Raw genomic sequence first — 279,896 nt, forward strand, 5'->3', positions numbered from 1 at the left:
CTTACTTATTTGCTTCCTTATCTCTGTCTCCGCCACCGCCAACCGCACTCCACCCCCAATCCACACACACAGCAATAGAGCAGAAGCTCTGAGAGAGAAGGTTTGCCTTTGGGTAGCCTGTGGCCGAGCCCACAGGGACTTCTTCAAGGGTCGCGCCCATTGCAGGGTTTCACAGGGGAACTGAAGCTTAGGGGATCCCAACCCTCAAGGTTTCGGAGTGTCTCTGCCCTGGTGAACTTGTTTTCTTTTTCCCCATGGGAGATGGGGCCTCCCTCTGCCACCTGGTCCAGGTCCCCTCTCCCTTGAGTTTTGCAGACAGGGCAGACCAAGGTCAACTGTCGCCTAAGACCCAGCTCAGGCCTCCCAAAGTGGGGAGGAAATCATGGTGTGGAGGGGAGGCAGAGTCTCCCTTTGAGAAGCCGGCCTCCCAGACCGGACTCCAACCCCGGCTCCCAGAGCCCTCTGACCCCCGTGCCCAACCCCACCAGGACCCGGGAGCGGCTCACTCCCTCTCCTCCCCCAGTGGAGAGCTTCCCCTGGCTGGGTGGTCAGAGCAGGAAGGGGGAAGCGCCGTGCCCTCTCTTGGGCCCTGGTCACTGATTCCTTGGGTGAGCCTCCAGGCCAGGTAGCTGCACCTGGGAGTGAAGGGAGGAGGAGGGGAAGGAGGACTTCCACGCGTTCCTGACAAGGTCTATGCAGCTGGGCTCCCGGAAGCGTGCCTTCAGGTCGGCTTTGGGAGCCCAGCGCCTCCAGCCCTCCTCAGTTTCCCCCGTGCCAGGTTTGCCTCACTGAAGCGGAGCCCAGAATTCTACGGTCCCCGCTCTTCCGACCAGCCCCTCGCCCACCTCGGAGACACCAGGATTAGGATCGCCCTCCTCCCGCGATCCCGCGGTACCAGGAGTCGGGGGCGACCTGTGAGCGCCCTAAGGGAGGCGGGGCCGAGACGGCTGGTGGGCGGGGCCTGGCGGGGCGGAGCTGCTCCCGGCTCTTGTTCAGGTCGCCCGCCCTCCCGCCCTGACTCACCCAGCCTGTCCCGCGAACTCTGCGGGAGTCCCGGCCGCTCCGCTCCCAGAGACACAGGAGTTGGAACAAGCGTCCGGCCCGTGAGGTGAGTAGGTGGCTCTCCGCCCCTGGGGACCAGGTGGCGGGGTGAGGATCTGGCCCACGGGAGGACCGCCCCAGGTGCGGCTGGCCCTGTGACCTGAGCCCAACGCCGTCTGGGGCACAGAAGGAGCTAGGGGGTGGGCTGGGGGGGTGCAGAGAGAGGCCCCGCCGTGGCCAGCCCAAGGGCGCCCGTCAGGGAGCCCGGCAGGCCTGGCCAAGGACGGAGTGAAGATAAACAGGCTGGGGTCCACCCGAGGGTCTTGACCGTGCTCCCCTCTCCTCCGCTGCTGACGACTCAACCCTGTGAGCCCCTCAATTCCCAGAACCCTACCACTTGGGAGCCTCACCAGGCTGTCCCTTCTGGGACTCTTGAACCTCAAGACTCCCCAGACGCCCCTAGTCCTGGCAGGACAGCTTGGAAAAGTACTGGGTTGGGAGTCCCCAGGCCTGGGGCCCAGAGCAGGATCCGCCACTACGGGGCCACCCTCCCCCACCCAGGCCACGGTTTCTCACTTGTGTAAAAGTCCAGAGTTGGACCCTGTGTCCTCCAAGACCCATTTCAGGGCTGACAACAGTCACTGTTTCTTCTTTGCCCCTTAGCATGGGCTGTGGGTGGGGACGGTGTGGGATGGCGCGCTGGTCCAGGAGCACCCGCCACCGCCACGTGGTCAGAGGCAAGCTGGGGGCTTGGGGAAGGCCTGAGAGGGAAGCAGAAGCAGGGTGAGGCATGGGTGAGTGGAGCTAAGGCTGGGTAGGGGGCATGTTCCTGGCCCTAGGCTCAGCCTGCTGGGCAGAGCAGCCGTCCTCCCTCCATTTCTTCTGCCTGAAGGAACCCCTTCTGAGGTTCTTTTGGCAAAGATGCTTCAACTCAGCGAGACGTTCTCGCTCAACAACGTGATCAGACAGACGGGACTTGGGGGAGTCTCGCCTCGGATGCCACGTGTCACAAGCTGTGACACGTTGAGCAAGTTATTTCACTCTCCTGAGTCTGGAAAAGGAGGGTCCCAACATCCACACTCCCAGAGCTGGGATAAAACGAGACACTGAAGGCATCTGGTGGTCATAAGTTCTCTGCTCCCACACCCCCATGAAGCCTTCTCCCCAAGCCCTCCCACCAGCCCTGTTCAGACACAGGGGGGCCAGCCTCGTGTCTGGGGAAACTTAATGGCAGGTTCGGGACGATCAAGATTGAGTCGTGGAGGCAGATAATGATAACCCCATGTCTGCTTCTGAGGCTGTTGCGTATACACTTTGCTCTGTGGGTGCATCCCCTGGGCCATCTGCTGGGGACCCTGGGTGTGTCTCTGCCTTCTTGCCTTTGATTGTGGACCCGGGATGGCCAGTGGGGAGCTTCCACCATTATGAGATGGGTCCTGAAGGGTGGCAAGGACTCGGGGGCAGGCAGTTGGTCCCTGCCTGTCTGTGTGGCATTTTTGCTAACAGTTACCATTCTCAGGTGAAGCAGCTAAGCAGTGTCCCTCGCAGGGGTAGGTGGCCAGGGCAGGGAGAACAGTGGGTGGCCAGAACTGGAAGAGGGCATATGGCCGGCTCCCTGGTCCTGGGTCTCTCCTCAACTTAGTGTGTACTTGCCCTTTGTACACACATGCCCTGAGGTGCACGCTCCAGAATGCCCCCAGGGTGTCCCTTTCGGTGGCTGCAATTTGGCTCCTGGGGGCTGTTGAGCTGCCCTGAGTGTGTTTCTAGCAGATTCCCTGGTGTTTGAGCCTGTGACGCATGGGAGGCATCTTTACTCGGCTTATTGTTTAGGACAGGGTGTGAAACTGAGCACGAGGGATGAGCCATTGGGTGAGGGATCCTGTGCTCTGTCTGCACACCCCCTTGCATGTGCCGGCTCCTGGGTGAGTCAGGGCCTGAGTCAGGAGGCCCCGGAGCCTGGGTGTGGGCAGGCGTGTCCCTGTCCCTTACATATTATCCCGGGTACTGAGGTGGGAGCCTCTGATGGGATTAAGGGGATTAAGGACTGCCCCGACTTCAGCCTGGCGGGTGGGGCCTGCATCCCATATCCCCGCCCACTTCCACCTTGTCCTCACTCAGGAGTAACCCTAAGGCCTTCAAGGGTTGTGGAGACCAAAAAGGGAGGCAAGGGGGTGTCAGAGCGATTGACTGAGGTGTGGGACAGAGGCCAGTTTCCCTCCCACCCAGGAGACGGGTGGGAGGCTGGAGGACCAGCTGGTGGCCCAGATGCCTCCCTTCTTTGCCCAGCCTGTGCCCAGTGACAGGCTGTCAGGATGAGGACCGCAGGCCGCAGGAAACCTGCCTGATATAAAACAAGATCTTTATATTTGGGAGCATGGATACTGGGGAGGGGGGCAGACGCCTAGGAGCCCCCCCAGAGGCGGTGAGGGGCTTGCTGCCTCCCTTTCCTTCGCTCCTCCAGCCTCGGAGGTGGGGGAAAAGGCTCCCGACTGCCTGTCGGTGAGGGTGATGTCCCAGCCCGTGGCCCACGCCCCCGTGTTACTTGCGCCTAGTTGTCTGTATCTGGAATAATGATACCTTGGTCTAAAATGAAAGCCTGGGACAGACAGAGTGGGCTGGCCGCCCAGGAGCCTGGCAGCCCAGCCCTGTCCCAGTCGTAGGTGTCACCCTGGCTCTCTCCCTGTGAGTTTTCCATTTCCTGATCCTCTGCCCTGTCCTTGCGCCCCCCTGCCCCTGACTCTCAGAGGCCAGGTCTCTGTTTTCTGCCGCAGATCCTAGGCACTTGCCCCACTAGAAACCCAGGTGTCCTAGTCACTCCCACCCCCCAGGGCTGACCAGCCTTCAGCTTTGCCACTCCCTGCCCCTGGGGCCCGAAACCAGAGCCAGGCTCCAGCCAGGCTCCAGCCAGGCTCCAGCCGGCTTTTCCGGTTGGAGGTTGGAGGTGGTGCCCGGAGCGCCCCTGAAGGGAGTGCGGGGCCCATGCCCCGGAAGTCTCCGTGTCTCTGGGACTCTCTCCGGTCCAGTGGTGGAGGGAGCCGGGGCTGGCCGCCTGGATACCGGGTACCTGGGGTCAGAGAAGCAGAGCGAAGTGTTTCCAATTGGCGTCAAGGGTGGGAGGAGATGCCTGGGCCCCGGGAGAAGGCCACACGGGCAAGCTGTGGGGCAGCGGCCCCGTGGACTGCCCCTCCTGAGCTCTGAGGGCAAGCAGAGTCCGACCGAGGCAGGGGTCCCTGGGAGCAGAGGTGGTGAGGACAGTAGTTGCCCGGCTCCAGGAAGGAGGCGAGGTCTGTGGGGGGAGGGGAAGGAAGCGCACAGCTCGTGGGTTCTGCCAGAGTTTGGCAGGGCCGAGCGCGGAGTGGGAGCAGATGCGTGTGTCTGGCTCTTCTGGGGACCCGGCACCGGGCGCCCTTTCCTGAGGGTCTCTCTCTGCACCCTCCACTTCCCGCTCTCCCACAGGCGGGATGATTCCGGTGGCGGAGTTCAAGCAGTTCGCGGAGCACCAGCCCAACTTCAAGGTGCTCAAACCTTGGTGGGACGTGCTGGCCGAGTACCTCACCGTGGCTATGCTCATGATCGGGGTCTTCGGCTGCACCCTCCAGGTAAGGGGCGGGGCAGGGGCGGGGTCTCTAGGGGCGGGGTCTGGGAAGTTCCGGAAGTCTTCCGTTATCGTCTCTTAGTTCTGGAGACTGGAAGTCTGAAATCAAAGTGTTGACAGGGTTGGTTCCTTCCGAAAGCCGTGAGGGAGAATGTGTTCCACGGCTCCCTTCTAGACTCTGGTGGCCTCAGGCATTCCTTGGTTTACAGATAACGTTCTCCCTGTATCTTCAAAGCATCTTCCGTGTGTGTGTGTGTGTGTGTGTGTGTGTGTGTGTGTGTGTGTGTATGTCTGTGTGTCTGTGTGAGTCTGTGTCCAGATTTCTCCCTTTTATAAGGCCAGAGTCCTATTGGGTTAGGGCCCACCTCCAATGACCTCATCTTAACTTGATTACATCTGCTCTGCAAAGACTATTTCCAAACAAGGCAACATTCACAGGTATTTGGGGGTTAGGACTTCAACATCTTTTCGAAGGACACAAATCAACCCAGCCCTTTTTTTCAGACAAAGTCCGACGCTCAGAGGTTTACTGACTCTTCCAAAGCTGGGGAACAAACTGGGGACAGTTGGGGGTTGATGGAAACCCCTCTTGCCTTCAGCCTGCTTCCTCCCCCACCCCACAACTTCCCAGGCCGCCCCAGATCCTTCACCATCTTTCACCCTCTCTCCCATCCCCAGGTGACACAGGACAAGATCATCTGTCTGCCCAGTCACGGACCCCGGGAGAACTTATCAGAGGCCCCGTGCCGGCAACTGCTGCTGCGGGGGGTCTCCGAGCATGGGGGGGACCTCCAGGAGTTGAGCGGCCTCAGGAACAACCTGGACCTGCAGCAATACAGCTTCATTAACCAGCTCTGCTACGAGACGGCCCTCCACTGGTACGCCAAGTACTTCCCCTACCTGGTCGTCATCCACACGCTCAACTTCATGGTCTGCACCAGCTTCTGGTTCAAGTTCCCCGGCACCAGCTCCAAGATCGAGCACTTCATCTCTATCCTGGGCAAGTGTTTCGACTCTCCGTGGACCACGCGGGCCCTATCCGAGGTCTCCGGGGAGAACCACAAGGACCCTGCCGCCGCCGGGCGGGCAACGGTGACCATGGCAGCAGCGGCGGCAGGACCAGGGAAGGCAGGTGAGGGTGAGAAGGAGAAGATGCTGGCGGAGCCTGAGAAGGTGGTGACGGAGCCACCGGCTGTCACCCTGCTGGACAAAAAGGAGGGTGAGCAGGCCAAAGCCCTGTTTGAGAAGGTCAAGAAATTCCGTATGCACGTGGAAGAGGGGGACATCCTGTACACCATGTACATCCGGCAGACGGTGCTCAAGGTCTGCAAGTTCTTGGCCATCCTGGTCTACAACCTCGTCTACGTGGGGAAGATCAGCTTCCTGGTGGCCTGTACGGTGGATACCTCGGAGGTCACGGGCTATGCCAGCTTCTGCTGCAGCCACACCAAGGCCCACCTCTTCTCCAAGCTGGCTTTCTGCTACATCTGCTTCGTGTGTGTCTACGGGATCATCTGCTTCTACACACTCTTCTGGCTCTTCCACCGGCCCCTCAAGGAGTACTCCTTCCGGTCCGTGCGGGAGGAGACGGGCATGGGCGACATCCCCGACGTCAAGAACGACTTCGCCTTCATGCTGCACCTCATCGACCAGTACGACTCACTCTACTCCAAGCGCTTCGCTGTCTTCCTCTCCGAGGTCAGCGAGAGCCGCCTGAAGCAGCTCAACCTCAACCACGAGTGGACGACCGAGAAGCTGCGGCAGAAGCTGCAGCGCAACGCCTGCGGCCGGCTCGAGCTGGCCCTCTGCATGCTCCCGGGGCTGCCCGACACGGTCTTCGAGCTCAGCGAGGTGGAGGCCCTGCGGCTGGAGGCCATCTGTGACGTCACCTTCCCCCCAGGCCTCTCGCAGCTGGTGCACCTGCAGGAGATCAGCCTGCTCCACTCTCCGGCCAGGCTGCCCTTCTCCTCGCAGATCTTCCTGCGGGACCACCTGAAGGTCATCCGGGTCAAGTGCGAGGAGCTCCGAGAGGTGCCCCTCTGGGTGTTCGGGCTGCGCAGCCTGGAGGAGCTGCACCTGGAGGGGGTCTTCCCCCCGGAGCTGGCCCGGGCAGCGACCCTCGAGAGCCTCCGGGAGCTGAAGCAGCTGAAGGTGCTGTCTCTGCGGAGCAACGCCGGCAAAGTGCCCGCCAGCGTGACCGACGTGGCCGGTCACCTGCAGCGGCTCAGCCTGCACAACGACGGGGCCCGCCTGCTGGCACTGAACAGCCTCAAGAAGCTGGCGGTGCTTCGGGAGCTGGAGCTGGTGGCCTGCGGGCTGGAGCGCATCCCCCATGCCGTCTTCAGCCTGAGCGCACTACAGGAACTGGACCTCAAGGACAACCACCTGCGGTCCATCGAGGAGATCCTCAGCTTCCAGCACTGCCGCAAGCTGGTCACACTCCGGCTGTGGCACAACCAGATCGCCTATGTCCCCGAGCACGTACGGAAGCTCCGGGGCCTTGAGCAGCTCTATCTCAGCCACAACAAGCTGGAGACACTGCCCACCCAGCTCGGCATGTGCTCTGGCCTCCGCCTGCTGGACATCTCCCATAACGGGCTGCACTCCCTGCCGGCCGAGCTGGGCCTCCTCCAGAACCTGCAGCACCTGGCTGTCTCCTACAATGCCCTGGAGCTTCTGCCCGACGAGCTCTTCTTCTGCCGCAAGCTGCGGACGCTGCTCCTCGGCTACAACAACCTGAGCCAGCTCTCACCCCAGGTGGGGGCCCTCGGGGCCCTCAGCCGCCTGGAGCTCAAGGGCAACCGGCTGGAGGCGCTGCCGGAAGAACTCGGCAACTGTGGGGGACTGAAGAAGTCGGGGCTCCTGGTGGAGGACACCCTTTACGAAGGGCTGCCGGCAGAGGTGCGGGACAGAATGGAGGTGGAGTGAAGCCAGGGAGGGGCAGGTTGCGGTAGAGGCCTTCCAGATGCTATCACCCTGGAATCTCTACTGTTATCTTCAAGGGAGGGGGCCAAGTGAGCCCAGGCCGGGACAGGAGGAGCAGACGTGCCAGGCTGGTGGAGCCCAAGGCAAGATCCTAGGATTGGTTTGCCTGGGAGGCTGTGGATCTAGGGTGGAACATCCTGGAGGCATTAACTCAGTCATAAGACTCTCAGAGCAAAACCACACCTGTGTCTTTGGCTAGCTTGCCTGCCCCCAGCCCTGGGCCAGAGCTGCTGCTCCCCCAACCCACTCCGAACATTCGGGCTCAATCAATGCCACATATGGGGGTGGGGCTCATCCCAATGGGATTTCAACCCTCTCTTCCTGACCAAAACAGCTTACGTCTGGGGTTCTCTCCCAAGGAGGGGACACAGACGCAACGGACAAGCTCCCCCCTCCTCCACCTCCAACTTGGATGTTAATCCCCTATTTTTTTTTCATTTATTTATTTATTTTTTTGCGGTACGTGGGCCTCTCACTGTTGTGGCCTCTCCCGTTGCGGAGCACAGGCTCCGGACGCGCAGGCTCAGTGGCCATGGCTCACGGGCCCAGCCGCTCCGCGGCATGTGGGATCTTCCCGGACCGAGGCACGAACCCGTGTCCCCTGCATCGGCAGGCGGACTCCCAACCACTGCGCCACCAGGGAAGCCCAATCCCCTATTAATAAGTTGTTTGCTATGGACACCTGAACTCAGAAAAAATGGTTTTCACATTTGGCTAGGCATCAAAGTCAACATCAAAACAAAACATCCCAGGCCCCACCCCTGAAAGACTGACTCAGGAGCTTTGCCTGGAGGCCAGGAACTTGCCGGTAAATATAAGCATCCCAGGTAATTCTGACAAAGACAGTCCCAGGCCTGTGTGTTGGAAAATGCTGACCTACAGAGTCAGATATCTGGGTGTCTAGAGTAGGGATTCTGAACTTTTGTTTAGATCCCTAGATGCTTTGAGAAACCTGATGAAAGCTGGGCACCTCCTTCCTCAGGAAAATGCTCACGTACGTGAAAAGTTCTGCAAACAACTTGAGGCAATCAACAGATTCCCCCAGATCCCCTAGAGGGCTGTTTATGGACATCCTAAGGATCGGAGACCCCAGGTTAAGAACACCTGCTGTGGAGGGTACATTTTTCTGAAGACAGGCTGGGACTTAGTCTTTCACATGTTCCCTATGCGAGGGAATGTATATCAGTGGGTGCTTAATAAATGATACTAACTATGAGAACTAGAATCTTGATCCTTGTGTCCACTCCTGTGAGTCTAAGCCTTCGATTCCACCAGACCAAGTACAGGGAAGTGGCGACAGTCACATTCCAGAATCAAGGGTATCAGTGCATCCCGGAAGCAGAGGCAGAGAGAGACCTCAGCTAACCAGGAGAAATCAGGTGGCATCGTCTGCCTAGGTTTTTTCCTGGAGAACTGCTCTTCCTCTACCTTCCCTGTTAGTCTCCCGGCTCCACAGTTTTGGATCTGCTCCACCTGTAAGTTGTCACCAGAGGAGTCGCCACAAGCCTTCAACGCCCATCACAGTGTCCCTGTGCTGGAGCGGGCAGGGCACAGCCTGCCCAACCCTGACCTCCTGGGATCACCACCTCCATGGTGTCTGCAAAATGCGAGCCTCCTCCTGGCACCAGAGAGCAGAGGCAAGGTGCTCTCCAGGGGCCCCAGGGTTCCAGATGGGGACATTTTCCCAGCACTCTTCAGACCAGCTAAAGAAAATGTGTAGGCCGCGGAGGCGCCAGGTAGAGGCACCAAACCCCGGGGCCTATCTTCTGCGTTGTCCAGGAGCTGGGAGCAAATTCTGGGGGCAGGGCAGTTGAGGGAAGTCTTAAAATGTCCCACGCAAGTCTGATTTGGAACTCTCGGACCTTGACCTTGGCCCCCCTACCGGCCCCCCAGTCGCCGAGGGCAGGGGTCACGCCACTGGATTCCCAGGGTCCTGACAGTGGCCCGAGCCCTACACCGCCCATCCTACATGTCCTCGGCCAACCCTGAGCCTGCTGAAAGGGCTTGCCCCGGGTGCCTAATTATGGTGAGGAGGCAGCAATTAAGCATAACAGGGATCCTAAGGAAGCACTGAGATGAGAAAGGCAGTTCCGAGAGGGAGTAGGTGCCAGCGATGGCCGGGCCGAGAAGAGAAAGAACGAGGCTGAGGACACACAACCAGGGCGACCACCGGGGACAGCGACAGGGGGAAAAAAAAAAAACAAACTCACGAGTGCGCATGCGCAGCAGAGGCCACGGGCGTGACTTGTCTCCTCCTCTGTACGCTTGCGCGCTGCTTTCTCCGCCCACCGCTGTAAGCGGAACGGTGAGTGGGTTTCCAGACAGCGCCTCTTGCCGGAGCGCTCGGGAATTCACGCATGCGCCTCACACTGAGCGGATTCGCACGTTGCCAGCAGCGAGCTCTAGGCGGCGTCATCCCTCCGGTCGGGACGAAGCACGCACGCGCGGAAGTTCGCACGCGGGAAGGGCGGGTGTGCACCGCGAGCATGCGCCCTGCTGAGCGAGACGGCGGCTCGGCGGGGTCATCCGAGCGCAGGCGCAGTGCGGTGTTTGTCTGCGGGACTGACGGGCGGCCGGGCGGTGCGCGGCGGCGGCGGCGGCGGGGAAGATGGCGGCGTCCTCCCTGGAGCAGAAGCTGTCCCGCCTGGAAGCAAAGCTGAAGCAGGAGAACCGCGAGGCCCGGCGGAGGATCGACCTCAACCTGGATATCAGCCCCCAGCGGCCCAGGCCCAGTAAGCACGGCGGCGTGGGGGAGGGGGCGAGCGGGGCGGGGCGCGCGCCGCGGGAGGCCCCGCCCCCGCCTCCAGGCCCCGCCCCCGCTTCCGGGGCGCTCTAGCTCCTTCTCTCCGCCCCGCTCCTCGCTATCGGCCAGCGGTGAGAGGGTCACGGTGACCCGGGAGGCGTGGGGCCCGCGGGTTCCCGGGCAGCCCTTCCCCTGCCTGGGGGTTCCCCCTTAACGGGGCCTGGGAGCCCAGTTACCCGGCTCCAGGCGAGGCCCCCCACCTGATGACCCGCCCCCAATCACCGGGATCCTCGGAGCCTCTGTCACCTACCCTGAGCCTTGCTTCTCCTACTTCATGCGACCGTGACTACATCCAGGTCCTCCGCTAACATGTACACATCCCTTTTCACCAGCTGATTCTACTCCCGCCATCTCAGTGATTGTGTCAAGAGGTTCCCCCCTCCCCGTTCCGCACCTGGGTCCGTGTCTGGGATCTTGTCATTGGGCTCAGCGGACTCCCTCCCACATACAGTTTACCCATATACACCAGGCCCCCTCATACTCCTCTGACTCGTTTCACTGTTGCCATCTTTCTGGCTCCTCCAGAAATAAACACGCAACTCCCAAGCGCGGCGACTTTGTCATTTAGAATCAAGTGACTTCCCCATTCTTACACACCCACACCCATCCAGCCCGGGGATACCTGAGGCCAGTGCGACTTTATCTAGGCATCCCAGGGCACGTACACCTCCTTTCTGGTCCCACAGTCCCCGTGTCTCCCTGGCGTCTTGTCATCTGGAGTCAAGAGCTACCCCCCAGCACGCACACCTGGCTCGGAATCACCGTGACCACATCTAGTCTCCTTGTCATTTCCTGCATGATCCCCTCCCCATATCCTTGAAGCTCAGAGGGAGTCAGATTTTTCCCCTTCCTACAGACCTGATGAACAGCAGCCCACACACATGCTTTCTGTTTTTGTTTTTGGACGCACCACCCGGCATGTGGCATGTTAGTTCCCCCACCAAGGATCGAACCCGTGCCCCCTGCGTTGGAAGTGCAGTCTTAACCACTGGACCACCAGGGAATTCCTCTGCCCACACACCCATGCCTTCTCTGTCTCTCTTGATCCAGCAAATTGCTCTCCTTTTTATCCCCTCTGATATGACTCCTGTGGCTTATGTAGCTCTCTGTGGAGTCATCCTGACAGGACGGGGAAGACACTTCCTCATCTGGGTTCCCCCACCACTGCCTGCTCACCCAGCCTGGCGCCCCCATCCTTGTGTAGGGTCCACTCCCCATTCTCCCTTTCCTGACCTGGGCCCGTGTGGGTTTCTCACTGGATTGGGGGTGTGTGTGTGTGTCTCTCGGGGCCCAGAAAAAAACCCGAGGTGGCAGTGCTGGCACTGGACACTGCCTGGGGTAGGAAGCCCAGCCAGGACTGGAGGGTCCCCGCTGGTCTCTGCAGTGTTACTCCCCCTCCAACCCCAGTGTGGACAAGACAGGCCTAGGTACGGGGCCTGGGGTGCCTTGCAGGGTGGCTGTCCCAGATGGAGAGCGAGGCACGGTGAGACCCATGGCGAGCAGGCCGCGGGGAGCCCCCTCCAGGCGTCTGTGTCTGTGTCAGCTCCATCCCATCCTCCCAGTTCTCCCATCTCTGTCGGTTTCTACCCATCTCTGCAGTTTGGTACCGCGTGCCTCCCCCTCTTCTCCGTTATGATTTGATTTGATTTCTTTTCTTTTGGACAAATCGGTGGTTTCCGTTGTGATTTATCGTGGTGTTGTTTTTTTTTTTTTTTTCTTCCTTTTCCCCATCCAGTTATTGTGATCACTCTAAGCCCTGCTCCTGCCCCGTCCCAACGAGCAGGTACCAGCCTTTTTATCATCGCTGCTTGGACCTCTGCACCATTGACCTAACCGCTGCCCCGGCCGCAGAATGCCATCCCCCCCTTCCCCCTCCCACGTGCTCCGTGTGTGCGTGTGCGTGTGCGCATCCCCCCCTCTCACCCTCACTCTCTGTCCATCCACACCGTCCGCGTCCGGCCCACCCGGCCACTTCCTCTGTCTTCTCACCTCCCGCTCCTCCCTTCCTCTTGGGCTCAGGTTTGGACTCCCCGGAGGAGGAGACAGACTCCCTCACCGGCCGGGAGTCTGTCGCCTGCCAAGGGGGTCACGAGTGTCCGTGCGTGTGCCTGCAGGCGTGTGCATGAGCGGGGGGAGGGAGAGCTGCTCATCCGCCTCAGCAGCCCAGCGGACCCGTGTCACCCCCTGGGCTGAGCCATGCTAGGCTTGGACTGAGTCCCTGTCCTCTCAGGGCTGGCGCGCCCCAGGGGGTGGGGGACCCTGGGGGTTGGAGGGCAGTGAGCACTGAGGGCCTCCGGGCGGGAAGTGGAGGAGACCCCGGCGCCTTGGAGGGAAGGCCGGGTGGAGCAGGGAGCAGGGTTGCAGTCGGGAAACCTCTGGAGAAGGTGGAATTTGAGCAAAGTCTCCTGGGAGGTGGGGGCAGCGCAGGGATGGAAGTAGAGGAAGCAGCCCCCCTAGGGGCGGAGGGCAGGTGCCAGTGGGTCTGGGAGCAGACGGGTGTGGGACATGCCTGTGCGAAGGGCGGGGGTGCTGAGAGAGATGGGGTGGGGGTCTGGCCTCATTGGTCCTTGTGAGCAGGACTAGGTTGGGAAGTGTGTGTGTGTGTGCACGTGCGTGCGTGCGCGCGTGCGTGTGTTTCGGAAGGTGAGGGGCTCTGTGGCTCTGCTGGAGACCCTGTGGCATGTCGTCTGCCCATCTGCGTGGGTTTGTGCCATGCCCTGTGTGCGTGTGCCTACGTGTGTCGACTGACAGCCTGGTACGTGTGTGGCTCCTGATGGCCGCGTGCTCCCCACCCCCCACCCCTGCCCCGTGTCCTTTCTCGTTCTCTTTCATTCATTCTTCTCTCTCTCTCTTTCCCCTTCAGCCTCTCGCTCTCATTCTGCCCTCCTGACCTGCCGTGGGCCCGGTACCACCTCTGTGACTTCTGTTCTCAGGGTCTTTGTCTACCTTCCTCCACCCCACCTTAGCCACCCCGCACCGGCCCCGCTCACACGCCTACCGTGCGTCAGTTTGCGGGGCTGGCTGGAAGCCTCTGTCCCCCTACAGCCTTGGCCCCGGGTTCTGGGGCGGCCCTCAGAGGGCCCGGTGGACTGTGTAAGGGAGGGGACCGACAGGACACCACACCGAGAGGTGTGGGTAGGAGAGGGCTGTGGTCCTCACTCAGAAAGGGGGCCCTGGTGCCCCCAGGGAACCTGAACCTGACAGGGATCCAGGGTCCCGGTGCAGGGGGAGCTCGAGGGTCCTCGGGAGCCCCGGAGGTTGTCCAGCCAGAGAGGGAGGTATTACGACTGGGATTCTGGCCCCGGCAGAGCAGAGCAGCAGGGAGGGCACGGGAGGAGAGGCCTCCGGGCCAGTGGAGGGGACTGGGCCCGGCCACGTCCCCGGGGTCCCCAGAGCTCTTCCATCACTCCCGCCAGGCCCTCCTAGGACTGCAGGCCAGGCTCATAGACCTGCCCCTCGCTCTGGCTGCGGTCAGGGTTGCAGGCCAGCAAAGCGCCTGGGCACCAGGTGCTGAACATACCTGTCTCTACCCGTTGATCACTGGGCCCACGTCACCAGGTGCCTGGAGAACTGTGGGAGGATAAGGTGGGCCATGCGGGAAGTGTGGAGAGAGGAGGGGGCGTCAGCCAAGGGCTAAGGAGAATGGCAGGCCCCCAGCTCCTGGCCTGCTCTCCAGGGGAAGGTGAACCTGGGAGGTGCTTGTAGCCTGCAGCCTCCTCAGCCAGGGGCTCCCCTTCTGGAGGCCGAGTGCCAGGGTCTCCGGGGTTCAGGGGTTCACTGGAGGGTCATCACCCTGGCCCCCACTCCCCACCCTGGGGCCTGCCCAGCCCGGAGGCTCCTAGCCCCTCAGGGAATCCGCTCTCCTTTCCCAGGCCCCTCCCCGGCCTGTCTCTGCAGCGCGTCCTCTGGGCAGCTGGGCCCCGAGTCTCGGCTCCCGGCTGTCTGTCTCCCGCCCTCCCGTCCCCTAATGCCGCCTGCCCGTCCTGGGGTGCCCGCTGCCTGCACGCTGCCTGCCCGCTGCCTGCCTGTAGCATGCCCGAGCTGTCCGCATGCAGGCTTCTGGAAAGAACCAAACTCGCCGCCTGGCCTGGCCCCTGGAGGGGCTGTGCCACCTGGATCCCCTCACCCCAGCCTGGGGTCCTGCCCCTGCCTCGTCGGCCCTAGCTCCGCAGGCCAGGCCGGGAGGCTCACCGATGAGCCCGCAGGCCAGAGGGCGGCCCTCCCTGACCCTGAAACAGAGTGCTGGGCGAGGCAGCTGGAAGCCTAGGTCCCTTGCCCACTCTCTCCTCAGGGTGGTCCAGCCAAGGTCAGGCTGCCCACAGCGCCAGAGCTCGGGCTGATCCCAGCGGGCATTCCTGCCTTGTGTGGTCCAGAGTGTGGGTGTGGTGGCCCTGGGCCTGCTTCCCCGGCGGAGGTGGGGAGGAAAGGGACACAGCGGGGAGGCTGCCTGCCCGAGGGACGGCATCCGCCTCTGGGCCTCCGTTTTCTGTCAGGGGAGGCTTGGGGATGAACCCTCAGCCTCTGGGGACCAGCCCACCGCAAGCCCTTCCAGGTCAGAGGAGTGGGCGGGGTGCGGGGTGGGAAAAGGCACCCTAGGAGTGGTCTGGGAGCGGGGAGCTCCTCCAGCCCAGCGGGGCAGGGGGCTGTGCCGCCCTACCTGAGGGATGCCAAGGAGGGTAAGATGAGGGTTCCAGGCCCTTGAGTTGGGGCCAGCTGGGAGCTAACCCCCTCCCCGCCCCTGGTTCTCACCACCCCAGCCCTGCAGCTCCCACTGGCCAACGATGGGGGCAGCCGCTCACCGTCCTCCGAGAGCTCCCCGCAGCACCCCACGCCCCCCGCACGGCCCCGCCACATGCTGGGGCTCCCGTCAACCTTGTTCACACCGCGCAGCATGGAGAGGTGAGCGGCTAGGGTGGCCGGTGGGAGGGCCGGGAGGTTGGGGCCGGGGCAGGGCGGGGCGCAGGGCAAGCCTCAGGGAGGAGCTGGTGAGCTCTGTGGGACCCTGTGTGTTAGGGGCTGGGGTGGTTTCGGGTTGGTCAGGACCCGCTCTCTGTCCCCTCAGCATCGAGATTGACCAGAAGCTGCAGGAGATCATGAAGCAGACGGGCTACCTGACCATTGGGGGCCAGGTACCGCCCTTCCCTCGGCCCCCCCAGGGAGGGTGGGCAGGACGCTGCTGGTAGGTCTGGGCTGGGGGTGGAGGGCAGAGGCCCGGTGGACCCCCAGCCCTGGCTCTCCTCGCCAGCGCTACCAGGCGGAAATCAACGACCTGGAGAACCTGGGGGAGATGGGCAGCGGCACCTGTGGCCAGGTGTGGAAGATGCGTTTCCGGAAGACGGGGCACGTCATCGCTGTCAAGGTGAGCCCGCCCCCGCCCCGGGTGGGCCCCGCGCCCCAGGCTCGGCGCTAAGGCCCCTGCTGTCCCGTGCAGCAAATGCGGCGCTCGGGGAACAAGGAAGAGAACAAGCGGATCCTCATGGACCTGGACGTGGTCCTCAAGAGCCACGATTGCCCCTACATCGTGCAGTGCTTCGGGACCTTCATCACCAACGTGAGCCGGCCGCCCGCCCCCCAAGCCTCCCGCGCCCCCCGCCCCTCCCCCAGGACCCGAGCCTGTCTGGGGTGGGCAGGAGGGTACAGCCACCCCGCCAAGCCGCCACCTGCTGTCCCCGCAGACGGACGTCTTCATTGCCATGGAGCTCATGGGCACGTGCGCCGAGAAGCTCAAGAAGCGGATGCAGGGCCCTATCCCTGAACGGATCCTGGGCAAGATGACGGTGGCGGTGAGCAGCTGGGTGGGGCGCGGGCGGGCGGGTGGTCCCCAACCGCCCCCCCGCCCCACCAGGCCCCGTCCCTGCCATCACTGGTGCCCTCCTCTGCCCGCGCCGCAGATCGTGAAGGCACTCTACTACCTGAAGGAGAAGCACGGCGTGATCCACCGGGACGTCAAGCCCTCCAACATCCTGCTGGATGAGCGGGGCCAGATCAAGCTCTGCGACTTCGGCATCAGCGGCCGCCTCGTCGACTCCAAAGCCAAAACGCGGAGCGCGGGTTGCGCTGCCTACATGGCAGTAAGTGGGGCCCAGCAGCGCCCGGCGGGTGGGCGGGCATGAGGGGCGGTGCGCCCACCCCAGCCACAGGGGTACATCCACCCTCTCCTCCTTCCCGCCGGCAGCCTGAGCGCATCGACCCCCCGGACCCCACCAAGCCCGACTACGACATCCGGGCCGACGTGTGGAGCCTGGGCATCTCCTTGGTGAGTTGGGGTCCCTGCTCTCCGAGGCCAGGGGTGGGGTCTTCTCGGGGTACGGAGGCAGGTGGCGGGAAAGGGCAGGATCCTGTCCTTGGCCGGCCCAGCCCTGCCCGTCTCTCTCCCAGGTGGAGCTGGCGACGGGACAGTTTCCCTACAAGAACTGCAAGACGGACTTTGAGGTCCTCACCAAAGTCCTACAGGAAGAACCCCCGCTCCTGCCCGGTCACATGGGCTTCTCGGGGGACTTTCAGTCCTTCGTCAAAGACTGGTGAGGGGACTTGCCTGGTGGCACAGCGGTTAAGACTCCACGCTCCCGATGCAGGGGGCCCGGGCTCAATCCCTGGTCAGGGAACTAGATCCCACATGCATGCCGCAACTAAGAGTTAAAGACTGGTGAGGAGCCCCGCCCCCGCCCTCCACTCTGGAAGGCAGGGTGAGGTCAGATGTGGCCCTGCACCCAGGCCACTGGGGAGGGGAGAGGGGCCCCAGGATGGTGTGGGGGCTGGAGCCCGAGCCCCGGGAGCTAGGAGTTGGGTTTGGACTCAGCCTGAGGGGACACCTGGCCCCAGGGGTATTTGGCAGGGTGGCCCTCGGGCTTCACCTTGGGGGAGCTGTGAACGAGCAGAGGCGCCCCAGGGCTAAGGGCTCTGAGTGTCCTGCACCAACTGGCAAGAGTAGCGCACGCGGGACGTCCACATTGGAGCCTCCCGTGGGGGAGCCCACCCACCCCTCCCATGGGCGTCTCACGGCCCACATTGGGCTTCTGTCACGGTGGGGGGCCCAAGCGCAGGCCCGGGAGGGTGCGGGCTTCTGCCCACAGATCTTGCAGACCCGACAACTCAGCCACGAGGGCGGCCAGGCCTCTCCTACCTGCTCTCACTTCTCTTCCTTTCCTCTTCTCCTTCCAGCCTTACTAAAGATCACAGGAAGAGACCAAAGTATAATAAGCTACTTGTGAGTACCCGGGGCCCTCCCCAGCCCCCATCCTAAGCCCCCCGCCACACTGGGCGCCGGGCCTGAGCAAGGCCAGCAGGGAAGACGCCCTCGCCCTAAGTGCCCTGCCTTGGGCCCCACAGGAACACAGCTTCATCAAGCGCTACGAGACGCTGGAGGTGGACGTGGCGTCCTGGTTCAAGGATGTCATGGCGAAGACCGAGTCGCCGCGGGCGAGCGGGGTCCTGAGCCAGCATCACCTGCCCTTCTTCAGGTAGCCGCACAGCGGCGGCCAGCCTACTGGGGGCCGGGGGCGTGGCCACCGGCCTCCCCTTCCCCACCCGGCCACCCAGCTGCCCGCCAGGGGAGCCCTGGGACCTGGACGGCCGCCGAGGGCTGAGGACAGAAAGTAGGGGGCGCCAACCCACCCCTGACTCCCTGCCCACCAGCCATGGACAGATGGGCCCACCAGGCCCCAGCCCTTCCCGTCCTAGGATCAGCCGGCTGTGCGCATCCCCTCCGACAGACACTGTGAACGGAAGACAGCAGGCCGCGAGCAGACTCGCTATTTATTCAGTTGTAACCTCTGGGCTGGGGCGGCCCCCAGGGGCCGGGAGAGAGCCGCCCGTCCTGTCCCCTCCCCTCCACACCGCGCTGTCCCACCGCCGCCTCGCACGCACATGCACCCTGGCTCCATCTCCCTCTCTCTGTCCCCTCTCTCTCTACCTCTCTGGCTTTCCCTGTCTCCCTCCCTGCTTCTGCCTCTCTCCTGGCCCAGGCCCTGCCACCCCCGGCGGCACCCCTGGGTCCGTTTAGGTCTCCGGCAAGCCATGAGTCAGTTGGCTGGCGTCCTCGCCCTGGGCAGGCGGGCTGGATGTTGTGACTGCAGCCAGACCCGGGCTGGTCTCTCTCTTTCTCTTTTTGATCTCAGGGGGTCCTTTTTGGAGTTTATCGTATTTTATTGTACTTGGTGGGGTGTTTGGGGGGTGGGGGGAGGAGAAGAGCTTGTTCTCATGGGGTTTGTCGGTACCTTCAGAAACTTTTACCAAAGTCATGTTTAGCTGCTTGTGGTGGCAGCCCCCCCGACGGCCCACGGGCGCTGGGGGGCTGGGGGCCGAGCCTTGGGGGCCTGGGCCACCCCGCCGGGGAGAGACTAGTCCCAAAGGTGGGCTCTGGGTGGGGGGCGGGGTGCTCCTCCCTCGGGGCTGGAGACTGGCCACAGCTTGTAGGGGTGAGTTGAGGACCTCGGGGGGTGTGGAGGGAGCCCAAGGGGCCGTGGCCACACAGGGTGGCCTTCAGGGAAGGCAGGCGTGGGGCATGGTGGAGGGCAGCAGGTGCCGGTGAGGCAGAGGCGGAGGAGGGAATGGGTGACAGGAGCGGGGGCCATGGGGCCCGGGGAGACAGGGATTGAGGGCACGTGGAGTGGACGTGGGGGGTCTGAGGATGTGTGACAGGGACAGAGGTGGGGCAGGCCGAGGGCTGGGCGTGTGGAGGCAGTCACGCCCTCGTAGTGGCCCTGAGCGCCCCTCGACTCACCCAGAGCTGGCCAGTCCCCAGCCCACACCGAGGCCCGGGCCCTGGGGAGCAGCGAGAGCAGGAGGAGGGGGTGTGTTTCCTTTTTGTTGGTGATGCATGCAAATCAAGTGGACAACGAAATAACAACAAAAAACAAAAGAAAACTCCAGAAAAACCACAAAAAGCAACCAACACCAAAGGTGAGGAAGCTCGCTGGATGTAGCTGAAGCAATCTAGACTAGGCGTCACTGTACCCTCCATCTAGCTCACCGACTGTAGTTACTACTAGGATAGTCACAAAACGCCGCATGTTTTAAAAAGTACTCGAAGTCATCTTTTCTCTGCCCCCCACCCCGGGGGTGGCCACCTTCTTTCGCTCCAATCCCCTTTGTGAGGGGAGGGGGGCAGGGTGCGGGGCCAGTAGGCCTGGCTCCCGCCCTCCCTCATGGGCCCCAGCCACAGGGGCCTTTGTGGGTAGCCGGGAAGGTCGCGTGGCTGGCCCCAAGGGCCAGCTGCCTGAGTTTATTTTTATTTAACTTTATTTTCTGTTTTGTGAGTGTGTGTCGGCCCGTTTCCCCTCCCCGCCTTCAGTGTTAAATGGGAGCCTCTCCTTCCCCCCTACCTTTCCCATGTCTCCCCTCCTCCACCCAGTCACCAGTCACCAGCCATCCCTCTCCATCAGGCAGAGGGTGAAGTGGGCAGGTGGGGGCCTGGGGCGGCCTGGGCCCAGCCCATGGTCTACAACCCCTTCTCAGGCCGCCAGTACTGCCCTGTCCCTTTTTAAAACGAAACGCCCTCGTTTGTAAATCCTTAGACGCTTGAGAATAAAACCCCTCCCTTTTCTTCTGCGGTGTCTGTGGTGTGTGTTGTGAGCCTGGCAGGGCCTGGCAGTGAGGTGGGGAAAGGGGCCAGGGAAGGGGTCGTGAGCCCCGACCTTGGGGCTTGGGGGCTGGTGGATGGGGCCTCTGCAGCGAAGAGAGACAGGCAGGGCTGGGGCCTGGGGGGGAGGTGTTTGTAGTGACTAGCCCCATATCTAATGGCCATTGTGAGGGACCTCCCCCCAGCCTGATAGCTACGGGTCTGGCCAGAGAGCCCTTAATCCCCAGCAGGCCTTGGCCGTGGGCTCTGATGTCGGCCCATCAGTGCACCGCCCCCGCTCCTTGCCTCCCCAAATGGCCCCCCAGCCAAGGCCAGAGCCGCCTGCCCGGCCCAGTGCTGCCTCAGCCAGTCCAGCATGCTGGGCACCGCTATCCTGCTGCTGGCCCTGCTCCCAGGGATGACCACCTTGCCCAGCGAGTCAGCTGGTATGTACAGGCAAGGGGACGTGGCCCAGCACACCCCAACTCCCGTGTTACTCTTCCTCAGTGCACCCTCTCATCCACCCCGCCTGGGGGAACGGGGGTGGGTGGGAGGTGGGGTCTGCACCGTCCCCCGTTTTCCAGGTTCTCTGGGATCCCCAACTTCTTCGAAGTCCCAGCAGCCAGGTGAGACCAAGGGCTGTGGGAGGGGAGCAGTCTGCGCCAATGCTTTTAGGGAGTGTCTGTGCCGGTGATTCTGGACATTTGAGAACATCCTTTGATGAGGACCCCAGCTGAGCGCCTCCTTAAGACAGAGGTCTTTGTCAGTGTGGTGCATGTGTGTGTGATCACACACCCCAGTGGAGGCTCCCCTGTGCCTCTACCCTTTGCCGATGCTGCCCTCAGCCTGCGAGTGAGTGAGGAACACTGACAAAGGGAAAAGGCCCAGACCCGTGTGGCCGGGCTGGGCCTCCACGATGCCCAAAGGGCTTGGGGGAGAGCGCCTTGCTATTCTTCCCTCCCCTTAGAAAGGCAAGAATGGGGCCAGCACCCTCCCCCCAAACGGCCCTGCTGTGACCCCAGAGGAGCCCCTGGTCCTCGGTGGATGAGCGAGGGGTTCAGACTCCAGAAGGGGAGGGCCTTTGACCTCACCCAGGCTGACCCTCCACCATCAGGTGCCCCTCGACCCCTTCCGGGCCAGGGATTCCCTCGCTCACTGGGGATGGTGAAGTAGAGGTCTGGGAAGGGGGCTCCTCCCCAGGAAGGCGCAGCTTTGCGCCCAGGCTCAGGGGCTGGGCTGGGATGTCCCCCAGGTCTCCAGCGGGTACATCCCAGCTGCTTTACGGCTGGCGGTGGGAAGCGCGGAGCCGAGCGCGGGTGAATCCTCCACCGCAACTGCATCCATTTTCCAAAGTAGGCAGTGGAGGCGAGGTTGGCTCACTTGCCAAGGGGGCCTAAGGGACAGCGCATCCTCCTTCCCCTGTGCCACCCTTTCTCCCTGCCAGTGTCCCCGTTCCGCGCGGCGCCAGGGCCCAGGCTGCGCCGACCCCTTTTCAGTCTGGAGCTGTCGGACGCGGAGGACGCCTTCCCGCGCCGCGCGGGGCCGTTGGAGGTCCCGGCTGACAGCCGCGTGTTCGTGCAGGTACGGGCGCGGGGCTCACCGAGGCCGGGTGGCAGCCGGTGGGGGCAGCCAACCCTGACCGCGACCCCGCCCCCCAGGCGGCCCTGGCCCGTCCCTCCCCGCGCTGGGGCATGGCCCTGCACCGCTGCTGGGTGACACCATCCTCACGCCAGACCCCGGGCCCCGCCCTGGCGCTGCTGCGCGGGGGCTGTTCCGCTGACTCCTCGGTCACCTTCCCGCCACCGCAGCCGCTCCCAGGTGCCGCTCGCCCCGCGCGCTTCAGCTTCCGCCTGCGCCCGGTCTTCAACGCCTCTGTGCAGTTCCTGCACTGCCAGCTGAGCCGCTGCCGCCGCCTCCGGGGAGCCCGCCAGACGCCTGCGCCTCTGACGCTGTCTCCACCGTCGCCGGTGCTCGGGCACGGGGCGGGGAATCTGGGCGCCCGGGCCCGTCGGGGCTGGGCACAAGAGCCTCTGGCATCTGAGGGAGAAGCCTCTTAGGGTTTGGGGATCTGAGGGTCTGGGAGCTTTTGGACCTGGGGGCGGAGGTACCTCGAAACTGGGAGTAGGCACTGGGTCTCAGGCTGAGGTTGGGCGCAGGGGCGTCCGAAGGGGCCGAATTTCCAGGGGTCTAGTATTGCGACACCTGGTTGCAATATAGTGCTGGACGCTTAGATCTCTTGGGAGCCCTGGGGACCCGCCCCTGGAGCCGGGGCCCTGACGTCCCCGCCTCTTGCCTCCCCCTCCTCCCAGTGTCTGCCTCGGGATGAGGCGTGCGCGGGCGCCGGCAGTGGCCGCGATGAGAGTCTGGGTGCCGACAGCCCTCACCTGCACACGCTGACGCAGCCCATCGTGGTCACGGTGCCGCGGCTGCCCCCCAGTGAGCACGCAGTAGTCCTCAGCGGGGCTCTCTGGGGTCGGGAAGGGGGATGGGGAAGACATCTGAGGCATGAGCCCGGTCTCTGCGTTGTACTCCTCACAGGGCCACCCAAGGGCGTCCCCGGCAGAGCCGTGCGACCCGAGCCTCCCGCGCCGGCCCCGGGGGTCCTGGAGCCCGCGCCGGTGGTAGCACTTGTGTTGGCCGCCTTCGTGCTGGGCGCCGCTCTGGCCGCCGGGCTCGGCCTCGTCTGCGCTCACTCAGGTACCAACCTGCGTCCGCCGGGATCTCCGCCTGGCCCCCAGCCTATTCCCACGCGTCCGGACCCCTGGTCGCGGCGATCCCAGCCTGCTCGGGCCTGACCATCCCTAGACCTGCTTCCGCTACGCCTGCAGCAGCCCCCCAGGGGGCGCCCTTGCCCCGGCCCAGCGCGCAGCAACCCCTACTCCTCAGACTGCCTTTCCTCTCCAGCGCCCCTGCCCCCCGGCCCGCCCCCGACAGCCTCGCCCAGCGGCCCCCCGCCCAGCAGGCCCCAGTGAGGAAGGTAAGTGTTGGGGGGAGGGAAGAGGGGGAGTGTAACCTGGGGCCGGTAGGACGGATGGAGGAGGGAGGTGATAATGACTCTTCATAGCGCGTTCTCTCTGCCAGGCGGAGTACCAAATGTTTTACGCATATTAATCCTTGTAACAAGCTTCAGGTAGATACTCCTATAATCCCCATAATAGATATTTAAAAATGAGACACTCTCTGAAATTAACTTGCCAAAGATCACAAAATGTGGTGGAGCTGGGATTAGAAATCACGTAGTGGGTGACTCGCGGCCGACTGAGGGCTTAGTGTCGTAAGAAAGCACCTCAACACCTCAGACAGGCACACTAGGCAAGGAGAATTCGGGTTTCAGACCTAGCACCCACCCTCGCCCCGGCACACAGACTGATGGGGCGGCCAATGATCGGTTGGGAAGGGGGTGACCTGCCGTAGCGTCCTCTACCCTGCTCAGCCTGAGTCGCCCCTCTCCAGAGATAGCGCGCCCCCAACAGGGTCCAGAGACATACCAGCCACAGCCTTGGACCAGGCCCGCCAGGACCTGAGACTCGATGGGACTAAGATCCCTGCGCCCCGCGCCCCCTCTTGCTCCTCTTCCCACCCTCCCACCTGGGCTCAGAATAAACATCTGGCCTGAACTGCAGCATTCTGAAGTCTGCGTGCACGCGTGGCGCGGGGGTGGGGATTCCGGGGTGGAAAAGGTCCAGACTGGAGGGGTGGAGCTCTGGGGCGGGGCTCATACGCCCTTATATATACGTGTGCGGTTACCGCCCAGGGGAGCCCCAAGGGCATTTTGTCCCAGACAAAAAAGGGACACCCAACCCCACCAGCTTAAATTTAAAAATAAGCCTCGCCTCCTTCTCCACCCCTGCACCGCCCACCTGCCTTCTCAACCCCAGGATTTCTCCGCTCTCCACTCCCACCGCCCGGACCCTGCCCTCGCTAGGGCCTCGAGCTCAGGCCTCTGCTCCAGTCTCCTCTCCGTCTAGCCTAAAGGTCCTTAAATCCCTCCTGCCCGAGCTCCTCCCTCCCCAGAGCATAGACAAGGGGATGACTATTAGCTCCATTTTACGGTTGAGGAAACTGAGGTTCGGCAAGGCCAAATCACTTGCTCACCAGTCAGGGCTGGCCGACCCCACAGCCCAGGCTCTTGGCTACAAAGCACATAATAGGAGTTTCACAAGACGTAGTTCTGGAAGGGAGGGAGGGCACGAGATCTAAGAACTTGGCTCCAGTTCACGAATGAGATAGAATGCGGGCGGGGGGTCTCGTTCGCCCCCGCCTCAGTTAGACGCCAGTCTCCCCATTACTTCCCGGGGAAGCAGTTCCCTTCGGCCCGCAAACGCAGAGCCACGCCCCCATCTACTTCTGCCTCCGCGCGGGGTCTTTTGGCCCCAGCGGCCGCCGTAACCCCGCCCACTAGGGAAACGGCCCCGGAACGACGACACCGCCCTCACCCGGCTCACCGGCATGAAGCCCCCGCAGCGGCGGCGAGCGGCCCCGGCGCGCTATCTGGGTGAGGTGACCGGCCCCGCGGCCTGGAGCGCCCGCGAGAAGCGGCAGCTGTTACGACTACTGCAGGCGCGACGGGGCAAGCCGGAGCCGGACGCCGCCGAGCTGGCCCGGCAGCTGTCGGGCCGGAGCGAGGTCGAGGTGAGAGGGGTCTCGGGATGGGAGCGAGGCTGGAGGTGGGGCTAGGATGTGTTCGGGGCTGGCGGAGGGGCGGGCCCTGGGAGTTGGCGGGACGAGAGTGAGGCTGGGGGCGGGGCCTTGGAGTGGGCGGGTCGAGGGTGAGGCGGGGGCGAGGTTGAGGAACCGGAAGAACGCCGGAGGAGGCGGGATTAGTGCAAGGCTGGGCCTTGTGTGCCTGCGAGAAGCTGAGGGCGGGGCGAGGGCGGAACATAGCCGAGAGGCGGGGCGAGGAGGAGGCAGTGCTGCGGCAGGCTGAGGGGCGGGGCGAAGCCAAAATTTAGGAGCGGGGCGAACTCTGAGTTAGAGCGGAGGCCCCGGACTGGGTGGAAGGCGCAGAGGGACTGGGCGCGAATGAGGTTGAAGTGAGTCAGGAAATGGGGCGGAGTGGACGAAGCGGGCAGGTGACTAGGGTAGTACTTAGCAAAGGGTGGGCCCTGGCTGCGGGGAGGAGCCAGAACCAGCCAGGGCCTTACATCTTTGTCAGGTAGCTGGTCACACCTGGGGCCTTGGCCCAAGACCCCTGGGCAGAGTCCCTATGACCCTTAACTCCGGGCCAGCGGGAGGCTAGGGAGCAGTGGCCGGCCCTGGAGCAGGCAGTGGATTGCCTAGCCCTGGGCTTCTAGAAGGTCCATTTGGCCTCATCCTCTCACTTCCCCAGATCCAGGACTTTCTCCGGCAGCTCAAGGGCCGAGTGCTCCGAAAGGCCACTCGGAGGATGCATCCAGGTGGCCCACAGGGTCCCAGGCGCCGGGAAACACAGACCCCGGCCCCCATCGAGGTGAGGCGGGGCGAGGCTCCCCAAGGCCGGCCCCTGGAGGATGAGGTGGGAGTTGGGGGGATAACCTGGTCAGGGGAGCCGCAGGAGGGGTAGGGCTTGGGGGACTCCTGAAGGTTGATCCGTGAGCACCTTCTGGTTACTCCACCCAGGTGTGGATGGATCTGGCTGAGAAGATAACAGGCCCGCTGGAGGAGGCCCTGACCGTGGCTTTCTCACAGGTACAGCCATCTGCCAGGAAGGATGGGGGTATCCCGGGGACGGGGTCATATATGTGAGTCTCATTAAGCTGGACCTGGTTCCTGGGTCCCTTCCTCTTGCCAGCTCTGTGACTCTGGTCCGTCACCGGACACCCTAGCCTCAGTGTCCGCCCTTCTGAGGCCCTCTGCTGAATGTGACGCCTTCCTCAGGGTGGCAGGGAGGATTTGGAGGTGGAAGGCTGTCTCCTGCAGGGCAGGGGAGTAGCCCACGGGGACACTTCTGCCTTTCCTTGCCTGATCTCTCTGCCTGCCAGGTGCTCACCATCGCAGCCACGGAGCCCATCAGCCTCCTGTACTCCCAGCCCCCCAAGCCCACGCAGGCTCGTGGAAAGCTACTGCTCCTCAGCGCCCCTGGAAGGCAGGAGGACCTGGGCCCTGAGGCTCCTGGCCCCGCCCCCAAGACACAAGGCCCTGCCCCTGAGGCATCCTCTGAGTCCCTGGCTGGCCCGTCCGCTGAGGAAGACTTTTCTGTGGACTTCGAGAAGATCTACAAGTACCTGTCGTCCATCTCCCGCGGCGGCCAAGGCCCGGAGCTTTCCCCAGCTGGTGAGAAGGGAGGGGCTGACGATCTGGGGGTGGGAGTCTCCGGCGGCAAGCCCCGCCCTTCCCTCACCCGTCCCCTTTCCATCCATCACCAGAGTCAGCTGTGGTCCTTGACCTGCTCATGGCACTTCCTGAGGAGTTGTCCCGCCTGCCCTGCGCTGCCCTGGTTGAACATATGTCAGATACGTACCTACGCCTGATGGCCCCCCAGCCCGACCCTGCCAGTGGGGGCCTGGGGTCTGGGGCTGAGGATGACGGGACAGGTTCCAGGGGGCAAGAGGAGGCTGGCCAGGCCACTCCTCAGGCCCCCGAGAATGCTGGGCCCAGCGAACCGATATCCACTTGGCAAGCAGCTGGGATCTGCCCCCTGAACCCATTCCTGGTGCCCCTGGAGCTTCTGGGCCAGGTGGCCACCCCTGCAAGGTGAGGGGCCCGGCACCTCACCAGACACACCAGACATCGGTGAGCCCCCAGGCCCTCAGTCCTGCTTGGGCTGGCACTGGGTTGTCACTGAGGATCTTGGCACGGCGGAAGGTCCCTGATGCAGTGTGCAGTACAGGTCGCCTTTAAGGTGCTCGATACAGCGTGGGTCTCAGAAATGGAAGCACAGGGAATTCCCTGGTGATCCAGTGGTTGGACTACACGCTCTCCCTGCCGAGCGCTCGTGTTCAATCCCTGGTTGGGGAACTAAAAGCCCACAAGCTGTACAGCACAGCCAAAAAAACCCCAAAAACCGAAGCAAAGTTGTACAGGGTTTCAGCCATAGAACTGGGGTGGGGGGGTTCCAGCCAGATGGCTGGGCTAAAATCACCCTCAAATACTCCCCCCACTGGTTTCTCATCCCTTCTGAAGTCCTGTGTCTGGTGTCCTGTAACTGTGAATAAAGTTCTGGTCTATACCCCTGGCTGTCTTTCTCCTGTGAGTGAAAGGTGGGAGGGGGCCTAGAATCAGAGGTAGGGAGCCATAGCTTGGAGTCCTGGGGACGGAGCGGGGACATGCCAGGGAGGAGGGTGTGGTTTTCGGTAAAGGCCACTGCACCAAGTCCAGTCTGATGCCATCTGGAGCGACCTTGGCTTGGCTGTGAGGGGACCCTTGGTGATTGTTTGGAGGGTCTAGGCCTGAGCCTGACCCGTGTCGGGGAAAGGTTTTCAGAGCCCGATGACCCTCCATCATACAGACGGAGGGGAGAGGCTAGCAGAGTGAGGGTGGCCAGGTCGGGGGAGCTGGACTCCTGACCACCGGAGGGTTAAAGGTGGGCTGCCCATGTGGCAGGAAGTTGGAGGGAGGGGAGTGAGTCCCTGAGGTAGCCTTGGGGAAGCAAGTGGGGGAGGGAGGGAGAGCTGGAGGGGCCTTAGGAGCAGGAAAGGGGGGGCAGAGCTGGGTGGAGGAGGGGGCTGGGGTCCTGGCCGTGACCCAAGGTCTCCAAGTCCCAGAGGTGCTGCCAGGTCTCCCTGCGCGGGGCCCCCCTCCCTCAGCCTCGATGAGCGTGTGGATTCAGGGGCAGGTTGGTGAGGGCCGGGTGAGGGAACCGGGTGTCCTCCTACGGCACCACCTTCCCCCAAATCGAACCAGTCCTCTGAGAGCCAGTGAATTTTCTGTTCGCAGAGCCTGTGCATTCACACAGCCTTCCTTTTATAGCCACGCTCGTCTCTCCCCACACACACTGCACACGGCTCCCCCCGGGGGCGCACAACACATCTCGCAGGCGGGCCGTGGAGCGGAGCCAGCCCACTCCATGCCCAAGGACTCACAGCACCAGCCCCTTGGTGTCCAAAGTGCACATGCTGATGGTGGGACAGAGGGACCAGGCCAGAGAGGTTTGGGGCTGCGGGTGTGGTCACAGTACCAGAAGGCCGTGCCAGTTCTTGGAGACAACCTCCAGGGCTGGCTGAGGGCACCCCATCCAGGCTCCCTACTAGCCCAAGTCCATTCCACGGCCCCCAGAGTCTCCTCAAGTCAAGGGAAAGAAGGGTGGTCCTGGCTGTTCCTGGAGCGAGGGGGATGGATTATGCCTTGGTCCCCCAGAGTGTACATCTGGGTGTTTCGCAGCCCTGGGCAGCTGTTAAGAGTGTGCAGAAGTCAGCCCTGGGTTCAAATTCTAGCCTGGCTAGAAGCCAGCTATAGGCAGGTCACTCAACCTGCCTGGACCCGAGTCCCCCGGCCTTGTAGAATGAGGATGCTAACAGGGTCCTGAAAAGAGAACAGACCAAGTACAGGAGGAGCTACCTCAGCACGCTGCTTGGCATGCAGTAAGCGCTCAATAACAGCTTTTATTAATACCGTGGGCTCAGAGGCAGGGAGGAGTGAGAAAGCAAGGGGAGAGCCTGGGAGGGGGGGGTTGCAGGAGGAACCAGGGGGAGGTGGCAGGAGGGCCAGTGAGGGGTGGAGGTGGTGACAGAGGGAGGGGCGCGCTGACCTGAACTGGGGCCTGGGCTGGGGGCGGGAGGGAGCCTGTCTGCCCTCTCCCCCCCATGGAAGAAGCCTCGCATCCTGGACACAGCAGCCATTGTCGCTCTTCAGTCACTGTCTCCGGAGCAGGCCCCGCAGGTCATATTGGTATGCAGCGTCCACCTCATGGGCCCAGGAGAGCCCGCAGGCCCGGAGCCCGAGGAGGGGCTCAACACTTGGCGGGGGCGGGCGGCGGGGGAGTGAGGATGGCCAGAGGACAGGGGAGGGAGGGGAAGGGACACGGGGGTCCCCGAACCCGGGAGCGGACATGACACTCATGCTCGGCGGCAGGGCAGTAGCAGAGCCACCTACACGCTGGGGGCGGAGGGGCGGGCGTCCTCTTCCCACCCAGGCTTTAGAGTCGGGGGCCAGCAGGGCCGGTGAGTTACGGAGAGAGGACAGGGCGGGATAAAGGCACGAAGTGGGGCTCCGGCCTGGCCAGGAGGGAAGATGGGAGGGGTGTGAGGGGGGAGGGGTTGGACTTATCCTGACGCCCTCCCCCCTCGGGCTGCGGGCTCGGGGGCAGGATCCTGAGCGCGGTCCAGGCCCGGCGGCGCACCGTCGGATCGGCCCCGGGAGAGAGACCCCGCGGAGGGCCGGCCGAGGGCGCCGCACCGCTCAGACCAGCGCGTAGTCGAACTGCCCGCGCTCGAGCGCCTCCTTGTGGTCTGTCCAGGACGAGGCGGGCATGCGGCTGTAGGGGTCGAGCAGGATACGCACGCAGCGAACCATCAGCAGCACCAGCACCACGAGCAGGCACAGCACGAAGGCGAACACGGTGCGCTGCTCCGCGTCCAGGCCCGCGCCTACCGGGGGCCCCGTCGATGGCGGCAGCGGCTCGGGGGACAGCGTCCACGTCGCGCTCATGGCTCACATCGCCGCGCGCCCTGCGGAGGAGGGGGCCCGCCCGTGAGGCAGGGATGAAGCTGCGCCTTCCCGCGCCCCCGCGTCGTCCCCACCCGCCGCCCCCCCACACACCCTGCCGAGCCCCAGCCCCCGCCCGCGCCTTTGTCCCCTGGCTACGCCCATGCCTGGCCCGCGGGCACCCAACTCCGGGCGTGCGCGCAGGTGGGGACGCTAAGAGCAAGGAGAGGAAACCCCGACCCGGCCGGCCCGCGCACAACAGGTGCGAACGCGCGGCCCGGGCTGCGTGGTGGGGGGCGAGACCCGGTTCCCCCACCCCGCTCCCTTTGTTCTTGCGTCCTGGGGACCCCCCTCCCCCACCGCCCCCGCCCCCGCCCCGCCGCGCCCCTCACCCTGGCCTCGACCGGGACCGGGACCAAGCGGCCGGCAGCCGCGCTCTCTTCCGGGACCCGCACCCGCTCCTGGTCTCTCCCCGGTGGCCGCGGCGGCGGCCCGGACTCTGCCCACCCCACCCGCCCCTGGAGCGGCGGAGACCGAGGCAGGCGAGCTCCGCGCCAGCCGGGCCGCCGCGGCTGTTCCCATGGCGACGGGGGCGGGGCCGCCGCGGGGGGCGGAGGCTACGCAGGGAGCGGCGCTCGGGCCCGCGACCCCGCCCCGTCCTCCGGGAGAACCGGGCCCCGCCCAGAGGCGCCGGGGAGACCACCGGCCCCAAAGAACCATGAGCACCGAGGGCCTCGCCCTCCCACCCCCACAGGCACCCCCCACCCCCACAGGCACCCCCCCAAAACCACCCAGCCCGACTTAAGCTCCCACAGCCCCATTCTCCTCTGCAACCGACCCCTCAGACTCCCTGTTTGGGGGATCCCAGTGCCCCCAAAACTCATACAGGCGCTTAAGGTCCTCCAGCCTCGGGGACCCCAACCCTCAAACAACCCCAGCCAGGTCACTAAAAACCTCCGTAGCTTTTCCAGTCTCCTTCCTCCCCCCCCCTCCCCCCGCCCGACAACATACTCAGGGTGGGCAGGGTCCCGTCCAGGTGAGTCCTCCCCCTCTTCTGTTAGAGTTCCTTCAGTGACCACGACCGCCGCCCCATGACCACTGGGCTGCCCACTCCCAGTCCCAGCTCCCCCCACCCCAGTGACAGACACCTTGGACTACCCAGGTTGCTCTCCTGCACTTTGGTGTTTTATTATTTCCAAATCTCTGCATATGTATAGGATAATAATAAGGGCACTATTAAAAAAAAAAAAAAAAAAAAAAAAAAAGGCTGAAACGGCCTGGCTGATGTGGCCAGTGGGCCCAGGCCGCACCACTGGGTCCTGGGAGGGTACCCCTGGGCTGGGGGACCCTGGGCACTGCCCGTAGCCTGGGTGCCCACGGCCCAAGCAGCCCCCATGGGGCAGAGGGGCGGTGCTGGGGCTGGCATTGTGCACAGCAGCCCCTCCCTTCCCCGCCGCATCCCGCTAGCTCTGCAGCAGTCCTGGCACGGCGGGGGCACAGCTGACAGTCTTGTCCCCAGAGGTCTAGTTGCTGCAGGTGGACACCAGTCCCCCGTGTGTCTGCAGTGACGATCCAGCCCCGAGGCCCCACTCGTGGCTGCTGCGCTCAGAGGACCTGCTCTGTGCTGGAGGCGGAGATGTCCAAGAGCCGCCAGGCCGCATAGGGGTTGAGCTCGCCCTGGTCTCGGCAGAGAGCCCACACGCACAGCATTCGCAGTACCTTGTCCTGCAGAATCGGGGAAGGGTGAGGGCTAAAGGCAGGGTGCGAGCCCGGCACCCACTTCAGGACGAGCGCAGGGCACGGAGAGAGACACTGCCAGCTCAGGGCACTGGGAGGGACCAGGGAGTGGTGCTGCGGGGTCTGGGGTCCAGAGCAGAGGCAGGAACAGAGGCTGTAACTCAGGACTTGGTCAAACTGGAGAGATCAGCTACCCTCCACCAGGCCCAGCTCGAGGTGCTGCCCTGCCACGCCGCAACTCCTGACTCTCAACTGGCCTCACTGCGTGTTCCCGCCCCGTCCCCTCCCCCGCTCACTCACCGGGTCACCCTCGACCACCTCGCCTTTGGGATTCTTGATCACCATCACCAGCTGGGCCTGGAAGGTGATGATCAGCACAGGGCCCTGCTCCATCATCTTGCCCATGGCCAACTGCAGGGGCACGACAGGGCAGGCAGGCCTGAGAATGGTCCCCAGCCCCTTCGCTGCCGCTCCCCCCTCCAGGTGCAGACCCCTGCTTCAGCACTCCAGGGCTGCCACCTGCCACTGGCCCGTTTCCGGGCGGGCACTTCTCAATTGTGAGGAAGAACGTGAACCACTGAGGACCCACACAGGCTCCGCGGACTGAGGCTGTGCAGGCGTGTAATGGCCTCTCGGAGCCGGCTGTCTCGCGCACACGTGTGGTGGGTGTGCCTTCAGCTCCCCACGGGGAGGAAATCGAGGGGATCGTGGCAGAGCAGACCAGTGGGGGACCTGAGCGGTCCTGACAAAGCCTCCTCAGTGAAGGTGCAGGGATAGCCCTGGCTTCAGGGGCCTCAGGGGACCCTGGGTCTGGGCAACAGCACCCCCTGGGCCACCACTTGCCTGAGAATTCCCGACAGCAAGACTGTGGAAACCTTCCACTGAAAGGGACCCTGGAGGTCACTTAATCCAAGCACTGGAACTCCTCCAGGGAGGGGGAGCTCAACCCTCCCAGCTGAGCGCAATTCAGAGAAGCACCCCTGCCCACCCTGGGGTCCACCTGGGCCCCCGGAAGAGGCACTCACGTCGATGTTGTCGATGTCCAGGATGCGGGAGTGGAACTGGAGGCCCAGCGCCTTGGCCTGCTGGATCGGGTGGGCCAACTGGCTGTAGGTCTGCAACAAGAAGCCAGACACAACCGTATGGCCGCCCACCTGTGCGTGCGACCCAGGCCAAGGCACTGCACCGCAGGGGAGCCGGGGGCTGTTGCGGTGTCTCGGGAAGCTCCCTGTGGGCGAGCTCACCATGGGGTTTCAGGCTTTCAGCTCTTGTACCTTCCAGAAATGGCTCCCGGCTCCTGGGTGTGCGGCGCCAGGAGTGGCAGATGCCAGGAGCATGGGTCCAAGCAGGGAGGCCGGTGCCACCCGTTGGCTGGCTCGAATCACACACTGCCCTCTCATTATAAGGACAGCACCGTATCAACGTTATCGAAAGCGGTATTAATCAGTGAGTCTGGTTAGTTCTCCGGGAACGCGATCTGGAATACACTCCCAGAGGTAAGTCGAGGCCTCTCTGGCTGACCCTGAACATTCCCATGTTCACCTCACTGTGAATCTTGGCCTGGAACCAAACGCTTTTTCTAGGATTCATCCTACCCCGCGGCTGCTCTGGGGTGAACTGCCTGGGTCTACTGCCTTGTCACTGACCAGCCCCTGTGGGCGGGTCTCGGCCACTGGCAGCCTCTTCCTCTTACGGGGGCAGTGGTGCCCCAAATGACACCCTAACCCTCTTGTGCCTGCTCCCAAGCCCGGGACACAGCAGCCAGCAGCTTTATATCTCAACAAGCAACCATGACAGAAGACATTCCAACCGCATTCACTCTTTATGGAAGTAACTGATCCACCAAGTGAAAAAAAAGCGCCCATCTTGTGTGGTTTCTTAAAGATGACACTTTCAAAACACCCCTGTGTGAGCGGCTGCAACTTCAGCTGCGCTTCCAGGGGCACCAGCAGCACCTTGCTGGCAAAGATAACCAGCTACATCCTAATGGTCCCAAAGTAAAAAAAAACCCAAAACAACAACAACAAAAACCAAACCACTCATAAATGCCCGCTGGGTTAGTCACCGTGCAGGGGAGTATTTAACAAGGAAAGCTGACATCTTCTCCTCTGCTTTTTCAAGTTGTTTGTGAGCTGGGTACAGAATAAAATCAGCCAAGAGACTCTGGATTGCTCAGTAAGATGCTGGTGGGGGGGGGACGGGGGGAACAAATGCTGTGAAGACACAGGTCAGGGAGTGAGCAGGGTGGGGTGAGGTGGCCTGATGACGAGGACGGGGAGGCTGCCAGGAAGGGGCAGTGCAGACAGCATGCTCCCAAGGACGCCTGAGCTGCCGCCATGCAGCCCGGCAAGGCCTGTGGCCCGGGGCCCAGAGCCCGGACTCCAGGAAGCAGCCGGGCCTCGTCAGGACACGCGGCTCTTCCCGGGTGGGAATCTATCAATGTCTGTTTGGATGTGTTTGAGGATCTTGCAATGAGAACAGCTAATGAATACATCCAGCGCTGCATGTGCTGGAGCGCTGCCCTTGTGTCCCCAAAGCGTCCTCACGACCCCCATGAGATGAGCCCGATGATGTAACTCCGGCCCAGGGAAGGGAGGCTGTGGGGCCTCAAACCCCACTTGCCCGCCAGCACCCACCACCCCCGTGCACTGAGGGAACATCGAATGCACCCTCCGAGTTATCCGCTGTCCCTTTCTGCCCACCCCCTGACCCCTGGGCCCCCAGCCTGTAGCCACCCCCGCCCCTGACATCTCAGCCCTTCTCGGACTGAGCCACCCAAGCAGATCTCCTCTGAACTGTGATTTCTTCTGAGGCCTGAATGGGGGGGGAAGCAAGCAAGCACTTACAGCTTCATAGCACCAGTCTTTGAGAATGTCGAGCTCTCCAGAAATCATGGCCTAAAAAGGGAAAGACAAAAAAAAAAAAGTGTGAGAATGAGAGTGGGCTTTTGAGGCAGGTAAACTCTGGAGAATACTCTCCAGTTAGAACCTTTCCTCTGCAGACCCCCGGCCCCAGCCTCCGGGTCCTAGTCTGGGGAAGGGAGACTGGGCCAGGCTGCAGCAGTGGGAGCAGAGCCCCCGCAAGTGACAACGGGGAAGCCCAGGCTGGGTCCCAGCGGCCTGCTGGAAGGAAAAGGAAGGTGGCAGCGTTTCGGGCTCTCGCCCTGGCCGGGAAACCAACCCAAGGAGGCCAGGCAGGGCATTCTACCTCCCCTGGGGACGAAGAAGCCTTAGGCAGCCACGTCCACGCGGGACGGGGCAGAGGGGGAGTGCAGGGGAGGGTTCCCAGGGTGCAATGAGAGAAGCTTCCACAGGAACCCAGAGACAGGGCTGGATCTGGTGAGGGAGAGGGTGGGTTTTGGGGGGAGTGGGGTGGTGAGATGCTGGTGGGAAACCACAGGGAATCTGGGGGCTGAGATAATCTCAGCCCAGAAGATTCTGCCCGTGCTTGGGCTGCTGCTTTGGGGAAATGCTACAGTTTCACCTCCTCCCAACCCCGCCGAGTGTCGTGAGGGATCTGGGAACTCGGAGGCGGGAGAGGGGGCCAGGCAGACGCGGTGCGGGAGGAAGGGACGGACATCCTCACGGGGCTGGACTGGCTGCCTGCGGCCCCACTAAGGCCGCGCCAACAGCCCCTGGCTTGGCTGGGCTGCAGGATGCCGAGGCTCCAGCCCCAGCTTGGGGCGGGGGGGCCTCGAGGAGGGTGACCTTGAGCAGGTCGCCTCCTCCTTGTTTATGTGCCAAAAGGAGAGGCGAGAAGACCAGAAGATGAGCTTCAGGGCTCACAGAGAGGAAAGGCCCCTGGGCTGCTGTGCTGGTCCCGCCTCCCTGCCCTGAGTCATGCGCTGCCCCCGCACCCTTGAAGCAGCAGCCGGCTTCTCCCAACTCCTGAAAGGCCCCTGGCCTCTGGGAGACAAACACCTGGCCCCTGGCAGCTTCAAGGGAACAACTTCAGGAAGAGAGCTCGAGGGAAACAAGCCACGGGGCTCCAGGCTCCAGTGGGTGAGAAACTCAGTCCCTGGGGCAGACACACCCTGTGGGCGAGGCAAGAATGGTCAGGGCACCGGCCCAGGGACCAGCGGGGGCTGCAGGAGACCACAGCGGCCTGGCTTTCTCGAGCTGCTCGACTAACAAGGGCTGGGCGTGTGGGGTGCTCAGGCCTCTGTCAACACTGGAGCCACCTCTCCGCTCAGAAGCCCTGTCCACAGCCAAGCGGCCCTGCCAGAACTCTCCACAGGGCCGCGGCCCTGCCAGCCGCACACCCACCTCCAGGACGTTGGGGATGATGTCGTTCTCACACTGCTGCAGAAAGCGGTCCTTGTCGAAGGCGGGGTCCACCCGCAGGATCTCCGTGAGCACCTCCGACATCTCCGTCTTCGAGAACAGGCCCCCTGGGGCAGCCGAGCCAGGAGTGGGGTGAGGGCCCGGGACCCCCTCCCACCGCCGGCTCGGGCTGTGGGGGGACGGTCCCGGGGCAGCCCACTCACCCAGCAAGTCTGTGACCTTGTCTGTCAGCAGGCGAGACGCCCGGATGAAAGCGTTGTCGCTTTCGTCATACTTCATCTTCATCTCGAAGAACCCTGTCGGGGGTGGCGGATGGGGTCATGGGCCCCTTCCGGAGAGACACACCCACTCCATCGCAGTCCCCTCCGAGCCTGCTGGCCGACCCTGGGAGGCTGCAGAGACCCCTCCGCCAGGGGCTGAGGGGAGGCGAGTGAACGCCGGGCGCCACCCCTGCTGGCTGCGGCTTTCGCTACTGAGGGAACACAGGCCTCTGGACATCCTCATTTGAGGAGGGCCAGGGCTCCCTGTCAGCGCCTGGGAAGCCACGTGCCCCAGACTGAGCAGAGAGCTCTGGGCCTTGAGCTGGCTCCTGGCCCGTGAGGGGGTGTGTCGAGGCCAAGTTCACATGGGGGGTGGCTGGCGCGTGCACCTGGCTGCCTCACAACGACACTGGCTCCAGCCAAGGTGGTGGCTCAGCCCTGACGGCGGTAGCCCGCCGCCCGAGAGGTACTGGGTGCTCCCCCTCAGGCCGCCTGAGGCCTGCGCTCCGCTGCTCACTCGCTGGGCAACCCTGTGGGAGTGACTGGTCCTCTCTGACCCCGGCCTCCTCCTGTCTTGTGCCCGGCCCTCGGGGAGCACTTGGTAAGTGTCCGTCACCGGCCTGCTGTCAGGCAATTCTCTGAGATGGGAACACTCACGATTAAACACCACGTTGTTGTCCCTGAAGTCCTTCCACTGCTGATACCACTTGGAGTCCTTGTGCAGCACGACCCCCAGGGCCTCCCTGGGGAAGATCAGGGAAGCCAGTGAGCGCAGCCCGGGAGCCGCTCCGCTCATGGCAAGAGGGGGCAGCAGGACGGTGTGATGACCCCGGCCTCTTGCCTTCTCTTTCCCCCTTCCTGCCACCCTACCCTTCCCCTCCCGGTTCTCTCAGGGTGCCTGGGAACCTCGAGCAGAAAGAAACCCCACAAACTGACTTGGGTAGGAACCCTCTGTGGGTCCTGGGAAATGGACAGCAGTGCAGGTGCTGCAAAGGGAGGTGGTGAGAGGTGGGCCCCTTGGCAGGTCTGGTACCTACTCATTGGCCTCAAACACTTTCTCTTCCTTGAATTTCTCTCCCGAGAACTCTTTCCTTTTCCTGAGCCGCTCGGGCCGCCTGTAGGGCCCGGTCTGCCCCAGGACACTCTCGTCGATCTCCTTCTTGACGGACTCCACACCCTGCAGAGCACAGCCGGCCATGTGGGAGCTGGGGCTCCCCAACACCCCAGACCAGCAGCTGTGGACCCACCCCGGGGCCATGCCTCCCAGGTCTCAAGGTCACGTGACTCGCAGGTGCAGGGCAAGGACACGCCCAAGCCTCGGGGGGAGGCAGAGGGGAGACCCCAGCTCTGACTTCTGCCCCCACCTGCCCCCCGCCAAGAGCTGCCCCCAGATGACCCTCACATTCTGAGGCCGATTCCACACTCTCGCTGGAAACTTCCTTCACATGGACCAGAAACCGGACAGGCGTCCTGAGAGGCTGCCTCTGCCCCACCACCTCCATCCGAGCTGACCCAGCCTCTGGATCCCACCTCCGCAAACCTCTGGAGCCCATTTCCCTCCTGGCTCCATCACCCAAGACACTCTCCGGCCTCCTCTGAGCTGCTGCCGGAATCCTCACTGGGAGGCTGTGCTTTCAGGATGAACCTAAACTCCCCCGCACAGCCTCCAGGACCCTCTGATGTCCCTGCAGCCACTCTGGCCACACCTAGCTGCGTGGGGCGCCCCGAGCCGGTGATGCCCGCTCCCCTGGCCCGGCGCCTTCCCCGAGCGTTCCTGTCATGTGTTACTTGGAACTGCCTGCCCCTTCCCTGTCCCTATTCCTGTCCCAGGATCCTTTGAGAGCAAGAACTCGGACCTTCTCTCCTGAGGCCCCATGGCCAGTAGAGGGCCCAGCGTGTGGTAAGTGATATTTACGGAATGAATTCAGGACCTCAAGTGACCCAGAGCCCGACAGTCTCTGGATGTGAGCTAAGGGTGTCAGCAGCTGACATCGGGTTATGTGTAGCTCCCTAGGGGCTCTGACTTGCCCGAGGCTGCTCAGCCAGGAGGGGCTGAGGCCTGGTGTCCCTGCAGCCCTCGGTGAGGTCTCTCGGGGCTGAGCCCAGAGCGCCCGCGGGCACAAGCCCCAGCCCAGCTCACCTGGGAGAGGGCTTTGAAGGCGGCGGTCCTGCCAAGCTTCTCCCCACCTTTGGACACAGACTCAGCCGACTGCTTGGCGGTCTTGGCTGCTTCTTCCACACCCTCCTTGATTTTCCGGCCAAGGTCACTTTTACTGACTTCGTCAAGACTCTACTGAGACAGAGAAGAGGGAGGTGTTGGCGTGGCACCCGGTGGGGGCCTGCAGGAGCTCCCCCCGAGCTAACAGCAGACCCGGCCTCCAGAGGGCGGGAGCAGGTGTCCTGAGCCCATTCTGGCTCATGGAGCCGAGACTGGGGTGCACATGCCCCAGAAGGATGCCTACGATTTCTGGGGCGCTGGACCCTAGGGCTCCGGCCTGGAACACGCAGGAAGGACAGCACAGGAGCAGCAGCCCCGGGGTCAGGACACGAAGGGGAGGTAGGCGTGTCCAGCGCGCTGGGCTGGCCTCGAGGTAAAGCCCTGCCCCTCTCTCCAGCCCAGGAGAAGCAACAAAAAGAAAGTCTCCCAGGCCCTCTAGGAGTCTCACCCCCACCTCCACCCTCCCGGGGTGGGGGGCGGGGCGTGCAGGGTCCCAGCTTCCTTCTAGCCTAAGGCAGGGAGAAAAGCATCCTCCTTTCACCCTCCTGTTCTTGCTTGTAGTTCAGAGGCTTCTAACCTAAGTGGTGACTCGCAGGCCAGTGGGCTAGTCTGAGCTCTCCCTCCTTCCCAAAGGCATCCTGCACTTTGATTCCGGAAGCCTCCCGACCGGGCAGCCTCCCCCGCCTGCTCACCCCCGGCTGCCCCCAGCATTGCTCCCCGGCTCCTCCGCCAGAGGTGAGGAACAGATGGGCTCCGGGGGCCGTCAGGGGCCTTGGGGGTCCGGAGGCCATTACCTCCTTCACGGTGCCGGTGATCTCCCCCAGCTTCTTCCTGATCACCTCGCCCGTCCGCATGGTTTCTGATTCAATGGTTCTCTAGGGTAAAGGATGTTGGATCTTTGTGTTGCGACACACAGTCTAAAGAAGCGTTTTCTCAGAAGTCCCTTCCTTCCTCCCCAGACACACCCCGTTCTTCCACCCCCTCAGCCTGTCCACCCGGCCCCTCCCAGCCCCCCAGGGTCCCTGGCTGTAGGCTGGGACAGGGACCTCCTGAGCACAGGGCCCCAGGCCCCGCATCTGTCTCTGGGCGGCAGGGGGTGATCTTGCCCATATGCTCACCAGTGATATATTGGGGGCGGGGTGGGGCATTCTCAGCGTCATCCTGCCTGGCTCTGCCCCCTCCCCATCACCCGGCCCCAAGCTCGGCCTGCGCTGCCCCCAGACAGACACCTCGGCTCACTCCTCTTCCTTAATGAAAAGGAAGGGCGATCTCCCGCAGGGTCGGATCCCTCACAGGTAGTTACATACAAGTGAGTGACTTGGGGAGACTCAGGGGTACAGACGTCGCCCATGGCCTGGGAGGGGCGCCAACAGAACAAAACCCCCGAGGGGCCTGGGGCAAATGCCCACAACCCCAGGCTCAGCTGCCCACAGGTGAGATGGGGGTGCCGCCGGGCAGAGCCCTCAAGGGCAGACAAATAAAAGGAGCCAAGCCCATCCGCTGGCGGGCGCCTGGCAGCTGCTCCATGAATGATTACACCAGCCCCGCAACTCACTTTCTACCCATTTCAGTCAGAGGCCCTCAGGAGCAGCGTATCTCAAACCTAGTGCCCGAGGGACCCGTGGAGATGCAGATTCTGATGCAGCAGGTCGAGAGGGCTCTGAAACCCCGTCAGTGCTGCTGGGCCGTGTGTAGAGAAGGCTGCAGTCTCACGGCTGAACTGGAAGGCTGGGGGCCTGCTCCTGTCCCCTCACTCCCCGGCCGCCCCAGCACTGCACTGGGAGGGAACTCCTGGCTCTGAGAGCAGTGTGACTGCCCAGGGGGACTCAGAGCAAACGGGACTCACGTATTTCCTCCTGGCTTCCTGGAGCGCATCGGACTCTTCCAGCTTCCGGGCCTCGTCTCGGAACTTTTTTATACTTTCTTTCATTTCTTTGTTTTTGGCTAATTCTTGTTTGATATTATCTAGCAAGCCGGAGAGAAAGCCTTTCCTGTTTCCAGAAGAATAGGATCTGGACTAGAAAGAATGTAAAAGGAACGAAGAAGTTTTTCATTTTCTCCTTTCTGTTGATATAGGTTTAACAATGAATACAAGCCGCACGGCGTGGCCAAAAATACATAAATAAATAAAAAATTAAAAATAAATAAAAACAATATTTGGGAATTCCCTGGCAGTCCAGTGGTTAGGACTCTGCGCTTTCACTGCCGAGGGCCCGGGTTCAATCCCTGGTTGGGGCACTAGGATCCTGCAGGCTGCTGGTGTGGACAAAAACAACAACGAAAACGAAACAAAGCAAAACAAAAGGCAAAAAAACCCCACAATGAATAGTTATCTCTTTTAGAAGAGATAACAGACAAAGTAAAAAGCCACCAGGTGGTAAACCGTGGGACAAGATATTCAGCAAGAAAAAGAAATGAGTTGGGCTTCCTGGTGGTGCAGTGGTTGGGAGTCTGCCTGCCGATGCAGGGGACACGGGTTCGTGCCCCGGTCCGGGAAGATCCCACATGCCGCAGAGCGGCTGGGCCCGTGAGCCATGGCCGCTGAGCCTACGCGTCCGGAGCCTGTGCTCAGCAACGGGAGAGGCCACAGCAGTGAGAGGCCCACGTACCGCAAAAAAAAAAAAAAAAGAAAGAAAGAAAAAGAAATGAGTTATCAAGCCATGAAAAAAATACAGGAGTCACATGACATGTTATGTCAATTACATCGCAATAAAACAAGATGCGGAGGAACCTCAAGGGCATATCACTAAAGGAGAGAGGCCAATCTGCAAAGGCCACAGGCTGTAGGATTCCAACTCTAAGATCCTGGAAAAGGTGAAACTATGAAGACAAGGAAAAGGCCGGTGGTTGCCAGGGGCTGGAGGAGGGGAGGGAGGGTGGACAGACAGAGCACAGAGGATTTTCACCGCAATGAAACTACTCTGTAACCGTACTGTTAACGGTAGATACGTTATACATTTGTTCAAACCCATAAAATGTACAACACAGAGAGTGAACCCAATGTCAACCACAGACTAAAGTCAACAATAATGTGTCAATATTGGCTCATCAGTTTTAACAAATGTACCGCCCTAACTGCAAGATGTACAACCGGAGGAAAACTGCGTGCCGGGTGGGAGGAGAGGGGGACAGGAGGTTGATGGGCAGGCCCTGTACTTTCCACTCAATATCCCTGTAAAACTAAAACTGCTCAAAAAAATAAAGTCTATTAAAAAACAAAAGAAAATGCCAGGCCCTTCTCTCTCTGGGGTGAGAGACAGGCACAGCTTGGAATCCTCATGGGGCCTCACACACGCCCACCCAAGGAAAAGGCCAACACCCAAAGGGACCCTCGTCCCAGGACTTAGAGTTGAAAGGACTCTGTGGCCCCTTATCCCAAAAGAGCCGGCCCAGGCACTACTCCAGGGGCTTCTGGGCCCAGGGTAACTTCTTCCTTTGGGGCCACTCCCGAGTCCCCAGCCGGGCCTTACATGTCACCCAAAGGCCTGGGGACTGGCACAAACCTCCGTCTCTTGGCCCACAGGATCACAGTCTCTGAGAGCCCGAGCTCAGCGTCCCCCCTCCAATCCCCACAGGAAAACCCAACCGAACACACCCAGAGGCCAGAAGACAGCCTGAGGCCCTGCTCCAGGCACCGCCCTACCCGAGACGCAGGCTTCTGGGTCAGACACAGCTGGCTGTAGATGCCTGCTTCGCCCCCCGTGTAACTACGTGAAGGCTCGGGAAAGAGAAAGCTTAGAGACTGACTGTGAGCCAGTAAGTCACAGGGAAATAGCCGCACGTGCTCAGCTGCTCCCACCACTCCTGCCGGTGTGCGGGGTCCGCTGCAGCGGCTGGGGGTTCACCCTACCAGTTTCAGGGGCGACTGCTTACCCGGTCCCTGTCCAGCCCCAGGGAGAGCAGCAGCAAGTCTGGGTGCTGCCCCACAGGTGTGGTGGCCTGGCCTGGCAACAGCAGGCTGCTGTCTGGTCCAGATGTGCCCTGACGAGCCTTGCTCCAGGGGAAGTCCAAGTTCTAAGACTGTCAGGGACTGCACCAGCTCGCGGCAGCCCCACGGCTCACTCCAGGGCTGCAAACTGGGGGTGAGGGCGGGGCTGGACAACTAAGGGGAAGCGCCAAAGGGCATGTCCCAAGCCCACAACAGCCCCAGGACAGGATCTGGGAGATAAAGCATGCTGAGGGTAGAGGATGAGATGAGACTCAGAAGGGAAGGGAGGGTGTGGGCTGCCTGAGCATGCGGATTTGGAGACTGTGAGATTTCAGGCTTTCTTCCCCATGGTGGTAAGGAACCAACAGAAACGTGGTTGAAGAGACATGACAGGGAGGGCAGAAAAGCTCTAGAAAATGCTCTCTGTGACGAACAACATAAAGAGGAAGGGAGATATGGCCTGGGGAAACCCAGCTCCAGGAGATGGATGGGTGACTCTGCTCAAATGCCCAGAGGGCTGTCACCCAGCAGAGGGCACAGCCTTGCTTAGTGAAGGCCCCACACGTGGGAGCCGCCGGGAGGTGGGTTTCAGCTCAGTCAGAGGAATGCCCTTCTCGCCATCAGAACTGAGACACGCAACTTTGTGTGAGGCAGGAGCCCTACCCCTAACAGTGTCGAGCACTTCCCGGGATACCAAGAGGACCAGGCCCACTGGGCTCTGTAACTCCGGAAGACCTTGGATGTGGAATGCCTGCCAATCAGACACCCCCAGCAGTGTGGACAGCATCCTGCAGCCCTCTCTCCTGTCAACTAGGTCTGATTTTCACACCTTCCCCTCCTGCCGGCTTGCTTGTATCCTGAGTCACTCACCAGGGTCAGCTCTCCACTCGGCCGGGGCATCTGATAGGTACCATGGGGTAGTGGCACTAGGTTGTGGCTGGAGAGAAAACGGACTCCACCTCCAAGGCATCTCTAATTGAGGGAGAAAAGAGAAAGATGCATTTAGACTAGAGGGTGATGAGGAAGCAGGCCACGCTCAAAGAGCAGGGGTTGTCTGAGACTCATTTGACGATTTTTATCACATGTCTGCTCCATGCTAGATGCTTGACCATCTTCCCAAATTCTGAGAAGCCAGCGGAATCTGGTGGAAAGAGAAAACGCTCGATTTGCACCTCCGGGGCCCATATCTACCCTCCTGCCTCTGAACGTGGGGGAAACCGATGGGTCCTAGGAAATGCCAACCTATGGTGGAAGAAGGCTAAATATGCCAGTCTAGCTGAACACCTTAGTCTGAAAATGGGCAGGCTAAGACTCGATGCTGGTGGCAAGCAGTCTTCTCTCACCAGCCCACCCTACTTCTGCCAGCCTTGGAGGACCAGAGGCCCGGGCTTCAAGGGGTAAACACTGCTAACTTGTCCCAGGCACAACCCTGGAATAAAGCTACCATGTCCTGGTCCAGGGTTGAGATGTGAGCAGGGCAACTTAGGGGCGTCACCTGAGCAAAGATGCTGCCAACCTCACATGCAGCACCTCTTTGGTAAGCATTTCTTCTACCAAATGATGAACTTAAAGCTCCATGAGGGAAGCTCCGTGCAGGTACTGTTCAACGCTACACCCTAGCACCCAGCACGGAGCGAGGTACACTGATGTCAATGACCTGACAGAACCACTCTTCCATTTCCACATCCCCTGGGCCCTTCCTCTCCCCATTCCATGCTTCCTGTCTCCAGTCACTCTAAGCAACACCCCGAACTTACACAGATGCCACACTCTCCTACAGCTACTCAAGAGTAACTCTTGGGAGTTTAACTAACTTGTTTTACTCCTCTGAATGCCTACACCCATTGATCCTGGAGCCACTGACTTCAGCAACAGCCTGAAACAGAAGTGGATGGTTGTCTCACTGAGGAGAAAAATCCCCCAGCAGGACCAAACCTGAGGGTGGTTCTCCTTAGGACGTGCCCAAATCCAAACACGTGTACATTCAACCTTTAAAACCTGCCTCAAAAGACAAGCAAGCCCAGAAAAAAAAGCTCAGTCCTGAGTCAAAAACACCTTCTTTGTCCTGACACTCAGATTCCTGGGAGATCTTTTCTTTCCTCCAGAGTCTGGCTCTGGCGTCAGACTGACCTGAGCTTTGGACCAGGTCAGCCACCCCACTAAACTCTTGAGACCGTGCGCGGCTTGCTTAACAATTCTGAGTTCCCAGCTTCCTACCCTGTGAAACAGCGACAAACAGCTGCAACGTGAGTACTATTTTCTGAAGCCGATTTACACGCCTTGACCCCCAGGGCATCTATGAGCCCAGGCTCTTAGCCAGGGCGACAACTACCTCCCACACTTTCAGAGGATTAAGAGGGGCGACGCAGGAAATGCTCCTAGCAGGGGGACGTGGCATATAAAGGTGAGCTGTGACTGTCACGGTTTTTTGCCTTTTCCTCGCTACTTTTTCTCCACTGAGCACCACGGACACCATTCACTCCTCGGTACACATGGGGTCAGCCAGGAAGTGAGGGGCGATCCGCTCCCGGCCCGGCACGCCCGGCCCCCGCCCTCCGGCCTTGCTTCGGGACCCACGTTCCGAGGCCTCGCTCCGGGGCCCCCGCCCCGGCCTCGGCTGACCCAGCGACCAAACTCCTAGCCTCTCGCCAAGCTCAGGGAAGAGCCGAAGGGGTCAAAAGCCTGGGGAGAACGAGGCCCTGGAGGTCACGGGTCCGGAGCTCCCTAAGCCCGCCCCCACGGCCCCGCACTCTGCTCACCCGCGGGCAGCGGCACCAGCATCCCCGCAGCGCCGCCGCCGCCGCCATGCTGGAAGATCCCGTGTGACCTTCTCGCGGCGTCATCCGATGGCGTCATCCGCCGCGTCGGCCTAGTGCGGCCTGGGCCTGGGAAAAGCGAGACCTGTGGGTGGGGTTTGTGGGAGGGAAAGGCCTATCACTGGACAGGGCTCCCAAGGAGGGCGGCGCCGTGGAGGGAAATCCACTATGGGGGCGTGGCCTAATGGTGGGCGGGGATTCCTAGAGAGCTAGGCCTCTGATAGGGCAGAATTTCGGAAGAGCGGGGACTGTGACTGGATGTGACCTGGGGGGCGGGTACTCCTGTGAGGCAGAGACGTATGGTTGGATAAAACAGCGGGGGGGCGGAGCCTGAGGGTGTGGATTCTGTCGCGAGCTGTGATTCTCCGATTGGCAACTCGGGTTTCGCGTGGCCGGAAGAACGGGTAAACAGAACGACCCACACCGACGCACCAGCCCGAAAGCCACTGACTCTGGCTCTCACTGACAATGATGGACAGTGACCAACAGACGGGCAAGTGAGTTGCTTCACGAGCAAGGGCGAATGAGCCCACTTTTGTACAGCACTTTGGGAAGGCGCCTGTTGGTTTTGGTCCAGAAAAGGAACGGGAAGCTGAGACCTGGGTGGGGGTGGACTACTCCTCCCTCCATCGATTCATTGTGAATTGATACATCTGGCCCTGAAAAAGCTCAAGCCTCTGTCATGTCAGCACCCAGATACTATTTTCCATTTGGAGAATGCCGCCACCAAGTGACGGTACCTTGACACGGCCATGCAATCTGAGGCTGGGGAGGGGTGGTGGGCTGGTACCCCGGGGAGAGTTAATGTATGTTGCCTTTGCCCTATTGAAACCTTTTGCATTACTAAACTGCGATAAGGTCTATGGGACTTGAAAGGGAGGCAACATACATTCCCTGGCTTCAGGATTGGACAGATCTGCGTTTCCTGTAACTCAGGACCTCCACCTCGAGGTGACAGAAGGGATGAGGGCTTCCACTCGGCTTTGTTTGAAATGTCTTTACTGCAAGAGGAGCAAACTAGTTAAGAGGTTGGGATATACAGGTTTGTTGTTGAGAAAAAGGTCTGGGCTTCTTAGTTGTAGTTGAAACCGTGGAGTTGGACAAGGGCACCCAGGGGAAGTATGTCAGAGGGGCACATCAAAGCCCCATAGTCAAATGGAGGAAGAAGAGCCCTTAAAGGAGACTGGGAAGGACTGGTCAGCAGGTCAGAAGAGGACCTAGAGGGCCTTGGAAAAGGCAGGTAGAGTAAACAGTGGTAAGTGTTGCAGAGAACTCAAGCAAGGCAGACCAGGCCAGAGCTCTATCTATCGTTCTTTTCATTTTGTAATATGGAGGAGGTCCCTGGGGAGACAGGCTGGAGGGTTTTGGTTGAATGGTGGCTGTGGAAGCCAGGTTTCAGTGGGCTGAGATTTTTTCTTTTTTTTTTTACAGAGGTGTGCTGGAGCCAGCTTGTACTGCCTGGCAAGAGCCAACTATCAAATTTTCAGGAATTTTGGGGCCATTTGTTAAACACAGCCATTATTTAAAAATTGATTGTATAAACTTAGGATCAACTGGATTTTATTAAAACAAAGGTAATAACTACTCAAAACTCAGCACTTCTTAATTATGTTACTATCTATGCTACTGAGGTTATTTGCATATATCACATCTGTAGGCTGGAAATACCATACTATCTATATGCGGTGCATCTCTTATGCATTTTGTCTTTAATGACACCACATTAATAGCCTGAAATTGGCCGTGGTGGGAGTATTTACTCCCGTGGTGGGAGTATTTAGGAATTGACAAACACTACAGATCGGTCGCTTTCTGGTTTGTTTGGAGGGCCAGTTATTAAATGTTTAACCACCACATAGAGAGGGAGAACAGAGACGCCTCCAAGGAATCTTTGCCGTGCTTAGAAGGTGAAATGATGACAGCTGGAGGGACATATGGGGTAGAGTGAGGGTGGTTTGTGTTATTCCCACCTTTTTATTTTGAAAATTTTCAAAGCTACAAAAAAGTTGCGAGAATACTATAATGAACACTCACATACCCTTCACCTAGATTCATTTTGCTACACTTGCTTTAGCATTCTTTCTCTATGTATATGCAAACGAACATATGTATGCAAACAAATATATATGTGTTGTCAAACTCAAGGTTGTGTGCCCAAGGAACAGTGAGGCAAACAAACCGAAACACTGGACTTTGGAGCAGAGAAAGGTTAATTAGTTGAAGAGGCACCAACCTGGAAGATGGGAGACGTAGACTCATCTCAAATCCATCTTGCTGGCTGGCTGTGGGCACAAGGTTTTTGTTTTTACTGAAGTATAGTTAATTTACAGTATTGTGGTACTTTCAGGTGTACAGCTAAGTGATTCAGTTATATACATATATGTATATGTGTAATGATTTAAAAATTTTTTTTCCATTATAGTTTGTTACAAGACATTGGAAATAGTTCCCTGTGCTATACAGTAGGTCCTTGCTGTTTATCTATTTTATATATAGTGGTGTGTATCTGGTGTTAATCCCATACTCCCAATTTATCCCTCCCCCCCTTCCCCTTTGGTAAACATAAGTTTGTTTTCTATGTGTGTGAGTCTGTTTCTGTTTTGTAAATAAGTTCATTTGTACTATTTTTTAGATTCCACATATAAGTGACATCATATGGTATTTGCCTTTCTCTTTCTGACTTGCTTCACTTAGTAAACTTTTCTCTAGGCCCTTCCATGTTGCTGCAAATGGCATTATTTCATTCTTTTTTATGACTGAGTAATATTCCATTGCTTATTATATATACCATTACGTATACCACATCTTCTTTATCCATTCATCTGTTGATGGGCACTTAGGTTGCCTCCATGTCTTGGCTATTATAAATAGTACTGCTCTGAACATTGAGGTGCATGTATCTTTTCAAATTAGAGCTTTTGTCTTTTCTGGGTATATGCCCAGGAGTGGGATTGCTGGATCTATGGCAACTCTATTTTTAGTTTTTTAAGGAACCTCTATACTGTTCTCCATAGTGGCTGTACCAATTTACATTCCCACCAAAGTGTAGGAGGGTTCCCTTTTCTCCACACCCTCTCCAGCATTTGTTATTTGTAGACTTTCTAACGATGGTCATTCTGACCAGTGTGAGGTGGTACCTCATTGTAGTTTTGATTTCCACTTCTCTAATAATTAGCGATGTTGAGCATCTTTTCATGTGCCTGTTGGCCATCTGTTTGTCTTCTTTGGAGAAATGTCTGTTTAGGTCTTCTTAAAGGCAAAAAAAAGGTAAAAGGGAAGGGGTCTTTGTGATTTCAGCTCCTTGATAAGACCTCGGTTGCAGACATACCAGCTTCGTCTTGTGACTTGGTGTGTCATTGGTGATTGTGATCGATCTACATGTTCCTGCAAAGCATACTAGTAAATCATGGTCTGTTGTTGAAGCCACCAGTGGGTGTGGTGTTTTGTTATAGCCGCCCTAGCTGACTAAGACAAGTCTGTTCTCCCGGATCAGTAGACTAACCCCAGGCTGCCTGGAAACCTTCCCAATGCCGTCCAGTGAGTGTGTGTTACAGTGGGCTGGGCACAGTCAACAGCAAGGCCAGGAGTGGGACATGGACCAAGGCAATGGGGAGTGTGTGCATGGCAGTGTGTGCATGGTGTCCCCGGAAGGGCAAGATCTGGGGCTAAGATGATCACTGAAAGACTCTTTGTATTATTCATCTACTGCTCTGCAACAAATTACCCAAAATGTAACGGCTTAACAGAGAGTAGGATGGTGGTTGCCAGGGATCGGGGGTAGATACACAAGATGCGTGAATTCTAGAGCTCTCTCATACAGCCAGCTTGGTGCCTACAGTTAATAGTCTTGTACTGTGCACTTAAAACGTTTCTTAAGAGGGTAGATCTCAGTAAGACAGAGAAAGAGAGATATCATATGATATCACTTATATGCAGAATCTAAAAAAAAGTGATACAAATGAACTTATTTACAAAACAGAAACAGACTCACAGACTTAGAGAACGAACTTGTGGTTACTAGGGGGGAAGGGTGGGGGGCAGGGATAGATAGCGAGTTTGGGATGGACACACACAAAAATTGTAAATCACTATATTGTACACCTGTAACTTATATGATATTGTACATCAACTATACATCAATCAAAAAGAAAGTGAAAAAAAAGAGGGTAGATCTCATCCCCACACCCCTCAAAACAAACAAACAAACAAAAAGCCACACACAAATCACAAAACAAAGGGATACATAGAAAACTTTGGAAATGATGGACGTGCTCATCACCTCGATGGTGGCAACGGGGTCTGTGTGCAGATGCCCCAACTCATCAAATTGTATACACTGAATGTGTGCAGCTTGTGTATATCAATGGTACCTCAATAACGCTGTGTGTCCTCACATGGTGGAAGGGGCAAGGGATCTCTCTGGGGCCCCTTTTATAAAGGTACTGGGGCACTTTGATGAGAAGCATCCGGAAGTTTGCCCCCTAGGCCCAACTGGGGGAAGGTTCTGCTCCAAGGTCACTCACGTGGCTGTTGGCAGGATTCAGTCCCTTGCTGGCTGATGGATGAAGGGCCTCCGCTTCCCACTGACTGTTGCCTGGTGACCCTCTTCAGTTTCTGCTTCCATTATGGCGGTTGGCTCCCATCCGAGGGTGAAAGAGAGGGCCAGCAAGACAGTCTTTTGTAACCAAATCTTGGCTGTGACATCCCACCACATTTGTCATATTCTGTTAGTTAAAAGGGACTCACTAGGTCCTGCCCACCGTCAAGGGGACAGGATCAGACCAGAGCGTGAATATAGGAGGTAGGGGGTCCTGGAGGCTATGTTAGAGGCTGCCCCCCACCTACACTCTTTGTAAGTGTTAGAGCAATTTGATTCTATGGCCTGGGGAGGCCAAGATTGAGGGCTAACTCAAACGTTATTTGTTACAGTTGTACCAAACAGAACCTGGGCCAGAAAAAGGACATTAGGGGAAATCTGAGAAAATCTGAATAAAGTACGGACTTCAGTTCATTATAATGTATCGGTATCAGTTCCTTAATTGTAACAAATGTCTCCTACCAGTCTAAGATATTGCTAATAGGGGAAATGGTGTCTGTGTCATTATTTTTAATGAATAGATGCATAATTTTAATGTATTCGCCTTACTAGTCTCAATATAGGCATTAACGTAAAAAAAAATAATTAGGAACCATTCTTCGTTTTCTGTTGGGTTTTTTTTTTTGGAACATAAAACTTTGTTTTTCAGAGTTTTAGGCTCATAGCAAAATTGGGCGGAAAGTCCAGGGAGTTCCCATATAATCCCTGCCCCCCAGCCGCCCCACACAGCCTCCCCGCCACTGTCAACATTGGCACCAGAGTGGTGCCTTTGTAACAATCAATGAACCTGCACTGACATATCATCGCCACCCAGAGTCCATGGTTTACATTAGGGTTCACTCTTGGTGTTGAACATTCTATGGGTTTGGACAAATGAACAATGACCTGTATCCACCATCACGGTATCAGACAATAATTTCATTGTCCTAAAACTCCTCTGGGCTCTGCCTATTCATCCCTCCCTGCCCCATAACCCCTGGAAACCACTGATCTTTTTACTGTCTCCATAGGTTTGCCTCTTCCAGAATGTCATAGAGTTGGAATCATACATCATGTAGCCTTTCCTGATGGGCTTCTTTCACTTAGTCACGTGCATTTTAAGTTTCCTCCATGTTTTCATGGCTGGGTAGGTCATTTCTTTTGAGTGCTGTCCAGATATACCACAGTTTATTTAGCCACTCACCTGCTGAAGGACGTCTTGGTTGGTAATTTTGAATAAAGCTGCCGTAAACATCCACGTGCAGGTTTTTGCGCGCTGGTAAGTTTTAACCTCGTTTGGAAAAATCCCAACAGGGGCAACTGCTGGATCAATTACTTGTTTTTTATGCACTCAGTAGGATGATATTCAGTTCTCGCCGCAATGAACGCCTCTGTCAATGTCTTCTAGTCCTAACATTTTTTTTCCATTTTATTATTGTATGTTACGAAGGCTCTAGGTTTAATAATGCCACAGCTCCAATTTTACGGTAACGGTAATCATTATATAATCAGGTTCTTAATATTTTTGACCTCATTGATATTTTTTTCTGAAATTAATATCACTGATCAAATAACCCTTAGAACAATAATAGCTACGATTTGTAGAGCTCTTCCTGGGCTAGGCAGGGTGCCAAGTGCTTCACACATAGGGAGGCCCTCTGTGGCTGGAAGGAGCCTGAGTGTGTGGGGGGGACGGGCATCTAACCCTGCAGCTGGGCCTCATGGGCAGAACTGAACCGTCCCTCCAGCCTCAGACTGGGATGCAGACACTCCGTTATTAAGAGGAATCTGTTGTCTCCAACCTTCCTGCTCCCCTTCTCCCAACGACCCCCTCACCAGCTGTAATAGGCTGAGTGGTGTCCCTCCAAAGTCATGTATTGAAGTCCTAACCCCAGGACATCAGGATGTGTGTTTGGAGGGAGGGCCTTTGAGGTGGTAATTACGGTAAAATGAGGTCACTGGGGTGGGACCTAAGCCAGTATGACTGGTGTCCGTATAAGAAGAGGAGATTAGGACTCAGACACACACAGAGGGACGACCATGTAAAGACACAGGGAGAGGACAGCTGTCTGCAAGGCTAGCAGAGATGCCTCAGGAGAAACCAACCCTACAGACACCTTGACTTGGACTTGGACTTGGACTTGGACTTGCAGCTTCCAAAACGGCGAGAAGATTAATTTCTGTTGTGTAAGCTGCCCAGACTGCGGTCCTCTGTTAGGGCAGCCCATGCAAACTCAGACAACAGATCCTCTACCTCTCCCCTCAGGCTCAGAGCCCCTGCGCACATCCAGCTTCTGCTGCCCACGGGCCTCCGCCATCTGTCTCACTTCTGTCTGGCCTCCTTCCCACTTCTGCTGCCCCCTCTACCCAGCTGACTCTCTCCTCCTTCTCCTGTTCCCCTTCCTCAGGAATAATAATAGCTGCTGGCACTGGCTGTGTGCCTTCCCTGTTCCAGACGGCGCGCTAGGCCCCAGGAAGCGGTGTCTCATTTAGCACCAGCCCACCAGCCTTCAAGGCGGATGCTATCATTAGCGCTCTCGTACAGACCGGCACCCAAAGCTTGCAGAGGGAAAGGAAGCTGCCCGTACTGACCACGTCAACAAAGAGAATCTAGCTGGCCCGGTTAGGGCAGAGCCTCGGACCCAGGTCACAGCATAGACCCCTGGCCCCGTCGGCTGTGCCCAGACCAGGTGATGTGAAAGCAAGGGCCGTCTGTAAGACAGGCTTTGAATCCTCCTTCATATCTGTGAAGCTGGTGGCATCATTCCCTTTCCTGGCAAGGAAGCAAAGGCCTCCAGAAGTTAAGCCACTCAAGTGCTAGGATGGGGAAATCGAAGGCGTTTGAAAGAAGCCATAAAGGGCAGCTAGACTAGAAGGCTTGCTGTGGGGACGGCACCAGCAGGGGATGAGGACAGATTGGGGAAATATCAGGGGGAGCAAAAGAGCTTGGCCGGAGAGACTAGGCAGGTACAAGATCACGAGGGTCGCCTAAGCCAGGAGCTCCGGGGAGTTTTAAATGGGGCGTGGCGGGGTGTTGTGTGAGCCATACGGTCAGTTCTGTTTTGTGGAAAGATTCCCCCTCTGGCTCCAGTGAGGAGGCCACTGTGGTCGCTAGGAGATCACAGTGTCCCAAACGAAGGGGACGTGGCAGATGGGCCTGCTGAGCAGCCAGGAGTCAGGGCGCTCAGGACTCAGGGACAAGGAAACCTTTTATGGTGCAGGTCGGTGGCACACCTGGTTGTCAACCTCCAGGCGCGGCCGTGGTGCAGTGCCCTTGGCCATCGCAGGCGGGCGATCGGGAGGGGCTTCTAGCATCTCCAGTGGCCCTTGAGGACACTCTCTCTCTCTGGAACCTCATCTCTCTTCTCACAATTATTTGCGCTTATTAGAGTCTATGGAGGGTGTGGGTGGAACAGTCAGGCAGCAGATGCAGGGCTTCTAAGGCGATCAGGCCTTTCAAAGAACCAGGCCTGACCTCTTAGCAGGGCTGACCTACCTATTAGTTGCCTAGGGCCCACGACACTTTGGGGGCCCTTGCAAATGTTTCACTTTTTTTTTTTTTAATAAGAAGGGAAATATATATAATCTAGCTGGAATTATAGTCATCTTTATGCCAACTTAGTTGTAAAATATAATTTAAAATTTTTTTTCTTTTTTTCGTGAAGGATGGGACCCATGAAGGCAAAAGTGCCTGGGACCCATGAAAGTCACAGTGGGGTATGATTTTAGCTTACTTCTTTGGCCTTATCATGCTAAGGTCTGTCTCTTCAGTCTTGGGGGCCATTATCAACTCCTTTGTTACCATGACCCAGGAAGGGGAGGTGGGGAGGGAAGAGAGAAAAAAAATAAACAGTGGGACCAAAGGGGTATTGGCACACCCATGTTCATAGCAGCATTATTCATCGTAACCCAAAGGTGGAAGCAATGTAGGTGTCCACTGATGAATGAATGGAAAAACGAAATGTGGTCCATCCATACGATGGAATGTTATTCAGCCTTAAAAAGGAATGAAGTTCTTTTCTCTTTCCTTTTCTTTCTTTCTTTCTTTCTTTTTTTTTTTTTCTGGCCATGTGGATTGCAGGATCTTAGTTCCCTGACCAGGGATGAACCCGGGCCCTGGCAGTGAAAGCACTGAGCCCTAACCACTGGACCGCCAGGGAAGTCCCAGGAATGAAGTTCTGATACATGCTACAGCATGGATGAATCTGAAAACATTTGTTAAATAAGCCTACGGTTTCTGAAATGCACGAAACTCTACACGTAAAGAGCCATTCTCCTCTCAGCATTTGGGTGGGCTTAAAACACAGATCTGGTGGCCTCGCCTCCCCTTCCCCACTTAAAATACAGCATAGACCTACAGTTGGCTTGAATGTGCAGAGTTTTTCAGGAGGGAAACACACAGGCAGCTCGAGAGAGGAAAGCCAGGTGGCTGGGAAACCAGAGGGAGGGGGAGCTTTCCTTCACTCATCTTTGGACCTTGTATGCTTTGCACAGTGAACATTACTTATTAAGAATAAACACAGGGTTCCAAAGAAGACATACAGGTGACCAATAGGCACATGAAAAGCTGCTCATCATCATTAATTATTAGAGAAATGCAAATCAAAACTACAATGAGGTACCAGCTCACACCTGTCAGAATGGCCATCATTAAAAAGTCTACAAATAACAGATGCTGGAGAGGGTGTGGAGAAAAGGGAACCCTCCTTCCTATGCTGCGGGTGGGAATGTAGTAAACTGGTGCAGCCACTGTGGAAAACAGTGTGGAGGTTCCTCAAAAAACTAAAAATAGAGTTGCCATATGACCCAGCAATCCCACTCCTGGGCATATACCCAGACAAAACTATAATTTGAAAAGATACATGCACCCCAATGTTCCTGGCAGCACTATTTACAATAGCCAAGATATGGAAACAATCTAAATGTCCATCGACAGATGAATGGATAAAGAAGATGTGGTGCTTATACAATGGAATATTACTCAGCCAGTAAGAAGAATGAAATAATGCCATTTGCAGCAACATGGCTGGACCTAGAGATTATCATACTAAGCGAAGTAAGTCAGAAAGAGAAAGACAAATACCATATGATGTAATTTATATGTGGAATCAAAAATATGACACAAGTGAACATATTTACAAAACAGAAACAGACTCACAGATATAGAGAACAGACTTGTGGTTGCAAAGGGGGAGGGGGAGTGGGGGAGGGAAGTATTGGGAGTTTGGGATTAGCAGATACAAACTATTATGTGTAGGATACATAAACAACAAGGTCCTACTGTACAGCCTAGGAAACTATATTCAATATCCTGTGATAAACCATAATGGAAAAGAATATGAAACAGAATATATGTATGAATACCTGAATCTCTTTGCCGTACAGCAGATATTAACACAACGTTGTAAGTCAACTATACTTCAGTAAATTTAGAAAAAAAGAATATACACAGGAAATGGCGAGTTAGTGATTAATGGGGACAGAGTTTCAGTTTGGGGTGATGAGGAAATTCTGGAGATGGAGGGTGGAGATGGTTGCCCAATAAAGTGAATGTACTGAATGCCACTGAACTGGACACTTAAAAATAGTTTAAATGGAATCTAAAAAGTGACACATAGTTACAGAACAGAAATAGACTCACAGACATAGAAGACTTATGGTTACCAAAGGGTAAAGGGGGGGAGGGATAAATTAGGAGTTGGTGGCCAGGGTTGGTCAGGAGGTGGGGGGTGGAAGGTGGGGCTGGCGGGGAGCGTGTGCAGCAGCCTTTATTGTGGTTTCCATGGGGAGAAATGGGCAAGGAAGCGTAGGCAGGCTTACGCTTGGCTAATTTGAATAACTTCAGCAGGCTCTGGGTGTAGGGGCTGGCCCTAGTTGTCTGGCACCTGGTGCTGGGGTGATCAGGGCAGAGGAGTATTACCTCCTGGAGTGTGAAAGCCTGATAAAGGAGGTGGTTGCCGCTATCGTCTCTGGACTGGTGGATTTGTCCACCAACACAAAAGGTGCACTTGTTGGTAAGTTGCTTACTCTCTCTAGGAATTAGCTAGCCCTGGGAGTCTCTCCCAGATCACCAAGGCCCCAAGATGTCAAATCATCAGAATACAGAAAATAAAGGACACAGTTAATATGCAAGGAACAGGAGTAGCGTTGCCAAAGGACAAAGACAGGAAGGCTGGAGCAGGACTGAGGGCAGGTTCTATGACATGGGTGATGTGGGAGGCTGGGATCATCAAAGCTGAGACTTCCCCCATCCCTCCCAGGCCCTCTGCCTTTGAGCCTTCTGTGGAACAGAGGAGCTGAGGGGATTGCCGGGACCAAGCTTGGGGTCCAGGCTGACAATGCCGGCACCACCAGGGGTCTGTCTTCTTCTGGCTTTGCTTACGGCTTCTGGCAGGTGCAGCTGTGTCTATGGACGGAGTCGTCCCAGGAGCCCTGCCCCGCTGCCCTTGGATTCCTCCTGCCCAGCTCCGCCAATGGCTTCTCCGTCCTCCTCCCTACTCTGACCCCTCCTGATTGGATGAAATCCCCGCCAGTTGCTTGAGCCCCCTCTAGATTGGGCCCCTCTGAGGGTCCTTCTTGAGGCTCACTGTTCTTCTCTAACAATGTATAGTGAAGCATCAGGTTGTGGTTGTGCTTCTTTTTAAATTGCCAACCTCTTGTGAAGCAATGTGCGGTTCTGCTGTATGTGGCCAACACACAGCTGGGAAAGTGCCAAGCGACTTCTAAGATTGGCTTCGACCCTGGGCAAGGAGAAGGGTTAGCTGAGGATGCGCTTGGAGGTCGCAACAATATCAAACGGCTTCCCGCATTTCTAGACACCCCTGCTCCGGTCCTGTACTTGTTTGCTGTGCTCAGCCTTGACCAGCGTAGCACATGCTCAGTGCGGACAGGGACTGTCCTTTTGGGCTCATCTCTGTACTCTCAGAACCAGCGTGTTGTAGGTTGTTATGGGTTGGATTATGTCTCCCCAAATTCATGTGTTGGAGTCATAACCCCCAGGCTCTCAGAATGTGACCGTATTGGGAAATAGGTTCATTGCAGACGTAATTCATAAAGATGAGGTCATACTGGACCCCAAATCCGATAGGACTGGTGGCCTTATTTGGACACAGACGTGCACACAGGGAGAATTCCATGTGAAGGTGAAGGCATAAATTGGAGTCAGGCTACCAGAAGCCAAGGAATGCCAAAGATTGCCAGAAACCATGGAAGCTAGGAGAGAGAGATTCCCCCTCACAGCCCTCAGAAGGAGCCAACTCTGCTGACACCTTGATCTTGGACTTCTAGTTTCTAGGACTGTGAGAAGTTTTTCTGTTGTTTAAGCCACCCTAGCAAACTAAGACACGTCTTTAGTTAATGCCTGTTGCACGCTAATATCTGTGCATGAATAGACTTAATATTCCCTATGTGAGCTGACCGATTTGGAGTGCCAAATGGGGTCCCCACATGGGCTGAGCACGCATGATTGGGTCAGCTGATCCACCACGAATGTCAAACTCTTGGCAGTGGAAAGCCCTAAGGTGATTTTTGTTTTTTTAATTGAGATAAAATTCCGGTATCAGAAATTTCTATTTTATTCTATTTTGTCTTATTTTATTTGCTGTGCTGTGCGGCTTGCAGGATCTTAGTTCCCCGACTAGGGATTGAACCCATGCCCTCAGCAGTGAAAGCACAGAGTCCTAACCACTGGACTGCTAGGGAATTCCCAGAAAATTCACCATTTTAAACTGAACAGTTCAGTGGACTTCCCTACACTCACAAGGTTGTGCAACCACCACCTCCATCTTGTTCCAAAACATTTGCTTCACCCCAGAAGGAAACCCTGTGTCCATTAAGCAGCAGCTCTCGTTCCCTCCTCCCCCAGCCTCTGGAAATAACTGATCTACTTTCTGTAGATCTGCCTGTTCCGGACATTTCACATCAATAGAATCATATAATGTGTGGCCTTTTGTGTCTGGCTTCTTTCACTGAGCATCACGTTCTCTGACTTCATCCATGTTGTAGTGTGTCTGTCCGTGTTTCATTCCTTTTTACGGCTGAATGATACTCCACTGTATGGATGGACCACACTGTGTTTATGTTCGTGTGTTGATGGCCCACCTGCCTTAAAATGTTCTACCCAGTGAATATGTGAGGACTGAAAAAAAGAATGACTGGAAGGATAGAGGTTGAGGACAGGTGAGCTGTGGGGACAGAGGCACAGGTGGCCCAGGCCCTGCCGCCCTCCCTCAGGGCCAGGAGTCCAGCGGGGACTCCTAGGTCAGCCAGGGGAGCATGGGAGAGGGGGGATGTGGGGTAGGTGATGGGGGGAGGGGAGCAAACTTCGTCCTCGCTCAGAGCCGCGCCTGACCTGCTCCCCTCTCTAGGTGACTGTGGCCGAGGCCCCCCCTTGGGGTCCTTCGGTTGGGACCCCAGCAGGGGCAGTCCTCCACCTGCAACACCCAGACCTTGTCAGGAGGGAAGCCAAAATTCTGCCCCTGGGACCCGATCACCACCCAGCTTGCTTCTCTGCCAGCAAACGCACTGTGGATTTTCATACAGAGAGACCTGGGCTGCATCTGTCCAGGTGCTGAAAACACCAGCTGTGGGGAGCAGGTGTCTCCCCACCTGGGCACCGAGGGCGACATCGTCTTGGCAGCACTGAGAGGTCTGCTGGCTGCACCAGAGGGGGATGCAAGACGCAGCCAACTGGGGCAACGTCTGGTCCCCGGGCTGGTCCGTGCTCAGTTTCATGCTCTGCTGTTGCCACCCTGAAATTCTTAATACATCTTAAAAAACTTTATTTTAAAGTGTGGTAAAATACAAATAACATAAAATGCATCATTTGTAAAAGTGTTCAGCTCAGCAGCAGCGAGCACATTCACACTGTCGTGCAACCATCCCCACCATCCGTCTCCAGAACTTTCTCATCTTCCCAAACTGAAACTGTCCCCATCAAACACTGACTCCCCCTCCTCCTCCCCCAGCCCCTGGCTCCCACCATCTACTTCCTGTCTCTGTGGATCTGACTCCTCTGGGGACCTCGCATAAGTGGAATCAGACAGTATTTATCTTTCTGTGACTGGTTTATTTCACTTACCATCATGTCCTCATGGTTCAGCCGTGTTGTAACGTTTGTCAGAATATCCTTCCTTTTAAAAGATGAATAATAGTCCATTTTATGTATATACTAACATTTTGTTTATCTGAAATTCTGAATAATTTGTGAACAAGGGGCCCTGCATTTTCATGCTGCACTGGGCCCCCCAAATTACATAGCCTGTCCAGCTGGCCCCTGTCACACGAGATCCAGTAGGAGAAATCCTTCCAGGCCCAGCCGACAGCTTACTCAGTCCCCTCCTCCCTGAAACTCCCTGAAGGGAACCCAGAGGGGGTCAAATGACTAACTCCCCCCCATATGCTGCTTTGGGGAAGAACTCGGAGAAGACCCAGTGACAAATTTTGAAGGGCCTTTTATGGGTTGAATTGTGTCCCCCACAAAACGTATGTTGAAATCCTAACCTCCAGGACCCCAGAATGCGACCTTATTTGGAGATACAGTCTTTCGAGAAGTAATCAAGTTAAAATCATTGTGGGCCCTAATCCAATAGGACTGGTGTCCTTATAACAAGGGGAAATTTGGATACAGAGACAGACGTGCACAGAGGGAAGACGACGTGAGGACACAGGGAGGAGACAGACATCTACAAGCCAAGGAACGGCGCCACCCCTTCCGCTGAGGCTCGCACGGGGCAGGCACGGGGAGAACCCAGGCCTGTGTGAACCCACCTGCCTGTGGATGCCCAGGGGCGGCTGGGATGCTCTCAGCCTCTCCCTTCCCTCTGTCCCGACTCCCTGACACGGTGCCCACACCTTCCCGTCTGATGCAGGATCTAACCTGCACTGGGCAAGGGAGGATTCAAAGGGCCTGTAAAGGGGGAAGGTGAGGAAAGGGGTGCTATACACACATCGCGTCTTTAAATTGAAAATGTTTACAGGTTGCATCTTCGTGTGGCCAAAAGGGTTTAAAAAGAACTTGATATTTTTTTTAATTTATTTTTTTGGCTGCGTTGCCAGTCGTTGCTGTGCGCGGGCTTTCTCTAGTTGCGGCGAGCAGGGGCTACTCTTCGTTGCGGTGCGCGGGCTTCTCATTGCGGTGGCTTCTCTTGTTGTGGAGCACGGGCTCTAGGCGTGCGGACTTCAGTACCTGTGGCATGTGGGCTCAGTAGTTGCGGCACGTAGGCTCAGTAGTTGTGGCACATGGGCTTAGTTGCTCCGCGTCATGTGGGATCTTCCCGGACCAGGGATCGAACCCGTGTTCCCTGCATTGGCAGGCGGATTCTTAACCATTGCGCCACCAGGGAAGTCCCGAACTTGATACCTTTTAATGTTCTTCTTCAGTCACGAAAGCAAATGAGTGAAATGCTTTAAGATTTTTAAAAATTACCAAAAAACCCCACAAGAGACCAAGCCTTTTGAAAAAGCATATTTAAGGTTTATGCTTTTGGTTTTCTGTGGGTCCGGGGCCCCGATGCATCCACAATCAATGATCGTCCTCCTTCGCGCTCTAAGAAGCACGTTGATACCTCCATCTGGGTCACATCTCTTTGTAAGTTTCCCTTTATTCATTCACATTTTATTGTCACCTTGAAACGCTGCCCTGTGGTCCATTTGTTCCTTAGCCCCAGGCCTCCTCAGTCAGAGCACAGGCACCACCGCCAGATGCCCTGGGAAAACCCTTTAGTGGCGTTGCCCCCTCGCGCCCCGGCCCAGTCCACGCAGCCCGGGAGGTGGAGTTTATGCTGAAGAGCCGACATGAGAAGGGCAAGGCCACTCCCAGCAAGGGGAACAGCAAGGGCCAGGCCTGGCATCCGAGGAACACGGACCCCTTCACTGCGGGTGTGACCTCAGCATTCGAGGCCTCCACCGCCTTGACTTGTGAACCTTGAGATAGACACACCCAGTGCCCCGTCCCCGGGAAAGGCCTGCGTGCCCATCTATGCCGTCTTGCAGGGTCTGCCTTGAGATTTCTGTGCAAACACACATGCATGGCTCTCTGAGGGGCCCTGGGCTTTTGGTTGCCGTGCATGATGTATGTCAGGTGACACATCCCCATCAGGCCACTTCCCTGTTTTCCAGGCATGCGGCGATTTTATTGATGTGGATGTGCATTTGTCGGTCACAGCTGGCTTTAGTTTCAGAGCCTCTGGATCCCAGGGTCTCTCCCGCGGGGCCCCGGTGGTCCTGGAGCTCCAGCCCCTGCACAGATGATGTCTGAGGACTCGCTCTGCCCCGTTCCTCGGTGCTGCCCCGGGGGCTGGCTGCATGGCGTGGGGCGGGCAGGTGGGTGGTTTACACAGTTGACCCACCAAGCGTCTCCAGGAGGCTTCACTTGACAGAGAGAAGAGGGCATTCGTGCCTGTGCCTGCCCAGCCCCACCTCTTGTCCTGGGATCCCTCCAACCGGAAATGTCCCTTCAGCGGGGCCTGCCCCGAGCCCTGGTCCCTCTCCCCGACACCCACCCAGCGGCTCTCTGAGCTGCAGTTTCTTCTGGGACCCAGGCCCTCACACCGCAGGGCCCAGATGCCGCTGTGCTCTGACCCTTCAGGCCCTGCACCAAATCCTTCGACTCTGAGAAAACCAATCAGACGGAAGGCGGTCCTTGGAATGAAGAGGAAGGTGGAGTTTTTTTGTTTTTTTAAATTAATTTACTTATTTTGGCCGCTCCGGGTCTTAGTTGCGGCATACGGACTCTTTTGTTTAAAATTTATTTAATTAATTTATTTATCTTTGGCTGCGTTGGGTCTTTGTTGCTGCGCACGGGCTTGCTCTAGTTGCGGCGAGTGGGAACTACTCTTTGTTGCGGTGCACGGGCTTCTCATTGCGGTGTCTTCTCTTGTTGCAGAGTGCGGGCTCTAGGCGCGCGGGCTTCAGTAGTTGTGGCTCGTGGGCTCTAGAGCGCGGGCTCGGTAGTTGTGGCGCACGGGCTTAGTTGCTCCGTGGCATGAGGGATCTTCCCAGACCAGGGCTCAAACCCGGTCCCCTGCGTTGGCAGGCAGATTCTTAACCACTGAGCCACCAGGGAAGCCCGGCATGCGGACTCTTAGTTGCAGGCATGCATGCGGGATCTAGTTCTCCAACCAGGGATCAAACCCAGGCCCCCTGCACTGAGGGCACGGAGTCTTACCCACTGGACCACCAGGGAAGTCCCGGGAAGGTGGGTTTTGAGACTCCACAGTCTCCAGGAAGCCCAAAGAAAACCAGAAACCTCCTGAACAGAGAGGGTGGCAGGCCGTGGGAGTGGGACCCGTGCTTCCACAAGACCCCAAGCTCAGAGGGCCCCATGCCCCATGCTTGGTTTAACGCTCTGCGGTCACCGACTTGAAATTCTTGGTACTTTCTGAACCAGAGGTCCCTGCAAATTCTGTCCCGGTTTGGTGGAGTTTAGGAGAAGCCCTCAGGCTCTCAGAGGACACTGTCCCTGGAGGTCCAGGGTCGGGGGAGCTGGCTGTGCGCTCACAATGCAGGGGCTCAAGAGAAATTCTCTCCCTCGCTTGCTCTGGGGTGACTGAAAGACCCCCGGGAGAGCTGGGGGTTGGGTCCAGGCCCCTGGCACGTGCCCACGGGCACCTGAGCCTCTCCCCACCCCTGTGCAGTTACACAGGCATAATGTCTCACCTGTGGGAGGAGCCCTGCCCCGTCCAAACCCCCAACTTCCCATCCCTGACTGAACCCCAAAATGGACACATTCAGAGGCACAGAGCTAAGGGGCAGGTCCAAACCCAGGATGCTCTGTATCAAACCAGTGAAAAAGACAAAAATCACCAGCGCCAAACGGTGTCTGTTTTTCCAACTGGCTAAGCTTCAGGGCATCACCTTTAAATGAGTACGTGGGCAATACTAAGACCTTGCTCACAGTTCAGTGAAGTACTCTGTAAGGTGCACAGCACGCTAGTAGCTAATAGCGATCACCTCTCACCACCACCTCCTGGCTCCTCGGAACTTGCTCCCGCTCGGACGCCACGCCCCGGAGGGCCTCACACGCCCCGGCACTCGGCACACCCACACGTGGGATGGGGGTCTTCGGTCTGTTCTTTTGGACCCCTGGGTGGGCAAAGCAAGGCGTGAACTGGGGAGAAATGCTCCCTGGCCAGCTTGAAGTTTGCTGCGGGACTTCCGGGTGGCTTCCCAGAGCCCGGGGCTGCCACTTGTCCAGGCTTGCAGGCCCACGTCACCACCATCTGTCCTGCTCTGAGTGGGCTCCAGGCCAGGGGCAGAGGGTAAGGTCCACTGTGCTGTCCCTAGCGCCCCCGACTCCATGGTAAAAAACACTCTCACAGCAGAACGGTCCTTCCTGTCACTAAACAGAAACCATGGTTCTCAGGGACAACACCAGTGTCTATGATTTTCTCCCTTCTCTTTAGGAAATCCTTTGCAATTGTGCTAGGAAAGTACTGAGGTGAAACAAACAAAAAGACCCAAAAGACAGGGACTTCCCTGGTGGCGCAGTGGCTAAGACTCTGCGTTCCCAATGCAGGGGGCCCAGGTTTGATCCCTGGTCAGGGAACTAGATCCCACGTGAGTGCCGCAACTAAGACCCAACACAACCAAATAAATAAATAAATATTTTTAAAAAATATATCTTTAAAAAAAAAAAGACCCAAAGCAAAGGGATGCAGGCATTAAGCCCTCAGAGTCTTAACCTTGCACGGAACCATGAAGACGGCACCCCCCCACCCCGGGCAGGCTGGCGGCAAGAGCCCCCCACCTCGCACGTGGACTCAGCCTCTCAGCTCTGAATCCTGGGGTGGGGGGAGTCGGAAGCTGTCCTGCGCACCAGACGTGGAGCTGGGGGCGGCAAGGCTTTGTGACAGCACACCCCCACTTACACCACTGGCTTCTTAGAGGGGGTCCCTGGAGCACCGGCATCACTTGGGAGTTGGTTAGGTTAGCAGTGCAGAGTCTCGGGCTCAGCCCAGAACTGCTGAATCCGGATCTGCTTTTGAACAAGGCCCCTGGGGGAGGGGGACGCACACTGGTCTGTGATGCGCAGGCAAGGGCTGACGCCCAGACCCCTTCTCCTCAGTGCAGTAGGTGTAGACGGCGCCTGCGGAGCTGCCTGGAGGTCCCAGGACATCCCTGGAGCCACCTCCAGCTGGAGCCCAGCCGCCTTCCCCAGGTGGTGCCCGCCTGCCCCTCTGCCAGGGACTCGGGCTGGGTATTCTGAGGGACCTCAACGCAGAACCACAAGACACACACACAGAGGAGAAAGAAAATCCAGTGACTTCAGGAGAGGCCCTGCAGTGCCGCTGGGGAAGCACGTCCGCGGGTTTAGCTGAGCCCGCTGGGTGCGGGGGAGCCGGGGTGGGGGTTCCTGCTCTCTCTGCCAACCCTAGCCTCTCTCCTTGGATGCGTCTTGGCTTCAGAGTGGCTGTGGTGTGGTACCTACTTGATCTGCTTTCCTTTCCACAAGAAACCTATGGGCTGGGCGTTATGGACCCCATTTCACAGCCGGGGAGGCTGAGGCTCGGAGAGAGTCAGGGGCTTGCCTGCGGTGCACACTGGGGAGGCGGCAGAGTCAGGATTCGAACCTAAAACTCCGACCCTAAGACTCTTATGCTCCGTCCTGCCTCTTGGTGAGTTCGAACTTGCCTTCCGTCACCCGAGGAGATTAGTGTCAGAAGACATTTGGAATGGCCAGGGGCTCAGGTGTGGGGAGCAGACAGACAGGCAACACTCAGGGACAAGACAGGAGGCCCAGGAACCTTTGAGCCTGGAGAAGAGGGGTCCCTGGGTCTCCAGGGGGAGGGGGCTGATTTGTGAGGGCGTCCAGGCGGGGAGGCCAGCATCTGGGCAGGGGCAGAGGGAGGTGGGGGAGCCAGTCACAGGGCGTGTCCTGATGCCTTCCTCTCCGTCCTCCAGGCTGGGCTGTCTGAGGGCTCCCTCCTTCCCCACATGGGTCAAGGCCACGGCCTGGCACAGAGCCTGGCGAGGGGCAGCCCACGCTCACCTAGGGAGGAGCAAGTCACCTGTGGCCCTGGCTGGCGCGTCACTCGGCGATGGCTGCTTACGAGTCACACACCATCACCCCTACACCACCGTGTCTCAACGATCCCACTTCATTTATTACCAAAATATCACAGAGGTCCAGTCATAGTTAACATACAGCGTTTAACACAAACCTGATACCTGTGAAAAGAACTAAGTATTCGGACAATCGAGTCGTTTGGAACCGTAACGCCCCAAACCGTTATCACTCCGTACTCCAAAAATACACTTTTGAGAGCTTTGGAAACTGAATTAAAATGTCTACACAGCTATGAACAATTGTTTAATAAAACTTTTTCATGTTTCCATTACATGTAAATATATCAATTTGGCATCTCTATAAAAACTCTGAAAATGGTGCAAAAGTTTCATTCTCTTTGAGAAAGCCATTGACAAAAAATATTCACACTTCACTAAAATTTTGAAAAATGGTCTTCTTTCAAAGCTTCTTTATTAATCTGAAATCTTCTGGATTATCAAAATCTAGGTTTGCTTTTTCCTCCTAAAACACTAAAGAACATTTATTCACAAGGATAAAAAGGCAAACTCGGGGAGATGGAAAACTGAGAAGGACTTTTTTTTCTTCTGAAAAGCAAAAAAAAAAAAAAAGGCAGAAAAAAAAAGGCAAAAAAAAAAAAGAAAAAAGGCTAGTTACATAAGCATCCTCCAAAGAACACAATGGGATTCATTTTATTGTTGACTTTTGGACAGCAGTGTCATACTTTATTGAAAACAAACCCATGTAAAAACAAAGTTAAAATGAAAAATGGTACCTGAAAAATAAATTATTTTATATAAAACAAATCAATAACTTAAAACACACTAATATACAAAAGGTCTACCCATCTACTGTACAACATGGGAACCAGCTGGGAAAGTGCCCCCCAGAGCAAATCACTGTAAACGGAACGTTACATGGTAAAGAGGTGGCCCCAACCAACAGACAAGCCTTCTCTCCTGGTGGAAGTGAAACAGTCCTACCGAGTCGCAGCAAACCACCGGTCAGCCTATCTTCGGTCCTCACGGGGACTTACAAGGAGTCATTTATTTATTTATTTAAACTACCAAGCGGAAAACTGAACTCTGTCACCAAAAGGTTGTGGAAAAATACAATCATTAGAAGTCAGAGTCCAATCAAAAGGTGTGGAAATGTGAACCCTGCCGGGGGTCCTACCACTAGCTACCGTAGGACTGTCCATTCTCGATGCCGCTCCACGGAAAGCACGTGGGGCTTCGGGTGGGGGCCGGGCCTGGGAATCTGATGAGCAGCAGGTGTTTTCCTGAGGAGCTGCCTCAGGGCCCAGGAGGTACCACGGGTCCTGGGAAGATGGGAAGGATTTCAGATGGAGGGTTTGGGGGTTATGGGGAAGAGAGGCCCCCAGCAGCTTATTCTCATTCTCTGTGATCCAACCCAGGATGGGTGCGGAAAGCAAGAGAAGTCCGGTCAGGCTGAATCGGATGGGAAATGGGGCAGCTGGGAGACGTGAACTCTGATTTTCAAGGCCAACAGCGAATGGGGTCAGTCCATGGCCCTAGTCTGGAGGCAAACCAGCGATAAGTTATTGCCAGTGAGTGTCTTGGGATTCATCTGTCTGCCTGACCCGGCAGGGCTCCCCTCGAGCTACCGGCTCCCGAAGGGCCGACTCCCTAAGCAGCGCGGTTCAGACCCTGGGTTTCCAGCACTAACACCAAGTGCAGACTCTCGGAGGTTAAGGCAGCTGCCCTTGGCAAGGGAAAGACTCACTCTTCGGGGGACAAAGAAGGTGAAACCCACCCGGCGCCACCTGCCCGTGGGCTGAGCCCAGCTCCTCCGTTATTCTGGCAAGAGGGTGGTCGTGGTGGCCGGGGGATCACAGTCACAGGACGCGTGACCAGAGGCACAGCCAGTGCAGAAAATCACAGCTTGCCATATCACATCGAAAAGCTAAAAAGAAAGGCAGCGCCACGGGGTAATAAACAATGAATAACTCAACTGGAACCAGGTTCACAAATCTGGAGCTGCTTAGCGAACAACTCTGAGGGGAAGTTACATAGGCCAAAAGAGAATTCAATCGATTCAATCAAAAGAGAATTCTTTGGTATTTATGTACCAAACCAAAGTTTCAATAAATTAACATCATCTACTCTTAACTTTTTCATCAAAATTCCCAAATAAAAGGAGAGCACTCATTTTACGAAATACAAGTAAGATAGATCTATGTAAAAAAAAAAAAAAACACAACTTTTTTTTAAACACAGTTTCTTTTGGATTGTAACTTTAAAAAAAATGGCATCTTCCTTTTGCAAACAGGCCTAGAGAGAAGATGTAATGAACTTTTTGGACACAGGGCCAGCGTCTGGCACTTCCATGGGAGTGACAATTACTTTTCAGGAGTAAAACATGTCAAAGGCAAAATCCTCCCGCACGCTCACAGATTAAAACTCCCGAAGAAGCACATTGGGGTTTTCAGCCAGAAGGATGTTCAAAGAGTGGGGACCACGTAAAACGAGAATTTTACTGAGAAACTTCAGGCAACTCTCAAAGGTCCGTATGCGCTTCACGTTTCCTGTTCGTCTGTGCCAGCACCAGGATAATCAGTGTGGTTCCAATAAAATAGAGGGGAGGAAATCAGCTGCGGTGCTGGCTGTGAGCCCGTCACTTCGCAGTTTAGGCCTCTGACAGAATTCTCGTAGGAAATGGAACACTAGTGCAGGCTGGCAGGATGGTGTGTCAGCGAGGAGACTCAAGGGTCACTCTCAGGACTGGGAAGCTCATCTTCACTGAGATGTTGGCCCGAGGCTAGCACAACCTACACGGCATATTTTTCCAGGAAAACATCCCAGTCCCGGGGTGCAGAGCGCTCTGGGGCACACGCAGCAGGGACCCTCTTTGCATCAAATCTGGGCAAATGGGCCTTGGTTCCAGGAAGAGGCACACAAGCTAGCTTTGACTTAAAATCTGGAAAATTCTGCTGCAGAGAGGAGGCCCTCCATGGCACTCGGCCACTTTATAAGACAAGGCTTCAAGGTATGAACTTGGCCCTTTGTGGGAGAAGAAGAGGGCAACATGGGAAATTCAGGAGGATCACGCAAGCAGCTGGCAGCCCCTCAGTGAAGTATGAGGGAAGCAGTGGGGGCGGGGGGGGACGGGCAGCCTCAAACGGTCCAGGGGTTGCTCAGAACACAGACCCGCTCTGGAGAACGCTGTGCCTACTGCCCAATGTCTTCCACTTAAATAAATAGATAGATAGATAGATAAATAAATAATGTCGCAATTTCATGACATCAATAACTAAAAAGCAGCTTACTGTTACATGTTTTAGTCTCGTGTCAAGGTTAAAAACTGCTGGTACTAAGTTATTGTGTTTTTGATTCTCTTGCACACTGGTTATTTATAAAAATCAGATCACGCTCCTGAGGAGTTGCCCGGAGATCGGGCCCTGCCTATTTACTTCTCAGGCCCTCTCTTAGACTCTCCCTGCCGGCTCCCCATTTAAAAAAAACACCATCTGTGATGGCACAATCCTAACGTCACAGATTTGTAAATGCTTTGTCTTGAGGCAAGTATGTTTGTTTCTTAAGATCTTATAAATCCTCCCTGAATGCTGGGCTGTCTGTACCTTACCTAGCCAAAAAGAAAGAAAAGGTAAAATAAAAAACAAAACAAAATTCGAGCAAAACAAAATCAAATTTAATGGTCTTAAATGCAAAAGTAAAAACAAACGAAAAACACAAAAAAGCAAAAGAAAATTAACAGAACAGAACAACCCAAAATGTCAAGGCAGTTATGAAGAGAACTTTGAAGGTTAATCTTTAAAACTACAAATCAAAGGGTTTTTTTTCTTTTTTTTTCTTTTTTCTTTTTTTTTTTTGTTAATAGGTAACTGGCAGGAAGTAAGTACTTTTCTGCTGAGTGTTCATAGGAAAGCAAAGTTTCAAAACAAAATCCGACTAAAATAGAAAAAAGCCTAGCGCTCACGAGAAGGGATGCGAGAAATACAATGCTCAAATGTTTCTGTGTCATTAAAAAATAGAGCTATTTTACGCACTGGGGCCATGTTCAATGCTCTTGAAAACTGGAGAGATGATTGTGAACAACAGTATCTGATGTGTGGAGGCACCATGCATGCAATGTGTGGACAGGAATCGGGATGTCAGAGGAGCAACACGTCTTCAGGCGTGCCTGGAGCTGAGATCTGACTCTGGAATATACTGGAGTTTCCCTGAAACTCTTTGGTCCGTTCCCATTGGCGCCTGGGCTTAGGAAACCCACTCGTGTCCTCGGCAGAGCCTGGCCCGGCCTGGTGTGTGGCCCCCCTCCCCACTTGCGGCCCACGGCAGACGGGCCCGCTGCCACTGCCGGGGCCAATCGGCTGAGTGAGCAGGAGGTGGCAATGGGACCTGCTTGGGAAAGCAATTTCCTGTCAACCAAAGCAGAAATCGCTTAAAATGTTGAAGCGGTTGAGAAACGCACACAAGGCATCTGTCTAACATCTTTAGTTTAAAAACTAAAACTAAAAGGTCATTTCTTTTTGTTTGTTTGTTTCTATCCAGTTTGTGGAGACATCGAATGAAACGCGTGTTAGACAGTCTCAGAAGTTAAAGCATGCTTCAGTTTCACCACCATCCCGAAGGACTGGTTAGTCAATGCAGTCTACTTAGATTTCTGTTTAATATATATTTTAAAGGAAATAACTTAAGAAACTTAAAATTGGTCTAACATTGTGGGATTTCAAACATTTGAACATGTCGGTTGCATCCCAGAGTATAAAAACCTTTTCACTTCTCATTTAGACTAAGACAAACACTTGTGAAAATTGGCGCAAAATGAGTTGTACACTAACAAAAAAGTTTCAACTTCTTCACTCTTAATTATCTATTCCGTACAAAAAAAAAGCATGAGCGAGTTATTTGTGGGACTTGTTGGTTTTGAAGGAAACCTGTAAGATTTTGTCCCCCAGGCGGTAGCCGTTCAGACTTGCTATGGCCATCGCGGCTTCTTCATAGTTTGTCATGGTCACAAAACCAAAGCCTTTGCACTTGTTGGTGTTGAAGTCGCGAATCACTTTCACATTGGTAACTGCACCAAAGGGGCCAAACATCTGCCAGAGGATTCCCTCATCGGCATCTTGACCAAGGTTGTAGATGAAGATGCACCAGCCCGAAGAAGCGTTGCCTGGGACATTGACACCAGAAAGCCCACTCATGTGATCTACACCCATAGGGGAGAACCTAGCAAACAGAGAGCACAGCATTCAGGTCAAGGTCAGTGCGGGCCAGCGAGCTGCACGCAGCCCACGTGAGGCGCTCGGGCTGACACACCCCACTCAGTCAAAATCAGGACTTTTCAACTGAGAGGAACTCAATATGGGGGCAGAGGGAGGGCATGGGCTCCCTGCTCTGTAGGGAGTCGACTCTGAGGAGAGACGTTTGCTGCCTGCAGGGGGTCAGGCCTCAGAGCTACGGCCTCTAGTGGCCTCTGACCAGCCGCTCCCTCCACCCCTCCCACCTTGGTGGGGTGGTCCTGTTTAGTCACACCCGTACTTCCCACATTTTAAGTGATGGAAGCTTCTCCACATCCTCCGAGGTGCTGTTACACCCCCAGCTCTCCCTGGAGGAAACCGTTCCTCATCCTGTGTGTCTGTATGTGTGTTTGCGGGGGTATGGTGGGGGTGGGGGTGGGGAGAGGGCTGAATTTTTTTCTTTCTCTGAATTTCATACCCCATTCCCACCCACATCAGCACCCTCACTCTCCAAGGGTTCACATCCGAGCGGTGCCTACATATAGCACACTCCCTGAAGGGCCACTGCCGGCAGGGCACAGCTCCGGACACCCTTCTGCTGCTGGCTCTTAACAGCCCAGAAGGGCCAGGGCTATGAACTGTAAGTCCACCAAGCTTTACCAAAAATGTGGAGCTCCTTTCTAAAGCACCACTTTTAGTCACATCAGAAATAAGCCTTCTACAAGTCGTGGGCAATAAGGATTAAGGGAGATGACAAGATTGTTACTGAAGCCACGTGGCCCTTGAGATGTTTCACAAGCTCAAAAGTAACTGTTGGAGGATCAATTTAAGAATATTTGAGCACGATACAGCATCTCTGAAGCCACACAATGCAACTGGCGAAGTATTATCTGCTCCAAAATAAAATCAGGTTCGAGTTGTGGGTCTGATCCAGGGGTGAGTGGGGGTGCCTTCAAGTGTCACTAAACAGATTCACGCACTCAGCACACATGGGAGAAGAGTGGCCAGCCCTCGAGGTGCAGACCACTGACACAACGGTGATCGCTGATGCAGGTACAGAAGAATCAAGGCACACTGTGGGCCATGGTTTTGAATTTGCGAGAATAATTTTAAACAGCCCGTACCAAATGTCTGAATTGGTTAGATGACTCAGGAGGCTTGTTAGTGGTGAGACCACAGCATCACTGAAATGGGGGTGGGAAAAGGCACCCAAGTATCTGTATGAGCTGCTTCTCAGTGAGAAATGGAAAGACATTCTGACTTTTAGAAGGACCTCCTTTTCTCCAAGTTTTGTAGGACACGGCGGACCCGTTATCACAGTTAACTACATCTTGAGATAGATGTTATACTGAAAATAATCGGAGGTAATAGTTTACTGTCTTTTATTGACATGATTCTCATTCATTCTTGTGAGTTTTCTCCTGCTAGTTGGAGCTGATCTGTTTCATCTCAACTGTCATGAAACCCACCCCCATTCTTTCCTCTGATGGTACAAGAGGAGAACTGACTCTTCCTTGACTTGGGGACTTTTCCCAACGTGATAAGAACGGACTGCAAACCCTCTCCTCTTCTGGGTCTTCTTTCTTCTCCTTCTTATCTTAGTTGGCCTTCTGGTGGCGAACCTTCCCGCCCGCCCCTTCCTTCCGTCCATCTCTGGAGGTCACGGTCCCTCTCCTGCCTGGCCCCTTCTGCACCTCCCATTTCTCCTTTCTCTTCTCCTCCAAGCTTCCTGGTTTTCCAGAGTTTCTGGGTAACTCACTGAACTTGGCTATCTATACATCCCACCCGATCACCAGTGAGGCCGACCGTGCTGACGTTCAAAACTGGATTTAGCTCACTTCTGTCCAAAGACGCTTCCCCTGCTTTGCCTTTAAACCAGAAGAGCCAACGAAGGAAGGCCAGCTTTGGAACCTGAGCTGAGTTGAGAACACTGGATTACTGGACTGTGAAAATAAGACCTTGAAAAACAGCATCTGTGGAAATGAGCGGGGTGTTACCCAACCTCACTGCTTAAAACAAAGACGGGAACCCTGAAAAGTCGCAGAGAGAAATCCTTAACATACCTGAGATTAGCCCTCATGCCACTTCTCAAAACTGGGAGAAGTGGGATCTCAGCTGTTCGTGAGGCAGTAACACACCTGATTTCAGAGTCCAAGTTACTGACTCTGCTTGTCTCTGTTCTGCTAGATCCTGGCGACTAGAATCATTTTATATGGAAAGACTAAGGAAGGTGGGAAAACAGTTCACCTCTAGGATGCGGCTTTTAAACAGAAGGCATATAATAATATTTCGACACCAAATGACTCCACAAGGTAGATGTATGAGAAAGGTTTGCCTTAGGACTGCTGATCAAATGTCTAAAACCTGTTTAAAACTCTGGAAGAACGGCTCTTGCCTAAGCACCCCTAAAGCTGCATCTTTTCTCTCCCAAATACGGGATGATCTTTTAAACTCATAGGTCTACTCACATATCACTAGAAACTGTGGGCTGCAGCGCTATGCACTCACTCTCCTGGGAGCTGGTTGGAGCTGCACTACCCTTTTCATTCTAGTTAAAGACAACACTTGGATGGAAATAAACAGCTTCCATACAGATACCTTTCTGATGCAGGTGGGGGACATGGAGACATGAAATGGCCGTGAGCGCGACTTTCTGATGTGATCAGCCCAGAGGTTTCCACTGCACATAGTCACCCAACCAGCAGGGCTCCGCGCAGCCAGAAGGGGCCCGAGTGGCCGTGGTGGGAAGAGCGCGTCCTCCTGACCCACCTGAATCTCTGCGCCTGGTGATGAACGGGGCCTCCGAACCGCCTAGCTGGCGAGTGGTACAGCTGGGAGAGCAGCGCCACGTTTTTGTTCTGGTTGGGATTGGCTGCAAACTTCACTGTAATGGGCTCGGAGGAACCTGGGGGTTTATGACCATTGAAACTGGTAATTGCCTCTTCTGCTTCCGACCGTTTGTCAAACCGGATAAACGCAACCCCTCTGGACAAACCTTTTTAACAAACCAACAAAAATGGAGTTAGGGGAAAAACTGCAAGGATTTTTAAAACTGAAAAGCAAAAGTCAAGTCAGTCAGGCTACTGTGGTTCAAAACTGGATGCTTGGTTAATGAGATAAACAAAAATTAAACCTAAATATGGAAACATGAACAAATTAAAAAAAACAAACAATAACTAATAAAAGATTAAGGTTTCAGACTTTCTTCTGAGTTGAAGCAACGACTCCACAGCCTCAGTGCCAAAAGATACTTTGGTGAAAGGAGTCTCAAATAAGACACCCCAGACCTCTTTCTTAAAAGAAGCCACATTAGAAGAGATTATGTCCTCCATCACCATTGCGATGCCAGGTGCCCACCGCAGTGTGGGTGCACGGTGTGCTGAGGGGTAGGTGGGTGACAAGGAATTGTCCCTGGGCTCCGGGAGCTCCCTCCCATGGCCTTCCCGGCCATCTGGCCACATACCCCAGCTGGGCCTTTGCAGCATGTCGCCTCCTGGGCCGGCCTGACCGAATCCCTGTTTGCTCGGTGCCTGGCTCAGCCTCCTGCATCCCTCAAGGGCGTAGAATCCTAGTAACCAAGCTGAACCCTGATGACTCTTTCCTGCCACCAACACCTCACTCACCTCTTGGATACTCCACTGTAAGGTCCCTGGACCTCCTGTGGGCCGCAAATTGCCCTCAGAATCAAGTGAGGCCACGCATTCTTTTCCCAGAAAACTGCCGACAATGGTGCTGACTCACCCACCCACAGACTCCCCAGCAGCTGAAGAGTCCCCGTCTTGCGCCCGTTCACCGCCGCCTCAAGCTGCCTTGGGAGAACACCTTCTCTTGCCACGTGGACTGAGCCACCAAAGGCAAGTCCTGGGCCTGCTGTAACCCCACCCTCAACAGAGCAAGGACATGGCCCGGGGCCAGGCTACCCGAGTCCCAGGCCCAACTGCTGAAGGCAGGGTCAGCGTAGTCTGGCACAAGTGTGGGACCTGAACAAACCAGATGGGAGGGGCTCAGTCACCCTCTAGCCCCTTGAAGAACTCGAGGAATGGAGTGGGGCTGAGGTGAGGGAACGTGGAGCCGCGGAAGAGAACTGGCTCCTTCTCCTGGGGAGAAGAAACAGGGGTCAAGAGTGAAGGTCGAAGTGTACTGGTGACGGCCAGGGCCAGCCTGGGGGTGACGGGCCTGGGCTGGAGGCACCGTGTGCCCTGGTAGGGGAGGCTGAGGCAGACAGCCGTAAGACACAATTTCTCCTCTAGACAAAGGCCTTTAGCATGTGGTGAGTGACGACCATTAGAGCAGAAGAGCCCAGGGCCTCGGGCCACCGGCTAAGTGAGCGTGAGGAACGTCCCCCAGTCAGCTCCCACATCCCGGCACCTTTCCTCGCCATCTCCCGCAGGGTCCCACCCATCGTCCCCACGATGGGCAACAAGGTGTGGGTATCCCCAGCTGGCCCCAAGGCCGCGGAGGGGCCTGGGAGATTCGGGCACACCAGGCTGGTGCGGAGATGACAAGTGTCACTGCAAGGCGCGGTCGTCCCCTTGGGGCCTAGAATCCCAAGCTCTGTCCTGACTTGGATGCAACACCGTGGGCCCCCTGTGAACAAGCAGACAGTAGTCAGGGGCCCTCGGGCAGGGGCTCTTTCTTTACAACAGGAGCGTCCTGTGGATGCCCTCCGCCAAGTCCTAAAGCACACACCCCAACTCTCCAACTGGGAAACTCTCCCTTCTTGGGCGCCCCCAGCACAGCGGCTCCTCATGGCCTCAGGGCTGCCCCTGCATTGGTTCCATCACTATTTAAGTATAAATTTAAAACTGACACAGCCAGAGATGCTCACTGAATTAGTGAGATCAGACCCAGCAATTCACACGTGTGCCAGGAAAATTCTAGAGCCTGAGCCCACTTTAAAATTTCGGTTCAGAAGGAACACCTGAAAACATGTACTTGGCATACACTGTTTTTATTTACGCTTAAACGGCACGAACGACAGCTTAGACAGATGGGAACCCGAACGAAATCTAACTGCAGGCAAATCCCACTGGAAGCTGTGGTTGGCTGGCTGCTACAGAAAGCTGTCTGCAGGATACGGTTCCACTCTATTTATAAAGACCTTGCAATCAAGCAGACAGAGTGTGTACGCGCAAGTGTGGTTTCCCTGTTTGGTTTTGCAAAATGACTATCAAATGAAAACTGCCCGAGTAAAATGAAGAAAACCTGAGAAAGAGAGAGAATGTTACTTAAACTGAGGGAATATAAACTCACTCAATGATTGGATGAATGTACACTTTTTGAAGATGACTGGATTTTTTTTTCCTATAGCGTTTTTAGGATTAAGAGCAGAGACCAATAAATGGTACGATCTCCAGATGAGTCAACTATGAAGTTCACAATTAAAATGTATAAAGAAGCAAAGACATTCTCTGAAAAGTTCTGTCAGCTCAGGAGACTAAGGTTTTTTAAGAGAGCTTCTGTTTCTTTAAAAAGCACGTCATACGAAGGAGACTTGACACACAAACTTGCTTGCCCCGCTATTCTCTGCCCCAGCCGCCGGGGCTCCATGGGGTCCCAGCAGAGGAGCCCTGCATGGTGGCCTCCTCCGGAGCAGAGGGAAGGAAGGGGAGCCCACAGTCCCGGGGGCTCACCTTTCTACTCTCCAATTCGACACGCAGCCTAGGGGAGGGCTGTGGAGAGGGAGGAGCCCCGGGGGCTCCCTCGCGGCTTCCATCCCCCCGCCCTCTCGCAAAGCTCCTGAACACAGACAGAGGTGTGGGGTAGGGACCCTGTCCTCTCGCCTAAGTGGCAGAAGCTGGTGGGGAGGCCTGAGGGCACAACCCTGAGGTGCCCCCAAACTCTAGGAGACACCAGCTTTGCAGAGGGAAAGGAGGCAAAGTCCAAGCAAAGGGGTGAGGGAACTGTCTGCAGGAGAGACCTCCCTCAGGATGATGCAGACAAAAGCTACGTGGCAGGGGGTGCGTTCTCGAGGTGGGTGGACTCCAACTTGAGAGCTGGGCCCTGCTCAGCGGTGCTGGGCTGGACAGAGACGAGCAGAGGCACAGCAGTCCGTACAGGATCAGGAAAAGCAGGGCCACGGAGGCAGAATACGGGCCAGCACCGTCATCCCTGCCAGGTCTCCAGGTGGCCCACTCAGGCACTTCTGTGCAGGTGGGGCTGGGCATAAATACATGTGCTGACCAGCCGACGGGATCACTCTCTCAACTGGCATTTGAAGATAAGTAAGGGGAACTTTAGGGACCACGGGAAGCTCTTCTGGCACAGAACAGGGGTTTACACCAAGTACACGGCATCTTTACCTCATGCCCATCCCCCGGCCTAGAGCCGAGGGGCAGAAAGAAGGAGGCCGGGTGGGTGGAGTCTATGTCCCTCCAGCAGAGCCTGTGGTCCAGAAGCCCCTTCTCCTCCTCAGGCCCCTGGGAGACTCGAGCTGTCCACTCGTCTCCAGGCTGGGCCCCAGCCCAGGACTGCAGCCTGGGCAGCAGGTAGGGCCAGCCCATGCCAAAACGAGCTTCCACAGCTGGGACAGGACAAGGGAGTGCAGGTGACAAGACTGTGGGCCCCAGAGCACACAGCTTAGGGGGGATGTGGGAAAACACGCATGCACCTCCACCCCCATCTGTCATGGGCCAGGATACCCTGCCCACCTGCTCTCTGTGTGGCCCTGCAGCCTCCCGGGGGAGGTCACCTCAGAGCCACGACTGCTCTGGCCCGACCACCCAGTGTGTGTCTGACTACCTCAGCCAAGGGGGTGGTGAACATGCTCTGTGCTGGAAGAACATAAAAACCAACCGCAGACAATTCCACTGGCTTCGCTGAGCTCCCTGAGCAGTAAGCTTTTTTGCTAGTTGGTCAGTAAATTCCCACTCCTGCTGAGAACAGAGATGAAGGGACCTAAAGCAGGGCGGCCTGAGTTCGCTGCTCCCCAGACGGAGCCACACACAGGGCTGGGCGGGGCCGGCCCGACCCCAGTGGGGCAGGTGGCCGCAGTGAGAGGCTGCTTCCGGGGTACGCAGGGCTCAGCTTGGCGGTGCCTTACTGCTTTATGCAAAGCCCATCGCCCAAGCTGCTCGTGTCCTGAACTGAGACGACCCGAGAGTGGCTGGCAAAGTGGCCAGCACTGCCTGAGAGAGGAAGTCACTGCCTTTGAGCTCTGAGCTTTGAATGTGCTACCCAAGGTGGGAGCGGCATCCAAGTCATGAAGACTGAAGAAGAGCTCCTCAGAAACAGTCACCCTTGGAGCTCTGGGGTAATGAAAGGTGGGGACTCTGGACCTCAGCTAAAGACTGTCTCACGCAGCACACCACTGCCTGCAGGAAGAACGGCAATATTCGTAGTCCAGGCTAGGACGTGTGGGTGCCTGTAGAAAGTGCCAGAATCTCTTGGTGTTTTCACCATAACAGGCTTTTATGTCAGGGCTGCTTTTATGCCACTTAACCTCCCCAGCCTCATTAAACAAAAGCCAACGTCTTCTCATTTTGATTCTGTCCTCATTGGTGGAATAACTAATGACAGCGATCTGTCTTCCCTAGGAGACCCAGCCCCTGCCTGGAGGAAAACCTCGCCGTATCCTGGGCCACCCGCCGTACCTGTGGTCTGATCCACGAGGACCCGGGAGTTGATGATCCGCCCGAACCGAGAGAACATGTCCTCCACATCCTTCTGGGTCATGTTCCTCGGAAGTCCGCTGATGTACAAGTTGGCATCTTTGATGACCTCTGAGCTCGGGCGAGCGTACGACACCTTGAAAACAAAACCACTCACTGGCATTAGGGCAGATGTGTGGCCAAAGCATCGAGGGAGGGTGTTAAATTTTCAGGTGAGAAAAAGCCAACCCTATGGAAGGCGGTCACCTGCAGCAGCCCGTGCTGGCAGCTCCCCATGGGCCAGGCAAGGGCCCTCACACACCCTGATGACAAGACATTATCCTTGTTTCACAGTCGAGAGTCTGAGGGTCCATGGCTGTTCGGGGGCAGGGCAGGGAGCCAACCCCGGCTGCCTGTGCTCCTACCGTGGCCTCAGGCCTCTCTGGACAATGAGCAGGGCTGGAAAGGGGACCTGGTCCTGCCTGTGAGGAGCCCAGGGGACAGCGGGCTGGGTGCTCTGGGACTGTGACACCCACCTGACAACAGGCAAGCTCGCCATGGGAGCCCAGTGGGGCCCGAGTGCTGGGGGGTACACACATATTAAATGACCCCATGCTTTTTAGGCTTATGTTCTGCAAAGCTGAAGAAAGGCTAAAAGGAGCTTGTGCAGTGGTTTACATAAAAGGGTGCATGCGTGTGGGGCTGGTAGCAAGGAGAGGGTCTCTGGCGCTCTCCCAGGTTGGGGCAACAGCTGGGTGGACCCTGCCAGCCAAGGGGGCAGCACAAGGGCAAGACGACAGGTGTGTTCTCACCACAACACTCAGGCCTGCCAGGAAGGGCAAGGGTGTAACTCTACATGCTAAGACCACACACTCACATACACACACCCACCCCTTCATTCATGTGCTCGTTGACTCGCAAACATTTGAGGTGCACCTGGGACATTCCAGAAAAGGAGAAGACAGACGCCACCTTTGCCTGCAAAGCAGAATGCAGTCTAGCGGGAGAGACGGCAGATGGAAGGAGAAACAGCGTGGCGTGGTCAGAGCCCAGCTCCACCCGAAGAGGAGCTGGGCTCATGGAGGTGAGTGTCAGAGGAGAGCGGAATAGAAGTGATGCTGATCGGAAGGATGCCCCAGGGCACCGGGTCCCGTCAGGGGCTGGTGGCCTCCACAGAGCAGTACTGTACAAGCTGACATTCCCTGAAAGCTTCCCTGCACTGCAGCCAGGCCTAAGGCACTCTGGGGACACTTTGGGGCCACCCGATGGTTTGTTCACGACCTGGGGCAGAGGCAGCACTGTCCCCAAGAGGCCATCTTGGCCCCTGGGGCCTCCCCAGGGCCTCCCAGGTGGGCGTGGTCACGCTCCTTGACTACCAGGAAGGACGTTTGCCCCACTTCTGGGCCTCCACTTTCCGGATCTACGTCAACCAGCCCCACAGAACACCCCACTCAGACTCCTGCCAGAGGGGGTCACTCCAACCGTCTGCTGTCCAATTTTATCAAATGCCCCAACGAGGGGCGTCCGATTTCAGGCAGGACAGCTGAAGGAGGGAGGCAGGCCTGCCGGGACTCAGGCTAGTCTGTGCTTTCCCAGGATCAGGCTGGGCCAGTAGGGAGCTGCCTCCCACGACCATCCTGTCTCGTCCCTTGCAGATCTGTCCAGAACAGGTTGCATTTGGGGTCTGCCCTTGGCTTTTGGTGAAGGTCACCGTGGGAAAGAACATTCCCAGATTAGCACCGTGGGAGTGGTGTAGAGGCTGGCACTGACTGTAGTTACAACTGTCCCCTGATAAAGCCCCAGAGAGACAATACTTTCAAAGCCAACTGCGCTTCAATTCTTTTCAGCACAGGTGTCTCCAAGGACGTTGATGGCCACTGCAGCTTTCCTTTGCTCTTCAGCCACTGTCAAGCTCAGAGTCAAATCAGAATCCAAGAAGACTGCACTAGAGAACCCTCTCGTGGCAGGTGTGTGATGACGCAGCAGGTGTGCCTGGCCCTGCTCTGAGACACTAGGCCCAGAACCCTCTTTTCTAAGTTCCTGGCACCACCTGCTCCTCTGCCTCAATCTGGTCTACTGCCCTATTTTTTTTTTTTTTTCAGTATGTGGGCCTCTCACTGCTGTGGCCTCTCCCATTGCGGAGCACAGGCTCCGGACGCGCAGGCTCAGCCGCCATGGCCCATGGGCCTAGCCGCTCCGCGGGATGTGAGATCCTCCCGGACCGGGGCAAGAACTCGTGTCCCCTGCGTCGGCAGGCGGACTCTCAACCACTGCGCCACCAGGGAAGCCCTACTGTCCTATTCTTAGGAAACATTCCTGTGAGAGGTTTTTGAAGAACAAGGAATTTTTGAATTACGTTCCCCCACAAATTCACATGTTGGAGTCCTAACCCTCAGTACCTCAAAATGTGACCTCATTTGAAACAGGATCATTATAGATGCGATTAGTGAAGATGAGGCCAAAGCGGAATAAGATGGCCCCAAATCAATGACTGAGGTCCTTATAAAAAGGGGAAGTTTGGACACAGACATGCACTCAGGGAGAACCCCGTGTGAAGATGAAGGCAGAGACTGGGGTGATGCTTCTATAAGCCGAGGATTGCCGAAGATTCAGTGACCACCAGGTGCCAGAAGAGGGGCACGAAACAGATCCCCCTTCACAGCCCACAGCCCTCCGAAGGCACGCAACCTGCCAACACCTGGATCTTGGACTTCCAGCCCTCAGAACTCGGTGTGAGGAACTGGAAGATGCAAAGGCTCAACAGGATGATCTCATTCCAGTGGCTTCGGGTCGAGGGACACAACTCTGGTGACTCTGGCAGGCATGTGTCTCAGGAATGAGGGCTGACTCGCCAGTCTGCAGGTGAGGGGCAGTGGGCACAGTGCTGAGAGGCTGCTGCAGGAAGCCGGGTCAGGGTCCTGCGTGGGGCGGGGGTAGGAGGCATATTCTACAGGAGGGCTCGGCAGGGACCGATGGTCGGGAAAACCCAAGGTTGGTCCAGGGGTAGGCAGAGCCTGAAGACAGACACTTGGGGTGGGGAGGAGGTGGGGCTCTGGGCTGAGAGAAGGAGGGCGTGGTTAGCAGTGGCAGGTTGAGAGGAGCGTGAAGGTTGGAGAAGCCACCCTGAGGCCTGGAGGACTCGCTGACTTGTCCCAGGAAGCCGCCACACAGCCCTTGAACTGGGAATGACGCTGATGACGGTCTGCCCAAGGCCCTCCCAGCTGGTGCTGCATGGCTCCCTCACTCTCCTCAAGTCATCATGAACCACCCCCCCAGGACACGGCACCCCTGGGACGCCTACCTCTGCCACACCTGGCTTTCATTGTTTTGTTTATCGTTTGTGCGCATGCACGCGCGCACACACACACAGGCCCAGCCCCACAAGGGTATGGAATTTGTTTTGTTCACTGCGTGGCATATAGTAGGCACTCATAAACATTTGCCAAATGAATGCTGAATGACTGGTGGGAGAAGGATTACACCAGTGATGGAGCAGGAATGGAAGCCTGAGCAGGAGGCGGGAGGGACGATGCTGCTGCTGCCGCTGCCACCACCACAGCAACAACCGGGCGCGAGCAGGAGGGCAGGGCAGGCCCAACACCCGCTCAGCATGAGGTCGGGAGCTGCAAGAGGACGGGAGCACCTTGGCCAGTAGAAGAGACCGGTGGGGAGGCCTTCGGAGGAGGCTGCTGTGAGCCAACATACGAGGGACACCGGGGGCCAGGGAGAGGGATGTCCCAGCCTAAGTCCTTCATGGAGACCCTCCCGTTGCTGGTGGGGCTGAGGAGGACATGAGCCAGAGGCACAAGGCCTGGGATGGTCACCACCCGACACATCTGACACGCAACGCCTCTCTTCTGAGCAGACAGGAGGCCCCCCAGATGCCCTGGAAAAGCGGCAGGCCTCTAAGGCGCAACTGTGCTAATGGTGCGGTGACGGTGATGTGAAGTAAGGGTTGGGGGGGGTCTCTCACCCAGGCCAGGGCTCAGCACAGACCTCTGTGCAGCCAGGAATGAACGAGATGGTGATTGCAGCTCCTTACCTTAATGGTTTTTGACTGGAGCCGCAGGCCGTTCAGCGTGTTTATCGCTCTCTCTGCATCCTTTGCAGTCACGTAGTTCACAAAGCCGTAGCCCAAGCTGTGTCCTGTGTGGGAGAACACAGGGACATGGGTGAGCCACTGAGAGCCAGTGGGTGAGCAAGACAGAGAGATGGGGAGGATGAACAGGACTATGTCCGGCTGGGCTCAAAAGGACAAGAGCAGAGAGAAGACCGAGAGAGAACGCTAAGAGCCAAGGCCTCTGGGAAGGTGGGAGTTAGAGATCAATGGTTACAATCTATATTGATGGTTTATTTGTTACACTCCCTTGGCCAACCTGTACATTTTCTGCAAGGAACAAATTTACAAAATGTTACTTTTTAAAAAAAAGTTTATTTAAAGAGAAACACTGTGTTACTAAGAGCATCCTAGGGAACCCATCACCAAAGCAGTGATAAGGAGCCGTCCCACTGGTGCCGGCCGCTCTGTGTGGCTCCGCGGGGGACTGTATTGGGGGGGTGAGGAGGAGGACAGTCACAGCAGCACACAGGACAGGCTGGTGGGGAGAACCTGACTACGATCAGCTGTCAGTGTCCAGGCTGTTTTCCGCGACTTCCACGCCCAGGGTGGGAAGGCCTGCTGGGCTCTGGCGCCACCCAGTGTCGGTTGCCCTCACTTTCCCAAACCTGCCGCCCAGCTCGGGGAGGAGGAAGGAAGCACCGGGAGAAGCCGGGGGCCCCACCTCCACAGCCCTGGCCAGGTATCCAGAGCCCCCCTGGAAGCAGCTCCCTCGGCAACAGCCTCATTAGCCGAAGCCTGGGGGAGTTGTAAGGCAGGTGCAAACCTGAGTTCTTCCCAAAGAAGTCCAGGGTTACAAGCAGGGTGTCCCCACTCCCTCTTGGGGAACTGTTCAGAAGTGGCAGGAGTGACCACCAACTGGATACACAGGAGGGACACAGCACAGGAGAGGGGCTGTGGGTCCCCGGGAGGGTTGGAGTGTTCTACTCTCTGTGGTGGGCAGCTGTGTGCGCCAAGAGGGAAGGCGGGTGAGGAATGAAGGGGAGGCCCTGGTTTCGTCCACTGGATGAGGCCGGTGACTAAAGCGTTAACACACAGTGCTGAGTGCCCACCTCCCCCCTTTCCTTCCCTATAAACCAACTGCTCTCAATTCTAGCCGCTTGTTAGAATCACCAGGGTGGCTGCTAAAAACTATCACTGCCCAGGCCAAGTCCCGACCAATGACATCAGAATGGGGGTGAGCGAGGCAGGAGTGGGGACAGTTTCGGTTGTTTGTAAAGCTCCCCAATGATTCCAACTCAGAGCCCAGGTTGAGAACTGTCGTTGGAAGTGCACGACAGGAGCAGGGCTCCCCGTGGTTATGCAGAAGAGCCCCCACTTAACGGGCTGTGATCAGAGCAGGTGCCTGGGGGAAGGCCCTCACTTCCCAAGTTACTGTTTCTCTAATAGGGGCCACAAGCTACGCGGGGTAACGATGCAGCCCCCCCAGGGCCCTCCTCAGCCCAGGACCCAGGACGTCGGACAGGCGTCGGGATCCACACTTCCAAGCCCCTTATAGATGATCCTGCCCCGTAGAGGCAGCGGGCCTGCTGCAGTCAGTGCCTTGAAAGCAGGTCAGCTGCTGCCCTCTCCCACTTTAGGGGCGATGGAAGACCAGCCCTGAATGAGGGGGGTCTGAGGTCTGGTGGGGGAGCAGGGGGGTGGTGCTCAGGCACAAGCCCGGTCAGTGCGTGGATCCTGTACAGGCTGCTGGGGCTTGAGGAGGGCGAGGCCTGCCAGGGTCAGGAGTGGGGGCAACCAGAGCCCAGGATGGGAGATATGGTGGAGGGCGGAGGGGCGGGAGATGAGGGAAAGAAGGACGGGGACGGAGGATGAATAAACCCTGGGCCTGATCTAGAGATGTATGAGGCCAGCGCCCCCCAGCTCTCACTTCCCTGCACCGTAGGAAGGGCACTGCTTCTCAGCTCTGGTTCTGACTATGCCCGGCACCGGCATTGCCCTCCCTCCAGAAAGGTTCAAACACCCCAGACTGGCCGATTCAGTGGGTCTGACTGGAGCCTGAGAGGCATTTCTCCCAGTCCCCAGGTGCTGCGGCTGGTCAAGGGCTGGCACCCGGGAGCCGCTGCCCTGGAGAAAGCAAGGCTGTCTCCACGAGGGGCGCTCTGCTGGGTGACCCCTGGGCCAGTGCTCTTGCATTACCAAACATCTTTCTCTCTCTTTAGACAAGGGTTAAGACTAAGAGACGATTCCATGGCATTTCGCCTTGCTTTCGTGGACCAGAGCAGCCAGACGTAATGTTTTAATCCCTTAGTGTTCCTCACACTGACCTGGGGTGCACAGCTGAGGAAGGTGAGTGCCCCGTGGACGAGGCCCTCCTCTGCAACGTGAGTCCTTTCTCTAAAGGTCCACGGGGCTCAAGGGAAGACATCACTGATGGAGGGAGACTGGGTCTTGGGGGGGGATGAGTGAATTAATTAGGCAATAAATAAGAAGTAGCAAATGTCCCCAAAGGAAAGAAGATGGGCAAAGGACAAGAGTCCTTTTACAAAAGAGGAGTACAAACAGCCAGAAGAGATGAACTTTACTAGAAATGCAAACTGCCACCACGATCAGATGTCATTTTTCACTTAAGAGGTGAGAAACCCTGCCTGGCCTAGGGGATGGCAGGGCCGAGCAGAGGGTGAACCGCAGACCCCTGGAGGGCCAGCTGGCAATAAGGGTCAAGAGCTTTTAGAAACTACACTCTCTCCCCTCTGCGGTTCATTTCTAGGAAGACTTCCTACAGAAATAACCAGTCAGCAAAGATTTGTGCCAGGATATTTATCTCAGCCGGGCTTGTAACTATGGAAAAACAGTTACAACCTGTTGTGAACTCAGAACCTGCATGCAACAGAATACCACGCAACCCCTGTGACCATGAGACAGCTATGTTCAGTGACAGGGAAAAATGTTCACAGGTACAGGAAGAAAAGTTCCCCACACAGCTTGGGAGGTGCGAGCCCATTTTTCTAAAAGCACATGACTGCTCACAACCATAAATATGTAAAGAAAACAGTCTGGACGGACATGAACCAAAAAGCTAACAGTTGTGGGATTATAGGTAACTTAAACTTTTCTTCCTGTTTGTCTCATGTTAAATTTTTTTCTAAAAGGAACAGAGGTGATTTACATTAAGAAAAAAAGTGGTCAGCTGGGTAGGTGTGGAAGGGCATCCCTGCAGCGGGAAGAGTACTGGAGAAATCACAAGAGTGTGACAGCAGGGTGTGTCTGGGAAATGACAAGCAGCTCAGTCTAGCCCAACAGGAGGGTGAATGGGGGGGGTGCAGTGGCTGGGGAAGAGGGGGACAGGGTCTCAAGGAGACTTGGGAGTTGCAGGCCAGGGTATGGGCTTTATCCTGACCAGAGGTGCAAAGCAATGAGACAGAAGCTGAGCATGTAGGCTGGAGTCTGGGGACCAAGTGGCCAGCATGACGTAATGCAGCAAGGTAGAGCCTGGCTCATGGTCCCACGTGGGCCATATGTCATCTGAGGAGGGGCCAGACACCAGGACAGAGAGCAGGGCAGGGCTGCACAGTAAGGCCAGGTAGTGACTGTGGATGCAACAGGCATCAACAAATGCACGTCTCCCACAGGGGGGCCTGGCTGGCCAGAAACACTCTGAATCTCGAGGCCAGCACGTCAAACATTCTCAGCATCCCAGCCACCACCGTGTCCCTGCTTCCTCCTATCACTGGTGCTTGGCCCATGGTCGGCACTCAATAAATATTTGCTGAATGAATGAATGTCTATGTTGATCTGCATTCTCCCCCAATCCCTAGATCTACTCATTCATTCACTCAACAAACACTGACTCTGGCTACATCTGGGAATACAATAGGGTCCTTGCCTCCGAGAACCATAAGGACCTACTGGACCAGAAAGTTCCAACCCCAGTGCAGTGTGGAAACCCACGTTGCAGGTCTGCCTGATTGCTATGGGGACCCAAAGAGCATCTCACACCGAGTAGATCAGGCCAGGAAAGACATCCTAAAGCAAACGGGGCCCAGGAAGTGAAGGCTTTAAAAGCAGCTGAGTGACAGGGTACATCTGGTATGTTAAAGAGAGATTCCTTTGCCGCAGTTGGGAGAATGGGCTGGAGGGAGCATGGCTGGCCAGTTAAGAGCCTAAAGCAACAGGGCAGGCAGAAGACGACGTGGCCTGGTCTAAGATGGTGGCAGGGGTGATGGAGGAAAAAGGATGGAAGCATCCAGAAGGACCAGTGTCAGGGACACACGTCAAAGGTCATGCTTAGACTTCTGACTGGAGCCACTGAGTGGACGGTGGAGCCATCTGCTAAGATGGGGACCCTGGGAAATAAGCAGTCGGCTTGTGGGAGAGTCAAGGTCAGTTTGGGAAACACTGAGAGGCTGAAGGGCCTAGAAAGTTTTCTCAGGAGAACTTTCTGGTTGAAAGAGAGGTGGCCAAATTGAATGTCCAGCTAAGCTGTGGGTGTGCATCCGCTGACCCGAGGGTTGGCTTAGAAAGAAGAGGAGGCATGGGAATAAGCCGAGGACTGCCTAGGTCAGCGCCTGGGAAGGAGCCGCAAGAGAGACAGAGGGAGGGAGGCCTCAGAGGTAGGAGAAAGCCAGGTTCACGGACCCGAGGGAAGAGGAAGCTTCCAAAAGGAAGAGACAGAGGAGACGGCTCTCTGATTGGGAGGAGAGGGAGGACATCAGCTGGAGCAGCTCTTCAGTCGGGGGCGATTTGCTCCCCAGGGACATGGCAACATCTGGGAACATTTTTTGGTTTTCACAACTCAGAAGGTGCCCCTGGCATATCTACTGGGTGGAGGCCAGGGATGCCGCTGAACAGCCTGCAATGTACAGGACGGCCCTCCCACAAGAGTTATCTAGTTCCAAACGTCAACAGTGCTCAAGCGGAGAAACCGTGAGCTAGAGGGAGTCCAGGCATCTCTTAAACAGCGCAGAGGCTGGAGCGTGTTTGAATGCTGGCAGGTGATCCTGGAAAGACCCACCAGCAAAGTGGGTACTTGCATAACTTGAGGTTCCTGGGATGCCGAGAAGGGAAGGGATCTAGCGCAGAAGTGAGCCAGCTGTTATTTTCATCGTGAAGTAGGAAGCGGCCATCATGTGAGAGGAAAGGGGCCTCAGGGGAGAAAATGCGCTGAAGTGGCTGCTGTGGCACAGGGATGCCCATGTTGTGAACTCGGTTGGGGGTTTCATCAGACGGGGTGCCTGTCTGCTGGGGTGCGAGACTCTCTCTGGGGTGGGCACCTGAGACAGGCCAGGAGAAAGCAGTCAGACATAACCAAGTCCGGGGTTTCACCAGAGCGGTGTAATAAAGGACAAAAGGGAATGAGATGTGAGGCCACGGCCCCGGGAACAGCCTCTAATTAGTTTTCACACACCGGTGGCAGGAGGAGAAAAGTGAATGCAGTAAGTTTTCCATAAAGTCAAGTTCATTCAGTTTAAAGAACTGCTAGCAAGATGCAGAGCTGAAATGCCAACCCAGGCCCACCGACTCCACAACTCCCGGTGCATTACACTCAACTTTGCCCAGAGAGCAGAAAAGGACTATTTCTGTACTGAAATAATTTCCAAATTACGCTTTTGCTGCTTTCGCTGGTTCTCAAAACCAGTTCTCTCCGGACTGATCTTGCCAAATCTAGGTGTTCCTATTAACATAGCTCACATTCCTTTGAAAACCACAACAAGCCAAGAGACAAAGAAGTCAGGAATATCAACAGGACTGAAAATTCCCTTCCACCAGAACATAAAAGGAAAGACTCAGCAGCGCAGGAGAATTTCAAACCCCTCTGAACAAGGACTCTCTTATTCAGGATGGTCTCCTGGAACTGGAGAGAGAGTGTGGCTTCTAGAACATTCCAACACTTCAATTTTGTGTATTATCTAAAGATCCTATTTTGAAGACATTTATTACATTGCAGACTCTCAGAACTGGAAGGGTCCTTAAAGGACTTTTGCGTTCAAAGTCCCGTTCTGATGAACCAACTCCCTGTACAGTAGTCAGCCAGCCTCTACAGGAGTCATCTCGGGTACAGGCACCTTCACGTTACTGGCAAAGGCTGAAAGTCGATGAAGCAGGATGATGAGTACATGGGGTTCAATAATATTACTCTATTTTAATGTAAATTGAAATACAATAAAATATTAGGTTTCTATAATAAATACGGCTTTTGACTTTGAAATTATTTTTCAGTGTAGGGAATCCTGGTCCCACAAGCCAGAGTGGCAGCCAGAGCCCTCCTGAGAGGACCGGCCATTCCTCAGCCCAGTTATGCAGAGAGGAGGAAGAAGAGGAGGAGGGGGGAAGAGGGGAAGAGAGAGAGGAGGAGGCTCCCTAAAACGTTCCTCCCTGGGGAGGAAAGAAAGGAAGAAGTGCTTCGGAGCACCTGGTCTCCCCATGTTTTTCTCCAGAGCCCCTGAAACCACGCTCTCAGAACAGAGGCCTCTCTGTAGGGAGGGCCTTACCAGGCACCGGGCCTTGTGCAATCTCTTAGGCAGCTGGCAGCATCAGGATGTAGGCGCCACCATCCCCACTTCATGGATGGGGACACTGAGACAGGGTGGGAGGGTGGGGCTCTGAGCCAGCCTGCCAACCCCACAGCCTGCCCATGACCCGCTGCCCTGCTCCAGCCCCCCTGAGAGTGCAATCTCAGTTTCAGACGTTAAGTTGATAGCACAACAGCAGACAGTCAGGGTGGCCCAAACCTAACGAAGGACAGCCCACAGGGGACTCAGTGTTCTGCTGCGGGCCTGACCTTGTATGTGAGCCTGGGAAGAGAGGGTGGACCTGCCTGGGCCTGCCCCGAGCAGGGCGCTGGCCAGAGTCCCTTCCACACGTGGCACCATGCCCCTTCCAGCTCTCAGACTGTCCCTGTTCTCCTGTCTTCTCATTTTCCCTCCCCTCCCACCGTCGTGTTTTGTATATACTCTCCATCTTATGATGGATTTTTCTCTTTGGGGAACCTACGTCCAATCTTACACTTGGGTGGGGGCAAAACAGAGTTGAGATAAAAATGAAACTTCACAGCTATCATTTCAAGGCTATGGCTCTTCCTGGCTGAGGAGCACTGCAGGGCAAAGAAGACAGTGCTTAGCAGGACGGCCACACGTACCCCCTTTACAAAAACGGCTCTTGTTTCTTTACCTGCTACTTTATCCCGAATAAGTTTTGCAGATTCAACTTCACCAATACTGCTGAACAAACTTCGTAACTCATCCTGGGTCATGTTCTGAGGGAGGTAGTTGACAATCAAATTTGTTCTCCCAATATCATCCCTGCAGTCTTCAGCCATGTGGTCTTCATAACCATTAGACATTGTATTTTTTTTTTAAATCTGCAGGGGGCAAAAAAAAAGGGAAGTAAATTCCAAATGTTCATAATGCAGGATATTAAGGCAACGCTCGTGACTGTGTTGCATTTAGACATTTTTCTTTTCAACACTAGAAGTTCAACTTATGTCCACACAAAAACCTGCATGTGGATGTTTATAGCAGCTTTATTCATAACTGCCCCCAAACTGGAAGCAGCCAAGATGCCCTTCAGTAGGTGAATGGAGAAACACAGGCCAGTTGTCTGGTACATGCACACAATGGAGTGTTATTCAGTGCCAAAAAGAAAGGAGCTAGGAAGCCACAAAGGCATGGGGGAACCTTACATGCACACTGCTGAGTGAAAGAAGAGCTTGAAAGGCTACACACTAGAGGGTCTCAGTTATACGACATTGTGGAAAAGGCAAAACTAGAGAGACAGCAAAAAGATTAGTAGTTGCCAGGAGTTGCGGGGAGGGAGGGTGAATAGGCAGAGCACAGGGGGTTTTACAGGGCAGTGACACTATTCTGTATGAGGGTGTAATGGTGGATACACGTCATTATACATTTGTCCAACCCCACAGAACATAACATGAAGAGTAGACTCTAAGGCAAACCCTGGGCTTTAGCTAGCATGTAATAACAACGGCTCATCAATTACAACAAAATACCACACGAAGGCAAGATTTAATAATAGGGGAAACTTTGTGTTGGAGGAGGGGTTTATGGAAACTCACTCTGGACTTCCTTCGCAATCTTTCTGTAAACCTAAAACTGCTCTAAAAATAATGTCTACCGAAACAAAAACAAAACAAGCCCAAGTCCAACCATTTCCACTTACCAAGAGGGCTTTAAAGAAACAAACCGACAAACAATTCCAGCACCACAATTCAAGCCTCTGGGAAAAGTGGGTTGTCTTGAGAACGTTCCAAAGATCTCTGATTGCTTTCTCTCATCTCCACATGCACTACTGATGCAGCTGTACATGGAGGAGCCTGCGAGGTGCACCTGAGCACCCCACCCAGACATGCTGTCTGTACTCTAGCAGGCAGGCAATGGTCCTCTGTGCCCCTTTATTCCCAAGACAGAGCAACTGAGCCAAGAAAGAGGTTAAGATGTCTCTTCCTGTTATAGGAGCTTGGTCTCCAAAGCTGGCAGGCTCTGGAATACCTTTAGCCACCTGCACAAATCTTTACTTTCAGTGACAAATACCAGAGCACAGTGATGGCTTCGGACTAGAGTCAGCTCAAGACCACTCTTCTGGAAGCACCACTCACTCTAGATTTTGCTCACAGGCACTGCTTTGCGGCTGCCTCGTCCAAGATGTCCCGTGTCTCTGCCTCTAAAGAAATAGGCACCCCATGGGGCTGAAATGTCATCACTGAGAAAAAGGCCCTGCTGCCCATCAGTCGGGGTAGGTTACAGGGGAGCAGCCCACTCCTTTCTCCAGATTCCTACTGCCTAGTTCTGATTTTATGCTTCAAAACCCAGTGCCCAGGGCTTCCCGGGTGGCGCAGTGGTTGAGAATCCGCCTGTCAATGCAGGCGACACAGGTTCAAGCCCTGGTCCGGGAAGATTCCACATGCCGCAGAGCAATGAAGCCCAGTGCGCCACAACTACGGAGCCTGCGCTCTAGAGTCCGTGAGCCACAACTACTGAAGCCCGCAGGCCTAGAGCCCATGCTCCACAACAAGAGAAGCTACCGCAATGAGAAGCCTGCGCACTGCAACAGAGTAGCCCCCCGCTCGCCGCAACTAGAGAAAGCCCATGCACAGCGACGAAGACCTAGAACAGCCAAAAAAGCCCAAAAAACAACAACCCAGTGCCCAGTGTCAGGAGCATTTATCCTCCTCTAAAAATAGCCTTGCCAGTGGTTATATAGAAACCTGAACACATCTCCTGCACAGGATTTCCCATCTGCCCCGAATCAAGAAGCAGAGAGGAATCGGGTCTGGTTCCCTGTTTCCTGGTGGAGACATTCAGGTCTTCTCTACCTTCCCACCCTCTCACTTGCTTCAGACCATACACAACATGCAAAATTAGTCCAGTCTCCCAGAATTTCTTTTATTTATTTGAAAATGTTCTATGCTTCCTGCTCTTTATAAAATATTTCAGCATCAAGAGCCATAAAAGGAAAGATTGGAAACTTAGACTTCATAAGGTTAAAAACTTTTGGAGGGCAAACGCATCACACACAGACAAGCAGCAGACTGGGAGAAAATGCCTGCTGCCTATCATCTTATTCAGAGCTGCGGGTCTCACACTGGGTGATTCTGCCCGCCTCCCCACCCCCCAGCCCCTGGGACAGGGGGCAGTGTCTGGAGACACTGCTGGCTATCAGGACTGGGGGGTGGTGCTGGGCCACTAGCATCTAGTGGGTAGAGGCCAGAGATGCTGTTAAATACTCCATAAAGCACAGGACAGGACAGGACAGCCCCAACCAAGAATGATCTAATCCAAAGTGTCAGTACTGCTGAGGTTGAGAAAAGTTGATTTGGGGCATCTGCAAATTAAAAAGAAAAAACCCACATATCACTAGCAGAGAAGTGGACAAAATACATGAGCTGCAACTAATAGATGCTGGCAATTCATAGAGCTAATAAGCCATGAAAAGAAGCTCAAGTTCACAAACAATGAGGAAAATGCAAAATAAAAAGAGATGCTACTTTGTGTCAGTCAGATGGAATACAATCCAGGATGGATAAAACCCAGTGTAAGTAAGGATAAGGAGGAAAAAACACCCTTATACACCATCGATATGAGTGTGACATGGTACAACCTTTTGGAAGGATAACATGGCCGGTCCTATCAAAATGTTTAATGTGAATGCTACCCTCTGACTCAGGGCTGTAGGAAACTGCTCTACAGAAATAATCATACATATGCAGGAAAACATGTGCGAGGAACACACCGACCCCATGGCTGGTAAAGTGCTGGACACAATCTAAGTATGTTATTAGTGGGGGATAGTTCAATAAATAACAATTTTCAGTAGAAAGCATGGCATTAACGGGTTTAATAAGGAAAAACTCCACAAATCTATGAAACCTTCTGTGGCCATGAGACTAAGATAGATCATTAGCTCAAAAACAAACGAACAAACAAAAACATCTGTTGAAGCCTGAACCAAAGTACAAGGGTTAACTCTGAAGAATTCTAATGCACACTGAAGTTTGCTCAAAATGTGACTCAAATGGTTTTCTTCCTCCTTCCTCTTTTTTTCCTTTATCCCCCTCTCTCTTCACTCTTGTTCTGAGTTAGGCATCCACTCTTCTGCCTTCTCCCTCACCCTGCTTTCATGGAAGATAAACTGGGCAGTAATTACCCCATTCTCGTTATCCAGAGTGGGGTGTCCTCTATGCCTGGTAAAAAGTTAGCTTCCTAAAACAGTGGTTGGCAAACCATGGCCTGCAGGCCAAATTTGTTCAGTCCACCTCCTGTTTTCATAAATAAAGTTTTATTAGCACACAGCTACTCCCATTTGTTTATGAATTGTCTATGGCAGCTTTTGCACTCCAGTGACAGAGCTGAGTAGTTGTGACAGAGACCATATGGTTCACAAAGCTGAAAATATTTACCATCTGGCTCTTTACAGAAAAAGTGTGCCGACCTTTGTTCTAAAATGTAAACAACACAAAAATTTCTTGGAGAAAATCTTTGCGACACCAAGTGAGGCAAAGAGTTCTTAGATACCATGCCAGAAGCCAAATTCATTTAAAATAAATTGACAAACTGGATATCATCAAAATTTAAAACTTCTGCTCTTGCAAATGACACTGCTAGGAAAACTATAATCCACAGACTGGAAGAAAATATTCAAATCACATATCTGAAAAAGGACTTGTATCCGGAACATATTTTTTTAAAAAACCTTTGAAACTTAACAATAAGAAAAAAAAACCCGATTTTAAAATGGCAAAAGATGTAAACAGATACTGAGCCAAAGAAGATATACGGATGGCAAATAAACACATGAAAAGTTTCTCAACATTATCAGTTATTAGGAAAACGCAAAGTAAAACCACATCAAGGGAATTCCCTGGTGCTCTAGTGGTTAGGACTCCACACTTTCATTGCCGAGGGACGGGTTCAATCCCTGGTCAGCGAACTAAGATTCTGCAAGCCGTGTAGTGCTGCCAACAAACAAACAAACGAACCACACTGAAATACCACTACCCGTCTAGGAGGCCTAAAACCAAACAAAACAAGCAAGCAAGCAAACAATGACGACAAAACAGACAATATCAAGTTCTGGTGAGGATGTGGAGAAACTAGAACTTTCATGTACTGCTGGTGGGAATGTAAAAAACGTTATAGCAGGGCTTCCCTGGTGGCGCGGTGGTTGAGAGTCCGCCTGCCGATGCAGGGGACACCGGTTCGTGCCCCGGTCCGGGAGGATCCCACATGCCGCGGAGCGGCTGGGCCCGTGAGCCATGGCCGCTGAGCCTGCGCGTCCGGAGCCTGTGCTCCACAACGGGAGTGGCCACAACAGTGAGAGGCCCGCGTACCGCAAAAAAAAGAAAAAAAAAAAAGGAAAAAAAATGCATAAAGCTGCTATAAACGGTATCGCATAGGTTTTTATATGAACAAAACTATTTCTTGTACGTGAGGACTAGGCAAAGGTTGCTGGGTCATATGGTAAGAGTATGTTTAGGCATACTGTTTCCCACAGTGGCTGTAACGTTTCGTTTTTTGTTTTTTACGGTACGCCGGCCTCTCACTGTTGTGGCCTCTCCCGTTGCAGAGCACAGGTTCCGTACGCGCAGGCTCAGCGGCCATGGCTCACGGGCCCAGCCGCTCCGCGGCATGCGGGATCCTCCCAGACCGGGGCACGAACCGGTGTCCCCTGCATCGGCAGGCGGACTCTCAACCACTGCGCCACCAGGGAAGCACTATGCATTTTTTTAACACTCGGTTTTTATTATTTATTTATTCTTTTTCATAGTCTTTTCCATTATGGTTTATTACGGGATATTGAATATAGTTCCCTGTGCTATACAGTAGGACCTTGTTTATCCATTCTCTAATAATAGTTTGCATCTGCTAGTTCCAAACTCCCACTCCATCCCTCCCCTCCTGCTTGGCAACCACAGTCTGTTCTCTATGTCTGTACGTCTGTTTCTGTTTTGTAGATAGGTTCATTTGTGCCATATTTTATCATTTTAAAATTTTTATTTACTTATTTGTTTTTGGCTGCACTGGGTCTTCACTGCTGCGCACGGTCTTTCTCTAGTTGTGGCGAGCGGGGGCTACTCTTCATCGCAGCGCGCGGTCTTCTCATTGCGGTGGCTTCTCTTGTTGCGGAGCACGGGCTCTAGGTTTCAGTAGTTTGGCACGTGGGCGTCATAGTTGTGGCTCGAGGGCTCTACAGTGCAGGCTCAGTAGTTGTGGCGCACAGGCTTAGCCACATGTGGGATCTTCCCGTACCAGGGCTCGAACCCATGTCCTCTGCATTGGCAGGCTGATTCTTAATCACTGTGCCACCAGGGAAGTCCCCATGCCGTACTTTAGATTCCACATATAAGTGATATCATATGATATTTGTCTTGCTCTTTCTGACTTACTTCATTTAGTATGATAATCTCTAGGTCCATCCATGTAGCTGCAAAGACATTATTTCATTCTTTTTTATGGCTTAGTAGTATTCCATTGTATATATGTATCACATCTTCTTTATCCATTCATCTGTCAATGGACGTTTAGGTTGTTTCCATGTCTTGTAAATAGTGCTGCTATGAACATAGGGGTGCATGTCCCTTTTTGAATTAGAGTTTTGTCTGGATATATGCCCAAGAGTGGGATTGCTGGATCATATGGTAACTCTGTTTTTAGGTTTTCTGAGGAACCTCCATACTGTTCTCCAAAGTGGCTGTACCCATTTACATTCCCACCAATAGTGTAGGAGGGTTCCTTTTTTCACCACATCCTCTCCAGCATTTATTATGTGTAGAGTTTTTAAAATATATATATATATTTAAGTTAATTAATTAATTTATGGCTGCATTGGGTCTTTGTTGCTGCACGCAGGCTTTCTCTAGTTGCAGTGAGCAGAGGCTACTCTTCGCTGCGGTGCATGGGCTTCTCATTGCGGTGGCTTCTCTTGTTGTGGAGCACAGGCTCTAGGCACGTGGGTTTCAGTAGTTGTGGCTCACAGGCTCTAGCACGCAGGCTCAGTAGTTGTGGCGCACGGGCTTAGTTGCTCCGCGGCATGTGGGATCTTCCCGGACCAGGGCTCAAACCTGTGTCCCCAGCATTGGCAGGTGGATTCTTAACCACTGCACCACCAGGGAAGTCCTATGTGTAGAGTTTTTGATGATGGCCATTCTGAGTAGTGTGAGGTGGTACCTCATTGTAGTTTTGATTTGCATTTCTCTAATAATTAGTGATGTTGAGCACCTTTTCATATGCCTATTGCCCACCTGTATGTCTTCTTTGGAGAAATGTCTACTTAGGTCTTCTGCCCATGTTTCGATTGAGTTGTTTCTTTGTTATTGAGTTGTATGAGCTGTTTGTATATTTTGGAAAGTAAGCCCTTGTTGGTAGCATTGTTTGTAAACATCCTCTCCCAGTCTGTAGGTTGTCTTTTTCATTTTGTTTATGGTTTCCTTTGCCGTGCAAAAGCTTATAAGTTTGACTAGGTCCCACTTGTTTATTTTTGCTTTTATTTCTATTGCCTTGGGAGACTGACCTAAGAAAACATTGGTACAATTTATGTCAGAGAATGTTTTGCCTATGTTCTCTTCTAGGAGTTTTATGGTGCCATGTCTAATATTTAAGTCTTTATTTATTTTTGTGTATGGTGTGAGGTGGTGTCTTAACTTCTTTGATTTACACGCAGAGCAGCTTTCTTCATAATCACCAAAAACTGCAACAACCCAAATGTCCCTCAAACCTTCAGTGGATAAACTATAGTACACCATACAATGGAATACTACTCAGCAATACAAAGGTACTACTATTCACGCAATTTGTATGAACCTCAAATACATTTTGCTCAATGAAACAAACCAGACTCAAGGCTACTGCATGATTCCATTCTGGAAAAGGCAAAATCACAGGGATAGATCAGTGGTTGCTGGGCGCAGGGAGCAGGGGAAGGGTTGACACAGGGGGAGCATGAGGAAATAGTTTTGTTTCCCGGGCAATAAAATTTTCCAATATCACGATCATGGTGGTGGTCACTCATTTATCAAAACTCAACTCTACACCAAAAACTGGATTAAAAAATAAATTTTAAAAGATTTAAAAAGTGAAGCTTCTGCACGACCGCCCTGCTCCTCGGCATGCTGACTCCTCATGACTGACGGGCCCAGCCAAGGCTGAGCAGCCCCCTGAGGGCCCCATTCTTGGTCAACTGGCAACAATGAAGAACCCAAACACCAAGAGCACAGTTTCTCGGTGCTTCAGTGCCACCCTGCCATCCAGGCCCCTTCCCCTGACCTTTCCAAACCTGCATATCTGATACAGGGCCAAACCAGCTCTGTTCCCACAAGTACCAACTACAACCTGGCCTTGGCATCTGCCTGACAATCAATGACTCCCAGTCATGGCCACCTCTGGCCACCTCTCACTCAGCGTGTCTCTCTCCGCGTGGCTGTCCTGTGGACTCCTCCAGGTTGTCGCACTCAGCCCCATCAAGCTAGCCCCTCCCCCGGCTCTCCCTGTCAGTGGGGTCACCACCTGCTGAGGCTCAGAGGTTACATGACTTTGCTCAGGGGCAGTCATCACACTGTTAATCAGTGGCAGGGCCAGGCCTTGAGCTATGGCTACAGAGCAGTCTTTCAAGGATGAAACACCAGGCCCTTTGCGATGGCCCCTGCTTGTCCCCCTTCTCCCCTCACTTGAGCTCCCCCAGCACGCCACAGACCTTCATCTTCCTGTGCCTTTGTTACGGCTGCTCCCTTGGCAGGGACTGCCCGCCGTCTCCACCACCTCCTCACTTGTCTTTAAAGAGTCTCCCAGGACGCTTGGTTGCTCTAGTTCTCAGTGCTCGTATACCACTGGCGTGAACCTTTATTATTGCATGAATCACTCCAACTCGTAATTAGTTGCTTTTCACCCACAGCACTGGTGAAAGCCTTGAGGCCCAAGGCTTCAAGGCCAAGGGTCCCCAGGTAAACCCAAGGTACCTGGCAAAATGTAGGTGCATCATGCAGGCACACACAGGAGGGGGGAACAGACACAGGGTCTCAGACTCACCTGGGAATCATGTGTATTTGGTGCATTCTTTTACATTAAAGAAGGGTGGTTGGAAATTGTACTGACAGTCTATTAATACACTTAGTATCTTACTTTTTTAGAATCATCCCATCCCATCCCAACCCACAGAATCAAAGTCAATTGCAGGGAGCAAAAGGGAAACTTAGTTTAGCAAAGCAATTCCTGCTGATTCGGAAATGTTTCTGGTAACAGATATACCATGCAGAAGTCCTTTTAGGATGATCTCTGAGGGTTTTCAGCCCTACTGCACTATTTTAAGCGATCCTGGTTGTCTGTGTGACTTCAAAGATGTTGTTCACATCAGTAGTATACCTACTATGTATATAAGGAACAGATACAATATCTATGTACGTGTACATGTGTATGTATATATATAAATATAAACGACGTAAAAACATGCGTAGATGGTACCTATGTAAAGGAGCAAGACCGGATTCCATCAGGCACCCCTGAGAATCTGTCTCATTTTATAGTCACAGAGCAGGCTTTCTAAACTACTTGGGCCAGAACAAAACTAGAACAGTCAAATATAACCTCAGGCTCAACCCTGACACTTCACACATCCTACGACAGGGCTTGGACTCAATTGTTTCTGCAGTCCTTTCCAGATGTATAGTCCTGAGTTCTTCAAGGTAAAAGTCTTAGGAATGCAAGGTCACCCAAGAAACGCTGTGGTGCCAGAAAGAAACTGAAGGCACCACCTGACCCAATTATAAGTGCTACGCAAGGTGAGGGCTCTTTTAGGTCGACTTGATCCGCGTTTCCTTACTCGTCCCTTCCCACCGCCCACAGAGGGGAAAGATGCCCAGTGGGCAGCTCATCTAAGTCACAGCAACTCCACGCCTGCCAGCCTGAGAAGCCCAGGGGAGGGTCAGAGCAGGTGCCCATCGGTGCAGCCCAGTGTCTGGCCCAGTCAAAGTGCCCCATGGGTCCCAAGGGGACCTGATCAGACCCAGAGCGCTGCTAGGAGTCCTGGCTTCTTTCTGGCTGGTCAAGGGCCCTCCAGGGCTCTCACAGGGAACTGCAAAGCAACATGGCACAGCGGGAAAAACTCACGGGCTTTGACAGACCTGAGTTCCAACACTAACCCTACGGCTAATCATCCGAACCACTGTGGGGACGTCACTTCCTTTCCCTGAGCTTCCGTTTCCTTGCCTGCAAACTGGGGTGTTACCCACTGCTCTGCAGCTCTCAACACACTTCCCGACACTTGGTGAGCGCCCACTTCACCACTCACCTCAGGTTTACTAAGGAACACTTTGACCCTTTCCCCTTGGGACCCTGGAACCGATCCGCACCTTTGAGGCCATTTCTAATGGGCCTGGGTTCCACGGAAGCCACATGCGGTTCTACCAGCCTGGGCCCACGAGCGCAGCGCCCCATGGAACGTGTAAGATCTCGCGGGTAGTCCTGCTCAATCACTCACCAGTCGCACACGCAACCTTGGACGAATCAGCGGGCCTCCTTATCTGTTCACCAAAGATATGAACCTTATTCAAGTCTTGTCCCCCTACTCTTACTTTATCAACAAAATCAAGGTGAGCGCGTGTCTCCCTGCCCTCCCCACCTCCAGCTGCAAACACCTTCATCTCCTCTCCGCCTGTCCTCGCCCCCCTCTTCAAACCTCCTCCTCCCCCGAATTACTTCATTTGGTGGCACACGCACGCACTTGTCCCCCAGGCCACCTCTGTCCATCCCCCAAACCTAAGTAAGCACCAAGTTCTGCCAGTTTTACATCTGAGATGTCTCACTCTCCCTCCATCTCACTGCCATCATCCTTGTTCAGGTCACTGTCACCTCTTGCGTAGACTGACTCCTAACTGGTCTCCCCGGCACACGATTATTTCGAACCGAGAGTCATTTGGTCTTCTCCCTCCAGATCACTCCTGTTCCTTCTGTCTCCCCATTTCTGTTCGTGGTGACATCAGTCTTGCCACTGGGTTGCTCTGGACTGTTCCCTCTCCTGTAAATCTTTCCTCTGGCATGAATGCCTGTCTGATGGGTAGCTGGATCCAGTCACTTCTGAGCTCCTTTCTAACTCTTCCTTCGCCCAGCACACATGGAGTGCGACCACGTGCCAGCACGAGCAAGGCAGTGTGTGTATAAGATAAAGAAGCAATCCCAGTCCCAACCCTCAAACTCAGGCCAGTACCAGACCAGCTCAGTACCGCAAAAGCCTTTGACTGGTCTGTCCATCCTAACCTCTCACTCAGAAAAGCGATCTTCTGAGCTCACCTCTTGACTGTGCCCAGAAACCCTCTACCACCTGACCATGGCATACTTTTCTAGATTTATCTCCAAGTCCACCTTCTTGACCCTCTGCCTGCCCAAACTGGTCCCCTCAGGCTTCCGGACCTGTTTGCACTCGCCTCGTTTCTTACTCACTCGGGCTGCTGGCCGCACCTGGAAACTGTTGCCTACGCCTCTCTGGTCACAGCGACCAGTTTGGACACCGGCTCTTTCATCAAGAACAAAACCCAAGCAACGGACAATCATTTCTTTCAATAGTCTCGATGCTGTCACCACTCACGGCTTCCTCTTTTCATTACTTTAATCTCACACATCTATGTCTTTTCTCACCAATTCAGGGTGTAAATTCTTCAAGGAGGCAATTTCTTCCACTTCTCCCCGTTCCCCACAACAATGAGCAAGCGGTAAGGTTACGTGGGCTCAGTCTATAAAACTGTGCTCACTGACTTGGCCAGTACACGCGAGGCCCTGGGTCACGTGAGGATGGACAGTGATCATATGAGCGAGTCCCGTCAACACATATGGACACAGACAGTACCTTCTGCCACCTTCCCACTTCCTGTCTGTATATCCACGTACGCGCACCCTACTCGAGTGATGTGCTGTTTTGTCCACGTCTACATTCTAAACTGCTCCTTCTCCAGCCTTCTGTTTCTCTTAGTGACCGTATCCATCTGCCAGGCACTCAGGCAGGGACCCAGAATCATCCACCCATGTTTTCTCTAGCTCACGTCCCACAGCTAAACACCCACTGAGCCCTGTGTCCTTTACCCCCTAACCGTGTCTCAAACCCACCCCCTCTCTCTCCCGACTACAGCCCTGGGTCATATTAGCAACTTTTCTGCTTTATGGGAAAGTAATCACCTCCTCAATGGTTTGCCAGCCTTCAGCAATATCCCCCTCCAGCGTGCAGAACTGACCCCTTCACTGTGGACTGAAACTGCCCAACAGACACCCTTGGCCTGGCCTACAGGCCAACAGCCAAGTCCTCTGCACACCAGCTGTGCGAGTCCTCTTGCCGCCCCTCACTTCACCTTTCTTACCTCTGAGATACCAGACCCCATGTGGTTCCCTGAACAAACCTAGATGTTCCCACCTCCGTGCCTTTGCGGATGCTGTCCCGATCTCCTGCCAAGCCCTTCCCCCCCAGTCTTGGCCTGGCTAACCCCTCCCCTCACGCTTCACCTCCTCGGGAAGTATTCTGTGGTCTCCTTTGCCCACCAAGGCTAGGTTAACAGTTTTTGTGCTTCCATCAGCCAGCGCATAACAATCACCACACTCAACAGAGTGGGCTAAAACGATCTATGCACACATCGCAATCACCAGTGCCTCCCCAGAGCCTAGCACAGGACCTGGGACACAGTAGCGGAGCGGAGAGAGTTGGTTAAAGGCGGGAAGCAAGACTAACTTCCCTTCCCTAGGCTGGTTTCCTCTGGTCTTCCCCTGACCCAAAATCTCAGGTCGGCCTCGCTGCTTCACTACTGCCACCTAGGGGTGAAAGGAGGTAACTGCACCTCTTTCACCATTCAGCATTTAATTTGATTCCATTGAATGAGATGGGAACACAGGCGAGGTAACAGTTGACTCCAGCGTGGGTAGAGAAAGAGTGGCAGTCAGGGGAGGCTTCAAATGGTGAGTGAGTTCTGACCTGGGCCACACAGCATGAGAAAGAGATCTCTAGGTGGAGGAAAACGGCATTCCAGGCAATGGGGGCAACAGGCAGAGGGTGTCAGAGTTTAGGGCCTATGTGCAGGTGAACTCAGAAAGGAGGGGAGCGTTAGAAAGTGCAAGACCTGGGACCCCAAACTTTAGCTTTTAAGCCACCTAAAGAGGTTAAAAAATTAATTTTTTTTCCACCCAAAGACTCTTAATTGCGAGTAACATAACCAGATCTGCATTTAAAAGAGACAGCTCTTGCTGGAGTGTGGAAAGATTATAGAGATGGGAGGCGGGAGTGAGAGAGGCAAAAGCAAGGCATTAGGAAGATGGTATTTTCATAATTCTCCTCTCATTTTCCACTTGCTGCCCCATGACCTCAGATTGAACACATCCAACCTGAAACTCCGCCTCCTCAAAACCAAGTGCTTCAACATAAACGTGATTTATTTCCACATTTTGAGATGTTCTTATATATTGGCTTCTTCATAGGCCATGAAGTCGCAGAATTTTATAACAGATCCCACCACAGAGCTTTGCACACTGAAAATGCTCAATGACAATTGAATGGAATGTCTCTCGGGGTCCCCCAGACCCTGGGATTATAAGAACAGTAAACCCCAGTAGTTAAGAGTAAGGACTCTGAGTCAGAGGGCCTGAGTTCAAATCCTGCCATCAGCCACTTTCCTGTGTGAGACTGGTCTCATTAAGTGACCCATCGAAACCTCAGTTTCTTTGTTCCTAAAATGGAAATTACAACACACAGCACCTACCTCAAGGGCTGGAGATAAACATCTGTGAGTAGAAAGCACACAGTAAATCCCCACTAAATATTACTGTCAGCTACTTATAACATTATAAATTCAGTGTCTACCAGGCACAGGTCACGCACGATGCAAGGCGCTTCCCACACCCTTAAATCTGCAGGGCAATATTCTAATCCATCCCATTTTACAGATAAGAAAACTAAGGCTCCCACAGTTGAGTTTGTTCAACGTCTCGGGAGCACTGGATTCCAAGGCATCAGAGATGGGGCTAGGGGACCTGTTAGTGGAAGATCATTTAGTCCAGTGGTGGTTCTCACACGTGTGAGTGTGTATGTGTGTGATACTCTGGGCAATGTCTGCAGATATTTTTGATCTTCACAACTGGGGAATGAGGACACTGCTGGCGTCTAGTGAGTAGAGGCCAGGGATGATACCCAACATCCTACAACACACAGGACAGCTCCCCCCACCCCAAACCAAGAATGATCAGACCCAAAATGTCAGTAGTGCCAAGGCTGAGAAACCCTTCTCTAGTGAATCCTCCTCCCCATCGTCCCACTTCTGGAGCATTGGCTATCCGGATCCCCCATGAATACTTTCAGTAAGGGGGGGTGTGTGCTCTATTCCTCCAGGGGCAGCACCTGCAGAAGTCCTTACCCACCTGCCCTACACACGGCAGGTATTAGAACCCATTTTAATAAGCCTAGCAGCAAAGGACGCCGGAAAAGGAAGAGCATCCATACCCCATTGTTCAATTGCCTGCAGTTTGTGTTTTCAACACACACACACACACACTTTACAAACCCAAACGTCCCACGCCCCAAAAATTGTTTGTTAGAGATGGCGTTCAAAAAAAAATTTTTTTTTCTAGGACTCTCATACATACTGAAGGGTTTGCACACTTCTAGGAGGACCTCAGATCGGCCGCGGTCCTCTGACAACGACCACAAAAGAATGTGTAGGATTTCCCGGGGGAGCGAGCCCGTGGGCCGTGACCTCTGCGCGCGGAAGACGCCCACCCCACTCCCTCGCCTCTGGCTTCGCTCTCCCGCCCCCGGATACCCGGCCTGCAAGGCTACTCGGGCCCGGCCTCGGAACCCGGCCGCCAGGCGCGTGCCCACGCCGTGCCCCCCTATCCCGGCCCTCCCGGCGGCCGAGGAATCCGGCCTGGGGCCTGTCGCCGGCGCCCACACCGGCCGGCCCCAGCCCGCTCGCCGAGGCCCGCGCGCGTCCCCTCCTGGCCCGGCGCGGCCTGGGCCTCCACCGGTGCAGGCCCGCGAGCGCCCGCGGCCCGGCCAGGCGAGATCAGGCCTGCCGCGGCCTACCCCGTCGGGCACCGCCAAAGGCCCCCGCCTCACCTGGAAGTGGGCGGGCGGGCCCGGGTCTGCTCCGGGGCGGGCGGGCGGCGGCGACGCGGCGCTAACGGCTCCGCTCGGCCTCGGTAGCGGTGGCGGCGGCGGCGGCGACGGCGACGGCAGCGGCGGCTCCTCCTCAGCGCGCACGACCCGCTCCGGCCCACGGCCCGGACACGCCCCCCCGGCGCGCGCGCCCATTGGCCGGCGTCCGCCACGGCGCGCTCCTCATTGGTCCGCGTTGCTGTCGCGGCGAACCGGGGCGCACGGCGGGGGCGGGACTTCCGTCTGGCGCCGCCTGAGGAGGGATCGGCTGCAGGCAGAGACGCGGGTGGCCAGCGATGGCCGCGGAGGGGGCGGACTGGGGCCTGGCCCACGGAGGCCGATGGATGGCGGTGGCCGAAGGGCCATGCCACTTGTCGAGGGCATGCTGTGGGTCTCGCGCCTGTCTGTCCCGCCGCCGCCGCCGCCGCGGCCGCCGTCACCACCCTGCGAGGTAGGAACGGTAAGCACGCCAGGGCTCTCGGGACAGAACCCGGGTTCGAATCCCGGCCCCGACGTTTCAGCACTACGTGCCGTTGGGCATGGGCTTACGTCACGTCGCCGGGCCTCAGTTTCCTTATCAGGTGTAGTGAGGAAGTGGGGCCTGGGACGTGATCAGTGTACCATCAGTGTTGATTATTAGAACTAGCGGGTTTCCAGAGGCTCTGCCTAACATCCATTCATTAAAATTTAATTGAGCGCCTACTATGTGCCAGTCACTGTATGGACAGTGAACAGACAAAAATACCTGCCTCTATTTGGCTGACATTCTAGACTGGCGCTGTCCATGAGAAATGTAAGCGAACCACAAATGTTACCCACGCGCATAATTTAACATTTCTCGTAGCCATACTAAAGGATAAAAAAAAAAGAGAAAGAGAGAGAGAGAGAAACAAGTGATGTTAATTTTAATCATGTGTTTTATTTAATCCAATTTATGTCCAAAATGTTATTTCAGCGTGTAACCAATATAAAAAGGTATGAGATCTTTTTACATTCTCTTTTCTTTTCATGCCTTTGAAATCTGGTATGTCTTTTACACTCACAGCCCATCTGAAGTTAGACTGGCTACGTTTCAAGGGCTCAACAGCCACAACTGATAGCAGCTACCGCATCGGACCATGCAGAGCTAGATGGGGAGGCAGGAAAGAAATCAAGTGGATTCCACACCAAGTGGTGAAAAGTGGTAAGACTGAAAAGTAAATTGGACATAGGGCAAGGGTGGGGTGTGGAGGTTGCAGTTTGAAAGAGGGCTGTCAGGAAGGTTGAGAAGATAGGATTTGCAGAAGGACCCCAAGGAGTCAAGAACACTGAACCAATAATCATGCCATTTATGGTTTTGTGCAGTGTTCGTCCAATAGAACTTTCTGTAATGATGGGCATGTTGGTTTTTTTTTTATCAGCACTGCCTAATTTAATAGCCACTAGCTCCATGTGGCTTTTGGGCCCTTGACATGTGGCTGGTGGCACTGAAGAACTGAGTTTTTAATGTACTTAATTTTTATTTAATTTAAATTTGGTCACCTAGAGCTCGTGGCTCCCAGAGTGGATGGCATAGATTTAGTAGAATGTCGACAAGTCCAGTGCTCTGAGTTGAGCTTGTACTGTGTGCTGAATGCTTTATGTGGGTTCTATGGAGTCCTTACAATAGCTCTGTGAGAGGGGAGCTATAGTCACTGTCACCATGATGAATAATGTAGTCTTTCATTCATTCGTCTGTGCTTTATCCTTGCTATCATTAATAGACTTTGTTTCTTAGAAGAATTTCAGATTTGCAGAAATGTTGCATAGAAGATACAGGGTTGCCATTTTCCCCATACCATTTCCCTGTTTGTAACATCTTTCATTAGTATGATACATTTGTTACACTTAATGAACCAATATTGATACATTATTGTCAACCACAGTTCATGTTTGTTTAGATTTCCTTTGTTTTTACCTAATGTCCTTTTTCTCTTCCAGAATCTCATCTAGGATACCACATTACATTTAGTTGTCTTCTCTCTCTAAAAAGAGATATAATTGACATACAATATTGCATTCGTTTTATGTATACAACATAATGATTTGATACATGTATATATTGCAAAATGATCACAATAAGTTTGGTTAATGATTAACCTCCATCACCACACATAGTTACAATTTTTTTTTCCCTTGTGATGAGAACTTTTTAAGATCTATTCTTGGGACTTCCCTGGAGGTCCAGTGGTTAAGAATCCGGGCAGTGGGCATGGGTTCGATCCCTGGTCGGGGAACTAAAACCCCACATACCGCATGGTGCGGCCAAAAAACCAAAAAAATCCCCTTTAAAAAAAAAATTTATTTATCTGGCTGCACTGGGTCTGAGTTGCGGCACGCGGCATCTTCACTGCAGCTTGCAGCATGCAGGATCTAGCTCCCTGACCAGGGCTCGAACCCGGACCGCCTGCATTGGGAGTGCGGAGTCTTAACTGCTGGACCACCAGGGAAGTCCCAAAATCTATTCTCTTAGTTGTCCTGTCTCTTTAGGCTCCTCTTGGCTTTGTCAGGTTCTCCAACTTTCCTCGTTTTTGACGGTCTTGATGGTTCTGAGAAGGGCTGGTCAAATATTTGGTAGGGGGCTTCCCTGGTGGTGCAGTGGTTGAGAGTCCGCCTGCCGATGCAGGGGACACGGGTTCGTGCCCCAGTCCGGGAAGATCCCACATGCCGCAGAGCAGCTGGGCCTGTGAGCCATGGCTGCTGAGCCTGCGCATCTGGAGCCTGTGCTCCGCAATGGGAGAGGCCACAGCAGGGAGAGGCCCGCGTACCGCAAAAAAAAATATTTGGTAGGATGTCCCTCTATTGGCATTTGTCTGGTATTTTTCCGTGGTAATACTGGGATGATGGGTTTGAGGGAGGAAGACCAAAGAGGTAAAGTGCTATCCTTATTACATCATATCAAGGATACATACTATCAGCTTTATTTATGCATGTTGATATTGGCTTTCATCACCTGGCAGAGTTAGTATTTGTCAGGTTTCTCCACTATAAAGTCACTTTTCCCCCCTTTCCTTTGGAAGGTAGTCACTATGTGCAGCCCACACGGAGAGTGGAGATGTCTGTTCCCCTTCTCAAGGGTGGATATCTACTTAAGTTATATGGAATTCTTCTGCATGAAAGACTTACCTCTTCTTCCCCCCATTTATTAGTTTATCCAATCTTTTTTTTTTTTTTCTTTTGCCGCGCTGCACAGCTCTTGGGATCCTAGTTCCCCAACCAGGGAACGAATTCCAGCCCTTGGCAGTAAAAGCACTGAGTGCTGAGTCCTAACCACTGGACTTCCAAGGAAGTCCCCAGGTTATTCTTGTTATCTCTCTCAGCACATGCTCTGAGGGTCCGTGAGATCAGGAGACAGAAAGATGACTCAGCTTGGGTTCCTGCTCTCGAGGACATCACTGCTGCAAGGGAGAAGAGGACGTGTAGACACATAAACCCAGTTAGTGTGACGAGGGCCAGGCACAGAGCACCACCTCTCATGAGGGCAGCGTCTGGGCCAGAGGACAGCAGGAGCAAGGGTCTACCAGCCAGAGGATGTGGGAAGTGGGGCTTCCAGATAGAGGGACCAGCCAGAGCAAAGGCACAGCTTTTGTTCCCGAGCGTGGTTCAGGAGCAGGGAGCGGTGGGACACGCCAAATGCAGGTCATGAGGAAAGAGGATGGTGAGATGGGACTGGAGAAGTGTCTGTCTCCAGCTGCAAAGGGCCCTAGAGAGTCAGGCAGGGAAGGTGGGATTTTATCCATCAGACCAGGAGCCGGCAGACTACAGCCCGATTCCACCCATGGCTCTTCTTTTGTACCGCCTGTGAGCTACAAACGAGTTTTACACTTTTTTATTTTTTAATAAATTTGTTTATTTTATTTATTTATTTTTGGCTGTGTTGGGTCTTTGTTGCCGCACCCAGGCTTTCTCTAGATGCGCAGAGCGGGGGCTACTCTTTGTTGTGGTGGGCGTGTTTCTCATTGCGGTGGCTTTTCTTGTTGCAGAGCACGGGCTCTAGGCGTGCAGGCTTCAGTAGTTGTGGCATGAGGGCTGAGTAGTTGTGGCTCACGGGCTCTAGAGCGCAGGCTCAGTGGTTGTGGCGCATGGGCTTAGTTGCTCTGCGGCATGTGGGATCTTCCCTGACCAGGGATCAAACCCGTGTCCCCTGCATTGGCAGGCAGATTCTTAACCACTGTGCCACCCGGGAAGTCCCTACATTTTTAAATGGCTGGAAAAAAACAAAAGAAGAATAGCATTTTGTGACATGGGAAAATTACATGACGTGCAGTTTCAGCATCCATCAAGTTTGATGGTAACACAGCCGCACCTGTCGTCCACGTGTTGCTGGTGGCTGCTTTCAGGCCGCAGGAGCAGAGGTGGACTTGCTCAGGCAGGGCCCGCTTTCTGGCTACGTAAACGATGCAGTGACACAGGGTCTTGCACTTCTGCTGTCACTGTTCTGAAATTCTTAATCTATGAATGAGGAGCCCCATGTTTTTATCTTGCACCAGGCTCTATAAATTGTGTAGCCAATCTTGGCAACAGAGATCAGATGGCCCACAAAGCCTAAAATATTTACCCTGGGGCCCTTTTCAGAAAAAGTAGGTTGGTCTTGCTGTGGTGAGCAGAATAACTGCCCCACAAGCAGTCAAGGTCCTGGTCTCCTGGACCTGTGAAGGTGTTCCCTGACCTGGCAAGAGGGACTTTGCACATGGGATTAAGGATCTGGAGATGGGCAGGTGACCCTGGATTATCTGTATGAGACCAGTGTCATCACAAGTGTCCTTATCAGAGGGAGGCAGGAGGGGCAGAGAAGGAGATGCAGCAGTACTATAAGCAGTGATGCCATTGACATCTTTGAAGATGGAGGACGTGGCCATGAGCCAAAGAATGCGGGCGGCCTGTAGAAGCCAGAAAAGGCAGGGAAACAGATTCTCTCCTAGCACCTCCAGGAGGACCGCAGACCCACCGGCACCTTGATTTTAGCCCGGTAAGACTAACTTTGGACTTCTGACCTCCAGGACTGTAAGATAATAAATGTGTCTTGTTTTAAGCCACCAAGGTTGTGGTCATTTACTGTAGCAGCCACAGGACCCTGATATTCCTGCCATAGGCAGTGGGCACCTAAAAGAATTTGTCTTTCAGCCAAAGAGAATTTTAAATGAGACACTTAACATGATTCTTTGCTTATTTGTTAGAAGGAAGGGACCCAGAGGCAGGCGGGGTGTGCACTCTTCAAAAGAGGCAGGCTGTCAAGAAAACCCCTCGGGAGAGCTGTCAAAGCAGGCATGGGTGGGATGTGGAGAGGAGGAGGATTCCAGATGTCTTAGAGGTGGGATCTCTGGGACTTAGTGACAGTCACGCGTGGAGAAGGTGGTGGCCCGAGTCGTTAGGCACAGTGATGGGGAAGCCATGACATCTGGACCACTTACAGGGCTCCGAGTGTGTGTGTGTGGGTATCTTGGGGACATAAGAAATGGGTTTAGGGAACTCCCTGGCGGTCCAGTGGTTAGGACTCAGCACTTCCATTGCAGGGAGCACAGGTTCGATCCCTGGTCGGGGAGCTGAGATCCCGCAGGCTGCGCAGCACGACCAAAACAATAGGTTTAAATGTCAGGGGTGCCGTTCACTGGTCAGCCCCCAAACAGAGCCGAAGCATTGAAGCAGAGCACCCATCCTGCTCTGGACAGAAGCCGGGCAGCCTGGTCGAGCCCAAAGAACCTTCTGGCACTTGAGCTCTTCAGGGCCCGACTTCAACCTGATTCCATCGCAAGTGCTGAATAGGTGAGTTATTTAGAAAACCAGAAAGCTGTACTGACCTTTCCCTGGACGGTTGAGTTTAGTTTTGGGTGGGCAACCCTTTGGGGCTCATGGCCCTGATTACTTCAGTGTTGGAAGAGTGGGTGGCCACGGGCGCTGGCTCCTTCCGGGTGTGGGTCGCCCGTGCTTCCTACTTGTACACATTTCTCATCCGAAGAGCCTGGCCCTGGAGCGGGCACAGAAGCACAGGGCTTTCGTCCAGGAACTGCTGTGCTGATTACCTCCCCGAGCCTCCGTGTGCTTATTTGTAAAAAGCAGGGGGCACCAGGGACACATGTAGAGCAGGCCCCGAGCAGAGCAGATGATGCCTGGGACAACCATTGTGGTGCAGCCCCATAAAGGAAATTCTATGCTTAGTGCCCGGGAGAGCAGGAAGGGCTCCCCAACTCGTCTCCAAATGCCCCAGCATGAGATCACACGGGTCACTGACCTGAGTGAGCGTGGCGAGTGTTGGTTTCCAGAATTACCTTTCTGGATCTGACCCATGCCCCTTACACTTGGCTGACCTTCCGGCAAGAACAGCAGTGGCATTTTGCATTTTATCTCCTACTGGGTCAAAGGTTAGAACAGCTTTGATTCTGAGGGTCACCGTGTTATTGACGGTGATCACTTTCACTTCCACCATCATGTCACCCTCCTCATTTCTGCCAGTGACCAGGTAGTAACTGCTGTGTCACTTTTTTTTTTTTCCATTTTTAAGATTTCTGGTTTTTTTTAAAAAAACCCAACTGTTCTTTTTCATGCCATACAGGTTCTCCTTCTTGCTCTGTCTCTAAATGTTTTACATTTCTCTGCTGGGCTTTTTGCAGTGCTTCTTAAAAAAAAAAAAAAAATTAAGCAGAAATTCAGTGGTTTCTAGTATATTCACACTATCTCATTCCAGCACATTTTCTTCACTCCAAGAAGGAACCCCATGCCCATTAGCAGTCCCTCCCCTAGCCCCTGGCAACGATTAATCTACTTTCTGACTCCATGGATTTGCCTGTTCTGATCACTTCATATAAATGGAATCATACAATATGTGGCCTATTGTGCCTGGCTTCTTTCCCTGAGCATCATGTCTTCGAGGTTCATCTGTGCTGGAGTGTGATTTAGTACCTCCTTCATTTTTAGGACTGTGTAGTATTCCACTGTGTGGATGGACCACATTTTGTTGATCCATTCATCCATCAATGGACGTTTTCTGGGCTGTTTCCACCTTTTGGCTTTAGTGAATCATGCTGCTGTGAACGTTTATGGACAAGCGTTTGTATGAACATGTGTTTTCATTTCTCTTGGGTAGATACCTAGAAGTGGAGTGGCTGGATGACAAAATAACTTTAACTTTTTGAGGAACTGCCAGGCTGTTTTCCCAAATCTTTTCTTTATAAATGAGATGGAGGCTGCATGCCTATCAGTCGTTGGCTCACCTGGCTGTGACCGTTCTCCAGCCCTGTTCCTTGTCCAGCCTCCCATGGGAAGCAGGCCAGGGGCCCGTGGATTTGCCAGGGTGCCTCCCACCTGTCCCGATGTGCCGGGCAAGTGCAACCAAGGGTGGGTGTTCCCATTACGGGGCCTCTGCCCCACCCTGGCAACTCCCACATTCCATGTAGCAGGAAACCCTCAAACCACCCAGCTCCCCAGACGAAAGGTCCAAAAGCACAGCTGGTGGCATGTCTTGGAGTGCTCCACGAGTGCTAACCTCTGATCTCCCGTAGTTAAGAGCAAGTTGCGCCGGAGGAAAAGCCAGGTGTGTTATCAGCTGTTAAAAGCTCACGCAAATTGCTAAGAACCGAAGGAGCAAAGATCAGAAACAGACAGTTCACGGGGGTGGGGGTGGGGGAGTCAACAAACCTCAGAGTGGCCCTCGGGTGCAGGCTGGTTAAGAAGATCATTCCAGGGCTGCCGGGACCCGGACACTGGCTTTCCTCAGGGTGGTGGCCATGATAATCAGAAAATTCCAAAACCTTTGGAAGATACTTACCCAGCATCTTACAGGGGTCATAGTCTCACCCTTTGGTTAAACCACCGAAAAGTGTCCTGAGTCCCCAGTGGAGGGCTATTCTTACAGCCTTTAATGAGTAGGAGTTGAACCCAGGCCATGGCAGTGAAAGCCCAGAGTCCAAACCACTAGGCTACCGGGGAACTCCTTTCAATGAGTAAAAGGTTGGCAGTGATCTAGACGCACAGTGACGCAGCTGGCTTGGGGAATCGCGCGTCCTCTAGAAATGATGGGCAGGAGCCCCGCAACCATGTGGAGTAAGAGTGCCTCTCAGGCGTGGGCTGAGCACTATGGGGACGCAGTTTAATCCTCACCATAAACCTGTGAGTTGGGTACTGTTGGATGGGCAGGAGGAAGGACTGAGCAGGACGCAGATAACTCGGGGGTGGGCGTGGGAGCTGGGGAGAGGGGAGGGGCTGGGGGGATGGTTTTCATGGACCACTCTGGGGAAGGAGAACCCAGCTGGGGTGGAGGCTCGTGGTTTCGTGGTAGCATCTGTGGGGTGTTATTTCCACTCCTCCACCCAGCCAGGGCCCAGCGGCTTAAGATGCTCGAGGGTGAAGGGAAGCGGGCATCCTCAGTGGTGCAGTTAAAGTGATGGCTTCAGGTTCACACGGGAGGAGGAGGAAACCAAGGCCATGGAGAAAGGGTCCATCTTCATCTTTGTCCCCCCCCCCCCACATCCCTAGGCACCCAATGGGCTGCCACCTTGCTCAGGTGCATCCTGGGTGTGTGAGTTCACTAGGGCTGCCAAAAGAAAGCACAGGCTGGGGGCTTAAACAACAGAAACACATTTCCTCACAGTTCTGGAGGCGAGAAGTCCAGGGTCGAGGTTGGTTTCATTCGGAAGTATTTCTCCTTGGCTTGCAGACAGCCATCTTCTTCCTGTGTCCTCACGTGGTCTTCCCTCTGTGCATCTGTCTGTGTCCTAATTTCCCCATTTTATAAGGACACACATATGACTGCATATTGGATTAGGGTCCACCCTGTACTCATTTTTAACTCTAAGACCTCTTTAAAGACCCTAAATGCAGGGACTTCCCTGGTGGCACCGTGGTTAAGAATCTGCCTGCCAATGCAGGGGACACAGGTTCGAGCCCTGGTCCGGGAAGATCCCACATGCTGCGGAGCAACTAAGCCCATGAGCCACAACTACTGAGCCTGTGCTCTAGAGCCCACGAGCTACAACTGCTGAAGCCTGTGCGCCTAGAGCCTGTGCCAAGAGAAGCCACCGCAATGAGAAGCCCGTGCACAGCAACAAAGACCCAGCACAGCCAAAAATAATAAATAAATAAATACATTTATTTAAAAAAAAAAACCCTAAATGCAAAGACAGTCATATTCTGACGTCCTGGGGGCTAAGCCTTCAACATATGAATTTGGGGGAGGGGGACACAATCCAGCTCATAACACTGGGGGAGCATGTAATTCTGCCACAGCCCACTGGGTGTGGGCGGGGGAGCTCAGGTGGCCCTCATCACACACAGGCACTGCCCAGTCTTCCATAGGCCAAGGGGATTCTGGGGTTTGGGTACCGCATTCTCTGGCAGCCCTGGGGCTCCAGTGGGTGGACGGGGAGCCATACCTTAGGGGCTCTGACACAGCCAGGGGCCACGTGGAAATGCCCAGAGGCTGGCCACAGCAGGGGCAGGAGCCAGTGGTGGTGGGAGAGGTGGGCCGTCACCCCAGACCAGCCCTCCCCTCCAGGAGCAGCGGTTTTCCTGGGCTCACCCCAGGGAAGTCCCACTGAATACATGCTCGCCTACCCCTTTTCCCGGGGCCATTGCGCAGTTGCACCGGGGCTTCCTCTACCCAGATCACCGCAGCCCGCCTTCCTCCCACCCCGCCCCTTCCTCCCACCCCCTCGTCTCTCCCCCCAGAAATGCAGCCCCTCTGTTCCCACGCCATCTTGGGAGATGGGGCGCCGGCACAGGGTTTGGCTCTCGGTTAAGCGGTCAGCAGAGTGAGAGCCCTGCCCTCCCCAGCCTCTGCGGGCTCTTTGAGGGAACTGCTGGCCTTATCACCCCCAGCGGCCAGCACGGAGCCTGGCACCCAGTAGGTGTCAAAGGTCTGCTGACCTAATGAACCAGAAGCCAACTTGCTCTCAAGGGCCAACGGCAGTAAGGCACTAGCCCGGTTTCACCATGTCGCGGCAGAACCCACCCCGCTCCGTCCCCCCCACCCCAACAGGGGTCCCCTCCTCAGTGGGTGAGATGGACACCCACTCCTGCCCAGACCCCAGGAAGACCCGTCGGAACTCAAGGGGCCCGTATTTGAGGGACGTCACCGACCTGAGCCCTGCAGGGTGGCGGCAACAAGGAGCTGGAGGGGGGATCCCCCGCACCAACTCACCCCTCCTCCTGTCACGAGCCCTGTCACCTGCTGTCTAGTGTCCCGTGGGTGAACTAGATTGTTCCCCGTCCAATGACAGATGCATCGACCTTAGCACACCGTCTGACTCCCTTCCCTTCCCAGTGCTGCAGGGACCCAGAGGTCAGAGTGGGTCAGGCCTGGGGTGGGGCTGCGGAGCGGGGCGCAGGGAGAAAGCACTACTACTCAGCTCTGTCTCCCTCCCAGGGCCCCACATTCCAGAGGTAGGAGCCTTCAGCCCACACACAGGCTTCCGTTCTGGGGTGGGCCAAAGGTCAGGAGGAAGTAGAAACAGCTTTTCCCCAGAAAGGTGGGGTAGGGGTAGATGGGCCACAGGTTGCTGAGCAGAAACCCTCCATGCGGAGAGAAGGGGAGAAGCCCCTCCGGGTTTGGAGAGACAGGGCCAGAAAGTGGCCGCAGTAGGGCTTCCTGCTGTTAGGGCCAGAGGATTCTTCCTAGTGGAGACAGAACCCCGTGCATTGCAGGATGTGTAGCAGCATCTCTGGCCCCCCACCTCCCCACCCCAACTGTGACAGCCAAATATCTCTCCGGACTGGGCAGCTGTCCCCTCGACCAGGTTCCTGTGCTGATGTTAAGGGCCCTCAGGTCACAGCCAGGTCAGGTATTCAGGGAGCCTGCTGTTTTATGTGCCCTAGTCCCTCTACCTGGAACTCTCTGCCCCCCATCCCCCTCCCTACCTGCCATCTTCCAGAACTGAGTCTACATATCACTTGCCCCCAGGAGTGTTCCCCGTCCCCCTTAGGAGGTTGACCCCCATGGGTGCTGTGGTAGGCCAAATAATGCCCTTCCCGCAAGTTGTCTCTGTGTCCTGACCCCCAGAACCTGGGAATATGTGACCTTACACAGCAAAAGGGACTTTGCAGGTGTGATTAAGTTAATCACACCTGGAGATGGGAGATGATCCTGGATTATCCAGCGGCCCCAGCGTCAATCATGGTGGTCCTTATGACAGGGAGGCAGGAGGGTCTGGGTCTGAGAAGGAGATGTGATAACAGAAGCAGAGGTCAGAGAGAGATTTGAAGATGCTCTACTGCTGGCTTTCAAGATGGAGGAAGGGGCCAGGAGCCAGGGGATGCAGGCGGTTGCTGGAAACTGGAAAAGGCAAGGAAGCCCATTCTCCCCTAGAGCCTCCAGAAGGAACGGGCCCTGCCGACACCTTGATTTTAGGACTTCTGCCCTCCGTGACTGTAAGAGAATACCAGGAATCAGGGCTTGGGTGGACCAGACAGACCTTCTCAGGCTTAGAACACTGAGATGGAGAAACAGACAAAATGATCACTTTTTCTGCCCAAATTAAAAAAAAAAAAAGTTATGCACGTAAAGACCGAAAAGCCCTAATCCTTGCTTCACGTAGTTGACTTTGAAAGGCTTCCCACATTCTCCAACACGTCCTGGACCAATTGTTTTCCCCTCATCCCTAGGAGAAAACATCTCATTTTTATAGCCATACATCTTGAGTTGGCAGAAGTTCACAGCCAAACAGACATATAGTCTACGAGGCACCTCAAGCTCTTTCATCAACAGCTAAAATACCAAAGCAGGGTTTGTGCAGCCTCAGCCCTCCCAAAAAAGGACCAGGGACAGAACCTTGGGAAAATGCTCTTGTCACAGAGATGACGGACACAAAATGGGTTGTAGATAAAATTCATTGGTACAGGACCTGGCAGTGGATATAGAATTCATCAGCACAGGACTTGACATGCAGCAGGCAGATTTACAGTTGTGGTTGCAGTATTCACTATTAACAGCTGAGGGATCAGGGCCAAACAGCGTGGCATTTAACACACACATACACACTCAGCAACACGGCACGTGAGACAGAAGTGAAACTTGGGTCGCCCGATTTCTCACTAGAGCAGTTCTCAGCAGGGGGCAGGGGAGACAGGGACTTTTGTCTAGGGGCATTTTGGGTTGTCACAGCCAGGAAACAATGCTTAGCGGCATCTAGTGGGTGGTGGCCAGGGATGCTGTTCAATATCCTATAATGCACAGGACGGCCCTCGACAACACAACACAAAACAACACAAAAGTATCCAGACCCACAGGTCAGTAGCACTGGTGGCTCTAGGCTTCCATTTTCCTGGCTATTGAGGGTCCCCTGCAAGTCCATATGAATTTTAGGATCCGCTTTTCCATTCTTGTGAAAAACAAAAATGGTCATTGATATTCCATAGGGATTGCATTGAATCTCCTTCTATTCCTAGTTTGTTGAATTTTTTTTAACATAAAAGGGTGTTAGATTTTGTCAAATACTTTTTCTACAACAATTGAGGGGATCATTTTTCCTTCATCTTATTAATGTGGTGTATTAATTGATGGATTTTCATTTATTGAACCACCCTTGCATTCCTGTGATAAATCTACTTAGTCAAGTGTATAATCCTTTTAATATTCTCCTGAATTTGGTTTGCTAGTATTTTGTTGAGGATTTTTGCATCTATGTTCATTAGGATTATTGGTCTGTAGTTTTCTTGTGATGACTTTGTCTGGCTTTCGTATTAGGGTAATGCTGACCTCAGAGAATGAATGAGTTAGGAAATGTTCCCTCCTCTTTTTCCTGGGAAGAGTTTGAGAAGGATTGGTGTTAATTCTTCTTTAAATGTTTGGTAGAATGAACCAGTGAAGCCGTCTGGTCCTGGATTTTTCTTTGTTGGGAGGTTTTTGACTACTGACTCAATCTTCTTACTTGTTATAGGTCTTTTCAGATTTTCTATTTCTTCTTGAGTCAGTTTTGGTAGTTTGTTTTTAGCGGTTTGCCAGTTTCACTGAGGCTGTCTAATGTGTTGGTGTACCGTTGTTCATAGTATTCTCTTGTAATCCTTTTTTATTTCTAAAGCTCAGTAATGTCCCCACTTTTGTTTCTGACTTTGTTTTTTTTTTCTCTCTTCTGGGTCCCTGTTTTGCATCATGTTAGCATTCCTCACATGCTATGGCAACCCCTTTGTTAGAAAAACAAAAATGAAAAATCTCCACGACAGTAGGCACCAGTCTGTCTTGTCACCGCTCTAACTACCCAACCTGGCACATAGTAGACCTCGGTAAATATTTCCTGAGTTACTTCTTGCTAAGGTAGGGCATGAGAAGGATTGGGAAAGAGGCTTCCCCACAGCCCTCATGGGAGGACAGCCTGGTGACTGTTGAGTCTTCTTGTGCCTGAGCTGATGCCCCTCCAGTGCATCTTCCACGTGACCTTGGCAGAGCTGTGACACAGGCCTGACCACAACCCTCCCTCTGGCTAAATCCCTCAGCAGCTCCCCAGCGCCCTCTGGATGAAGATGGCCCTTCTTAGCTCAGCACGTGAGGCCCTGAATAGCCTATCGCCTCCCACCTCATCTTCCACTATCCTCCCCCCCACCCTCGCACCTCCAGTCCCCAGCCATCCTGAACGCGGTAGGTCTCTCTGGTGTCCTGCTCCATCTGGCCGCTAACACCTGCTTGTCTTTAGGTCTCCATTCAAGTTATTCCCCCTGGAGACCTGATAGGGTGCCCTCTGAACCCCTACAGCCTGCCTGTGAATGTTTTTCTAGAATGCTGACCATGTAGCCTTCCAGCATCCCACGAACATCTCCCCCACTAGCTGTGAGCCCCGTGTGGGGAGTGATGCATCTGTTACCTGCCCTCTGTCTCCAACTCTCTGCATATCACTTGACACCTGTTTTATTTATTTTTATTTTACTTATTTTAGTTTTTGGCTGTGCCGCACCGCATGTGGGATCTTAGTTCCCAATCAGGGATCGAACCCACGCCCCCTGCATTGGAAGCACAGAGTCTTAACCACTGGACCACCAGGGAAGTCCCCCTTGACACCTGTTTTAAACTGTAGCTTTTATAATTATTCAGGTATGGTGAGGCCAACAGATCAGGAGACGATTGCCACTAAAAAGGCACCTTGTTACTCACAGAGCCCAGAAGGAGGGGGCACACACTGTGCCATGCAGGGCCACATGGGGAGGCACCAGGGCCAGTCAGGAGGCAGAGGGAGCGAGGGGGAAATGTGGGCAAGAGGCTTTATTGTGATTTCTGTGGGAAGGATTGAGTGAGGCAGGGTAAGCAGGCTTAGGACTGGCTAGTTTGAATAATTCCAGCAGGCTCTGGGGTACAGAGACTGTCCCTAGTTGTCTGGCACCTGGCCCTGGGGTGATCGGGGCTGGAGGATAGACGCCTGATGGACGAGGGGGTTAGGGTATGGGCTCTGGATTGTCTGGTTTGCATATGAAAGGTGCCCTTATAAGGAAGTCATTTACTATCTTTGGGAACCTGCTAGCCCTGGGAGGGATAGTACTTCCACCATCAGTAAGGCCCTGGCTGTCAAATCATCAGAATAAAAAACACATGCTGGGAGCACAGAGGATTCTTAAAGCAGTGAAATACTCTATATGACACAATAATGGTGGGTCCATGTCATTATACATTTGTCCAAACCCGTAGAATATACAACAGCAGGAGTGAACCGGAATGCAAACTATGAGCTTTGGATGATAATGATGTGTCAGTTCATTAATAGTAACAAATATACCTCTGAGATGCGGCATGTCGATAATGGGGAAGGCAATGCATGTGTGGGAGCAGGGGGTATATGGTAAATCTCTGCACCTTCCCTTCAATTTTGCTGGGAAAATTAAACTGCTTTAAACAAAAATGTCTTAATAAAAAATAAAAGGAATTGAAGCTAGAGGTAGAACATATAGTAAGTTCAAGCACTGTAGTAACCACTCTACTCAATCCCAGCTCTACAACTTACTCGTTCTGTGCTGTTTCCTTATCTGTTAAGAGTGATAAGAGTACCTTGCTCATAAGAACGTTGAGGTTTAAATGAATTAATGTTTCATTTATAGTAGAATCCAACATATGCAAGCCTTACATGCACTGGCTATTTCTCCCAAAATATAACTGTTAGATGGTGTCTCACTTTGGTTACAGAAATAAATGTCTTGGGGGAGAAAGATGATACTTATAACGTAAACTCTAAGCACATCAACACAAAAATAGGTTACTTTTTCCTGTTACAGATCAATTTTTTGATCACTTTACATTATATTAAGTTCTAGTAACAAGTTTCCTGCCATCTTTTGTAAAGAGAGAAAGAGGAGACAAATTGTATGAGGGGAAGCTTACATTCTACACCACTCTGCTGGTAGAAGAGACAGGCTTAGGCTCTTATGGGAAGACCACAGAACCATTAGCAAAACATTCACGTGTTCACGTATCATAGACAGTGACTTAAGTTTGTATCAACTAGTGTTTTTCCTGAACCAAGGTAACTAAAATTTAAAATGTAGAACTTTAATGTACCCAACTGTACAAACTGCCAGAAACTATAAACTACTTTTCATTTTTAACATTTTGAAATCCTCATTCTCCTACAAACACAAAATGAAGCCAACAAGGAGAACCAATTCTTTTTTTTTTTTTTTTAAAGATTTAATTTTTTATTTATTTTTGGCTGCGTTGGGTCTTCGTTGCTGCACACAGGCTTTCTCTAGTCGTGGCGAGCAGGGGCTACTCTTCATTGCGGTGCGTGGGCTTCTCATTGCAGTGGCTTCTCTTGTTGCGGAGCACGGGCTCTAGGCACACAGCTTCAGTAGTTGTGGCTCACGGGCTTAGTTGCTCTGCGGCATGTGGGAACTTCCGGACCAGGGCTTGAACCTGTGTCCCCTGCCCTGGCAGGTGAATTCTTAACCACTGCGCCACCAGGGAAATCCCGGAGAACCAATTCTTCATCACTTAAGTTTGTGAAACAGATCAAATGCTTTGTGGGCATAACCAAAGGTAAAACCTTCAGTAGCTTACATTTTGTTCACGACGAGGCCGGTGTATAAACACTACCTAAAAACATAGTAAATTTTTCCAAGAGTAACAATAACTATTAAATGGTAACCACTCTGCATCAGGACCAGAGTGAAAGGCAGCTGGGTACGTCCAGGCCTGGCAGACAGGGCACCCAGGGTCTGATATGCTCCCCATAAGATGCACAACTATGTAGAGTTGTTAGGGGGTGGGTTTCCAGCTGCTTCTCTCAGAGGCCACCCGAGCTGGGCCCTGCAGGCACCATAGGTTCAGGAGGGTGGTAGGCAGCACTGGGGTGGGGGGTGGGGTTTGATGCAAAAGCAACTGCAGGAGGACCCCTACTTCAGATGGTGGTGCTTCCTCAGCATCCTTTCTGATGAGCTCTGCTCAATGGCCTTCCCCCATTAGGGGACTGTCCCCCTTTCCTTCACAATATTTAAGAAATAAAAGTCGGATTTTCCTGGCCAAGAATAAAAAGTTAGAAGGGGGAATGACTTGGCCTCTCTATTTTATTTCATTTTGGATGTGCCGCACGGCATGTGGGATCTTAGTTCCCTGACCAGGGATCGAACCCGCACCCCCTGAATTGGAAGTGTGGAGTCTTAACCACTGGACCGCCAGGGAAGTCCGACTTGGCCTCTCTGACCCTCAGTCTCCTTCTCTGTAAAAGTGGGTCAACCGTTGAGCACCTGGGAAGTTCCTCCAGCAGAGAAGTGAGAGGGAGCCGGTATTCAGTCCGCCCCAGAGGAGCTCACTCCAAAGGCAGTAGTTGGAATTTCCCCTCACCAAGCCCACTGGTTGCCCCAGTCTGCAGTACAGCCATCTGTGTGCACCCACTAGAGGCACCCTGAGCTGAGCTGTGCCCTTGCCCACCCCTCCCCCACCCCGGGGGCACTGCAGCCTGCCCTGCAGTCCTTAGGGTGTGGTCAGCCCCTGCGTCTGGCTCAGCTGCAGGCTGGAGGCCACGCACAACGGCCCCATTCTCTGAGCTGCTGACCGAGAGGAAGCTTCTGTCCTCTGTGCCCGGTTCACACGTGCGGAGAACAGAGTCCCCTTGCTGGAAGCAGTTTACCCTTAATGCCTCCAGCAGCTGTAGGAATGGAGGCTTCCCCTCTCGCAATTTAGCCCTGACCGTGGAGCAACTGCGGTCCTCCGAACTCTGGGTTTCAACCCAGAGCCTTTAGTCCCTAAGCATCCCGTCCACTGCCGGGACACCTGGGTTCTGAGCCGGGTCCAAGAGCGCACAATCCCTGTCTGCCCCGCGCGCGTGCTGGTTCCTCTCACCCCTTCCTCCCCGTTAAGGCTGCCGGTGGGACAAATTGTGAGGTGCAGGGAGGTGGGCTCGCTCACGGGGGACCTCAGCCAAGGTTTCGTAACGCCACGTCTTGGCCGCTGACCGCTGGCGGGGCAGGCAGGGGCAGTGGGCCGCAGCGGGGAGGCTGGCCCCAGCCCGCCACGCCGCGTCCCCACGCCCTCAGCCACGCGGAGCCGCGTCCTGGCCCAGCCTTACCCACCCCGGGAGCAGCCACTGCCACCGGCACAGGACGGCGAGCCGGGCCGCCGAGTCTGGGCGGCTGTGGAGGGGCGGGGCGGGGCCCGTAAGCCCTGCCCTGGCCTAAGCCCCACAGAGAAAGCCCCGCCCCGGCGCCCAGTGCCTTTCATCAGGCCCCGCCCCCTGTGCTAAGCCCCACCCATCCGGCCAGACCCAGGGAGTGGGTGGCGTGCCCCACCCCCTGCCAGGGCCTCCTGGTGGAGCGCGAGAGATGAGAAAGCGGTACAGAGTGTCATAAATACTCAGGGTGGTCCATAGCTAAGGATGCGGACAATAAAAAAGTTAAAAGCAATCAGCTGCGAGCTCTCTGCAGAACCCCCTTCCCCTTCCCCGACGCTCCCCACCCCACCACCCCGATCCCCACACCCCTGTTCCGGGTGGGCCGCGCTAACCCAGGAGAAAAAGAAACTACTTCTAGTTGGGTTTTGCTTTGCTTCCTGCCTGCGTGGTTACCTGGGGCTCCCTCTTTTCTTCCAAAACCAGAGCATTGCTTTATTGTGGTCGTTAATAACAGTTCTATTGAGATTATTCTCAATGTAATACTGGGGAAAATTCATGTTCCATACATTGCATGATAAAAGAAATTTTTACATATTGAGATATAGGGAAGCCATTCTGGCTTATACATGAGTTAACTTGAATTTGATGCTACCTAAAATAGCCTGTTTGTGGCCTATCAAACATGCACTGCCGTCTGCTTTAATTATTAAAGAAAAGGGCACATTGACCAGAAGTAAAGAATGTCCATGTTAAAAATAAAGATTAAAGCCCCTCTTCCTGGGATGCCAGGGCTGGTCCTCCTTCGATGTAAGACTCCCTTCCAGGTGCCAAGGTCATACTGACTTGTTGTGTACATGCTGGTCTGTTTTTCTGAAACCTTGAAGAAATGTCTCCCTGACTTGTTTCATATTCTTTCTTCTGACAAGATATAAAACTGCCCTGAAAACCCTGCTTCTCTGGAGCAGTTTCTCAGAGTAATCTGGGAAGCGGGCTTCTGGGCTAGTCCTCAGTTTGGCTCAAATAAAACTTTCTATTCTTTTCTTTTTTAAAAAATTAATTAATTAATTTGGGTTTTTTTGGCTGCATTGGGTCTTCGTTGCTGCGTGCGGGCTTTCTCTAGTTGTGGCGAGCGGGGGCTACTCTTCATTGTGGTGCACGGGCTTCTCATTGCGGTGGCTTCTCTTGTTGAGGAGCACGGGCTCTAGGGCGCGCGGGCCTCAGTAGTTGTGGCGCACGGGCTTAGTTGCTCCGTGGCATGTGGCATGTGGGATTGAACCCATGTCCCCTGCATTGGCAGGTGGACTCTTAACCACTGTGCCACCAGGGAAGTCCCCAAACTCCTTTCTAATCTTAATATTGATTATCTTCGCCAACATCACCCATTGAAAGTGTACAATTCTGTGGTGTTTACTATATTCACAGAGTCCCTTGACCATCACCACCATCTAATTTCAGAGCAAAAAGAAACCCATACCTTCCCTTTCGCCCTCACCGCCCCCCATTCTCCCCTCCTCCCAGCCCATGGCAATAACTGATTTTACTTTCTATTTCTATGGGTTTGCCTGTTCTCAAAAACAAGGCTTTTCTGTGACACGCTAAGTCATCCCATTGTGTGGAAGGAGAGAAAAATGCAGTGAAATCAGGGCCCCGTGGGAACAGGCGGCTTGGGAGTGGGGAGCAGAGGTGGAGGCTTGCCCCCTGCTCTAGGCTGCCTGGGTCCTGCCCCTGGGAAGCCAGTATCCACCTAGAGGTGCAGCAAGAGAGGGGCCAGGACAAGGAGGAGAAAGGACCCTCCAGGGAGAAAGCCGGGGTGCTGGCTGAGGGGCCTGGGATAGGGGGCACGTGAGCCTTCAAGGGGGCTCGTTGAGGTCAAGGCTGTGACTGTCCACCTGCATCCGTCCACCTCTCATCACTGAAGGAGCCAAATCCCTGTCCGTCCGTTCCCCCCCCCCCCCGCCCCGTCCGAGTACTTAGTTGAAGGTGTCATTTGTTTTCTGCCCAGCTCTTTGATTTGGGTCCTTTTGCCCCTCGCGCCCAACTTCCAACAGGTGCATCCTGACATTGGAGAGAGGAGCTAGAAAGACATGGGGAGAACAGAGGAGGGCAGGGCGGGAGGGAGAAGCTGGGAGGTGGAGTGGGAGAGGAGGTGGGGAGGGAGCGGCAGGGCGGGGCTCCATCTATAAAGGGTGAAGCCTGCTGGCGTGGCAGGCAGGTCCACTCCAGCAGATACCGGCTCCAGGGACCCCACTGGCTTTGGTGAGTCCTCCCCCCAAGACCAGCAGCAGGTCCCTCCAGCACACTTGTCCCCATCCTATGCCACCTGCCTCCCTTGCAGAGGGCCCTGGCTCGAGACGGGGGTGCTCCCAGTGCCTGCCACTGTCCATGTTGGGTCCTCATCAACCACCTACCCGCCCTTCCTAGTTAACCCTCAAGGCGCCGGAGAAGGAAGACCAGCCTGCACTATGAATCCATGGCTCCTGGTCTGCCTGGTGGCCTGCTTCGTGGGTGCCTGGGCTCCCACTGTCCACGCTCAAGGTACTATCTCAGACAATACCTACCCTCCCCCCTGGAGTCCCCCTCTCCCCATCCTTCTTGTGCCTCCCCTGCCATGTGCCTGTCTCCTCCCCCAGAAGCCTCCCCCATCCCTTCACCACTGAATTCACTCTCGGGTGGACAGCTCCCCCCAGCAGGCATGCACAAACTCCCAGCATTTGTGCAGCTCCTTGGGGGTGCATGGTCCTCAGCCCCTCCTTTCAGAGCCCCTGGGTGCCTCCTCCACAGTCCATGACCCAAGGCCTCCCTCTGGACTCCAGCCAGCCCAGGGACTGCGGGCAGCGGGGCCGCTTACCCCCAGGGACACACTGCAGTGACCTGAACCTGCAGAGCCAGGGGTAGGGGTTGAGATCAGAACCTGGGAGACCAACAACCATGTGTCCCCATCTCAGCTTCCCCTACTCCGGCTACCTGTGCGGTCCGGCTGAGAGTAGCTGCTCAGCGTTTATGAGCCCCAGTTTCCTCATCTGCAAAGTGGGGCTCCAAACTCCTGTTGCAGAGATGGGACGTGAGGATCCAATGGGCTGATTCCCGCAAAACTCTTGGCCCAGTGCCTGGCAGCAGCACTGATAACCATTACTGTTATCAATGGGGAATTCCTCTCCTCCTCTCCCTAGCTTAGGCATTTGGTGATATTAGTGACCAAAGGTTATTCTGACTGCCCCCAGTGTCCCCCAGCTCTGCCGCTGCGTTCTGCATCCCGCTGGGCCGGAGGAGGCAGCTGAGCCCCAGCAGCTGGCCAAGCAGGGCTCCTGCCCAGGTGGAAGCCCCATGGCCCCACCCACCTGCCCCTCATTAGCTCTGAGAGGCCCTAGCCCTGACCCCAGCAGACCTTACCCTTTGCCCAGGAGGTGACTGGGCTTCGTTCCTATTGTCCTGCTATTAAAAGTCCATTTCAGGCGCCAGCCCCAGCCTGGGCCCATTGATCCTGGGGCCAGCGGGGCCCTTAGTCCCGGGGAACTGCCTGCCTGGCACTGCAACACAGGGTCCATCTGACTCCACGGACCCTTGCTCTCAGGGTCAAGGTGGGGGATGGAGGGAGCCTCCAAGCCCTTCCCACGGCCCTCCCAGAACTGAGATGTGGCCCCTGGAGGCACGGGTGGGCAGAGGGACGGATCCCAGAGGACCCTGAAGGCCCAGCACCGTCTCCACATTAATTCATCCTCTGCTCATTCCACCTGCTCATTCTTCCAGAACCTTCTGGCACCACCACCTCCTCCTCGTCCAACCATGCCCCCCTCCCCTTCCCAGGGCGCTGCACCCCCTCCTTGCCCTCCGCCCCAGAGCAGGAATGGAAATGGCCTTGGTCCCCCATTTATTTCGTGGTCCTGGGCCCTACCCAGCAGGGGCCTGCGGGGCCCTCTCCAACTCCCGCTTCCTGTCCCCTTATCAAGGACCAAAGGTGAGCCGAACGGCCTCCTTACCGTCTGGGCTGCCCCCGGGCCTCCACAGGGCATGGGAGGGTTGTGGTGTGCGCGCGGGCTCGCGGGTGCCCAAGGCTGTGGGCGTTCCTGAAGAGCGCATGCGCAGCCGCACACGCACGTGTAGAGATGCGAGCCTCTGGGCGGCTGTGTGGTAGCAGGTGCTTTTGAGGACTGCTGCCTGGCTTACCACGGCCCTGCAAGACGGTCCATGCTCCGGTACGCCCAGAGTTACCATCGCCAGGACGTGAGCGGGAGCTGCAACCTGCCTGCGGTGATGTGAGTGGGACCATGGGGGAGGGGGTGGGGACTCTCACGCAACTTCGCTCCCCGCTTACACCCCCATCCCTGCAGATTCTTCTTCCCCCAGAAAAACAAGATGGTGTGTGGGAAGCCAAGGGCCAGGTGGGTGCAGATTGGGATGAAGATCCTGGATGCTCGGAAGAAGACCCATTTAAAGCCCCACCACGGCACCCGGAGAAACTTCCAGGGTGGGTGAGACCCCAGCCCAGCATCTAAGGGGCCGACCCTCCCTGCTGCGGGCCCCTGAGCTTCTCAACCCCCAAAGGAGGGGATGGCAGGCCAGCATCTGACAGCTGCCTGCACCCCAAGAAGAGTCAGTGGCTTGTGAGTGGGAGGCTTGAGTGAACATGCAGCTCTTTTAGTCAAGACACTTTCAATTGCTAGAGATGGAAAATTCAAGCAAATGGGAAACTCATTGGCTCAAATAACCACCCAGTGGGCGGCATCAGGCTGGGCTGGATCCACGTAATCCAAAGGTATTGGTGGAGCTCTTATCTATTTCTCTTGCCTTCTCTCTGACAGCCCCTCATTCTGGGGTGAGGAAGTTGAGCTCTGGAAACTCCACACTACCATTGTCGAAGTTTAGCGGTCCCACCAGAAGCAGCAACAGGAAAACCTCCCTCCTGAGAACAGCTAATCCAGGTCAGGACTCTTGAGCCTGTGACCATTCCTCCCCTCATCACTGCTGAGGAATGAGGGCTCCTGATCAGCCCGGACTGGGTCAGGGGACTCACCTCCAGGACCACGGAGGGCTGGCTCTGTGGTCAGCCCCACAGATTCGCATGGGGGGTCCTAGGGGGCTGTTCATTATTACCCTGCTCCGTCCGGCCCAGGGGGCTTCGGCAAGTGCTGAAATGAAACGCCAAGTGCGTGGACTGAAAACTTCAGGGCCCCTGACTCCACTCCAGCGCCCCCTCCCCTGCCGATCCGCCCCGTCCCTCCTGCTGGACCATGAGCCCGCACTTCTCTAGGATCAGCCAGCACGAGATGGGCTGGACCTCTGTCTGCCACAGTTATCACCCTGCAGCCTCAGCTGCCCCAGCCCCTCTGTGCTTCAGGGCAAATCTCAGTCCCCGCACCTGAGGCTGCATCAGTTCCCTCCCTGTCACCCCTGCTACCTCCTGCTCCTCAGATAGCTGGAACAAGGGAGCTCTGTTATTTCAAGCCCCGTGCCTACTCCAGGCACCAGAGTCACACCTGCCTGGGCAACGATTCTTGGAAAGAACCATCACTATAGTTGCCCACCTGTAGGGACACACCTGCCTGTGTCCCTCTGGGTCTTTGCAAAGCTTCAGTTCTCTCCCAGGATGTGCTTCTCTGTAACTTTTAAATAAACCATTGGTGGGATGTCATTCCTGTCTCTGTCACCTTTCATTGTGGGGTGCGAGTCCCCAGCCTGTGTTGAAACCCACGTGATCCCCTCCCACCCCAGGATCTGTGCTCTCAGCCTGGGGTGCTGAGCACTGGGGCCTGGGGCCAGGGTGCAGACTCAAAGGAACTTCCAGGCCCCACTACACTGTATGGGTACCCAGAGCAGATGCCATAAACTCTCTGAGCCTCGGTTTCCCCGCTGTGAAACAGAGGTGATAACACTGCCTGCCTCATACAAGTCTGTGGGGACTAAATACACTGCCGTTTGTGACATACAGCACACGCACAAGCTACATGTTAACACAGTGAGTATCCCATCCACTGAGCTCAGCCATCAAATTCAATAGATCCGGTCCAACCTGGAGCCAGGACACTGGCATGGCTGCCCAACTTTGAATCTGGATCTTCTACCTGTAATCTGGTGTCACCTCGGCCAAGTCATTTAACCTCTCTGAGCCTCGGTTTTCCTATCTGTAAAATGGGGATGAGAATAACAGTATCTATTCCATGGGGTCATAGTGATGATGTAATAAGGAAGAACTTTTTTTTTTTTTTTTTTTTTTTTTTGCGGTACGCGGGCCTCTCACTGTTGTGGCCTCTCCCGTTGCGGAGCACAGGCTCCGGACGCGCAGGCTCAGCGGCCATGGCTCACGGGCCCAGCCACTCCGCGGCATGTGGGATCCTCCCGGACCGCGGCACGAACCCGTGTCCCCTGCATCGGCAGGCGGACTCTCAACCACTGCGCCACCAGGGAAGCCCAGGAAGAACTTTTATATTCTATTATAAGTTAATCACTAAAGGGATGTTGCCTATAAGCTTAAATTATACATAATGGCCCATCTTGGGCCAGGAACCCTGCTTCCCAGGTAATGAGTGCTGAGCTAAAATACCTTTGTTTAGCTCACAGGAAACATCCAGGCCAGGCCCACCTGTGAATGTCTGCAGGAAGAAATGAACACATCCCCTCCAGAAGCTGACCAGAACAAGGAAATTGGTTTGACTTTACTCCCTCCCCTTTTAGTATAAAAGAAGCCTGAATTCTAACTCAGGCAAGATGGTTCTTTGGGGCACGAGTCCACCACCTTCTCGGTTTGCTGGCTTTCCGAATAAAGTCGCTATTCCTTGTCCCAACAACTCGTCTCTCGATTTACTGGCCTGTCGTGTGGCGAGTAGTATGAGCTTGGACTCAGTCACAAGGACTGAATGGGTCAGTAATTGTACAATGCTTAGAATGGTGCCTGGTACATAGTATGGGGTCAGGAATCATGAGCCATTATTATCAGTAACGGTGAACCCACAAGGGATCCAATGGTTGCCACTTGCAGCCTGGCTTTGTGCCAAACTCCCAGGTCTGAAGTTGGTAGAACCTACCTGCACCCTGGGATGGTGTCCCCCACCCCCAGGTGCAGGATGGTCTTCACCCACCTCTCCCGTACACACATCCTCTTCAGAACCCTAGGCAGAAGTGCATCCTTTCCAAAGCTGCTGCCCTCCTGGGGCCTCCTGCTACCCCGCCACGTGAGCCTTGCCCGGCCCTGCCAAGGGCAGCGTCTCCTTACTGCCAGAACCTGCCAAGGGACAGACTTAACCCAAAATAACTTTATTGTTGTCTCTGCTCCCGATAGAAAAGCACCCTCAGAACCCTAGCCCAGCTCCCCGTGGGAGTGAACATGGCTGCATGTCAGCAACACTGGCTGGGGCCCCGTGGGCCCTTCTGCTGGGAGGGACGAGCCCTAGGCCCACCCTAGCCACCCGTTCCCATGTCCCGCCAACCCCCAGGGCCGAGCCCCCGTGCAGTGCAGAAGTTTAAGCCTGAGACTGACCAGATACAGTGAAACCCAGGGCCCTCCTTGACCCTGGCTGTTGAAGTGGAGGGGGCACGCCACAGCAGCTGCCTGCTGTCTCCAGGAAACACCAAATGGTGGGGTCCCTCGGATAGAGGCTGGGCTCGCTTGAGGTCACAGGATAGCATTTCGCTCTTCCTGAGTTTTGGGGTTCCACCTGGTCGGCCACTGCCACCGGGGATTGATCCCTCCCAGCTCTAGTATTTCCCGCCTCTGGAGAGGAGGACCGCATAGGGACCCTGGGGCCCATCGACGCCAGGGCTTGTCAAGGGTCTCCCGGGGTGGGGCAGGGGTGTAGCAAACAGAGTGACATCCTGTGGAAGGAGGCGGGGGGGTGGGGGTGGTGTCCAGGTGGTGAGTCTGGGAAGCGGGCTGCAGGAGGGGCCTGGGGCCAGGTGTGAGGCGTGGGTGCCTCTGGACTACAGCAGCTGCAGCTGCACCTTTAGCCGCAAGGCCTGGCCTGCCGGCCACCCCTCAGGCTGGGTGCCCCAGGCCCCAGCCACGCTCACCACCTCCAGCTGGTAGGTTCCTGGCCCCGGCCTCCAACGCCCCAGCTGCAGGGAGCTAAGGCCGCGGAGGTGATGCATGCGGAAGAAACCTTGCTCGTTGCCACGGGCAATGATGTAGCGGACGCGGCCCCCCAGACCCTCCAGCGCCGGCCGCAGCTCTAGGATGTGCTCGGCCCGGCTCAGGCGGGAGAGGTTCAGGCCCAAGGTCAGCGGAGCCTCCGAATCAAGGCTGGCCAGGCTCGCCTGGGGAGAAAGACCAGGTGGATGATGGCAGGGGCTGGGAGAAATCAGAATGCGGTGGGTAGGGGGCCAAGAGGAGAATTTTAGGCAATCTCTAAAATGGAGGAAAACACAGACCACTCCCTGCCCTTGACTCCTGTCTAGCCCTCCCCACCCATAAGGCCAATGGTCAGCTTGGGCTATAGTAGAGGATAGAGGTGGAGGCTGGTTCCCAGGTGGAAAGGAAACTTTTTCACAGGTTGACTCCAGACCCCTTGTTTCAACTGAGGGGCCTTAGTTCAATCCCTGCCAGCCTGGTGGAGGAAATGGAGAATTTTCCCTCAGATACCCAGACTGGGAGGCAGTCAGATGGCATCTGGCCCCAAAGCACCCAAGGTCACTCAAAGGTGGTCTGGGGTGGCTGGAATCATGACCAAGGGCCTTGCAGCACGAGCCAGCCCCAGACACAGCGAGAGAAACACAAGACGCTGCTGGGCCATACAAAGGAGCTGCCCAGTAGCTATCCAGTTCCTGGAGGCTGGCTGCACTTCCTGCATCTGCGCCCTCTGAGACCCCCCCCTGTGTGCAGATGACAAACCCCTCTTTATCTGAGCTCCTCAGAATGCTTCCTGATCCTGGCAGCTGGACAGGGCCCTGAATAAGCCAGCAAACCTCAAAGGCAGGCTGATGGGGGCTGGGTGATGTATCCAATCCCACAGGAGATTATCTGTGCTTTCTTCTCCTTTGCTCTGGGCAGAGCTGTTTGTTCTGCCTAATTTACATGCTGATGGAGTGTTTTGCTGTTGCAGGAAAGTGAAAACTATTCGTTTCCCAGCCCTTCACCAGGACTGTTGCTCAGACATGTGCTCTTACTGACACCTGCTGGCAATCCGTGGGTATTGCAGGCAAAGCCACAGGACCCTGCCTGCCTTTGCCCAGATCTGCTTGTGTCCATGCCAGGAGCCCTGACAACCTCTCCACTCACTCTTACTGAGTAGCAAGGGCTGGTGACACAGTGGCAAACCTGACAGACACTGGGCCCTATACCTGTGATGCTTACAAAAATAACGGTAACAATGGGAATAATATGTACACACTCTTTTTCCCAGAAAGGGGAAACAACTAGAAGGAAAAGGAAAGCAAAGGAACATTCATATTTAGATAATCTAATATTGAGAGCCCCTCAGACCCAGCATTCCTTTCCCACTTCTGCCTTCATTTTTTCCCCATAGTATTTATCATGTATATTTATCATGTGTTACAAAATATGATGTGTTTTACATATTTCTTATCTGTCTCTCTATTAGAATATCAGTCCTATGGGGACAGGGACTTTTTTTTTATTGTGTGTTTTATGTGTTGTTCACTGTTGCTCCATTTTCTTGTTTGTTTGCTATGAATCCAGCACAGAGTAGGTGTTCAGTAAAATCTATGGAGTGAAGGAGTTTGGTTCCAGATGTGGGTAATGGCTTCTGTGCTCAGTGATTTTTTTTTTTTCTTGAAATAACAGAAAGTAATGACCTCAGAAGGTGGTGGCTGCAGAGGGGCCCGGGATGACTGCCATCCTGCTCTGCCAGGTTTTAGTTCTGTAACTTGGGCATGTGACCTAACCTCTCTGAGCGTCAGATTCCCCATCTGTAAAATGAGGATGATAGTGGTACCTACACCTCCCAGGGCTGTTGTAAACATTGAGAGGTTGTGAATGAATGCAGAATGCTTGGAGCAGCACGTGTACCCAGCAGGTGCTTAATAAGTGGTTAGCTTTCATATTCTTTGGGGCATAGTGGCAAGACCAGGCAGCAGTGGCCGCAAGGACTTTTCGGCTGTAGGACAAGCAAGCTGAATTTGTGACAAAACTGCCCTCCCTGCACAACCTGGTGGGGTCAGGGTCATAGCTGGAGTGGCCCCAGGGGACAGAGGGACTAAACCACAGGGCTGCTCTGCTGTTCTTGAGAGCATGGCGGGTGGGGTGGGGGAGAGACAAGGAGGGCTCAGGAGGCCTGAGCATAGCTCCAGGAGCATTGTGGGTGCAGGAAAGAGGTGCAGAGGGGCTGAAGAAAGGGGATGATGGAAGCGGTTAAGCTAGCTGCTCTGAGCGCTATTGGTGCTAAATCCAGGGGGCTCTGAGGGAGGGCTCTGCCAGCCAGGAGGTGACAGGCGACAAGTTCCAGGGTGCAGGCAGGGTTGGGGGGCCCAAGGCATTTTTCTTGCATTGAAGCTCCATGGAAGGGATCCACGGGAAGCATCACACCCAGGGCCTGTGTGGGAGATGCCTGACTTCTCATCTGGAGCAAGGTGGGGTGCTTGGGGGCCTGTGTCCCCCAGAGAGCCCCCAAGGGGAATCCTCAGGCTGAGGAACTACACGAAGACCCAGAAAGGCACCATGACTTAGGGGACAAGCTGTGACCTGGAGCCTGGTCCTCTTACCCATGGCCGGTTCCCTGGCTTTCCCTGCCACTCACTGTGCCCCATGCCCAGTGCATTCCCCATGGCACCTGATAGTCCCCACGGGGGCTGCGCCGTGGCCGGTCACGAGGGGGCTGGCTGTTGATCTTGCATTCATAGCAGGCTTCAGGTGAGAGCAGCTCCTCATCTGGGGCATCCTGAGGTCCAGGGCTGAAGCCCAGGCCAGAGACACAGTGCCTGAGCCAGGACAGGGGTGGGAAAGTGTTCAGGGCAGGCTGATGGGACCTCTCCTACCATCCTCCCACCCCCTACACTCCATTTGGAGCCACTCTGCCCGTGGGGGCAACTACGAGTGTACCAAGGTGCCAGTGCGGATTTGCACGTGCCTACACGTGTGTGTGTGCATCCCTTGGCTTTCCTGGGTGTAGGTGTGAACCTGCGTGCGTGCAGGGGTGTAGGATATACCTGAGTGTACCCAGGGGCGTATGCGTGTATGAGCCTGCGTGCACCCTGGATGCTGACGTGTGCTTGCACGCATGTGCACATTGGGATATATGAATGAGGGTGCCCGGGCATGTTGGCACAGGTGTGAGCCTCACACACACTCCCATGTATTACAGGGAGGCGTGCATCCTGCACTAAGCACATACAGGACAATTACTCCACGTGGGGTGTGAGCTTGTGTCTGCACAGGTACAGCTGCCACGGGGCCTCGGCACCCATTTCTCTTTTTTGTTTTGTTTTTGTTTTTGTTGGTTTCTGTTTTGGTCATGCAGTGTGTGTAGCATGTGGGATCTTAGTTCCCCAACCAGGATCAACCCCACGCCTCTTGCAGTGGGCGCGCAGAGTCTTAACCACTGGACCACCGGGGAAGTCCCCTGCATCCATTTCTCCATGCACACGTATGTACGTGAACGTGTGCACAGGCCCGTGTGTGTGTGTGTGTGTGTGTGTGCGTGCGTGCACTCCCAGGGTTTGGGTGTCTGTGTCCACCCCGCTCAAGCCCCTCACCCTTGCCCAGCCCGGAAGTAGCCTCGGGGGCAGCCGCACAGGAAGCCACCGGGGGTGTTGGCACAGCTGTAGCTACAGGGGCCGCCCCGCCCCGCACACTCATCCACGTCCTGGCAGCCCCCGAGGGCCTGGTTGAAGTCAAAGCCGGAGGGGCAGACGCAGCGGAAGCCGCCCAGCATGTTGCGGCAGGAGGCGCTGCCGCAGGCCGCGGGTGACAGGACACACTCGTTCTTGTCTGTAGAGGGGGAGGGGCAGGGGCCAGCCTTCGCATCTCCAGATCCCTCCACATGCATCCCTCCCGTGCCCACGTGGCAACTCTGGTTCCCCCTTCAGAGCCCAAGGCCAACGTCAAAACCTCCATCAAGCTCCCGGTGAGCCTCTGGACTAGGTCTGCTGTCCCCTACACTCCTTTATCCGCCCCCCAGCACCCCCCGCCATCCTGTAATTCTCCTTTAAAGCATTTCTCAAAACTTCCCAGGAATGTTAAACGGTGGGATGGTCTAGAACAAGGTTTCCCCACCTCGGCACTATTCTCGTTAGGGGCCGTTTCATTCTCTGTGATGGCGGCCGTTCTGCACACTGCAGGGTGTTGAGAAGCATCCCTGGTGTCCACCCACTAAATTCCAGGAGCACCCAGTGCCCAGTTGTGACCATCAAAAATATCTCCAAGAGGGCTTCCCTGGTGGCGCAGTGGTTGAGAGTCCGCCTGCCGATGCAGGGGACACGGGTTCGTGCCCCGGTCCGGGAAGATCCCACATGCCGCGGAGCGGCTGGGCCCGTGAGCCATGGCCGCTGAGCCTGCGCGTCCGGAGCCTGTGCTCCGCAACGGGAGAGGCCCGCGTACCACAAAAAAAAAAAAAAAAGAAAAAAAGAAAAAAAACTATCTCCAAGACACTTCAAAATGGTGCCCAGTTGAGAACCACTGGCCTAATTAACCCCTGTCTCCCCTGGAAGACTGGACAATGGGAGGGCAGGGATGGAGTCTGATCTCAGCTCACTTCCGTATCCATGGGTCCTGGGCAAACCGTCGCCGAAGGAATGAATGAGTAACTAATGTGGAGCAGGCTGAGAAAGAGGGCTTGGCAGCAGAGGCAATGGTCTGCAGGGTCCCCAGGGGACAAATACTGAGGGACAGAGGAAAAGACGGAGAACTTAGCTGAGGACCCACCAGGAGGGGCAGGAGGACGAGCTGGAGAGAAGGCAGTGCCGAGGCAGTGGGAGGGAGGGGAAAGCCGAGTCACAGAGGCTGTGGGTGGAGAGTCCAGGAGGGGCAGGCAGTGGTGCCCAGAGCAGAGAAGGTGGAAGGCGAAATCTGAGGAAAGGTGATGGAGAGGATGCAGGAGAGTGGTCCCTACATGGGTACAGAGTGAAAGCCCGACTGCAGAGGAGGAACAAAGAGAGGTGGTGAGGACGAGGCTGTCATTGGGAGGCCCCGGAGCAGCAAACAGAAGGGTGCAGTGGGCAAGGTCGGAGGGAAGGCAGAAGGCTAGTTCCCCAAACCAAGGGCGTCTGCAACAGCTATGACAAAAGATGCAGCATGCATGCACCCACTTCCGTTGCCACATCCATGGCAGACGTCACTAATCAATCCCAGTACTCCTTTCCCAGTGATCACAGATACTATCTCAGAATCTCCACTGAGCCCTCCAGACCATCACTCCCTAAGAAACGGCCACCACTTTGCCAGGCTGACTCTGCAGACCCTTAACTCCCCAGCCTGCCCAGCAGCAGGGAACTAACTACCTTCCAGACCAGGCCATCGGCCTTGAGGTACTTGTGCTTATCACAACATCCTGCCATGGGGGTGGTTCCCAGTTGCCCACTTTGGACAGATTCTGGTGGGGGGTCGGCTTCCTCCCAGCCCCCACTACTCACCCACACACTGGCCCCACTGGGAGTGTGGGGTGAAGCCCTGGGGGCAGCCACAGCGGTAACCCCCCAGCTCGTTCTGGCAGCCGTGCTGGCAGCGATGAGGCCCGTCACATTCATCCACATCTGTGAGATGTCGAGAGGAGAGAAGGCTTGCCAGGCAGCCCTCAGGACCACCCCCAAGGCCTAGACCCCACCCAAAGCCCGGTTCTACCTTTGCAGCCGTGGCCTGAGCTGTCCAGGGTGAAGCCTTGATAGCACTCACAGCTGAAGCTTCCTGGGGCATTGTGGCAGTGTCCACGGGTGCCACACGGGCCAGGCTGGGCCAAGCACTCGTCATTGTCTGCAGAGGACATAGAACGGGCAGGGCCACCTGCTGGTTAGGGGGTTCATGTCAGGCACCACGATACCAGGCCTACCACCTGATCAACTGTTCCAGGCAAATCTTTTACATACACGCACACACACACACACACACACACACACACACACACATTTTTTGGCTGCACCATGCAGCTTGTGGGATCTTAGTTCCCAGACCAGGGATCGAACACACAGCCCCGGCATTGGAAGTGCGGAGTCTCAACCACTGGACAGCCAGGGAAGTCCCCCAGGCAAATCTTAACCTCTCTGGGCCTCAGTCTCCCTCTCTGTGAAAGGAGATCCATAACGGTTCCCACTTCACAGAACTGTCACAAACACTTAAGAGCACGCACATATAGGACTTTGAATCTCATCTCTACCACCTCAGTGCTGTGTGACGTAGGGCAACCGACTTACCCTCTCTGTGCCTCAGTTTTGTCAGCTGTAGCATGGAGATGATAATATCTACCTCACTGTGTTTTGTGAGCATTAAATTAACCTAATCACATGAAGCACTGGGACAGTGCTCAACCTAAGAGTAAAAGATTAACAAAACCCCTTGTCCTTCTCTGTGGGAAAATGACCCGGGGTAACTGTTGCACTCTGTCCTCATGGAAACCTGACAATTGTGGGATGTCAGCCAGAGTTATGGATTGAATGTGTGTGTCCCCCCCCCCCGCCCCACCCCCAATGCCACCACTGCCAAATTCCCAAAACCCTAACCCCCAGAGTGATGGTATGAGGAGGCGAGACCTTTGGGAGGTGATTAGGGTTAGAAGAGGTCATGAGGGTGGGGCCCTCCTGATGGGATTGGTGCCCTTATAAGAAGAGACATCAAAGAGCTTTACTCTTGTTCTCTCCCTACCACATGAGGACACAGGAGGAAGGTGGCCGTATGCAAGCCAGGAAGAGGCCCTCATCAGAACCTGACCCTGTTAGCATGTTAATCTTGGACCTAGAGCCTCCAGACTGTGAGCAATGTCTGTTTTGTAAGCCACCCAGTCTATGATATTTTGTCATGGCAGCCTGAGCTAAGACAGGCCTGGTTATCAGGCAACATTGCTATGGTGGTCATGGTCCATGGTGGTAAATTGCATTGGGATTGGGGTCATGGAGAATGAACCCTACATTTCTAGGGGGAACCCTAATTTAGGCTTCCTTGACTATGGAGATTTTTTTTTAAGTTTTAAAATTTTATTTTATTGAAGTATAGTTGATTTACGATGTTGTGTTAGTTTCTGGTGTACAAAAGTGATTCAGTTATACATAAATATATTCTTTTCCATTATGGTTTATTGAGTGATATTGAATATATCAATACTTCACTACGCTATACAGTAGGACCTTGTTGTTTATCCATTCTACATACAATAGTTTGTATCTGCTAGTCCCAAACTCCCACTCCATCCCTCCCCTCCCCCTTGGCAACCACAGGTCTGTTCTCTATGTCTGTGAGTTCATTTCTGTTTTGTAAATAAGTTCATTTGTGTTCTATTTTAGAGTCCACATATAAGTGATATCATATGGTATTTGTCTTTGTCTGACTTACTTCACTTAGTATGGTAATCTCTTGGTCCATCCATGTTGCTGCAAATAGCATTATTTCATACTTTTTTATGACTGAGTAGTATTCCACTGTATATATACCACATCTTCTTCTTCTTTTTTTTTTTTTATGGTATGCGGGCCTCTCACCGTTGTGGCCTTTCCCGTTGTGGAGCACAGGCTCCGGACGCGCAGGCTCAGCGGCCATGGCTCACGGGCCCAGCCGCTCCGCGGCACGTGGGATCCTCCCGGACCGGGGCACGAACCCGTGTCCCCTGCATCGGCAGGCGGACTCTCAGCCACTGCGCCACCAGGGAAGCCCACATCTTCTTTATTGAGTATGGAGATTCTTGACACCAGGCACAGCCCTGTGGGAACCTGGAATCTCTCTTGGGTACAAGAGGCATTGGGACATGGGGCTTCTAAGCCCCTGTGTGCACACGCATACAGCCGCACACACACAAATGCCATAGTAAGTGTGCTCACCTTAAGAAGGAGGGAAAATAACTTGACTGTACAGAAAAAGGAGAAATGCCAGTCATTTCGTGGCTAGGAATGCTCACTCCTCCCACAGATATGCACACGGCTGACTCCTTCACCTCCTTCAAATCTTTCCCCTTTCAGTGAGGCTTGCCATTTTTCCTGCAGCCCACCTAGCAATTCCACTTCTGGGTGTATTTATCCAAAGAAAATGAAAACACTAACTTGAAAAGGTACCTGCACCCCTATGTTCACTGCAGCATTATTCAGAATAGCCAAGACCTGGGAACAATCTAAGTACCCAAACATGGATGAATAAAGAAAATGTGTTATATACGTACAATGGAATATTATTCAGCTATAAAAAAGAAGGCGATCCTGCCACTTGTGATAACATGGTTGGACCTTGTGGGTATTTTGCTAAGAGGAAATCAGTCAGACAGAGAAAGACAAATGCCGTGTGATCCCACTTATATGTGGAATCTAAAAACAAAACAAGAAAGCCAAGCTCACGGATACAGAGAACAGACTTGTGGTTGCCAGAGGAGGGTCTGGGAGGTGATTGCAAGGGAAGAAGGTGGTCAAAGGTACAAACTTCCAGTTATAAAATATATAAGTCATGGGATGTAATGTACAGCATGGTGACTTGAGGGCTGTATAATACTGCATTGAGGGCTTCCTGCATTGAGGGCTTCCCTGGTGGTGCAGTGGTTAAGAATCCGCCTGCCAATGCAGGGGACACTGGGTTCGAGCCCTGGTCTGGGAAGACCCCACATGCCACGGAGCAACTAAGCCCGTGCACCACGACTACTGAGCCTGAGCTCTAGAGCCCAGGAGCCACAACTACTGAGCCCGCATGCCACAACTACTGAAGCTGGCGCGCCTAGAGCCTGTGCTCCACAAAAGAGAAGCCACCACAGTGAGAAGCCCGTGCACCGCAACAACGAGTAGCCCCCGCTCGCTGCGACTAGAGAAAGCCTGTGCACAGCAATGAAGACCCAACACAGCCATAAATAAATAAATAAATAATACTGCATTGAATGAGATAATGCCATTTGCAGCAATATGGATGGACCTAGAGATTATCATACTAAGCAAAGTAAGTCAGAGCATGACAGATATTATATGATATCACTTATATGTGGAATCTAAAAAGATGATACAAATGAACTTATTTACAAAACAGAAACAGACTCACAGACTTAGAAAACTAATTTATGGTTACCAAAGGGGAAAGGTGAGGGGGAGGGATGAATTAGGAGTTTGGGATTAACATATACACACACGAAAATAGATAATCAACGAAGACCTACTGTATAGCACAGGGAACTCCACTCAATATTCTGTAATAACCCTATATGGGAAAAGAATCTGAAAAAGACTAAGTATGTGTCTATGTATTCCTGATTCACTTTGCTGTACACCTGAAACTAACACAACATTGTAAATCAACTATACCCCAATATAAAATAAAAATTAAATTAAAAAATCTGTTAAGGAAAAAAAAATAATACTGTGCTGTATGTTTCAAAGTTGCTAAGAGAGTATATATTAAGAGTTCTCATCACAAGAAAAAAATTTTGTAACTATGTGATGATGGATGTTAACTAGACTTACTGCGGTGATCACTTCGCAATATACATAAATATCGAGTCATTATGTTGTACACCTAAAACTAATATAATGTTACACGTCAATTATATCTCACTTAAAAAATAGAATTATATTGTAGCCCTCCTGATTGCCTTCCCCTGCTTTCTACTTTTTCTTTCTTTCATGTCCCACATCACCTTCTAACACGCTACAGTGGTAATCTGTTATGTTTGTTTCTAGTCATTCCCTGGCAGAAGGGATGGTTCATGAGGCAGCAAGCTTGACCCTTGTGTTCAATTGCTGTGCCCTCAGGGTCTAGAACAGGACGAGGCAAACTGCTTCCGTAAAGGGCCAGGTAGGAAATATTTTTTACTCTGTTGCAATTACTTGGCTCTGCTGTTGTAGCAAATGCAGCCACAGACAATACGTAAATGAATGGGCATGGCTGTGTGCCAATAAAACTTTATTGACAAAAGCAAGCAGGGGGCCGGGCTTGACCTGGGGGCTGGAGTCTGCTGAGCTCTGGTCTAGAGCACTGCCTGGTAGGTGTTGGCTGAGTGGATTCGTGGGAGCCTGAAAGAAGCCACCCGTGTCTAGGTTCAGCCCTTGGGGGAGGTCTGGTTCTCTCAGGTCACAAGACACTAAGAAGTGACAGTTGGATTGCGTGACCCCCTTGGCTTTTGGGGGCACCCTGGGGAGGCCCTCTGCAGAGAGACTCGGCAGGTCAAGGGTGAGGGTAGGTGTCCTGGGCCAAGGTCAGAGAGACTCCTGAGGGTGGTCTCCCAGGTCCCTAAGGCAAGGAAGGAGACTGACGTCCCAGTTGCCACCAGGACGTAAGCAGCGACAGAGCAAGGGCTTTGTTCTAATCACCCCTGTGTCCCTGATGTCTGGCACACACTGTGCATTTGCCACTTATTTGGTGAAGGCTGGGGCCAAGCACCAGCTGCGAGGGCCGAAGGGGACTCACCAAAGCAGGCCTGGTGGCGCTGGGTGAAGCCAGGGGGACAGCGGCAGGTGAAGGCACCGATGGTGTTGACGCAGAAGAACTGGCAGTTGTGCTGCCTGGAGGAGCACTCATCCACGTCTGCAGCACACAGGGTCCCAGCGGGCTCAGGGCAGGGCCCGCCGGGACTTGGGCCTTCCCAGGGGAGACACCCTGGAGACGGCACCCGACCCCATGCAGTGGGAGGGTGTGAGATGCCCCTGTGGGGGACAGGGACAGAGCCCCATGGTGCATAGGTGGGGAGAGAGGGACGTCACCTCTGCAGATCCTGCCATTCTCCTCCAGCAGGTAGCCTCGGGGGCAGGCGCACAGGAAGCTGCCCTTGGTGTTTTTGCAGAGGAAGGGACATGGCGTGGGGACCTGGCTGCACTCGTCCACATCTAGAGGGGACGCAGCACTCAGGAGGGTCAGTCAGACATTCCTGGGGGCTCAGGGGCTGGGGTCCCCACCCCCACCCTGCTGAGGCCTCCTTCCCGGACCCCAGCTATTCAGAATCTGTGGGCTTACACAAGGAACTGTTTTTTTGTTTGTTTGTCTGTTTTCTGTAAAAAGCCAGAGAGTAAATATATTTGGCTTGGCGGACCAGACAGTCTCAATCCCAGCCACTCAACCCTGCCTCTGTAGCAGGAAAACAGCCACAGAGGGTAAGGAAACAAATAGGCGTGGCCGTGTGCCAATAAAACTTTATTAACAAAAATAAGCGGAGGGCTGGACTCAGCCCTTGGGCAGGAATTTGCCGACCCTGACTTAGATGAACACCTGCTGCACAACGTGACTGAAAAACTTAGGATGCACCAGATAACAGGAGGAAAGTGGTCCACATGGGCTGGGGGTGGAGGGAAGAAACAAGGATGCTTTGCCTCTGGTCTCGGTTTTCTCATGGGGGTGTGTGCCAGGCGCTGCACGGAGAGGCTCACGGGGTGGGGCAGGGGGCTCACCCACGCAGGCTGTGGCAGTGGTGTCAGGCGCGTACCCAGACCGGCAGTGGCAGCGGAAGGAGCCAAGGTTATTGATGCACTCACCATGGGGGCACAGGTGAGCGAGCACGCGGCACTCATCCACGTCTGAGGACAAGCAGGGCTCGGCTGGGGCCGTCCCCCCTGGGTCACCAGGGCATGCCGCCTCCCCTGGGCCCACCAGCCTTCTCCCGGGAGGCAAGGCTAGCCTCTGCTTCCCCTCCCGGCACCCCAGAGCTGGCGGCCTGGCCCCTGTGGACCCCACCCTGAGGCGAATGAAACTCCTTCCGCTGGACGCTGAGAATCCCCGTGGTGGGGACACACCCACACCACAGCCTCATCAGCGACACCTTCTCAGGGCACCCCGTCCACATACATGGAAGCAGAGATGGACGCACAAGCATTGCACACCAGTCATGCGCTCACTAATGAGCCTGCACACACAGAACAAAGGACACACGCACACACGCTGGCTCACACACCTGCTCCCCTATCCCACCCAAGTTCACGCACACATGCAGAGCGACCAACAGGCTCTGGTTCACGCTGGTCCACACACCTGCCAGCACAGAGATGCACACACTGGCTCACGTACTCTAACACCGGCTGGAGCACAGACACACAACCATGAAAAGATCGCCACCCACCTCGGCCGTCGGCGGTGTAGCCCGAGCCGTGGGGGCACAGCTCCTTGTGGGCGGCAGTGCTGGGCAGGGGACAGAGCTCGCAGTGGGGGCCCCAGCCGCGGCCACCCCCGCAACAGCACTCGGCCCTGGTGACCGCCTCGCCGCCACTGGACTGAGCCTGGCACGTGGCCTGCAGCACCTCGGAGAAGCAGGGCCCTTGCCGGGTGTCTGGAAAGAACGGGTGGGGATGGTGGGTGGAAGGAACGAGCTGTCTGGGTGCCCCTTCCCTGTGGCGTCCAGCGGTGTTGAGAGTCTACACGTGGGCTCCCAGCATCTCCGGCGCATCTGTGCCCGTGCACGGGGTGGCATCTTGCAAGCTGTGACTGCTCAGTGCTGTTAAATGCCCTCTCGGGGCTGGGGCTGGGCTGTGGCGGAAGCTGCAGACCCCAAACCGGAGAGGTACCCCTGGGCTGCAGAGGATGGCTTCCTGAGGTCAGAGGGCAGCATCCCTCTGGCCGCAGAGAGAACAAGGGACAACGTGGAGGCAAAAGGTGGTGGCGTCCAGGAGAGACAGTAGGGACAGAGCGAGGGGTAACATCCAGGGAAGTGGAGAGGAGGACATTGGGTTACTCCAGGAGGCTGGCTTGGGGGTCTGGGTGGGAGGTAGGGCATCGCTGAGACGAGGCTTGGGGAGCAAAGATGCTGAGCTGAACCTGGGGTGCATGGGGGATGGGGGTGTCCAGGAGACAGCTGGATACACACGCTTGATCTGAAGCTGCGGGGTGGAGACTGTGCTCGGGGTCGGGGGAGAGCAAAAAGGGAGAAGAGCGGCAAGGACTGTGGGGACAGGGACAGACAAGTCTCCGGGACAGACGGTACCACTGGGTCGCCCTCCAGGTTTAGCTCTTAGGAAGTGGTGAACCTGGGGAGGGCCGGTTCCTGGGTGTGATGATGGACAGGGCAGGGGGGAGATGCTCTAATCTTCCAGGGGGTTTGACTGAGGGGACAAAGGGAAGCTGGGGGTGTGCGGTGGACACGTGTGTCCGGATTGGCTCAGTGACCCCCTCGGTGGCCCTGGCCCCGTCCCCGCCTTGGGGAGCTCCCGGGTGGCGGTGCCACATGCTGGGTGGCTATGTCCCCCGTACCTGGGTCTGGCCACACTCACCGTGGCACTCAGTGAAGTCAGGGCTGGGCTGGAAGCCCTCGTCACAATCACAGCGGAAGCTGCCTGCGGTGTTGACGCAGCGGCCATTGGCACAGAGGCTGGGCTGGGCATGGCATTCATCGTCATCTGAGGCGGGAGGGATGCGGCAGGCCGGGGGGGAGGCCAGAGTCCCTCGAGCTGGCCTCCACCTCCAGGGTCAAAGTCTGCCCCCCCACACCCTCTGGCTTTGAACTCTCCCATCCGTCGGCGGCAGGGAGACCCTGCATGCCTGAAGCCCTCCTGTACCTGTGCAGCCCTCCCCAGAGCCCAGCTGGGGCCGCATGCCCGGGGGGCAGATGCAGGTGAAGGTGCCGATGAGGTTCTTGCACATCATGCCCCGGGTGTGGCAGTCCTGCTTGCCGTCTGCACACTCGTCCACATCTGCGGGCAACCCCAGACCAATGGCGGTGAAAAACAGACACACCATGGACCAGCTCTGGGATGTGAGGACCTGGACCCCACCCCCCAGTGGCCTCGGTGGGCCAGAGTGAGGTCCTTGAAGCACTGCCAGGCGCCCGTTCCTCCCCCGACCGTCCCAGACCTCCTGGGAAGCCAAGGGGGGCGGTCACAACTGCCCCCAGCACCCCCATTCCTTGCTTACATCAGGGTCTGTGAATCTGTCTGGCCTGCACTGTGGTCCCTGGAACACTGACTCTGAAATAGCCCTTGAGGGACCAAGTCACAGGCCAGGGTTTCTACCCTCGACACTGGACATTTGGGACTAGAAAATTCTTTGTGGTGGGAGCCTCTTCTGCACACCGTAGGATATTGAATAGCACCCCTGGCCACTCGATGCCTGTAGCACCCACCCACCCACCCAACTGTGACAATAAAAAATGTCTCCAGACATTGCCACATGTCCCTGGGTCAGGGGCACAATTGCTGTCCCCACTGTGCTAGCCCACTCAGAGCATGTCCAGCCGCAACTGGAGACGCCTCGAAAGCCACACTCACTGTTCTGTTAGATTGGGGAGCCAAGGAGATGCGAGCACCCCCTTTCATAACTATAAAAGCAGAACCACTGCTCACAAAAGAGCACCCATTGCACCCTCACTCGCCTCAGCTCTCCCCTCACTTTATCACTTATCGCTCATTCCCACCCTTGGAGGCAGAGGTCTTATGTCTCCATTTTCTCTCGGGACCGAGGCACGGGGAGCCCCAGGGCCCTACCCATAGCCCGCCTGCCCATACGGGTCCTACCTCGGCACATGGCCCCATCCTCTCGCAGGGCATAGCCAGACGGGCAGGTACACACATAGGAACCCTCAGTGTTGTGGCAGCGGAAGGCGCAGAGCAGGGGATTCAGGGAGCACTCGTCAATGTCTGGGGAGGTCAGTGGAGGTGCCGGCTGGGTGGGGTCTGCCTGCAGGACCCCCTGTCCCTCTCTCAGGCCAGCCCCTCTCACCCCTATCACACAGCCCAGGTCTGGGCAGGCAGGGTCGTACCCTCACAGGTCATCATGGGACCAGGCTCAAAGCCATCAGCACAGGCACATTCGAAGCCTCCAATGATATTGGTGCAGGTGCCTTCCCCGCAGGGGTGTCCGACAGAGCACTCGTCTGTGTCTGGGGTGGGGGTAAGGGGGTGGTCAGAGCCTGCAGAGGGCTCCCACCCTTGACATGATCCTGTCTGCCTCCTGCTGACTTCCTACAGAGTGGATAGGGCCAGATCTGCTGCACCTTTAGGCTGGACGGGGGCTTCCCTGGTGGCGCAGTGGTTGAGAGTCTGCCTGCCGATGCAGGGGACGCGGGTTCGTGCCCCGGTCTGGGAGGATCCCACATGCCACGGAGCGGCTGGGCCTGTGAGCCATGGCTGCTGGGCCTGCGCGTCCGGAGCCTGTGCTCCGCAACGGGAGAGGCCACAACAGTGAGAGGCCCACGTACCGCAAAAAAAAAAAAAAAAAAATGCGTAATAGACTGGACGCAGGGCAGGCATGCAGTATGTGTTCAATGAATAAATGAATAAGTGGATGAGTAAATGAGTGAGTGAATGAATGAGTGAAGAGCAAGTAAATGAATGAAAAGTGTGCGAATGCGTGAATGAATAAGTAAATGAATAAATGAATGAGTGAATAAACAGCAAGCAGCACGAGTGGGTGGGGGAGAGTGACAGTGGCTGAGCAGCAGGGTGCTGCCTTGGGTGGTGTCTGCCCTCCCTGGCTCCTTCCTTCCCTGGGAAGCAGGCTGGGGCGTGCTGGTCACTCACCCACGCAGCTGACACCTGTGAAGTCCAGGCTGTAGCCAAAAGGACACTCGCAGCGGAAAGAGCCATCGGTGTTGACACAAAGGCCGTTAGCACAGACGCCAGGGTTCTCCGCACACTCGTTCACGTCTGCAGGTAGCGGAGGTTGCAGGCACGGCATCTTTCATGCCCTGGCCACACTCAGGGTCTCTTCCTTCCCTCCAGGGGGGTGGGGTCCAGGGCTACCCATGGGACGAGGAGGGAGCCTGAGACTTGGGAACCAGGGTAGAGCCCAGACAGGGCTGGGCGGGAAAAGAGGAGACTGCGGTGGCCCAGGGGGGCTCTTAGCACGTGGGCGAGGGGCTCACCTTCCCGAGAATCATCTGGGCCTGGGACTGCCCCGTGGCCAAAGGGGCACAGCTCCTGAAAGGCGGCTGGACACCGAGAGGGGAAGGGAGGTGAGGGCCTGGGGCCACGTGCAGCCCCCAGGATGCCCCTGTGTGTAGGGAAGGCTGAAGGAGAGCAGATGGGAGCAGGCAGGCAGGGTCAGGGGAGACTGGACGGGGGTGGGCGCTCACCACTGCCCTCCTGAGGACACAGCTCGCAGGGGTCATTCCAGCCCTCGCCGGGCCTCTGGCTGCAACAGCACCGGGTCTTGGTGGTGTTGAAAGCTTTGGGTACCGAGCACTTTCCAGCCTCGAAATGGGTGAAGCAGAAACTCTGCCGTGTGTCTGTGGGGTGATTCCCCAGAGAAAAGCTAGGAGGGCTAGCCACCCCAGTCCTCATGAATAGGGTGGTCCTGACCCTACCAGCGACCAATCAGAATGCTCCAGAATCACTCCATGGTGATTGGTTCAGGGACGGACATGTGACCCACACTGGGCCAATGAGGGTCAGTCCTGGGGTTTTTGCTGAAAATCTGAGAATCCCTTCCAGCAACACCCCACATTCACATCTGTGGGGGTCATCTCAGGCTGGGAGAATGGTCAAACCTAGCCATGTTATTCTTGGATCAGAACTCCTTTCCTGGAGAGGCAAAGTGACTCATTCCAGAAAGCCAGAGGACCCAGATTTCAGACTCCAAATCCTCATTACTGACTCCCAGTCCTTAGCCCTGGAACACTACCGGCCTGAGATGTCCTTACAGATAGGCTGGGGTTTGGTTCACCACTGGCCCCCATAACAACAAATACTTGTTGAGTTGCCCTGCCCTCTGCCTTGCTGCCCTAACCTGGGAGAGAAGAGGCCAGCTCAGCCTGGGTGAGGCTAGCCCACACTGGACCAGGCTCCTGGAGATACATACAAGAAACTGCAGCCCCCTTTCTGGGTGACCCAGCTCTTCCTCACCCCACCTCCCACCTCTTCCCTAACGCTGTGTGCTCCCTGGCCCCAGACTCACCAAAGCAACGGTGCCCGTTGTCAGACAGGACAAAGCCAGGCGAACAGAGGCACTGGAAGCTCCCGGGGCTGTTGGTACAGGTGCCAAAGAGGCAGAGGTTGGGCTCTTCCAAGCATTCGTTGATGTCTGGAGGGGCAGGGACATGAGGTGGGTGGGGTGCAGCAGGCCCTCCACTGGGGTGGGCGGCCTCGGCTGCTGGGAGGGGCAGATGGAGTGGGGGGCCCAGGCAGGGAGGGTCCAGGGACTGACGCAGGGTGGGGGTCCCCAGGGCTCAGGATTAGCGGAAGCACCAGGTGGGCAGTGTGTGTGTGGGGGGTCTTTCCTAGAAGGTGTCTCCAGGGTAGGGGTCATGGTCTGGAAAAGTTCATCTTTAGAGAGTAAATTTATACAGAGCTAACTAAGTAAGACTAGATAAAATTAGCCTACAGTGGAAGAAGTTAGCTTGCGTTGTACTAGGCTAGCCCATCTGCTAAGCCCAGGCTGGCCCACATTAGCCCAGACTGTACAAGCCTAGTCCAAGTGGATGAGTGGACCAGAGGTGTTCAGGCCAGACTGGTCCTTGACCACCACTCATCAAGCGAGAAGTTCCATGTTTGGTGCAGTGAGACCCACACCCATGCCCATTCTATAGGATTCACGAGGAAGCCTGGGGGCCCCAGAGAGAGAGCGCCCTGAGCCAAGAGAGCATCCTAACAACAATAACAGTATATGGAGCTGTATGGGGTGCTGTGCTAACTGCATCTCTTCACTCACCACCACCCCAGCTGGCATTCCCATTTTACAGATGGGGGAAGAACAGAGGCCCGGAAGTACCTCCCTGGCTCCAGAGCTGGGAGGTGAGGCCAGACACTCACCGACACAGTGGTCACTCTGAACCTGGAAGCCGGGGGGACAGATGCAGCGGAAGGAGCCCTCAAGGTTCTGGCAAGTACCTGGCAGGCAGGTTCCCGCGAGGCTGAGACACTCGTTGGCGTCTGGGGAGAGGAGGAGGAGGGGTCCCAGCAACAGCTGGTGGCAGGGGCTTGCCTGGGGCTAGGACCGGCACCTATGGTCACTGCATGATGGCCAAGGCCCCCAGACAAGCCTTTCTGGATCCAGAGGAAGGGCTGATACTCAGGAAAACAGGGACATCTGGAGAAGAATATTCTCGGTCTTGATGGGGGTTATAGGTGGAGCCAGGGGAAGGGGAAGCAAAGTTCCTAATCTCAAGCCACTCACACACCCCTTTCATGGTTTTCATGGCATCCATTCAACACCTCTATTATACCATACTTCATAAAACTTAGAGCTTCAAGACAGCCTCACCCTAAATCACAAACCCTGTGAAAACATGGGTGTGATGTGCTGGTTTTATACCTTAAAATCAATGCATGCTTACGAAATGGAACCATGTTCACTTGGAAGTACCAACTGAAGGTAAACTTAGAGTAGGGGCAGGCTGAGATGGCTTCCAGCACCATGGTGAGACTCACCTATGCAGTTCTTCCCATCACTTGTGAGCTCAAAGCCATCCTGGCAGAGGCAGTGGAAGGAGCCTGCTGTGTTGAGGCACTGGCCAAATCGGCACACCTGCCCCACGATGGTGGTGCATTCATCCATGTCTGCAGATGGAAGATGGGCCACTGGGGTCACCCACATAGCCTAGGGCTCTGAGCCTCCCTTGCTCTTCTGTTCACAGAGTTGATGGCAATGACTTCAATTTACTGAGCACTTATATACCAGCTGTATATTAACCCTCCAACTATCCTATAAAGCAGACACCAATATTCTCTAATATGAGCATCTTAAGGGTATGAATTTGCCTGTACATACTACCTTAGCTGCATCCCACCAATTTTGTTGTGTTTTCGTTTTCATTTAATTCAAAACGTTTTCTAATTTTCTTTATGATTTGTTCCTTTTTCTATGGATTCTTTGGGAGTGTATTATTTAACTTCCAAACATTTGGGGATTTTCTGGATATCTTTCTGTGCCTGATTTCTAGTTTAATTCACTTACATTCCAAGGACCTATCTTGTGTAACCTCAATTTTTAAAATTTTGTTGTTTACCTTATGGCCCAGAATATGGTCTTTCCTGGTGAACGTCCATGTGCACCTGAGAAGAATGTATGTTCTGGGATGTTCTATAAATATCACTCAGGTCTAGGTGGTTCACATGATTGTGCAGGTGTTCTATATTCTTACCGATCTTCTACTTGTTCCCTCTATTATTGAGGAAGGAATGTTAAAGCCTCTAACTGTAATTATGAATTTGTCTATTTCTTTTTCCGTTCTATCAATGTTTACTTCATGTGTTTTGAAGCTCTCTTGCTAGCTGCATATGCATTTATGATTGTTATGTCTTCTCAGAAAAACGACCCTTTAATCAATATATATTGACTCTCTTTATTTCTGGTAATATTCCTTGTTCAGAAGTCAATCTGGGGGCTTCCCTGGTGGTGCAGTGGTTGAGAATCCACCTGCCAATGCAGGGGACACAGGTTCGAGCCCTGGTCCGGGAAGATCCCACATGCCACGGAGCAACTAAGCCCGTAGGCCACAACTAATGAGCCTGCGCTTTAGAGCCCGCGAGCCACAACTGCTGACCCTGCATGCCACAACTACTGAAGCCCACGCGCCTAGAGCCCATGCTCCGCGACAAGAGAAGCCACCGCAATGAGAAGCCCACACACCGCAACGAAGAGTAGCCCCGGCTCGCTGCAACTAAAATAAAAGCCCACAAGCAGCAACGAAGACCCAACACAGCCATAAATAAATAAACAAAAAATTAAATAAATTTATAAAAAAAAAAGAAGTCAATTTGGCCTGATATTAAGATAGGTAGGTACTACTATTAATCTTCTTTTTACAGAGAAGGAAACGGAAGCACAGAAAGGTAAACGACTTGCCTAGGGTCACACAGCTGGCAGATGGCAAAGCTGGGATTTGAACTCACACCACCTGACCTTGGAATCCACTTTCAACCACTGCACTGAACTGCCAGCATCACACCACCCACGTCTTGTCTTCACTGTTCACTTTTCTCTCTGTACTGTCCATCTCCTTCTTATCGACCTGAGTGTAGGTTCTAGTGAGGGACCCTTGGTACTTGACAATCGAAGGGGTTTGGAGAACTTTACGGTTAACTAGTTTTCAATCCCCTGAGGTTGTTTTCCTGAAGGTATCCCTGGGGCGAGATCCTGTATTTCAGAGGGGTGTCCTCAAGCCAAGGACCCACTTTTCAGTGGGGGTGCACTGAGGCTTGCCCACCAGCCTGGGCAGCTCACCCACGCAATGTCCGTTGTGTGTCGCCACAAAGCCAGGGAAGCAGAGGCAGCTGTAGGAGCCGACGATATTCTTGCAGGTCCCATTTCCGCATGGCTGCTGGTCACACTCGTCGACGTCTGCCAGAGCAAAGCCCCTGATCCCCGCCCAGCTCACCCAGGGCATCGGGCAGCTTGGGCAGTGAGGGCCTGGCTGGACCCAGCCCCCCTCTCCTGAACTTCACCCTGCCCAGGTGGATGGGAAGTGATGGCTGGGAAATATCCCTGTTTATCACTTCCATTCTATAGATGGGAAAACTGAGGTGCAGGGAGGTGAATAAGTCATTTACCCAAGGTCTTAGGTGCCAGGGCTCACAGCTGTGAGTCTGTGAATCAGGATGGGCAGAAGCACCACCCCCACCCCAGGGGAGGTGTAGACCCATGGCCCCTCGCCCTTGGCAGCCTGGCCTAAGAGGAAGGAGCAGAGGGGGCTCTCACCCATGCACAGGGTCTGGTCTGCGGAAGCCCGGAAGCCACGGTGACACAGGCACATGTAGCTATCAGCTGTGTCCACACAGTCGCCATGGCTACAGACGTTTGGGATCTCCCGACACTCATTCCGTCCTGAGGGAGGGCAGGGAGTGTGGTGCCCCGCAGAGTCCCCACCCCACAGTGTGTTGCGAGCCATCACACGTGGCAGTGGGAGAGCCCGACCGCCTACCCATTTTAGCTGCTGTCCCAGGGGAAATGCTTCACCTCCCATTTCACCCTCACGACTCCCCTTAACAGATGCTCTCAGCACCCCCCACCCCAAAGTACAGCCAAGGAGGGAATTCCCGGGCAGCCCACAGCTTATAACTCCACGCTTCCACTGCAGTGGGGCATGGGTTCGATCCCTGGTCAGGGAACTAAGACCCTGCAAGCCGTGCGGCACAGCCACCCCGCCCACCCCCCAAAAAAAAAGTACAGCCAAGGAACAAAGCCCGGACAGAGCCGTGCCCTACCCAAGTCACAGCGGGAGGCAGAGTCTGGCTTTGTCCTACACCCCACTCCCTCACCTCCCTACTGGGGTCCCCACTTACCCACACAAGCACCCCCTGGCGACAGCTTGTAGCCTCGGGCGCACTTGCAGCGGTAGCTGCCGGGGATGTTGATGCAGTTGGCATTCTGCTGGCAGGGGCTCTCCCCGCTGGCACACTCGTCCACATCTGGGGAGTACAGCCAGCAGGGTGGGGTTGAAAGAGACGCTTCCCTGCAGAATCAAACCCTAAACCCAGCCCTCCCCCCCCCCCACTTCAGAGCAGGTGGTCCCTCCAGAACCACACTGAGCGGGGTGATGTGGGATGGAGCCCCTCGGAAAGGCGTTAGCCCCATACACAGAGGGGGAAACTGAGGCTCACGGGGTTTAAGAGACTTGCCCAGAGAGCACAGGCTGGGAGGGGGGACCAGCATCCCACCCGGGGCTGGGGAGGCAGGGGGGGCGGCACCTTCGCAGACCAGCAGCACCCTGTTGTAGCTGAAGCCCGTGGGGCACTCGCAGCGGAAGCTCCCAATCTGGTTGATGCAGACGCCACTGGCACAGATGGCAGGGATCTCCCCACACTCGTCGATGTCTGGGGAGGGCGCCAGCCGTCAGGAGCAGCTCAGCTCCCGGCAACGTCTGGGGACCCTGACCTAAGAGATCATGCGGTCTAGGAGAAGATGTGTCCCCCAACCAGCACACACTTGAAAAATCCTGCAGTGGCCAAACTATATCTGCTCGCACCGGAAAGAAATCAGGATGTGGGAGGGAAGGCAGGGGGAGAAAGCCTCTTTCTCAACAAAAATGCACATTTGCTGTGACCCAGCAAGCCTGCTTTGTGGGGTCTCCGGGAACGAGGCAGTCCCGTGTGTGAGCAGGAAGCTGCACGGGAGGACCTGTGGTGACGTTTAGCGAGAAACTGGAAACATCACCGGAGGAATGGATGACAAAATGTGGTCCCTCCCTACAAGGGAATACGATTCATCCTGAAAAAGGGGTGACACACTGACACTCACTACAACGTGGAAGAACCTTGAAAACATGATGCTCAGTGAGAGAAGCCAGTCCCCAAAGGACAAATACCGTACAATTCCATTTATATGAAACGTCCAGAACAGGCAAATCCAAAGAGATGGAAAGCGGAATAGTGGTTGCCAGGGGTTGGGGGAAGGCAGAACAGGGAATGGCTGCTCATGGGGACAGGGTTTCTCTTTGTGTGATGAAATGTTCAAACGTCAATTGAAGTGATGGGGCACAACTCTGTGAATATACGAAAACCCACTGAATTGTGCGCTTTTGATGGGTGAAGTGAATTATATCTCAATAAAGCTGTTGTTTATATAAAAGAACCTAGAATCTGCCTATGTGTCCATCCATGGGGGACTGACTTATGACCTGGGATGTGTCCATGTATGGAATACTACAAAGCAGGGCAAAGAGGGAGGCAGTGCTGCATGTAGTAACCTGGCTGGTTCTTCACGACTCTTTGCTGGGTGAGAAAAATAAGTTGCAGACAAGACATAAGAAAGCACAGAATTTATGTCCAACTCCCCAGAAAACAATGCCATACATTTTCAAGGGTGGATCTCTATGTGTGTTTAAATGCATGAAGAAAGAACTAGAAAGAGGGCTCCCCTGGTGGCGCAGTGGTTGAGAGTCCGCCTGCCGATGCAGGGGACGCGGGTTCGTGCCCCGGTCTGGGAGAATCCCGCGTGCCGCGGAGCGGCTGGGCCCGTGGGCCATGGCGGCTGGGCCTGCGCGTCCGGAGCCTGTGCTCCGCAACAGGAGAGGCCACAGCAGTGAGAGGCCCGCGTACCACAAAAAAAAAAAAAAAAAAAGAACTAGAAAGAAATACTCCAGGTGTAAAGCATGAATTATAAATCAATAAATCTATTGTTCATATAAAAGAACCTGGAATCAGCCTGTATCCATCCATGGGAGACTGAGTTATGACCTTGGGAGAGTATGAAGGAGACTTAGATTTGAGGGGGTGACTGGAGGGGGAGTTGCTCTTATCTGCTCTGTTCCAATTGTTGAAAATAAGGAGAATACAACGGTGGAATGAAAACAACTGAAAATAGGTTCATCAATGAAACACCGCACAGCTGAAATTTGGCATTCAGGTATTGAATTGCACAAAACCTCATTTAACTTAAAAAGGGAGCGTTCTGCTCCACTGCAACACGGATGAACCTTGGGGGCATTATGCCGAGTGAAATAAGACAGACACAAAAGGACAAATACTGTACGAATCTGTTTCTATGAGGTCAGATTTACATACAGAAAGTAGAATGGGGGTTCCCAGGAGCTGGGGGAGGGGGATGGGAGTTAGTGTTTCATGGGGACAGAGTTGCAGTTTGCGAAGATGGAAAGTTCTGGAGATGCATGGTGGGGATGGTTGCACAACAGTGTGAATGTAATCGATGCCATTGAACTGGACACATAAAAATGGTTAAAATGGTAAATGTTATGTGTATTTTTACAGAAGTTTAAAAAATGAATAACAATTTAATAAAAATACTCTCATTGCTTTTTTTAAAAAAGGGTCAGGATTCCTGGCCTGGGGAGTTGGAAGAATGAGGGTGTGGGGTAGGGGAGGGTGGAAGGGAAAGAGCTGTGGGGGGAGAGGAAGAGAGGGGGCAGGGCTCTGGGCACAGAGTGACCTGGGGCTACAGACAGGAGGGTGGTGGTCACTCACCGAGGGGCTTCCCTGTGTGGATGTCAATGACGAACCCGGGAACCTGGTTTCCACACAGGATCTGGTAATCCACTGGGCAAAGGAGAATGGGGAAGGCAGGGCGCTGGGGCTGCAGCCTCCCTGGGAGGACACCTCCTCCTCCTCTGATCAGCTTGTCCATCCCTGTAGCCCAGTGCTCACCTGGCCCCTGACAACTAGTCCCTCTCCCTCCCTCCACTCTGACCAGCGCTGGGAGGGTTACGGGTGCCATTCGCCTGTGCGGTGTGATCTTCTAACACATAGACATGACCTCCCTCATCTCTTCCCTGCGTGAGTGCCACCAGCTACACCCCACTGTCCTCACTATAAAATGCAGACTCTTCAGTCTGGACCTCAAGAACCTTCACCCTCAGTCCCACCTTTCCTCCAACAGCATCTCCTGCCCTCCTGTTATATGATTTCATTCCATGTCTGGATGTGTCCTGCTCTGTCATGCTACCGGAACTTTGCATATGCTGTTCCCTTTGCTGTTCCCTAGCATAGTCCACTTCAACCTTGAGGACTCTGGGCAGCCCACCACTCTGGCCCTGGACAGCTGATGACGCCATCCTTTGGCTCTTCCAGGGCAATTCACTCTCTGACTGTATCCCACTGCTGACACCAAGATGCTGCTTGCCCGACCTAGATTCCCAGGTGGGTGGGTGTCCCTGGACCCACCTGATAGACATGGGCAGGCATTTGGGCAGTGCCACCTTTCCCCAGGTCCCTGCCCTGCTCCTCACTCGCTCTTCTGCCTGTATCATGATGAGAACAGACCAATCTCAGTGGCCCCTATGCCTAGTGTGGACTTCTGTCTCATCATATTCAACCTGCACCTCAGATTCAGGTGCCTAAGATTCAGGTAGGTACCTAACTCCCAGCACATAATCTGTGAGTGACATTCGATCTGTCTTGACAATCTCATGACCAGACTTGGCTGTCTGCAGTTTCCTCCCAGACTGCACAGCTTGGGTCTACCTTATTCTTATTTCCTAGAACCCAGAACAGGGCCCGGCACTCAGAGACAGCCAGTAATGACCCCTTCTCATACCACTACACTGGGTTGAATAATGACCCTCCACCCCCAAAGTTCATGTCCACCCAGACCCTCTGAATGTGACCTTTTTGGGAAATAGGGTCTTTGCAGATACAGTCAAGTGAAAGTCATCCTGGATCAGAGGAGCCCTGATGCAATGATTGGTGTCCTTATAAGAAATGAAGAGACATGTGGAGACACAGGGAGAAGCCATATGAGTTGAAGGCAGAGATGGAGGAGATGCAGGTACAAGCCAAGCAATACCAAAGAATGCCTGGAACCACCAGAACCTGGACGAAGCAAGTAAGAATTCATCCCTAGATCCTCTGAAGGAAGCGTGACCCTGCCCACACCTTGATTTATGACGTCTAGCCTCCAAGACTGTGAGAAAATACGTTTCTGGTGTTCTTTTTTTTTCTTAAGCCACCAAGTTTGTGGTATTTGTTGCCACAACCCTAGGAAACTAATGGTCTTAGTTCAGGCTGCTATAAGGAAATACCATGAACTGGATGGCTTCAATAACCAACGTTTACTTCTCACAGCGCTGCAGGCTGGGAAGTCCCAGATCAAGGCACCAGCAGATGTGGTGTCTGCTGAGAACTCTTCCTGTCTGTCTTCTTGCTGTGTCTTCACGTGGCAAAGAGAGAACGTTTCTTGTGTCTCTTCTTGTAAGGGCACTAATCGCATTTAGGGGCTCCATCCACATGACCTAATTAACTCCCAAAGGCTCCACCTCCAAATGCCATCACACTGGGGGTTAGGGCCCCAACATATGAATTTGGGGGGAACTCAAACATTCAGTCCATAGCACTAATAAACTTGTAACCCCCTAGTTATCCCCTCTACTCACCGCTCCATTCCTGCAGCTTTTTCTGATGCCTGGACTGGTTGCTAGATCATCCTAATAGGTCTCATCCCAACTCCCAAAAAGTTCTTCTGCTCAGTCCTTCTTTCAGGACTTTGCTCCTGCTGTTCCTTGCCTGGAATACCCTTCCTCATCCTGACCGACATTTCTGTAATCCTCCTCAGAGCTTCTGCAAGCTTGCTCCGCCCGCAGCTCATGGGGCCCTGGTGCCTCCAACCAGCTGTGCTTTTCTCTCTGGCCCTAGGCACTCACTCACTGACCCCCCCACCCCACCAAATAATCTGTGAGTGTTCAAGGTTCTTTAGCACAAATGAAAGCCTCACTGATCCATCCTGAATTCCCCGAGTCTGTGAAATAGAAGGATGCCTTGCCCTCCTTAAAAGTATTGATTTTTCCATACGTTGACTGGGATGGAACTTCAACTCTTCAGCTCTCATCAAAACAACAGACTCATCTGGGAGTTCTAAGTGCGGTATGCCTCATTAAACACTGCATTAAAAAGGGCCAAGCTGGAATGAAGGCCAGGGAGGGGCACTTACGGCTGGCAGGAGTTGGGCAGGCCTCGCAGGGTCTATTCCAGGCCTGGCCAATGTTGTAAGAACAGCAGCACGTCTTCCGGGTCACGTTAAAGGTCAGCTCATTCCGACATGTACCGTTATAGTGCCGGAAGCAGACACTCTTCCTCATGTCTGCAGTTGGGTTGGGGTGAAGGATGCAGGCAAGAGACACCAGAGGAAGAGAGCCAGAGAGATAGGAACTCATTCATAAATCCATTTGGAGATTACTGGCTTGACTTCTTCCCAACACACATGAGGGTGCCCTTCACGTTTAGCCCTTCTCGGGCAGTGCACAACCTGGACAACCATACACGGCAGCCCTGGGTCCCTGAGCCCTGCAGCCTTGCTCACTGCTGCATACCAGCATCTCAAATACACTCACCCTCCCTCTCTCCTCCCACAAACATGCCTCTCCACACTCTTCCAAGGCTTGGAGACTCCCAGGAGCCCCTCCCACACCCGAGTGCTTTCCCCACAACGGCTGGGGTCCCCCATCATCACACTTCGTACCCATGCAGTTGTTGCCACCGTTGACTTGCAGGTATTCCGCTGGGCAGACACAAGTGTAGTTCCCCAGAGTGTTGTAGCAGGTACCAGGGCCACAGATGCCCGAGTGTGCAGAGCATTCATCGATGTCTGCAGGGGGAGGGAGGAATTGTCTGCATCCAGGAATTGTCTGGATAACTCCCCACCCCAGGTCTGCTAGAGCCACTTCACTATGCGGTTGAGTTGAGTTTCAAGATTAGGTTAAAATGCACGGACATCTTAGTGATGCGTAAAGACACGGCACAGTATTAGGTGGGGAAAAAAGTTTACTATGATCCCACTTCTAGTAAGAAAAAATATGATCTGAGCTCATTTAATGATATTATCACCAAGAGTGGGGCAATCATGTGCTTCCCGGTGTGATGCAATAGGAAGCAAGAACCCTATGAATAAAATATTCTTGAAAGAAAAAAGTTGATTCTCAATCTCATTGATCCCTTAGTCCAGAAGCAGCACACATTTTCTGTAAAGGGCTGGAAGTAAATATTTTTTTCAGTTTTGCGAGCCAAACAATGGTCTCTGATGAGCTATTCACTTTGCCGTGGTAGTGTGAAGGCAGCCAGCCATAGACAATGGGTAAACAAACTAGCATGCTGTGCGCCAGTAAAACTTGATCTATGGCCCCTGAAATGTGCATTTCATGTCATTTTCATGCGGCACAAAGTATTATTCTCCTTTTGATTTTTTCCAATAACCTAAAAATGTGAAAAGCATTCTTAGTGGGCTATACAAAAACAGGTGGTGGAGTATGAGCAAGCTAGGAGTGACATTTCCAAAAATGGCAGAATAGGGAATGTCAGAGCTTTATTCCTCCACAAAAACAGCTACTGAGCTGAGCAAAAACTGACAAAATGAACTTTTGAGGAACTCAGGAATCCCGTCAAAAACTTACAAAACCAGGGGATCTGATATATAAAATATCCTAGAGAACCCACAGAATGAAAACTATTAGCGCTAATAAATGAAGCGGGCACAACGCAGAATGCAAGATCAACACACTGACATAGAAATTTCAGTTGTATTTCTACAAACTACCAAAAAGCAACTGAAAAGGAAATTAAGAAAATAATTCCAATTATAATAGAATCCAAAAGATTAAATACTTAAGAATAAATTCAACCCAAGAGGTGAAAGACTGGTACACAGAAAACTATAAAACATTTCTGAAAAAAATTAGAGAAGACCTAAATAAATGGAAAGACATTCTGTGTACATGGATGAAAAGACTCATTATTGTTAAAATCGCAATACTCCCTAAAGTGATCTATAGATTCAATGTAATTCCCATCAAAATCCCAGTGACTTCTCTTCTTTTGGCAGAAATGGAAAAGCTGATCCTAACATTCATATGAAATTGTAAGGGACCCCAAACAGCCAAAACAATATTGAGAAAAGAAAATAAAGTTGGAGGAGTCACACTTTCCCATTTCAAAATCTACTTACAATGCTACAGTAATCAAAACAGAGTGGTACTGGCATGAGGATAGAACTATAAATCAGTGGAACAGAATTTAGAGACCAGAAACAAACCAAGACATCTACAGTCAATTGATTTTCACCAAAGTGCAGAAAGAAGTCTCTTCAGCCAATGGTGCTGGGACAGTTAGATACCAACAGGCAAAAGAATGAAGTTGGATCCCTACCTCACACCATATACAAAAATTAACTCAAAATAGAAGACCTAAACATGAGAGCTAAAACCATAAAACTCTTGGAAGAAAACATAGGGGTAAATCTTAATGACCTTGTGTTTAGCAAATGGATTCTTAGATATGACACCAAAAGCACAAACCACAAAAGGAAAAATGAAACAGATAAATTGGATTTCATCAGAATTTAAACCTGCTGTGCATCAGCAGACACTATCGAGAAAGTGAAAAGACAACTCACAGAACTGGAGAAACTCTTTGCAAATCACATATCTGATGGGAGTCTTATATCCAGTATATATAAAGAACTCCCACAACTCAACAACAGAAAGGGAAACAATCCAATTTTAAAATGGGCAAAAGACCTAAATAGACATTTCTCCAAAGGTACTCAACCTCATTAGTCATTAGGAAAATACAAATCAAAACCACAATGAGATACCATTTCACACCCACTAGGATAATATTTTACACAATGGAAAATAACAAGTGTTGATAATGATGTGGAGAAACTAGAACCCTCTTATGTTGCTGGTGAAAATGCAAAATGGTGCAGGTGCTGTGGAAAACAGTTTGGCAGTTCCTCAAAAAGTCAAACATAGAATTACCATATGACTTAGTGATTCTAGGAGTTAGACAAAATGTTTGACAAGGACTGGCTACAGAATTTGTCCAGGGCAAAGTATATGAAGAATTTCAAGATGGTGACGGCAGAGCATTAAACTAAGCGGGGGTGGGAGGGGTGGGGGAATGGCACTCTTTGGAGTACAGGGCCCTTGAGTCTGAAAGCTGGGAAATGCTGCAAGCCTGCAGCCCTCAAGGGCACAAACTGGCCCTGCGAGGCTCCACAGCCAAGGTTAACATTCAGGTTGAAGTCTCCCTGCCCTGTGACAGTCAAGAAATGCAACACAGGGCCATATCTGAGGACAGGACTTTTCCCTTTTTCCCTTGAGAGTCTACGGAATAGGGGAGGCAGGGAGGGATGAGATATTTTTCAAGCGTTTTGGGTTCTGACTCTGGTTTGACAGCTCCCACCTCCATGTAGAAAGGAAATTGGGCTTTCAATCTTAGATCTCTCCCTTCTTTCACCATTTCCTTGAGTTTCTAAAGAGTGCTGATCAGAGTGAAAGATCTACTGTCCTCGTGTGCTGATGTCAGTGTCTGGTTGCATGCAGGTGCTCAGTTAATATTGTTGAAAAGAAGAAAAAGAATGGATTGGTGGACAGATGGATGGATGGATGAAGGAAGGAAGGAATTTCATATATTGCATCAAAAGAGCTCAGACTCAAGGATAAGGATGGCTGGGCTCAAAGCCAGTTTCAATCACTTACTAGCTGGTACCTCTCAAGTGACTTAACCCCCTTGAGCCTTAGTTTCTGCATCTGAAAAATGGGGTCATAATAGGAACATCTTTCTCATGAGGCTGTTTTGGTGAATGAACGAATGGCAAATGCAGATGTCAGCACCGTGGTGACATGCAATCACAGACACCAGTTAACTGTTGATTGTTACGAAGACGCAGAAGAGGACAGTAAGGAGACAAGTGAAAAGGAAAGGTATGGCTGTTCCTTTGGTGTCTTTCCCTTCCCCCTCTTAGCTCTGGGCCTTGCTCAGCTTTTAATCAAAGGGAAGAAGGGCATGGTCACCGAGATAAAGCCAGGTCATTTCTGAGTGGGAAGGAGGCTGGAGGTCAGGCAATGGGGAGACGGGGAGGGGGCAGCGGAGCAGAGGGTAGATTGGGACATTCCGAGGAAACCTTCCCAACCCTTCTAATGGGCCCCAGGCAACAAAGCAGGTGAGAAGACTCCAAGGGGCATGTGAGGCCCCAGTACCTGAAAAGGAGGTGAGGCTGAGCAGGAAGGCAGGGAGGATGGGGTGGGTTCAAGCTCACCCTCACAGATGCGGGTGTCCTCATTGAGGTGGTAGCCAGGTGGACACTCGCACTGGAAGCTGCCGAAGGTGTTGACACAGTTGCCCCCCTGGCACAGCCCCGGCAGCTCCTGGCATTCGTCAATGTCTGTCAGGAAGTGAGGAAGCTGTGATTGGAAGGTAAATCCAAGCAGAGGACTTGGGGGACACCCATGCCTTGCCCTGGGCTCTCCAGGGTCCTGGAGAGTCAGTCCTGCTTCTTTAAGAATACTCAGGGACTTCCCTGGTGGTGCAGTGGTTAAGAATCCGCCTGCCAATGCAGGGGACATGGGTTCGATCCCCGGGCCGGGAAGATCTCACATGCCATGGAGCAACTAAGCCCTAGCACCACAACTACTGAGCCTGCGCTCTAGAGCACGCGAGCCACAACTACTGAAGCCCACGCGCTGCGAGCCCGTGCTCCACGAGAAGCCACCGCAATGAGAAGCAAGCACACTGCAGTGAAGAGTAGCCCCCGCTCGCTGCAACTAGAGAAAGCCCACGTGCAGCAATGAAGACCCAACGCAGCCAAAAATAGATTAATTAATTAAAAAAAAAAGAATACCCAAGAGCTGTTGGATATTTGGAGGCTGCACCCAGACTCTCCTGGGTCAATGTCACCCTGAATTCATCCTCTTTCCCTTCATTGGATAGAACATCCTTTCATCTATCCATCCATCACAAAGTTCCGTCTTGATGGAATTCTCCAATCTCATTACCCCCATGGATAGATGGATGGATGGATGGATGGACGGATGGATATGGGAGGATGGATGTGTGGATGGGTACATGGGTGGATATGAAAAGTGCTAGATGGGTGAATAAGCAAATGGGTCAATGGACGAAAAGATAAATGAGTGGATGGATGGGTGGGTGGGTGGGTGAGTAGATGTACGAACATACTTATATATATGGATGGATGGATGGATGAATGGATGGAAGGAAAGAAGGAAGGAAGAATGGATAAATAGGGTATGGATGTATGGGTGGGTTGAGGAGAGATGAATGGATCGATGGGTGGATGGGGGCTGGATAGAAGGATGAATCAATAAACCAACAGGTGGAAGAGGAGACGGCTGAGAGGATCTGCCCCCAACCCCAAAGCGGCCCAACTCTGTTCCTCGCTGAGGGGGGAATGAGAGGAAGGTCAATCAGTGGATGGTCTACCAGGAACTCACCTTCCAGAATGACGGTGATGGGATTGGGCCGGAAGCCCTCACCCCCCGGGCACAGGGTTCTGTACTCAGCTGCAAGGGAAAGAGGTGCTTGTGAGGGGCTGTGGGATGGGGCATTTGGGCAAAGCTCAGGGGAAGCAGGGGAGAGGAGGTCCCCTAGAAAGGGCTCAAGAGTGGGCCTTACATCCCTTTAGCACAGAAATTACATCCCTTACCTCCTCAGCCTCTTGGGACCAAGAGACATTGAGCCTCTTGGGGGATCAGCCTCTTGGGACCAAGAGACATTGAGCCAATCCTGGGGGATCCAGTGTGTGTGTGTGTGTGTGTGTGTGTGTAAACATGTGCTCACAAGTCAACATGTGAGCAGATGGATCTGTGGTAGTAGCTCAGGGTAGGTAGGGATCCTTTGTGATCCACAACCAGACCCTAGTGTGACCACAAGTTTTCCCCATGAAAGGAAGACCCTGGATATACACACACACACACCTGAATAGGTGGACAGCTGCCTCCTTACTTGACACCTGACGACTTTGCAAATGCTCTTCCCACTGCACCCCACACGCTTTCCCCTACTCTGCCTGGAAAACTCCTACTCACCCTTCAAAACCTCATTCAAGTCCCTATGTTGGGAAGGCTTCCCTTACCCCCTTCCTCTCCATGGCTTCCTCCTGACCCATCACTATGCCTCAAACAGACCCTTAGGATAGTTCTACTCTCAACAGTCCAGGGACTGTTGGTTTACGGGTAAGGGGCAGTGTACAGCAGTTGCAGTCCATCCTTCTCTAGGTCCCCACCCCTACAACAGGACACAGAGGAATGCTCAATGTTTGTTGATTGACTGAGTGAGCAAGCGAATATAAACACACAAAGAATTTGCAGGAAGAGATGGCAGAAGGAGACTTTGGGGAGAGACCTAGATGATGAACTGCTGAGAATATGCTGTGTGACCCAGGGCGAGCCCTTCTCCCTCTCTCATCCCCAGTGTCCCTCCCTTAGCAGAGATGACCCACTAAGCCCTGCGGGAGCCTGGACCAGGGCTAGGTCTCTGCCTTCCCCCGCCCCCACTCCCCCAGGGACTCACTGGTATTGGCCAGCGGGCACAGCTCACAGGGGTTGCCCCAGGCCCGTCCCAGGGAGCAACAGCAGGATGCTCGGGTGACGCCAACCCCGATCTCCACACTGCAGGAAATGCCACCGTCCCCTCGGTCCTGTGTGTCCAGGAAACAGTTCCCGACCCGGGTGTCTTAAGAGGCAGAAAGGGATGGTTAGCAAGTGGTGGGGGAGAAATGGTGTGTGTGTGTGTGTGTTTGCACTTCTGTGTACGTGTAACTGTGTGTTACTCTATGTGTGTCTGTGTGTGCATGGGTGCCTCTGTGTGTGACTGTGGAAGTGTGTGCATGCATATTTCTGTGTGCATGTGTGACTCTATGCAGGTGTCTGTCCGTCTGTCTAGAGCAGAAGGCTGTATCTCAACAGACGATCGGGATGATCACTCTGGCCAAGGGCCTGTGTGTCAGGAGCAGGTGGATCTGGGTGACCCAGGCTATGGCCCCATCCAGCCCACTGACCCCAAAGCCCCACCCGGAGTGGAGTGCGTGCTCACCCACGCAGCCCACCCCGCTGGGGTTCAGCTCAAAATCCTGGGGGCAGTTGCAGAGGTAGCTGCCGGGGGTGTTGACACACAGGCCGTTGATGCAGTTCACGGGGTCTGCACACTCATTCACATCTGTGGGGTGGGGGCACCGTCAGCAGGGAGCCCTCCCTTGACCCACTTCCCTCCTGCCTTCTTCCCAGGGAGTCGAGCCCTGGCTGTTGGGGGCCAGGCTTAGGGGCCAGGTCACATCCTCCCCCGGGAAGAAAGTCTGATGGGACAGCAGCCTCTGGGGTCTGCCTTGTCCCAGGCGACCCCACGCCCTCCCCTGCTCTGTTCTACTTGGCCTGGAGGTTTGCCCTTGACAGCTCTCCCTGCCCCAGATTCCACGAGCTAAGCTACAAAAAGCAACATTCAGGACATGTTTTGAGCCAGGGGCTGGCAGACTACAACCTGTGGGCCAAATCCGGCCCCCTATCTGTTTGTGTGAATAAAGTTTTATTGGCACACAGGCACGCTCATTCATTCACTTATCGCCTGTGTCTGTTTCCGAGCAACAGGGCAGAGACTGTATGGCCGAAACCTGAAAATATTTACTGCTGAACCCTGTTTGGGACACATGAGCTGCACGCCCCCTCCCCAGCCCCATGGACCCCACACCTGTGCAGTTGCCACCTCCGCGGTCCAGCTCGTAGCCCTCATCGCAGACGCAGCGGAACATGCCTGGCAGGTTCTCACAGCTCCCGAACACACACAGGTTCCCGAGAACACACTCGTCCACATCTGGGGGGGGACCCCAGCTCAGCGCAGCCCAGCCCACCTGGCATCCTGCTCCTGTCACCCCCAGTGCCAGCGGCTCCAGGGACCCGCCCACACCCCAGCAGCCCCAGACCTCACCCTGGCAGGCGTGCTGGTCCTCGGTGGGGTTGAAGCCCATCTCGCATTCACAGCGGTACCCCCCGGGGGCATTGAGACACTGCCCATTCTCGCAAAGGTCCACATTCTCCGCACACTCGTCCCTGTCTAAGGGGACCCAGAGACAGAGGGCTGGGGGTTAGCTGGCCAGAACCCACTCAGGGTGGGCAGGTGGCGCCTGTCATTCAAATCCTTCAGTCACCCAGGGTTCCAGGGAGCTGGCAAGTAGCCCGGGGAACTTGGAGGGCAGGTGACCAAGTCAGGGCCAGGGAGCAGATAGGGGACCTGGTCACTCAGGATCTGGGGTGGAGGGCCGCCAGGAAGTAAGCAAGTTCTCCTGTTCCCCACATCCATAAGGCTCCATGCATTCTGAGTCCAGGGGAGAAGACTGCCTCCAGGGACTCAGGCTCTGGCCTGTGGCCCCAAATGCTGAAGGCATGTCCTCTCCGGCACCCACGGGGTGGGTGGGTGGATCAGTGCAAGTCGGGAAGCCAACTGACCACTGTGGCCACCTTGGAATCCAGCCCCCATGGCTGTGCCTCTCGGGCCCCTCCAGCCCTCCCATCCTAACCCCTGACCTCACCTTCGCAGAAGTAGCCGTCCCCAGCAAAGCCCTGGGGGCAGGCACAGCGGTAGGAGCCGGGGGTGTTGAGGCAGTCAGCTCTCGGGCTGCACCCATGCTCCTGGAAGGCGCATTCATCCAGGTCTGCAGGAGATGGGACCCGGAGTCCCCTGGGTGTGTGCACTGAGGGGCTGCAGGGAGGCAGACCCTCCAACCCCAGCCCTGACCGGCCCCCCTGGACAGGCCTGAGCCCAGCCACCCCTCCCTGCCACCTGCCTCCCCCTGCACCGCCCCACCTACCTCTACAGCTCTTGCCCGGACCTCCGGCCCTCAGGCACTCACCGTGGCATTCGAAGCCATCCCCCACCCAGCCTGGCTGGCACCTGCAGCTGAAACTCCCAGGGACGTTGAGGCAGGAGGCGTGACCATCACAGCTGTGTCCCCCAAGCTCACATTCGTCCACATCTGAGAGGAGAGGGACCCAGGCATAGGAGGGGCAGGACCAGGAGAGGGGCTGGAGGATGCAACACCCCCGGGAAACCTGGGCCCAGTAGAAATAGGGCTTCAGGTACAGAGTGGCAAGACTCAGTGCAGGAGCAAGGGAGAGAGCAAGGATCTTCCCTAGGGCAGGGCTGGCCCAGACATGTCCCCACACCACTGCGGGAGCTTCCCCCTTCACCCAGAGCCCAAGAGGAAAACCCCCAAACCCAACAGGGCATGACTCCCAGAAGCGCCCAGAAATGGTCTGAAATGGCAGCATGAGAGACTTAGGGCAGACGCTAAGAGGAACTGTCCTAATGCACACGCTCCCTCTCTAAAGCAGGATTTCCTTCTAAAGCAGTGTGTCTAATCCTCAACCAATTTTGCATCACACTTATCTCGGCCATGTTCATACACCGCCTAAATGAACTGCTGTTCGCTGAAAGTTTCTTTACACTGTCTCCCATTTTTACTCACGTGAACATATTTTAAAAGAAGAATAACAACGATCTCTAAGAAATCACGGGTTTGATACTGTTTTCCAAGGTTTCTTTCCAGTATGCATTAAAATAACTATGTAATTATGGCAGGTAGAATTATGTTCTCCCAAAAAAATGTGTTCCAATCCTAACTCCCAGAACCTCTGAATGTGGCCTTTTTTGGAAATAGGGTCTTTGTAGGTGTAACCAAAATCAGATGAGCTCATCCTGGATTACAGTGGGTTCAAAACCAATGACTGGCATCCTCATAAGAAGAGGGAAATTTGGACACAGAGAGGAGAACACCCTGTGATGATGGACGTGGAGATTGGAATGGTGTGTTCAAGGACGCCAAGGACCAATGGCCACCACCAGAAGTGAGGAGAGAGGGATGGGAGAGATTCTCCATCTGGGGCCCCAAGAAGGAACCAACCCTGCCGACACTATGATTTCAGACTCTGGCCTCCAGAACTGTTAATTCTAGAGAGAGTAGATTTCTGTGGTTCTGAGGCACCAGGTTTGTGGTCAGGGGGTTCAGCAATCCTGGGAGGCTGAAACAAGAACTACGGAAGTGTTTAAATGTTCATCCCTGTACCACTTAAGAGCATCAGGCTAGCATGCTCTGGGAACTGGTGTGGATACAAAGGGACCCAGAGCTCCCCCCGGCAGAGCTGTTAAGGGAGCCCCAGGAGCACGTGATCGGATCCTAAGTTTTGCTTTAACGTGAGGCCCCACCAGTGGAAATGTGTAAGAATGAGGTCTGGCTGTAATCTGCTCCAAGGGATGGGGCAGACCCCACGAACCCTAAGTTGGCCCCTCGGGGGCCCCCTCGCCTGCTCCACTGACCACCAGCTCACCGGAGCAGCCCGTGGCCCCCTTCCTGACGACGTAACCCAGCTGGCAGTGGCAGACAAAGGAACCCCTTGTGTTCTCGCAGACCCCATGGAGGCAGATGTAGGGGTTCAGGTCACACTCGTCCACGTCTGTGGGATGACAAGAGAGGAAGCAGGTGAGGGTGGGGATGCAGCAGCATCGCTAAGTGCCCTGCCACATGGGTCCCCTGCATCGGGGTTCTCTTTGCCCATCTTCAGGAGTGGGGAACTCCCCCAATTCCACCGCTGGGCAGCCGCGAATGTTCAGTCAACAGTCTACAGCACATATTCCGTGGAACACACCAGACATGCATTCCCAAAAGGATTTTATACCAATACATTTAGACAACGCTGAGTTAAACAAAGCTAACTGGATATTTTTCTCCTGCAGGCCTTTTCAGAGCCTTTATGCCAACGTGGATCTGCAAGAAGGGATGGAGGAAGCAGCATTTCCTATTTAACTTGGTCCTAAGCCCCCTTTTCTTCAGTGTTTCCTAAGACACCTGTGATCGGGAATGCTTTAAGCTGCCCCGGGCTGGACACATCTCCCTGGGAGGGTTATGTTTTTTACTTCCTGGTACTTCCTCACACTGGCCCCAGCTCTGCCCTGATGGGGCACCCAGTAGACATCTGCTCCCTGGGCCCCGTGATGACCTGCAGCCAGGACAGGACGGTGATCACGGCCCAAACAGCTTGGATCCCCAAGCAGGGCTCAGAGAACACAGTGTCTTTCCATCTAGCTCACCTTCCTCTGCAGAAAACCCCTTGGTCTGCAGTGATCCTATACATTGCTTTCAGAACAGGGCACACGCCTCTGCGTGCACAGGGTACACGGTAAGTGTTCGATAACTGTTCATAAAATAACAAGGTTCAAGGGCCTCTGCTGCTGTGAATGAGATCCCACGGGTCTTGGTGCAGGGGCTCTAGGCACAGGTGGCCAGGAGCAGACTGCCAAGTGCAAAGCCTCATCTCCCCTGCCCGCGTGTGACGGGGATGGGACTGTCGTCTGTCTTGCCCACGTGGCCTCCTTGTGGAAGGCCTGGTGGGTGAATTGTGAAGCTGCCTCCTCCACCTGTATGTAGTCCCAGCTCCTCACCTACACACGTCCTCATGTCCAGTGTGGCCACAAAGCCGTCGTAGCAGAGGCAGCGGTGACCCCCCGGCACGTTGATGCACTGGCCCCCGTCACAGATGTCCGGGTTCTCCTCACACTCGTCCACGTCTGGGGGAGCAGGGTGGGGGGCTGGGCTGCAGGCAGGCAGGGATGGAGGGGGAGTCCCAGGGACCCTGCTGCAGGGTCAGCGGCCTGTCCCGGGTCTGGCCAGCTGCGTCTGGGTCAGGAAAGGCGTGTTCCCCATCCCACGCGGAGGGAGGGGGCCACGCCCACCCACCTGCACACGCCCTCCCATCAGGCATCAGCGAGTAGCCGTGTCCGCAGCCACACCGGTAGCTGCCCTCGGTGTTAATGCAGTGCACGTGGCACCCACCGTTCCCAGAGCGGCATTCGTCCACGTCTGCGGGAGGCAGGGCGAGGTAGAGGTCGTGGCGGGAGTGAGGTGGGGGTCGTGGCGGGGTGGGAGGCAGGGCGAGGTGGGGTGTGGTGGGAGCGAGGTGGGTTGGCGTGGCAGGGCGAGAGGCAGGGCGAGAGGCAGGACGAGGTAGGCGCATGGCGGGAGCGAGGTGGGTGGGCGTGGCGGGGCGGGAGGCAGGGCGAGGCGGGGCATGGCGGGAGCGAGGTAGGGGCGTGGTGGGATGGGAGGCAGGGGGAGGTGGGGGCGTGGCGGGGGCGGGTCAAGCAGGGGTCTGACTAGGGGGCGGGGCCAGCAGAGGCAGGGACTTGGAGAGACTGCTGTGGTAGTGGGGGCCTCGGCTGGGGCTGGGGGCGGGCGCGGTCTCACCCACGCAGCCTTGGCGGTCAGGTGCGCTCTGGAAGCCGGCGTGGCAGGAGCACTGGAAGGCACCGATGACGTTGACGCACTGGCCGTGGGGACACAGGCCGTCACTCAGGGAGCATTCATCAATGTCTGCAGGGGGAGCACATGGCTGGTGGGGACAGCAGGTAGGGGAGGGGCCCCAGGAAGGCCCGGCCTGTGTTCAGCCGCCATCTGCAGGACCCCGAGGCACTGGGACACGTGTGCACTCCGATACATTCATGCTCCTGGCATCCACACGCCACCATAGGTGTGAGTCCACACCTCACCCTTGTACAAACACGCACCCACACCCAGATCCACGTGCCCACACACGTGCACACCCACAAGACCACGTGCACACCCACAAGACTCACCCAAAACACACCCTCAGCAGATAACACCCACACCCTGATCCATGCACCTACGTGCACACAGCTCACACACAAACACACCCTCACACCCACTCACATGCAAACACAATCACCCTCAGTAGACACACCTTCACAGCCACATGCACACTCATAAGACTCAAATACACTTCATATCCACTCATATGCAAACACACTCACCCTCGACCCACACCCACATGCACACAGCCCCGTTCACAAACACACCCACCCGTGTGCAAACACACATCCACACCTAGACACACATTCTCTCACAAGCTCATGTAGATGCACAAACACCACATCCCCTCACATAAGAACACGCATCCTTGTGTAGACACACGCTCACAGACTCACATATAAACACCCATGCACACACTCACTCTTGTACACATTCCCAGATACACACCTGCATGCTCACACAGACACACAAATACACACTTCCTCCGCCTCACGTCATATCACACGGACACACAATGCCCTGCACCCATGCTACCTCATGCATGCAACCGCTCACATGCATAGAGACTGACACACGTGTGCACACATATACATAAGTATGTACTGAGGGAGATGCACAAACACACACTCCCATCATCTCCCTCATGCAGCCCACACTCACCCTCACAAGCAGTGCCCTTGGCCACCAGCACATGTCCAGCGGGGCACTGGCACTCATAACTCCCATCTGTGTTGGTACAGGTGCCTCCCCGGCACAGCAGTGGGTCCCGGGCACACTCATCCACGTCTGGGCGTGTGGAGAGAGAGAGAGGAGGTGTGAGGACGCTGACCTGGCAGGGTGTGATGTGGCTTGTGGAAGCTTCTCCCTGTGCCCCTCTCCCCCAACCCTGTCACCCTGGCTGAAGCCGAAAGGGCCTGGAGTTTGGGGACTTGGGTGACCCATGGGAGTCAGACTGGGAGGGAAGCTGGAATTCTCAGAATTATCAGGGACACAGGCTGACACTCCTGGAGCTGAAGGAGGCCCTGAGAAGCGCCCCCTGGAGGACACAGAGGGAAGGCAAGGCCCAGCTCCTCCAGGCATCAGCACAGGGAGTGGGGGACCTCAGCACCCACCCCCACTCTCCTCCCACTCCAGCCTCACGGGCCTCCTTCCACCCCTCAGGTGCTGTTCCCCCTCCCACCCGGCCCTCCACACAGCAGCTCCTTCTAACCTTCACGTCCACCCCAGGGCCTTTGCATGCACTGTTCTTTCTTCAAGCCGCTCTTCAGCCCCTCTTCACCTCTACTCCCACTCTCTCAGCCCCACAGAATGGGATACATCCTAGGGGTCTACGCTCCCACTGCACCATACGGCCCTTTCAAGTGCTTATGACAGTGGCTGTTTATTTTGCATTTGTCCAGAGATTTATTTTATTAAACATCTATCTCCCCATTAGGTCACGAGCTCAGAGAAAATGGCCCTCTGCTGCCGAGCTCTCTGTGGTTCCCCTGAGTAGATGCACATGAAATGTTCACTGAATGAAAAAGTGAATGAAAGGGGAAGAGGCTCCTCTGTCCCGGGCCCCCTCCTCTTCTCATGCTACGACCCCCCCGGGAGGCCTGCCCGAATCTTGGTTCCCAGGCTTCTCATCTGAATGCCACACCCAATGTCCAGCAGCCTACAGGGATGACGCCCACACTCGCTGTGTCCCAGCTGGATCATGGCTCCTCCCCACTCCGGCCCCCTCCACCTAAATCCATCACAGCAATGTCACCCCCATCCCTCGGCTCGGCCCCGAGACCCCCGAGCATCACCCTGCCCGGGGTGGCTGCCTACCCATGCAGTTCTTCATCATCATGAAGCCACTCTCGTAGCCATGGAAACACTCACACTCGAAGCTGCCCGGAGTGTTGACGCAGGTGCCCTGGCCGCAGAGGTCAGGGGAGATGCGGCACTCGTCAATGTCTGTGGAGAGAGTGGGCACGGGCCGGGCCTCCACATCTGCAAACACCCAGGGGTGCACAGGAGCCCCAAGCTGCTGAACCCAGGTTAACAGAGGTGCCGTGACTGCACCCCAGACGAGGGTAGGGAATTTCCTTCCAGCCTGGAGGCCCCTGGAGGCCACCTCTGCCAGCCCCTCCTTTTATAGCTGGAATCCTGAAGGCCCAGAGAGGGTGTTGAGCTGTCCTCGGTCACAGAGCAGGCAGGTAGACAGGCAGGAAAAGGCCAGTTCTTGTCTTTCAGGTGCCTCTAGTTCATGGCCCCCATCCCTGTAGGCGCCCCCCAACCGCCCAGGAGGCAGACGCGGGCACGTACCTGTGCAGTTCCTTTCCTGGGCGTCCAGGGCAAAGCCCCCAGCACAAGAGCAACGAAAGCTGCCCACGGTGTTGCGGCAGGTGCCGTGTGCACACAGCCCGGGGAAGGCTTTGCACTCGTTCACATCTGCAGCATGGGAGCACAAAATGTCACGCCGCCCCGATGTCTCTGGGTCCCCACCTCCTGAGCGTTCACCCCTCTGGCCACAGATGTTTGCTCTCTCCCAAACACACGTCCCATCTCCAGGCCTCTACCCACACTGTGCCCTCTCCCCATCCACCAGGTTCCCTAAGCCCAAACACACCTTTATAGAAGGGCTGGCCTGAGAGGAAGTCCCGGCTGGCAAAGCCCAGCCCCCGGGGACACAGGCTGGCAAACGCTGGGGACTCAGGCTCAGGGCACGCCTCGCACGCGGCCCCCCACGCGGCTCCCAAGGAGCAGCAGCAGACGTCCATCCGGTACTTGCCGGGCAGGGCGGCCCCACATTCATCCTCATCCCAATGCAAGAAGCAAAGCTCCAGGCGCACATCTGCAAGGAGGGGCAGTCACCAGTCCTGTCCCTGCTACACTGTGCCTGCCAGGACAGGCATTAGGGCCTCCTTCAGCAGCTTCTTCTGAAACTTCCTCCCCAACGGGAAGAGTGACTTCCTTATGCTGAGATTCGATATCATCCAATACTTCTTTTTTTTTTTTTGGCAGTGCTGCGTGGCTGACCAGGAATCGAACCTGGGGCCCCCAGCAGTGAGAGCACCGAGTCCTAACCACTGGACCACCAGGGAATTCCCAACAGTTACATTTTAAAAATGATATCATCCAACAGTTACATTTGAATAATGGTATCATCCAAAACTTACACGATAATAACTTGCACTGCTAGGTGCTTGTTATGTGATGGGCACTGTTCTAAGCTCATCAATCCATTGAATCCTCAAAATAACACCAAGAGGAAAATATTATCATCATGCCCATTTTACAGGCAAGAAAACTGAGGCAGAGAAGGGTTAGGTAGCTGACCTGAGGCCAGTTAGTAAGAGGTAGAGCGGGGTTCAAACCAGACCATCTGGCTCCAGAGTGTGTGTGTTTAACCTGTAAAACTCCCTTAGAATAATCTGGGAGTGGATAAGCCTTCCTCAGCACCAGACATGAGGGTCTAAGAATGGGGCTGGTTAACTACGGCCTGGGGTGCCAGCCTCCTGTTTTTGTAAATAAAGTTTTATTGACACACAGCCACATCCATTTGTTTCTGTACTGTCTGTGGGTGTTCTTACACTACACGGCAGAGCTGAGTAGCTGCAACAGACTGTGAGGCCCCAAAAGCTGAAAACATTTGCAGAAACAGCTGGCTGATCCCTGGTCTAAGACAACTTCTCACTCTTTACAAAAGGAACATACGTTTAAGGGGGTCCATTTGAGGATGAGACCCTGTTACAGAATCTTTAGGAAAAAATAAAGATAAGCAGAAGCGCCGTGACACACAGGGATCTGTCTTAAGTTCCCGTGTACCCGGTGGCTTGGTCCAGGGCTGACCAGACTGAGCCATTTCACCCGGCCGTGAATTCAGCAATGGCTTTTTTCTCTTTACTCAGTTACTTTCTTTCCTTGCTCACCTTTTGGAATCAGCAAGAAGACCCGCTGCACACCTGAAGCTCAGTTTAGAAGGAAATCGAAGTTGAGAAGGGTCATCAGGGCCCATCTGCCTGATGTTGGCCAGGCTCCAAGGTGACCCCGAGGAGGCTACCAATGGATTGATGGGACTACAGGAGGAAAAGCTGATAGAACTCGGAGCACTACCTGCTGGCCGGCACATGCTTTTGGCCAAGAAATGTCCTGTTCGAGATGTTGATAGGGACAAAGCAAGAGGCCCTCATCGAGGGGGAAAATATCTCAGAGCCTTTGAGACTGAGGGTAAGCCATTCAGGGTGAGGGTTTGAGCCCTGGGTGCTGAGGAAGGTTCACCAGCATCACTTAGCACTCATGCTAGGGGCACCTCCTGCTCAAATCCCCCCGTGTAAACCTTACTCGCTAACAAGAAAGAATAAACGAAGGTTGCAAGTATTATTCCACGAGACTTTGCCATCTGCAATGAGCTTCCTTAGAAGGGCAGTTGAGAAGATGCATCCCCCAAAACAAATGTCTTTGGAGACACGTGGGCAGGAGGTGGGCAGTGAGCAGAGGGTCCTGGAGGAACCCCGAGATCCCACTTGTTCCTAGGAGGGGTCTCCAGCCGCCGGGAGTGGAGGCAATGAAGGGCAGGGGGCCCTGCATGGGGACCCAGCCCGCACTCACCCACGCACAGCCGGCCCGTGGCATCCAGCGTCAGGCCCTCAAGACACTCGCAGTGGAAGGAGCCAGCGGTGTTGAGGCAGCGCCCATTGGGACAGACCCCCGGGAAGACCTCACACTCGTTCACATCTGGGCAGCAGCAGACAAGGAGGAGAGGCAAGGGCTGGAGGCTCCCAGAAGCTGTTCCCCTGGGGCCTCAGGACACCACGTGGTCCTTGGGGAGGGGGAAGGGGCAGTGCCAGCCTCGGGCTGGCAGATCGCGGGGAAGACCCAGGTACCAAGGAGGGAGAATGTCTCGATCTCAAATGACTTCAGGGAGGGGCCCCAGGCAGCCCCCATGACACTCGTCCACGCGTGGCTTGGAGGGCGAACCGAAGAGGGTGGGGATGGGGGTTACCTTCGCAGCTGAGCCCCTTCACGCGGGCGAAGCCACGGGCACAGGCGGGGTCTGTGGATGGGGAGAGGAGTCACTCTCTCCACCCAAACACAGGGGATCTGTCCCCCCCCAGTTGTCCCGATGGCGTGGGAGCCCCCGGAGCCCCCCCTCAGGGCATTACCCATGTCACAGCGTTCGCAGGGGCTCCCCCAGGCAGCCCCGAGCGTGGCGCAGCACTCGGACCGCAGGGTGGCTCCGTGCAGGTTCGCCTCGCAGCGGCCATCCTGGACCTTTAGCCAGCAGGTGCCCTTGGTGCTGTCTGCGGGGAGGGGCTTGCTGTCTCACCTGGCGGGCCCACACCTGCACGCCGACCCGCATAGACCCAGCCTACTCCGGGGCGTCGGGGTCCCCGCTGCTCCGTGGGGCCTCTCACCTAAGCACACGGTGCCGGAGGGTCCCAGGCGGCTGCCGGGAGCGCACTCGCAGGCGTAGGAGCCGGCCAGGTTGCGGCACACGCCGTTCACACACGGATTGGACAGGCACTCGTCGATGTCTGCAGGGACGGCCCCCCCCCCAGCCGCCCCACCCCACAGTGAGTACTGAGCTGCAGGAGGGGGAGCCCCACCTGACCAGGGGCCCCCTCCTCCCCACGGCTGCCAAAGTCCAGAGGCAGGAGGCGCAAGCGGTCAGAATACAAGGAACGGACTGCGCAGGCTCAGACGCACGTTGAGTTTGCACTGAATCGTCTTGTGCACCTGCACAAGCACGCTGACGTGCAGGGTCCTGGGAGCGCACACAGGTAAAAGTGCAGAGGGATAGGCACGGTGGGGAATTGTGGCCCTCAAAGGGTCGGTCAGGGCACAAGACAGGTGAGAGGCAGGAGGAAAACCCAGAGGGGATGGAGGCCTGGGTGTGGCCAGGGTGGGGGAGGGGTGTCAGCTGGAAAGAAGACAAAGGACCAGGGGAGGGCTGGGGCCAGACGAAAAGCTTGTGCGTGACTGTGTGCGTGTGCGCGCGTGCAGGCATCTGTGAGTGCCAAGGGATCTATGCGATGGGCAAGGTCATCACAACAACGTGTGTGTGGGCAATGGCGAGCATGCACACTTGAACATGTGTATGTGTCAGTGACTGCACGCGTGGGAGAGGGAGGATGGGCACGTATTCTTGTGTATAAGCGTGAGTGTGTATGAGCATGTGAGTGTACAACTGTGCAGGTATGCGAGGGTGTGTGTGACTGCACACGTAAGTGTGTGTGGCTGTGAGCCTAAGTGTGTGAAAGGGTGAAAGAACGTGGGCACACACAGATCTTTGAGAGTGTGCACGTGAGGGTGTGTGGCTGTGGGAATGTCTGTGAGTGTGAATATGGGTATGTGAGTGTGTTTTGTGTGAGTACCGGTGTGTGTGACTGAGTGATCATATGCACACATGTGTGAATGTCAGAGGGTCTGAGGGTCTGCATAAGGGTGTGCCTTTGAGGGTGTGACTGCAGCTGTGAGCATGCGTGTAAAGTGTGAGAATAAGTGTGTGAATGTGGGTATTGTGTGTGTACCTATGAGTGTGTGTAACCGTGAGACTGTGAATACATGTATGCCTTTGAGCGTGTCTGTGTGCGTGAATGCAGGTATACATGCGTCTTTGAGCATGTGTGTACCCAGAGCACGCAGCGTGCATAAGTATCTGCATGTACGTGTGCGTGGCTGTGTGCCCCGCGACCCTGTACCTTCGCAGGTCTCCGTGTCTTGCCAGAAGCTGAAGCCCTGGGGGCAGGAGCAGCTGTAGCTGCCAGGGCTGTTCCGGCACCGCCCGTTGTCACACAGGAGGCTGTTGAGTGCACACTCATCCACATCTGCAGGGTGAGGGGGGGAGAGCGGGGTGAGGGGTGTGCAGTGGGGGCGGCCCACCCACCTGCCCGTCCACTTGCCGGGCACGCTCACCCATGCACTCCTTGCCGGCTGCGGCTGCCTCGTAGCCCAGGTTGCAGATGCAACGGTAGCTGCCCCGCAGGTTCTCACACATACCGTTGGCACAGACATCAGGATCGAGGGCACACTCGTTGATGTCTGCACCAGGAGGAGGGCGTCAGCAGCTGCCCTGGCTCCCTGGAGGCTCCAGAAGCCATGCCCCCCGGGGCCAGAGCTCCAGCCTAGACCCTGCCTCCTTCCCCTTGAAACCAGGGTTTCTCAGCACTGTGGATATTTGGGGCCAGATCATCCTTTGCTGTGACGGGGGGCGTCCTGTGCATTGTAGGATGTTGAGCAGTATTCCCAGCCTTACCCAGGAGATGCCAGTAGCACCCTCCCCAATATCTGTCCAGACATTGCCAAATGGCCCCTCGGGAGGGGGGACAAAACTGTCCCCAGTTTGGAACTCACGGAACAGATGTTTATACGGCAGCGACATAATTTTGAAAAAAAAAGTGCAATCATAATCACTACCATTATAGGATGTTTACTATTTTGTGCCAAGCGTATTAGCTCATTTGATCCTCACAACATCCCTGAAATGGGTCTTACCGTTATCTCCACTGTACAGACAAGGAGGCACAGAGACGCTAGGTAACTTGCCTGAGGTTATTCAATCAATAAATAGTAGGGCCAGGATTCGAACCCACGCATCTGGCTCCAGAATCTGTCCCTTTAACTGACAGGGGGTGGGGGAGGGGTGGACATCTGTCCTGCCCTGATGGCCTAGCAGTGGATGGGAAATCTTTATTTCTTGCTCAGGCAGAAAGGCTGTTTCAGGAAGGGATGGTGTCACAGGTTGGAGTCCTAACCCCCAGGATCTCAGCATGTGACTTTATTTGGAGACAAGGACTTTACAGAGGTGATCCAGTTAAAACGAGTTCATTAGGGTGGACCCGCAATCCATTCCAATATGACTGTATCCTTATAAAAGGGGGAAATTTGGGCACAGACACACAAGGAGAACCCCATGTCAAGAGGAAGGCAGAGAAGTAATTCCCTGGTGGTCTAGTGGTTAGGACTCTGCATTTTCACTGCCGAGGGCACGGGTTCAATCCCTGCTCGGGGAACTAAGATCCCGCAAGCTGCACGGTGCGAAAAAAAAAAAGATGAAGACAGAGGGCGTAGGGATGAATTAGGAGTTTCGGAATAGCATACACAATACTATATATAAAACAGATAACCAACAAGGACTACGGTATAGCACAGGGAACTCAATATTTTTAATAACCTATAAGGGAAAAGAATCTGAAAAAGAATAGATATGTATGTATCTACGTATGTATCTACTAGATACGTATGTATCACTTTGCTGTACACCTGAAACTAACGCAACATTGTAAACTTAAAAAAAAAAAAAAAAGATGAACGCAGAGATCGGGGTGATGCTTCTGCCTGCTGAGGATTTAAGAGTGAAATGCTAGAAGCTGTGGAAGAGTCACGGGACAGACTCTCCCTCACAGCCCCGGAAAGAGCCATCCCTGCTCACACCTTGATCTCGGACTTTTAGCCTCTCCAGAGCCGTGGGAGAATAAACGTCTGTTGTTGAAGCCTCCCAGCCTGTGGTACTTTGTTACGGCAGCCCCAGCGACATGACAGTGCCCAACCACGACCCCACCCCTCTGTCCCAGCACTGCCCCGCTCACCTCTGCCATCCGTGGTGATGCCAAGACCGCTGCTGCACAGGGCCTGGAACTCGGCTGCAGTGGCGGAAGCAGAGCGAGAGGGGTCAGTGGCCATTGCCGAACCCAAACCACGCCCAAGACGTGGCCCCTTGGAGATGAGCGAGGGTCTGGGACTAAGATGCCCCCCCCAATGGGAAGAGCAACTTCCTTCCGTGTCTTCTTGGGGAGAGAAATCCCCACCCCCCCACCCCATAGGAGCCAAGCCGCCCCCCCACTGTCCCCTCCTGCCCCCTGGGTGATCAACTAGAAGCAAGAACTAAAGGAAAGCGGGTGGACGTGGGGCAGCCGACCCTCACCGGAGTTCTTGGCAGGACACAGCTGGCAGGGCTCCCCAAACCCGTGGTCGGGGCTCGCACAGCAGCACTCGGATTTGGTGACGGCACCGGGGAAGGGGCGGGCACAAGAGCCCTTGTTGAGGGTCCCGTAGCACGTGCTACGCACGTGGGTGTCCACGCACACGCGGCCATCAGCGCCCACCGCGAGCCCCCCCAGGCAGTGGCAGCGGAAGGAGCCCTCGGTGTTGGTACAGTGGCCGTTCATACAGATGCCCGGTGTCTGGCATTCGTCGATGTCTGCGGGGGGCCGTGGGCGACTGCGGCAGGTCCCAGTCCCCCGCCACCCGCCCTTGCCGCCTCCCCTCACCTCTTCCTCCCCAATCCCCATCACTCCCCTGTGGTCCAGCCTCCAGCCTCACCCACGCAGTGGCGGCCACCGGGCGCCAGCAGGAAGCCGGGTTTGCAGAGGCACGAGAAGCTGCCGTCCTCGTTCAGGCACACTCCGTTGGCACACATGGTGGTGGTGGCACACTCGTTGTGGTCTGGGGACACCGGGAGAGGCTGGTTCCCAGCAGGGTCCCAGCAGTCACCCCTCTTTGGGCCAGCCCTGCCTGGTAGACCAGCCCCGCCCCCTCACTTTTCCAGGGGCCCTTCCCAGGGCAGTTCGAGCCTGACAGGACGAAATGTGACTGTCGGGGACTATGACGGCTTGGATATAGTGAACTGCTGGAGTGTGAACTCCCCTGGGGCAAGACTGGGGCCACTAGCTCGAGTCTGCATCTTCCATCCTGGCACACCGTAGCTGCTCCACAAATAGTTGCTCAAAGTCCAATACGTGAGGTGTGGTGGTGACACAACATTGCACTAAATACCACCAACTGTTCCTTTAAAAATGGTTAAAATGGTAACTATGTTCTGTATATTTCACCACAATGAAAAACGCAAAAAAAATGGAAAAAATGAGGTACTGTTTGCACGACTTTATGAATGTTCCTTTAAAAAGGGTAGGGGGCTTCCCTGGTGGCGCAGTGGTTAAGAATCTGCCTGCCAATGCAGGGGACATGGGTTCAAGCCCTGGTCCGGGAAGATCCGACATTGGAGCAACTAAGCCCGTGCACCACAACTACGGAACCTGTGCTCTAAAGCTCGCGAGCCACAACTACTGAGCCCGCGTGCCACAACTACTGGAGCCTGCGCGCCTACAGCCCGTGCTCCGCAACAAGAGAAGCCACCGCAATGAGAAGCCTGCACACGGCAGCGAAGAGTAGCCCCTGCTCACCGCAAGTAGAGAAAGCCTGCTCACAGCAACGAAGACCCAACACAGCTAAAAATAAATAAAATTAAAAAAAAAAAGGGTAGGAATGGAGCTGATACACACTACTGTACATAAAATAAACAACGAGGTCCTACTGTATAGCCCAGGGAACTATATATTCAATATCTTGTAATAAACTATAATGGAAAAGAAAAAAAAGGGTTAAATGGTAAATTGTACACTATGTATATTGTGCCACGATTTTTAAAAATGCAAAAAAGAATTGCATACATGAGATGGTTGTTGCACGACCTTGGAAATATCCTAAGTGCCACCAAATTGTTCACTTAAAAATGCTACGTTCACTTTCCTGCAGAAAAAAATTGAATAAATGTGGGTGCACAACATTGGGGACTACTAAATAAACACCACTGAATTTTTCACTTTTAAATGAATAAATTTATCTTGCGTGAATCTCACTTGAATTTAAAAAGAAAAGGGCAAAAACCGTCAGCTGAGAAGAAAACAGTCTAATTTAAAGGAAGGCGGTGGGTGCAGAAATGATTTGTTTACCAAAGTATCAGTTTTTTTTGTTTGTTTGTTTGTTTGTTTTTTGCGGTATGCGGGCCTCTCACTGTTGTGGCCTTTCCCATTGCGGAGCACAGGCTCCGGACGCGCAGGCTCAGCGGCCATGGCTCACGGGCCCAGCCACTCCGCGGCATGTGGGATCTTCCCGGACCGGGGCACGAACCTGTGTCCCCTGCATCGGCAGGCAGACTCTCAACCACTGCGCCACCAGGGAAGCCCCCAAAGTATCAGTTTTGAACAATAAAGGACTGTACCAAAAGGAAGGAAGGAAAGAAGGGAGGGAGGGAGGGAAGGAAAGGAAAGAAGAAATGAAGAAAAGGTCCACACCAAAACTTGTACATTGTACATTCATAGCAGCTTTATCCACAACAGCAAAGAGTGGAAACAACCCAAATAGCCATTAACTGATGACGTATAAACAAAATGTGGTCCTACTCGTATAATGGAATGTCATCTGACAATAAGAAGGAATGACGTTCTGACAACTGCTACAACACGGGTGGACCTTGAAAACATGATGCTCGGTGAAAGAAGCCAGTCACAAAAGGCCACGGAGTACGTGATTCCATTTATACAAAATGCCCCGAACAGGCAAATCCATGGAGACGGAAAGTCGATTGGCCTAGTGCCGAGGGCTGGGGGGGAAGAGAGAGGATTCTGGAATGACGGCTAATGGAGAGGAGGTGATAAAGAGGTTCTAAACTTAGATTGTGGTGATGCTCGTATTAAAAGCCATTGAAGTGTACACTTTAAATGGCCACTCTTATGGTATGGAATGATATATCAATAAAGATGCTAAGAAGGTTTTTTAAAAAATGAGAGAGGGCTTCCCTGGTGGCGCAGTGGTTGAGAATCTGCCTGCTAATGCAGGGGACACGGGTGCGAACCCTGGTCTGGGAAGATCCCACATGCCGCGGAGCAACTACGCCCGTGAGCCACAACTACTGAGCCTGTGCGCCTGGAGCCTGTGCTCCGCAACAAGAGAGGCCGCGATAGTGAGAGGCCCGCGCACCGCGATGAAGAGTGGCCCCCCGCTTGCCACAACTAGAGAAAGCCCTCGCACAGAAACGAAGACCCAACACAGCCAAAAAGTTAATTAATTAATTAATTAATTTTTTTTAAAAAAAGAAAGAATGCACAGGGAACTATACCCAATACTTTACAATAACCCATAAAGGAAAAGAATCCGAAAACGAATAGATACATGTATAACTGAATCACTTTGCTGTACACCTGAAAGTAACACAACATTGTAAATCAACTATACTTCAACTACAAAAAATAAATTAAAAAAATAAAATTTATATGTACCAAGAAAAACACTGATTAAGGATTTCAACTCTTACTTGTTACAGACTATGCAGAGATCTGAAGGAAATATTAAAGACTTGATGGTAGGGCTTCCCTGGTGGCGCAGTGGTTAAGAATCCACCTACCAATGCAGGCGACATGGGTTCGAGCCCTGGTCCGGGAAGTTCCCACATGCCTCAGAGCAACTAAGCCCGTGCACCACAACTACTGAGCCTGGGCTCTAGAGCACACAAGCCACAACTACTGAGCCCACGCGCCACAGCTACTGAAGCCTGTGCACCTAGAGCCCATGCTCCGCAACAAGAGAAGCCACCACAATGAGAAGCCCGTGTACAGCAACGAAGACCCAAAACAGCCAAAAATTAAAAAAAAAAAAAAGAAAGACGATGGTAAAATTATAAAACAATGAATTAATCAAAATTACTTTCAGTAGGTGATATCTAACTAATAAAAAACAATGCAAATAAAAATTATAATGATTTATGCACAGACATAAATTACTATACCTAAAGTTAATGCTAAGAAAATAGCTAATTTAATAATCAACTTTCTAAATGTATCTAAAAATCAACAGAAAGTAAATGCTCTGCAAAAAAAAAAAAAGAATGAAAGGAAGAAAATCCTTCCTGATGAGGGAAGACTACAAGGCAGGTCCCCTCAGAGAGGGTGACAGAAAAGAATAAAGGGAGTCCCCGGTGGCCCCTACAAGCTGCGGGGAGCTTGGGTGGCACCCCCATACCCCACAGGGAGCCTGAGATCGGGGCGCTCTCCACGGTCCTGATCCACCTCTCTCGAAGGCCAGACTCTCTCGAGGACAGGTGAGGGGCCATGAGTCAGGGGCAGGGGCAGACGCAGACAGCTGATGGCATGGTCTTAACCCAAAGGCCCCTTCCTGGGATTCAGGGCATGAATTCAGGAAGGAGAGAATGAAGGAGTGAGTAGGGGCTGGATAGACCACAAGGAGGATCTCAGATGGGCTGGTTCGGCTCAGAAAGGGGAGCAGAGGACCCACCGTGAGGACGGAGGTGGGTGATGCAGCACGAGTGGCAAGACGCAGAAGACAGCTACTGGGGCCCAGAAGCCGCTTCCCCACCCGCTCACCCTCAACTCACCCACACAGTTCTTGCCATCGGGGCCGAGCTCGAAGCCTGCATTGCAGACACACTGGAAGCTGCCTGCTGTGTTGACGCAGCGGCCGTGGTGGCAGAGGCCACTGCTGGCGATGCACTCGTCCATGTCTGGTGGGGAGGCAGGCGGGCAGTCAGCAGGCGTCCTCCTGGCCCCCAGGCTCTAATTCAGATGCAGGTTCCATCAGTCAGGCTCCCGGTCACCCCCACTGTCCGATGGACGGCCATACCCACGCACTCCTGCTTGGTGAGCGTCGCCTGAAAGCCCTCCCAGCACCGGCAGTGGTAGGAGCCGGGGGTGTTGACGCAGTCTCCGTGGTGGCAGGGGCTGCTGGCACACTCATCCACGTCTGCAGGCAGAGGACCCTGAGCCCCAGCCCGCCAGGGCGCTCCCCCGCCCCCAGCCCACCCCTGCCCCAGCCGCTGCTCACCGATGCACTCGCCCCGAACGTCCTGGGTGTAGCCCACGTTACACTCGCAGCGGTAGCTGGAAGAGGTGGGCAGGCAGCGGCCATTGAGACACAGGTTGGTGAAGTGTCGGCAGATGTCAATGGTCTGGTTCAGCGTGGCTGTGCCTGTGAGTAGGGCCGACGTGGGGCACCCGAGCATGTGCTGGCCCCCTGGGTCTGGACCTCACCTCCGGGTTCAGACACCCACTCAAGAAGCTGGAACCCTACCCCTATGGCCAGGTTCTCCCACTTCAGCCGAGTCCTGCCCCACCTCCACCCTGGCTGAAACCCCCAGCCCCCCACGCCAGCCCTAGACCCTCACCCAAAACCCAAACCCTGACCTGGAGGCCTGGATCCCCAATCTACCCCCAGCCCCAGACCACTGTCAGTACTTTCATCCCTACTGCCCAGGCCAGGACCCACACTCCAAAGCCCTGACTCTCTGTCTCTGAGGCCTGGACCCCCTTCCCCCAAGGGAGGAGTCTTGGATCCCAAGTCCTCACCAATGTTGGTGTCACCAAGGCCCAGGCTGGGAACCCCACGCCCACTGGATCCGAAGCCAGGGAGGCCGGGGAAGGGGCCTGGGTAGGAGGGCAGCAGCGGGAGCCCCAGGGCACACAGTCGCTGGAACTCATCTGCAAGGAGGCGGGGTTGGAGGCCAAGCCTTCGGTTGTGACCCGGGATCCCAACCCGCAGGCCAAGCTCTGGGGGCAGAGGAAGGTGGGAGGTGGCCCCAGGCCACTCACCAGAGCCCCGCGGCGGACACAGCTCAGGGGCCGGGCCAACTGCCCAGCACCTGCCCGTATCACAGCAGCACTGCCTATGGGTATAGTGGCCCGCGAGGTCTCCGGCACAGCGGCCCACGATCAGCGCCGAGAAGCAGGTGCCGGCACGGTGGTCTGCAAGGGGGTGGGGGGTCGGGAGGATCCGTTACCAGACTTCAAACCGCAGCTCTACCAGCACCATCTGCAGGACAGACCTCCTTGCCTCTCTGTGCCTCAGTTTCTCCATCCATGGGTAGGAGATGGCTCAGAACACCCAGCTCACCTCGGTAGAGTGTTGCAGAGTGCACCGTATCCGGCACTCTGGCCAATCCTCACCGAGTGAGGATCTTATTACCAAGATTTCCAAATTACCCCAGGGAGGGAGACTTAGGCTCACGCTGAGCAAAAGTGTCCCAACATCTAAAGCTGGCATTGTTAGGAAGCTCCCTGTCACTGTGGGTATTCAACCACACTGAGTAAGACCCCTGGTTCAGGGGGTTGCCCCAGTGATAAGTCATGCTGGGCGCTCAAGCAGAGATGCTGGGATCTGTATCTGTGTGTCCCCCGCCTACCAGCCCTGGGCATTCTGGGGAAACCTAAGAGGCTGTGAATTTGAGGAGGGGCTGGGGAAGCAGACTGGTGGACTGATGGCTGCAACTCTTGGAGAGACTGAGGCAGAGACTCCCCAGGTATGAAAACCACAGACGCTTCCACTGTGCCCTCGAGCCTGATGGCGTTACATGGTGATCATATTTCTCAAGCTCTGACTCTAAAAGAGCATATTTTTAGGTTTGAAAACCCACAAATGTTGGCCAGTGGCCCACAGCGGAAAAACCCCTCCCACCAGCCGGGAGGGCCCTTGCAGCTGTCCCTGAGCTGCCCGAGGCGGAGAAAACAGCAAGCTTTTCCACCTCCCCAGCCATACCCCGTGCACCTGGCGGGAGGGTAGGGGGGTGGTCCCCAGGTGCATGTGTGGGAATCGAGGCTCTGCACTCAGCCCCATCCCTGGCCCACGAACAGGACTGGGCCTGCCCAGGCGAGGAGAGGTCAACAGACTTGTTCAAGGTCACACAGCTGCTGGAGAGCTAGGCGGGATGAAAACCCAAATCCCTGAACCCCAGGGGACCTGACCAAGCAGCTGCTTCCCAAGTAGGGAAGACAAGACAAAATGTAAGAATTTTGACAAAAATGATGCTGCCTTTGCTTATTAAGCACCTACTGTGATCAGGCCCTGCTAAGCAGTCACAGACCCAACTTCCCTGCTCCCCTGTCTTTGTGAATGTGTATTGAGTGCCCCCTACATCCAGCCCTGGGCAAATCTCTTCATAAATTGTTATTTAATCCTCCCCATGTGGTTTAGAACAGCCATTATCTCTGTTTCACAGATGAGGCAGCTGAGGCCCAGAGACGTTAAGTCACTCGCCCAAGGTCACGGAGTATGCAAGCAGCTTAAGTAGCAGTTGGAACTCAGGACTGAATTCCAAGCCCATGTTCAGAGGACACCTGACCTTGGTTCAAATCTAGGCTCTGCTCTTTAGTGGTTGGGAAATGCGCTACAGTCCAGGGGACGTGCCCAGAGGTAGCCTCCCTGCCAGCCAAGATAGCCCCCGGAGGCGGAGGAATAAATAGGTCTGGCGCTGGCCATGGTACACTGGCAGAACTCCAGACACAATATTCCCTGTCCTGGCTGGTAGAGACCCAGCCTGAGATGTCCGAGTGGTGCTGGAGACCTGCCAAGCCCACCCCACCTCCCCAAACCAAGACGCTATCCATGCCCCACCGCAAGTGTTCCTGGCCAGCCCTGTTGGCCACTGGCAACCTGTGAAGTCTAATGACCAGCTCATCAAGACAGCAGGACAGGGAGTGAGAGCCCAAGGATCCTCCCGCCCCAGCCAGGAGGGTGAGCCTCCAGGGGGAGGCACAGCCCTGACGACCCCACCCTGGCTGGGGGCAGGGAGCGGGGTGGTCTGGGGAGCTGGGGTGTGGGTAGCTCTCTCTTCTGGACTTGTGGATTTGGCTTAAGCAAATTTCCCCTCTCTGGGCCTCAGTTTATCTCAAACACAGTGTGGGGGAAGACGGGGTACTTTTAAAAAGTCTTTGGGAGCGTAAAGAGGGATACAGGGAGGGGGCCAGAGAGGCTAATGGGCAGAAGAGCATAGAGACGGAGGCCAGATAACCAGATGGGTGTCAAGATGGGGGCATAGAGGTGGGGGCTAGAGGGGCGTAAAGGTGGGGGCTAGAGGGACAGAGGGGCATAGAGGCGGGGGCTAGAGGGACACAGCGGCGGGAGCCAGAAAGGGAAGAAAGGCAACCAGTGAGCTAGAAGGGCATAGAGTCCGAGGGGCAGAGGGGCACAGCCAAGACACCGAGACAGGGGACCAGAGAGCTGAGGGCATAGAGATGGGGGCTAGAGGGCTTCTCAGACTGGGGTCCAGAGAGCACAAAGGCCAATGGGTAGGGAACCAGAATTAACGAGGGGATGGAAACTGGGGTCCGAAAAAGACAGAAGGGCATAGAAATAGAAGGACTAGAGGAGCCCGAGGGCCAGAGGGTTGCAGAGATAGATAAGCAGAGGGTCTGTCTCCTACCTGCCCTCTGCCCCTCCAGCCCCCCTGGGCCCTGGCTCACCCAGGCAACGGGTACCGTCCAGGCTGCTGGCATAACCACGGGGACAGGTGCACACGTAGCTCCCGACTGTGTTGGTGCAGTCGCCCCCGGAGCAGAGGCCTGGCACGCTGATACACTCATCCACATCTATGCAGATACATGTCCAGTTAAGAGTCCAGCCCCCCAGCAGCCTTACCCCACCTCCACCTCCTCCTCCTTGTAGGGAGCCTGAGCCGCCCAGAGCGGAGAGAAGGTCCCAGCTTGAACCTCTCCCCGTCGCCCACCTTCACACTTGGCGCTGTTCTCACTGAGCTGGTGTCCAGCTGGGCAGCGGCACTCAAAGGAACCCACAGAGTTAACACAGCTGCCCCCCTGGCACAGGCCTGGGATAGCCTGGCACTCATCCACGTCTGCAAGGGGATGAGAGGCACGTCAGAGGGAGAAACCAAGGCTGCTGAGGGCTCCCACTCAGCCCTGGCTCCCAGGACCGAGGTCCTCATGCACTGGGCCCCCCACTCACCTTGGCAGGCCCCCGTGTGTATATTGGGGATGAAGCCCCGGCGGCAGGGGTGTGGCTGAGCAGAGCAGAGCTCACATGGGAAGCCCCAGGCCCGGCCCACAGTGGCACAGCAGAGCGCCTTGGTGCAGACGAGGCCTGTCAGCTGGTGCTGGCACCCCTCCAGGCCCACTCGACCAAAGCAGGGCCCTGTCCGGTAGTCTGCAGGGCAGATGGATGTGGGCAGCTGGCCTCAGCCTGCCCCCACCCCATAGTCTTCTGCATTTCCATCCCAGCAAGCCCAACTCAGGCCTCTACCTCTCTCGCCTGGACCACGGCGGTAGCCACCTTCCCAGCCTCCCTATACCAACACACCAGGTTTTTTTCCTGACCACAAGCCTTTACTCATACTGTTCCCCTTCCTTACCTGATGAACTCCTATTCACCCTTCAAAACCCTTTCTCTCCAAAGCATTCTCCAACCAACCTCCAAGAGAGGCCAGGACCTCCAAGCTTACAAAACCCAGGGCATGTCTGGAGACCCCCACCACTCCCCCAGGCCCACCCTCCCTTCAAGCCCGGGCAGGGACCCATGGAGGCCCCGCTAGAGAGCCTCTCTCATCCTTGAGCACACATCTGGCTCTGCCAAATCTCCCAGACCCAGCATCCGCCCAAATGCTCTGAACCCACAACTCTGCATCCCTGACACCCCCTCCCCACCCAGCTGAAGGTGGTCTCATTGGCCCCCCCACCGCCATGCACGGGCCCAGATGTGACTTCCTGGCTCCATCCTCCAGATGGCTCCAATCAAGGGGCTGGCACTGGACCAAGGGAAGCCCCTTCCAGAAGGAGACGCCAAAGCCAGCCCCCAGGCCTGTATGAAGGAGGGGAGACCCGCGACAGTCCTGACTTCCTAAAGCAAAACACAGCCCCCAGAATCTCACCTCAGTCATCCAGGACCCTGGAACCCCACTCACTCCTGCCTAGGCATCCAACCCTGCCTCTCTCTGGGGCCCCCACCCCCGCTCCAGGCCTCTCCTCTCCCACCCTCTCCACTAACCTTCATTTTCCCTCAGCCATCCCGACTGCTCCCCAAGTCGGCCCGAATTCCAACTCTGTTTTCTCGCCAAATCCCGCTGCCAAACGCTCACTCTCAAACCCAGGTAACCCCCAGCCCCTCCAGCTTCTGATTCATGGCTATACTCTCTCCGACCCGGCTTCGGCCACAGACGGGCCTCCATCCCCAGCAGCACCCTTCACACTGGGGTGAGTCCCAGGGTCCTGCCCATTTTTGCCTTCCCGGGCTCCTTGGACACACAGGGCACTCTGATGGCTCCTACAGCTACAAAACTCGCCAGCCTGGGCATCCCCAACGCCACCTGCTTTTGTTCACTTTCTCATTCTCAGCTGCCCATGGTCTCCATTTCTCTGGTGGACCCTTAAATTGCCCTCCCTTTTCTTCCCCAAGAACCTCAACTATCCTCTGGGCTTCAGCCCCGTGGATGGGGCAGCCCCAGGCCTGGCTGTCCAGCTGCCTCCTGGGTGACCCACGGGCTCCTTGGCCAACACTGAGTCTCAGGGTCTTCCCCCTCCCTACCCCCGGCTGCACCATCTTCCCTCCCGTTTTTAGAGCAGACCTGGGATTTGTCCCTGCTTCCATCCCTCCCCTTGCCCACCCCACCCCCCAACATCCAACTTCTCACAAAACATTGTTCTTTCCACCGTGTTTGTCTTGGTTACAGCCTCCCAACAGGTGACCTCCACCCACCTCAGCCCGTGGGATCATTTCAACAGTGAGGATGAAACATGAGGGGGCGTGTCCATCTCATGAACTCCGACTTATCCCTTCTACAGGAAGCCCTCCGTGACTCCCTTCCCTGGAGCACAGTGTCTCTGCCCTTCACAGCAGCAGGGACAGCAGGAAGGAGGTCAGCTGGACCCTCCCAGGGCCTGGCCACGTCTCAGGGGCTGCCAGGAAGCCCTCCTCCCCCCAAACCCCTGCCCCGCGCTCAGCTTGGTACCTTTCTCACACTGAGGCCCCATGAAGCCGTACACACAGGCACAGCGGTTCGGCCCGATGCAGCGGCCCCCGTTGTGGCAGCCGTGGTCACAGACGGCTGTGGAGGAAGTGGCGGGGGTGTGGCCTGAGGTCCCCCAGCAGCAGAGGGAGCTGGGGCCCCGGGCGGGCCCTCCTTCACGCAGGAATCCCCATAATCCAGCCCAGACCAAGAGATAAGATTGTGACAATGAATGTGTCCCCTCCAATCCCGGTCCCAGAGGAGTGACCCGTGGGCGGTGGGCGGGTGGCAGCGGAGACCTGACCTCTGGGGTCCCAAGCCCAGGTGTGCGCGATGGGTACTCACGTTGCCCACACACGGTGCCCGTGTAGCCCCTCTGGCACAGGCAGGACTCCCCTCGGCAGCTGCCCCCATTCATGCAGCTCACACTGCACCCCGACCCTGCGGGCGGGGAAGAGGGACACACAGGAAGGCCCCGAGATGCATGCACAAGGCGCCGGGACCAGGTGCGCCCAGCCTGGCTCTGGTCCCTCAGCAAAACCCGCCTGGGCTCCCGGAAGCTTCGGGAAGCCTCTCACCTTCTCTTCCCACCCCTAGGGGGTCACTTGCTTTCTTTATTTTTTTTTAAGCTTATAATTTTTTTTTTTCATTTTTTACTTTTTTTTTTTTTGACCTCGCCACGCGGCATGCAGGATCTTCCCCGACCAGGGATCGAACCCAGGCTCCCTGCGTTGGGAGCGCAGAGTCTTACCCACTGGACCGCCAGGGAAGTCCTGGGGGGTCACTTCCTGCTCACCTCGGCTCATCCCGCAGCTGGGGGCCAGCTTCCCATCAGCACAGGCGCACAGGTTGGGTCGGGAGCAGAAGCCCTCGCCGCAGGCGTGCCTACAGACCGCTGGAGAGTAACAGGTGACGGTCAAGGCCAGGACCCGAATCCTCCGCCATCCCCACCCCATGGGTGCCCCGGGGGCCGAGGCTCTGCTGGAGCCATTGGGAGACAGAGGTGCTCTTTGGGCCAGAAACGCTGAGTAGTAAGGACAGAAGCTGGAGGTGCTGGGGCACTGGCTGTACTGTTGGGGAGGAGGCGAGGGGGCATCTCCTGGAAGCAGAGTCGGATTCTAGACACATTAGAATGGGGTGCGTGTGGGAGTGGGGAAACAGAGAGATTGAGAGACACACACACACACAGAGAAAAAGACAGACACAGAGAGACAGAGACTCAGAGAGAGACCAAGACAGAAGGAGACAGAGACTGAGACAGACGGACGGACCATCAAGCAGACAGACACAGGGAAGTTGTACGACAAAGAAACACGGGCGGGTGGCCTGGGAGCCTGCAGACAGAAGCAGGGGCCATTCCTGTGGCTTAGCCAGACGTCCCAGGCCAAGTCCACTTTTAAACAAGGCTGGACTTGCTGGCCGTAAGTAAGAGAACTGCCCCAGTGTCCCCTGCCTGCACCCCCCACCTCCAGAAGGGACCGACACTCACGCACAACACACTGGTTCCCACCAGGCAGCGTCCTCCAGCCGGGGCAGCAGTAGGCATGAAATCGGGAGCCACACACATTCGGCCTTCAGGAGAGCAGGCATGGCTGGTGAGCCCCTGCCCAGCTGGACATCCCCTGGGCCTCACCCCCCGCACCTAGCAGAACAGCCCAGCCCAGCCCACACCCCAGGGGCTTCTCGGCATCCCAGGTACCACACACCCCTGCAAGAAGCCTGGGCTGCCACGCCTGCGCACACGTCCGAGACCTGCAGGCTCCACAGCCCCATCCCAACGGCCTTGGACACCCGCCACGCACGACAGGGCTATCCAGGCCAGCAAGAGCCGAGCCAAGGGGTCCCGGGCCATGGTGTGGGTGCCGGCCCCTCTCCTTGTCAAGCACAGACCCTCCAGAACCATGACGTGTCCCTCGGAGGCTGCGGAGAGGAAGCAGAGTCAACCTCAGCAAGAAGCCCTTGGCCACGGGGCACCCACGAGAACCAGAAACAGTGGGACCGCTGCCGGGATGGAGAAACTGGGGGCTTGTGGGAACCCAGGGAGGCATCCAACCCCAACCCACAAGCAGGTGAACAGTCACGGGAGGCTTCTCGGAGGAGGTGTGATGTCTCAGCGACGGAGTCATCCAAGAGAAGGGTGTCGGGGCAGACACAGCACACTGAGAGCAGAGGCAAGAAGATCGTGGACCGCTGAGTGGAGGGGAGGGGGTGGCAGGCAGCCAGGGTGTTTCAGGAGTGCATACCTGTGTAATGCAGCTTCTACTTGTACGTCAAGGGCAATGGAGAGCCCTTGAAGGGCTCTAAGTGGGAGGAACAAGGGCAGAAATGGGTGTTTGATGGAGTGTGGAAGGACTTGCAGGGGCCCCAGAGGAAGTACGCAGTTGAAGAGGCTGGGGCAGGCATCCAGATGAGAGGAAAGGATTCCAGGAGCAGGGGGCACAGGCTGGAACTTCCCAAAGGACAGAACATCCCTCTGCCCAGCAGGGAAGGGACAGCTTTTGTGCCCACTTCACAGAGGAGCAAACAAAGGCCATCACACATTTAGCGAAGGGCTGAGTGGGAGCTGAAGCCCAGGCAGAGGTGAGGGAGGGGAAGAAGATCAAGGGTACCCTACCCTCCAGGAGGTGGCTGGCTCTCTCCAGGACCTGGAAGGATGGGAGGGAGGCGATGGGGACACGGCCACTCCTGGCAGAGGAGATGACCAGGCAAAGGTTAGGAGGATGGAAGCTGAACCCTCAGGGAACAAAAGGCAGACCAAGTGGCCTTCATGGGGGGCCCCTTTCAAGTCCCACTTTCCACACCAGGGAGAAGAATTGGGCCTGGGTGCAGAACAGACGGGGAGTCTGCTGTGTGCCCTTGGGTCAGTGGCTGCCCCTCTCTGGGCCTTGGGGTGACATGAGAGTCTGACCAGGTGGTCCCAAGGTCCTCGGAGAAGGAAAAGACCTTTGTCACCTTTGACGGGGAAGCGAGAAAGAATCGGCCCGGCTGGTGAGGGGCACCCCTTTCTTGCTCCCAGGCTGTCCCGGCTGGTCTGCACTCCGAGGACGCCTTCTCTAGGCAGAATTCAGGGCCCACGGGGCCTCCATCTCCGGCCTGGCTTGATCCAACTCCTCCCTCACCCCCTACTTTGCCTCTGAGAACCGCGCCCAGGAGTTTGTGGAATGAATGAGCGGGGGGACGGCGCGCACTGCACGGGGTAACTGGGGGAGGCGGCGGGCAGGGAGCGAGGAATCCCGGGCTCCGCCGACGAGGAGGGGGCACGCGTCCTCAGAGCCCGCCAGCCGCGTTCTCCACCGGGCTGAGCCGGGGACGCAGGCCCGGGAGCCGCGACCACGCTCGGCCCCGCCCTCACCTGCGGGTCAGAGCCCGGCTGTGTCCGCCGCCCGCGCCCGCACCCGCACCCGGGCCGAGCCCCTCCCGCCCGCGCCAGGTCCCCGCGCCCCACGCCGGCGCCGAGCGTAGCGCGGGGAGGGGAAGGGGCTGGGTCCGGGGCTGCCGGCTGCAAACAAAGGAATCCCCTCCCCCTCCGTCGCCCCGGCCCCCTCCTCCCGCCCTTGCCTCCCCCCGACCCGCTGCTCTCCGGTTTCTCCGCCCGCCGATGGTCCCGCGCTTCCCCTACCTGCCAGCCGGCGCGCGTGGAGGCAGGCGCGGCGAGCGGACGCGCGGGGCTCGGCGTTGGAGGGCCGGTTTGGCGCGGCGCCGGGGGCCCGGGGCGGGAACGCGAAACCGAGAGGCCGACCCCGCCGAGTTCCCAGCCCAGAGCTGCCACACGGGGGGAGTCGGGGGCGGGAGGAGTTGGGGGAGGGCGCGTTTGCACCTCTGAAGCTCCCGGGGCGGGGGCCGGGGGCTCCGATGCCGGGCGGAGGGAGGGGCTGGAGCTGGGGGATGGCCTGGGGCTACGGGAGAAACTCCGAGGGGCTGAAGAAATGGGATGGGGGGCACAGAGCCGTAGGCGTGGGCTGAGACGCGGCGTGGGGAGGCTGGGGGGACCACGTTTTCACATAGAAATTGAGTGGTGGTGCCCTGAGATGGGGCTGCGATTTCGGGTGGCCTGGAAGAGAACCAGGCTTGAAAGGTCCCGGGACTCACCTGGAGGCCCACTCCTACGTCCTCCCGAGCCGCCGCCTCCTCCCTCGGGCAAGGAGAATTCCAAGGGTGACTTGGGAAACTTACCTGGCGCCTGGGGCCTGAATTCTTAACTAGACTGACATCCGGAAGCCCCTAAAAATGTAGGCAAAACGATGGCCAAAGATGAGTTTTCTAGAGAGGAGGTCCACATTTTTCATGTGATTCTCAAAATGGAGAGTTTAAGAATCCCGAAGTTCTAGACTTTCTGAGCCTCAGTTTCTCCACCTGTCACAGGGGCTGAATTTCAGAATTTCTGCTCCCTAGCTGGAGCTTATATCCAAACAAAAATTTCTAGCTTTCCCCACTACTTTCCCACCTCTGAAAACAGACACCACCAGACCAGTGAGCCTGAATATGGGGATTAGTCAGAAGGTGTTTGTTGGACCTGAGGCTGTTATTCCACTCAGCAAACTCCTATGCATCTGGCAAAGCCCAGTTCAAAAATCCATTCCCCACACCGAAATTGTTAGTTTACCCTATTGAATTCCAAAGCTGATTGTGCTGATCATGCCTCCATCAAAGTACTTGTGGAATGAAATAAATAGCAAATAACAATTTGAGGTGATATTTAGCAGGTGCTTATGTTCCAGACTTGGTGTTAAGAGTTTCATACACATTATCTCATTTAATCACCAAAAAATCTCTACGAGAGCAATAACTTTTATAATCTCCCAATATGGGTCCCAAGAGACAGACCTGGACTCTATGACACTCCTGGGCCAGAGAGAAGGAGGGGGGAAAGAAAGGAGCATTCTTTTTTTTTTTTTTTTTTACTTATTTATTTTTGGCTGCGTTGGGTCTTCGTTGCTGCGCGTGGGCTTTCTCTAGCTGCGGCAAGCGGGGGCTTCTCAGGGGCTACTCTTTGTTACGGTGCGTGGGCTTCTCACTGTGGTGGCTCCTCTTGTTGTGGAGCACGGGCTCTAGGCACACGGGCTTCAGTAGCTGTGGCACGCGGGCTCAGTAGTTGTGGCTCTCAGGCTCTAGAGCGCAGGCTCAGTAGTTGTGGCGCACGGGCTTAGTTGATCCGCAGCATGTGGGATCTTCCCGGACCAGGGCTCAAACCCATTTCCCCTGCCTTGGCAGGCCGATTCTTAACCACTGCGCCACTAGGGAAGCCCAGAAAGGGGCATTCTGCCTGGGAATGGGAGCCTTGAAGGCTCAGTGGAAAAGAGCAAATATGAAAAGTTGGGAGAAAGATAGGCTAATGCCTAGAGACAGGAGAGTATGGAACATGCGCAAATTGAGCAAAACTGGAGCTTTTGGGGAGGGGAGAAAAGGGAAGGCGGGCAAGAGGGAAGCTGGAGGGGTAAGCAGAGGCCAGGAGCCCTCAGTGGCGTCCCCCCACCTCTGAGGGGAGCCATGGTGGGCTTCCAGGAAGAGGAGTCACTCTGAAGGCTGCTCTGTGGGGCCTAGAACTGGGTCTGGGGAGCAGTGAGGGCTCCAGGGCTGGGCTAGGGGGGGCATGAGGAAGAGCGAAACTTTGGAGACAAGATTCAGGGCATCCTGACTGAGGGAGAGGGGTTTCCGGGGCCAGTGAGGACGGTCAGGAGGGGTGGTGAGGTGTGGGGAGAGTGAGCTAGGAAAGGAACCCCAGGATCAAGTTGACAGAGGTGTGGAATTCCAGCGTGGGAAGGCCCGGGGGCTGTCGTGGGTGAACCAGCTCTCGGGGACACCTGTGTCACCGCTTCTTAGGCTCCTTTGCCAAGGTCCACCCTGGTCTGCTCTTCAGCCACCCAGTGTGCCTTACACGGGCACTGGGCTAGGTTCCGGCTGCCCTAGAAGCAGCCCAGCATATGTGTGGAATGTGGGGAGGTACAGTCCCACACCAGGGACACGGCATGACCAATACTTCGATGGCTAAACCCCGAGGTAGGCTGGTAGATCAGGCAGTGCTTCCTTCTAGAATTCTCCCTACCCGCTCTACGGAAGCCAGGGGAGAAGGAATCCATCAGGTGTGGCGAGACAGAGGCGGTGTGGAGCTGTTGGAAGTCTCAGTGACACGTGGAAGTTCTCAGTGACAGCGGGGAGTGAGTGTTTTTTGCCACTGTACCCTCCTCACTACCGTCACACCACCTTGCCTTCCACTGCCTGAGTCTGTTACACTGGTGTCCATTACCGATACGATGACTCTGTTACATCACACTGTCATGAAGAGACATTTAGGCTCTCACTCCCCCTCCGGCATCCTAGTGTACCCCAACACTGTCCTAAGGGTAGAGCATTCACACAGTCTCCCTGTCAATATTGCATGACCACCAAATTCTTATCACAGGGTCACCTGTCAGTGTCACCCACTGCTGTCGCCCTCTCACTGTCACCCATCCATGGGACACCTTGCCGTTTTCTGGTTTGCTCCACTGCCTGGGACATTCATGTTGTCTCCTGTCACCATTATACCTTTAACTTATTGCTGTGACATTGTCACCCATTAACAGTTGTACCGTCACCCAGAGTGTCAGGATTCTTAAACTGCAAGCAGCAGGAATCGGTCACGGCAGAAAGAGCCGTTGGTCAGGTGCAGAATCCCCGGGAGGCTGGAGACCCAAGCCTGGGGCTTCTGCAGCTAGCAGAGTCACCACCAAATCACCCGCAGATCACGTCCCACCAAGACACCATCCATCCCCTCTCTGCTCCCCGGGCTCAAATGGTGCTTAATGATCCTGGACACCGGAAACCAGCGCCAACCTCAGCAAAACGGAGTCCAGGGGGCCCCGCTTCTGACGCCAGCATCCATCAAAGTTTGGGGCAGAGTTACCTGGCTGGAGGACTGTGGGGGGGGGGCGTATGTCCCCACCTTGCTTCAAGGGGCCTGGGAGAATGGGGATCTGGTGTCTTGTTTTGTCATGGAATCCGCCTCGTGAAGGGAGCACTTCCCAGACCCGGGGAAGGATCATCTGAGTCACCTGATGGCCAAGGAGACGGCAAAGATCCTATATGTTGTGTTGTCCCCGTCTGGTCATCAGTCACTCTTCCTGCCCCACCATCTCCCTACTGTCACCCATTACCACGGCAGTGTCTTAATACTGTCATCTCTCACTGCAGCACTCTCCTTACCGTCCCTTGTCACCATCATATGGCTGCCCTACCAACATTACACCAATCCCTAGGGTATTTTCTTATTGCCATGTTACCTGTTGCTGTCATGCTTACCATGTCACCTGTTACTGTCCTACTGTCTCCATCACCCCCTGTTCTTGTTCATCGTCACCTGTCCCTGTCACATTGCCACACCATTCATGCTACACTGAGGACCTCCGTGCTGTTATCTGTAGGGTCAGTATGGAACGTCTAAGTCATCCCAGCTCTATTCTTTCTCCCCACATCCCCCTGCCCCAACTTTCTGTGCTGTCCTGGAGTCGCCTCTTGCAGACAGAACTCAACTGTGTGCGTCCAGGAGCAGAAGATTCCGAAATGCCCCATTAACGTGGGCCTGAGGGAAGGACAGCCAGGGCTGGCACAGCGTGTCCAGGAGCACAGGGCCAGGGCTGGGGACAGAGACACAGTGGGGGAGATGGGAGTGCAGTGTGTGCTGTGTGGGGTACACTGATCCTGCCCAGGCCTGGTGGTCTGGGGACAGAGTTCTCTTTGTCTGAGCACGGGAAGCAGCTGGGCTCAGGGAGGATGGAGCACATGGCTGGGGATTTTGGCCGGATGCCTGGGAATGAGGCTGGGGAGGTGGCCGGTCCTGGAGTTCCCGGGAAGGTCAGGGGCAGGCTGGGAGGGGCAGAGACAGCAGCTGAACCCCGAGGGCTTCCCCATCTGGTTCTCCAGGAATGACAGCTCCCCGCCCTCACAACCATTCTCACAATAGACCTCCGAGGCAGGCTCTGCTATCCCCATTACACGGATGGGAAAACGGAGGCACAGAGCCCCAAGTCACTCACCCTGTCCCCAGGGCCAGTAAAGATCACAGGCAGAACTGAATCCAGGTCACAAAGCCCCAAACCTCAGTCTCCTGGGCAGAGGGAGGCAGCAGAATCCTGTGTCTCTTTGATACACAAACATATATTTTCTCTTTAACAATGAACACAAATGTTAACCCCCATACGCATTGTTCCATCCTTCCTTTTTTTCTTTTTGTAAACATTTATTTTACTTGTCAACCAAATAAGTGCTTCTTAATGATTATCATTTTTATTGTATTTTAAATTATATATGTATGTATATATATTTTAATTTTTTTTAATTTTTTTTGATGTGGACCATTTTAAAAGTCTTTATTGAATTTGTTACAGTATTGCTTCTGTTTTATGTTTTTTGGTGTTTTGACCATGAGGCATGTGGGATCTTATCTCCCCGACCAGGGATCGAACCCACACCCCCTGCACTGGAAGGCAAAGTCTCAACCACTGGACCACCAGGGAAGTCCCTATCTATCTATTTATTTATTTATTTATTTTAGGGACCGGGATAAAATTTATTTTTTATTTTTTTAACTTACCTTGAATTTATTTTTTTAATTTAAGTATAGTTGATTTACATTGTAGTGTTAGTTTCAGGTGTATAGCACAGTGGTTCAGTTATACATATATATCCTTTTTAAAAAAAATTTTGCTGAGATATCATTGATTTACAATTTCAGGTGTACAGCAAAGTGATTCACATATGTATATATATACACATATACTTTTTTTTTTACATTCTATTCCATTATAGGTTATTACAAGATATTTAAGTGTAGTTCCCTGTGCTATACAGTAGGTCCTTGTTGGTTATCTATTTTATATATAGTAGTGTGTATATTTTAATCCCACATTCCTAATTTATCCCTCTCCCCCTTCCCTTTTGGTAACCATAAATCTGTGTTCTATGTCTGTGAGTCTATTTCTGTTTTATAAGTTCAATTGTATCATTTTTTAGATTCCACATATAAGCGATATGATATTTGTCTTTGGCTTACTTCACTTAGTATGATCATCTCTAGGTCCATCCATGTTGCTGCAAATGGCATTATTTCACTCTTTTTCATGGCTGAGTAGTATTCCATTATATATATGTACCACATCTTCTTTTTTTCTTTTTTTTTTTTTTTTGCGGTACGCGGGCCTCTCACTGTTGTGGCCTCTCCTGTTGCAGAGCACCGGCTCCGGACGCGCAGGCTCAGCGGCCTTGGCTCACGGGCCCAGCCGCTCCGCGGCATGTGGGATCCCCCCAGACCAGGGCACAAACCCATGTCCCCTGCATCGGCCGGCGGACTCTCAACCACTGCGCCACCTGGGAAGCCCTCGCATCTTTATCCATTCATCTGTTGATGGACATTTAGGTTGCTTCTATGTCTTGGCTATTTTAAATAGTGTTGCAATGAATATTGGGGTGCATGTATCTTTCCTACTGTTTTTTAAATTAAGGTAAAAATTTACATAACATCAAATTAACCAAAGTCCACAACTAGTGGTGTGCAACCATCACCTCTATCTAGTTCCAAGATATTTTCATCACCCCAAAGCGAAGTCAAGGACCCATTATCCCCTCCCCCCAGCCCCTGGCAACCAATAATCTACTTTCTGTCTCTATGGCTCTGCCTACTCTGGATTTTTCATATCAGTGGAATCACACAATATGTAACCTTTCAATCTAGCTTTTTTTACTATTAATAATGATTTCAAGGTTCATCCATGCTGTGGCATGTATAGGAATTTCCTTCCTTTTCATGGCTGAATAATATTCCACTGTATAGATGGACCATAGCTTGGGTATCCATTCACCAACTGACACACATTTGGGTTGTTTCCACCTTTTGGCTCTTGTGAATAATCTGCTATGAATGTACTTGCTCTTTTCACTTATTAAGACATCTCGGTACTGCTTCTGTGTCAGTTCTGAGATGACTTGCTCCTTCTTTTTTATGTCTACAGAGGACTCTTTGGTGGGCTGAACTACGATTTATTTACCTAGTCGCCTGCTGGTGGACTTACAGGTGCTAGACCTCTGGTCATTTCAGACAGTGCTTCAGGAAATAGCCTGGTACAGGGGTCATCCTACACTAGACATCATGCAGGGTTTCTAGAAATCTTTTTGTTATGGACAATGTCAAGCATATACAAAAGTAGAGTGAATATATAGACAGTGTGATGAGCTTCCATGGCACCATCATTCACTTTCAATACTTATCAATATATGGTCACCCTTGTCCCCTCCCACCCAGCCAGCCTGTCCAATGAAGGAACAAGGGACAGAGCGGAGAAGCATGGGTAATGACAACTCTCGGCAGGATCAGCTACTGGAGAGCAGGAGCCTGAGGTGCCCAGGGGACCACTTGTCCCCCGTGATCCCTCTGAAGCCAGAGTGATGGGGAGGATGGGAACAGCACATCCACAAGAGCATGCAGGGAGCTCTAGGGGAGCACTAAGAATCCTCTCGGTGTGGCAGATGTGACTTAGCCGTCATGTGGTCGAGTGGTTACTCAGCCCAGGGCAAGGAAGGATGGCCATTGCTGACAACAAAAGTGCTGGCCTGGAGGAGAGATGGAAGAAACGCTGGTCATAAAAAACACTTGGAGATGGCCAACAGGCACATGAAAAGATGTTCAACATCGCTAAATACTAGAAAAATGCAAATCAAAACTACAATGAGGTACCACCTCACACTGGTCAGAATGGCCATCATTAAAAAATCTACAGGGAATTCCCTGGCGGTCCAGTGGTTAGGACTCTGTGCTTCCACTGCAGGGGGCCCAAATTTGATCTCTGGTCGGGGAACGAAGAGCTAAGGACCTGCAAGCATGTTCACATGGCGCAGCCAAAAAAAAAAAAAAAGTCTACAAATAACAAACGCTAGAGAGGGTGTGGAGAAAAGGGAGCCCTCTTACACTGTCGGTGGAAATGTAAGTTGATGCAGCCACTATGGAAAACAGTATGGAGGTTCCTCGAAAAGCTAAAAATAGAGTTGCCATATGATGCAGCAATCCCACTCCTGGGTGTATGTCCAGACAAAACTCTAATTCAAAAAGATGCATGGGGCTTCCCTGGTGGCGCAGTGGTTGAAAGTCCACCTGCTGATGCAGGGGACACGGGTTCATGCCCCGGTCCGGGAGGATCCCACATGCTGTGGAGCGGCTGGGCCCGTGAGCCATGGCCGCTGAGCCTGCGCGTCCGGAGCCTGTGCTCCGCAATGGGAGAGGCCACAACAGTGAGAGGCCCGCATGCTGCAAAAAAAAAAAAAAAAAAGGATGCATGCACCCCTATGTTCATAGCAGCACTATTCACAATAGCCAAGACATGGAAGCAACCTAAATGTCCATCAACAGATGAATGGAAAAAGAAGATATGGTATGTATATGGAATACTACTCAGTCACAAAAAATAATGACATAATCCTATTTGCAGCAATGAAATAATCCCATTTGGATGAACCTAGAGATTATCATACTAAGCGAAGTAAGTCAGAAAGAGAAAGACAAATACCATATGATATCACTTACATGTGGAATCTAAAATATGACACAAATGAACTTATCCACAAAACAGAAAGAGACTCATAGACATAGAGAACAGACTTGTGGTTTCCAAGGTGGTGGGAGGAGGGATGGAGTGGGAACTTGGGATTTGCAGAAGCAAACTATTATATATAGAATGGATAAACAACAAGGTCCCACTTATAGCACAGGGAACTATATTCAATTTCCTGTGATAAACCATAATGGAAAAGAATATTTTTTAAAAAAGAATGTTTATATATGTATAACTGAATCACTTTGATATATTGCAGAAATTAACACAACATTTTAAATCAACTATACTTCAATTAAAAAATAAATTAAAAAAAAAGTCACTTGGATGTCCAAGGCAGGAGCTCCCAAATGGGAGGTCTTCCTGACACTGCAGAAAGAGAAATTGGAAGTGACAGAGGGGACAGAGCCACAGAACCACAATGGGCAAACATTTCCTGAGCTGAAGACAGGCTTGTGTCTCTGAAGGAAAGGGCTCCTGACTCTCAGGCTCCCCCCATTACGCACCCCCGAGAAGAGACACATGCCTACCACATCTGGAATGTCATGAATTGGAAAACCAAGAGGGAGCTTTCTCATCTAGAATCACCAGAAGACAGAAGACAACAGAAAACCATGCTGTACTTTTGAGAGTCTTTTTAACTGTGATGCCAGTGAGATGCTGCCTCGTATCTACCAGGATGACTATTATAAAAAATAAATTAAATTAAATTAAAAACAGACAATAATCAGTGTTGCTGAGGATGAGGAGAAATTGGAAGCCTTGTGCGTTGCTGGTGGGGATGCAAAGTGGTGCAACTGCTGTGGAAAGCAGCATGGTGTTTCCATGAAGAGTTAAACCAAGGACTACCCTATGATCCTGTAATTCCACTTCTGGGGACCTACCCAAAAGAAGTGAAATCGGGGTCTGGAAAAGATATTTGCACACTTATGTTCATAGCAGCATGATTCACGCTAGCCAAAAGGTGGAAACAACCCAAGCGTCTATCAAAGGATGAATAGATACACAAAATGTGGTCGATCCATGCAATGGAATAGTGTTCGGCCTTATTTTTATTCAAGAACAGAGAAATATTTATGTGATGATTACACAACTACCCTCTAGAAAGATTTTATGTCAGTTTCCTAGGACCGCCATAACCAAGTACCATAAACTGGGTGACTCAGAACAATGGAAATGTATTGTCTCCCAGTTCTGGAGGCCAGAAGTGTGAAATCAAGGTATCAATAGAGGTGGTTCCTTCTGAGGGATGAGAGAGAAGGATCTATTCCAGGTCTCTCTCTAGCTTTTGGTAGCCTCAGGCTTCCCTTGACTTGTAGATGGCTGTCTTCTTCCTGTGTCTCCATAATACCTTCCCTCTGTGTGTGTCTGTCTCCGTATTAAGCATGTCTCTTTGTTATCTGTAGTTTTCATGCTTTGATACCCGAGGCCTTGCTGACTCAGGGACTGCCCCTCCCAGGACTAATTCCTAGGCTCACCTGCCCGTGCGCCTTTCAAATGCAAACCAACCAATCCAGAGCCCACACCCTCAACCACCTCCTTTATCAAGTTCTCCCCCGCCATAATCACCCCAGGGCCGGGCGCCAGACAGCTAGAGCCAGTCCCTATGCCCAGAGCTTGCTGAAATTATTCAAATTGGCCAATCCCAAGTGTGGTTACCCTGCATTGCCTGGCCTTTCCCCGGGAAACCACAATGAAAGGCTTTTTCCCATCTTTCCCCCTTGCTCCATAGGCCTCCTGACCAACCCTGGTGCTTCTCTGTGTGACCCTGCATGGTGTGCTGTGCCCCCTCCTTTTAGGAGCTGTGAGTAACAATGTACCTTTTCACTGGCAGTTGTCTCCTGATCTCTTGGCTTTGTCATACCTGCAGATGAGGACCTGCACTTTAAAACAGTCTCTGCATCCTAATTTCTCTCTTATAAAGACACCAGTCATAGTGGTTTAAGACATACTCTAATGACCTCATTTTAACTTGATTGCCTCTGTAAAGACGCTATTTCCAAACAAAGTCACGTTCTTTGTTAGGGTTAGGACTTCCTTTGGGGGTTAGGACTTCAATATGTCTTTTTTGGAGGAAGGGGTGCAATTCTAACCAGAGTGGGTTCTATCAGTTAACATTCACCCGAGCCCCTGAGAGAACCTGTTTGCCTGTTGACTGACACCAAGTGTGACACAGGAGTGTTTCCGATCCCTCTGCATCCAGTGTGTCCTGAGCCCTCCAGATTCCAATCTGGGGCAGCACACCGGCAGAGCCCACGTGGGCTTGCAGAGTTGAGGTCCCCAAAGTGTATAAGCAGCTTGTGCCTGCTGAGGACCTGTTTCATTTCATCTGGAGGAGGCTGAGAAGGTGAGCCCCTTCTCAGGGGACCCTAGGACCACACTCTCAGGGACCTCGTCTGAGGACAGAGTCAGACACAAGGCATGGGCTCAGGGAAGTACAGTGGGGGAGGTGGGTCGACCACTCCAGGTCAAAGTGTGGAGGCCACATTGGAAGAGATATTTGCACACCCATGCTGAAAACAGGATGGTTCACAACAGCTAAGATGAAGAAGCAACCCCAGTGTCCATTGACAGATGAATGGATAAACTAAATGTGGTATCCATATGATGGAATATTTTTAAAATTTTTTAATTGAAGTATAGTTGATTTACAATGTTGTGTTAGTTTCAGGTGTACAGCAAAGTGATTCATATATATATCTATATATGTATGTATACACATATATAGATTTTTTTTCAGATTCTTTTCCCTTATAGGTTATTACAAAATATGGAGTATAGTTCTCTGTGCTATACAGTAGGTCCTCACATATAGTAGTGTGTATATGTTAATCCCAAACTCCTTCCCCCACTTTCCCCTTTGGTAACCATAAGTCTGTTTTCTAAGTCTGTGAGTCTATTTCTGGTTTGTAAATAAGTTCATCTGTGTCTTTTTTTTTTTTAGATTCTGCATATAAACGATATCATATGATATTTGTCCTTCTCTGTCTGACTTACTTCACTTAGTATGATCTCTAGGTCCATCCGTGTTGCTGCTGATGGCTTTATTTCATTCTTTTTGATGGCTGAGTAGTATTTCATTGTACGTACATATGTGCCACATCTTCTTTATCCAATCATCTGTCAATGGACATTTAGGTTGCTTCCATGTCTTGGCTATTGTGAATAGTGCTGCAATGAACATTGGGGTGCATGTATCTTTTTGAATTAGAGTTTTCCCCTGATATATGCCCAAGAATGGGATTGCTGGATCATATGGTAGCTCTACTTTTAGGTTTGTTTTGTTTTGTTTTCTTTTTTGGTAGCACCACGGGGCATGCAGGATCTTAGTTGCCCAACCATGGATGGAACCTGCTCCCCCTGCGGTGGAAGCATGGAGTCTTAACCACTGGACCACCAGGGAAGTCCCTATTTTTAGGTTTTAAGGAACCTCCACACTGTTCTCCATAGTGGCTGCACCAATTTATATTCCCACCCACAGTGTAGGAGGGTTCCTTTTTCTCCCACCTGCTCCAGCTCCATATGATGGAATATTATTCAGCCTTAAAAAGGAAGGGAGGGCTTCCCTGGTGGCACAGTGGTTAAAAATCCTCCTGCCAGTGCAGGGGACATAGGTTCAAGCCCTGCTCCGGGAAGATCCCACATGCCGCGGAGCAGCTAAGCCCGTGTGCCACAACTACTGAAGCCCACGTGCCTAGAGCCCCTGCTCCACAAGAGAAGCCACTGCAGTGAGAAGCCCGCACACCGCAACAAAGAGTAGCCCCCGCTCACCACAACTAGAGAAAGCCCGCGCGCAGCAACAAAGACTCAATGCAACGAAAAATAAATAAATAATTTTTTTAAAAAAAAGGAAGGGAATTCTGACACTTGCTGCAACATGATGAACCACGAGGACATGATGCTCAGTGAAATAAGCCAGACACAGAAGGACAAATACTGTATGGTCCCACTCACATGAGGTCCCTAGAGGAGTCAAATCCATAGAGACAGGAAGTAGAGGGTGGGGGCCAGGGGCTGGGGGAGGGGGTGGGGAGTCAGTGTTTCATGGGGACAGAGTTTCAGTTTGGGAAGATGAGAAAGTTCTGGAAATGGATGGTAGGGATGGTTGCCGAACAATGTGAATGTACTTAATAGCACTAAACTGCACACTTAAAAATGCTTAAGCAGGGCTTCCCTGGTGGCTCAGTGGTTGAGAGTCCGCCTGCCGATGCAGGGGACACGGGTTCGTGCCCCGGTCCGGGAAAACCCCACATGCCGCGGAGCGGCTGGGCCCGTGAGCCATGGCCGCCGGGCCTGCGCGTCCGGAGCCTGTGCTCCGCGACGGGAGAGACCACAACAGTGAGAGGCCCTCGTACTGCAAAATAAAATAAAAAATGCTTAAGCGATCATTCCACAATGTATATGTATATCAAAACATCACACAGTCCACTTATAATCAATACAATTATATTTGTCAATTATTCCTCAATAAAGTGGGAAAATTTTTAAAAATAATTTCAATAATGATTAGGATAGTAAAATATTTTAAATTTATTTTATTGAAGTATAGTTGATTTACAATGTTGTGTTAATTTATGCTGTACAACAAAGTGACCCAGTTATGCATGCAGCTCCAGAAACATGATATCATGTTAGTTTCATTGAGGGCTCAGAGTTTTTCTTGGTTTTTGTTTTCTCTCTTGATGGAGGGAAGGCTGGATGTTTAAGCAGCTGTAGGATGAATAATTGCTGGTGGCCATTTTATTTCACAAGTCATGCATTTCCTGTACCTCTGACGGTTCTGTCACATTTCTAAAGTCACAATCCTCTCTCTGTCACTAGAGAGGGCAGACCTGGCCACTGTTTTCTGGGAGACAATTAGGGCAGCAGCGCTGGTTGTGCCCGAAACACGGGGCTTTGAACTTGAGGCAATGGTCATGTGGCATCTGTCAGATGCCTTCTGCCCTCTGATTGGCTGGAAACTTCCTCCCAGGTTGGAGGGTGTATTCCCATGGCCGCTGTAACAAATTACCACAAACCCCAAAACGCCAATTTTCAGACTTCCTTGGTGGCACAGTGGTTAAGAATCTGCCTGCCAATGCAGAGGACTGGGGTTCGAGCCCTAGGCTGGGAGGATCCCACATGCCCCAGAGCAACTCAGCCCGTGTGCCACAACTACTGAGTCCGTGTGCCACAACTGCTGAAGCTCACACGCCTAGAGCCCGTGCTCTGCAAAAACAGAAGCCACAACAATGAGAAGCCTGTGCACTGCAACGAACAGTAGCCCCTGCTTGCTGCAACTAGAGAACGCCCGCTCAGCAACAAAGACCCAATGCAGCCAAAAATAAATTAATAAATTAATTTTTTTTTAAATGCCAATTTTCTATCTTACAGTTCTGGAGGTCAGAATCTGAAATGGCTTTCACTGGGCTAACATCAAGGCACCCTCAAGGCTGCAGTCCTTCCAGAGGCTCTGGGGAGAGTCTGTTTCCTGGCCTTTTCCAGCTCCTGGAAGCCACCTGCATTCCTTGGACCGTGGACCCTTCCTCCATCTTCAAAGGCAACAGTGTAGCATCCTCTTATCTCTCTCTGACCCTCCTGCCTCCCTCTTTTTTTTTTTTTTTTTCTTTTTTGTGGTACGCGGGCCTCTCACTGTTGTGGCCTCTCCCGTTGCAGAGCACAGGCTCCGGACGCGCAGGTTCAGCGGTCATGGCTCACGGGCCCAGCCACTCCGCGGCATGTGGGATCTTCCTGGACCGGGGCATGAACCCGTGTCCCCTGCATCGGCAGGCGGACTCTCAACCAATGCGCCACCAGGGAAGCCCCTGCCTCCCTCTTTTAAGGACCCTTGTGATTCCCCTGGGCACACCCATGTAACACAGGAGCATCTCCCCTTCTGCATATCCATAACTTAATCCCGTCTGCAAATATGTTTCCGTGTTGGGTACCGTCTTTCACAGGTCCTGGGGATTAGGGTGTGGACATCTTTGGGATGCTCTATGTAGCCTGCCACAAAGAGTTTTCCTGATGGAGAAGAAACCTCACCCGCTCCAGAGGCATAAATGAGATATGGAGTCTGAGCTCTCAACCTCCAGATCTTGTTTTCTTCATCTTCCAGATAGGAAAGAAAATCTCTCTTTTGGTGATCTTCTGGGGAAAATCAAGTGGAATCAAGTTGATAGAAATGTGCAGTGGCCACGTGGTGGCCCAAGACCCAGGCGCCCAGTGACCTAGGCCTGAGGGCATCCTCCATTTCTGTAACAACCATTTACTGATCACCTACTGCATACCAGGTACGGGGGGACAGGAAGGAAGCAGAAACAGCTTCAGGCCCTGCCGTCCTGCAGTTTATCAGAGTCTGAGGAATGTTCACACAACCATTTATTGAGTGCCTGCTGTATACCAGGCATTGTTCTAGGTGCTGGGGGGACACAGTCGCAAACAAAGCAAAGATCCCTGGAACTCACATTCTAGTGGTAGTAAGTGCCAGGGAAGGGAGGTACTGGTGCCCCAGGGCCTGACTTTGGCCAAGGATCAGGGCAGGCTTCTCCAAGGCGGTAACACTTGCTCTGAGATTGGCCAGATAAGGAGGAGTTAAAAGTGAGGGAGGGCTTCCCTGGTGGCGCAGTGGTTAAGAATCCGCCTGGCAATGCAGGGGACGTGGGTTCAAGCCCTGCTCCAGGAAGATCCCACATGCCACGGAGCAATTAAGCCAGTGCGCCACAGCTACTGAGCCTGTGCGCCACAGCTACTGAATCCCGTGTGCCCAGAGCCTGTGCTCTGCAACAAGAGAAGCCACTGCAGTGAGAAGCCCACGCACTGCAACGAAGAATAGCCCCCACTGGCCGCAACTAGAGAAAGCCCACGTGCGCAGCAACGAAGATCCAATGCAGCCAAAAATAAATAAAAATAAAATAAATTTTGAAAAAATACTGAGGGAAAGGAAGGGAAGAGCATCCCAAGGATAGGGAACGGCATGTGCAAAGACCCTGTGTGAATTGCGTGGCTGGAGCACCAGGAACTAAGGGAGAGGGGAATGAGAGGTGAGGCTGAGACAATCTATGGGGATTTTCTTGCTATTTTAAAATCAACAGGGAGCCATCGAAGGTTTTCATGCAGGGAGGTGGTTGCAAGTGGGTTCTACAAAGATTGGGGTCACTGGGCCAGGTGTGGATTAGTCCTGCTGGGAGAGGGAGGACCTGGGTACCCACCCCCAGCCCCACCGTCTGAACCCATCTCTCTGGGGCTCCGGCCTAGCCTGTCTCCCGATGAACCCATCCACCCCACAGCTGCTGTCAGAGTCTCTACTTGCAGCTTCCTGCCCTGACCCCAAGCCTCAAGGATACCACTGGTTCAGTCAACATCTATTAAACACCCACTGTGTGCCAGGAGCTTTACATGAGTTCCACCGATAATCCTACCAGGAAGGTGTGAAGTCCAAGATCAAACGTGAAGACCGAGGCCCAAGGAGGCAGTTGGTTAAGTGCAGACTGTTGATCCCAGAAGCTCAAGCACCACTGACTCTCGGAAGACACCCACGATCCAGGGTAGCCCCTAGGATCTCAGTGAACATTCACTGAATCAATCAATGGATGAGTGAATGAATGAATGGTGGGCAAGTCCACTGTGGCTGGGGGGAAGGAGTGGAAAACATCCTCTCCTTTGGAGAGAGGTGAGTTGGACTCAGATTGAGAGGGGCCTTGAAAGCTAAACCTGGGAGTGTGGACGTGACCTGGTGGCATCAGGGAGCCATAGAGGGTTCTAGGCAGGGAGCCACACAATCTGATTGATGTTGGAGTTGGACCAGATTGCCAAGAAGGGTGGAGTTAACGGAGCCTGCCACTAGGGGGCACTCAAGTCTTCCTATAGATTGTCTTCAGAGCTGTACTGTCCAGATGGTGGCCGCTGGCCACAGGGAGTGGTTGTGTACTTCAAACATGGCCAGTCCAAATGGAGATTTAAGTTTAAAATACACACAGGATTCTGAAGACTTCATAAGAGAAAAAGAATGTCACATGCCTCACTGATGCTTTTATAAATATCAATGATGTTGGTGATATTTGGGCCACACTGGGCTAAAAAATATATTAAATTTCATCTGTTTCTTTTTTACTTTTTTGTAATGTAGTTAAGATTGTGCAAATGGGTCGCATTTATATTTCTATTGAACGGAACTGGTTTAGAGAAAACAGTTACCGTTTTCAACAGTTGCCAGGGGGCAAACTACCCTCTTTTCCTCTTATTTTCTCTTATATTGGACATCCTTCAAGGTAAGCATCCTACAGTGTTTTCTACCAGGTTATTCTTCCTGCTCATTGACTAAAAGTACATAATACAGGGACTTCCCTGGAGGTCCAGTGGTTAAGACTCCGTGCTTCCACTGCAGGGGGCATGGGTTCCATCCCTGGCTGGGGAGCTAAGATCCCACATGCTGCACGGCATGACCACAAAATAACAATAATAATTATATAATAGTACATACTAAATAGACCAAAAATAGAGAGTGAGGGTTATTGCTTTATAAATTGGAATCCTATTGGATACACTATTTTTTACCCAGGGTATCTTATGGAAACTGCTCAGACCACCTGCTAAGGTCCTAATTCACTCTTTGTAATTGTTTGATAATCTCCCATGGTACGGATGAACCATAATTTGTTCAACCACATTCCCATTAACTGGTTTTCACTTGCTTTATAGGTTTTATTCCCTCTGCTACCTAAAAGAAAAAAAAAGCACTGCAATAAATATTTTTATACCTATGTCCATATGTGCTGATTATTTTATTTCTAAAGGACAGAGTTCTAGGAATGAGATTGCTGGGTGAAAGGCTTATGCTTTTTTTTTTTAGTAAATTTATTTATTTATTTTTGGCTGTGTTGTGTCTTTGTTGCTGTGCACGGGCTTTCACTAGTTGCGAGAGCAGGGGCTACTCTTCGTTGAGGTGCGCGGGCTTCTCATTGCAGTGGCTTCTCTTTGTGGTGGAGCACGGGCTCTAGATGTGCGGACTTCAGTAGTTGTGGCTCGTAGGCTCAGTAGTTGTGGCTTGCGGGCTCTAGAGCACAGGCTCAGTAGTTGTGGCGCATGGGCTTAGTTGCTCCGTGGAATGTGGGATCTTCCCAGACCAGGGCTCGAATCTGTGTCCCCTGCATTGGCAGGCGGATTCTCTTTTTTTAAAATAAATTTATTTATTTATTTTTGGCTGCGTTGGGTGTTCATTGCTGCACGCGGGCTTTCTCTAGTTGTGGCGAGAGTGGGCTACTCTTTGTTGTGGTGTGCGGGCTTCTCATTGCGGTGGCTTCTCTTGTTGAAGAGCACAGGCTCTAGAGTGCAGGCTCAGTTGTTGTGGCGCATGGGCTTAGTTACTCTGCGGCATGTGGGATCTTCCTGGATCAGGGCTCAAACCTGTGTCCCCTGCATTGGCAGGCGGATTCTTAACCACTGCGCCACCAGGGAAGTCCTAGGTTTATGTATTTTAAATTTTAATAGATTTTGTCAAGCTGTAGATATCAATGAACTGAATCTAAAATCTCTATGGAAAGGCAAAGACCTAGAAGAGCCAACACAATACTGAAGAACAAAGTTGGAGGACTGACGCTACCCAATGTCAGGACTTTCTATAAAGCTACAGTAATCAAGACAGCGTGGAATTGGCAAAAGAATAAACACACAGATCAATGAAACAGAATAGAGAGCCCAGAAATAGACCCGCACAAATATAGTCAATAGATCTTTGACAACGGAACACAGGCAATCTAACGGAGAAAGGACAGTCTTTTCAATAGATTGTGCTGGAATAATTGGATGTCCATATGCCAAAAAAAAAAAAAAGAGAGAGAGAGAGAATCTAGACACAGACCTTACACCTTTCACAAAAATGAACTCAAAATGCATCGTAATGAGTTACATTGAATACGCAAATTCACAGAGACAAAAAGTTGAATAGCAGTTACTAGAAGCTGCGGGAATGTGGTACAGGAAGTTATCATTTAATGGGTACCATTTCCGTTTGGGATGATGAAAAGTTCCAGAAATAGATAGTGGTATGACCGCACAACATGGTGACTGTAGTTAATGTCACCAAATCGTACACTTAAAACTGGTTAAAATGGTACACTGTGTATTATGTATATTTTAACCCTGGCCCACACACATAGAATCATAGACCTGGATGTAAAACACAAAACTATAAAACTGCTAGAAGGAAACATAGGAAAAAATCTAGGTGCTCTTGGGTTTGGCAATGGGTTTTTAGATACAACATCAAAAGCATAATCCATGGGGAAAAAAATGATGTTGAACTTTAGTAAAATTAAAAACTTTGGCTCTGCAAAAGATGCTATTAAGAGAATGAAAAGACAAGTCGTAGACTAGAAGAAAATACTACAAAACATTTCTGAAAAAGGAGTTGTATCCAAAATAGCTGTTGCCAGGGCAAAGTGTTTAAACCCTTTTGGAGAGAGCACATTCCTGCCAGCCATGCCCGAGAACACTTTTTGCCACAGTCTCACCAGAAATGAGTGTTATCACTTTTCAAAAATTTTGCCAGTTTGAGAAAGTGGCATCTCACCATTGTCTCAATTTGCGTGTCCTGACCCCCGGCCCATCTGAGCATCTTTTCATCTGATTTTGGTGACTTGGATTTGCTTTTTTTTTTTTTTTTTTTTTGCGGTACGCGGGCCTCTCACCATTGTGGTCTCTCCCGTTGCGGAGCACAGGCTCCGGACGCGCAGGCTCAGCGGCCATGGCTCACGGGCCCAGCCGCTCCGCGGCATGTGGAGTCTTCCTGGATCGGGGCACGAACCTGCGTCCCCTGCATCGGCAGGCGGACTCTCAACCACTGCGCCACCAGGGAAGCCCGGATTTGCTTTTTTGTGTACTGCTTATTCATTCTGTTTAACCTTTATTTCCTTTTGGATTGACTTCTTCTCAATTTGTACATGCTGTTTGTCAGCTGAATTATTGATTTCAAAATTTTGTGGTATCTTTTGTCATCCAGAGTTTCCAGTCCTGCCTAGGGAAGTCTCTTTTGTCCTCAGATCACATATATAGCTACTTAGATTTCCTAACCACGTTCTTATTTTTTGTATGTGAGTACTGAATCTATCTGGAACATATTTTTGTTTATTGTATCAGCTGAGGGTCTACCTGTTTTTTTTCAGACGGTTTGATAGCAGTGTACCAAAGTGTATTCAAGATCGGGTCAATACCATTTAAAAAATAAATCACGCTATTCCCTGGGAATTAAAATGCCACCTTTTTCATGTATGTTGCGACACCTTCCTGAATTTTCGTGATTTTTTTTCCTACTCATCTATTTAATTAGTTCCATTTTAACTATTTCAATTGAAGTATCCCCCTATTTTTTTTTACATTTGTGTTGGCTGGTCTTCCGTATAATTTTTATCCAATTCAGGAAAAATAATTATGTTTTCCACACTGGGATGCTGAATGTAATCGCATTAAGTTTATAATTTTTGGATAACGTATTTTATCGATATTGACCCATCAAAGAAATGCTATGTCTTTCCATTACTTCAGATCTTGCCTTATCTTCTTTAATGAGATTTTATGATTTTTTTATACAGTATCATATATACTAAATATAGTACAATATTTACTGTTGATTTTAGGGTAATTGCTTTTATTATATTTAAGCAATTTCTTTTTTTTTTTAACTGTTACTTCACTTTCACTAAAAAAGACTGCTGAATTTTATCAAATGTTTCTTAGTACATATTAATAGGATCTTGTGGGTTTTCTTGTTTAATTTGATAGAGTGCTTTTTATTGGAACTCTCTGGAATTCCGGAGATAAAGCTGACTATATCAGACTGTAGCTTCTCTTTTGGACAAATGACAATGTTTGATAACATTTAGAATTTTTCTGTGTTCTTAGGTGAGATTGATCTGTATTTTTCCATCCTGTCATTATGGTTTTGGAACTGAAGCTGTGAAATGCTTTCATAAAATGAGGTCATAGATTTACTGGGTGAGTTTTCTGTATTCTTCTATGGAATAGGTTGAATAATTTGGATTATGATTATGATTATTTAGAGAAACTTTCTTAATATAGTTCTTTAATCACCTTTCTAATATCTTTTATGTTCATTGACCTAATCAGATGTTCCACTTGGGCCAGTGAGCAGAATGTGCATTTTTCTCAGAAATCATTGATTTCCTCTAGGTTTTCCAGAAAGTTGCCTGAGCGGCATATAGAATCCTCTTATTTGACTGTTTGCATCTATGCTGACACCTTATCTCCTTAGAGGTCCCTAATCGTGTTTATTACCTCCCCCCACGCCACCCCACCCCACCCCCGCTCTGATTTTTACAAATTAATCAGGCTTGTGAGAGGTTGTCTATTTCATTGGTTTTTGTTTGTTTGTTTGTTTTTGCGGTACGCGGGCCTCTCACTGCTGTGGCCTCTCCCGTTGCAGTGCACAGGCTCCGGACGCGCAGGCTCAGCGGCCATGGCTCACGGGCCCAGCCGCTCCGCGGCATGTGGGATCCTCCCGGACCGGGGCACGAACCCGCGTCCCCTGCATCGGCAGGCGGACTCTCAACCACTGCGCCACCATGGAAGCCCTATTTCATTGGTTTTTAAAGAATCCACTTCCTTTCTCACCCTGTTTGACCTTCCTCCCCATTTGATTCATTTCCGTTTTTCCTCTCTATCTATTCCATCTTCCTAAGTTCTTTTTGTTCTTAGTCTAATTTGTTAAAACAGTTCCATCATTTTTGTTTTCTTTTCCTCTCTCTCTCTCTCTTTTTTTTTTTTTTTTCTTTTGCTGATCTTAGTTCCCGGACTGGGGATCAAGCCCGGGCCAAAGTAGTGAAAGCGCAGAGTCCTAACCACTGGACCGCCAGGGAATTCCCACATCTTTGATTTCTTTAACAATGGGATAATTAAGGCTCTGAGCATTTCTCCAAGATCAGTTTTATCTCTTTCAGGGATTTTGATATAAAATGTTACTTTCACTGTTTTCTGAATAGTTTACCAGTTCCCTTTTGGCTTCCTTTGTCATTCAAGGCATTGTCCTTTGTCACTGCTGATCTGTTTGGGGCAAGGAGGGTGACAGGAGGGTATGGGGTGGAAGGGTGGGCTTATGAGAGAGCTTATGGGGGATCTTTGCCCACTTCTTTCTTTTACTTCCATTCTAGAATGTTACCCATCCTAGAGAGTTTAGTGTGTGTCGTTTTCTTTGTTTCTGATTCTGCAAGATGTATATTGAGCTATGTGCCTGTGTTTTACATTTGATGTAAAATGATGCTGTGCTCTCTCACTCGCTCTCTCTCTTTCTCCCTCTCTTTCTCATATCTTCCCTTCTCTATTGGCATTTTATTTTCTGATTAAATCAGAATCTGCATTTTTTTTCCTTGAGATATCTTTCACATACTATAAAATTCACCCCTTTTAAAGTGTACAATTCCGTGGTTTTTTATTATATTTGCAAGGTTGTGCAACCATCACCACAATCTAATTCCAGAACGTTTTCATCACCCCAAAAAGAAACCTCATACCTCTTGGCAGTCACCCCTCATCCCCTCTTCCCATTGCCTCAGGCAACCATGAATCTACCTTCTGTCTCTGTGGATTTGCTTGTGTGGACATGTCGTATCAATGGAATCACAACATGTGAATTTCGTATCTGGCTTCTTTTACTCACCGTAATGTCCTGAGGTTCGTCCATGTTATACTGTGTATCAACACTTCATGGCTGGCTCATGTGCCATTGTATGGAAGGATGGATCACATTTTATTACCCTTTCATATTTGATAGACTTTTGGGTCGTTCCCACTTCCTGGCTATTAGGAGGCACTTTGTTAGGAAGGTTTATCCAGGTTGCTTCATGTGAGGCGTGTCTGTTAACTCCAGCTACATTCAGGACTTCTGGCTGTGCATCTCCCAGCTTCACCATCCATCTACTCCCCCAGCAATGGACCCCAGACCCCTTCAAATCTCTACCCAGCAAAACAAGTATGTGATGAACTTGATTATTCCTCTTTTTTATTTTTTAAAACAGCAATCTGCTGTGTTATTGGTCTACTCAGTATATCTTCTGCTATTTCTCTGAAGATAATAATTCAGTGGGGTTGTGTTGTGCTTTTTTTTCTCCTTCAATTGTTTTTATTTTCCTGAGTTTGTTTATTTTTCCTGTGTTTATTCTGGTCTCTACCTTTCATTTTGGAGGTTTCCTTAAATCTTATATTTGAATGTGAGGTCCAGCAGCTGAAATGGTAGGGGGTTTGTGTCAGTGGGGAGTTTCATTGAAGGCAAACTTTCCCAGAGGTCCCCCCACAAACGTCAGTCGCTATAGGTCTTTTCTCTGAAGCCATTTGGTTTCTCCAGAGAAGACTCACAGTCTCCTGTGTGTGTGGGTAGGAGGTGGGAGGGAGTACCCTTGGCTTTCTTGCGGCCCAGGAGGGAAGCGCTTGTGATCTTCTCCAGTATGGAAGCTGTTAACCTAAAACAATAAAACAGCCAGTTATTTTACAAGCAAAATGGGTTTATTCAAGAGCAGCAAAGAATTGCAATTCGGGACATGCAACTATGATGAACCACATGCAACTCCAGTAAAACAAAGGACACTCTTTTATAGAGGAGAAGGGGAAGTTGGGAGGGAATATTGTAAATAAAAAGGCCATTGGAGGAAACTGGGATTAGAAGTATAGTGGCTTTTCATTGGCTGAGCTGTTGCCAGGCAAGGAGAAATCTTTCTTCTCCCTGCTGGGTAGTAAAGTAGTGTCACTTCCTGCCAGAGATGCAAAGTATCTCTTCCTGCTGGAATTTGTATTGATACATGTGCACGGGAGCGCCCCCTTCTGGCCTCCCACTTCTATTTTAGTGAGGTTTCCCATTATTAATTTTCACAAAGTTTTCACCCCATCCCTTGCTTAAACATGGTTCCTTTTCTTCCCTCCTCACGCCTGGTACCTCCCATTTGGGAACTAATTTCACAAGAGAATCAATTTCCTACCCCTCAGGAAATTCCTACCATTATTTCTTCAAATATTGTTCTTATTGATAACAGCTATTTATTGCACACCATTCTAGGTCCTGGCAACATAACACTGAGCAAATCAGACGATTTATACCACTTGGAGCTTGCCCGTTCTAGTTCCTTGTGGAACCTTCTCTGTTGGAATACCTGGATTTATCCTCCATGCTCCTTAAAATTTTTCCTGTGGTTCCCATTTCTCATTAACTAGCCTTATCTATAATGGGTTATTTTTCTAACCATCTGTTTTGTTTCATAATTGACATTTTTCCATGTCCATAAATTTAGACCTCATTTTTAAATTTTTCTCATTTTTTTAAATGGACCGTATAGTATTCTATTATGTGGCCATAGCATTATATACTTAGCCAATATTCTATCGATATTATTGGACATTTAGGTTGCTTCTAATTACTTACTCTTATGATAACATATATACTTATATACATATAACTATATTGCATAAGTATACATTATATATAGATATATATTACATACATCTATATTATATAACTATATGTAATATATAATGTATAAATATAATTGTATATGTATATAATATATATTATATATAACTATATGTTTATGTAATATACATATATTATATATATATATAACTTTTATTAAGTCTTTAATAATTTTCTTAAGATTGAATCCTAAACGTTGAATTTCTGGGTCAAAGGCCATTTATTCAACTTTTGGATACGTGTGGTCACTCACCTTGCAGAAACGTCCGTCCACCAAATGGGCAAAGTGGGGGCTCCAGTGAATGACATCCCCCCCCCCCGCAGATTCCTGGAAAACAAGCACCATTCTGGGGAGATAAATTAATGGAAAAATTCATGTTCAGTGGCCAGAATGGCCATGAGAATAGCCCAGGCCCTGGAGACACTGTCCACAGCTCCAGACGGGAAGGATGGGGCTGGTGGGATTGGAAAATGGTTGTGCCTTGCTGGGTAAGGGACACAAGAAAGCATCTTCCTAGAACCCAGTCAAAGAGAAAAGAACTGTAGCTGGGATTAGGGGGCTTAGCCATGGCCGGAGAATCCGCTCTGGTGAACTCTGCCCTTCTTGTGCCATTCACAGACCGGATGCCTGGCTTCCCCTCCACGTCTGGGGCTTTGATCCAGGACAAGGAGAAGGCCTCTGAGTCTGGGGCAATGGGCAGGCTGGATGAAATCCCCACTCATTACTCTATAGCTCTAGGCTCTCAGGTTCAATCTTCATGACTCTTGATCTCCCATCTGGAAGATGCAAATAATAATAATCCCTGCCTTCTAGGGTCCCCATAGGGATTCGAGGTTACATTTGAGTGTCAAACATCATACATCAACAATAACAGTCATGAAGTAATACTTAAGAGTCAGAATGTACTTTTCCTGTGCCAGGCGCTGCCTTTCTTCTTTATGTATATTATCCAACTCACGGGACAGCCCCTCACAACTGGTGTTGCTGTCATGCCCATCTTGCACAAGAGTAAACTTTGCGTTTGAAAGAGGCTGAATAATTCACTGGCAGAGCTGGAATTTGAACTCTGTCCTGCAATTCCACAGCCCACACTCTGATTCCTGTGTGCTCTTGCCTCTTAGAGGGCACACTTTGTTTTTGCAATCTACACAAAGACAGCCTGTGCCCTGGCTAGGGCTTCCTGCCTCTTCCATGGGGAAGCTTAGACACATTGTAACTAATTATAATCATGATCATCAACCGCTACTATGTCTAAACTTCAGTGGGCCCTGAGAAGATCCAGCTTGTGGGCGTGCAAAGCTGATGCCTTTTCTGATCTCTAGGAACCTCTGGGAGGTTGGTCTTTCCACACTGCAGCCCCTGCCCTGCCCACCTGCTCCCTGTGCCTGCAGTTTGTGGTTCGGCATTGATTTCCCACTCAAAGTGCTCTTTAAAGATGTGGTACAGGGCTTCCCTGGTGGCGCAGTGGTTGAGAGTCCGCCTGCCGATGCAGGGGACACGGGTTCGTGCCCCGGTCCGGGAAGATCCCACATGCCGCAGAGCGGCTGGGCCCGTGAGCCATGGCCGCTGAGCCTGCGCGTCCGGAGCCTGTGCTCCGCAACGGGAGAGGCCGCAACAGTGAGAGGCCCGCGTACCGCAAAAAAAAAAAAAAAAAAAAAAAAAGATGTGGTACATATATACAATAGAATACTACTCAGCCATAAAAAAGAACGAAATAATGCCATTTGCAGCAACGTGGATGCAACTGGAGATTATCATACTAAGTGAAGTAAGTCAGAAAGAGAAAGACAAATACCATATGGTATCACTAATATGTGGACTCTAAAATATAACACAAATGACCCTATCTATGAAACAGAAACAGACCCACAGACATAGAGAACAGACTTGTGGTTGCCAAGGGGGAGGGGGGGGAGGGAGGGATGGAGTGGGAGGTTGGAGTTAGTAGATGTAAGCTTTCATATATAGAATGGATAAACAAGGTCCTACTGTATAGCACAGGGAACTATATTCAATATCCTATGATAAACCATAATGGAAAAGACTATGAAAAAGAATGTATACATATATGTGTAACTGAATCACTTTGCTGTACAGCAGAAATGAACACAATATTGTAAATCAACTGTACTTCAATTTAAAAAAATGTTTTTAAGTCTCTTTAATCTGCCTGGGAAAAGATGAGGGGAGGGCGAGGATGGGAGAGGGGCCCTTGCAGGCAAAACTCCTCCCTTCCCTCCCTTCCCAGGTCCCCTGCCCTGAATCTATTCTCTGACCAGGTAACCTTACACCCTCTTTTGGGAAAAACTATCTGCCTCCTCTTTACCCTGTTCCCAGCTAGCCGGATACTGAGGTTTCTCTGACGTGGAGAGCCTCTGTGATCTGGGTGCCAGCCGAGTTGCATAAACTCAGGTATCTTGGAAATCAGCCCCAGCCATGCCCAGCCCCCTGGGCAGATCCATTTATCTGCCGATGGACACTCGGGTTGCTTCCACCTTTTCGGCTACTGTGGATAATGCTGCTATCAACATGGTGTACAAATATCTCTCGGAGGCGTGTTTCCGTTTAATTCTTCTCCTACATACTAGCATTTTACAAAACCGTTCCGTGCTTTTGAAACGAACGGTGGAAGTTGGACACCTTTACAAATTCACCGAGGTGTGCTAACTCAGAGATTAGCATTGTGGACTGCCCAGATTCAGCTCCTGGTTCTGTCACTTCTTCTGTGACTCCAGGCAGATCATTTAACCCTTCAATGCCACCTCAGCTTCCCTCCTCATCCGTAAAATGGGGGAGAATTACAACAGCTGGTTTCCAGATCTAAACGTGGTGTTTCAGTACATGCCGAGAAAAAACACAAACACAGGTAAAGCACCCGTCATAGTGCCTGCATCCAAGACGCTCCTATTAGTGTGTCCCGACCTGCTTCCTCCCACGTGGCAGCTACACAGGGTCCCATATCGTGGAGGGGCCCTTGTTTTTATTTAACTGGACCACAGTGGGCAAACATTCATGTTTTCCTACCACAAATTACGTAGCAAGGAATCTCTTCTCGAATTTCCTTGCACATGCAAGTTTATTTGCAGGATGCATTCCCAGAAATGGGATGGCTGGGCTTCCCTGGTGGCGCAGTGGTTGAGAGTCCGCCTGCCGATGCAGGGGACACGGGTTCGTGCCCCGGTCCGGGAAGATCCCACATGCCGCGGAGCGGCTGGGCCCGTGAGCCATGGCCGCTGAGCCTGCGCGTCTGGAGCCTGTGCTCCGCAACGGGAGAGGCCAGAACAGTGAGAGGCCCGCGTACCGCACAAAAAAAAAAAAAAAAAAAAAAAAAAAGTGGGATGGCTGAGCCGAAGGGCATGTGCATTTAACAGTTTTATAGCTGGCCTCTGATTGCCCTCCTCCGAGGCTGTGCCCGGGGCTGGGTCACCCCTGCAATGACTGACGGGCTGGGTCCCCACAGTTCAGCCCACACCTTGTCTTCTCAAACTTTGCTCTTTGCCCATCTGATACCAGAGAGGCTTAAGAGGGCCTGTGAACGGGCCTGGGGACAAGTGAGGCTCTGATGTCCTGGGGGAGCAGGCGCATGCGCGCGCGCGTGCGTGCGTGCGTGCGTGCGTGTGTGTGTGTGTGTGGTGATCAGTGCCTAAGACCAAAAGGAAGGAATGAGTGAATCACCCCGAAGCCCAGCGAGTTCAGCTTGCAAAGTGCTCTACGTCCCCGGCTAAGAAGCGTGAGCTCTTTTCCGGGCTCTAGGACAGCTCTGGGGGATTCTAAGTGGGGATGAGGGATGCCATCCTGTGTCTCTCAAAGCCATCTCTCTAGCTGCTGGTGGCTGGTGGGCATGGGGCTGGGCTGAGTCAGGAGCACCAGGCAGGAAGCTGGTTGAAAAGCAGAAACAGGGGTCAAGTGTCTGGATCTCTGGGGCAGGGACCCTGTCTGTCCCGGCCATTGCAGTGGCTCCAGGAACCTAGGGCCCGTTGCACGAAGGGGCTGATACGCACTTGTTGATGGAATGAAGCCAAGCGTCGCTGGTGGAGTGAAGAGGGGACATCTCCATAGAGCTGGATGGTCAACCGGCGGCAGGGGATGAGGGAGAAGTTGCCATTTAGGAGGATGCTTGGGCCCTTACCTGGGTCGGTGGACAACGTTGAGATGGGTTCTGGGGACATATCTGGGAAGGCGAAGGACATGTGGGTCTCAGGCTCCCTGAGAGACCTGTGCTGCTATGGAGACAGGAGGGAAACAGAAGACACAGGACACACGTGCTAGCTCAGGACCAGGGAACAGGTGTAGCGATAAAGGGCTAAAGGTGAGTGGAGTCAAAATGTGAAAGAGTATATTCATCATGCGTTTGCACGTTCTGTATTTTTTGATGCTTTGACATCCGGGGGCCCTGCTGATCCTGGAGACAGGCTCCTCCCGAGATTAGCTAATTCCTAGAGATAGTGAACAGCTGCCTCGGAGAGCACACCTTTCTTTCCTTTGCAAACCAGCCAATGCAAAACTCATAAACACAACCACGTCCTTACTGGGCTCTCCACTCTGAGCCAACATTCCCCTGCTCCAGTCACCCTGAGGCTAAGTGCCAGGAGACTAGGGAGAGCCCCTACGCCACAGAGTTGGCTGAAATTATTCAAATAAGTCAATCCTGAATCTTACCCTGCTCCGCCTTGCCTTTCCCTTAGAAACCAAAATAAGGGGGGTGGGGAGGGGAATGGGAAGATGATGTTGGTCAAAGGGTACAAACATCTAGTTATAAGATTAAAAGGTTTGGGATCTAACGTCTGGCATGGTGATTATAGCTAATAATACTGTATCACATACTTGAAAGTTGCTAAGGGAGTAGATCTTAAATGTTCTCATCACGAAAAAGAAATGGTAACTATGTGACAGGATGGCTCTGGTGGTAATGGTTTTGCAATTTACAAGTGTATTGAATCAACATATCATATACCTTAAATGTACACAGTTACGTGCCAGTTGGATCTCAATAAAGCTGGGGAGGAAAAAAATTCCCTGAGGGCAGCTGCAGAGCCTAAAATGCAGTGCAAGTTTCTTCTGAGCCTGGGGCTCTGGGCAACTGCACAGACAGAGCTGGTCTTGGGGCTGCATTTCACACACGGCAAAGCAAGGAAGCAATTTGGCTTGAGTGTGCCCAGCTGGGCAGCAGCAGAATCACCAACACTTCCCTCTCGACACAGCATCGGGCTGCATCGTAGAGGCTTGAATGAGCTTCTGCAGTTCGGTCCTGGGCGTCCAGGTCTCCACTGGCAAATTTCATAATTACAACTTGCTGTGCTACAACTTGGACTTCCGTTTTGTAAGTCACCTGGTTGGAATTGATCAAGAGGCGCTGGAGGTTGGGGTAACCCAGAAGCGTTTGTTCACACGTGGTTTCTTTCCTAGCACTTTTTGTAAAGAGAAAGTCTTAACGACATAAATAAGAAAAATCTTATTTAAAAAGAAAAAACTGAAGAGCTACAAAAATGTCTCCCTTCAGGGTGAGTAGTTGCTGGGTTCCATGCCTGAGTTTTGTGGCTGGGTTTCATGTGGGGTTCTCTGGCTGGGTTCTGTGGCTGGGTCCTGTGGCTTCATTCTATAGTGGGGGTTTGTGATTGGGTTCTGTGGTTGAATTCTGTGACTGAGTTTTCTGTGGGATTCTGTGGCTGGGTTCCACTGTTGAGTTTGTGGCTGGGTTCTGTGGCTGGGTTTTATGTTGGGTTCTATAGCCAGGTTTTACGGCTGGCTTTTATGTTGAGTTCCACAACTGCATTTCATGGTTGTGGTGTGTGTGTGTGTTTAATCTTACATTTGTTTATTTCTTTTTTATTTTTATTCATGGTTGTGTTTTGTTGCTGGGCTCTGTGGCTGATTTAGGGCCTCAAGAACCTCTACAGCTTCGGCTCTCTTACCTGGGAATGCTTCAAGTTCAGGTGAAGACACTGAAAAGACATTTTCCCCCTAGTTTGAAGAAATAAATTAATGAAGACATCCACAGTCTGGATCAGATTTGAACTAGGTTAAAAGTGACCTCTCTTAGGAGCAAATGTTTTCATCTCAAAGGAAAAGGCAGGTACCCTGAGTTTGAGGCCAGAGACTGGGCACAGAAACCAGGAGAGGTTTACGTGGGGTAGGGATTGGACCAGGATGAGTACTGGCTTTTTTTTTAATTAATTAATCAATTTATTTGGCTTCATTGGGTCTTTGTTGCTGCGTGTGGGCTTTCTCTAGTTGCAGTGAGTGGGGGCTATTCTTCGTTGCGGTACATGGGCTTCTCATTGCAGTGGAGCACAGGCTCCAGGCGTGCGGGCTTCAGTAGTTCTGGCTCCCAGGCTCAGTAGTTGTGGCTCACAGCTCTAGAGCACAGGCTCTGTAGTTGTGGCACACAGGCTAAGTTGCTCCGTGGCATGTGGGATCTTCCCGGACCGGGGCTCGAACCCGTGTCCCCTGCTTTGGCAGGCGGACTCTCAACCACTGCGCCACCAGGGAAGTCCTGACTACTGGCTTTATTAGCACTCTGGGTACAAAGTGCTGTGGGTTTTGGTGTCCTGCCCTCCACCCTATTTTTGCCCAAATATTTTTATTATTAAATATAATATTTAACTTACATTTAATATATTATTATAATTAATATCCTAAGATAAACCATACATTATTTATATATTTTACTACATAAATATATAAATAATATCCTGTTATTTTGAAGGTGTGACTTTTCAGAACATGGGATTTTTCAGAAAAACATTCCTGATGTATGAGCACCTACTGTGTGCCAGGCACTTTCTAGGCACAAGGACCCTGCCCTCCTGGATGTGACTGACACTCCAGGGGGATGGGGCGGATTGCATCCTCCAAAAACAGGAGTAACAATCTCTCCCATGCCACTTGCTCTTCTTTAGTGTGAACTTGACACTCCTGGACAAGAAGTGGGGTCTAGGTCTCCTCTTGACCCCGGGCAGAACTCTGTGTCCATCTTAACCAATAGAGAATGGTGGAAGTGACACTACACCACAAGGCTAGGTCATACATGGCAATGCGGCTCTTTCCTGGGATGCTCCCTTTTGGAACCAGCCTCCATCATGTGAGGAAGCCCAAGCCACATGGAAAGGCCATGGGTACGTGTTGCAGTTGACAACCTCAGCTGAGCTCCCAGCCGGCAGCCAGCATCCATCACCAGACAGGAGAGCCAGGAACCTGGAAGTGACCCCAATCCCAGCCTGACTGTGACCCACTGAGAAACCTTGAGCAACAACCAGCCAGCTTGAACAATCATCTACAGGAAGACACTGGAACTCACCAAAAGAGATACCCCACATCCAAAGACAAAGGAGAAGCCACAATGAGATGGTAGGAGGGGTGCAATCACAATAAAATCAAATCCCATAATCGCTGGGTGGGTGACTCACAAACTGGAGAACACTTATACCACAGAAGTCCACCCACTGGAGTGAAGGTGCTGAGCCCCACGTCAGGCTTCCCAACCTGGGGGTCCAGCAATGGGAGGAGGAATTCCCAGAGAATCAGATTTTGAAGGCTAGCGGGATTTGACTGCAGGACTTCGACAGGACTGGGGGAAACAGAGACTCCACTCTTAGAGGGCACACACAAATTAGTGTGCGCATCTGGACCCAGGGGAAGGAGCAGTGACTCCATGGGAGACTGAGCCAGACCTACCTGCTATTCCTATACACTAATGATGAAAAATCTGAAAGAGAAATTAAGGAAACACTCCCATTTACCATTGCAACAAAAAGAATAAAATATCTAGGAAAAAACCTAACTAAGGAGACAAAAGACCTGTATGCAGAAAACTATAAGCCACTGATGAAAGAAATTAAAGATGATACAAACAGATGGAGAGATATACCATGTTCTTGGATTGGAAGAATCAACATTGTGGAAATGACTATACTACCCAAAGCAATCTACAAGTTCAATGCAATCTCTATCAAACTACCAATGGCATTTTTCACAGAACTAGAACAAAAAATCTCACAATTTGTATAGAAACACAAAAGACCCCAAATAGCCAAAGCAATCTTGAGAAAGAAAAACGGAGCTGGAGGAATCAGGCTCCCTGACTTCAGACTATACTACAAAGCTACAGTAATCAAGACAGTATGGTACTGGCACAAAAACAGAAATATAGATCAATGGAACAGGATAGAAAGCCCAGAGATAAACCCACGCACATATGGTCACCTTATTTTTGGTAAAGGAGGCAAGAATATACAATGGAGAAAAGACAGTCTCTTCAATAAGTGGTGTTGGGAAAACTGGACAGCTACATGTAAAAGAATGAAATTAGAACACTCCCTAACACCACACAAAGATAAACTCAAAATGGGTTAAAGACCTAAATGTAGGGCCAGACACTATAAAACTCTTAGACGAGGGCTTCCCTGGTGGCGCAGTGGTTAAGAACCCATCTGCCAATGGAGGGGACACGGGTTCAATCCCACGTCTGGGAAGATCCCACATGCCGCGGAGCAACTGAGCCCATGTGCCACAGCTACTGGGCCTGCACTCTGGAGCCCGCAAGCCACAACTGCTGAAGCCCACGTTCCTGGAGCCCGTGCTCCACAACAAGGGAAGCCACCACAATGAGAAGCCCGCGTACCACAACAAAGACCCAACACAGCCAATAAATAAATAAATTTAAAAAAAAAAGAAAGAGGAGCATTGTGTGCAAAAAATGTAGAAATGTCAGGGTTTTCCCTTCTAATAAGGAAAACGATAGCTTTTCAGAAGCTTACCATCAATGTCCACTTCCATCTCATTGGCCACACATGGGTCACATGACCACTTCAAGCTCCAAGGAAATCTAAGGACATTTGCATTTTAAACTGAGCATACTGTTGTCCCAGACAAAATCAATGTTCTTTAGGAGTTAAGAAGGAAAAATGAATTGCAGGCAGGCAGCCCAGCATCTTTGCAAAAATAACTGCAAACAAATTTCAGGGGTGTGGCAGTCAGCCTCTAAGATAGGCCCCCTGTGACCCTCACCTCCTGGTATTCAAGTCTCCCCCCCATATTAAAGCAGAGGTGGGATGATCTGTGTGACCAGTGGAATTCTGTAGGACAGTCATATATGGCTAGGTCATAAATGACATTGCAGCTTCCACCTTGGTCTTTTGTAGGGGTTGGCAGGGTTTCTTCTGTAAAGAGCTAGATAGTAAGTATTTTGTATAGCAAGGGCCATGCAATCTTTGTTGCAATGACTAGACTTGCTGTTGTAAAAGCAGCCATAGACAACATTTAAGCAAACGATCATTTGTGCCAATAATGGAAGTTTATGTATAAAAACAGGCAGTGGGCCAGATTTGACCTGCAGGCTGTCGTGTGACCACCCCTGGTCTTTTGGATTGCTTGATCTGGTGGAAGCCAGCTGCCATATTGTGAGGATGTTCAAGCAGTCTTGTGGAGAGGCCCAGGTGGTGAGGAGCTGAGGCCTCCCACCAACAGCCAGCACCAACTCTCCAGTCACATGAGTGAGCCACCTTCAAAGTGAATCCAGTCAAGCTTTTAGATGATGACATCTCTGATTACAACCTCCTGAGAACCGCCTCGCCGGACCCTCCAAGCCAAACTGGATCAGGAAACTCCCAGACTCCTGATCCACAGAAAATTGGAAAGATAAGAAATATTTATTGCTTCTTTCAGCCACTATGTTTTGGGATAATTTGTTACACAACAATTGCTAATGAATACAAAGTGATCTGAAGAGTTAAATATCTAAAAATCGAACTACATATTTTCATGGGACTAAAAAAAAATTAAGGAAATAAAAGTAAATGGATTTCAAATCTCTGAGGTTTCAAATCTCTTTCTAAGCTTAAGAGTAGTGGGAGAAATGGGAAAGGAATGTACTGGGTTATCTCTTTAAAATGTAAAGAGCTTGGGACTTCCCAGCTGGTCCAGTAGTTAAGAATTTGCCTTCCAGGGACTTCCCTGGTGGCACAGTGGTTAAGAATGTGCCTGCCAGTGCAGGGGACACGGGTTCGATCCCTGGTCTGGAAAGATCCCACACGCCTCAGAGCAACTAAGCCTGTGTGCCACAACTACTGAGTCCGCGTGCCACAGCTACTGAAGTGCACGTGCCTAGAGACTGTGCTCCGCAACAAGAGAAGCCACTGCAATGAGAAGCCCGTGCACCACAACAAAGAGTAGCCCCTGCTCACTGCAACTAGAGAAAGCCCGTGTGCAGCAACGAAGACCCAACACAGCCAAAATTAAATAAATAAATACATTTATAAAAAATGAAGAGAGGATTTGCCTTCCAGTGCAGGGGACACGGGTTTGATCCCTGGTCGGGGAACTAAGATCCCACATGCCACAGGGCAACTAAGCCCCCACGCTGCAACTACTGAGCCCGCGTGCTCTGGAGCCTGTGCGCCACAACTACTGAGCCTGCATGCCACAACTAGAGAGAAGCCCACACGCCACAAAGAAGAGACTGTGCCACAAAGAAAGATCCCGCATGCTGCAACGAAGATCCCGCATGCCGCAACTAAGACCCAACACAGCCAAATAAATAAATAAAAGAAAAAAATATCTAGTATATAACCAAACATATTTAAAAATAAAATAAAATAAAATGTAAATAGCTTATATGAATCGATTTTGATGAATCGTCCAACCAAGAGATGGAGAAGATGAACAGAGAAATCACAAGTATCCTGGTGAAACAAGCCAAACAGCAGTGCTGATACACCAGGGAAAAGACAGTCAACTTTGGGAATTCTCAAAGATACTCATTGCTGATTAAAAATGCAACATCTTTTTGTCTGTTTAAACTGTGGCTTTTTAAAAAAATTGCAGAATATTGCTTTGGCTTGCAGCTTTCAGTATAAATGACAGCCTTCTGGAGAGCATTTGGCAACATGAACCAAGAATCATAAAGTGTTTGTCTTTTTCAAGCCAGTATTTCCACTTCTGAGAATTCATCCTGAAGAAATACGAGAAGTAGGCAAGTATTTACACATAACCATACTCATGGTAGCGCTTTTCTTAAAATTTATTTTATTGAAGTACAGTTGACTTACAATGTTGTGTTAATTTGTGCTACACAGCAAAGTGATTCAGATATATATATAAATATATATTCTTTTTCATATTCTTTTCCATTACGGTTTATCACACGATATTGAATGTAGTTCCCTGTGCTATACAGTAGAATCTTGTTGTTTATCCATTCTGTATGTATTAGTTTGCATCTGCTAATCCCAAACTCCCAATCCACCCCTCCCTCACCCCCTGGTAGCATTATTTTAATATTCACTTAGCACAAAGCTTACAGTGCACAGTTAAGTAAACTGCAATATAATAACGTGATCAAATCGGCTAGGCAGTCATTAAAAATGTGTTTAATGCTTTTAAGTATATGGAAAGATTATTCTAATGACACAGATTTTTTTTAACAATATGGAAAGTGTTTTCAGACAGTATTCTAAGAAAAAACGATGCATGCAGGTGGAACCCAATATTTTTTTCTAGATTTTTCTGTGATTAAAAATCCCATTGCCAGGACTTTCCTGGTGGTCCAGTGGTTAAGACTCTGTGCTTCCACTGCAAGGCGGCACGGGTTGGATCCCTGGTCGGGGAACTAAGATCCCACGTGCCGAACAGCACGGCCAAAAAGAAAAAAAATGATCTCAATCCCTGGAAAGCAACAGGAATTCTCACTCAGTGCTGGTGGGAAGGCAAAATGATCCAGCCACTTTGGAAGATGGTTTGGCAGGTTTTTATAAAACTAAACATACCCTTATTATATGATCCAACAGTCACCATCCTTGATATTTACCCAAGTGAGTTGAAAGCTCTGTCCACACAAAACCTGCACACAGATGTTTGCAGGTTTATTCATAATTGTCAAAATGTAGAAGCAACAAAGATGTCCCTCAGTAGGTGAGTGGATAAATAAACTGTGATATATCCAGACAAGGAAATATTGTTCATCGTGAAAAAGAAATGAACTACCAAGCTATGACAAGACATGGAGGATTAATTATATTTATAGGAGAAAGAAATTTTTTAACTAATTCTATTTTCAATATAATGGAAAAAATAAAATATTCAGGAGTAAATTTAACAAAAGTGCAAAACTTACGTTCTGAAAACTGCAAAATATTGTTGAAAAAATTAAAGAAGAGACATACCATGGGTAAAAAAAGACAAGACATGGAGGAAACTTAAATGTAAAAGAAGACAATCTGAAAAGGCTACATTCTGCACGATTCTAACTCTATGACATGGAAAAGGCAAAACTATAGAAAGAGTGAAAAGATCAGTGGTTACCAGAGGTTGAGGGGTAAGGAGGGATGAATCAGTGGAGTGCAGGGGATTTTTAGGACAGTGGAACGACTCTGTATGATGCTATAATGGTGGGTGCGTGTCATTATACATTTGTACCCATAGAATGAACGATACCAAGAGTGAACCCTAAAGTCACCTAGGGACTTGGGATGGTTATGATGTGTCAATGTAGTTCATTGATTGTAACAAAGGCACTTCCTCAGTGCCATGTTGGTAGTGGAGGAGGCTGGTCGTGTGGGGCTGGGTACAGGGAGTATATGGGAACTACCTGTACTTCCTACTCAGTTTTGCTGTGAACCTACGATTGCCCTAATAAATAAAGTCTATTAAAAAAAATAAAATCCTACGGGGCTTCCCTGGTGGCGCAGTGGTTAAGAATCCACCTGCCAATGCAAGGGACACGGGTTTGAGCCCTGGTCCAGGAAGATCCCACATGCCTCGGAGCAACTAGGCCCACGCACCACAGCTACTGAGCCTGTGCTCTAGAGCCCTCGAGCCACAACTACTGAAGCCTGTGCGCCTAGAGCCCGTGCTCCGCAACAAGAGAAGCCACCACAGTGAGAAGCCTGCGCACCGCAACGAAGAGTAGCCCCTGCTCACCGCAACTAGAGAAAGCCCGGGCAGCAAGGAAGACCCAACGCAGCCAAAAATTAATTAATTAATTAATTAACTTTTTAAAAAAGGGAGCAGTGCAAGGGAATTTTGTCAAGTGATGGAACTGTTCTATATCCTGACTGTGATGATGGTTATACACATGTTAACATGCACAGAGCTACATAACAAAGGAAAAAGTCAATTCTGCTTTACAATAAGTTAAAAAATTTTAATGCAAATAAAGAAAATCCTGTTGCCAGATCCTCAGCTGTCCTCAGTTGGCCCATAAGACCCTGTTGTGTTTGGGGCTCTGAATCAACGTGTTATGTCTGGACCTGCTCCAAGCTAGAGATTCTCAGAAAAATGCAAAAGACTGAGTATCTTGCAAATGATTTCTGAGGTCTGAAGCCCACCCAGGGGCCCTTCCTTTTGGAGCTCCACTTTGTCCATGGGACCCCAGGTCAAAATCTAGTGACTTCAGATCCACCAGCACCTTATTCACCTGTGGCTCTTCCCATGATTCCACCTCAGCAATGACCCCCTCAGTCACCCTGACACTTAGCCAGAAATTGGTACATCTTTCTCTACTCCTTCCTCCAATCAGTCACCTAGATCTGTTGGCCTTACCTCCTGAATGCCTCCCAAAACTTCTTCCAAAATATCTGCCCCAGAAATATAGCTGACAAAGGACCCATGGTTCAGCATATATAAAGAGCTCCTACAAATCAACAAGAAAAAGGCAGAAACCCCAAGGGGGAAATGGGCTCCTCACAAAAGGTCATCTCCAAATGGCCAATCAATTGAACCATTTCTTGTGGAGGCAGCAGGAAAAGTGGAGAGTGGGTTTTAAAAGGAAATAACTTTCTGAGAAGTACCAAGGAACCAGCTATAAGGACTTTGTTGAAGTTCATAAGAGTGAAAACTTAGAAGCCACTAGACTGTCCATTTGTGGGGGAGTAGAGAAATGGAAAGAAAAATAGTCCTGTGATGGAATATTATGCACAAATGAAAAGGGGAAAATATCTCCTCTCATCTCTGTCGCTACATAAGTGGATCTCAGAAAGATACTGCTGAGAGACTTCCCTGGTGGCACAGTGGTTCAGAATCCACCTGCCAATGCAGGGGACATGGGTTCGAGCCCTGGTCCAGGAAGATCCCACATGCTGTGGAGCAACTAAGCCCATGCTCCATGACTACTGAGCCTGCGTGCTGCAACTGCTGAAGCCCACATGCCTAGAGCCCGTGCTCTGCAACAAGAGAAGCCACCGCAATGAGAAGCCCGCGCACTGCAACGAAGAGTAACCCCCGCTCGCCACAACTAGAGAAAGCCTGCGTGCAGCAACAAAGGCCCAACACAGCCTAATTAATTAATTAATTTTTTAAAAATGAAAAGAAAATACTCCTGAGTGAAAACAAAAAATAAGTCGTGTGATGATAGTACAGTGTGATACTATTTATATAAATTAAACACACACGTGTGTTGTTTCCAGATACATCTCTGTCTGTGGAAGTAAATACACATTATGGAAGTGGTTGTCCCTGCTGGGAGTGCAGTGATTTTATTCTAGGTACTTGTGTCTTTCAAGTGTGTCTCCCCCACAGTGGTCAGAGAGATCATGTCACTGTAGATCCAGAGTAGAATGTAACCTGATGATCAATGCAGCCAGGCACATCAGTGTGATGGAGGTGGCCAAAGGGACCAGAAGGACTAGAGTGAAGATGGCCCTGATGCCACTATATGTCCAGCATATATAAAGAGCTCTTACAAATCAACAAGAAAAAGGCAGAAATGTCATAGGAAAAATGGGCCTTTCACAAAAGGTAATCTCCAAATGGCCAATAAATAAAAAGATACTTGACATCATGAGTCATCAGGGAAACGCCAGTTAAAACCAAAATGTCATGACACCTACTAGAATGGCTAACGTGAGAAAGACCATACCAAGTGACGCTTCTGCACTGCTGGTAGGGGAGTAAAACGACACAACCACTTTGGAAAACTGTTTGGCAGGATCCACAAAGCTGAATCAACATCTACCCTATGGCTTCTAGGAATAAAGTCAAAGGAAATGTGGACTTACCTTCACTGAGAAACCTACGAGAATATTCCTAACACCTCTGCTTGTAATAACCCCAAACTGGAAACCATCTAAATGCTCAATAAAAGGATGTGTCAATAAATTGTGATGATTTCACAAAATGGAATACTATATCGCAGTGATTCTCAACCCGGAGTGATTTTTACCCCTAATGGGCCATTTGGCCACATCTAGAGACATTTTTGGTAGTCAGAACTTGGGGGGAGGGGCACGTGTTACAGTCATCCCGTGTGTAGAAGCCAGGGATACTGCACAACATCCTACAATGCATGGGACACACCAAGAAGCATTCAGACTCAAGTATTAGTAGTGGTTGAGAGACTCTACAACAATGAACAAGAATTATCACCCAGGGCTTCCCTGGTGGCGCAGTGGTTGAGAGTCCGCCTGCCGATGCAGGGGACACGGGTTTGTGCCCCGGTCCAGGAAGATCCCACATGCCGCGGAGCGGCTGGGCCCGTGAGCCACGGCCGCTGAGCCTGCACGTCCGGAGCCTGTGCTCCGCAACGGGAGAGACCACAACAGTGAGAGGCCCGCGTACCGCAAAAACAAAAAAAAAGAATTATCACCCTGCCTGAAAGAAGCCATAAAGTCCAGCCTCTATGGGAAAAGAATCTAAAAAAAGAGTGGATATATGTGTGTGTATAACGGATTCACTGTGCCGTACACCTGAAACTAACACAACATTGTAATTCAACTATACCCCAATAAAAAAAATTAAATAAATAAATAAAATAAAATCGGATACCCAACCTCAAAAAAAAAAAAAGTCCAAATGACAAGCAAAGTGATTCTATGCTATTCAAAGTTAAGTTAGGGGTTACCCTAGGGGTGGAGGGGCGCAGCGGGCAGAGGGAGTGACAGAAGAAGACACGGCAGAGGCTTCAGAGGGCCGGTGATGTTCTGTCCTCGATCGGGGTGCTATACAAACATGTTCATGTTGTGAAAACTTTGCAACGTACATTTGTGACCTGTGCATTTCTTTTTGGCATTTGTGCTATATTTGAATAAAAAGTTCTAATAGTTAAAAATCCCCTCCTTCCTTCCACCCCGCTGCCCTATTCAGGTCTTATCAACTTTGTACTAGGTGATTGCCCCTACCTCTCCCCTCTTCCCCAGCCCGTCCTCCAGACAGCAGCCAGGGGAGTTCCTGGGACACACTTATAAGACCATGTCCCTCCCTGCTTTAAACCCTTCCATGACTCCCTATTGCTCCCAAGACTAGATCCAAGCCTTTAAGGACTTTCTTGGCGCCAGCTCTGCTTCTTCTGCAGTCTCGTATCTACCTGTCCTCTCTGCTCCTTGCACCATTAACGAGCATCTCAGAACATACTGCTTCAAACCTCCAAGTCTTTGCACGCACTGCCCTCTGCCTGACAGCCTGACTGCCCCGACACACTCTTGCCCTCCAAGGTTCAGCTCTGATGGCCCTGCTCATACCTAGGGGTCACGAGGCTTTTAGATCAGAGATGATTTTCGGGGTTTTGGGGTTTTTTTTTTTCAGTTTTTCCTTTGTCTTTTTTTTTTTTAACATCTTTATTGGAGTATAATTGCTTTACAATGACGTGTTAGTTTCTGCTGTATAACAAAGTGTATCAGCTATACATATATCCCCATATCTCCTCCCTCTTGCGTCTCCCTCCCACGCTCCCTATTCCACCCCTCATTTTTTTTTTTTCAAAAAGAACCTTTATTCTGTTTATAACAGCCTCGTATGCTCTCATGCTTTCTTGCCAGATGCCTTTGGAGCAGTGCCTCCTTACCCGTAGCGGTCATCTTTTTTGCTGGAACCTTTGCAGCAGCTGCCGTAGCTGCCTCCTTAGCAACAAGTGCTTTCTTGGGAGAAGTCTTCAGGGGAGCTGCCCTTTGAAGTTTCTTAACTTCAAGCTTGATTAGTCTGTTCCTCATTTTCCTCGCCTTCGTGACTTTATAGCGATCAAAGTCTGTCATCCTGGCTTTCTTTTCTCTGGCTTCAATCTTCTTGGCCCACCTTGTGGCTGCCCACTTTGCCTTGATATCTGCCTTCTCCCAGGCTTCTCGACAGACTTCTGCCGGGCACTGTGTGGGAACTTGAGGGGAAAGTCAGTGAGCTGCAATGCATTTGAAAGGCATAGCCTGTCTCCTTACTTGAGTGCAAGGTCCATCCACCAAAGCCCTGTTCTGATCAATAATATCTACAATCGCGACCAGCCTCCCGGCATGAGACCCAAAGGAGACGTAGGCCACCCGGCCAACCTCCACGAAGCGCCTGAAACACCATATTGACAGCATTCGGCGAAAAGGAAAGACCACCCCATATTTTTGTTTTGTTTGTTTGTTTTGGGTTTTTTGCCAGACTTTCGGGATCCTACATCCCTGACCAGGGATCGCACCTGTGCCTCCTGAAGTGGAAGCACAGAATCCTAACCACTGGACCACCAGGGAAGTCCCCAGAGATGATTTTCTTCTAGTCAACACACACACACACACACACACACACACACACACACACACACACACGATTTGTAAAATACAAGAGAAGGCATTGAGTACTACACAAAAGCTTGACCGCTCACCTCAGGACCTGTTTCTCCCTCTGGGACACCCCAGGGCACTCCTAGACTGGGAAGAACTGAGAAATCCTGGGCTTTGAACAAAGACTGCCCCTCTCCCAGTGGGTAAGGGTGAGGTAGGGACCCCAAAGGTCCCGAGCTTGAGCCCTGCCCCTCTTCTTTACCTGCAGCCCCAGTCCCCACCCCTCCTCTGCCCAGCCAGCTCTCAGCTCCCTCCTCCCACCACCATTTCCGGAGGATTCCCCACCCCCACTCTGTAGCGTAGCAAAAGGGGAAGTGGGGTTGGATGGGGAACTTTCCAGGGAGGCGAATTTAGGTCAGTCCCACCAGCAGGTCACACCACCAGTGCTCCCACAGACCCCTGGGAGACTCAACCAAGCCTGTCTCCTGCTACCCCTGCCTCTCAGCCCATAGCCTCACCGGAACAGACACCAGACAGGCTCACTGCCAGCAGAGCACATCACCCAGGTTCCAGCCCCAGCTCAGCCATTCACAGGCTGTGTGACCTTGGGCAAGTGCCCTAACCTCTCTGTGCCTCAGGTTCCTCGCTTGCAAAAGCACAGGAGTACGCATCTCACGGGGCTGTTGAGGGGTCAGATGAGTTCATTTAAAATAATGACTGGGGCTTCCCTGGCGGCACAGTGGTTAAGAATCCACCTGCCAATGCAGGGGGCACAGGTTCGAACCCTGGTCTGGGAAGATCCCACATGCCGCGGAGCAGCTAAGCCTGTGCCGCAACTACTGAGCCTGCGCTCTAGAGCCGCCGAGCCACAACTACTGAGCCTGCGTGCCTAGAGCCCGTGCTCCGCAGCAAGAGAAGCCACTGTGATGAGAAGCCTGCGTGCAGCAACGCAGCCAAAAATAAATAAATAAATTTATTTTAAAAAATAAAATAAAATAATGTCTGCCATGTAAATTCCCCGTGATGGTTTCTGGCTAATGTTATTATTTTGAATAGGCGAGAAACGGAGGACAAGGCCTGCATTTGAGAAATAATCAGTAAATGCAATTTTCCCCTCCCAGTCCTCCTCTTTTTCCTCTCGCTGCTCCTGCCCCAGCAAGCTCTGGAGGCCAAGCTCAAGGTCTGAATTAATCCTTCACCTGCTGACCTTCAGCCCCATCTGTCCAGCAAAGTTGCACAGCGGCCTCCCTTGCCTGGGTGCTGAGGGCGGTCCCTGCCGTTTGGGGGCCCATCCCCCCTCCTCTTGCCCTCGTCCACAGAGGCGGGCAGCCACGGGGCCTCCTACCACCCCACAGCTCTACCCTGGGCTGACACTAGGGACACGCAGACAGACACAAGGAATCTCCAGTGCATGCCTCCCACGGACACCTGGACATCTCCTGTCCAATCCAGCCCCTTCCCTCCCAACCTGCTGGTGTCCTGCGCTCCCCACTCAGGGACACCCAGCTGGCTACCAGGCCACAGAGGGACATCGTGCTAGGTGCATAGTCAAAGCCTGTCCTGCAATCTCCCTCCCACCCCTCTCTTTCCTTTCCCCAGTCCCTCCAGTATCCAGACACCCTCCTCTCAGAAAACAGGCCCCTTTCACTCTGTTCTCTCCGTGCACTGCCCATGCTGAGCCCCGTGACCCTCCAGATTGCTAATCAGAGCATGATGCCCTCCTATGAAAACCGACTGTGGCTCCAGGAAGTCTGAGCCCCAGGGCCCCTAGGCCTGAGTGGACAGCCTCCCCCAGGCTGTCCCCTTGGGTCACACTGGGCTTTTGTTTTCAGTGCAACCCCCTCTTGCCCAGCCCTCTGCATCCCTGCCCACCTGTCCCTTCAGCTGAGGGACATTCAGTCCTTGGGAAGGTTATCTCGACCTCCTAGCCACATCCTGGACATCCTGTTCTCACCCCCGCCACACACACACACACACACCCCCACCACGTTGACCTGGAATCACCAAGGGGTCTCCTCATAAGCTTCAGCTCACAGGCCCCAGAGGAAAGACCCTGCAATAAACACTGGCATCAAAACCCCAGAGCGAGGAAATAAAAGGGTTGATTGGAACGAACCATAACTTTCAAAACAGAGTCCAAATTATGACAAGGAATTCATTCACTTTATAGTGAACAAGATGTGGGTTATAACTGAAACTACAGGTAACTCTTGAAACAAATTCATAGGGTGCTTTTTTATGGAGGGTGGGGCATTCCCCCCCATGAATTTGTATTTAATAATTCACATGTAATCTTCCAATAGCATTCTGGAAAGAGTCATTTTGGGGGACAGACAGACACACACACACACAAAGAAAACAAAACATAAAAAGTGGAGGGTATGGTGAGTTGAATTGTGTCCCCCCCTCAAAAGATAGGCTGAAATCTTAACCTCCAGTACCTGTGAATGTGACCTTATTTGGAAATAGGGTCTTTTAAAAAGATATTTATTTATTTCTTTGGTTGCGTTGGGTCTTAGTTGCGGCTCGTGGGCGCCTTAGTTGTGGTATGCAAACTCTTAGTTGCGGCATGCATGTGAGGTCTAGTTCCCTGATCAGGAATCAAACCTGGGCCCCCTGCATCAGGAGCTCAGAGTCCTAACTAATGCACCACCAGGGAAGTCCCTGGAAATAGAGTCTTTGCAGATGTAATCAAGGTACGATGAGGTCATCTTGGGGTAGAGTGGGCCCTAAAGCCAATGACTGGTGTACTTATAAGAGAAATTTGGAGAGAGCAAAACACACACACAGAGAAGTGAAGACAGGCAGAAACGAGCGATGCTGCTGCAAGCTGAGGAACGCCTAGGAGTGCCGGCAGCCACCAGAAACTAGGCAGAGGGAGGAAAGATTCTTCCCTAGAGCCTTTGGAGGAAGCGTGTCCCTGCCAACACCTTGATTTTGTCTGTTTGTTTGTTTGTTTTAGCCGCACTGTGAGGCTTGCAGGATCTTAGCTCCCTGACCGGGGATTGAACCCATGTCCCCTGCAGTGGAAGCACAGAGTCCTAACCACTGGACCCCCAGGGAAGTCCCTTGATTTTTGGATTTTGAACTTTCAGAACTATGAGAGAATATGTTTCTATCTTTAAGCCAACCAGTTCATGATAGTGTGTTACCACAGCCCCAGGCAAACCACACACAGGTCTCAGGGTCTGATTCATTTTGCATTTGAGTCACGCTCCCTGGAGCAACCAATCCTGCCTTTGCCAATGGCCCCCTTCTCCATGTTTAATTATGTCTTGGACTGACCACCAAGTCTTTCTTTGTCAATGACTTATCAGCGTTTTTGGTCCCTCCCTATAGCCTCTTCTGTCTACCGATTGGAATCTCACCAGGTTGCAAGATTTGTCATATCATTTTGCGATCGACTTGCAGTGTGTTAGCATTGTGTTTTTGTGGAATGTTTATAATATCCCACAAGCAGAGAATGACTGATTCCCACCCCATCCCCCCAAAAAGTCATGTCCCATGGGTGTGGCTCAGTTCTGGGAAAAAACTTGGAGGTTTGAGTGGGGACCAATTTCCTAAATTATCAATTTAGTAGGAAACAGTTTTCATATTGTGACAATTCTAATGTCTCCCCATATTTCAAAACTATCCTCCTTGAAGATGTGACAGCTCTAGGGATCTCCCCAAAACTGCATCTAAAAAGATGGATGGTGCAAGTGCTCTTGGGACAACCGGGAACACAAACCTGGATCCCTACTTCACACCACGCCTCAACATAAATTCCTGATGGATCAAAGTTTTACATGGGAAAAATCAGATCATAAAAGCACTATGAAGAAAACACATGGGGACTTTTTTAAAATAATAATTTGAGAGTAGGTAAGGCTTTTTTTTTTTTTTTTTTTGGCTGTGCTGCAAGGCACGTGGGATCTTAGTTCCCCGACCGGGGACTGAACCCAGGTCCTTGGCAGTGAAAGTGCTGAGTCCTAACCACTGGACTGCAGGGAATTCCCTGTAAGGCCTTTCTAAGAAAAATAAATTAAACATAAAAACCGCAAAAGAGGGTTTCCCTGGTGGCGCAGTGGCTGAGAGTCCGCCTGCCGATGCAGGGAACATGAGTTCGTGCCCCGGTCCGGGAAGATCCCACATGCCGCGGAGCGGCTGGGCCCATGAGCCATGGCCGCTGAGCCTGCGCGTCCGGAGCCTGTGCTCTGCAACGGGAGATGCCACGACAGTGAGAGGCCTGCGTACCGCAAAAAAAAAAAAAAAAAAAAAAAAAAAAAAACCGCAAAAGAAAAAGGTGGATAAGTCCAACTTCCTAAAATCCAAATAGACTTGTGGGGAGAAAACATTATAAACAAGGTAAAAATACAACTCGGGGGGTACAGAAATATTTATAATAGAATGCTACTCAGCCATAAAAGAGAATGAAATAATGCCATTTGCCACACATGGATGGACCTAGAGATTCTCATAGTAAGTGAAGTAAGTCAGACAGAGAAAGACAAATATTATATGATATCACTTATATGTGGAATCTAAAATATGACTCAAATGAACTTATCTATGGAACAGAAACAGACTCACAGACATAGAGAATAGACTTGTGGTTTCCAAGGCGGTGGGGAGGGATGGATTGGGAGTTTGGGATTAGCAGATGCAAACTAATACATAGAGAATGGATAAACAACAAGGTCCTACTGTATAGCACAGGGAACTACATTCAATATCCTGTGATAAACCGTAATGGAAAAGAATATGAAAAAGAATGTATATATACGTATAACTGAATCACTTTGCTGTAAAGCAGAAATTAATACAACATTGTAAATCAACGACATTTCAATAAAGTAAATTTTAAAAAATGCAACTGGGGTGAGTGTGGATATTACAGCTCATATCAGAGAATAAGTCATTTCCTTAATATTAAAAAGAGTTTCCAGATGTATTTTATCATAAGTTTTAAAGCCTCTCTAACTAAAACAAAACAAAACTAAAGAAAAAAATTTTTTCCAGGAAAAGAATCTAGAGATCCACCTTTTAAAGACCGAGAGGATGCGCAGCCTCACCCCAAATAATAAAAACGCAAATTAGAACTGCAAGATTTTTAACCTCTCAGATTAGCAAAGTCCGGTAGTTCTGCCACTGTGGAGGGTGGGAGCCTTGCTACAACAGCTGTCAAAATTCTACCCTCCCACACGCCCTGACTAGCAATTCTACTCCTAGGAACTTATGGTGATCTACTCACCCTGACTCAACATCACCTCTGCACCAGGTTACTCATTACACCGTTACCTAGATTAGAAGCAAACTTCTTGTCCGTGGATAGGGGACTTGTTCCCTTAAAAAAAAAAAACGTGGTGAGAGCTGCCCAGCTCTGTGGCTGCAGTAAAAACCCTTGACTTGAAGAGTGTAAATTGAGGAATTGGATAGCATGTGAATTATATCTCTAAGGCTGTTACGTAATAAGAATAAAACAAAACCCTCACTCCCCCTTTCCAAAAAACAAAAACAACAGCAACAAAAAAGAGACTTCTTTATGTATGGGTATCAAAGCACTCCTAAAAGTATTAAATTAAAAAACAAGATTCAGGTGCCTCAAAAAGTTCACATAGGGCTTCCCTGGTGGCGCAGTGGTTGAGAGTCCGCCTGCCGATGAAGGGGATACGGGTTCGAGCCCCGGTCCGGGAAGATCCCACATGCCGCGGAGCGGCTGGGCCCGTGAGCCATGGCCGCTGAGCCTGCGCGTCCGGAGCCTGTGCTCCGCAACGGGAGAGGCCACAACAGTGAGAGGCCCGCATAGTGCAAAAAAAAAAAAAAAAAAAAAGTTCACATAGAGTTACCATGTGACCCAGCAATTCCTCTTCTGGGTCTATACCCAAAGGAATTGAAAGCAGACACTCAATGAGATAGTTGTACACCCATGTTCATAGCAGCATACTTTACAACAGCCAAAAGGTGGAAGCAACCCCAGTGTCCATCAACAGATGAGTGGATAAACAAAATGTGGTCCATCCGTGCAATGGAACAGCCCGGATGAACCGTGAGAACATGATGCTCAGTGAAGTAAGCCAGACACCAAAGGACAAATACTGTCTGATTCCACTTCTAGGAGGTCCCTAGAGGAGTCAGATCCATGGAGACAGAAAGTAGATGGTGGGGGCCAGAGGCTGGGGGAGGGGGATGGGGAGAGTGTTTAATGGGGACAGAGTTTCAGTTTGGGAAGATGAAAAGTTCTGGAGACGGATGGTGGGGATGCTGTACAACAAAGTAAATGCGCTTAATGCCACTGAACTGGACACTCGACGTGGTTAAAATCGTACATTTTATGTTACGTCTATTTTAACATCCATTCGAAAATATCAAGATGCAAAAGAATGAATAAGGTGCAAGTTATTCTTTCAAAAGAAAGAAAGAAAAGAAAAGAAGATGTTCATTTCTACACAGAGACTCTTTCAGGAAGCTTGAACCCATGAATTGAGCTGCTGGGGGCCTGGGAGACAAACATGGGGGGAGAAATTTGACTGTTATAGGAAAGCCTTGGGCAGCTTTTTTTTTTTTTTTTTTTGCGGTACGCGGGCCTCTCACTGCTGCGGCCTCTTCCGTTGCGGAGCACAGGCTCCGGACGCGCAGGCTCAGCGGCCATGGCTCGCGGACTCAGCCGCTCCGCGGCATGTGGGATCTTCCCGGACCGGGTCACGAACCCGTGTCCCCTACATCGGCAGGCGGACTCTCAACCACTGCACCACCAGGGAAGCCCCTTGGGCAGCTTTTGAATGGTAGATATTTACTGTTCCAAAGCGGAAACGTTCTAATCAGAGATTGTCATCTCCTATTTGAAAAACGCTTTTAAAATAGTACTCCTGGGAATCCCCTGGAGGTCCAGTGGTTAGGGCTCCAGGCTGTCACTGCCCAGGGCCCGAGTTCGATCCCTGCTCGGGATCCCGCAAGCCGAGCGGCGCAGCCAAAAAATAAATGAAATGAAATAAAATAGGACCCCCAAGTTCCTCCTAATAAAATCTAAGAGAGGGGATGGTGTCTTCAATCGGTGGGTATCGGCATGAGGGCTCCCATCCTGGCTACGTCACCGCGGGCAAATCATCTCCCCTCCCAGAAGGATGATCAACCACCATGTTTTCCTCGGGGCCATCCTGGTTTGAGTCCAGGCACCAGGTGGTTGGTCCCAGTACCTCAGGGCTCAGAGGTTTTTATCTGCTGAATCGCACAGACCTTGCGGGCATGCAGGTGAGGATGAGGGGAAATGGCAGGCTTCTCAGATGCTCTCAGGGTGTCGGAGCACCGGGCAGGAGTCAGGAACCAGGGCTTCCTGTGAGCCGGAAGGTAAGGGTGAGTGGTGAGTGGTGCACACACAAGAGGTACAGGGGTCCTTTCCCTTGTCTCACCGACAGCGGGCCAGGCCAGCCCTGACCTCCCCAGGGACAGAGATGAAGGGGGAAGGAGAGAACCAGCCCTGGGGGAATGGGTGAGTGGAGAGTCTGAGTGAAGGAAGATGAGGGTCCCCTGTGCCCCCACCCACCCAGCAAAGGGAAAGAAAGCGGACAGAGAATAAGAGATCTGAAGGAGCTGGCTTCCAAGACAACTCCTCCCCGCGGCTGTGTGGCCTAGGGCAGCTTCCTGCACCCCTCTGGGCTTGAGTCCTCATCTGTGAAATGGGAATTTTCACTGCACTTGCTTCACGGACATGGCTGCATAGGTTCATTTCTGTAAACCTCTCAGCACAGCGCCTGGCATCAACCTGACCGTGGAACTCAAACCTGGTTATAGCCTCTGGGGCTCCGGGAGCTGAGAGAGGGCTAGACTGGTGGCAGAGGGAAGCTGGGTGCTCTGAGCACCTACTCTGGGCAGGTGAGGACACAGGCATGGAGCCAGGAGGGCACTGGGGTGGGGGTAGAGGGGAAGCAGTGGGATTAGAGAGGAGCTGGACGCTGTTCTGCGGGGGAAGAGGGTGAGACCCAGCACCTGCTGGGCAGGGGAAGCTAAGGCTGCGGTCTGTCCCTGCTCAGATGCATGTACACAGGCACCCACAGAAACCTAGACAGACAATGGACACACAGACACCCCCAAAGACGGACTGACACACAGATGGACACACACACACCTAGAGACACACCCAGACAAATACACAGAGACACACAGAGACAGACATACACATACACTCCCAGATACACAAGAAAACACAGAGAAACACACAGAGATTTAGATGGACATAGAGACACACAGACACATCCAGACAGGCACACCCAGCAAGCGCTCTTTCTAAGCCTTTTCTCAGGCAAACTCCACTTCTTGCCTTGCCTCCCTCCATCCTCTCTGCCTTTAATGAACATTTATGAAGCACCACTGTATGCCGGGCCGTGTTCTAGGTGGCACAGGGTGGGTTTGATTAAGAACCAAAAGGCCACATGGACACACAGGAAGAGTATTTCAGCAGAGGGAACAGCCAGTGCAAAGGCCTCTCCTGTCCCCCATCCTCCCCCATCCCATCCCGTCCCCCAGCCCTGACTCAAGCCATTTGGAATGGGAGGAAATACGGAGAGAGTGGTCCCCGTAGGATCCCCCTACCCCAGTTGGCCTGGTTATCTTCCATTCCATAGAAGAGGATGCCATGGGGTTCAGAGAGGCTGTGTCATATACCCGAGGTCACACAGCACAAATGTGGGCTCAGAGCTGCCTGAATTGAGGGCCTCTGTCCAGCCACGGGCCTGAGACAGCAGACACCTGCCCAGTGTGAGGGGCTGGAGTGAGAGTCACTAAAGGTGGACACTCCAGGGCACGGAGAGGCAGTGACAGACAGAGAGACATCTGGGACTTCAGTCCCTACCCCACCAGAACAGGGGAGCAGCGGCCCCTGAGACCACTAGAGGGGGCAAAGGGTCCCAAGGAGTGGGTGATGGGGACACATAGCAGGGGTTGTGGGTCTGACCTGGATGGGTCCTCAGGATGCTGATTTGGAAACTGCGTCAAGATAGGAGGGGGTCTGACAGTGCAAGCAGGTCTCTGGGTGGGAGGTTGGGGCTCTGTCTGAGTCTCCTATTGCTACAGTAACAAATCATCACAACATGGTGGCTTAAAACAGTACACATTTTACCTGATAGTTCTGGAGGTCAGAATAAAAATGGGTCTCACTGGGCTAAAATCAAGGTGTCAGCAGGACTGGATTCCTTCTGGAAGCTCTTGGTGAGAATCTGTTTCCTGGACTTTTCCGGTTTCTAGAGGCTGCCTGCATCCATTGGCTCGTGGTCCCATCAGCCATGTTCAAAATCAACAGTATAGCATCTTCCAATCTGTCTTTCTCTGACTCTCCTCCCTCTCTCTTATAAAGACCCTTGTGATGACATTGGATCATTCCCCCGCCCCCATCTCCAGATCCTTTAACTTAATCACGCATGCAAAGTGCCTTTTGCCTTGTAAGGTCACATATTCACAGGTTCCAGGGGTTAGGATGTGTGGGCATCATTATTCCACCTAGCACAGGGCCCATCGTCCAAGGTCCAGGGTCCAGCCTCCAGTCCTGACCATGATGGCCCCGGGGTCTGGAAAAGGCCAACGTGCTTGGGACCAGCCATCTGACTAGGGGGTGCAGAAGGGACAAAGAAGCCCTCAGCTTATTACCTGGATCAGGGCTTATCAGCCTCCCCAGTCCTACTTTCCTGTCCCACACTCAAGCACAGAGGGTATGAAGGTGTGGAGGGGAGGAGGACGCAAGGGGCTCCCCCTGCCTCCCTAGGGTCCCCCTTCCCACCACCCAGACACCCTACATTGGACTCACCAGCTTAGAAATGGCTCCATCTCCCCACTCCCCACAACCAGGCCCTGGCTCCTCTGATTCCCACAAACCCTGGCGATTTTACCACTTAATCCCTCCAGAGTTCCTCCCTTCACTCCTGTCTGCAACTCCCAGACCACAACCCAGCCACTCCTGCTGCCGTCTCATTTTAAATCTGATTGTGCCTCTCCCCAGAGAACCCTGGAGGGCCTTTAGTGACTGGTCCTGCCCTACTGTCCTCTCATGACTCACCGTTGGACCCTAACTCAGCTAAATCCCCCACCCACTCATCTCTCAGGTTACAGATGTCATCTCCTCCTGGAAGCCTGCCCTGAACACTCCATGCACACAGATGGAGTGGGCTGGGGGGTGGGGCCAGAAGGGCATGGAGTAGCCCAGAAGCAGCCCATCTGCAGAAGGTTCGGCCTGCATCTCTTCCTGCCAGGCTGAGCCCTTCCTCCAGCCTCCCCACCTTTGCCCATGCAGTACCTCCCACCTGAAATCTCTCCCTGACCCCGGCCCACCCAAATCCTCTATTGAGGGCCTCCCCTCCACATCTCCAGGAATCTCCTGCTTCTCCTCTGGGGTCTGGACCACCCCATTCCACCATGTCTCTGGTGTCACTATTAATCCAGATGGCTGCCACGTTCTGAGCACCCCCAGGTGCTCAGTATACGGCAAGGCGCCGTATACCACAGTCCTAGTCGCAACGCTGAGAAAAGAGGCTTTATCATCTGCCTTTTCCCTATGTGCAAAGGAGCTCTTGGAGGGCCGGGAAGAAAATAAAAGGGTGAATGTGGACAGAGGGGTTCTGAGGGCCAGGCTGACAGCTGAGCGAGAAGGACGCACACATTTGAAAAGAGAAGGAATAGCCCAGCAGAGGGAACAGCAAGTGCAAACACTGGGAAACTGGATCAAGACGGACAGCTTCATCCACACTTGCAGCAGAGGTCTCTGCTGCCCTCCCCCTTTCTATGTGTGGAAATCAAATCTCAAAGATGTGAAGCAACTTGCCTAGCCAAAAACAGCCCGGGCTTCCCCCACCTTGCCCTGGGTCTGCTTCAGGGAGAGACATTGTCCAAAGGTGAAGCCACGTGCCCAGACGACGTGGGGTTGGCCAGCGGCTCTGGAACCCCCTTCCCTTCAACTGGCGACAGCTGGACCACGAATCCCTTAGGTGCTGCTCAGATGCTCACAGACCACCTCTGCCTGATGCGGGATTGTCCTGCGTTCATGGCTCGCCCAGACTCCCCGCCCCTGTGCGCTGGAATCACCTTCTGTTTCCCCCGACCAGAGGGAGCCTGGGGCTTTGCCACCCCCCACTCCGGCCTATCTCCCAGCCTTATCGTCCCAGCTCTGCAGCCTGCCCCCTGCCCCCCCACCGAACCGCACCCTTTGCCCAGCTGCCCTCCACGCCTCCCAACTCCCAGGGTGGTTCCTTGGGTTCCCAACTCTGAGGTTGGACCCATGAACCACGAATTGGACCAGCTTGACCTGAAAGCTGGGACAGGTCCCCAGACTTGGGGCACCGGGGGTGGCCTCTGAGGCCTGGGGCGGAGTCCGGGCCTCCGCCACAACGACCAGCGGTGCGCTCGGGCGGATCAGGGCGTCCGTGGTGTGTTGGCAGATGCGCGGTTGGATCAGAGCCGCGCCAGAAGAGGGGACCCGGGAGGGGCCTGGGGAGGACCTGCAGCGAACGGAAGAGAAACCGGGGCTGACTGAGCGCTCAGCGGATGGTGGTAGGTTCAAAGGTAAGAGATAAAGCACAGGAAAGAAACCTGCGGCTGGATTCCTCCAGAGAGCTCAGCGGATGGTGCCAGGTCCAAAGGCAAGAGATAAAGCACAGGCAAGAAACCTGCGGCTGGATTCCCCCAAGGCGCGCCTCGGTTGCGGGGGTGGGGGCGGGCGGGGCTGGAGGCGGGGCCCTGTAGCGCAGGCAGGGGGTCCAGGAAGCGGCCTAGTCGCACGGAAGGGGCCGAGCTCCGTTAGGACCCCGCGCCCCGCTGGGCTCAACCGGTCCCCGCCCCGGCCCCGCCCTCCAGGCCCCGCCCCCGATCCCGCCCCGCGCTCCCCTAAAGCCTGCTTCCCCGCCCCCGGCCGAGGCGGTGCCCGGAGCAGAGTCCGGCTGCGTCGTGCGGGCTGTACGCGTCTCCTTCTCCTCTGCATCTGCGCCAGGCGCGCTCTCTCCCGCCCCGCCGCCGGCCCCTGGTGCTCCCGGCAGCCTGAGCCCCCAGGTAAGCGAACCCCCTGCGCCCCGAACGCGGACCGGAACGCCACTCTCGCGGAGAGCTCCGGCCCCGCCTCCAAGGCCATGGCGCCCGCGGCGGCCCCCAGACGCATGCAGTCCCCCATCAACTCGCCCGGGACGGCCTCTCGGGGCTTCCCATCTGGTCCCAGGCCCGGGCCGCCTCCCCGATAGAGCCCAGCTCCCCCGAGGGCCCGGGCGCCGCGAGCGCCCGAGGACGGGGCTGCGTAACGGGCGGGCCGGAGTGGGACGAGCCTAGCACGGTGACGCGGGGGAATCCGGATGTGTGAACGCGAGGACCGCGACGGGGGGTGTCGGTCCGTCACCAGAGAATCCATACCTAAGGGGTGCCACCGACGTGCCAGGTCTGGGGATGCAGCCGGGGCCGTGGCCTCGGAGCCCGCAGCGCGGCCGCGTAGACGGCTGGGACCCGCGGAAACAGACACAGATCATTCCAGCCATGCTAAGTGCGGGGAAGACAACACATCTGGGAGATGGGTTAGGATCAGGGAGGCATTCTCGGAGAAGGTGTCATCCGGGCCTGAGGGGACCAGCCAGCGAGGGGTTTTTAGGCCCAGAAAACAGCAAAAGATTCTGAGGCAGGGCCCAGACTGGTGTGCTTGCTGAGCGGAAAAGAGGCCAGCGTGGCTGAAGTGCAGTTTGCTGGGGATCCGAGGTGAGAGGAGGTTGGCCCCCGGGGCCACGAAGATAAGAGGCGGATGTGGATTCCGTTCTCAAGTCTGTGGTGACCACGTAGGCTTAGAACAAAGTGAGTGACCGGATCCACTTGTGTCTTAAGAAGACCCAGCAGCTGCTGTGGCCAAAAGAGACCGGAGGAAACCCTGGAGGAGGCTGCTGGTTTGGACCGGACAGGAAGGGGGGGATGGAAAGTGGGTGAATTTGGGTTCTTTTTGTCAGAAGAACACTGCCTGTATTCCCTGCCTGCTCAGAAGTGGGGCAGGAAGGAAAGTGCATGGAAGAGATTTCTGGCACCGGCAGCTGGGAGTGTGGAAGGATAGGAAAACTGAGGGAGAAACACATCTGAGGGTGTGAAGCTGTTGTGACTGAGTCCGATTTCCAAAACCTGTGAGATACCACCTGAGGGGGAAGGTGCCTGAGGACCTGACTCTGAACCCAGGCCACGTCCAACGTGACTGAGTGCAAGGGGGCAACCTGGATCTGTTGTATGGGGCCACCTGAAATAGAAATTCTGGAGGGTAGGGTTGTCTTTGAAGCCCCCCGACCCCACCCCAAGTCCCTAGCCTCAACTCAGCCCCCTTCCAGAAGGAGCTGCTGTGAATAAACTTGACAGTGGTGGGAGTGCCCAGAGCCTCACTCAGCGCAGCTGGGTCCCTGTAGGCCCAGCCAGGCTGCAGGGAGGAGGCAGTTGGGACCTTCCTTGCCTGCCCTCCCAGCTCACCTACTCCCAGCTGGGAGCCTTGGTCATTGAATTGGCCTTGGGGCCCCAGAGAAAGTTTTCTGGACTTCAGTTTTCCCATCTATAAAATGGGTCAATAGTACCTGTATCTGGGAGTGTTGTTCTGATCAATGGAAGTCTCGGCTATGAAATAGGAAAGGGCTTGGCCAATCCCAGGGCCAGCCTTATGCCTCGGGGGATGGAGGAGGGCTGCAGCACTGGTGGGAGTTCTGGGCCCGGTGAGCCTCCATTTCCTGCTCTGAGAAATGGGAGGAAGGCATAAGGGCGTCCACCTCCAGAACCCACAGTCTGCAGACTGAGTGAGTTAGGCGTGTAAAGTGTTCAGTTGGCCGAGCGCCTGGTGTGACGTGGTCACTGGGCACAGGAGCCGCTGGGATGAGTGTAGCTGGCCGTGGGGAGCTGGCTAGGGCTCACTCCTCCCACCACCCCTGGGATGCCCACAGCAAAGCAGGCACCAGGCGGCACGCTCCTCTCTTATCTGGGTACCACAGGGTTTCCCCTTTCCGGCTGTCTGGAAGCTGCCTCTGACCTTGTCCTGCCAGTTTGAATGTAGTGCTCTCAGGCTAGTGACTTCACCTCCTGGTTCAATTTCTTTACCTATAACATGGGAATAATAGCAGTCATCACCTGAGAGGTGTCCGGCTGGTAATAAGCACCTGTGAAAGCAGAGGGGATGCCCGGGTGGAAGCAAGGGGAGCCCCGAGAAGTGACCTGATTCAGCCTCTGGAAGGGTGGGGGAAGCCTTCTTGTAGGAGGTGACCATCTGCCAGGTTACTAAGGATTTTTAAGAGTTCATGGGCAGAGAGACCAGTGAACAAAGATGTGGAGGGGAAGCACCACAGCATGCATGGGAGGAGCTGCAGGCAGGAGCCAGGAACTCGGCATGGGAGTGACTGCACTGGTCCAGACCCTGACGAGGCTGGACCAGGTGGAGGTGTGGATGAGAGAAGTGGGTGCATCCTGGATAGACTTGAAGTTGAGGATGGGGTGGGGATGGAATAGCCACTGATGGCTAAGCAGGTTCAGGCGCAAGTCAGCAGTCTATTTCCCAGCATCTGGAAATTGTGATGCCGCTAGACACCCAGGTGGAGACCAGGTTGCGGGGGGCGGGGGGGCTAGAGCTTGGGAGACATCCCCGCCCTGGTGGGATGGATTGGAGAGAGGGTGGAAGGAAAGAAACCAGGAGTGGGTGGCAAACCAGAAGCCAAGGGAGCAAGGGCTTCAAAGTGGAAGATGAGATCAGTCTCTGAATCCCCTGCTTGAATAATTTCTCCCCATGGCAGGGGTCTTACTCCCTTATTTGGTTGCCGTTCCTTCCCCAATGCCCAAGCCATTCAGACTGGGCTTCTTTTTGCTATCCGTGAATCGGCCCCTCAGACCCAGCCTGGCTCTGACCAGATTGACACAGAGGAGGCCTTTCTCCTCCGTCAATCTGGCCTTTGTACCTTTGTTAATATGATCCTGTCGCACCAGTTCTCCACACTGAACCAGCAGGATCTCACCTCTCTCCCCGCTTCCTCCTAGGCTCCCCAAACCATATTTTGCTTCAGGGCCCCATGACTGTATCCAAGGAGGGGTCAGGCCCCTGCCAGCGACCCCCTGAGGATCCCCCCCACTACCCTGTGCTTGGCCCCAGCTCCCTCCCACCCTGTCATTGATTCATTCGGCACGTACTTCTGAAGCACCTGTGCTGGGAGGCACTGGGAACTAGCAGTGAACAAAATGAAGCTTCCCTGCCGCCCCCCCCACCCACACCTCATGGATGGAGCTGACGTTCTGGGAGGGGGGCAGCCGGGAGAGGGAAGAAACCTGAAGGATGAGAAGGAGCCAGCCAGGTGGACATCTGGAGGAAGAGCATTTCAGGCAGAGGGACTATCATGTGCAAAGGTCCTGAGGCACGACCTGGCCTGGTATGTTGGAGGTATAGCCGAGAGGCCACTGTGGCTGGAGCAGAGTGAGCCATGGGGAGAGTGAGGAGAGGGGCAGATGAAGAGACTGAGGGTCCTCAGGGCCCCTCAATCCAACAATTGCAGACCCTGGTTGGGCCCTTGCTTGAGGGGTGCAAGGTTGTTGGGCCCCACTGCTGTGCGGTTTGCAGGGGTGTTGCTTTGGTGTGTTGTCCCCTGTGTGGAGTGGTCAGTGCACCCTGAAGGCGGAGGAGGCTGGCAGGAGGAAGGAAGAGGAGGCCAGCCCTTTCCTGGTGGGCAAAGCTTCTCCCCTTCCTCCTGCACGTGGCAGGGGGCTCAGCTGACCTGGGAGAATCCCTGGAGGGGCTGGAGGGAATGGAAGGAAGTAGCCAGGGAGAGGGTGCTGATGGAGACAGAGAAGGGGGCCAGGGAGGCGGAGGAGGTGCAGAGCCCAGAGCTGGGTGTTGGGGCAGGATGTTCTCAGGGAGGTGACCGGAGATGGTAGGCAGGGGCCTGGCTGGGCCTTGAAGATGAGCAGCAGAAACCAGAGCAGGTGTGTTTTGAGGATGGCCCCCTCCACCAGCCTGCTGTCACTCCCCTTCCAGGTGTAGGAGAAAAGACTCAGCATCCCTCCTCATCCCACCCCCCACCCCCATGGACAAGGACCTGGTCACCTGGGCCTGCTCACCCTTCCCACCCACCCCCCCCTCATCCAGGTATGCACCAAACCCCTCCAGTTTCAAAGGCTTTACAGAGGGAATTCGGACACTTGGGTGCCGGCACATAGGTCAGTGGTTCTGTGGAGCCCAGACGCTGTGGCCTGGACCGTTCCCCGACCCCCTCCAAATTGGGGATGGGTGCACCTAAGGGCACCTCCCTTTGGCCCTGGCTCAGCATTTTTTTTTTTTTTAGGCTGCACTGCCCACGGCATGCGGGATCTTAGTTCCCCAACCAGGGATCGAACCCGTGCCCGCTGCTTTGGGAGCGCCGAGTCTTAACCACTGGACTTGCCAGGGAAGTCCTCTTGGCTCAGCTTTGACCGTGATCCTGGCAGGAGTGATGGGGCCACAGCTGGATCAAGGCTAACCTATCGGGAGATGGCAGGGGACAAGGGCAGTGACAGGAGGGGAGAGCAAGCAGGACGAGCTCTGGAAACGTCAGCCTCTGGGTGTCATTTCTCCATCTGAGCCGTTGGCTAGGGCAGGTCTAAATATAAGGTTGTCACCTCCCTGCCCTCACCTCTCTTCACTCCCCGCTCTGTTCCAGCCCCAGGGGCCTCGTCTTCTATGCCTTGAATCAACCAGGCTTGGTCCTGCCTCAGGGCCTTTGCACAGGCTGTTCCCGCTTCTTAGAATGCTCTGTCCCCACGGCCTCCTCCCTCATCTCTCTTTTTTTTTTTTAAATAAATAAATTTATTTATTTATTTTTGGTTGCTTGGGTCTTTGTTGCTGCGCGCAGGCTTTCTCTAGTTGCGGCGAGCGGGGGCTACTCTTTGTTGCCGTGCGTGGGCTTCTTCTTGCGGTGGCTTCTCTTGTTGTGGAGCACGGGCTGTAAGCGCACGGGCTTCAGTAGCTGTGGCACACGGGCTCAGTAGTTGTGGCTCGCGGGCTTAGTTGCTCCGTGGCATGTGGGATCTTCCCGGACCAGGGCTCGAACCCATGTCCACTGCATGGGCAGGCAGATTCTTAACCACTGCACCACCAGGCAAGTCCCTGGGCCACAGATTTTAAGGCAGTTCTTGGAGGAGGTATCAGGCTGTCCCTCAGGTGTCTGCTTCCTCTAACGTTGTTCTTCTCACTGGCAAAGTAGTGACTCTGAATTCTGAAATGGTCGCCTTTTTTATACAACCAAATTCACGTGACTCTATAGACATGTTGCAGTTTATGGAATAGGATGCATTTATTTGACCTCAGAGCCTGTAATGAAGAGCCCAGGGAGCAAACCTGAGTTGTGGGTCCTGGCTTCGGTGAAGTTGACTCTGAGGGTTAAGGATTTTCAGGATCTTTTCCAGGGGTACAGCATGAAAGTCCCGGTGCTTGAGTTGAAAGAATTAGGCAGATGCTTGCGGTGACTTCTGCTAGCCAAATAGGCTGCAGGTGCTTGCCTGTTTCAGCCTGTTTCAACCTATGACAGCATTCAGCCAGGACTCTGAGATGAACCAACTGAAATTTTGGAATTCGCTGAAAAGTCATGACTTCGGACCTTGGGAAGTCTAAAAAGGACACGAGACGGCTTCCTTGGTGGCACAGTGGTGGCCAGTGCAGGGGACATGGGTTCGAGCCCTGGTCCGGGAAGATCCCACATGCCGCGGAGCAACTAAGCCCGTGCGCCACAACTACTGAGCCTGCGCTCTAGAGCCCACGAGCCACAACTACTGAAGCCCACGTGCCTAGAGCCCGTGCTCCGCAACAAGAGAAGCCACCGCAATGAGAAGCCCGCACACCACAATGAAGAGTAGCCCCCACTCGCTGCAGCTAGAGAAAGCCCGCGAGCAGCAGCGAAGACCCAACTCAGCCAAAAGCAAATAAATAAAATAAATAAATGTATAAAAAAATAAAAAGGACATGAGGCATTTGCATACAAGGCTTGCTCATACATTACCTAGAGATTGGTCACAGAATATTTAGAAACCATCACTGCAGCCATGGCTTTCATTCAGAGTAGTTCTTTACAGAGAAACAGAGGCTAGCTGTCTCTCTCTGATTACTGAAATATTCTCTGATCACTCCCCTTTGTAAATGTTACCAGCATTTGTTTGTATTTTGCCTAGACATTCTCCACTGCCTTACCCATGCTGATTTAACTTGGCTGCCCTGAGGAGGTAATTTTTGAGCTCGAGGCCTGAGTTGGAGCTGGTGGTGGACACCCACAGGAAGTGGAATTTGTTGATTGCCTCCCCTCCAGATCCCTCTCTCCACTGGGGAGACAGACACATCCCTGGGCAGTTACAATGCAGAATAACCTGGGCCAAACAGAGGGACCACAGGCTCTCTGACCCAGCCTGGCAGTCCTGGAAGACTTCCTGGAAGCAGTGACAGGCAAGCTGCTTACTTGAAAGGTTAGGGGAAGGTGAATAGTGATCCAGGTGGAGGAAACAGCCTAGACAAAAGCTATTGCATTGGCAGTTCCCTGCCGGTCCGGTGGTTGGGACTCCACACTTTCACTCCCGAGGGCCTGGGTTCGATCCCTGGTCGGGGAACTTCGATCCTGCAAGCTGAGCAGCATGGCCAAAAAAAAAAGAAAGAAAAAATTAGGCATCTGGGTACTGCATTACAGCGATGTTTCTGAGATGTGAACAGACCCTGGGAATCAGGCCATGGACACTAGGCTGAGAACCAGGGAGTCTGGTAGCTGCAGGAGGTCAGCAGGGTAGAGGGGGCATGGGCAGGGCCAGATCACAAAGACCTTGGTGATGAGTGCCAGGCGCAGACGGAGGGGTGCCCCCCACGTGGGCCCCCTCTCCAGGGCTGGGGAGGGACAGGCCTGTAGAGTGAGCCTCTGTGGGGTTGCTGAGAGAGTGATGGATGGGAAAGAGGAAGTGCTTAGTCTCCAGTTACACAAACACCCCTGGTTCTTCTTTTTTTTTTTTTTTTAACACCCCTGGTTCTTAAAGGGCCACGGACAGACTCCCCCTGGGAACCTTTCCCTGCGCCACCCCTGATGAGCCATCTCACACGTGCCCTGCTTGGCTCCCCGCCATACCTAGGTGGGCAGGCAGGCACTGGGGTGATAACTCCTTCAGTGAAGGCGCTGCTAGCCTGAGGCCACCCGCCAGGAGCAGATCCTCCCAGGCTGGCTTACTCTGAAGTTCACGGTTAGCCTCTGTCCTCTGGGACCCTGACAGGTCTGCAGGCCCCTGTTCAGCTGTATGTCAAGTCAGGGGGTACTGGGGCTCCCAGCTCTTGAGGCCATGCCCTCTCCCCATCCATCCTCACCACTCTTCCTTCTAAAATGATGCCTTCTCCGAGTCCCCCATGCAGAATTTGCCCAAAAAGATCTTCTGGTCCTGTCCCACCCCTGGGCTGTGTGTCCCCAAATTCCTGCCCAAGCCAGTAGTTCCCAGATCAGGCTGCCCACCCCAACATGCTCTAGCCCCACCCCCTGAAGACACCCCTACCCAGCCGTGCTTCCCAGCCCCCATCACCTCTCAGACGCCAGCCACTGGTGACCTCTTGGGGCAGAACTTCGCTAATCTGAAATCCCAAGGACAGCCCACGTGCCGGGGTTGTTCACAGGAGAATCACCCCCTTCTGTGGACATCGAGGCCCAAGGCTCCCATTGCTGCCCCTGTGTCTTTAAGGCTCAGGTGACAGGCACTTGTCAACTTTCCCTTGAACAAGGAGGGCTCAGACCTGGGCTGGCAGGCTCACCAGAGTTCAGTACCAGCCAGGACCGAATGTCATCTTCTTTTCCTCGTGTTTGTTTTATGGCCACTGTCTGCACGTGATGCTGAGAAGCTGGCTTTCTCTTTCTCTTTTTTTTTTCCATTATAGTTTATTGCAAGATATTGAATATAGTTTCCTGTGCTATACAGTAGGTCTTTGTTGTTTATCTATATATAGTAGTTTGTATCTGCTAAGTTCAAACTCCTGATTTATACCCCGCCCCACCCCTTCCCCCTTTGGTAACTAAATTTGTTTTCTATGCGTGTGTCTGTTTCTGTTTTGTAAATAAGTTTCATCTGTATCATTTTTTTTAGATTCCACACATAAGTGATATCATAAAATATTTGTCTTTGTCTGACTTCACTTAGTGTGATAATCTAAGGGCCATCCACGTTGCTGCAAATGGCAGTGTTTCATTCTTTTTTATGGCTGAGTAATATTCCATTGTATATATGTACGGCATCTTCTTTATCCACTCATCTGTCGATGGACACTTAGGTTGCTTCCATGTCTTGGCTATTGTGAATAGTGCTGCTATGAACATAGGGGTGCATGTATCTTTTTGAATTAGAGTTTTGTCCAGATAAATGCCCAGGAGTGGGATTGCTGGGTCATATGGCAGCTCTATGTTTAGTTTTTTGAGGAACCTCCCTACCTGGTCTCCATAGTGGCTGCACCAATTCACATGCCCACCGACAGCGTAGGAGGGTTCCCTTTTCTCTGCGCCCTCTCCAACGCTGGCTTTCTCTTTCGGGGAAGGAGATGTGGATGGAGGGAGGCAGCCTGGGCAAAACCCGGAGGCAGAGAGACCAGGGCAGAGGTGGCCACAACGATTGAGATGAGAGACGGGGCCTCGTCGGCGGGAATCGAGCAGAGAAGGGGGGACTCGCTTGATTGTTATGGGGGAGATGGATGCAATTGTGGGACCTGGTGAGTAGCTGAGTGTCCAGGGTGATGGGGGGTGGTGAGGAGGGATTGGGATGACTCCCAGATTCCTGTCCCCGAAGACTGGGTGCATGGTGGGATCTTAGCCAAGAAGCGTGCTCAGGGTGGAGGATAACTTCAGTGTGATACATCTGGGCGAAGCGTAGCCAGGCGGTGTTGGGTTAGCCGGTTTGGCATCGGGGGAGAAACCTGGCAGCTGCAGGAATCTGGAAAACCAGAGCACAGGCACACCGATTGTGGCTTCCGGGTGGGTGAGATTTCCCAGGGAGAAAAGCTGGTATGAGAGGGTACAGGACTGGCATCATTTAGGGCCAAAGGAGAAGAAAAACATCTTGCATTAGGTTAGGCAGGCTGCCACGGTTGTTAGGAGAGCCAGACAGGGGGGCAGACATACTACTAGGAGGTCAGGAATCCACGGACAGAGAGTTGACCACTGGGATTGGCCTGGGCCAGGGGGCGGTCACCGGCGACCCAGGCAAAGTCCAAAGTAGCGAAGCAGAGATGGGGAGAATCACAGGCATAAAGGCAGCAGGTCCCGTTTTCCAAGAATGCGTAGGCTGCCGCTGCTGGGCTGAGGTTCCGTGAGCCCGTGTTCATCTAGAACGCTGGCTGGTATTGAGCTAAGTTCACGTGCAGCCTGGCCGTTTACCAACCGTGTGACCCTGGGATGATAAGTCAGTCCATCCGTGCCATGGGGACAGTAACCGCATCTCCCCTGGAGCGCAGGGAGGTGGGCGCTTGGGGCAGTTGGCGCGGGGCCTTCCTGGAGCTAGCGTCTTTGGCAACACCTGGGGTGGTACCAACACCGGTGTGTGGAGCAGTCGCTGCTATGGGTGTGAACAAGGCCTGCTGTCCCAGGAAGCAGTTTGGCTTTTGCTCCTACTTCATTCTACCTGAGACTGCCTCCATGAATGCTGTCATCTGGGGGCAGCAGAGGGGCCCAGCAGCCAGCTGGTGGGAGAAGTAGGGCAGGTGTTAGACCAGTTTGGGCAGAGGTGGGATGCCGTCAGAGTGCAACCTGGAGCCCACAGTTCCCTCCACCCTGGAAGGTGGGTAGCAGCAGCATCTTGGGGGCTGACCTTGACTGGGAATTAGTTTCATAAATGGTGAGCCGGGAATGGGGGGCTGCTTGCCAGCCGGAAGTGCCCCCTCTGAGCCCCTTTTTCTTCTCTCTTCTGTTTGGTATTTTCTTTTATCTCTCTCCAAACTAGTTAGCTCTGTCTTCTACAATCTCCAATCAACTATCAACCCCACAGTGGGAAACAATTTTTTTTCCTTTTTCTCTGGATAAATAATGCTTCCTTCTTTGTTTGCCCTTGCACCATGTATATTGCATTTTATTTATATAGTTCTTAAGGTATAGTTGATGTACAATATTGTATATTTAAGGTGTACAACATAGTGATTCACAACTTTTAAAGGTTATACTCCATTTATTCTTATTATAAAATACTGGCTATGTTCCCTGTGTTGTACAATATATCCTTGTAGCTTATTTATTTTATATATAGTCGTTTGTACCTATTAATCCCCTACCCCTGTCTTGCCCCTCCCCCCTTCCCTCTCCCCACTGGTAACCACTAGTTTGTTCTCTGTATCTGTGAGTCTGTTTCTTTTGTGTTATATTCACTAGCTTATTTTGTTTTTTAGGTTTTACATATAAGTGATATCATAGAGCATTTGTCTTTGTGTGACTTACTTCACTAAGCACAATACCCTCCAAGTCCATCCATGTTGTTACAAATGGCAAAATTTCATTCTTTTTCATGGCTGAGTCCACGGTGAATTTTTTACTTCAAATATTGTATTTTTCAGTTTTAGAATCCCCATTTGGTGCATTTTTATAATTTCTGCTTTTTTTTTTTTTTTTTTTTTTTTTTGCGGTACACGGGTCCCTCACTGTTGTGGCCTCTCCCGTTGCGGAGCACAGGCTCCGGACGCGCAGGCTCAGCGGCCATGGCTCACGGGCCCAGCCGCTCCGTGGCATGTGGGATCTTCCCGGACCGGGGCATGAACCCGTGTCCCCTGCATCGGCAGGCGGACTCTCAACCACTGCACCACCAGGGAAGCCCCCTTGAGTATATTTATAATAGCTGCTTCAAAGTCCTTATCTGCTCATTCCAACATCTGGGTCACCTCAAGGTCAGTCCCCATTAATCTCCTTCTTTCTTGAGTATGGGTCATGTGTTCCTGTTTCTTCACATGTCAAGTAATTTTGGATTGGATTGTATGCTGGACATTGTGAAAGATAAATTGTAGACACTCTGGATTCTGTTGTGCTCCTCTGAGGAACATTGATTCTTTTTTTTTCATAGGCAATTAAACTGTCTGGACTCAAGTTCCAAAGTCTGTTTTCCTGTAGTGAGAGGCAGGTGTTATCTTACTTTTAGCTTTAGCCGGGCTGGTGGGAGTCTGCCTTGCACATGGTTTAAGGGTTAGCAAGAGACTTGCACAGCATTTTTGGATAGAATTTGGACTCTTTTTTTTTTTTTCTTTTTTTGGCTTTTTCCTTTCCTGCATGTTCTACTCCATTGTTGAACTGTTGTGGTCTCTTTGGGCTCTGTCTTCTCATTTTTCAATCTAGTTTCTATTTCCGGTAAATAACAGTGAAAAATGGGAAACTCGTCCCGTGCTGTTCCCTTATGCCAGGTATAGACTCCCCTCCAACTTCTACCTATCTTTGGTCACTCTCTAGAGCAGTACTGCCCAGTAGAATTTTCTGCAATGATGGAAATGTTCCATATCGACACCAATAGCACCCAATATGGTAGCCACAAGCCACACGTGACTATTGAGTGTAGAAATGTTGCTGATACAACTGAAGAACAGAATTTTAAATCGTATTTAATTTTAATTAATTGAACTTTAAATGGCCACATGTGGCTAATGGATACCATATGACAGCACCAGAGCTTTCAGGTAGTTTTTTAGTATGTAGTCCGGAGTTTATCATTGTTATCTCTGAGAGGGCGGTTCTGATGCAGCTAACTCCGCTATTACCAAAGACAGAACTCTTTTGGTGGTTTTCCATTTACATGAGTTACATATGAGGCCATTAGTGTCTGTCTGCATTTTGCTTTCATTTTTTTCCACTCAGTGATCCTCCCAAGTCCGTGAACATAGAGCTTTTCCTCCTCCCCTCGTCCCAACGTGATATTTTCTTAATTGAAAAAAATTTTTAATTGTGGTAAAACACATATAACAAAAAGTTTATCATCTGGACCATTTTTAAGTGCACAGTTCAGTATTGTTAAGTATATTCACATTGTGGTGTAACCAATCTCCACGACTTTTTCATATTCCCCAAACAGAAACTCTCTCCCCATTAAACACTTAACTCCTCACCCCCTCCCCCAGCCTCTGGCACCCATCATTCTACTTCCTGTCTCTATAAATTTGACTCCTCTAGGGACCTCCTATAAGTGGAATCAGACAGTATCTTTTTGAGACTGGTTTATTTCACTGAGCATCATGTCCTCCAGATTTATCTGTATTGTATCTTCTCCTTTTTTTTTTTTTTTTGCGGTATGCGGGCCTCTCACTGTCGTGGCCTCTCCCGTTGCAGAGCACAGGCTCCGGAGGCGCAGGCTCAGCGGCCATGGCTCACGGGCCCAGCCGCTCCGCAGCATGTGGGATCTTCCCGGACCGGGGCACGAACCCGCGTCCCCTGCATCGACAGGTGGACTCTCAACCACTGCGCCACCAGGGAAGCCCTATCTTCTCCTTCTTTTAAACACTTATGTAATATTTCATAGTATGGAATCCTGAGGTTTCTGCTCCCCAGCATTGGACATCCAGGTTGCTTCCAGCTCTCACTGGAAGGGAGAGAGGGGGGAACTCCAAAGGGACATAAGGAAATAATGGGGGAGTGATGGATATATATGTTCATTATCTTGATTGAGGTGATGATTTCCACCAGTAGGTACATATGTCAAATGCATTGAATCACACACTTTAGACATGCATGGTTTCTGCATGTCGTTCAATAAAGTCGTGTTGGTTTTGTTTTTGTTCTTTTTTTTTTCAACTGTAATAGCCCAAGCTCCCCTTACACTCCCATCTGTACACTTTATCCCTCCCAGTCCTGTGCAGGTAACCTATCAGATCCTGCTGCCTCACCCCTGCTTGCCTCTGGGGCTGGGCCTGCTCATTTCCCTCCTCAAACTTCCAGAGACCTGCTCCCCTCTCCTCCCTCAGTCCTTCTTGAAACCTCCCTGACCGAACCCCCAACACACACGCACACTAGGTGATGCTGGGGACCCCAGAGATCTCTTCCTGGTCTGACCCTCCCTGTCTGGTAGTGGGAGAGACTCAGCTCTCTAAGCTCCCTGGGGCCAGCCAGGGCTGAACAGAAGCTTTGAAGAAAGACCTAGGGTGGGGTGGGGCAGGGCTAGGGAGGGAGCTCTGCTTCCTTAGGGTGGGAGGGGTAGAAAAGGCCTCTTAAGGAGCGAATTGAATCTGACCCAGGTCTTAACTGGCCCAGTGAAGGGGGTGTGGGCACTTCCGGAAAAAGGCACCACCTATGTAAAGGCCTGGACTGCTGGGAGATGCTCTTGGGAACCCTAGCACCTGGGTGTGGGGTAGTGCAGGAGTTATAGGAGGGAGGGAGCAGATTCCAGGAGGTCGGGGACCCCACTGTCAGCCCCCAGGCAGCTGCAAAGCAACCCTCGTGGCCCCACGGTTGGTTGCTTTACTGGGGGGCAGTAGGGGGCTGCATCACCAAGGGGTGGCGGTGTAGGCTGTGGTGAGGAGGGGTGGCCAGTGGGCTGCGGATTCTGGGGGACATGGCCTGGCTCACCCAGACCCCTTAGTCTGCCCGGGACAGGGTTGGGGGGTGGTATAGATGTTAAGAAAGCAAAGTTCAATCCTGTGTGAGCTTCTGGGGCCCTGAAAAGGCTCTGGGACAGCTTAGGGGTGGTGGTGGTGTAGGACCTTGTTCCCTGGGAAACCTTGATCTGCAGAGACAGGCCTGTGAGCCCTGAGCTCACTGATGGGCAGAGCAACTCCCTCCCCACCCTGGAGAGCTTCTAGCTCCGACTCACTCCCTTGTTGGCTGCGTGACCTGCGTCCAGCTGCTCCTTGCTTTGAGCCTCTGGCTTCCCAGTTCTGAAACAAGGAGGCAGTGGACCTACACCATGGGGATCAAGCTAACCTTGCCCAATAAAGCAGGTGGTTTCTTTTCCTAGAAAGTTTGACCACCTGAGCCAGAGTCCTCCCATCCACCCACCTGGCCATGTGTCTGTTCTACCTGCTTTTTCATCCACTTAGCAAACATTTAGTTGGTACTTACCATCGTCCTGGGCCCTGAGGATACAGCAGTGACTAAACAACATTCTTGCCTTCCTGAGGCTTATGTCTTGGGATGAGGCAGACAAACAAGTGAATAAGAAAACAGATCAAGTGGGGGGAGGGGGCTGAAGCAACAAAATAGGGTAAGAAGATGGTATAATATAGTGGCTTCTTTGGTAGTGATCTGAGAAGGCTTCCTGAGGAGGTAATTCTGAACTGAGATGTGAATGATGAGACAGAGGTTGTGTGGGAGGACAGCACATGCAAAGGCCCTGAAGCAGGAATGAGCTTGATGAATTGGAATCCCACCAAGCAGCCATTACAGTAAATTGAGCTAGTGTGGGGGAGGTGGGGGTGGGGTGGGGATACTAACAGGGCCAGAGTGTGGAGGGCAGGAGTGTGTCTAAATATGAGGGGCCGAGTTGAGGCAGAGCCCTGGACTTGGGGCCCTCCTTAGGGTCCTTGAAGGTGGTTTCTCCTGGACTGGCTGCATCTCTGGTCATTAGCACCCCGCAGGGACCCTGCTCAGAGAGGCCAGAGTGGAGGAGCCAGGGCCCAGTGCAGGGGCGGCTGTGGTTATCTACAAATAACCCCCACTTAGTCCATCATGTGTTCCCTGCCTGGGCCTCCAGCCGAAGGAGTCAGGTGACCCCGGGCAGCAGGCGAGGCTGCAGGGGCCGGGTGAGTGTGCATGTGTGTGTCTGTTCTTCCCTGGGCAACCCAGACATCTGGCGTATGAATTCATTTCCTTCTTTCACAACCCCGGGCAAGTCCTACACTTCCAGCTAGATTTAAAATAAAACCAACCTTTGTGCACAGCCCTGCTGTGCTGGGCAGTGCTGGGGCCTTTGGGGGTCCAGGGGAGCGACAGGGATCCTGTGCTCATTGCCCCCTCCACGTGTCAGCACAAAGCCCTGCTCTCTCGCGCTCTCTCTCTCTTCCCCAATCTGGGGATATTTTTAGCCACTAAGAAGGATTATCAGAGTCTGGCTCCCAGGTGGCAGGGGCAGGGCTGGGAGTGGGACCAAAGTGCCTTTAAGAAGCAGCGGGGCTGGGAGACCCGGCTGGGGAGAGGGGGCAGGGTGCGGTGAGGAGGACGAAGTCTCAGGCTGGTTAGGCTAGACCGGCCACCCATTTGGCGATTCTCCAAGTGACTCCTCAGCAGCCCTGGGTGAGCCAGCGCGGGCTCATTCATTCGCTACAGCTTTAAGGAAAGGCTGCAGAGGCCGGGGTGGGCGTTGGGGGAGGGGCGGTGGGGTGTGTGTCCGGGAAGAACCACTGGGAACCTGCGCAGACCAGCACCCTCCTTTCCAGACTGCTCCCCATGGCCCCCTCCTCTCTACTGCTCATAGTAACTGTGTTATACTTAGTGCTCGCTCCACCCCAGGCATTATTCCCAACCCCTTCCGTGTGGAGGCAGGGGGCATTGTTATTCCCATTTTACAGATGAGGGAACTGAAACACTGAGTGGCAAGGTCAATGACAAGGTCAATGATGGGTAAATTGCAGGAATCAAAGCCACTGCAACAGCAGCATGGAGCATTTACAAACTGCTTAGCTTCCTGAGCCCCCACGACGGTGCAGTAAAGCAGAAGATCTGGCTGTACCCATTTTTCAGATGGGGCAGCTGAGGCCCAAGGAGGCAGAGTGTCACAGGGAATGAGCAGAGGAGCCGGGGTCCAAAAGAGGAAAAACGAAAGTTGAGGAGGAGTGCCTCCCTGACCCTCGTTTCTGCCTGCCCGTCGGGAGGAGGGCATCTGTCAGGGGCAGGAGTGGAAGAGAAGTTTGAACCTTGCTGGTCATGGATGCCTGGTTACAGCCGTACCTGAGCCCCTTCTGTGTACCAGACACTGCCCATGTGTTCCACATGCAGGCTCACTGGCCTGCGCGACCACAATGCAAGGAAATGGGTGACTTCTCAAACCTCAGAGTCTCTTCTTTATCAAGAGGGTAAAGGGGGTGGGCAAACAGACAGACACAGGTTACAGAAAGGGTAGGAGGTCCAAGGCCAAGACCTCTGCAGTTAGGTTGTGTCAGTCTGAAGCCCCCTTGGAAGGCTCGCAGGTTTGGAAAGTGCATTTCTGTTTTGCCCTTCTGACTTGAGGATCAGAAAGGACGATGCCTGCTTCAGCTGAGGGGACTGGGGTTTGAGGATGGTCATGCTTCCTTCCTTTTCCACCCTCCCCCCCACCAAAAAGACTGCCTGGCCAGCTTCCAATGTCACAGTGAATGAGGCAGAGCTGGCAGAGAGTGCTTTAACTGGATCTGAAGTAGGGGCAATCGGGAGGTGCCTCCAGGAGGAAGTGGCAACTGAATTGGGTTTTGAAGGATGCATAGGAGTTTGCCAGACAGACATGAGGGCTGAGACCTTGCAAGCTTTCCCCACCATTTTATGTCCTCAGCACCCAGCATGGGACAATAAATATTAGATGGGCATTCTAGGCAGAGGACAGTATTTGTAAAGGCTGGGGTGTGTGAAATCATACAGTGTGTGTGATTGTATCAGTGTGTCAAACAGTGAATAGTGGGCTTTGAGGCTGGGGACATGGGCAGAGGCCTGGGATTACGAGATGCCATCGCTCTTGTGTGTTCTCACTTGTCCCCAAAGCTCATCATGACATGCTAGCACCATGGCTGTGGTGGACCCGATCTTGGGTGGGGGGAAGAACATGGGGCTGGGGGCTTGGACCCCTGGGTTCTGGCTCCAGCTCTAGCTGGCTGGGGGCCTTCCCAGGATGCCCAGCCCACTTATATCTGCACTGGGCATCTGCACTGCCCACTTATATCTCTAGCTGGCTGGGGGTCTTCAGATGGGTGGGAGGGCCCCTCAGGAGAAGGCTATAGATGCCCTGTGGTGGGTGTGGCTCCTGCTAGGAGGCTGTAGAGAGTGAGGCCAGGAATTACGGGCTGGGTGTGTGCAGTTATGCCCCAGTGGGTGCATGGGATCAAGCGAAATTTGCCTGTTAGTGAAGTTGGTTTCTTTTTTTTTTAAACCATTTTTAAAAAATTGAAATATAGTCAATTTACAATGTTGTGTCAGTTTCAGGTGTACAGCACAGTGATTCAGTTATGTGTGTGTTTGTGTGTGCGTGTGTGTGTGTGTATATATATATATTTTTTTTTTCAGATTCTTTTCCATTATAGGTTATTACAAGATACTGAGTATAGTTCCCTGTGCTATACAGTAGGTCCTTGTTGTTTATCATTTTATACATGGTAGTGTGTATATGTTAATCCCAAACTCCTAATTTATCTCTTTTTAGAGCGATCAACCACCTGGGCAGAAGTTCCCCCATCCACCTGTCCAACTGTCTATTCTGTCCGGGCCTCCTGAGCCTTGTGGGTCTAAACTAGCTACTGTCACACGCCTGTCTTTTTTTTTTTTTTTAACATTTTTTTAAACTATCTATTTGCAGATGATATAATCTTCTTTTTTTTTCTTTATTTTTTTTGGCTGTGTCAGGTCTTAGTTGCGACACACAGGATCTTCGTTGAGGCACACGGGATCTTTTCATTGCGGCCCAAGGGCTCTTGCGGCGTGCGCGCTTCTCTCTAGTTGTGGCGTGTGGGCTCCAGAGCGCGTGGGCTTTGTAGTTTGCGGCTCGTGGGCTCTCTCGTTGAGGCGCCCAAGCTCAGTAGTTGTGGCACACGGGCTTAGTTGCCCCGTGGCATGTGGGAATCTTAGTTCCCTGACCAGGGATCAAACCCGCATCCCCTGCATTGGAAGGCGGATTCTTTACCACTGGACCACCAGGGAAGTCCCCACACACCTGTCTTAAAGAAAAATGCACAACAGGAGCGCTGTGAGTTTACGTTTTGTTGGGTCTTTACTGGGGACTATAGCCCTGAAGAAGGCCACTCAGTAGCTCTAGGGAACTGCTCCAAAGAGGTAAGAGAGGAGCCCGGATATATACAGGGGTTTTTGCAACAAAGACCAGGTAGTCAGAACATCAGAAGATTACTGTTAATTAAAAGAAAACCAGATAGCTCAAGTTAAGGAATTCTGGGCTTTTCTCTGTATGGGAAGATGCAAGAATCTGGGCTTACTGAATTCATTTCCTTGATATGCACCTCAGCTGTCTGGGCCAGTAATCTGTGCTTTCTCATCCTGAGTCTCCTCGGGGTGCACTGTCGTGGGTGGGTGTAGCTAGATGGCAGGCATCCTGCTTCCATCCTGAGTTCCCTCAGGACTCACCGTGGGGGGAAGGGGGACAGCAGCTGTAATGTGGCTTGTTGGCTGCAACATCCTTTGCTTACTGATACAGCAGGCAATATTTTTTCATTGACACATCCCCCCCACTTGTCTTGTCCAACACCAAACCCACCTCCTGCCCCCAAATCCATTCACCATCCTGGTTCACCCAGTTCCTCAGACTCTTGAGAATGTTTCTTTTTCTGTATTTGACTGGTGATATTGTGATTTATAATGAGAAGTAGATATTTGGCCTTCCTCGGTTCCTGGCACAGAGCTTTTAAAACCCTGAGAATTTCCTAAGTGATAAGAGAAACAAAGGTGCCTTTTGTTATGTTAATGAGGCGACTATTGGAAAGCCCCCCACTCAGGTCACCTAAGGATGGGACTGGTTGCCAGGGGAACCAACCTCTTGATGAAGGGGTTGGAACTTTCATTCCCACCCCTGGACCTCCAGTGGCCAAGGATTTAATTACTGCGACTATGTAATGAAGCCACCATAAAAACCCTTAAGGATGGGAGTTCGGAAAGCTTCCAGGTTGATGAACGCGAGATTTGTGGAGACGTGCAGGGACTGGTGCATCTGGGGAGGGCGTGGGAGCTCCGCCCCCTTCCCCATACCTTGCCCTATGATTCTTTCCATCTGACTATTCCTGAGTTATATATCCTTATATAATAAATCGGTCATCTAGGAAGTAAACTGTTTGTGTCCTGTGAGCTGCTGTAGAAAATTAATCAAACCAAGGAGGGCTCGTGGGGACCTCCATCTATGGCCAGTTGGTCAGAAGCTTGGCGTCTGAAGTGGGATGGGTACAGCCTTGTGCGACTGAGCCCTCAACCGGTGTATCTCCAGGTAGATGGTGTCAGAGTTGAGTTGAATTATACGATACACAGCTGGTGTCAGAGGTGATGTGGGGAAAAAACCCACCTGTCGGAATTGAAATCAGAATCATCGACCTTTTTTTTTTTACGTATTTTATTGAAGTATAGTTGCTTTACAATGTTGTGTCAATTTCTGCTGTACAGCAAAGTGATCCAGTTATATATATATACACACACATTCTTTTTCATATTCTCTTCCATTATGGTTTATCACAGGACATTGAATATAGTTCCCTGTGCTATACAGTAGCACCTTGTTGTTTATCCATTCTATATGTAATAGTTTGTATCTGCTAACCCCAAACTCCCACTCCATCCCTTCCCCACCCCGCCTCCCCTTGGCAACCACAAGCCTGTTCTCAATGTCTGTGAGTCTGTTTCATAGATGAGTTCATTTGTGTCATATTTTAGCAGAATCATAGACTTTTTCAAGGCAAACATTTTTTTTTTTTGAGGGATAGGAGTTTATTAATTAATTAATTTATTTTTGCTGTGTTGGGTCTTCGTTTCTGTGCGAGGGCTTTCTCTAGTTGTGGCAAGCGGGGGCCACTCTTCATCGCCGTGCGCGGGCCCCTCACTGTCGCGGCCTCTCACGTTGCGGAGCACAAGCTCCAGACGCGCAGGCTCAGTAGTTGTGGCTCACGGGCCCAGTTGCTCCGCGGCATGTGGGATCCTCCCAGACCAGGGCTCGAACCCGTGTCCCCTGCATTAGCAGGCAGATTCTCAACCACTGCGCCACCAGGGAAGCCCCAAGGCAGACATTTTAATCTGCACAGAGAAAGGGCCCACAACATAGATGCACAACTCAGTGAATTTTCTCAATAATAATGCACCCTTAATGGTGTCCACATCCTAATCCTGGAACCTGGGGATACGCTACCTAACGTGGCAAAGGGAAAGTGAGGTTGCAGATGGAATTAAGGTTGCTAATCGGCTGACCTTGAGATGGGGAGAACGATCTTGGATTATCTCGGTGGGCCCCCATTCTGGCCTCCAAGGCCACTTCCTGTATGGCAACCAACCCACCCCCCACCCCCCGCCGCTTGCCATCTCACCTAAAATAAAAACACGGGCCATAGAACTCCCAGACTGCACGAAATGGAGTGTAAAATGGTACACCCGCCTCAGAGCACAGTTGCTTATGAAGGAAAACATGCAGAATGACCCAGCAATTCCACTCCTCCGGATGGACCCAGGAGACAGGAAAACTTCTGTTCACACAAGACTCGGATGTGAATGCTCTGAACAGCTTTGCTCGTAATTCCCCAACGCTGAATGCATCCCAAACACCCAGCAACAAGCAAGTGATAACCAATCGTGGTATATTCATTTGGTACCAAAGATCAGGGAATAAGAAAAAAAAGAAGCTCGGGACTTCCCTGGTGGTCCAGTGGTTAAGAATCCACCTTCCAATGCAGGGGTCACGAGTTCGATCCCTGGTCGGGGAACTAAGATCCCACATGCTGCAGGGCAACTAAACCCGCATGCCACAACTACTGAGCCCCAGCGTGTGCGCTCTAGAGCCCACACGCCACAACTAGAGAGAAGCCTGCACGCCGCAACTGAGACCCGGCGCAGCCAAATAAATACATTTTTTTTTTTTTAAAAAAAAGAAGGAAGCTACTGATCTTGGAACAATAGGGATGAATCTCGAAAATATTACACAAGTGAAAGAAGCTAGACACAAAGACGGGGTTTGTGATTCCATTTATATGAAGTTCTGGAACAGACAAAAGTAATCCCTGATGGAAAAAAAAACGGGAGCAGACGTTACCTTTGGACAGTAGAGATGGAGGCTGACTGGGAAGGGGCCCAAGAGAGAACCTTGTGGAGGCATGGGAGTGTTTGTGGCCGGAGGTTGGTTTACACAGGTGTGTGTATTTGTCAAAACTCAGCAACTGTACAGTTAACATGAATGCATTTTGCTCTAGTAAATTTTACCTTGAAAAAAAAAAAACACATTCGTCAATATCGAGCTCTCGTTAATGATCTGCCCGCTGAAAATATTTAGGGGTGATGTGACTTGATGTCTGCTGCTTTTAAAATTTTTTTTCTTGAAATATCGTTGATGTACAATGTTGTGTTAGTTTCAGGTGTACAGCAAAGTGATTCAGTTATATATATACACATATATATATTTAGTTTTTAGATTCTTTTCCATTATACGTTATTACAAGATATTGAGTGTAGTTCCCTGTGCTATACAGTAGGTCCTTGTTGATTATCTATTTTGTATATAATAGTGTGTATATTTTAATCCTAAACTCCTTATTTATCCCTCCCCCCACCCCAGCTGCTTATTTTGAAATGCACCGAGAAATGCACTGGTGGGTGGATAGAGGGATGGATGGATACGTGGGCAGATGTGTGATGAAGCAATAGACCAAAACGTGAATGGGAGAGTCTGGTGGTGGGTATATAGATGTTCACTGTAAATTCACCTTTTCTGTGGGTTTGAAATTTTTCATCATAAAATGTTGGAGGAGATCATCCAAATTCCACAGGTGCTGCATGACCTGCCCCGTCCCCTCCCCCCGCTCTCCCCTTGCTCACTCTACTCCAGACACACAGGAATCCTCACTGGTCCTCCAACACTCAGTTTTACTCAGTCCTGCCTCAGGGCCTTTGTACCTGCTGCTCATTTCTCTGCAAAGCCCCTCCCAGCCCCCTTTGCAGCACCACTACCTTCTTCTGCACAAACCCAGGCCCTCCTCACCTCTAGGTCTCAGCTCAGAGGGTGTATGAGCTGAGACCTAGCTCAGACCTTCCTTGGTAAATCGCACCACCCTGTTTCTTTTCTACCAGGCCCATCGCACTGTGTTATTTATTTAGGAGTCTGTTTACTTGTGTATTGGTTGCCTCCCCCTGCTGGGCTGTGAGCTTCATGGTGACAGGAATGTGTCTGCTCTGTTCCCTGCTTGTGTCCCCAACATCCAGCCCCAGGCTGGCATGGACAAGCCACTCAGAGGGTATCTCGTGGATGGATGGATGGATGAGTGGATGGGTGGGTGGATGAACAGGTGGATGGACAGATGGCTGTACGCATAGAGGTACAGGTGGGCAGGCAGATGGCTGGCTGGATGAGCGGATTACAGGTGGATGGATGGACGGATGGGTGGATGAGTAGATGGACAGTGGGTGGGTGGATGGATGGATGGACAGACAGGTAGATGGATGGATGGATAGGCGGATGGATGGATGGGAAGATGGACAGGTAGGTGGGTGGGTGGATAGATGGCAGCCTGGCTGGCTGGCTGGCTGGGTAGGTGTACAGGTGGGCAAGCAGACGGTATGGCTGAATGGATGAACAGATGAATAGGTGGACTGATGAACAGATGAGTAGATGGACAATGGGTGGGTGGGTGGATGGATGGACAAACAAATGAATGAACAAACTTTGCAAGTGGGCACCAGTGTGGGGTTGGGGCACTTAGTCTTAAATCTTGGGAACAGGAGAAGCTATGCGGGCTCCTCAGGACAGCTGGGCCCCACTGCAGCTCCCCAGCAGCCCTTGGTGGAAAGTTGGCCCACCTCGGCCACTGCTTCAGTATCTGGCGGCAAGCTCGATCACGCAGTAGGCTGTCTCGCCCAGCTGCAGCCGGGCTCGTGGGATAGCGAGCGAGAGAGCCGACATTCACACCTCAAGGGGAGTCCGTGTGCGGACGGTCGGCCGGGGAGAGAATTGTGGATTTCCTTAAATCCTTCATCTTTGGGGTGTATCAGAGGCACCTTCCCACAGTGGCAGAAAACCTTCCCGGACATTTTGAGAACTCCAGTTCGTGACCCCGATCGGCCACTCCCTTGATTCTGGCCAACGTTCTCTTGTCTGTAGAGTACAGAATAATAACTCCTGTCATGAGCTATATTTAAGGGTCAGTAAGCACTGGGCTAAGCACTTCGTGTGCCGTGTCAGGCTGGGCTGAGAGGTGGGTATTACTGTCCCTATTTTACAGATGAACGTGAGATTCAGAGAGGTCAGGTCATTTGCCTGAGGACACCCAGCCCAAGTCTGTCCTTAACACTGGCTCTAATAAACTTCAGGTTGCTAGGCGCTGGGGGGTGTGAGGGCGAGGTGCTGGGCCCTCCCACTCTACCTGTCCTGTGTGCAGAGTTCTCCATTAACTGGACCCCTGTGTCCACAGTATGTGGTCCAGCCTGAATGAGTGGCTATGGCAGGAGAGGTTCTGGCTACCACCCAACAACTCATGGGCTGTACTGGAGGACCGCGATGGCCTGGTCTACGCCCACCCCCGGGACATGCTGATGGCCCTGCCCCTGGCTCTGGCCCTGGTGGCCGTGCGCTTCACCTTCGAGAGGTGAGTGTCCGCTGTGCCCTGGCAGGTTGACCCCGTCATCGCTCGTGTGTGCGCAGCACCCGCCCTGTGCTCTCCCATCTGTGTGATTTCATCCTCATGTGTCCCTGGACGGAGCCTGGCTTTGAGTCAGAGTGCTTTTCTGGGCTTCATCCTGCCCCCAGCTGCCGCCACCCCCACTCCGATGGTCTCTGATGCCTGGAATGCTGGCGGCAGCTCAGGTCTGGGTGTGCTAGCATCTTCAGAAAACAAGTGGGGGCCCTGGAGGGGACGTGCCTGCTTGGCTGACCTAGGATGGGTCTGCAGAGGCCAGTGAGTCAGCGAAGGAACTCCTGCCCACTCCCTCCTCCCTCTGCCCTGTATGGGCACCTCTCCCCCATCCCCACCTCCTGTCCTCTCCCTTACCACCTTTTTCTCCCGCTCCCCTTTCTAGCCAAAGGAAGGGGCATAGGCACTCCAGCCCCCCCCCCGCTTTGGGGCCCTCCCTCCACTCACCCCCAGCCTCCTGCAGCCTGGCCCCCGGCCCCCGAGTGTATGCCGCCTGCCCAGGTTCCCAGCGCCCTCCTGGCTGCCAGACCCCGTGGATTTTTAGTCATTTCTCATGTGACCCAAACGCTGCCCCGAACTGGAGTTCCTCCTCCTTCTCTGGCTGTCCAGCTCTTGGGTCCCTTCCCTCTGACCTAGGTGGTCCCACCCTTTTCTACCTGACTAATGCTGCGGCCACAGCTCCCAGACCTGCCTTGCCCCCATGGCCAACCCCCACCGGGCCTGCCCCCGCTTCCCCCGGCTTCCCCCTCCATGCCTGAGGGCCCCTCCCCCTCCCCTCCCTCCAGGTCCCCCACCTTCTTTGCAACCCTCTGGCCTTTGCACTCACTCCCCGGCAGCTCCTTCAAGGCTGGGTTCCAGGGAAGCCTGCCCTGACCCTCTCCCCACAAAGCCCTTAACCCCCTCTGGCCCTCACTTCGGGTCCTTCCCTCTGTCCCACTCTTTGACCACAGGGACGTGCGAGCGTTCTACACTTCGCTTTGACTCTCCCACTCACGAGGAGCTTCCTAGGGTCTGGGCTCCCAGGACACAGGCTGGACATGGGGAACCCAGGGCATGTCCACTGACACTGCATTTACCAGACACACTTTGGGTTCTTCCTCTGTGCCACCCATTGCTCTAAGCAGTTTGTTTGTCTTAACTCAGCCCTCACCCAGTGAGGTGGTACTGTTATTATCCCCATTTTACAGAAGAGGAAATGGAGGCACAGAGAGGTCAAATGACCTGCCTGAGGTCACACAGCAGGTAGTTCAGCGAGGATCGAGGCTTTGCCTGAGGGATTCTGGGAGGCCCAATTCAGCCAGGCCTTGAAGGCTGGGTCTATTTTCCCACCTATTTAGCCAGTGGCTCCAGCTGAGGTGGCAGTGTTAACTCCTCCCAAAGGCATCCCTTGCCTTTCTAAAGGGCAGTGGGGTTGGAAGTAGCTTTTCTGGGGTCAAACAAAGGCAGAGGTTTTCCCTGTTAAGGGAAAATGAATCCTGGGTTTGCCATTCACTTGCTGTGTCACCTTGAGCGTGTTTCTGGCCTCTCTGAGCCTCAGTTTGCCCATCAGGACAATGGGAACAATAATAGTGTTAAGTGAGCCAGCACACGAGGTGGACTTGGACGCATGCTTGGCAGATCCTAAGTGTTCAGTAAATGGCAGGCATATCCCAACCCCACCCCCGCCTGCCCCCCACCACAATTGAGTCTGGAATAACTTCCTTGCTGGGCTGCTCTGAGCCTCAGTTTCCCCCAATGAAAGGTGATATTAGGATGGTGGACATGCAGTTTGGTCCCGACCCCTGGTCTTGAGGGCCCCTCTGTGGGCAATGTGGTAACTGACTCACCAGGGTCCCGGCTCCTCCAAGTGTGCACAAGGGGTGGGGGGGATGCTGGGTGGAGGGAGGCCTGAGAAGAAGCAGACCTGCTTCTGCCCATGCAGGGGGCCCCCAGCCTGGTAGAGGGGCGGATCAGGACCCAGGCCATCATGAGACAGGCATCGAGGGGACTCTCATCCCTGGTTTGGGATGGAGTGAAGGTGCCTGGGTACCACCAAAGTTGTTCATGCCCCACCTTGAAGACCAATCCAGCTTCCTCTCTGGGCGCAGTGCAACAGCCAGGCTATCACCTCTAGGGTCCTAAAATGCGGCCCAGTGAGCCCCCGTTTCCCCACCTGGACTGACAAGCTGTGTCTCCCCTACACCCAGATTCATAGGCCTGCCCCTGAGCCGGTGGCTGGGTGTGCGGAACCAGAACAGGAGGCCGGTGAAGCCCAATGCCACGCTGGAGAAACACTTCCTTATGGAAGGGCAGAGACCCACAGAGGTGAGATCCCCGACCCCCTCCTCCCTCCCCATTGGCCTGCTTGGGTCCCCTGGGGGAGGTTCTAGAGGGGGTGTTTGTGAGCAGAGCTGGGTTTTTATAAGGCCTCTTTTTGGGGAGACCCCCACCCTGTGAAACCCCCTACTCCCCCATCTCCAAAGGTAGAGCACCCCACAGGCGAGGTCTGGGGCTATAGGGGAGGGGGGGAGCAGAGCTGGGTCCTGCCTGTCCTGGGACAGGGGCAGGAGGCCACCTCTGTGACCCTGGCCCCCATCACTCCCTCCCCAGCCCCAGATGAGCCTCCTGGCGACCCAGTGTGGGCTCACCCTGCGACAGACCCAACACTGGTTCCGGAGACGCCGGAACCAGGACCGGCCCTGCCTGACCAAGAAGTTCTGTGAGGCCAGGTAAGCCCAGGGTGGGGCCGGGAAGGGGGAGTCTGGGGGTGCGGCGGGGGGTCTGGTCCTTTGGCAGCTGCCTCAGGGGCTCCCTCCCCGCCTGCAGCTGGAGGTTCGCATTCTATCTGTGCTCCTTCATCGGTGGAATCTCGGTTCTTTACCACGTGAGTGTACCTGACAGCTCACCTGCCCTATCCCTCGAGCACCTCGTATGCGCTGGGCCTGGATTGGACTGGGAAGGGGTGTGTGGGGTTCGGGCAGAGGGGGAAGCATGTGCCAAGGCACAGAGAGGGAGGGTGGAGGGAATGAGGCCAGGTCGTGGTGAATGTTCACTCCATGGGTGCCTGTTGAGAGGACCTACTGTGTGTCGGGGCTGGGGATTCTGAATCAGCCCCTGGTCTACAGTGAGAGCGGAGTTGCAACCAGGCAGGAAACAGCCGGCTTGAGTGACAGCAGCATGTCAAGGGCCAGGGAGGCCTGAGGAGGCCCCAGGCCTGGGGTTGGGGGGTTGGGGGGGCTGGGTTCTAACCTCTGGACAACTTCAGACTCCCGTGTCCCCGCAGGAATCGTGGCTGTGGACGCCGGTAATGTGCTGGGACAGTTACCCACAGCAGGTGAGTGGGAGGGGTGGTGTTTGGAGGCTAGTGGGAGGATCAGGGCAGAGTTCCTGTGGCCACAGGCAAGAGCGCCAAAGCTGGAGATCACAACATCATTCCCCCCCCCCGAATCCCACTCTATTCTTTGGCTCCCGTGTGGAATGGAGAGGGGCCAGGAGTCAGGACACCCTGGAAGCAGGAGCTGCCACAAAACCACTGCCCTTGATTACCTCTAAGGATGGGGAGCTCATGCCTTCCTCACTCATTGGGATTCATGTGTCATGGGTTTGAGCAAATAGGGAGGGCCCTACCCCATGCCCCATGTCCCGTGGGAACCTCCACTCCCCACAGCTAACCCTGCACTCCCTGCCACAGCCCCTGAAGCCGGCCCTGTACCACTGGTATCTCCTGGAGCTGAGTTTCTACGTCTCTCTGCTGATCACGCTGCCCTTCGACACCAAGCGCAAGGTGAGGCCAGGCCAAGAGTCTGGCCTGGGGCGGTCGTGACCCAGTTCCAGGAGGAGAGGGGTGGCCTCACCCCACTCCCGGAGACCCTTGGTGTCTCAGGCAGGAGGCGTAGGGTCCACATGCCAAGCAACCCCCTGGGAGGGCCTGCTCCCAGCCCTGCGGGGTGGGGCCGCTCCGGCCCCCCAGCCTCATCCCGTCTATGACCCTCCGTCTCCCGCAGGATTTCAAGGAGCAGGTGGCACATCACTTTGTGACCATCACCCTGATCGTCTTCTCCTACAGCACGAATCTGCTGCGCATCGGCTCTCTGGTGCTGCTATTGCACGACTCCTCCGACTACCTGCTGGAGGTGCGCCTGGCGCAGCACGACCCCTCCCAGCCCCCCGCCCTCCCAGGTGCCCCTGGTGTTGAGGCCCACCCCCTGTCAGTCTTCCTGGGAGGTGAGGCCCAAGCCCCATCATCCGCAGACCACGCACCCCAACTCACTTGGCCCAGGCAGAGGCACCTTTTCCCTGGGAAGAGGCCCCGCCCTTTCTCGGCCCCGCCCCGCCCTTCCCGCGTGCTTCCGCCGCAGCCCCACCCCCAGGTCTATTTCTCTCTGCTGTCCCCTCCAGGCCTGTAAGTTGTTCAACTACACGCACTGGCGGCGCGTGTGCGACGCTCTCTTCATCATCTTCTCGTTGGTCTTCTTCTACACTCGCCTCGTGCTCTTCCCCACCCAGTGAGTCAGCCCTCCCGCCGGGGGTTGGGGAGGTGGGGGCCGGCGGTAAGGCGGAGATCCAAGCCCGCCTCACCCTCCGTTCCTCGGTTCCCGGGTTCCCCGATCCAGATAGCTGGGGTGTGGGCTGGGAGGTTTCCAGGAGGAGGCAAGGAAGGGTGTCCCCGGCACAGGGCGCAGCATATACAAAGGCCCAGAGGTAGGAGAAACAGAAAACTGGGCTTAGTCATCATGCCCTGCCGCGTGCCTGGAACATGGGTTGGGAGACAGCGTCGGGCCCCACGCGCTAAAGTCTTTGCCCGGCAATTTGATGAGCCTGTTGCAACAAGCAGAGGGAACAACGTGAAGGTCCCTGCTCACCTGGAGCTGACACTGGCAGGTGGGGAAATATAATAAGGCAAACAAGTAGACTGCAGAATATGTGAGGCAGTGATCGTGCTAAAGGGAAAAAAAGTTGGGAAGGTCACAGGAACTGTGTGGATAGCTGGAAATAGGGTGGTCGGAGAAGGCCTCACTGACAGCGTTCATATAGAGACCGCAGGGAGGTGAGGGAGAAAACTACTGATCACAGTGGGAAGAGCACCTGCAAAGGCCCTGAGGCAGGACCGTGCCCAGCATGTCGGAGGAACAAAGAGGAGGCCCGTGTGGCAGGACCAGAGTGAGCAAGAGGGAGAGAGCGAGGGGAGAGCACAGAGCTGACGGGAGAGAGTATGCAAGGTCTTATAGGCCTTGGGGAGAAGTTGGCCTTTTATCCCAAGCCAGGTGGGAGCCCTGGAGGGTTCTGAGCAGAGGATGGGGGGAACCTGACTCGAGTACTCACAGGCTCCCTCTGGTGGCTCCGGGGGGAATAGCCGGTAAGAGGTTGGAGCAGGAGCTGGGGGACCAGGGAGGAGGCGACAGCACTGGTCCAGGTGGGCAATGTTGGGGCTCGACCAATGCAGTCGAGAGAAGTGGGTGGACTCGGGGATGACTCAAGGGTCATGAGATGGGAACGGGCTCAGAGTTACTGCTTGAGGATCAGGAGCTTAGCTCTGGCTGCGCCGGGTTTGAGGGGTCTGCAACATGCCCCTCAGGCACCACCACCGAAAAGTGGAGGAAGCAGTCGACACCAGCCTGGGGTTCTGGGAGAGACGTTCATGTCCAGTGTTTGCAGTCGCGAGACTGGACAGGGTCACCGAAGACCAGGTGTGGATAGAGAGGCCCAGTCCTGGGGCCCCCTGATGTTTGCAGGTCGGGGGAGCCTGCAGAGGAGATGGAGAGGGAGAAGCCATGAAGTGGTCTCATGGGAGTGTGGGTCCCTGCAGGCACGTGAGGAAAGAACATGAGGAGGAGGGAGGCCAGCCGGGTGCCTGCTGTCTGATCAAGGCGGGTCACTGATGACCCTACAGCTGATCTGGGTGAAGGTGGTAGTGGGAGGGAAGGGGGAGGGATCTGAGAAGGTGTGAAAGGACCACCCAGGAGAGCTGCTGGGACACTAAGCACCCCCTTGGGGTTTACAGTCACGACCGGCCAGTTGTCCAGCTTGTTCATTCTTTGAATTTAACATAACCAGGTGGGGGGGGGTACTTAAATGCCCAGCTGAAGGGCACAGGTATCATTCTTTGGGGGTGGGTAATGGGGAGCTATAGAAGGTTCTGGAGCAGGGAAGGTCACGCAAGTTAGAGATTCCTAGGACTGGGGGCAACAGCAGCCAGTGAACCCCTGCCTCTCTCCCTCCTGCCCACCCACCGTAGGATCCTCTACACCACATACTACGAGTCCATTGCCAACTCGGGCCCCTTCTTCGGCTACTACTTTTTCAACGTGCTTCTGATGACGCTACAGCTGCTGCACGTGTTCTGGTCTTGCCTTATCCTTCGCATGATCTACAGCTTCATAAAGAAAGGCCAGGTAGGCGGTCCAATGGTTAAGGCTCCCCACCTTGTCAATGGAGGGGGTGTGGGTTCGATCCCTGGTCGGGGAACTAAGATCCCACATGCCGTGCACGTAGCCCAAAACTTTTTATAAATAAAATAAATATTAAATAAGTAAATACATATAAAATAATTTTTAAAAAAGAAAGAAAAAGAAAGACCAGGTAGGGCCGGGCAAGGGTTGGCTAGCTTGTGCCTCCCTGGAGCCCCCAGCCCAGCCCAGCCCCGCCCCGAGCCTCTTCCCTTCTCCCTGTTCCCCAGATGGAGAAGGATGTTCGCAGCGACGTGGAAGAGTCAGACTCCAGCGATGGGGAGGCAGCCCAGGAGTACCCGCAGCTGAAGAACAGGGCGGCTCACCGGCCCGGAGCAGCCCCCACCGATGGCCCTCGGAGCCGGGCAGCCAGGCGGATGGCCAACGGGCACACGCCAGCCACGTAGCCGGCCGAGGACTGACCACAAGGGGCTGCCCCAGCACCCGGCAGCTCGGATTCGTGGGGCGGCTGGACTGGGGACCCTTGGGCCGATTCTGTGGAGACAGGGAGGGCCCCACCCCAGGGACTGATGACCTGTCTCCAGCCCCTTCCTTCTGCCCACCCTCTCTCCTTCCCTCAGGCAAATGGACAGAGCTGCAGCCGGGGGAGAGGGGGGTACAGGCAGCCCGGCAACTGTGAAGAGCCCCAGGCTGAAAGGGGGTCCAATAAAACTTGACCGGAGCCAACTTCTCTGCCTGAGAGCTTGTGTCCCTGTCACAGCTCCTCATCCATCCCCAGAGGCCCCAAGGCAGCCAGGACTTACATACCTCACCAATGGGTCACTCACTGCCACCCCAAGACACAGGCCCACCCCCAGGGGACCCAGACAGTGCGCAGCGCGTGGGGACCCCCTGGGGTGAGTCCCCACCTCCCAGCAGAGCCTCAGCCAAGCTACCTCCTTCCACCCCAGGGCAGCCCTTGGTCAGCTACTCACAGACCTTGCGTACAGATGAGCAGGTGCTGGGCTCAGACAGGTGGAGTCCTTTGCCCAAAGTCACACAGGTCCAAACAGAAGGGCGAAGGGGAGACTCACACCTGTTCCTGCAGCCCCTGCTCAAGCCTGGCAGATCCCCGTCCTCAGGGTCCCCAGGACCTCCCTGGAGACAGTGAAATAGGACTTCGTGGGAGGGCAACTTCCTGCAGGCTTCCCAAGGGTTCAGCCGGCTGATTTCACTGTCTCCTCAGGAGCTCTGCAGGAGGGTGCCCCCCACACACACCCCAGAAATCACTGCCACAAGGTCCCACGCAGGGCCAGAATGTGCTGCCTTCAGGGGAACACCAGAGACAGGAGTCGGAGAAGAGAGAGAAAGGGTGGGGGGACGGGTCTCACCTTCTGTGCTTCTCAACAGAGGAGAGGATGGGAGCGGGGAGAGATGGCAGAGAGGAGAAAGGTCCCTGCTGTGTCTCCACTGAGAAACAAGGATGGAGGGAGAGGAAGGTGTTGCATGTGATCCAGCAATCCCACTCCTGGGCATATATCTGGACAAAACTATAACTCAAAAAGATACATGCACCCCCCCCCCCCATGTTCATAGCAGCACTATTCACAATACCAAGACGTGGAAACAACCTAAATGTCCATCAACAGATGAATGGATAAAGATGCGGCACATATATACAATGGAATGTTACTCAGTCATAAAAAAGAAGGAATAATGCCATTTGCAGCCACGTGGATGGACCTAGAGGTCATCATACGAAGTGAAGTCACTAAGAAAAAGACAAATATCATACGATATCACTTACATGTAGAATCTAAAAACAAGGATAGACATGAACTTATCTACAAAACAGTAAGAGACCACAGACATAGAAAAACAAGCCTGTCGTTACCAAAGGTGGGGGGAGGGATAAATTAGGAGTTTGAGATTGGCAGATGCAAGCTGTTATATATAGAATGGGTAAACAACAAGGTCCTACTGTATAGCACAGGGAACTGTATTCAATATCCTGTGATAAACCATAATGGAAAAGAATATGAAAAAGAATGTATGTGTATGTATAACTGAATCACTTTGCTGTACAACAGAAATTAACACGACATTGTAAATCAACCATACTTCAATAAAATAAAAATGTTTTAAAAAGAGGCAGGTGTTAGAATCACTGGAAAGAGGGACTGGAAAGATGAGAGAGGAGGGAACAATTAGAAGAGCTGAGATGTCATGGGAAGTAGGAAACAAACAGGAAAAGAGAAGGGACAGTGGGGGAGGTGGAAGAAAAGGCGGCATTGGAGAGACACCAGAGATGAGAGGGGAGAGAGCAGACTAGGAGCTTGGAGGATGTGATGTCAGAAGATGGTGAGACCTGGAGGGAAGAAAGGGAGAGGAAAGAAGAGAGAGAAACGGGAAAAGAGGAGAATACCGAGGTGTGAAGGGGTTCTCAGACAGAAATGTGAAAGAAGAAATGTGAAGAGAGGGAGAAGTAGATCCTCGGAGGAGGAGCGAGGGATGAAAAGATGAGCAGGTGGTCCACGGGAGGGAGATGCGAATGGCTTGGAAGCAGATAAAAAGATGCTCAGTCTCACTCCATCTGAGCGAAGCGCAAATTAAACCTACAATGAAATGCCAATTCTCCCTGGCTATCCCCGGCAAAAATACAGAGTGACAGCATCCTCTGTCGGTGAGATTTGCAGGGAAAACGCCTCTGTCCTGGAACACGCCCCTCCCACCACCACCACCCTATCCTCTTTATCCCTAAAAATACGTCTAGATCTTCCTAGTACACCTACAACTCAGTAGAAGGACAACCGACCTAAAAATAGGAGCAAAACCCACCATGGACACTTACAGAAGAGAAGATACTTATGGCCAATAAACGTATGAAGACATACTCAAATCTCAGTGATAATCAGGAAAATGCAAAGCAAGGTGGTGAGGTACCATTTTAAGCCCATTCAACTGGCAAAAATAAACTGGCCAGGGAATTCCCTGGAGGTCCACTGGTTAGGACTCCACGCTTCCACTGCAAGGGGCACGGGTTTGATCGCTGGTCGAGGAACCCCGTATGCCACATGGGGTGGCCAAAAAATAATAATAATAATTTTTTAAAAATAATAAATTGGCCAAAGCAAGTATTGGAGAAGATGGGAATCAATAACCTCACATATATTACTGGGGAGGGGGGAGTGTAAATTGCTACAATCGTTTTGGAAAACCACTCACCATCATGTCAAATTGTTGACCGTTCTATGAAGTTCAAAAGCAACTCAAACAAGATGATGTATTGTTTAGGCATACACATCTATCTAGAAGAATTATTTCTTTAATAAACAGAAAACATAAACACAAAATTCAGAACTTATCAAAGTTACCTTTGATTTGGGGAGGGGGATGGCACTCAGGTAGATATAAATTACTGTCACTGTTCTAACTTTTGAGGTTGTGAGGTATAGTGACAGATACTCATTTTATTGTTAATAAATACAACTTAAGGGACTTCCCTGGTGGCGCAGTGGTTGGGAATCCACCTGCCAATGCAGGGGACACGGGTTCAATCCCTGGTCTGGGAAGATCCCACATGCCGCAGAGCAACTAAGCCCGTGCACCACAACTACTGAGCCTGCACTCTAGAGCCTGTGAGCCACAACTACCGAGCCCACGTGCCACAACTACTGAAGCCCACCCGCCTAGAGCCCGTGCTCTGCAACAAGAGAAGCCACCACAATGAGAAGCCCACACACCACAATGAAGAGCAGCCCCCACTCGCCGCAAGTAGAGAAAGCCGGCGCGGCAACGAAGACCCAACACAGCCAAAAATAAATAAATGAAATAAATTTAAAATAAATAAATAAATACAACTTAAAAGGGATATGCAAAAATACATGCAGCAGAATGGGAGACACTATTTGCAAACCATATATCTGAAAAGGGTCTAGTACTTAGAATATATAAACACTTAAAAACAAAAAAAAAAATTTTAAAGTGGGCGAAGGACTTCAATTGACATTCCTCCAAAGAAGATATACAGCCGATAAGCACATGAAAAGGTGTCTTAAGGAAATCTAAATCAAAACCACAAGATACCACTTCACACCCATAACCATAAATATAGCAAAAAATAAAATAATCACTGTTGGTGAGGTTGTGGAAAAATTAGAACAATTCTTGTATGTTGTTGGTTGGAATGTAAAATGGTTAATTACTGTGGAACAGCGTTTGGTAGTTCGTTGGAAAGTTAAACAGATTTATCATCTGACCTAGCAATTCTACTCCTAGGTATATACCCAAAGGCTTGAAAACAGGGACCCAAACAAATACTTGTATATGAATGTTCATAGCAGCACTGTTCACAGTAGCCAAAAGATCAAAACAGCACAAATGTCCATCGGTAGGTGAATGGATAAACAAGATGGGATATATCCCAAAATGGAATATTATTCAACCATAAAAGGAAATACTGATACATGCTACAACGTGGATGAACTTCAGGAACTTTATGTTAAGTGAAAGCAGACAGACAAAAGGTCACACATTTTATGACTGCTTTTATACGTAATGTCCAGAATACCTAAACCTATAAAATAGTACAAAAAGAATTTGAAAAGGAATAGACATATGTATTGAATATATGTATAACTGAATCACTTGGTTGTACCCCTGAAACTAACACAACACTGTAAATCAAAAGTAGAGGAAAGGGCTTCCCTGGTGGCGCAGTGGTTGAGAGTCCGCCTGCCGATGCAGGGGACACGGGTTCGTGCCCCAGTCCGGGAAGATCCCACATGCCGTGGAGCGGCTGGGCCCATGAGCCATGGCCACTGAACCTGCGTGTACGGAGCCTGTGCTCCGCAACGGAAGAAGCCACAACAGTGAGAGGCCCGCATACCGCAAAAAAAAAAAAAAAAAAAAGTAGAGGAAAAATAAGAATTTTATCTTCCAGGATGGAAGATAGCTAAGGAGTATCTCTCTCAAAGCAGAGTAAAGAGAGAACTTCTCTCTCAAAGCAGCATAAAGAAGAAATTCTCTTCTTCTTCTTTAAACCACATGGAATATAGATCCCTACAGACCAACATCTGTCTAAAAGTAGTAAAAAGAATTAAGAAACTGAAATAGAAAGGATTATTTGAAAGAAAGGAAGGAAGGAAGGCTGGAACATTTCCAAAACTGAAGAAATTCATGAGCCCCCAGATTGAAAGAGCCCACTGTGAGCCAAACGAAGTGAATTCCTTAAAAATTCCACACTGAAACTTACTGAGAGGAAGTTCCAAGCCATTAAGGATAAAGAACAAAACCCCAAATCTACCAGAGGAAAAAGACAGCTTTTCTACAGGAGATGAGCAGTTGGAGAGCACAATTTTTAATCTGTACAACAGATGCCTGACAATAGAAGCGAATCCTCAGAGCCCACAGTATAAATATCTCAGAACTGAAAATTCCATACCCAGCTAAACTACCACGTTAGGATAAGGGTGCAATAATGACATTTTCAGACAAACAAGATCTCTCATGTTCTCCCCTTAAAGAGTCTTCATATTCCTTAAGCCCTCTCCACTGTCCAGTACCCAGGCATCAGCTCCCAGAGCTCTGGGTTGGACATATAGGCTCTGTGCAACTTTACCTGTTTTTGTTTAATTGTTTTTACTTTTTATTTTGAAATAATTTCAGACACAGAAAAGTTGTGATGATAATATAAAAAAAGTCCCGGCGGGGAGGGGTGGGTGGGATGAACTGGGAGATTGGGATTGACATATATACACTAATATGTATAAAATAGATAACTAATGAGAACCTGCTGTATAGCACAGGGAACTCTACTTCACTTCGCTGTACAGTAGAAACTAACACAACATTGTAAAACAACTATACCCCAATTAAAAAAAGAAAAAGTCCCACATACTCTTCATTCAAATTTCTCTAAGGTTAACATCTCACCACATCTCCATTATCCCCATCATCTCTATTATCTCCAACTCCATCATCTCTATCTCTATCATCTCCATCTCCATCATCATCATCTCCATCTCCTCCATCATCTCCTCCTCTTCCTGCACCTCCTGCTCTCCTGCTCCTCCCGTCCCATTCATATATATATATATACACACATACACACATACTTTTTTCTGAGAGAGTAACTTACAGACATGATGCTCCTTTGCCCCTAAACAGTCAGTGTGTGTTTCCTGAAAAAAAGGACATTTCCTTACATAACTACAGTAGAGTTACCAAAGAAGGAAAGTAGCGCTGTTACAGTACTATTATCCAATATGCAGACCATCAGATTTTTCCATTGTCCCACTCATATGCTGTATAGGATGCAACCCAGGGTCACATGGTGCACTTAGTTATAATTTGTCTCATCAACTCTCTCTTCAGTTTCATTTAATCTGGAACAATTCCTCAGGCTCTACGTCTTGTGTGACTTTGCATCCTGATCAACAGAAGTCAACCCTCTTCGGACACACACTCTTTGTCACATCCTAGGTGAATATGCAGTGTCCCACCAGGGTACTCGATCTGGCCACCTGTGTCCCAGGAGAGGTTTTGGCTCATGCGTGGAGGCCAGGGCTGTGTGGAGCCTGCTGGGTGGAGCTGAGGTCTCTGAGAGCCTCCAGTGGAAGCTCAAAGCCCTCAGACCACTAAGAGGAACCCAGGTACATCCAAGGGGAAACTGAAGCATGGAAGTAGTGTTGCAGCTACAGGAGCAGAGGGGAAGGACCAGCCTGGACTCCCCTAGGACAAGCTGGTGAACAGGGATCCAGGGCTTCTCACAGATCCAGACAGTCCTGTGTCCCCTCACAAGGAATATTCCCTCTAGTGCTGCCCCCTGCCTCCAGCCAGTTCTCCTTCCTGTGCCAGTGGGCTCCCCCTTTCTCTAAGACATGCAGACACCCTCAGCACCTTCAGCCTCGCCCACCTCGCCCAAGGCGGTGAGCACCTCTGCTTCCTGAAACATGACGGTGAAATTCCAGCCACCCTCCCAGAGAGAAACAAGGTTA

At 53.1% G+C, this 279,896-nt stretch overlaps 10 protein-coding genes and 1 pseudogene across 15 annotated transcripts; 6 read left to right on the plus strand and 5 right to left on the minus strand.

Moving 5' to 3' along the window:
- Positions 1-979: 979 nt before the first annotated feature.
- LRRC8E (leucine rich repeat containing 8 VRAC subunit E) lies at positions 980-8,840 on the plus strand. 3 transcript variants are annotated; one of them, XM_060006582.1, is made up of 3 exons: positions 980-1,108; positions 4,498-4,640; positions 5,315-8,840. In XM_060006582.1, the coding sequence occupies exons 2-3, from the start codon at positions 4,503-4,505 to the stop codon at positions 7,562-7,564; spliced, it is 2,388 nt and encodes a 795-aa protein (XP_059862565.1). In that variant the 5' UTR covers positions 980-1,108; positions 4,498-4,502; the 3' UTR covers positions 7,565-8,840. The 3 variants fall into 3 exon arrangements, with proteins under 3 accessions (XP_059862565.1, XP_059862567.1, XP_059862566.1); XM_060006584.1 differs by lacking the exon at positions 4,498-4,640 and having other exon boundaries at positions 1,041-1,108; XM_060006583.1 differs by lacking the exon at positions 980-1,108 and having other exon boundaries at positions 4,443-4,640.
- Positions 8,841-10,162: 1,322 nt separating this feature from the next.
- Positions 10,163-19,968, plus strand: MAP2K7 (mitogen-activated protein kinase kinase 7). 2 transcript variants are annotated; one of them, XM_060007619.1, is made up of 12 exons: positions 10,163-10,353; positions 12,160-12,207; positions 15,182-15,323; positions 15,487-15,553; positions 15,670-15,783; positions 15,856-15,975; positions 16,100-16,207; positions 16,316-16,495; positions 16,600-16,680; positions 16,803-16,945; positions 17,586-17,631; positions 17,754-19,968. In XM_060007619.1, the coding sequence occupies exons 1-12, from the start codon at positions 10,230-10,232 to the stop codon at positions 17,886-17,888; spliced, it is 1,308 nt and encodes a 435-aa protein (XP_059863602.1). In that variant the 5' UTR covers positions 10,163-10,229; the 3' UTR covers positions 17,889-19,968. The 2 variants fall into 2 exon arrangements, with proteins under 2 accessions (XP_059863602.1, XP_059863603.1); XM_060007620.1 differs by lacking the exon at positions 12,160-12,207 and having other exon boundaries at positions 10,164-10,353.
- A 391-nt stretch (positions 19,969-20,359) lies between these two features.
- On the plus strand, positions 20,360-23,515 carry TGFBR3L (transforming growth factor beta receptor 3 like). Its single transcript, XM_060007622.1, has 8 exons — positions 20,360-20,429; positions 21,428-21,564; positions 21,642-21,950; positions 22,033-22,041; positions 22,293-22,419; positions 22,522-22,680; positions 22,888-22,960; positions 23,437-23,515. The coding sequence occupies exons 1-7, from the start codon at positions 20,360-20,362 to the stop codon at positions 22,953-22,955; spliced, it is 879 nt and encodes a 292-aa protein (XP_059863605.1). The 3' UTR covers positions 22,956-22,960; positions 23,437-23,515.
- An 839-nt stretch (positions 23,516-24,354) lies between these two features.
- Positions 24,355-27,128, plus strand: SNAPC2 (small nuclear RNA activating complex polypeptide 2). Its single transcript, XM_060006585.1, has 5 exons — positions 24,355-24,615; positions 25,313-25,432; positions 25,582-25,650; positions 25,944-26,235; positions 26,328-27,128. The coding sequence occupies exons 1-5, from the start codon at positions 24,433-24,435 to the stop codon at positions 26,657-26,659; spliced, it is 996 nt and encodes a 331-aa protein (XP_059862568.1). The 5' UTR covers positions 24,355-24,432; the 3' UTR covers positions 26,660-27,128.
- Positions 27,129-28,443: 1,315 nt separating this feature from the next.
- CTXN1 (cortexin 1) lies at positions 28,444-30,126 on the minus strand. Its single transcript, XM_060006586.1, has 2 exons — positions 29,937-30,126; positions 28,444-29,567 (listed from the first exon to the last, which is right to left on the minus strand). Exon 2 carries the CDS (start codon positions 29,545-29,547, stop codon positions 29,299-29,301), a length of 249 nt encoding a protein of 82 aa, XP_059862569.1. The 5' UTR covers positions 29,548-29,567; positions 29,937-30,126; the 3' UTR covers positions 28,444-29,298.
- A 590-nt stretch (positions 30,127-30,716) lies between these two features.
- On the minus strand, positions 30,717-44,855 carry TIMM44 (translocase of inner mitochondrial membrane 44). Its single transcript, XM_060007623.1, has 13 exons — positions 44,730-44,855; positions 42,841-42,942; positions 39,889-40,059; positions 38,837-38,917; positions 37,965-38,114; positions 36,862-37,001; positions 36,482-36,567; positions 35,768-35,860; positions 35,547-35,671; positions 34,128-34,178; positions 32,307-32,396; positions 31,582-31,692; positions 30,717-31,269 (listed from the first exon to the last, which is right to left on the minus strand). The coding sequence occupies exons 1-13, from the start codon at positions 44,811-44,813 to the stop codon at positions 31,150-31,152; spliced, it is 1,404 nt and encodes a 467-aa protein (XP_059863606.1). The 5' UTR covers positions 44,814-44,855; the 3' UTR covers positions 30,717-31,149.
- Positions 44,856-68,037: 23,182 nt separating this feature from the next.
- ELAVL1 (ELAV like RNA binding protein 1) lies at positions 68,038-102,980 on the minus strand. 2 transcript variants are annotated; one of them, XM_060007625.1, is made up of 6 exons: positions 102,843-102,980; positions 88,428-88,617; positions 81,243-81,346; positions 77,204-77,357; positions 72,381-72,516; positions 68,038-69,600 (listed from the first exon to the last, which is right to left on the minus strand). In XM_060007625.1, the coding sequence occupies exons 2-6, from the start codon at positions 88,597-88,599 to the stop codon at positions 69,276-69,278; spliced, it is 891 nt and encodes a 296-aa protein (XP_059863608.1). In that variant the 5' UTR covers positions 88,600-88,617; positions 102,843-102,980; the 3' UTR covers positions 68,038-69,275. The 2 variants fall into 2 exon arrangements, with proteins under 2 accessions (XP_059863608.1, XP_059863607.1); XM_060007624.1 differs by having other exon boundaries at positions 72,381-72,606; positions 102,843-102,979.
- Positions 102,981-103,168: 188 nt separating this feature from the next.
- On the plus strand, positions 103,169-126,025 carry CCL25 (C-C motif chemokine ligand 25). Its single transcript, XM_060006587.1, has 6 exons — positions 103,169-103,341; positions 103,927-104,064; positions 122,831-122,944; positions 124,545-124,662; positions 124,738-124,874; positions 125,209-126,025. Exons 3-6 carry the CDS (start codon positions 122,872-122,874, stop codon positions 125,340-125,342), a joined length of 462 nt encoding a protein of 153 aa, XP_059862570.1. The 5' UTR covers positions 103,169-103,341; positions 103,927-104,064; positions 122,831-122,871; the 3' UTR covers positions 125,343-126,025.
- Positions 126,026-128,320: 2,295 nt separating this feature from the next.
- On the minus strand, positions 128,321-188,482 carry FBN3 (fibrillin 3). The gene is made up of 64 exons (XM_060006460.1): positions 188,433-188,482; positions 188,120-188,202; positions 187,427-187,525; positions 186,976-187,071; positions 186,634-186,729; positions 184,638-184,835; positions 184,402-184,527; positions 184,139-184,264; positions 181,493-181,645; positions 181,250-181,381; positions 180,729-180,872; positions 180,528-180,647; positions 180,283-180,408; positions 176,436-176,558; positions 176,038-176,313; positions 175,703-175,756; positions 174,030-174,155; positions 173,816-173,941; positions 172,529-172,648; positions 172,277-172,414; positions 172,117-172,167; positions 171,723-171,848; positions 169,741-169,965; positions 169,437-169,562; positions 168,957-169,085; positions 167,802-167,927; positions 166,779-166,904; positions 166,272-166,394; positions 165,977-166,102; positions 164,866-164,991; positions 163,392-163,514; positions 163,071-163,193; positions 162,470-162,595; positions 162,233-162,355; positions 161,585-161,707; positions 161,063-161,224; positions 159,985-160,053; positions 158,790-158,915; positions 155,214-155,339; positions 154,686-154,835; positions 152,228-152,299; positions 149,996-150,121; positions 149,591-149,716; positions 149,007-149,132; positions 148,533-148,649; positions 146,738-146,866; positions 146,120-146,239; positions 145,266-145,391; positions 144,445-144,597; positions 144,235-144,300; positions 143,891-144,016; positions 143,131-143,250; positions 142,886-143,008; positions 141,932-142,066; positions 141,647-141,772; positions 140,503-140,709; positions 139,838-139,963; positions 139,157-139,279; positions 138,864-138,980; positions 134,130-134,258; positions 133,922-134,041; positions 132,047-132,281; positions 131,125-131,272; positions 128,321-128,653 (listed from the first exon to the last, which is right to left on the minus strand). The coding sequence occupies exons 1-64, from the start codon at positions 188,480-188,482 to the stop codon at positions 128,321-128,323; spliced, it is 8,376 nt and encodes a 2,791-aa protein (XP_059862443.1).
- Positions 188,483-189,989: 1,507 nt separating this feature from the next.
- LOC132421661 (large ribosomal subunit protein eL14 pseudogene) lies at positions 189,990-230,934 on the minus strand (annotated as a pseudogene).
- A 12,052-nt stretch (positions 230,935-242,986) lies between these two features.
- CERS4 (ceramide synthase 4) lies at positions 242,987-275,013 on the plus strand. Of its 2 annotated transcripts, none has more exons than XM_060007627.1 (11): positions 242,987-243,123; positions 266,315-266,488; positions 268,720-268,837; positions 269,123-269,241; positions 269,339-269,396; positions 269,796-269,846; positions 270,204-270,296; positions 270,517-270,645; positions 270,911-271,017; positions 272,748-272,904; positions 273,189-275,013. In XM_060007627.1, exons 2-11 carry the CDS (start codon positions 266,316-266,318, stop codon positions 273,363-273,365), a joined length of 1,182 nt encoding a protein of 393 aa, XP_059863610.1. In that variant the 5' UTR covers positions 242,987-243,123; position 266,315; the 3' UTR covers positions 273,366-275,013. The 2 variants fall into 2 exon arrangements, with proteins under 2 accessions (XP_059863610.1, XP_059863609.1); XM_060007626.1 differs by lacking the exon at positions 242,987-243,123 and adding an exon at positions 263,997-264,043.
- Positions 275,014-279,896: the final 4,883 nt, after the last annotated feature.

This window comes from Delphinus delphis, chromosome 3 (assembly GCF_949987515.2).
Source record: "Delphinus delphis chromosome 3, mDelDel1.2, whole genome shotgun sequence".
Taxonomy (NCBI): domain Eukaryota; kingdom Metazoa; phylum Chordata; class Mammalia; order Artiodactyla; family Delphinidae; genus Delphinus; species Delphinus delphis.

What these genes read in the sequence shown, in the direction of transcription:
- CERS4 (XM_060007627.1), top strand. Translation starts at nt 266,316, where the DNA reads ATGTGGTCCAGCCTGAATGAGTGGCTATGGCAGGAGAGGTTCTGGCTA. An exon ending in AAGAAGTTCTGTGAGGCCAG is followed by an intron (nt 269,242 to 269,338) that starts GTAAGCCCAGGG and finishes CCCCGCCTGCAG; the next exon opens with CTGGAGGTTCGCATTCTATC. An exon ending in CTCGTGCTCTTCCCCACCCA is followed by an intron (nt 271,018 to 272,747) that starts GTGAGTCAGCCC and finishes CACCCACCGTAG; the next exon opens with GATCCTCTACACCACATACT.
- TIMM44 (XM_060007623.1), bottom strand. Translation starts at nt 44,813, where the DNA reads ATGACGCCGCGAGAAGGTCACACGGGATCTTCCAGCATGGCGGCGGCG. An exon ending in CGAGTGGAGAGCTGACCCTG is followed by an intron (nt 40,060 to 42,840) that starts GTGAGTGACTCA and finishes CATTCTTTCTAG; the next exon opens with TCCAGATCCTATTCTTCTGG. An exon ending in AGGAAGCCAGGAGGAAATAC is followed by an intron (nt 38,918 to 39,888) that starts GTGAGTCCCGTT and finishes CCTTTACCCTAG; the next exon opens with AGAACCATTGAATCAGAAAC.
- FBN3 (XM_060006460.1), bottom strand. Translation starts at nt 188,482, where the DNA reads ATGGCCCGGGACCCCTTGGCTCGGCTCTTGCTGGCCTGGATAGCCCTG. An exon ending in GGACGGTACCCGTTGCCTGG is followed by an intron (nt 181,646 to 184,138) that starts GTGAGCCAGGGC and finishes ACCCCCTTGCAG; the next exon opens with ACCACCGTGCCGGCACCTGC. An exon ending in CACTGCCACAGCCTGCGTGG is followed by an intron (nt 139,280 to 139,837) that starts GTGAGCCCCCTG and finishes CGTCCCCTCTAG; the next exon opens with ATGTGGACGAGTGCAGCCAG.
- ELAVL1 (XM_060007624.1), bottom strand. Translation starts at nt 88,599, where the DNA reads ATGTCTAATGGTTATGAAGACCACATGGCTGAAGACTGCAGGGATGAT. An exon ending in TCCAGTCAAAAACCATTAAG is followed by an intron (nt 77,358 to 81,242) that starts GTAAGGAGCTGC and finishes TTTGTTTTCAAG; the next exon opens with GTGTCGTACGCTCGCCCGAG. An exon ending in CACCAGGCGCAGAGATTCAG is followed by an intron (nt 69,601 to 72,380) that starts GTGGGTCAGGAG and finishes TCTGTTTGCTAG; the next exon opens with GTTCTCCCCTATGGGTGTAG.
- TGFBR3L (XM_060007622.1), top strand. Translation starts at nt 20,360, where the DNA reads ATGCTGGGCACCGCTATCCTGCTGCTGGCCCTGCTCCCAGGGATGACC. An exon ending in GGTGCCGCGGCTGCCCCCCA is followed by an intron (nt 22,420 to 22,521) that starts GTGAGCACGCAG and finishes TACTCCTCACAG; the next exon opens with GGCCACCCAAGGGCGTCCCC. An exon ending in CCTCGTCTGCGCTCACTCAG is followed by an intron (nt 22,681 to 22,887) that starts GTACCAACCTGC and finishes TTTCCTCTCCAG; the next exon opens with CGCCCCTGCCCCCCGGCCCG.
- LRRC8E (XM_060006582.1), top strand. Translation starts at nt 4,503, where the DNA reads ATGATTCCGGTGGCGGAGTTCAAGCAGTTCGCGGAGCACCAGCCCAAC. An exon ending in TCTTCGGCTGCACCCTCCAG is followed by an intron (nt 4,641 to 5,314) that starts GTAAGGGGCGGG and finishes TCCCATCCCCAG; the next exon opens with GTGACACAGGACAAGATCAT.
- MAP2K7 (XM_060007619.1), top strand. Translation starts at nt 10,230, where the DNA reads ATGGCGGCGTCCTCCCTGGAGCAGAAGCTGTCCCGCCTGGAAGCAAAG. An exon ending in CAGTCCTTCGTCAAAGACTG is followed by an intron (nt 16,946 to 17,585) that starts GTGAGGGGACTT and finishes TTCTCCTTCCAG; the next exon opens with CCTTACTAAAGATCACAGGA. An exon ending in CAAAGTATAATAAGCTACTT is followed by an intron (nt 17,632 to 17,753) that starts GTGAGTACCCGG and finishes TGGGCCCCACAG; the next exon opens with GAACACAGCTTCATCAAGCG.
- CCL25 (XM_060006587.1), top strand. Translation starts at nt 122,872, where the DNA reads ATGAATCCATGGCTCCTGGTCTGCCTGGTGGCCTGCTTCGTGGGTGCC. An exon ending in TGCAACCTGCCTGCGGTGAT is followed by an intron (nt 124,663 to 124,737) that starts GTGAGTGGGACC and finishes CCATCCCTGCAG; the next exon opens with ATTCTTCTTCCCCCAGAAAA. An exon ending in CACCCGGAGAAACTTCCAGG is followed by an intron (nt 124,875 to 125,208) that starts GTGGGTGAGACC and finishes TCTCTCTGACAG; the next exon opens with CCCCTCATTCTGGGGTGAGG.
- SNAPC2 (XM_060006585.1), top strand. Translation starts at nt 24,433, where the DNA reads ATGAAGCCCCCGCAGCGGCGGCGAGCGGCCCCGGCGCGCTATCTGGGT. An exon ending in CGGGCCGGAGCGAGGTCGAG is followed by an intron (nt 24,616 to 25,312) that starts GTGAGAGGGGTC and finishes TCACTTCCCCAG; the next exon opens with ATCCAGGACTTTCTCCGGCA. An exon ending in CCCGGAGCTTTCCCCAGCTG is followed by an intron (nt 26,236 to 26,327) that starts GTGAGAAGGGAG and finishes ATCCATCACCAG; the next exon opens with AGTCAGCTGTGGTCCTTGAC.
- CTXN1 (XM_060006586.1), bottom strand. Translation starts at nt 29,547, where the DNA reads ATGAGCGCGACGTGGACGCTGTCCCCCGAGCCGCTGCCGCCATCGACG.